We start from the raw sequence: 288,358 nt of genomic DNA on the forward strand, positions 1-288,358 counted from the left end.
TAACATTTGAGTGTTTTCTATGTGCTGGCGACTGGTCTAAGCATGTTCCATGTATAAACTCATTAATCCTTACAACCCACCATGTCAGTTGGCTGGCCAAATGGAAGGAGGCATGTTTACTTGGAGCATAGGAACCTGGACACACCTGAGAGTCTACAGATAGAGACTATGTGTACAGTAAGGGGGAAGGAGTAAGCAGTGGGTGAGAAAAAAAAAAATCAAAATGCCGCACACACAGCTCCATATGCCTCTGAATCTGATTCAAACCAATTTTTTAACGAACATTCACAATGAGCTGCAAAGGTAAGAAATACGTAGACAGGAAAACTGCGTGATCCTATTGCCCAAAAAAGACTGGTGTACACATTTTCATGTCTCTAAGACCCTTATCCTATCATCTGTGTTGATAATTATTAAAGCATATGCCTAAAGAACATGATGAGCCGATTTAGCAAAATCACTGGGCTTTCTGAGGAACTGTTCATCATAATAACCTCTTAAGGCATCAATAATAGCCCATCTCTCTCTCTCTGAAAAAATTAAAAACAAAAAAAAATCCTTGGGAATGTGTTATCTGGGATCTCCAAAGAGACCTATCTGATTGAGGGACACTCCCCACACCCAGCCCCCTGATATTGCAACACACAAATGAAAAAAGACTCACCTGCAGACTGAAAGTGGCTATGTCTCCCTGAATGAGAAGCTAGATAAACATTACACTTAAAAGAGACACTAAGGAACAGTCACTGACTGAGCCTTACAAGTATGTGCAGAGTTCCAAATGAGACACAACATAATGAGCTGTGGCATCTTAGATGAGGAAAGGCAGATAAAGGTGTGAGGACACGATGTGCTCGCTCGTTCCTGTTAATATGGAACTTTGATCTGAATTCCATTTTATTACATGAGTGGGAAGCAGCTTAATGGTTCTTTTCTCCAAGCACTCCCAGTTCTTGGACTAAGTAAGCATAGATGTATCTATAGGTTTACCCATGATTTGAAAAAACATGTAAATAATAATCAGGAGCTATCCGCTTCCCATTAGAGTAGTAGTTCTGCTTCTCAGTTTCTCTAACTAGACCCTCTACTTTGTCTCTTTAGCATTTTCCTCCATCTCAGGTAATAGTTACAGCCCCTCACTGGGTCTTAGCCACTCGCCAGTGTCCACTCCAACCCCTTGGTGCTGGTGGTGTGGCAGATTGATTTGAGCAGGAAGTTGGGGTACCTTGCTTTGTAACTTTTCATAAACTTTGTTTAAACAAGAGTAAACCAAAAACAGGATTTTGCAATAAAAAGTATTTTTGCAGAAACCAAAGACTAACATAAGTTGTACCCAGCCATTAGGAAGGCAAAGGAAGTGTTTTTCTTGACAGCCCTAGAAAGCTTTAAATTAATGTCAAAGAAGGAGTCCTGTCACAGAACAGAAAGACACGTTCCAGCCCCTACTTGTTTATGTCTTCCTGGGGCCATAACTGCACCCCCACCCTATCCCCCTCTGCCCCAGCCCCACACTAGCTGTCTTCCAGAAACAAAAGACAGGCCAGTTGAACCCTTTCCTTCACCACGGGGCCTTTTAACTGCCAGCAGATATATTAATTGCATCTCGAACCACAGGCTGCTGCTGTGCTAAACAAAGTACAAGTTAAAAAGGAAATAATAATGATATTCATTTAGTCAGCACATACCAGGCACTGTGATAAGCACATACAGACGTTTCCTCAACACTTCTTGCAACAACCCAGATGAGGAAACTATGACAAGAAAGGTAACTAGTCAGTTACCTTTATACAACTAGCAAGTGACAAGGTAAAGAGCAGATCTGCTTCCCCATAAAATCGAAGCTTTAACTACACCTAAAAGCTGTAAGTTAAATTTATACATCTCTATAAATTTATCTAAATTAAAATTAATTTACTATAATTTATCAATTTATTTATAAATAAATTACCTATAAATTAGTTTTATAAAATGTTATTTATTTAAAGGTAATCCTTAAAACTTGTATTTTTTTTTTTTTTTTTGAGACGGAGTCTCGCTCTGTCGCCCAGGCTGGAGTGCAGTGGCCGGATCTCAGCTCACTGCAAGCTCTGCCTCCCGGGTTTACACCATTCTCCTGCCTCAGCCTCCTGAGTAGCTGGAACTACAGGCGCCCGCCACCTCGCCCGGCTAGTTTTTTGTATTTTTCAGTAGAGACAGGGTTTCACCGTGTTCGCCAGGATGGTCTCGATCTCCTGACCTCGTGATCCGCCCGTCTCGGCCTCCCAAAGTGCTGGGATTACAGGCTTGAGCCACCGCGCCCAGCCAAAACTTGTATTGTTTTAAATTAAATGTATCTGGGGAGCAAGTGTGCCTGTGGCTAATCTTAATGCTTACAACAAAAACATAACCAATCAACTTAGTCAAATCAGTTGTATTTTTCACACCTATAACATAATATAGATCAGTAAAATTGGAATCAGTGATTCATTTACTCATTAAATTTTTTGGAATCCCCTCCTGTGTGCCAACCACTAAGGATACAACATTGAACAGAATACTCCAGCTCTGACCTCTTAGGTTACTGGCTAATGAGAGAGACAAACATTAAGTAGGGAAGCATACAAATATTTAAATAATTGCAAGCTGTTATAAGTGCTGTTGGGAACAAGTACATTGTTATGAGAGAATAACCAGAAAGACTAATATTGATTGGGAGTCAGAAAAGTCCCTGTAGGGAAATGACTTGTCACCTGAAACTTGAAGATGCATAGGAAGTAGTTAGGCTAAGAGTGAGAGGGAGGGAGGTGTTCCAGGCAGGGGACAAACCTTGTGCCAAGCCCTGAGCAAGAAAAGAGCTTGGCTTTTTCCAAGCTAGTGATCCTTAGGTAGGGAACCAGGGAAAGAGAAATGAGATTGGAAAGAAAGACAATGTAAGCCGTAAAGATTTTGTATTTTTACCTCATGTGCAAATGAAAATTCACTGAAGAATTCTCAATAGTGTTGATGCAGACAGGAGGCAGGGAAATACTGGGTAGAAAAAGGTGGTCCCTGGCGGGGGCTACACCCTCAAGCCTGGACCCATGGTCATAAATGAGAAGATGCATTCCTGTTTCCACACCTAAATGTTGCCTATTCCAAAACCACCCTGGCCCGCCACATCCGCAACCATGTACCCATAAAAACCCCAAGCTCCACTGGCAGAGGAGCAGAGCCGCGCAGCAGAGAAGGAGAGAAGGGAAGAAGCATCTGAATGTCGAGAGGAGAAGAGGCAGCTGGACATCAGAGACTACAGTTGGAGAGGAGTTCAGCCGGGATGGCCAGACTCCAAGGGAAGATTATCTTCCCACTCCATCCCTTTTAGCTCTCCATCCCACTAAGGAAATAATAATGATATTCATTTAGTCAGCACATACCAGGCACTGTGATAAGCACATACAGACACTTTCTCAACATTTCCTGCAACAAAAAATGGCCACTAAGAGCCACTTTCATTGCTCAATAAAACCCTCCACGTACACCACCCTTCAATCTGTTCGTGTGATCCGATTCTTCCTGGACACCGGGCAAGGATTCAGCATGCACTGGGTGTGGGAACCCAAAAAGGCTGTCACACTAATTCTTCACTGAGCTGTTTAACACTTATGCCGTCCATAGATGGCAAAGCTAAAAAAGCATTGTTTGTACCACATGCCTTCTAGGGCTCCAGAGGTCATGGGCAGCCCCTAGATGCGGCTGCAGGCCGGTCCAGGCTTTATTCCTGCCAGCACCCAAAGGCAGTTGCCCCAGGTCCTGCACCCGCTCACCTACATGCTCCCCCTCTTGCAGGGGATTTGAGCTGAGCTTGGTGGCCAAGTGGTCTTGCCAAGGGTCTTGCTCTGTCATCCAAGCTGGAGTACAGTGGTGTGATCATGGCTCACTGTAGCCTTGACCTCCCAGGTTCAAGCAATCCTCCTACCCCAGCCTCCCAAATAGCTGGGACTACAAGCAGGCACCAACACACCTGGCTAATTTTTTTAATTTTTTGTAGAGATAAGGTCTTGCTATGTGACCAGGCTGGTCTCAAACTCCTAGGTTCAAGTGATTCTCCTGCCTTGGCTTCCCAAAGTGCTGGGATTACAGGTGTGAGCCACCTTGCCTGGCCAAGAATAACGTTTTAATTTAATCATTATAATTTTATAAAAGATAGATTTTAATTATTAAAAAAGATAACACAATTTTAAAATAAAGAAGGTTGCTTAACAGAATAGATTTATTAGAACATATATTAGCTTACCTTTATATTATTTACCTCATTTGGCCACAGATGATGTGAAATTTTACCTTATGTGCCAAAGACACATGGCTGTATGAACAACACAGAGGTTGGGTTAAGGTGGAAAAATAAGAAGATGAGTTCTGGCTAAGCAACAAAAAGTCTAGAAGAAAATACACTTTTTATTTATTTGTTTGTTTGTTTGTTTATTTATTTATTTATTTATTTTTGAGGCGGAGTCTCACTCTTTCACCCAGGCTGGAGTGCAGTGGCATGATCTCAGCTCACTGCAACCTTCCGCCTTCCAGGTTCGAGTGATTCTCCTGCCTCAGCCTTCCGAGTAGCTGGGATTACAGGTGTAAGCCACTACGTGTGGTTAATTTTTGTATTTTTTAGTAGAGATGGGGTTTTACCATGTTGGTCAGGCTGGTCTTGAACTCCTGACCTCGTGATCCAACCGCCTCGGACTCCCAAAGTGCTGGGATTACAGGTGTGAGCCACTGCACCCGGCCTAGAAGAAAATACACTTTATAAAAATGCCATACACATAGAATGTAAAGTTCTATGTGTGGGATGATAGGTAATTTTTACTCTTTTGCTTGTTTTCTATATTAAACGTGTGTTACTTATATAAGCTTTTATTAAACTATAAAGATGATTGGAAGGTACTAAAAAATAAAAATACACTGTCATAACTGAATTAATGAAGGTTATATAGAACATATACCAGTCATGCATATTTGAGTGAGAACCAACACTTAGAAAACTATCCATTTCCAGTAAATATTGCACTTAAAACTATACACTCAAAGTCCAATCACTGATTATAGGATTGAAAAAAGATGATAATTTGACCAACAACATAATAAAAGTTATTCAATTTTTAAAATTATTATACTTTAAGTTCTAGGGTACATGTACACAACATGCAGGTTTGTTACATATGTATACATGTGCCCTGTTGGTTTGCTGCACCCACTAACTTATCATTTACATTAAGTAATTCTCCTAATGCTATCCCTCCTGCCTTCCCCCACCCCACGACAGGCCCCGGTGTGTGATGTTCCCTTTCCTGTGTCCAAGTGTTCTCATTGTTCAATTCTCACCTATGAGAGAGAACATGTGGTGTTTGATTTTCCGTCCTTGTGATAGTTTGCTGAGACTGATGGTTTCCAGCTTCATCCCTGTCCCTACAAAGGACATGAACTCATCCTTTTTTATGGCTGCATAGTATTCCATGGTGTATATGTGCCACATTTTCTTAATCCAGTCTATCATTGATGGACATTTGGGTTGATTCCAAGTCTTTGCTATTGTGAATAGTGCCACAATAAACATACGTGTGCATGTGTCTTTATAGTAGCATGACTTATAAGCCTTTGGGTGTATACCCAGTAATGGGATTGCCGGGTCAAATGGTATTTCTAGTTCTAGATCCTTGAGGAATCCCCACACTGTCTTCCACAATGGTTGAACTAGTTTACAGTCCCTCCAACAGTGTAAATGTGTTCCTATTTCTCCACATCCTTTCCAGCACCTGTTGCTTCCTAACTTTTTAATGATCGCCATTCTAACTGGTGTGAGATGGTATCTCATTGTGGTTTTGATTTGCATTTCTCTGATGACCAGTGATGATGAGCATTTTTTCATGTGTCTGTTGGCTACATAAATGTCTTCTTTTGAGAAGTGTCTGTTCATATCCTTTGCCCACTTTTTGATGGGGTTGTTTGATGTTTTTCTTATAAATTTGTTTAAGTTCTTTATAGATTCTCGATATTAGCCCTTTGTCAGATGGGTAGATTGCAAAAATTTTCTCCCATTCTGTAGGTTGCCTGTTCACTCTGATGGTAGTTTCTTTTGCTGTGCAGAAGGTCTTTAGTTTAATTAAATCCTGTTTGTCTATTTTAGCTTTTGTTGCCATTGCTTTCGGTGTTTTAGTCATGAAGTCCTTGCCCATGCCTAAGTCCCGAATGGTATTGCCTAGGTTTTCTTCTAGGGTTTTTATATTTTTAGGTCTAATATTTAAGTCTTTAATCCATCTTGAATTAATTTTTGTATAAGGTGTAAGGAAGGGATCCAGTTTCAACTTTCTACATATGGCTAGCCAGTTTTCCCAGCACCATTTATTAAATAGGGAATCCTTTCCCCATTTCTTGTTTTTGTAAGGTTTGTCAAAGATCAGATGGTTGTAGATGTGTCGTGTTATTTCTGAGGCTTCTGTTCTGTTCCATTGGTCTATATCTCTGTTTTGGTACCAGTACCATGCTGTTTTGGTTACTGTAGCCTTGTAATATAGTCTGAAGTCAGGTAGTGTGATGCCTCCAGCTTTGTTCTTTTGGCTTAGGATTGTCTTGGCAAAGCAGGCTCTTTTTTGGTTCCATATGAACTTTAAAGCAGTTTTTTTCAATTCTGTGAAGAAAGTCATTTCATTGATAGCTTGATGGGGATGGCATTGAATCTATAAATTACCTTGGGCAGTATGGCCATTTTCACGACATTGATTCTTCCTATCCATGAGCATGGAATGTTCTTCCATCTATTTGTGTCCTCTTTCACTTCATTAAGCAGTGGTTTGTAGTTCTCTTTGAAGACTTCCTTCACATCCCTTGTAAGTTGGCTTCCTAGGTATTTTATTCTCTTTGTAGCAATACTGAATGGGAGTTCACTCAGGATTTGGCTGTTTGTCTGTTATTGGCATATAAGAATGTTTGTGATTTTTGCACACTGATTTTGTATCCTGAGAGTTTGCTGAAGTTACTTATCAACTTAAGGGGATTTGGGGTTGAGATGATGGGGTTTTCTAAATACACAATCATTTCATCTGCAAACAGGGACAGTTTGACTCCCTCTTTTCCTAACTGAATACCCTTTATTTCTTTCTCTTGCCTGATTGGCTTGGCCAGAACTTCCAACACTATGTTGAATAGGACTGGTGGCAGAGGGCATTCCTGTCTTGTGCCAGTTTTCAAAGGGAATGCTTCCAGTTTTTGCCCATTCAGTATGATATTGGCTGTGGATTTGTCATAAATAGCTCTTACTATTTTGAGATACATTCCATCAATACCTAGTTCATTGAGAGTTTTTAGCATGAAGGGCTGTTGACTTTTGTCAAAGACCTTTTCTGCATCTATTGAGATAATCATGTGGTTTTGTCATTGGCTCTATTTATATGCTGGATTACGTTTATTGATTTGTGTATGTTGAACCAGCCTTGCATCCCAGGGATGAAACCAACTTGATCTTGGTGAATAAGGTTTTTGATGTGCTGCTGGATTCGGTTTGCCAGTATTTTATTGAGGATTTTTGCATGGATGTTCATCAGAGATATTGGTCTAAAATTCTCTTTTTTTGTTGTGTCTCTGCCAGGCTTTGGTGTCAGGATGATGCTTGCCTCATAAAATGAGTTAGGGAGCTTTCCCTCTTTTTCTATGGATTGGAATAGTTTCAGAAGGAGTAGTACCAGCTCCTCTTTGTACCTCTAGTAGAATTCGGCTGTGAATCCGTCTGGTCCTGGACATTTTTTGGTTGGTAGGCTATTAATTATTGCCTCAATTTCAGAGCCTGTTATTGGTCTATTCAGGGATTCAACTTCTTCTTGGATTAGTCCTGGGAGGGTGTATATGTCCAGGAATTTATCCATTTCTTCTAGATTTTCTAGTTTATTTGCGTAGAGGTGTTTATAGTATTCTCTGATGGTAGTTTGTATTTCTGTGAGATTGGTGGTGATTCCCCCTTTATCATTTTTTATTATGTCTATTTGATTCTTCTCTCTTTTCTTCTTTCTTAGTCTTGCTAGCGGTCTATCAATTTTGTTGATCTTTTCAAAAAACCAGCTCCTGGATTCACTGATTTTTTGAAGGGGTTTTTGTGTCTCTATCTCCTTCAGTTCTACTCTGATCTTAGTTATTTCTTGCCTTTTGCTAGCTTTTGAATTTGTTTGCTCTTGCTTCTCTAGTTCTTTTAATTGTGATGTTAGGCTGTCGATTTTAGATCTTTTCTGCTTTCTCTTATGGGCATTTAGTGTTATAAATTTGCCTCTCCACACTGCTTTAAATGTGTCCCAGAGATTCTGGTATGTTGTGTCTTTGTTCTCACTGGTTTCAAAGAACATCTTTATTTCTGCCTTCATTTCGTTATGTAGCCACTAGTCATTCAGGAGCAGGTTGTTCAGTTTCCATGTAGTTGAGTGGTTTTGATTGAGTTTCTTAATCCTGAGTTCTAGTTTGAATGCACTGTGGTCTGAGAGACAGTTTGTTGTGATTTCTGTTCTTTTACATTTGCTGAGGAGTGCTTTACTTCCAACTATGTGGTCAATTTTGGAATAAGTGCAATGTGGTGCTCGGCTCACTATCCTAAAGATATATGCACCCAATACAGGAGCACTCAGATTCATAAAGCAAGTTCTAAGAGACCTAAAAAGAGACTTAGACTCCCACACAATAATTGGAGACTTTAACACCCCGCTGTCAATATTAGATAGATCAACGAGACAGAAGGGTAAAAAGGATATCCAGAACTTGAACTCACCTCTGCACCAAGCAGACCTAATAGACATCTACAGAACTCTCCACCCCAAATCAACAGAATATACATTCTTCTCAGCACCATATCACACTTATTCCAAAATCAACCACATAATTGGAAGTAAAACACTCCTCAGCAAATGTATAAGAATGGACGAATGCTTGCTAAAGAATAATAAGCCTCAAATATGCGCCTTTTAGAAGAAAAAGTTAAAGGATGGAAGGACATATCACGAAAATATTAACCAAAAAAGGCTATAGTAACTATATTACTATATTACAGGTAGATTTTCAAGCACAACTGTTACAATAGACAAAGAGGGGTATTTCATATTGATAAAAGGTTCACTGCGATAGAAAGAAATGACTAACATATTGATTGATTGATTGATTGATTGATTGATGGAGACACATCCCTAAGCTGGAGTGTAGTGGTGTGATTGCAACTCGGTGCAGCCTTGACTTCCTGGGCTCCAAGCAATTCTCCCACCTCAGCCTCCAGAATAGCTAGGACTACAGGTATGCACCACCATGCCCAGCTAATTTTTTATGTTTTGTAGACACAAGGTTTCACCATGTTACCTAGGGTGGTCTGCAACTTCTGAGCTCAAGCGATCCTCTTACCTCAGCCTCGAAAAGAGCTGGGGTTACAGGTGTAAGCCTCACACCTGGCCTATTTATAAATTTTTGTAAACAAAAAGGTGAAGTACACAAATCCACAACAACCACTACAGATTTTAAACTTCCTCTCTCAGTAACTGTTAAGAAACGCAAACTTAGTATCTGTGAAAATATAAAATATTTGAACAGAACAATTACCGTATATGTGACAACAAATTTAACTACAGAATATATACCCTTTTCAAGTGTATATAGACTAGTCATCAAAAAAAGCATATGCAAAACCATAAGTCTCAATAAATTTGAAAGAACTGAAATCATACAGAGTATGTTTTATGTTTTCTGACCACAGTAGAATTAAACTAGAAATAAGTGACAAAATGAAAAATAGAAATATTTAAATACTTAAGATTAAACATATTTTAAATAACTCATCAAATAAGAAACTATATTGGAAATTAGAAAATATTTTGAACTGAATGATGAAGAAAATATGTCATATCAGAACATGTAGGATATAACTAAAATAGTGTAAGCTATTTATTTATATCTTTTTTTTTTTTTTTTTTTTTGAGACAGGGTCTCACTCTGGTTGCCCAGGCTGGAGTGCAGTGGCAGGATCATGACTCACTGCAGCCTTGACTTCCCATGCTCAAGCAATCCTCCTACCTCAGCCTCCCCAGTAGCTGGGACTACAGGTGCGCACCAGTACACCCGGCTACTTTTTCGAAATTTTAGTAGAGTCGGGATCTCACCATTTTACACAGGCTGGTCTCCAACTCCTGGGCTTAAGAGATCCACCTGCCTTGGCCTCCCAAAGTGCTGACATTACAGGTGTATGCCACCTCGCTCAGCCTATTTACATCTTTTAAAGCATATATCATTTAAAATGTCAACTTGGTCAGGCATGGTGGCTCACACCTGTAATCCCAGCACTCTGGGAGGCCGAGGCGGGTTGGATCACCTGAGGTCAGGAGTTCGAGACCAGCCTGACCAACATGGTGAAATTTCATCACTACTAAAAATACAAAAATTTGCCAGACGTGGTGGCACACACCTGTAATCCCAGGTACTTGGGAGGCTGAGGCAGAAGAGGCGCTTGAACTCAGGAGGCGAAGGTTGCAGTGGGCTGAGATCACACCACTGCATGCCAGCCTGGGCAATAGCGTAAGACTGCCTCAAAAAAAAAAAAAAAAAGTCAAAAATCAATGATCCCAGCTTAGAAATTAACGACCTAGAAAAAGGTCAGCAGATTAAACTCAACAGAAGAAGAAAACAATAAAGATAAGAACTGAAATCAACTAAGTAGAAAGCAAACATGCAATATAGAAATTCAACAAAGCCAGAGCTGGTTGGTTGTCAAGAATAACATCAAGGCCACGGCCGGGCGCAGTGGCTCATGTCTGTTATTCCAGCACTTTGGGAGGTCAAGGTGGGTGGATCACCTGGGGCCAGGAGTTCGAGACCAGCCTGACCAACATGGTGAAACCCTGTGTCTACTAAAGAGACAAAAATTAGCCGGCGTGGTGGCGCATGCCTGTAATCCCAGCTACTCGGGAGGCTGAGGCACGAGAATTGCTTGAACCCAGGAGGTGGAGGTTGTGGTGAGCCAAGGTTGCCCCATTGCACTCCAGCCTGGGCAACCAGAGCGAAACTCCATCTGGGAAAAAAAAAAAAAAAAAAAAAAAAGAATAACATCGATAAACCACTGGCAAGGCTGGTCAAGAAAAAAAGAAAATATATAAATCATCAATAGTAAAACTAAAAAATAGCACCATTATAGATCCCACAAACATTTAAAAGATAAGTTTTTAAATGTAAGAAATAATATTATGCCAATAAAATTGAAAATCTAGATGAGGTGTTCAAATTCCTTAAAAACTATAACAGTCATAGATGGAGTTTTGTTTTTGGCATAATTTTAAAAAGCATTTGAGAAATACATATTACCAATATTATAGAAAGTTTAGGCTGGGCACAGTGGTTCACGCCTGTAATCCCAGCACTTCGGGAGGCCGAGGCAGGCAGATCACTTGAGGTCAGGAGTTCAAGACCAGCCTGACCAACATGGAGAAACCCAGTCTCTACTAAAAATACAAAAATCAGCCAGGCACGGTGACGCATGCCTATAATCCCAGCTACTCAGGAGGCTGAGGTAGGAGAATCGCTTAAACTCAGGAGGCGGAGGTTGCAGTGAGCCAAAATTGCACCACTGCACTCCAGCCTGGGCAACACAGCGAGACTTTGTCTCAAAAAAAAAAAAAGTTTAGCAACAGAAAATTAGACAAAACTTTTCAATTCATTTTAGGAGGTCAGAAAACATTAATAGTAAAGCTTAACAAGCATATAACAGGTAAGGAAAATCACAAACCAGTATCTCTCATGAACATAGAATCAGACATCTTAAACATGGTATTATCACATTTATCACATTTAATAATGTGCTTTATAAAAAGAAAAATATAACAAAGTGGGGCTTATTCTATAAGTGCAAAGTTGGCTTAACAGTAACAAAACAAATTAGTTTACTACATTAACAGAATAAAGAAGAAAAAATATATGGTCAATTTGGTAAATGTGAAAAAAATTAACGCTTTTACACAATTTTTTAAATCTCAAAAAAAATTGAAGGAAATTTTCTCAATTTGGTAACAGGTATCAGCTGAAACACTTACAGTTTTTACCCTATGTAATGGCTAAAACATTTTTTTAATCAAAAAATAAACATAAACATAAACACAAAAATAAATAACCCAAAACCGAACATTTTTTGCTATGATGTTGTAAACAAAGCAAGAATGTCCTCTACTACCACTTCTTTTTTAATATTATCCTGGACATCATAGCCAGTGCACTAAAGTAATTGGGGGCAGCTGGGTGGGCGGCACAAATATTAAACAAAATAAAGCTCTTCTTATAACCAGATACCACAATTATGTATATAGAAACTCCAAAAAAAATCTAACAATACATGAGACATAAAAAGATAATTTAGCAAGGTCTCTGGATACAAGATCAATATACAAAATAAATTGTGTAACTATATAATACAACAAACAGGAAGAAAATAAGCTCTTTAAAGTATCACTTATAACAGCACCAAAAAAATGCAATTTTGTTTGTTTGTTTGTTTGTTTTTGAGACAGAGTCTCACCTCGTCACCCAGACTAGAGTGCAGTGGTGTGATCTCGGCTCACTGGAACCTCCACCTCTGGGTTCAAGTGATTCTCATGCCTCAGCCTAGTATCTGGGATTACAGGCGTGTGCCACCACACCCAGCTAATGTTTTTGTATTTCCAGTAGAGACAGGGTTTCACCATGTTGCCCAGGCTGGTCTTGATTCCTGGCCTCAAGTGATCTGCCTGCCTCAGCCTCTCAATGTGCTGGGATTACAGACATCGGCTACCACTTCTGGCCTAACATAGGGTTTTTCAACCTTGGTACTATCAACATTTTGAGTCATATCAGTCTTTGTTGTGGGGGCCTATACTGTACATTGCAGGATGTTTAGCAGGATAGTTCATCTCTACCCACGAGATGCCAACAGCACTCCTCACCTCAGTTGGGACAACTAAAAATATCTCGACATTGTCAAATGTCCCCGAGGGAAGCAAAATTAACCGTGGCTGAGAATCATTGATCTAATGAAAGATATCAATACTCTTCCACTCAATACCTTAAAACATAGTTGACAGAAATTAAAGATCTAAATAAATAGATATATTATCATTTGGAAGACAATATTGTTACAAAGTTAATTCTCCCTAAGTTCATCTAGATAGTCAATGTAATTCCAATTAAAATCCCATCAGGTGGGCTAGGCGTGGTGGCTCACGCCTGTAATCCGAGCACTTTGGGAGGCCGAGGCAGGCGGATCACTTAAGGTCAGGAGTTCGAGACCAGCCTGGCAAACGTGGTGAAACCCCATCTCTACTAAAAATACAAAAATTAGCCAGGCACGGTGGTGGGCTCCTGTAATCCCAGCTACTTGGGAGGCTAAGGCAGTAGAATCGCTTGAAACTGGGAGGCGGAGGTTGCCATGAGCCAAGATCATGCCATTGCACTCTAGTCTGGGCGACAAGAGTGAAATTCCATCTCAAAAAAAAAAAAAAAAAAAATTCCCATCAGGTTTCTTTAATGGAAAATGATAAACCCAATCTAAAATTTATACAGAAACAAATAGGCAACAGCCTATGCAATCTTGAAGAAAAAGAATAACAAAGTTACACAACTTATGCCATCATATATTATGTCTTTATATAATCCTACAGTGATTAACACAATGTGGCATTTGTGTAAGGACAGTCCAATAAACTGAATAGAAAGAACAAAAACAGTCACTTGATTTTTTTTTTTAACTGCCACAGCAATTCACTGGATTAGAAATGGTCTTACCAATATATAGAGCTGGGTCTACTGAAAATCCACAGGGAAAGAACTAATCTTCAGCTTTAAAAAATTATTTTGAGATGGATTATGGACATAAATGTGAGACTACCTTCATGACTTTGTTTAGGCAGAAATCAAACCTGACACATAAAAAAGAAAATCAATAAATTCAACTTCATTAAAATTAAGAATTTCTGAGCATCAAAGCTACAGGCAAGCTACAAGCAAAGAGAATGTTCGTAATATGTGTATCTGGCAATGGGCTCATATCCATATTAAATAAAAACTTCCTAAACATTAGTAAGAAAAAGACCGACAACCTTCTTCCTCCTAATGGATAAAACAAATGGGCATTTCACTGAAGAAGATATCCAAATGACCCACCATATTACAAAGTTGCTCGGCAACATTAACTATCAAGGAAATGCAAACAGAAATCACAATAAAAAATTAACACAACCTCCCTAGAATGGCTAAAATTTTAAAAGACTGGCAATACTATGTGTTGGCAAGGATGTTGAACAACAGGAAATCTCATTCATTGCTAGTTGGGATGTCAATTGATCTTTAGAAAACTTTTTGACAGTATGTAGTGAAACTAGACATACTGACACCATTTAACCGAGCAATTCCAACCCTGAATATATTTCCAACAGAAATGGTGCATAAGTCCATCCAAAGGCATACACAGGAATGTTCATAGCTGCTTTCATAATAACCTCAAAGAGGAAACAGCCCAAAAGGATAAACTGTAGTATAGTCAAGTTACAGAATACTAAACATCAATGAAAAGGAATAATCTCTCTCTCTCTCTCTCCCTGTTTCTCTTTGTCCTTGTTCCCTGTCTCTTCTTCTGCTAATGCTGCTAAAAAATAATCAAGGTCAGTTCTTAAGGGCTAGGGGAAAAGGAAAGAAAGCAACGAGATGGAAAAGAACTATCCCCCCCATACTGAAGTCCAAATGGATTGTTATGAGGCAAAAATAAAAACTATAGAAACAGGTCGGGCGCGGTGGGTCAAGCCTGTAATCCCAACACCTTGGGAGGCTGAGGCAGGCGGATCACTACAGGTCAGGAGTCCTGGCCAACATGGGGAAACCCTGTCTCTACTAAAAATACAAAAACTTAGCTTGTAATCCTAGGTACTTGGGAGGCTGAAGCTGGACAATCACTTGAATCCTAGAGGCGGAGGTTGGAGTGAGCCGAGATCGTGCCACTGCACTCCAGCCTGAGCAACAGAGCAAGACTCCATCTTAAAAAAAAAAAAAAAAAAAAAAAAAAAAAAAAAAAAAAAAAAAAAGAAAAAAGTATAAACGAAGGCAATTTTCAATAGAAAATAAGCAAAGTGTGTTTTCTATTAAACAGCATGCTGTACCAGAACACAAGTGGTCTAAAAAACAAAAATAAATAAACAGCATGTTGTAATGTACTGTGTATGGAAACCTTTTTTTTTTTTTTTTTTTTTTGGCCTTTAAATGTACATTTTAAGGAAAAAAAAAAAACCCACAGATGGTAAAACAGAATAGTTTCCTAAGTAGTCACATAGACATTTGTCTTCCAAAATAGATAAACCTAATTCAGAATAATGTTTTCTTCGGAAACGTTTGAGTCATCAAACGTAGATAACTCTAAATCTGAGGTTATAGCTCTTGAGACTAGGACATTAACCCATGCTGTGTAATTATTATTAAAAGTTAACGTCAACAAGTATCGATTGGCAATTTGTCTCCATCCCTGACCCCTAGTTTCCCTAACCGTCAAGCCCGGGGTGGGGGAGTAGAGTGGCACAAGCTCCCGGGAAAGACAGGCTGACCTACCTCCCTGCACCCGCTGCGGCAAGGCCGGGACCCCTGGGTCCCTAGAGACGCGTGGCCCCGCCCCCGCAGCGTCGCTTCGACCCGACGGTCGCCGCGTCTCCATGGAAACGGCCCAGGCATCCACGGAGCCGAGAGCACGATGGCTACTGGGGAGCTCGGGGACGCGGGCGGCTACTACTTCAGGTTCTTGCCTCAGAAAACCTTCCAGTCTCTGAACTCTAAGGAGATCACTAGCCGGCTCCGCCAGTGGTGAGGAACCGAGGCGCAGGGAGAGAAGAGGCCCTTCGTCTTCGCGGCTATGGAGGCGCGGGCTGGGCATCGAAGGGGCCCGCGCGGGTCGGCCCCATTCTGAGCGAACCCCGAGACTTCCTGAGTGAACCCCGAACCACCCGGGCAGGCAGATGCTGTGGGTGGGATCGGTTATCGGTGTGCTCTGAGAGGGTGCCAGCCCCCAGATGATTTCTTTTTCCTTCTCTGCCCCAGGTCCATGCTGGGCAGAATCAAGGCGCAGGCCTTCGGCTTTGACCAGACCTTTCAGGCTTATCGGAAGGATGATTTCATTATGGTTAGTATGGGGGTCGGAGAGTTCCTTGGGTCTCTGCCGATTTTTAAACTTCCCCCCAACGTTGGCATGGATTCTTGTGAACACGCCATTCCTTAATGTCGTCGTTTTCTTGGCGTTTGGGAGTAATGAAAGGTGCAAATGATTTTTTTAAAGGAACTTTTACGTTTCGAATCACCCATCATAAATTTGTTTGTTATTTAGTTCATTCTTTCTCTACTTTCAGCATCTTGTATCTTGCCTCAGGGAACTTTGCAGTTCTGGAAGATCGCCTGCTCTCTAGAAGATTAGTTTCTCCCTTTTCTAATTTTTGTTTCATTTTATTTCGTTTTGTTTTATTTTATTTTGTTTTATTTACTTATTTTTTGAAACAGGGTCTTTCTCTGTCAACCAGGCTGAATGAAGTGCAGTAGCACCATCTCAGCTCACTGCAGCCTCGACCTCCGGGGCTCAAGTGATCCTCCCATCTCAGCCTCCCGAGTAGCTGGGACTACAGGTGCTGGCCACCTCGTCAAGCTAATTAAAAAAAAAGAAAGAAAGAAAAACAAAACAAAACAAATTTTTTGAGGCAGAGCCTCACTAGGTTGCCCAGGCTAGTCTTGAATCCCCGGGCTCAAGCAATTCGCTCACCCCGGCCTCCCAAAGTGCTGGGATCCACCCCCAGCCTCTCTTTTTAAATAGGCACACCTCATTTAAAAAATTTTAAATATTATCACACAGCTTTATCACCGCTTTATTTACTAGCTCCAAATTACTTTTGAGTTTTTTCTCAACATCACACCCACTCTGAGAACTGGGCTTCAGGCTCTACCAGCAATTCCAAATGAGAATTCCCCCAAAAAAGTTTGAAGCCGTAGCACAGTGATTTGAATAAGTCTTTTGACTGCTAGAGGTGACTACTTTGAGAGAGGTAAAACTCACTTGAAAGTTTAAGTTTTGGTGTGTTTGCTAAAATTTAGTCCATTATTTTCAATCCTGTTTTGTTTTGTTTTGTTTTTTTCTCGCCTCAATCAAATGGAAAATGCTGTTATGGTTTATGAAATTATCTTCATTCTCTGCCATTCATGTTCTTCATGCATTGACTGTAGTTTATAGTTTGGCATAAGAAACACTTCCTGAGGGCCTGTCATATGCTAGGAATTCCTTCCAGTGCTAGGGATAAGAGGAGGAACAAGACAAGAGCACAGCTGTCAAAGATTGTACAGGCCTTGGCAAGACTACAATAAATTTTTTTTTAAATCTGATTATTTCATATAGTGATAAGGGCAGTAAAGAGGAGGAAATGGAGAAAGGAGAACATTGGGTAGGATTGTGTCATAGTTCTGGAGGCTAGAAGTCTTAAATCAAGGTGTTGGCAGGGCCATCATTCCTCTGAAACCTGTAGGGGAGAATCCATCCTTGCCGCTTCCTGGCTTCTGGCGGTTGCCACCCACCCTTGACATCCTTTAGCTTGCAGCTGCAGCACCTTCTTCTCTGCCTGTCAGTCCCATAGCCTTTCCCTTCATGTGTCTGCATCTCTTTTCTTCTTATAGAGACACCAACCATATTGAATTAAGGGCCCAGCATAACCTAGTCTTAATTAATTACATCAGCAACAACCCTAATTCCAACTAAGGTAACTTTCTGATATTTCAGGCAGGATGTAAATTTTGGGGGACACTATCAACCCATAACAGATAGTAAATTGGTTAAATGTCTATCTCCCTTTCCCTAAGATAGTGTGATAGTGCCATTATATTAGAATGCTACTGATAATGACATTAATAACATTTCTCAAATACTCATGGTTAGATTATTATGTAGCTTTTTATATTTTTTATTTATACCAGTACTAGCTGTCTGTAATTTTTTTTTTGAAGATCAGGATTTGAGGTCACTGAATTTTAGAATACTGTAAAAATTTTAATATAATTCGTTTATTCAATAAATATTTGTTGAATATTTACTGTGTCCCTCTAGAGGGTATTAAAAAGATGAAGAGACCCGATCCCAGCTTACAAGACATGTATAGTTTGGGGAGCTAGAAATGTTAAGAAAACAAAAAGTCTGAGGCAGGGCATGGTGGCTCACAACTGTAATCCCAGCACTTTGGGAGGCTGAGGCAGGAGGATCACTTGAGCCCAGGAGTTTGAGACCAGCCTGGGCAACAGAATGAGACCCTGTGGCTATTTTTTAAAAAAATTTTAATTAGTTGGGTGTGGTGGCACACACCTGTAGTCCTAGCTACTTGAGGGCTGAGGTGGGAGGGTTGCTTGAGCTGTGATCGCCCCACTGCACCCTAGCCTGGGTGACAAAGTAAGACCTTGTCTCAAAAAAAAGAAAATTCTATATTACTTTACAAAGTATTATTCTATAGCAGTAGTGACTCCAGTGTGTGCCGATTCAGCTTTCAGCACCTTTTATATTACATTTATCATTAATCTTTACAATAATCTGTTAAGTTTGGTGGTGTTCTGACTCCCATTTTATAGCTTAAAATTCAGAAAGGTAAGTAATTTATGCAAAAACATTCAGCAAAGGGCAGAACCCAGGCATTTTGACTCTAGATACCATGCTGTTTCTACTACAAAAACTCATTACTGAACAGAGGGTATTGTTTAAACTAGAATTCCAGCTTTTGAATTTTCTCTTTCAATTTAAAATTATGTTCCAAAAGTGTATTTGTGAGATGATAAATGGATGGGAGGAAACACTTATCTGGCAAACATTTGTTTAGTTCCTAGGTCTATATAGATGCATAGACACAATTAAAACAAGGGAAATAACCAAAACTGCATTGCAAAGAGAGAAGTGATATAATACATAGCAGAGGCATAAGGTACTTTGGTGGCACAAAAAAGAAAGTGATCATTTTTGACTGAGGTGGTCAGAAGAGCATTTGACAAGACAAGACTGTTAAGGTGGGGCCTGAAAGATGAGTAGGAATTCATCAGGTCGATGAATTGGCAAGGATAATATTTGAGAGATGGGTGGGATAATATTTTAGAAGACCTTTTGTGCCATGCAAAGAAATTTGGGCTAAGAAGGAGAAGGTTTTAAGAAAGATTTTAAATTTTAAAATATTGAGATCACCTTGCCAAAAGTGTGGAGAGTGGGTTGTTAGGACTGAGTTAGGAAGTAGTGACACCAAATTGGAAACTGTTGTCCTCTAGACAGTTACATGATGATGTCGAGTACCAGTGTGGCCCAGATTTAGGAGAAAGGCTTAAGGAATGGTAAGATATTGAGAGTAAAGGAGATGGGCACGTGTAGGATGACTCCCAAGTTTCTGGCTTGGTTGACTCGAGTGGCTGATGATGCCATTAAATGTGTAGAAAACACAGAATTACAAGGAAAATGAGTTCAGTTTTAGGCATGCTGAATTTGAGGTACATACAAGTGGCAGTATTCTAGATAGTTGAATATAACATTTAACTTTGGATTTCAAGAGAGCTCTGGGCTCAGTATATAGTGTTGACATCTTCACAATGGGACTAGGGATGATAAGGAGAATTTTCCACATAAACAACTGCAAGGAAGCGCCTTAATTTACAGAGCTTTCCTGGAAGCCTGCACAACACTTCTGCTTACATCTCATGACCAGAACTTAGGCATGTGACCAGAATTTAGGCCTCCCACATCCCAGGGAGGCTGGAAATGCAGACTAAGCTGAGCATATTGCTGTCCCAAATAAAAATGGGATTCCTTAAGGAAGAAAGAATTGATATTGGATTAGAAGCCATCAGTCTTCCAGATAGATGATATATTCAAATATATACTTAAATAATTTAGAAATATTGTCTGTCCAGTATGCATTCTGAATGTAAAAATTAAATTAATAAAAAATTGAAAATAGAGAAACATCTTTTTCTACTTTCAGATTTCTATTTATTATTTGTTTATTTTTAATAGAGACAGGGTCTCACTATGTTGCCCAGGCTGGTCTCAAACTCCCAGGCTCAAGCAATTCTCCTGCCTCAGCCTCCCAAAGTGCTGGGATTACAGGTGTGAGTTATCACACCCAGCCCACTTTCACATTTTATGAAACAAGTTTATGTAACGTTTTCACATGCATTTTGACATCAGTATCTTTGTTATTACTGTAACTAGTTTAGGAATCATCTTGTATTTTTCCAAAGCACAATCAGCTTTCCTAAAGTTGAGATACAGAAAATCTCTTCTAATGCCTTGCTGGAAATTCCATTCCAGAAATGCAATTTGCAGGTATTAGGACATTTTTTAAAAATTCACTTATTAGACATATAATCATAATCTCAATAATGTACCTTGCATTGCCTTATTCGAGGGTCCCTTGTATAGACTCATTTCCTTTGGGTCTAGATCAATTCACTGCAGGCCAGTTGACCTGCTGCTCCATTTATAATGACATCTAACATGTAACTGTTAAGTTAATAACCTCCAGGAATAATTACTAAATCTGAATTAAATTTTCTTTTTTTTAAGAGATTCAGAAGGCCTAAAATGCATTCAAAACCAATATTAATTGAGGTTAATTCCAGTTTATGTATGTGTCTCTTTCAAAATGTACCAGTATATAAATTTAAATACTTGCATAAATATTCTTTTATTTGAAAGCCTCAAGAGTCATAAGGCAACTTGCTTTTTGTCTAGAAATAATTTTGGGGAAAATTTATCTTTTTATAATTAAGCATATATGATACCTATTTGAAAAAAATGTGTTTACCTTCAATTATTCACCACTAGAATGTAAATTCCATAAGAACAGGGACTGTGTCTTGCTTGGCATAATGTAGACATTTGTAAATAATCCTCAGCTCACATCTCTTCTCGTTCTCTTTCTTGTTAAATAGCATTTGTTAAATGGTTTTGCATAAACAGAAATCCCAGGAGTCATCTTCAATTCTTCCTTCTTCATTTGTTTCTTCCTCCTAAATAACATTAAATCCATCTACTTCTCTTTCTCCTCCCCCCTTGGTATCTCCTTGACTGATGGGAACATCAGCTCTTCCATAATTACAACAGTAAACTTCCTCCTAACCAGTCTTTTTCCAGCCCTTCAATTCATTCTTTTGTTGTTGTTGTTGTTGTTGAGACGGAGTCGCGCTCTGTCGCCCAGGCTGGAGTGCAGTGGCCGGATCTCAGCTCACTGCAAGCTCCGCCTCCCGGGTTTACGCCATTCTCCTGCCTCAGCCTCCCGAGTAGCTGGGACTACAGGCGCCCACCACCTCGCCCGGCTAGTTTTTTGTATTTTTTAGTAGAGACGGGGTTTCACCGTGTTAGACAGGATGGTCTCGATCTCCTGACCTCGTGATCCGCCCGTCTCGGCCTCCCAAAGTGCTGGGATTATAGGGTTGAGCCACCGCGCCCGGCCCAGCCCTTCAATTCATTCTCCACACTGCATACAGAATGAACTTTAAAGAAAAATAGATGATTCTGATAACTGTTTACTCTGCTTAAAAACCTTCTGTCTGGCCAGGCGCAGTGGCTCAAGCCGGTAATCCCAGCACTTGGGGAGCCCGAGGCGGGTGGATCACCTGAGGTCAGGAGTTCGAGACCAGCCTGACCAACATGGTGAAACTCCATCTCTACTAAAAAATACAAAAATTAGCTGAGCATGGGTGGCGGGTGTCTATAATCACAGCTACTCAGGAGGCTGAGGCAGGAAAATAGCTTGAACCTGGGAGGTGGAGGCTGCAGTGAGCTGAGATTGCACTCCAGCCTGGGCGACAGAGTGAAACTCCTTCTCAAAAAAAAAATAATAATAATTAATTAAAAAATAAAATTTAAAAAAAGGCTGGGCATGGTGGCTCTCAGTCCTGTAATCCCAGCACTTTGGGAGGCTGAGGCGGGCAGATCACCTGAGGTTGGGAGTTCAAGACCAGCCTGACAAACGTGGAGAAACCCCATCTCTACTAAAAATACAAAATTAGCCGGGCGTGGTGGCAGGCGCCTGTAATCCCAGCTACTTGGGAAGCTGAGGCAGGAGAATCACTTGAAGCTGGGAGGCAGAGGCTGCGGTGAGCAGAGATCGCGCCATTGCACTCCAGCCTGGGCAACAAGAGCGAAACTCTGTCCAAAAAAAAAAAAAAAACCTTCAGTGTGGCTGGTGCCGTGGCTTATGCCTGTAATCCCAGCTTTTTGGGAAGCCAAGGCAAGAGGATCACTTGAAGCCAGGAGTTTAAGACCAGCTTGGGCAACAAAGTGAGACCCTGTCTGTATTATGAAATTATAAAAGAAAAAAGAAAAAGAACTTCAGTGTTTTCCCACTGCCCTTAGATCAAAATACTGATCAAGATCTAGATCGATTTTAGATCAAGATTAAAATTCTTCACTTGACTGCAAGGTCAATTTAACTCCCCAGCCTTATCTGACCATTGCGCCTTCTGGGTCACACCAAACCTCTTCACTTTCCTTGAATGGAATGTACCATCCTTTCTCACCTTACAGCTTTCAAACTTGTCATTTTCTCTCGCTTAAAAAAATGGTAATTCCAGTGGCATACTGGAACCAGTTTAGGACAGCCTGATTGCTAGACTTTCAGGAATCTTTGTTTGTTGGTTGTTATACTGTTGGCAACTTGAAATCCACCATGGAAACAGGCAAACGCTACAATCAGGGCTTTTTGGGGGAGGAAGGGTGGCCAGTTGTTAAATATTTGCTAGTATATTCCGTTGCCCAGCTAACTCTTGCTCAACTTTCTGATCTAAACCTAAATGTTCTTTCTATATTAACATTTCTTCCCAATACCATTAGATTATGTCTGCCCATTTTGTACTTTGATAGCACCTGCACTTTTTTGTAGTATACGTGTCATATAACTATCTCCTCTCTTACTATCTGCCTGCCCATGAGGGCAAGCACTGTCCATTGGATTTTAGTATTAGGAAGTCAAGGGTACTATTCATTAAGTGATAGGAGCAGGAGCCAGATAGAGAGAAATGAGAAGTAGATAAGAGAAGTGAGGCCAGGCTTGGTGGCTCACGCCTGTAATCCCAGCACTTTGGGAGCCTAAGATGGCTGGATCACCTGAGGTCAGGAGTTCGAGACCGGCCTGGCCAACATGGCAAAATGCCGTCTTTACTTAAAATACAAAAATTAGCTGGGCGTGTTGGTGCACTTCTATAGTCCTAGCTACTTGGGAGGCTGAGGCAGGAGAATCTATTGAACCCAGGAGGTGGAGGCTGCAGTGAGCTGAGATCATACCATTGCACTCCAGCCTAGATGACAGAGCAAGACTTGGTCTCAAAAAAAAAAGTGAGACAGTTTAGATTCCTCTCTCAAGAAGGTACTTAGGAAAAGTGAGTGATCACTTGAAGGGAATGTTCAAAAAATTAAAATATTTATTGTGACAATTTTAACAACAAAGAATAATTCATAGAAAAAGTCAGTCTTATCCCAATCTACTCCTACTCCCTACCCTCTCGACCCTCCTGTTACCACGAGTCTGTAACCACCACTTCTGAAGTTTGATGTTCCTTTTTTTTTGAGACAGAGTATCGCTCTGTCACCCAGGCTGGAGTGCGGTGGTGCGATCTCAGCTCATTGCAACCTCCGCCTCCCGGGTTCAAGCAATTCTCCTGCCTTTGCCACCTGAGTAGCTGGGATTACAGGCATGTGCCACCACGCCTGGCTAATTTTTGTATTTTTAGTACAGACAGGGTTTCACCATTTTGATCAGGCTGGTCTTGAACTCCTGACCTCGTGATCCACCTGCCTTGGCATCCCAAAGTGCTGGGATTACAGGTGTAAGCCACCGCACTCGGCCTATGATACATATTCTTACATACTTTTCTTTATGCTCATATAAATGTATAGAGGTTTTATTTTGTTTTATCACATGCATTACTCTTTTTTTTTTTTTGAGATGGGGTCTCACTCTGTCACCCAGGCTGGTGCGATCTCAGCTCACTGCAACCTCCACTACCCTGGGGTTTAGCAGTCCTCCCAATTCAGCCTCCCGAGTAGCTGGGGCCACAGGTGCACACCACTGTGCCCAGCTAATTTTTTGTATTTTTAGTAGAGATGGGGTTTCACCATCTTGCTCAGGCTGGTCTCGAACTCCTGAGCTCAAGTGATCTGCCTCAGCCTCCCAAAGTGCTGGTACCATAGGTGTGAGTCACCGCACCTGAACATATACATTACTCTTAAACTACCCTTTTTGTGTGTGTGTGTGTGTGTGTGAGACGGAGTCTTGCTATGTTGCCCAGGCTGGAGTGCAGTGGCACTATCTTGGCTCACTGCAAGCTCCGCCTCTCGAGTTCACGCCATTCTCCTGCCTCAGCCTCCAGAGTAGCTGGGTCTACAGGCACCCACCACCACACCTGGCTAACTTTTTGTATTTTTAGTAGAGACAGGGTTTCACTGCATTAGCGAGGATGGTCTTGATCTCCTGACTTCATGATCCGCCCGCCTAGGCTTCCCGAAGTGCTAGGATTACAGGTGTGAGCCACCGCACCCGGCTCTAAACTACGTTTTTTTAACTGAAAGTGTTTATGGTTTTTCCTCAAAATCAATACATGGTCTGCTCAGGGGATGGTTATTTAGTAAGTGCTATATGTTAGGCCCTGTTCTAAGTCCTGGGATATGGCAGTGAATAAGAAAAACAGGACCCCTACTCTTAGGGAGTTTACATTCTATTCTAATACTTTCTTTCCAATAGCTGCATTCTGTCTGATAGAAATGGACTATATTTTATTCAACTGTTTTTCTACTGATAGATATTGAAATTGTTTCCAAGTGTTGGCACTACAAAGAATACTGTATTAAAACAAAAAACTCCTTACACCTAAATCTTATGCACTGGTGATTTCAGAACCCGAAAGTAGAGTTTGTTGGATGAGGTATGCATGTTTTTATTGTTCAAGATAATAGCAAATTACTTTCCCAATGGGTTATAAAGATTCGCGCTTCTGCCAGCAGCTTGCGGAAGTGCATGTCTTCTGGTGCTCTCACCAAAAGTTACCAGTCTTTTTAAATCTTAGCAATGTAATGGATAAAAGTGGTATCTTCTGGATTTTGTTTTCATTTCTTTCACTGCTCTTGAAATTGAGCATCTTTTCCTAAAGTTTATTGGCTATTTGTGGGGTTTTTTTGTTTGTTTGTTTTTTGGTTTTTGGTTTTTTGTTTGTTTGTATGTTTAGATAGTCTCACTCTGTTACCCAAGCTGGAGTGCGGTGACACAGTCTCAGCTCACGACAACCTCCACCTCCCAGGTTCAAGTAATTCTCATGCCTTAGCCTCCGGGTAGCTGGAATTACAGGAGTGCACCACCATGCCCAGCTAATTTTTGTATTTTTTCAGTACAGACGGGTTTTCGCCATGTTAGCCAGGCTGATCTTGAACTCCTGGCCTCAAGTGATCCACCCACCTTGGCCTCCCAAAGTCCTGGGATTACAGGCCTGAGCCACCGCACCTGGCCCTATTTTTATTTTTTATATGCCTATTTTTATCCTTTGGTGACATGTGCCACCCTCAAACCTTGTGATGACATTGGCATATTACCCTTCTAACATGAAAAAAGAAAAAAAAATTATAAAATAAAAAAGAGCTAGGCTGCATGCAGTGGCTCACACCTGTAATCCCAGCACTTTGGGAGGCCAAGGCAGTCAGATCACCTGAGGTCAGGAGTTCAAGACTAGCCTGGCCAACATGGTAAACCCTGTGTCTGCTAAAAATACAAAAAATTAGCCGGGCATGGTGACACACACCTGTAATCCCAGATACTCAGGAGGCTGAGACAGAAAAATCGCTTGAACCTGAGAGGCAGAGGTTGCAGTGAGCCGAGGCACTCCAGCCTGGGCAACAAGAGTGAAATTCCATCTCAAAAAAAAAAAAAATCTTTAGTTCCCAGCACCAGCAGCTGACTCAAGCTGAAAAGGCAGAAGAAAATTTAGGTTTGTCAGTTTTTCTTACATTTAGGGGTTTTTTTAACCACTAGGATGTCAGTTTCTCCGTTTTAACGTATGTGTTGCAAATATTTTCTCTCAGTCTATTATTTTTCTTTTATTTATTGCTCTTCACAGACATTATGTTTTCTGGCTGTCCAACACCTTGTGAACAACCATGCAATTTGGGGGTAACTTTGGGAAATGCAAGTGAAACCTCCCAAAATGCAAGGAACTCCCTTGCATCCAGATCGTAAGCGTGGGACCTAGGTTTACAAACAGGCTCATCACTGCAAGACTGAAATTTTGAAGCGAGCAACTTAAGGAAGGAGGCACACACAGAATTCATTTCATTGGCAAAGGCAGTGGCAGAGACCACTTTCAGGCCAGACAGACCTGGCACAGCAATGGCCTAAGTTAGAAGGGAGTGATAGTGATGTCTATGACCATACCACCCTGAATGTTGGAAGCTAAGCAGGATTGGGCCTGGGTAGTACTTGATGTTCATGGCCATACCACCGTGAGTGTACCTGATATTGAAAGCTAAGTAGGCTTGGGCCTGGTTAGTACTTGAGTAGGAGAAAGGGGTGGTGGTGGCTTCCTCTAGTGCTTGATGGGGCTATCACTTCTCGGCCTTTTGGCTAAGATCAACTGTAGTGCTTGATGGGGCTGCAGCAGGGGTGACAGTTTCCTCATGAGGGTGGTTCTGCATATGATTTTGCATCGTTCCTGGGTCCAGCCATCAACCTGATGCCCTCCACCTCTGGAACATTTTGTGGACTCCCTGAGATGCTTCCAATAAATTTTCTTCTGCCTTTTCAGCTTCAGTCAGCTGCTGGTGCTTAGAACTAAAGCTCTTTTTTATTTTATTTTTTTTTATTTTTTCATGTCAGACTAACAATATGCTGACATCATAACAAGGTTCGAGTGTGGCACATCTCACACATACCTGCGAACACCTAGTCATCATACTCATAAACTACAAAAGGATCTGGAACTAAAACTCTTTCCTGCTTTGTTGTCTTTTGTCATACAGAAAACGTTTCATTTTTAGGAAGTTAGATTTTTCACTTTTTTAAATGCCTCTTGGAAAGAATTAAATTGACAGTTACTTTTGGATTTAGATCTAGTATGTGAGTTGTTACTAAGGCAATTCAGTAAGCAAGATTGAAGGAAAACAAAGTTTTCAAATATTATATAACCTCCTAATGTTTATTGTATATCATTATTACCTAAATTAAGTTCCAAAGACATCTGTACTTGGACACACAATGTTCATACTGTTCGAACTTGTATGTAATAAAACTTCATTTATTTATAAACTATTACTCAAGACATTTTACCAATTTAAAATTGTCCTTTCCATTTGAATTAAACAAGATTATAGTTATTTTATGTTAATTTTTACTATCATTTATAATAAAATATCTAACTTATTCCCCTCAAATTTGTATTTTAGGCTTTTTTCAAAGACCCAAATGTTATTCCCAATTTGAAGTTACTTTCAGATTCTTCTGGACAATGGATTACATTAGGTAAATAAAATTTTCATCTTTTCAAATACTATTTTACTATTATAACAAAATTTTGCCTCAGAAATTTTCATTATTAAAATATCAATTGTGAATGCCTCATCTGTTTGATATATCACGATCAAGTATGACCAGCTATGCCAGGCCTGCCCTGCATCTCTTTCCTGGGAGTCTACTGCTACTATCCTGGCTTAACACATAAGAGCAATTTTTATCTCTTTTTATTCATATAAAAGTATTTATTGTGTATTTTCCATGTACTCTGCTAGATATAGGGAACATTAAGGTAAATAAGAAAACCTGTACTAAAGGAACTTGATATGTTAAAATGTATGTGTGTGTGTATGTGTGTGTGTACCAATGTGTCAAAGGTGTTACCATAGAAGTGTAGCCAAGAGTCAGGCGTGGTGGCTCACATCTGTAATTGCAGCACTTTGGGAGGCTGAGGCGGGCGGATCACTTGAGTACAGGAGTTCGAGACCAGCCTGGCCAACATGGTGAAACCCCTTATCTACTTAAAATACAAAAATTAGCCAGGCGTGGTGGTGAGCACCTGTAATACCAGCTACTTGGTGGCTGAGGAAGGAGAATCAATTGGACCTGGGACATGGAGGGTTGCCGTGAGCTGAGATTGTGTCACTGCCCTCCACCCTGGGTGACAGAGCAAGACTGCCTCAAAAAATAAAAAAAAATTAGAAAGTGGACAAGAGTGGTCAGTTTTGCCCACAGGGAAAAGATCAGGAAAGATTCCACTGATACGGGGATATTTGGGCAGAATCTGCACTGAGATGAGTACATGGGTACATGGATTTCTCAGAGGAATCAGCCAACCATAGGAATTTTTTTTTTTTTTTTTTTTTTTTTTTTTTAAGACAAGGTCTCACTCTGTCTCCCAGGCTGGAGTGCAGTGGTGCCTCCTGGGTTCAAGCAATTCTCATGCCTCGGCCTCCTCAGTAGCTGGGTTGACAGGCGTGAGCCACCACACCTGGCTAATTCCCGGCTAATTTTTGTTTTTTTGCTTGTTTATTTTTTGAGACAGAGTTTCACTGTCACCTAGGCTGGAATGCAGTGGCGTGATCTCAGCTCACTGCAACCTTCGTCTCCCAGGTTCAAGCGATTCTCCTGCCTCAGTCTCCCAAGTAACTGGGATTACAGGAGTGTGCCACCACACCCAGCTAATTTTTGTGTTTTTAGTAGAGACAGGGTTTCACCATGTTGGCCAGGCTGGTCTTGAACTCCTGACCACAAATAAATCTGCCAGCCTTGGCCTCCCAAAGTGCTGAGATTACAGTCATGAACCAACGTGCTCAGCCTAAGTTTTTTTTTTTTTTTTTTTTTTTTTTTTTAGTAGTGATAGGGTTTCGCCATGTTGGCCAGGCTGGTCTCGAACTCCTGACCTCAAGTGATCCACCCACCTTAGCCTCCCAAAGTGCTGGGATTATGGGTATGAGCCACCGTGCCCAGCTAGATTATATTTTCATAATCTATTATTTCATAATACATTGAAAGAGCCAGAAATTTTTTTTAAGAAAATTACCCAAACACTTAAACACTTAATAACAGTCACTTAAATCCCTTCAATAACTCATGGGTCAAGGAAGAAAGCAGAGAGTTAATATAAGACTATTTTGGAAAAAAAATATGAAAACTATATTTTAAATTTTAGGTTGAGGTATCTTAGCAACAGAATGAATAAAAGCAACATTCCATTTGGAAGGAGAATCTGATTGGTGATATGGATTTATACTCAATAAAATGCATTTTAAATTAGATTTTTTTTGTTGTTGTTTGGGAATGTATTTTGGTAAATTACTGCATTATATTCTCATGGAAGCCTAGTAGCCTTACACAAAAGTAACAAAGTATTAGTCAAGAACAAGATACAAACAGTTCATGATGTTAGACTTAGTAAGTCAGATTTTATTGCTTTTGGCTAAAGACTAATGCAAAATTTATAGAGCAAAAAGCTGGTACAGACTACTTACAAAATTAAACTGAGTGTCTGAGAGAATACATTTACCCAACTCAAAATTTTCAAAAGGAAATAATCAGAGTCATGTATCACAGTGTTTATAAAGCATGTTTACAGTAACTTCAGTCAATCTATTGGAAACAATAAGGTTCACTGAAATAAGTGCTCAACCGTCTCCCATGTTAGTACGTACACAAAATAGCATTAACTTTTTACTAATTTTTGAAAAAATCATTGCAAAAAGAGGTTATCATATACCACATGTGCCTAACTTGATGAATTATAAATACTCTGAAAAATAGGACAGAAGAATGATAGCACTCTATTTCAGAAGTAGAAGTTCTAGTGGACTGTTAGTACTCTTCCATTAACTCATTTTTATCTCTTTTTTCTTTTTCTGCTATGTTTCTTTTTCTGATATACCCCCTCTTATTTTCCTCTGGGGCCCTTTTAAAGCAAAAGAATCCGCTTTTTAAAATAGGTGAAGAGACATTCTTTTGGCAAGTGAACCAGTTCTAAAGAAAGTGATGATGGAACCTCGTTCACTGTGCTGCACTCCCTGGAGATTACCAGTTTTCGGTGCTGTTTTATCCTCTCAGCCAGCCACCATAGCTCCTATGTTTAGATACACTTTGTCTTTTTTTAATAACATATAATGGATACTTCCTATGTGCTCAGCTAAGGGCATCATGCACATCACCTCCTTTCATTCATGAAACAATGCAAGAAAGGTAGTATTATATATCACTATTTTACAAATGAATAGTCAGAGGCATAAGCTAAGTAATGTGTGCAGTTTTACATGGCTGAGTGAGCAGATTTGAGATTCAGATCGAGGCTCCAGAATTCAAGACGTTGACCACTTCACTCTCCTGCCTCTGTCACTTCCACATTGATGGGGTTGCCAGAAAAGTACTAACTTAAGACACCAAATGATAAAGAGGCACCCAGTGTTTTATAATGCTAGTATTAGGGGAAAAACTGTATTCTTTCTGTATGTGATCACTGTGATGCATTACATATCTTATAAATGCTGGGGACATAATTTAATGAAATTCCTACATTAAAAAATAGCATTTGCTTTGGAGTGAGTTGTGTCCCCACCACCAAATTCACATGTTTAATCCCTAACCCTTCAATGTGATGGTTTTTGGAGATGGGGCCTTTGGAAAATAAATTAGGTTTAGATGAGGGCACAAGGGTGGAGCCCTCATGATGGGATTAGTGCCTTTATAATAAGAAGTAAAAACACTAGAGCCATCTAAGTACACAGAAAGAAGGCAGTTTTCTGCAAGCCAAGAAGAGTGCCTTCACCAGCAACTGAATCATCTGGACCTTGACCTTGGACTTTCTAGCCTACAGAACTTTGGGAAACACACATCTATTGTTTAAGCCACCCAGACTATGGCATTTTGTTATAGCAACCCAAGCTGACCAAGACGGATCTTGGTACTGAGAAGTGAGGTGCTGCTGTAGCAAATACCTAAGAATGTGGAAGTGGCTTTGGAACTGAATAATGGATGGAAGCTTGAGGTGCATGTATACGGACATTATGGGCAATTCTGGTAATAGCTCCCAAGGAAATAAGGGATATGTTATTGGAAACTGTGATAAAGGTGATCTTTGTTATAAAGTGGCAAATAACTTGGATGAACTGTTTTCTATTGTTTTATGGAAGGCAGAACTTCTAAGTGATGAAACTGGAGATTTAGCTGAGGAGATTTCTAAGTAAAGTCTTAAAGCAATGTCTTGCTTATAGTAGAGTATGAAAGAAGAGAGATGAATTGCAGAAGGAATTGTTTACCAGAAATGAACCAACATTTGAAGATTTGGAAAGTTTTCAACCTATCCTTATTGTAAAAAATGAGGAAGTTTGTTCTGAAGAGAACACTGTTCAGAACACTGAATAGCCATTTGATAAAGAGATCATGGGTATGACTCATGGACTTAATCAGCCATTTCAACAGAGTCAGGAATAGAGATGGAATTATATCAGCAGCAAAGACTCTGCTAGTTTGAACAATGAGATGAGATGAAGGAAGGCTGTTGGACTTCTTAGATCCTACGAGACTGGACCATAGAGCTATTGGGCTGTGAACATGCGCTATTCTTCAGAAAAGATTAGAAAGACCCCGAAGCAATTCAGAGAGCTTCAGGGCCATCAGGGCCACTGCCTCCATTAAACAGGGCAGATGGCCTCCAACCAAAGCCTTGGAGGCAGGGCCACTCTGCAGAGCATACGGGCTAAGTTGGCCCTGTGGAACCTTGGAGGTTGGGCCACCCAGAGCCTTCAGGGCTCTACCGCCACCAGGGTAAAAGCAAGACTGCCACCCCAGTAGGTCCAGAGGCAGAGTATCAAACCAAAGAAGATTATCCCTGAGCATTTAAGATCTAAAGGAATTTGCCTTTCTAAGTTAAGGGCTTGCTTGACACCTGTCACCCATTTCTTATTTCCTGTTTCTCCCTTTTGGAATGGAAATGACTAGCCTATGTCTGTCCCACCTATGTATTTTGGAAACACATACCTTGTCCTTCTTCACAGGTTTACAGCTGGAGAGGAATTTTGCCTTAGGATGAATCATACCTCAAGTCTACCCTTATCCAATTTTTATGATATTTAGAAGAGACTTTGGACTTTAAAGTTGATACTGGAATGAGTGAAAATTTGGGGAGCAGGACAAGTGGCTCACACCTGTAATCCCAACACTTTGAGAGGCCAAGGTGGGAGGATCACTTGAGCCCAGGCATTTGAGACTAGCCTGGGCAATGCAGCAAGACCCTGTCTCTACAAAAAAATTATCTGGCCGTGGTGGCACACACCTGTAGTCCCAGCTATTCAGAAGGCTGAGGCAAAAGAATCTCTTGAGCCCAGGAAGTTGAGGCCACAATGAGCCATGATCACATCACCACACTCCAGCCTGGGTGACAGAGTGAGACCTTGTCTAAGAAAACAAAAAAAGTTTGTGGGGCTGTTGGAATGGAATGAATGTATTTTGCATGTGAGAAGAACATGAATTTGGGGTCCTAGTGGTTACATGTTATAGACTCAGTGTCTGAACTATGTCCTCCTTAATTCATATTTTGAAGTCCCATGACCATCCCTCCCTCTACCTCATTGAAACCCAATTATTTCCCAAAGGCCCCATCTCCGACTACCATCACGTTGAGGGTTAGAGTTTCAATATATGAATATTTGGCCATACAGTTCAGTCCATAGAAAATGCTATTTTTATGTCTCAATATATGAATTTTGAAAGGACAGAATTCAGTCCATAGCAAATGCTATTTTCATGTCGCTTATTAAGTGGTTTGAATTTAATCACATTTTTTCACCATCCAAACCCTCCTTCTACTCCCCAAATCAGAGCTAGGGTACACTAATTAAAATGGCATGCCCAATGTCAGTCCCTCCTCCTGTGTCCACTGACCAGTCTTTAGAAACTGTCAGACTCTCCACTGCTCTTGTTTTTTTGGTCTTTCGACATCGCCTGGAACTCCTCTTATCATTTCCTATGGTCTCCTTTTTTCTTTATCTAATCCTTCAGAGGATCTTACCTCTAAACAAAGGAAGCTTCTTAGCAGCATAGCTTTTGCAATTACTGAGGCAGACACAGTTCCTGGCTCCAGGCATCCTTCATGCCTCCACATGAGCCCAGTCCAGGACATAGAATAACACAGCATGACCCTCAAGTGGACAGCAAAAATAGCTAACGTAAACATTCACCAGCATTACTTACTCTTCTTAAGCACAAGCTGCTTCTCAGGTCAGAGATCCAGCAAATGTATCCAGGGTAGGGATACACCGAGGGCCACCATACCTAGGTCTACAATCTTAGAACTTTGAACAAAAGAACACCACCCCCTTCTATCAGAATGAGTGTGTGCGTATATGTGTGTACATTGAGAGAGACTGATTCAGTAATCGATGGAGGTAATAATAAAAATATTCATTTTAATCTTTGTGACTTTCTATAATTTAATGGGATCTCTAGTAGCAGAAAATCCATTCCTGAATGATAAATTCAGGAAATAAGTGTAGGATAGGGGATGGAGGATAGGGGCAAAACTAAGTCTACAAGAGAAAAATAGACAAAATGCTATTATTTCAATTTTCTGTAATTCTGAATTTATGATAATTTGATTAGGGCCTGATTTGAAATTTACCTTCACTTAGAAAACTTTTTTTGTAGTAAATACTATAAATGAAATCACAAAGGAGAAATTTTTTGTTTGTTTGTTTGTTTGAGGTGGAGTCTCATTTGGACACCCAGACTGGAATGCAGTGGTACCATCTCGGCTCAGTGCAAACTCCGCTTCCCAGGTTCAACTGATTCTCCTGTCTCAGCCTCCCAGGTGGCTGGGATTACAGGAGCCCGCCACTACAAGCAGCTAACTTTTGTATTTTTAGTAGAGGTGGTGTTTCACCGTGTTAGCTAGGCTGGTCTCGAACTCCTGACCTGGCTGATCTCGAACTCCTGACCTTGAGTGATCCACCTGCCTCAGCCATCCATAGTGCTGAAATTACAGGTGTGACCTACCACACCAGCTAAGAAATTTTTAAATGAAGAGAAAATGTTTTCAAGATACACTCAAGGACTTTACAAATGCTCAATTAAAATTTTTGTGGCCAGGTGCAGTTGCTTATGCCTATAATCCCAGCACTTTGGGAGGCCGAGGTGGGCAGATCACCTGAGGTCAGGAGTTCAAGACCAGCCTGACCAACATGGAGAAACCCCGTCTCTACTAAAAAATACAAAATTAGTCAGGCATGGTGGCACATGCCTGTAATCCCAGATACTCAGGAGGCTGAGGCAGGAGAATTGCTTGAACCAGGGAGGCAGAGGTTGCGGTGAGCCGAGATTGCACCATTGCACTCCAGTCTGGGAAACGAGTGAAACTCCATCTCAAAAAAAAAAAAACAATGTGAGTTATAAAGCATTAAGCGTAATAGGAATCAAAAATCATATGAAGCAATTCCTATGTTTTTATAGGCAATTCTGATAATATATGCATTAAGAATCCTCTACATTTTTTTAAAATGTATTTCATTTTTGAATATCCTCTAATTCATATTCATCTAGTCCTGAAATGGTGAGATTTTTCTTATAAACTTTTTTTTTTTTTTTTTTTTGAGAGACACAGTCTCACTCTGTTGCCTAGGCTGGAGTACAGTGTCACAATCTTGACTCACTGCAACCTCTGCCCCCCATGTTCAAGCAGTTCTCCTGCCTTAGCCTCCCTAGTAGCTAGGATTACAGGCATGTGCTACCATGCCCAGTTATTTTTTGTATTTTTAGTAGAGACGGGGTTTCGCCATGTTAGCCAGGCTAGTCTCAAACTCCTGACCTCAAGTAATCCGCCCTCCTTTGCCTCCAAAAGTGCTGGCATTACAGGCATGAGCCACCATGCCTGGCCTTGTTATAAACTCTTAATGATTAACACAAATGAAGAAGCTACAAAATAATAATTTAATAAAATTCATAAATTAATAAATATTTAAAATATACCAAAAATGTCATATTTGTTAACTTCTTAGAATTTCTGCATAGCAATTTATTTTGGAAATAGTTGAGAATGCTAAATTAATTTTTCTATCTCCATTCTTTATAAAATATCTTTTTCCAGGAACTGAAGTGAAAAAAATTGAAGCTACAGATGTTCCTTGCACACAGCTTTCAATGTCATTTTTTCATCGGTTATATGATGAAGATATTGTACGAGACAGTGGACATATTGTTAAATGTTTAGATTCTTTTTGTGATCCATTTCTCATTTCTGATGAGTTACGAAGAGTAAGTACAGAATTTTAAAATTTCACAGTGGAATTTTATTTCAGGAAATGCAAAAATGTCAAAAACTTTGCCTGCTTAAAGCATAAAATACCTTCTCATAAAATACCTCTTATTTATAAATAATGATCAGTAATAATCCTAACATTGGTAGATTTCTACTTAGACGGAACAGTCAACTTAATTATTTGTGTATTTCAGTAATTCTCAAATAGGTGCTACTAACATCTGATAGGTAGAGATGCTGCTAAACGTCATATAACTCACAGGACAGTCACAACAAAGTTTTCTGGCTCAAAATGTCTACAGTGCTGAAGTAGGGAAATCCTGGCCTATTTAGTAAGGTCATTTTTGTTCAATGTGGGCCTTTTAACTTATCAAATTAATATTAAAAACATCCCAAAAAACATCCCGAGGTTGGGCATAGTAGCTCACGCTTGTAATTCCAGCATTTTGGGAGGCTGAGGTGGGTGCATAGTTTGAGCCCAGGAGTTCAAGACCAGCCTGGGCAACATGACAAAACCCTCTCCACAAAAACTACAAAAATTAGCTGGGACTGGTGGCTCACACCTGTATTCCCAGCTGCTCAGAAGGCTGAGGTCCCAGCTGCTCGGAAGGCTGAAGTGAGAAGATTGCTTGAGCCTTGGTGGTCAAGGCTGCAATGAGCTGTGATCATGCCACTGCACTCCAACCTGGGTGACAGAGCAAGACCTTGTCTGAAAAATAAACTTAGATAGATAAATAAAAACATCCTAGGAGTAAAAGAATCTTTTTTATCTCATTGCTAATATCAACAAAGCCATTGGATTAACTAAATTCAATTTTGTTTTAGGAAAGGTATACTGAACTTGGAATGAAAATATATAGATTACTTACCTGATTCCTGATTTATTATTTAGAAGATAATAATCTTAGGCAAATTTCTCCATCTTTTGAGCCTCAAGATCTTATCTATACAACATGAAGATGAAAGTGCCAATTCTACCTTCTTCCTAAAATCATTGAGAAAATTGATTGAGGAAGCATTTAAATGTACCTTTTAGAAATACTGAATGCTGTTAAAATGGAATGTCAGCTTGGGCAACAGAGCAAGACTCCCATCTCTACAAAAATATGAAGAAATAAGCCAGGTGCAGTGGAATGCACTTGTAGTTCCAGCTACTTGGGAAGCTGAGGTGGGAGGATTGCTTGAGCCCAGGAGTTTGAGACTGCTGTGAGCTATAATTGTGCCACTGCACCCCAGTTTGGGCAACAGAGTGAGACTGTGTCTCTAAAAAACAGAAAAAAGAAATGTATTATTGCTGTCATCATTGTTACAATTATTGAGAGTATTAAAATGGTTAAAAATGAGGGTTTTCATGTCAAATAGCCATATGTTCAAATCCTGCCTTTGTCACTTAATAACTGATGCTTAACCTCTCTAAGCCTCAGTTTCTTCATCTATAAAGTAGGCATAATGTGAGATTTATGTGAGATAATGCACTTACTCTGCTTAGCACAATGGCTGGCGCTTAGTAAGTTTTCCATAATATTAACAACTTCTATTAATTACTACTGTTATTATTGTCCTCAATTAAGAGAGAAGGGAGACGTACAAGTCAGATGTATTACAAATCCAGATAGCAATGAACTAGGGAAGCTACTGATCCATCATTCCGGACACAGGAATCTTGTCTGTAGGAGAAAGGGAGACATCCAACCAGGCAATACCTAAGGCAATACCTAAAAGCACTCATTAACTTAATTAAAGAAGAAAATAAAATTAACTTGCTGAGAATACCCAAACACACACAATTGAATGAGACTACATATAGTTTGCTCTTAGATAAATGAAGTATATCTAACATGAGATAATATAAATAATATACATGGCAGGGCGTGGTGGCTCATGCCTGTAATCCCAGCACTTTGGGAAGCCAAGGTGGGCAGATCACCTGAGGTCAGGAGTTCGAGACCAGTCTAGCCAATATGGCAAAACCCTGTCTCTACTAAAAATACAAAAATTAGCCAGGTGTGGTCGTGGGCACCTGTAATCCTAGCTACTTGAGAGGCTGAGGCACAAGAATTCGTTGAACCCAGGAGGCAGAGGTTGTGGTGAGCTGAGATCACGCCACTGTACTCCAGCCTGGGTGAAAGAGCAAGACTTCGTCTCAAAAGAAAAAATTAAACAAAACAAAACAAAAGATACTATACAGTAGGGATCTGATATTAATTTCTACTTCTTCTTACCAAGGATTGGAAATTACTATTTAGGAAATGTTTGGTCTGGGTTTCCCTCCTTTTGCATACTACTGTCATCTCTTGTCTCTCACACTTCTTCTCTGGCATAAGGGTCTTAAAGACCCTTACCTCTAATTTTAGATAATTCACTGTCACTTCTACAGAAAGAGCATCATCAGTGGACATTTTTTTTAAAAAGAAGGATTAGTTTTCCAACAGAATACTCTGAAAAACTGCTTGCTGTCTATCTGATTTATTGCCATGAATAGCACCTCTATTCATGAAATGTTGGAGCTCAGTGTTTTTCTTCTAGTTGCCTGTATGGCTTGCTCTTGGGTTCATTGCTACTCTGTGGCAACAGGGAGGAAAGGCTTTTAACTTGGTTGCTTTCTGGCTAATAATAAAAAAAAAACTAACACCCAGCTTCAGCCTGAACTAAAAAGCGTCCCCCATTGTGCAGCACTACAGATTCTATTGGCTCACTGTAATGTAAATACTAATAACAACCACTTTCCTGACTGGCTCAGAAGTTTGACCTACTGTCTAAGAGCTACATTGCTGAAGAGATCTGTATGTGAATGGAGATGGAGAAAAGCCATAGAATATTATGTTTTCACATTCATTCCAAAAAATTTTTTTAATTATTGCATTTTTTAAAATTACACAGCCTAGCCGGGCATGGTGGCTCGTGCTTGTAATGCCAGCACTTTGGGAGGCAGAGGCGGGTGGATCACCTGAGACCAGGAGTATAAGACTAGCCTGGCCTACAAGGTGAAAACCCATCTCTATTAAAAATACAAAAATTAGCCAGACAAGGTGGTACGTGCCTGTAATCCCAGCTACTAGGGAGGCTGAGGCAAGAGAATCGCTTGAACCCAGGAGGCAGAGGTTACAGTGAGCTGAGATTGCACCACTGCTTTCCAGCCTGGGCAACAGAGCAAGGCTCTGTCTAAAAAAAGAAAAAAAATTAGCTGGTCATGGTGTCGTATACCTGTAGTCTTAGCTACTTGGGAGGCTGAGGTGGGAGGATTGCTTGAACTCAGGAAGTTGAGGCTGTAGTGAGCCAAGATGGCACCATTGCACTCCAGCCTGAGTGACAGAGTGGGACCCTGTCTCCTCTACCCCCCAAACATTGCACAGCCTAATCAGTTCAATATATGAGAGTATTCATGTAAGAAATGTGTTAACTATTCATTCCTAAGTACTTTATTCACCTTTCTCTTAAGTCAGATCTTCAGATAGTTGCAAACATGGGCCGCAGTAACACATTATTTTCTTACAGAGGGAGGGAGGAAAGGAGAGAGGAAGGAAGGAGGTGGAGATGTGTAAGTGTTACCTGTGGCACACCCAGAGAGCAATTAAGTACGGACTGCTTTCCCTTACCTATATTTTCCTAGACATACCCAACCTTAGTTTTCATCAAGGCATTATAAATAAACTGTGTATGGACAACACCATAGAGTTGAGTTTCTTAAATACTTCTTATATGCAATGACCTGTGGTAAGTTTTCTGTACAGATTGTAAATGAGCTTAATCAATTTTCATAATTAAGTGCACTTTCTACTAGACACTGATCGTTGTATAATTCATTGTATTTTCTTTTTTCCCTTGTAGTGTTAAGCGTAAGGTACAATTTTGATAGCCTTTCTCCATCTAGAGTTCCTGTTTGTTTGTTTATTTATTTTTGTCTCTATTTTGTTTATTTGTGCTCTGGTATTTATTATTTCCTTATACTAACTTTAGGTTTGTTCTTGCTTTTTTAGTTTCTTGAGGTGCATCATTAGATTATTTGAAGTCTTAGTACTTTTTTTATGTAGGCATTTATTGCTGTAAAATTCTCTTTTAGCACGCTTTTGCTATATTCCATAGGCATGGGTATATTATATTTCTATTTTTATTTGTTCAAGAAAGTTTAAATTTTTCTTCTGAATTTGTTCATTGACTCACTGGTCATTCAGGAGTGTGTTGTTGGTTCTCATGTATTTGTATGGTTTCCAAAATTCCTTTTGTTATTGATTTCTCATTTTATTCCATTGTGGTATGAGAAGATACTTGGTATGTTTTCAATTTTTTAAGTGTGTTGAGACCTGTTTTGTGACTCAACATATGGTCTATCCTGAAGAATGTTCCATGTGCTGATGAGAATAGATATTCTGCAGCTGTTGGATAAAATGTTCTGTAGATGCCTATTTGGTCTAAAGTGCAGCTTAAATCCAGTGTTTCTTTATGAATTTTCTGTCTAGATGATCTGTCTAATGTGGAGAGTGGGGTGTTGAATTTCCCAACTATTACTGTATTAGAGTCTATCTCTTCTGTTAGCTCTAATAATATTTGCTTTATATATTTATGTATGCTGGTGTTGGATGCATGTATATTAAGAATAGTATATCCTCTGACTGAATTGACCCCATTAGCATTATATAACGACTTTCTTTTTCCCTTTTTACTGTTTTATTTACAGGTCAAGTGAGTTTGCTATGGGCAACATAGTTAGTTGGATCATGCTTTTTGTTTTTTAGATCCACTCAGCCAGTTTACACATTTTAAGTGAAAAATTTAGTCTGTTTATATTCAAGGTTATTATTGATATGTGAGGACATACTTCTGTCATTTTGTTAATTTTTTTGGTTATTTTGTATATCTTTTGTTCCTTTTTCTCTTTTTGTTTATCTTTGTGATTTGGTGGTTTTCTGCAGTGGTAATATTTGAATCCTTTCTGTGTTTTCAAATTTTGCTTTCAGTTATAGGTCTCCCTTCACCATTTCTTATAGGGCAGGCCTAGTGTTGATAAATTCCCTCCATTTTTACTTGTCTAGGAAATACTTTCTCTTTCATTTATGAAGGATAATTTTGCTGGGTATAGTATTTTGGGCTGCCATTTTTTTTTCTTTGTTTTCTCTCTTAGCACTTTGAATCATCCCATCTTCTACTGGCCTGTAAGGTTTCTTCTGAGAAATCCATTGTGAGTCTATTGAGGGTTTCCTTATATGTGACTAGACACTTTTCTCTTGCTGCTTTTAGAATTCCTTTTCTTTAACTTTTGATGGTCTGATGATAATGTGCCTTCAAGAAGACATTTTTGGGTTGTACTTATTTGGGGATCTTTAAGGTTCCTGTATCTGGTCGTCTAAATCTCTTGTTAGAATTGAAAAGTTTTCAGCTATTATTTTGTTAACTAGATTTTTTTTTTAAATGCTTTTGGGCTTCTCTTCACCTTCTGGAACACCCATAATTCAAAACTGTGTTTGCTTTATGGTATCCTATATGTCATGTAGGCTTTGTTCATTCTTTTTCTCTTTTTTTTTTGTCTGACTGGGTTACTTCAAAAAACCCGTCTTCAAGTTCTGAAACACTTTCTTTGGCTTTATGTAGTCTGTTGTTGAAATTCTCAATTGAATCTTTTATTTCATTCATTGAATTATTCAGTTCTAGGATTTCTGTTTGGTGCTTTTTAATGATATCTATCTTTTTGGTGAATTTCTCATTCATATCCTGAATTGTTTTTCTGATTTCTTTGTTTCCTTTATCTGTGCTTTCTTGTATCTCACTGAGCTTCTTTAATATCATTAATTTTTTGAGATAATTTTTTTTTCAGGACTAGAGACAGGGTTTCACCATGTTGCCCAGGCTAGTCTTAAACTCTTGGGCTCAAGCGATCCACCCACCTCAGCCTCCCAAAGTTTTGGGATTGCAGTTGTGAGACACCATGCCCGGCCAAGTCATTATTTTGAATTTTTTTCTTATAGCTCATAAATTTATTTTTGATTAAATCTGTTGCTGGAGAATTATTGTGTTCCTTTGGAGGTGTCATCTTTCTTGCTTTTTCATATTTCTTGTGTCCTTATATTAATATCTGTGCATCTAGTTTAACAGTCACTTCTTTGAATTTATTGGATTGGCTTTTTTAGGAGAAAACTTTTTCCCGAAAATGTACTTATGGTGTTGGTTGGGTAGAGCACTTTGGTTCTGATTCTGGGTGCAAGCAGTAGTGTAGTCTCCATATGATTTATTCAGGTGTACTCAGCATCACTGGTGTCTGTGGTTTCCTCAGTGGCTTAGGTTGCAATTGTTAGTAGGGGCTGGGGTGAAGTTTTGCTGGGGACAGGTAGGCCAGTTATTGGGTCCCAGTAGTGGCAGCAGCTGGCCAAAGCACACCTGTCCTTGGGCCCCTGAGCAGTGTAGGCAGGCAGTGGTGGTAGCAGGTCCAAGCAGGCTGACTCTTGGGCCTCCAGGCAGCTTGCTCATGTGCCAGCAGTGTTAGTGGTGGGCTGGGTATGTGGATGTGTGTTTGGGTCCCCAGGCAGTGTGCATTAAATGGATGATGGCTGTAGCAGTGGTGGGACAACCTTTGGATTCCCAAGCAGTACACACTTATATTAGCAGTGGCTGTGACATGCTAGGCAGGCCAGTCCCCAGGACCCCAGGGAGCAAGTATGCTATGGTGGTGGCCAGTTGAATGGGCCTGTGCTCAGGTCCCCAAGAGGAGTACACAAATATCAGCAGTGGTGGATGGGACAGGGCAAATCCCAGAGTCCTGGGTGTGCTTGGGCACTGGATGGGGGACAGTGCCAGGCCAGAGGGGCTGTCCTCAGGTCCCCCAGTGGTGCATACAGATGCAGCCTCCTGTGAGTTGGGCAGGGTGATCCTCAAGCCCCCTAGCAAAGTGCTCAGATGGCAGCAGCAGTGGCAATGAGTGGAGAGAACTCATCCTGAAGGCATGTGCAAGGGAGCTGTGGCCCTGCTGCAGGGCTTTGGGGTGGGGTTACTGTCAGTGGCTGCAGCCACTGGCAGGTGGCTCTTGGGTTCTGGAGAACATACATTTCAGCCCCCAGTAATAGTGGCCATGGCAGTAGTGGCAGCAACAGTAGGGAGAGCCAGTCTTCAGGGCACATGCAAGCGTGTAGTGGCCCTGCTACCAAGGGAATGGGGAGTACAAGGTTGCTGCCAGTGGCGTATGCTTCAGCCCCTCAGCTGTGGGTGGGAGACCCCATCTTCAGGGAGCATGCAAGTGCATGGTAGACCTGCTGCTGGTGGTGGCAAGGTTGCTATCAGTAACAGCAGCCCCAGGTAAGTGGGTTTCAGGTTCTGGGGAGCACACACTTTGTCTCCCTTTGTCTCAAGGGCAGCCTCCTCAGTGTACTGCATTACTCATTCCCTGGGGTAAAAGACACCATGCAGAGTCCAGGTGGACATTTGGGGATGTCATTGGGGATCTAGGGATGTGGAAATGCAGGGACTGTTGGGCCCCAAGGAAGGATGCAGTCTGGTAGGAGTTGGACTCTCAAAATGGTGCCATCCTGCAGCTCCTTAGGACTTGGAGGTGGGGGAGGGGTTGTGGGAGCCAGCAAGAGCTCCTTTCTGGAGCAGTGCCATTGTGTGGTCTCCAGGCAGCACCCTATTACTAGTCTCAGGGCCCATGAGGGTTGAGGAGCTCTCCCATGGTGAAGATTGCAGAGGTCCACAGTAGAAATGTGGACTGCTAGGGGTCTTTCACTTACCATTTCCCTGCATTGGGAAGCCTCTCCAGACTCCCAGCCAATCCCAGCTCCTTCTGTGCTTGTGTGTTTCCTGTCACCTCTCTGTTGAATTCCAGTGTTCTCTCTTAGACTCCGTCTTTGAAGTGTGATTATCTACTTGCTATTTTGGTTCTACTTTGTTCATAACGCAAGTGCCAGATGCCTCTAGTCAACCATCTTGACATCCCTCCTATCTAAAGTTGTTTATATGTATTTTTTTTTTTTCCATTTTATTTCTTGACCATAGTTTTTTTGTCCTTTATTATTTGGTTCTTATTATATCTATATTTTAGTTTTAGCTATTTCACATTCTTTTGTTTTTTGTTTTTTGCTCCGTCACCCAGGCTGGAGTGCAGTGGTGCAGTCATGGCTCACTGCCGCTTCAGTCATCTTCTGAGCTCAAGCAATCCTCCTACCTCAACCTCCTGATTCACTAGGGCTACAGGCATTCACCACCACATCCAGCTTATTTTGAGGGTGGGGGTTACTAGAGATGAGGTCTCACTATGTTGTTCAGGCTGGACTCAAGCTTTTGGCCTCAAGCGATCCTCCTGCCATGGCCTCCCAAAGTGCTGGGATTATAGGAATGAACCACTGTGCCCAGCCTTCACATTCTTTTTTTAAAATAGGGAGGCTGAGGTGAGAAGATCACTTGAGTCTAGGAGTTTGACACCAGCCTGGGCAACATAGTGAGACTCCATCTCTAAAGAAAGAAAAAATAAACAAAGTAGGTAAGATATAAACAATCCAATGGAAGAAATGTATTTCTTACATTGGTCACCTTTTTATGCCTTCTACAATCAATAAATGAATCAGTGGTCTGTATTTCCCAATGGCATAAGAAAATCTCCTACATCATATCTGTTTTTCTGCTCTCTGTGTGAGGTAGCAAGACCTCAGAGGGGCAAGAGTCAACGTCAATAGGTGATGTGTGAAGTGATCTTACTAGAGAGCAGGAAAGCGAGAGCTGGATATGAGGCTCCGGCACCTGCAAGTTTCAAAAAGGAGTACTTGTGGGAGTAAGAACAATACTCATCCAAACTCCATAAGACAAGAGAGCTTAGAACATGTCCATTTAGTCTCTGGGTAGAAGCCAAGGCAGGAGGCCTTATGGGATGGAGAAGTGTTCTCATTTATTTATGCTCCTATTTATTTCCAAATAAGATTTGAGGTGACATAACACTAAAACAATTACTAAAAATATAAACTAGAATAAAGACATAAAGTGGAAGGAGGGAAGACTTAGCCACTGTGTTTTAAATTTTGATTTGTTCTTTTCATTGATTGTCAGTTCCTAATGATAAAATAGAGGCAAATAAATGCAGATTACAGGTTACTCTCTTCAGTTGACTCAAGATTGGTTCTTAAAATAGGTGTAAGATTATTTTTAAGTATATAAAATGAAACCTTTGAAAACATAAAAGTTAAAACCTTGAGTTATGTTACATTAAGATGAATTTTATCATCTTAGGTTTTGCTAGTGGAAGACTCAGAAAAATATGAAATATTCAGCCAACCAGATAGAGAAGAGTTCCTGTTTTGTCTTTTCAAACATCTTTGCCTTGGTGGAGCCCTTTGTCAATATGAAGATGTGATTAGCCCATATCTGGAAACAGCAAAGCTTATCTATAAGGATCTAGTGAGGTAATATTGCTAGGTCACAATATGTAAATCTCTAGTTAATAGAATAAATTATTTGTTTAACCATGATGGAATTACACAACATCATTCAGTGGTCATATTAACAACCAAAGCATATAAAAAGCACTACCCTCACCTTCCTCTCATAACCTTCCCCCTCTCGTCCAGAATAGAAAGATTTCTGGCTTTCTCTCTTATTTAGTTTTCAGTCCTCTCATTCTTCATCTACCGCTTCTGCTTTTTTCCTCATTCAGACCTGTTACCAACTGCCATCTTCCAAGCCTTCTTTTTTTTCTTACCAAGCCTCCTTTTAAATCTGAAGGGAACACAAGAGATCCCTCCAGATGTTTGAGTTTGCTTAACTAATAGTAAAAACAATTATTACCTTTGTTCCAAAGAAGTGAAAGAATTTTCATGTAGGTGTAATATTTGCCTTTTAAAATTAATCCCAGTGCTCTACAGTTTGAGGTACTTTGGTAGCATTTTTCTTTTTGAAGATCTAATGAGAATTAAAACCTTACAAATTTCTTGTTTGTACCTTTCTTTTAACTGAAGTGAATGTTCTTTGTTAGGGTTTTTCAGTTATGAAGATATTGGATCATCTTAATAGGCAAAACAACAGAGAGTAAAGGGTCTTAAAAGTTAGTTATATAATTTTACTTTCATAGGAGAAAACCAGAATTAGCTTCTCATTGGACTCATAATTGTTAATTTACTTATACTCAACACCTTAATTCTCATATCCATTCCTTGTGTCATATAGCTATACAGCAAACTGCATAATTTAGTTATTTATTCAATTAATTTATTATATGGTTTTAAAAACAGAAAAATGTTTCTATAATCTCCCTATGATTTTAATGAACAAGTTATTGTCAACACATACAGATTATTAGACAAAGAAATGTTAGAAACAATTTCAGAAAAAGCATGTACATACCTATTAATACATCAAACATACTGTCCTAATTATTTGAAGTTCATGTAAACCTGCTAGTCTGCTTCTAGCACTCCCTGAAGATACTACTCTGTATACCCTACACACACACACACACACACACACGCACTCATGGACGCACACACATACTACTACCACTACCACCACAACGTGTTGTACCCCATCAGCCACATGAACCTGTGGAATTCCTCACTACTGTGTGCTATGGAGGAGGAGATTGTGTTGGAGATATTTGGAGTAGAAATAAGTTTAGAACCTACACATTGAAGAAACTGCTATTTTTCCCAACATTCCCTTCCCCAGATTCTCATCTGCAATACTCTTCTACATTTTTAGATGCTAAGAAAAAGTATGACTGCTTTACAGTGTCTGACCTGCCCTTGCAGATAAACGTTATTGCTAATCCATTCTAGCACAGTCCATCCCTTATGTTTGTACATGTTGGGAGAACACTACAGAGTGTGATTTTAGGAGTCTCTAACTCAAACAAAAGGGTAAAAATGTTATTAAAATATTTTTGTCCTCATCCATTATAACAGGTCCTATAAAACACACCTTTTTTTTTTTATTTTATTTATTTTTTTTTTGAGATAGAGTCTGTCACCCAGGCCAGATTGGAGTACAGTGGCACAATCTCAGCTTACTGCCACCTCCACCTCCTGGGTTCAAGGGATTCTCCTGCCTCAGTCTCCCAAGTAGCTGGGACTACAGGCTTAAGCCACCATGCCTGGCTAATTTATTTATTTTTCATAGAGATGGGGTTTCACCTTGTTGGCCAGGCTGGTCTCAAACACTTGACCTCGGGTGATCTTCCGCCTTGGCCTCCCAAAGTGCTGGGATCACAGGCGTGAGCCTCCGCACCTGGCCAAAATATACCTTTTTAATGTGTTTAAAAATGTTTTCCTTAAAAAGATTGAGATTTCTTTAAACCAAATAAGCAATACTTTAGAACCACCCATTTTGTTAAAGAGTAAATGATCAATTGTTTTATTACGTTTCAAAAACGTATATGCAGAAACGTACGTAGTTAATAATGGTGCCTTTTCTGCTTTAGACATTAGACACATGCTCTTGTCAAAGTTTCAGGAGAGTTCCCCCAAGCCATGTATCCACCCTAGATGTGAAATTTTACTCTTTGAACTGAGAAGTTTAAATTAGGCCCTTCAGATACTAGTTAAGCAGTAGGTCCTTGTTTTTTTCTATTTTATTTATTTATTTTTTATTTATTTTTTTGAGATGGAGTCTTGCTTGTCACCCAGGCTGGAGTGCAGTGGCACGATCTCGGCTCAATGCAACCTCCACCTCCTGGGTTCATGCCATTCTCCTGCCTCAGCCTCCCAAGTAGCTGGGACTACAGGTACCCGCCACCACGCCTGGCTAATTTTTTATATTTTTAGTAGAGACAGGGTTTCACCGTGTTAGCCAGGACGGTCTCGATCTCCTGACCTTGTGATATGCCTGCCTCGACCTCCCAAAGTGCTGGAATTATAGGCATGAGCCACCATGCCCGGCCTGTTTTATTTATTTTTTATCGTTTTGGTTTTTTTGGGTTTTTTGAGACAGGGTCTCACTCTGTTGCCCAGGCTGGAGTATAGTGGCACAATCTCAACTCACTGAAACCCCTGCCTCCTGGGCTCAGGTAATCCTCCCACCTTAGCCTCCCCAATAGCTAGGATCACAAGCACGCACCACTACACCTGACTAAGTTTTTCATATTTTTTGTACAGATGGAGTTTCGCCATATTACCCAGGCTGGTCTTGAACTTCTGGACTCAGGTGATCCACCTGCCTCAGCCTCCCAAAGTGCTGGGATTACAGGTGTGAACCACTGTGCCCAGCCAGGTCCTTGTTTTTTAAAAAGTGCAGTTACTTAGAATAGTCTGGACACCCTGGAGTTTAGAGTCAATATGGGACTGATCCTCAGAAATAATCGCAAATGACATTGACAAGAAACAACTATATTATGTCCAAACCATTAATATAATTACACTTTTAAAAAATATTATATAGAAATTATGTTCCAGTATCCTTAAAAACCATGCTTATCAGAGGATGGAGTTAGTGATGGATAAAGATCTGATATAATGCAATTATTAGTAGACCACCACAGAGCAGTAATCAATATCACTTTATATTTCCTTTTCATTTTTTCTTAAGAGATATAGGACAGATGAGAACTGTACTTTCTTGCTAGGCCTATAAAAAATTAGACAAATTATTTTAGAGATATTTTAAAGTAATACTAATGTAGGATCGGAGGTAATAGAATAATATGATTTCTTTCTATTAGTAACTAACTTCTAATAATGTACAAATGGTAGTTTCTTTCTAAAACAATAATTTTGTTTTTGTTTTTGTTTTTTTTGAGATGGAGTCTCACTCTATTGCCCAGGCTGGAATGCAGTGGTGCAGTCTCGGCTCACTGCAACCTCCGCCTACTGAGTTCAAGCGATTCTTGTGCCTCAGCTTCCCCAGTAGCTGGGACTACAGGCACATGCCACCACGGCCCAGTTAATTTTTGTATTTTTAGTGGAGACGAGGTTTCACCATGATGGCCAGGCTGGTCTGGAACTCCTAACCTCAGGCTATCTGCCCACCTTGGCCACCCAAAGTGCTGAGATTACAGGTGTGAGCCACCACATCCGGCCGATATACTTGTGGTGCATGTTTACATGTGTTAAGTAATTGTTCTAGTATCAAATACTAAATTTTCCCCTAAACTGATTTGATAAGCACTTTTACAAAGTTTTTTCTTTCCTCAGATTTTCAAACTGGAAATAATTTATGTATAGTAAAATGAACAAATCATAAATATACATAAAATTTGGTGAATATGTATGTTTATACCATATAACCACCCACAGATAAATGTTTATAATGAGATATAAATAGATATGTTCTTTATATCGATCTAGGTGATTATATAGCTGTATGCAAGTAATTTATATATAGTGGTTATAGTCATCCCTTGGGTAAGCACAAAAACTTAGAAGTATTATTCAACTTTTAAGCAGTATGTTAAGCAATAGAGAAATCAAAAGAAAATGAACTTGACCTATGTCATAGAAATATTTGGAAATCAATTTAATCCTGGGTTAAAGTCAAAATGAAATATCTAGTAGAGATGAAAACCACCTAAGATTCTTGAACCCTGAAATGGCTATGGCTGGTCATCCCCAAAAGGTGCACAAGCTCAAACATACATACACACACACTGCTCAAACTGAGTCTTCCTTTTTCGTCCTCCTCCTCCTTCTTTTCTCCCTCTCCCAATTACCTTTACATGTGTAGTAGAGGGAGAAGCAGTACTTTCACCTAAAAAAGTAGAGAAGAGGGTATCTTCCTTCACATTTTACCTATACATGTCACACATTAATAATACCTTTGATACATATGTGTTAAATATTTATAGAGTGTATTGGTCTGGGATAAGCAGCTGAGGTGTAGCAGAAAGATGATTGGACTCTGAGTCACCTGTATTCTATTCCCAGAAATACCACTTTTATTTAGTTTATCTTAGTTATATCATTTAACTTCTTTAGTTATAATGTCCATAAAATTGGCAAAATAATGCCTACCTCAATGAACTGTGTGATCTTTAAATGAGGTAATGTATATAAAGGTATTTTGGAGGCTGGTTGCAGTGGCCGTCACCTGTAATGCCAGCACTTTGGGAGGCAAAGGCAGAAGGATCTCTTGAGGCCAGGATTTCAAGACCAGCTTGGGCAATATAGCAAGACTTTGTCTCTACAAAAAAAAAAAATAATAAAAAGTTTAAAATTGTGTAAAAAATGTTTTACAAACTGTAAAACATTAGAAAGTGTGTGTATATTTATTTATATATGTAACAAATTTTAAATATATATCTGTAGCTTATTTTCTCAATCCTTAGTTTGCTTTCTCACTACATATTGCCACAGGAAATCTTTTGTGGGGAGAATAACTGAAGGAAAGCTACTGAGAAAAAATTATTTTTAATATGATATAACTTAGCAATATATAATTTAACAAATACCTGTTTGGGTTTTTGTTTTTGTTTTTATTTTTGTTTTGAGATGGAGTTTCGCTCTTGTTGCCCACACTAGAGTGCAATGGTGCAATCTTGGCTCACCGCAACCTCCGCCTCCCGGGTTCAAGCGATTCTCCTGCTTCAGCCTCCCGAGTACCTGGGATTACAGGCTAAGTTTTTGTATTTTTAGTAGAGACAGGGTTTCACCATGTTGGTCGGGCTGGTCTCGAACTCCCGACCTCAGGTGATCCGCCCGCCTAGGCCTCCCAAAGTGCTGAGATTACAGGCTTGAGCCACTGTGACGGGCCAACAAATAGTTTTTGTATACATTATCTCATTTGATTTTCATATACTAAAAGGAACATATTATTCCCAATTTACATATGAGAAAACTGAGGTTCAGAAAGGTTAATCTTACTCAAAGTGAAAGAACAGGTCAGTGGCAGAACTAGCATTTGTATTTACACGGTTTAAGTCTTCAGTCTAGCATGCTTTTATCTACCCCATATGGTTGTCTACACTTCAGTCTGATTTTTACGAATCCTCATTTGTCCAATAATTGTCTCTGTAGCCTGTGAAGGTAATTTCATCATCTGAGTCTCAGACTGACTTTAAACCTTCTAACTGTAAGATTCAATTTTCTGCTATTTCAATTCAGTTGACCTTGCCCATTCTTGGTTGAAGCCTCAGATGCCATTTCTTCAAACCACTTAGTTGGATAGTATGTATTTCCATGTTCTATATGAATAAGAATATGTAAATACTAAAAGGGATCATTACTTAAATGTATATGCCAATGCCTATTATATATTAAAAGCACCTTTTCTTCCTTTTTTAGTGTTCGAAAGAATCCTCAAACCAAGAAAATACAAATTACCTCTTCTGTCTTTAAAGTTTCAGCCTATGTAAGTGTGAGAGAACTTTTGCAACCAAAGAATTTAATTACTTTTTGTTAATACAGTTGTTACAACTGGAGTTAACAATTAGGACAATGTTATGCCTAGGAGAAAAGACAATGTTATTTAGAGTTTTGTTAAAATTAAAAGTTGATAGAGTATGCTTTTGTTTGGAGAACAGTTTGAACTTTCTTCCCTGGCTTCCTTTCTGTCATCTGTATCTAATAACATTGCCTACTTATTTTAGAGCTAAATCTGTGACTCAGATGGAGTAGAACATAGTTCTCTTAGTCTGTCAAACCATCATTTATAGGGCAGATAAATAAGAATGCCCTAAATGTTGACGGGTGCGGTGGCTCACTCCTGTGATCCCAGCACTTTGGGAGGCCGAGGCGGGTGGAACAGGAGGTCAGGAGATTGAGACAATCCAGGCTAGCACAGTGAAACCCCGTCTCTACTAAAAATACAAAAAATCAGCCGAGCGTGGCGGCACACGCCTGTAATCCCAGCTACTCGGGAGGCTGAGGCAGGAGAATCACTTGAACCCAGGTGGCAGAGGTTGCAGTGAGCCGAGATGGTGCCACTGCGCTCCAACCTGGGTGACAGAGCAAGACTCTGTCTCAAAATAAATAAATAAGTAAGATAATAATAATAATAATAATAATTTAGGCTTGTCTTTTTCAGGATTCTGCTGGTATGTGCTATCCTTCATCAAAGAATCATGAACAGACATTTTCTTACTTTATTGTGGATCCTATCAGGCGTCATCTTCATGTTTTATACCACTGTTATGGTGTGGGAGACATGTCTTAATGCTCTTTCAAATTATGTACCTCTACTATTTTTTATTTATCATTTTTCTCTTTTAATACTAATAGATAAATATTTACTTTGCAAATTAATTCAAGAAAAATGTAAGGAACCTACTTAGAGCAGAAGAAAGCAAACACCAAGATACCTTTTTAAAAATTTGTGTGGAATACTAACCGGGGATCAAATTTCATCGCTAATAAAATCTATACCAAAAAAATTGTGGAATTTTTACAAAAAGTTACAAGGAATTCCTTGTAACTAGAAATCTAGTTTTAATTTGCATTGTGATTCAAGTGAATCCTCAATTTTCCACGTATTTTAATTTATAAGCTAATTAATTCTGGATTGCAAATGTAGCAGAAAACTAAACATTTCTATTACTGATAATTAATATAAATTGTTAGTTTATTTAACTTGTTTCATTTAATTACATTTCTTCATTGCACAAGCGTTTACATCTCTAAAGCTAGGAAAAGCATAACAATTCTTTTGCTTTATTTGTTCCACTTAAAAGCCTCAATAAAAAAATAGTGTTCTGGGCCTTGGCACGGTGGCTCACATCTGTAATCTCAGCACTTTGGGAGGTCAAGGCGGGCAGATTACGAGGTCAAGAGATCGAGACAATCCTGGCCAACATGGTGAAACTCCGTCTCTACCAAAAGTGCAAAAATTATCTGGGTGTAGTGGCGCATGTCTGTAGTCCCAGATACTCAGGAGGCTGAGGCAAGAGAATCACTTGAACCCGGGAAACGGAGGTTGCACTGAGCCAAGGTTGCACCACTGCACTCTAGCCTGGCAACAGAACAAGACTCCATCTCAAAAAAAAAAAAAAGAAAAAGGTTCTGAAAGTAGTCGTAAACTCTTTTATCACATAATAAATTAAGGCTGCAGCTGTCCCACAGCTAATACAAGAGCTACATGTAAACAGAGAAAGTTGGCCTGATGGTATTAGTAGGCTGTTCAAACAGTGAGAAGCAGGTTATCTTAGTACTGTTCCTTATTTCATTCATAGAATGAATGTATAACCTAGTTTTTTTTTTTTTGATGTCAAAAATCATTGATGTATATCCCATGGGTCATGGGAAGCCTGTAAGAAATGTTGACGTTTTGAGGAGGAGCAAGTTTGAAAGACGTGTTTCTGTGTTGTGGGATAGAGATGATTATCTTGGACTTGAACCTGGATTTGAATCTGGAATGCAGCTGGCAATTTGGGTATAGAGCTCAGGAGAAAGAGTATGTTTTACTTCTAATACCTAGCACAATGCCTTGGCATATTAAATGTTTATTGAATGAATAACTACTTTCCAGATATGTTCATAATACCCATAGATTTTTTAAATTACATAAAAACATAAAATCAAGAACTGAAATGTCTGTTTGCTCCCAGCTTTGCTGCTTACCTCACAGTTCCCTATGACCTGGAGACCCTTTCGATCAATCAAGCGGCCAATCGGTAATATTTTTGAACACCAATTCTATGCAAGGCACTGGGCAGTTTACTTTGGGGAAACATACACTCCCTATAAACCTATTTAGGAAGGTACTGTTTAAGAGTGTGACTACCAATAGTGATTGTTACATGAATTCAGAGATAGAAGAGATCACTCTGAACTAAGATAGGCTTAGTCTGGCTTCTGTGGAAAGACCGGTGGGATTTCAACAAGGGAAGAGAACAGCAGTTGAAGGGAGTGCATGATGTGGCAGGGTACTCCGGGCCTGGCCCTCAGATGAAAGTGCAGAGGCAAAAGATGGGAAAGTGATACTGAGGAATTGCCACTATTTTTTCTCAGCTCTAAAGGTGGAGGTAGATAGGACCTTTGAGGAAAGATTGCTCCATTGTTTTGGAAAAATCATTTGATGACTCATTTGTGTTTATGCAAATTATCTGTATTGTAAGGCATAATAGAGTAGTGATAAAGACTTTGGACTGGGCTGTCAGGTTGCCTGGATTTTTAAATTTGCCATTACTTGCTGTGTGACCTTGAGCTGGTTACTTAACTCTCTGCACCTGAATTGTCTTTTCTATAAAATGGAAAAAAATAATAGGACTGCCTCGCAGTGCGCAGTGGCTCACACCTGTAATCCCAGCACTTTGGGAGGCCAAGGCGGACGGATCACGAGGTCAGGAGATCGAGATCATCCTGGCTAACACAGTGAAACCCCATCTCTACAACAAAATACAAAAAAAAAAAAAAGTGAGCCAGGCGTAGTGGCGGGTGCCTGTAGTCCTAGCTACTCGGGAGGCTGAGGCAGGAGAATGCCTTGAACTCGGGAGGTGGAAGTTGCAGTGAGCCAAGATCGCACCACTGCACTCCAGCCTGGGCGACAGAGCAAGACTCCATCTCAAAAAAAACATAAAAATAAAAATAAAAAAATAGCACTACCTTATAAGTTTTTTGGAAAATTATATAAATTAATACATATGTTGGGCTTTGAATGATGCCAGGCACATAGTTTAACTGCTCATGAATTTTGGCTGCATTCATTCTCTACTGAGGAAATATGAAGGAAAAAAAGAGAAACAGTTAACTGTCTACATGATAATGTAAAGAGCTGTCTTCTTGGGGCCAGAATTGCTTTTGTACAGATTATTATTAATTTGACTAGATAGAGTATCGGAGATGGGAAAATTGGTTCTTCCTCTTTGGAGGCCCCAGAGAATGTAGAGGTCCTGAGCATGGACTCCAGGTATTTCTTTGGCAGCATTTGTACACTTGGAACTATTTGGTCAGCTACTTGTCATAATTTGTTTAATATCTTTCATGAAAACAGGTACTGTGTGTATTTTGTTTACCTTTGTGCCCACAATGTCTAGAACTTGAAAGACAATAAATATCCATTCTCCGACAGACAGAGTACTGTTGGTAGGGAGAAATTGGCCTTTGAAGTGCAACTGTGCAGAGTGTGGAAAGTGAGGGGGAGGAAAGGTTGGTGCTGAAGGTCATAGATTGTCAGCATGGAAGCCTCCTCTGCCCGGGCTGAGCTGGCGGACTCTAGCAGCCTTCATACCTAGATGCCCACCTTAAATTTACTGTACAGTCATCCCTCTAGTTATGCTCCAACCTTTTGTTAAATTTTGCAAACTATTATAGTTTGGATTCATACTGTAGTCTGGATGTAGCTGCCCAGCATGGGATTAGATATGCGGCCCAGGAATACGCATGTGGCAAAAATTGTCCCTAGAGAGCAGCAGCCACAGCCTGTAGAAGCCAACTTTGTAAAAGCAAACTGCGATCAAGTGAGAGAAGAGGAGTTGTCTGGAGTGAGACAACTGGCCATGGTGACAAGTGACCACAGAATGGTTTTCTGAGACTTTCTGAGAACATTCTTCACAAATTCCAAAAGCTACTTAAAGAGAGGAGTCTTGCAGAATTGTAATTTGGACGTTAAAAAGAGGGACTTAGAGAAGTTGGGATATTTAGGTCACATGAGCAAAAATAAATTCAAAGATACAAAAACAAGGTGATTTGGGAGGACATGAGTACATTTGAGTAGTTAAAACTAGTAAGTTCTGTTCTGGAGTTCTGGATAATAACAGGGAAGATAGATTACTGAGGACTTGGTCACTGAGGGCTGTGGGCACAAAGCTAAGACATTGAAATCTTTTAAGTAGGTGATGTACAGCAATCATTAAGGACTTTTGAATAGGGGTAGTAGCATCATGAAAGTGATACTCTAGACAGATCAGTCAGGCAGTGATAAATTGGGGTGAAAAAAGTCCAAAGATCAAATAGAGGTACATAGTAGTTGTCAAAGCACAGATTTAACTGAACTGAGCTCATAGCAATGGTAACATCTCAAGGCATCATGAGGTATGGGACAACAGAATGCTCAATAGAAAAAAAAAATCAAATATGGCCCAAAAAAGGGTAGCAGACTGTGTGAATTATTAAATTTTGTTGTTTGACGTATTAAGAACTGGAAAGTGGGAACTGTGATAGGAAGCTGTGGTCAGAGAGGAAAGCTCCCTTGTCTTGAGCTCTCCTTGTATTCAGATTCACTGGTCTGTCATCCTTGTTCCAACTCATCTCTAACCAGCGTTGGTCCTTAAAACTTTGAAAACTGGTCTGAAGGTTCTAGAAACAGACTAGAGGCTTCTTAAGGAAAACTATCTACCCTGAAGGCTTCTCAGTCATCCAGTTAATCAACAAGAATTTTTAAAGAACTACTGTTCATTCTCATGAGTCCTACAGGTGCTTTTTTTTTTTTTAAGTCGGGGTCTTGCTCCATCACCCAGACCAGAGTGCAGTGGCGCGATCTCAGCTCACTGCAATCTTCGCCTCCTGGGCTCAACCCATTCTCGGGCCTCAGCCTCCCAAGTAGCTGGGGCTACCCCCATGCGCTACCACACCTGGCTAATTTTTGTATTTTTAGTAGAGATGGAGTTTCACAATGTTGGCCAGGCTGATCTTGAACTCCTGACCTCAAGTGATCTGCCCACCTTGGCCTCCCAAATTGCTGGGATTACAGGTGTGAGCCACCACGCCCGGCCCCACAGATGCTTATTGATTACCTGTTATGTTCTGGCTGCTTTCTAGGCACTGCGAATACACCAATGAACAAAAATTTCTAAATTAGGGAGCTTACATTCTAGTGCCCATAACTGTTAGGTGCAATGAGAAAGAGAAAGACTCAATTACTCAAGAAAGTTGGTCTTGTTGGAGACATAAGGCAATCATACATGTTAGTATTACTAATAGTATAAAACAGCACATAAGTATCAGATGTCTAGCAAAGACCGTAATTGCAAAAAAAAAATTCGGAAGAAATCGTGCCTGTGTGAAGTAGTCAGGAAATTCTTCAAAATGGATCTGGAAGTCCTATTAGGTAATGTTTTTGAAGAAACAAAGAATGGGGAAAGGTACCTTGAAGAAAGGCAAAAGTCAAGAAAGATTAAACTGTTCCACAGGCAGGAGTATATTTCCAAAGAAACTTAAAGTTTTGTAGGGATTTCCTTTTCTTTCTCCCTTGTATTAACTGAATGGTTAAAATATTAATTGGCAACAAATCAGATTACCTATTTATTTCTATTTTATACTAGCAGCATTGTCTGACATTAATAACAGGAACAAACTAGCATCCCTTGTAAGTCAAAGGGTATAGTTCTGGAAGTAGAAAGACAGTATTGTTGTTTTTACTTATGTATGTATGTATGTATGTACGTATGTATGTATGTATTTATTTTGAGATGGAGTCTCGCCCTGTCACTCAGGCTGGAGTGCAATGACAAGATCTCGGCTCACTGCAACCTCCGCCTCCTGGGTTCAAGCGATTCTCCTGCCTCAGCCTCCCTAGTAGCTAGAATTACAGGCGTCTGCCACCATGCCCAACTAATTTTTTAGTAGAGACAGGGTTTCACCATGTTGGTCAGGCTGGTCTCGAACTCCTGACCTCATGATCCGCCCACCTCAGCCTCCCAAAGTGCTGGGATTACAGGCATGAGCCACCACACCCAGCCTGTTGTTGTATTTGTTTCTAGTCAAAGTTAGTGCTTGACATGTCTTACTTTATTTAATCTCAACTACCCTTTCAAAGTAGGTTAAGTCAGTAGAATCTTTGGGGTTATAAGTGAAATAAAATTTGATCCAAATTGTCTTAAGCAAAAAGTGAATTCATTAGCCCACATAACTGAAGAGTCCCATAGTAGTTTGGCTTGCTTTTTGGTCTGATTTAATGCAAGACCCGTTTTCTCTCTCAGTTCATATTCTCTCTGTTGACTCCATTCTTAGTTTGTGTCTTTGCACATACAAAAATGTTAGCATACCTAACATACATCCTGTCAGTTCTAAAAAACCAGTGGGAAAATAACATCTATCTCAAGATTCCCAAGAATCTCAACAAAATTCCCATCTTGTCACATTGGCTCAAGTTGGGTACTGTGACCATCTGTTAACTAATCCCTGCAGCCTTAGAAATGCTAGCTTCAGATTGGCCAGATCTGAGATACATACTACTCATCCAGAGGTGGAATCAACAACATGACAACCAGATGGAAGGAGTAATGAGAACGCTAAGCTCAAAATGGGGAGGAGCAGTTACTAGAATAAGAGGAGCAGCACTGTATATGAGCAGCATTGCCTGACATTAGGAAAAGGCGTAAGCTAGCTTCCTGCATCAGTCAAGGATGTGCTTATAGTTATGGAAGCAGAAGATATGCTATATATCCCAAAAAGTGGATTACCAAGGTTCTGTTACATTTCCACTTTATATGAGTAGGCTAAAACTTAAAGAGGTTAAGTAATTTGCCATAGGTCACAGGACAAGTGATTGCTGGGTCCAGGATTTGAACCCAATTTGGTCTCACTCCAAAGTAACAAATGATTTACAATCCTGCCTTTGCTTGAGAATAATGAGGGAAACTTTTTACAAATTCAAATGCTCCCGAACTTATGAGAGGGTTATGTCCCAATAAACACATTGTAAACTGAAAATATCAGAAGTCAAAAATGCATTTAAGACACCTAACGTACCAAGCATCATAGTTTAACCTAGCCTGCCTTCAATGTGCTTGGCATACTTCTATTAGCCTACAGCTGGGCAAAATCATCTGACACAAAGCCTATTTTACAGCAAAGTGTTGAATATCTCATGTAATTTATTGAAAACTGTACTAAAAGTGAAAAATGATGGTTGCATGGGTGCTTGAAATACAGTCCCTATGGAATGTGTATCACTTTTGCACGATTGTAGTAAAAAAATCTCAAGTTGAACCATCATAAGTTGGGGACTGTCTGTATAGATGACTGATCTCTACTTCTACTTCTGGTGATTGAATCAGTTCTATATTGGGTTCCAGACGTTGCTTTTTTCTCTTAAATATGAAAAAAGTGCAGGGAATACGTAACATACCCTCCACCCAGATTTGACAGTTAAAATTTTACCATATTTAACATTTTAAATCAAAATTCTTGAGACAAATGTAGATTCACATGCAATTGTATGAAGTAATACAGAGATCCTTTGTATAATTTGCCCAGTTTCCCCCTTAATGGTGACATTGTACAAAACTGTAGTGTAATATCATAACTAGAATATTTACATTGATACTCACTTATCTTATTCAGATTTATCCAGTTTTACTTGTACTCATTTGTGCGTGTGTGTGTGTGTGTATGTGTGTGTGGTATGTATATTAAGTTCTATTCAGTTTTATCACCTGTGTAAGTTTTTCTATTCATTAGAACAGTCAAGATAATGAACAGAGGCTGGGCACAGTGGCTATGGGAGGCCAAGGCGAGAGGATCACTCGAGTCCAGTAGTTCAATACCAGCCTGGGCAACATAGAAAGATCTCGCCTTTACAAAAATTAACATTTTGCCAGGCATGGTGGTGTGTGCCTCTAGTCCCAACTCCTTAGGAGGCTAAGGTAGTAGTATCACTTGAGCCCAGGAGGTTGAGGCTGCAGTTAGCCTTCTTCATGACACTGCACTTAGCCTGGGCAATAGAGTGAGACTCCAAAATAAATTTAAAAAAAATTTTAAAAGGCCAGGTGCAGTGGCTCATGCCTGTAATCCCAGCACTTTGGGAGGCACAGGCGGGTGGATCACTTAAGGTCAGGAGTTTGAGACCAGCCTGGCCAACATGGTGAAACCCTATTCCTACTAAAAGTATAAAAATTAGTCAGGTATGGTGGTGGGTGCCTGTAATCCCAGCTACTAGGGAGGCTGAAGCAGGAGAATCACTTGAACCCAGGAGGCAGAGAATTCAGGGAGCTAAGATGGCACCACTGCACTCCAGCCTGGGCAATGGAATGAGACTCCGTCTCAAATAAATAAATAAATGAAATATAAATAAATAAATGGAAATAAAAAGATAATGAACAATTCCAACAACACAATGATATCTCATATTACCTTGTTATAACCACAGCAACCTTGCTCGTGGCCTTACTATATATCTGATATTTGTTATTTTTAGATATATATTTTTTATTTATCTATTTATCTATTTATTTATTTATTTGAGACAGGGTCTCACTCTGTCACCCAGGCTGGAGTGCAGTGTTGCGGACACTGCTCACTGCAGTCGCAAACTCCCAGTCTCAAATAACCCTCCTATTTCAACCTCCCGAGTAGCTGGGACCACCTGGCTAATTTTTGTTTTGTTTTGTTTTGTTTTATTGTTTTTCTTTTTTTTTCAGATGGAATGTCACTCTATTGCGGGATCCCAGCTCACTACAACCTCTGCCCCTGGGTTTCAATGATTCTTCTGCATCAGCCTCTGGAGTAGCTGGGATTACAGGCACCTGCCCGGCTAATTTTTGTGTTTTTAGTAGAGACGAGGTTTCACCATCTTGGCCAGGCTGGTCTTGAACTCCTGACCTCATGATCCACCTGCCTCAGCCTCCCAAAGTGCTGGGATTACAGGCATGAGCCATCACACCTGGCCTTTTAAAATTTTTTAAAGAGTGAGGTCTTCCTATATTGTCCAGGCTGGTCTTAAACTCCTGGCCTCAAGAGATTCTCCTGCGTCAGCCTCCCAAAGTACTGGGATTATAGGTGTGAGTCACTACACCCAGCCCTTCTGTATGTTTTATACTTTTACTACATATGTTTCTATTAACATTATATACTGTTATATATATTATATATTATACTGCTTTAAAATTTTTGCAAACTTTTATTACTCAGCATTTTTTCAAATTTTACCTGTGTTGATACAAATAACTCCTGTTTATCCTTTTTTTTTTTTTTTTTTTGAGACAGAGTTTTCTTCCTGTTGCCCAAGCTGGAGTGCAATGGCATAATCTCGGCTCACTGCAACCTCCGCCTCCTGGGTTCAAGTGATTCTCCTGCCTCAGCCTCCGAGTAGCTGGGATTACAGGCACCTGCCACCACACCCTGGCTAATTTTGTATTTTTAGCAGAGATGGGGTTTCTCTATGTTGGTCAGGCTGGTCTCAAACTCCCAACCTCAGGTGATCCGCCCGCCTCAGCTTCCTAAAGTGCTGGGATTACAGGCATGAGTCACAGCTCCCAGCCTGTTTATCCATTTTAACTGGATGGCCTTACCATATCTATCCATCTCATGTTGTTAGACATGTTGGTTGCATGAATAATGCTGGAATGAATATCCTTGGGCATGTCTTCCTCTGAAGTGTTCTCTAAGCCTTCATTCTTTTTTTACAGATGAGATCTGTCTGTGTTGCTCAGGCTGGGCTTGAGCTCCTAGATCTCTAGGCTTCTATCTGATAGAATTGTTGGGTTAGTAGTATATATTCAGCCTTACTAGATATTGACAAGTTGCTCTTCAAAATGATTGCACAAATTTATGCTCCCACTACGGATGTAAGAACTCCCATTTTACAACTTTCTAGATAACACTTAGTATATGTCAAATCTGTATTTTTTTTCAATATGATGAATGTGAAATGGTGGTGTTTTTATTTTTATTTTCATTTTTAGACAGGGTCTCACTCTGTCACCCAAGCTGGAGTGCAGTGGCATGATCTTGGCTCACGACAGCCTCGAACTCCAGGGCTCAATCAATCCTCCCATCTCAGCCTCTTGAGTAGACCACAGACACACACCACCATGCCCAGCTAATTTTTTGTATTTTTGGTAGAGACGGGGTTTTACCATGTTGCCCAGGCTGATATCAAACTCCTGAGCTCAAGCGATCCGCCTGCCTCAGCCTCCCAAAGTGCTGGGATTACCGGCGAGAGCCACTGTGCCCAGCCTGAAATGTTTGTTTGTTTGTTTGTTTTTTGAGACAGAGTTTCTCTCTTGTTGCCCAGGCTGCAGTGCAATGGCATGATCTCCGCTCACTGCAACCTCCGCCTCCCGGATTCAAGCAATTCTCCTGCCTCAGCGTCCCCAGTAGCTGGGATTACAGGCATGCATTACCACTCTCAGCTAATTTTGTATTTTTAGTAGAGACGAGGCTTCTCCATGTCGGTCAGGCTGGTTTCAAACTCCTCACCTCAGGCGATCCACCTGCCTCGGCCTCCCAAAGTGCTAGGATTACAGGCGTGAGCCACCGCACCAGGCCAAAATGGTATTATTTTAATTGCTCTAACTTGTTTATGAGATAGAGCTTTACTTTGTATATTGCCTTTAAAATGTGTATTCATTCTGGTTGGCAACTCCAGGGTTGGGAATGACTACTCCACTGTCTACTCCTCTAGTTTAAAAAACCAGAGAGAAAAAGAAAGAAAAGAATAGAGGAAAACAAAACAACAAAGGACAGAATAAAAGACAGGGAAGTATTCTTTTACAGTGAAAGCTGCATTCATTAACACTAAAAGCTACTTTTAGTGCCACACTTAGCAGTGTCCCAGTTGGTAAACTCTAGTAGCTGGTATACCTTATATCCTCTAAGGTAAGTCTTCAATCTCCTGACTCGGTACACGTGCCAAGTTCGTTGGAATAAGCAGGCTGAACTTGGTTTAAGTAAGGTTGAAACTTACCATTCCTGCTACACTTGATATTAGCCAAAAGGCTGAGAAGCAATACCATTCCTGCTTATGTTTCTTTCCTCATGCTTTCTCTCTCTCCCTTTTTTTTTTTTTTTTTTTTTTTTTTTGGCAAAGAGAAAAAAGTAACCTCCTGGGGCTTTAACAAACACTATGGATCTATAAATTATATTCTTTTTTTTTTTTTTTTGAGAGACGGAGTCTCGCTCTGTCACCCAGGCTGGAGTGCAGTGGCACAATCTCTGCTCACTGCAAGCTCCAACCCCGGGTTCATGCCATTATCCTGCCTCAGCCTCCCAAGTAGCTGGGACTACCGGCACCTGCCACCATGCCCAGCTAATTTTTTTTTTTTTTTTTTTTTTTGTATTTTCAGTAGAGACGGGGTTTCACCATGTTAGCCAGGATGGTCTCGATCTGACCTTGTGATCTGCCCGCCTTGGCCTTCCAAAGTGCTGGGATTACAGGCATGAGCCACCGTGCCCGGCCTATAAATTATATTCTTTATCATCTTTGCTATTAGAAAGGTATGAGGGTGATAGTAATGTAAAACGATGTATGATAGTATAAGTTAACTTTCAAATTAACTTTTACTTAGCCAATTTTTTTAATCAACTAGCACCCTTTATTCCTTTAATATATTGTAAAATAAAACATTTTGTAGAAAAAACTGGCCAGGCGTGGTGGCTCACGCCGGTAATCCCAGCACTTTGGGAGGCCTAGGCGGGTGGATCACCTGACGTCAGGAGTTCGGGACCAGCCTGGCCAACATGGTGAAACCTCGTCTCTACTAAAAATACACAAATTAGCTGAGCATGGTGATGGGTGCCTATAATCCCAGCTACTCGGGAGATTGAGGCAAGAGAATCACTTGAACCTGGAAGGTGAAAGTTGCAGTGAGCCGTGATAGCGCTACTACTGCACTCCAGCCTGAGTGACAGAGCCAGACTCCATCTCCAAAAAAAAAAAAAAAGAAAAAGAAAAAGATAAAACTGTGTTTTTAAGTACTTAATAAATATAAATTTAGACATATCAGTGAAGTTCTAAGGAAACCAAGAGAGAGAGATGACAGTCAAGGATGATCCATAGTCAAAGGCTTCCTTGGGAAGGGAATTGAGGTTTATTTTAAAAGAAATGATAGCCATGGATTGGCTTAGAGGGGGAAAGAATTCTAGGTAGAAAGAATGTTCCATGCTATGGTGCAGAGGTAGGAAATAAATGTGCAATTACAAACTTTCTTGAATAGAGCAAGAGATCTGCCGAAAGAGTAGATTGTTCAAAGAATGTTTATTGTGTGCCAGACACAATTCTAAGCTTGGAGAAACAGTGGTGAACAAAACACATTATCATGGCTCGAAGAAACTTACAATCTAGTGACCGAAAAATATAGTAAAATATATAAAGTAATTATAAATTATGATTATACTAGGAAATAATAGTGGTAAGTCTGAGAAGATTCTTCTGAGGAGGTTAACAATTAAATTGAGACTTAAGCATATTAATGTTCTCGAAAACAATGATAGCATATGCAAAGGCTCCAAGATGGAATGAATTTGTTATGTTCTAGGACCTGACAGAAGTCATTGTGGATGGAACAAGTCGACAAGAAAGAAAGTGGCATGAATTGAAGTTGGAAAGGTAGAAAGATAAATCACATACCTCTTGTAAGCCAATGAGGGGAGTTTGAAATTTAACTTAAGTGCAATGGGAAACCAGTACAAGATTTTAAGCAAGAGAGTGCTATACGTTTTTGAAAGATCAAAAGATCACTGTGGCAGTTATGTGGTAAGTGGATTCAAGAGGACATGCAGAAGCAAGGAAACTAGCATCACGGTCTAAAGACAAATGAGGGCAGCTTGGGCAAGGATGGTTTCGGTGACAATGGAGTGTCATGAGCTGAACTGTGTGCCCCTGTCCCCCATATTCATGTGTTGAAATCCTAATCCTCAGTACCTTTGAATGGGACTGTACTTGGAGATAGGTCCTTTGAAGAGGTAATGAAGGCAAATTGAGGTCATTTGGGTGGGCCCTAATTAAATCTGCCTGCTGTCCTTACAAGAGGAAGAAGAACACAGCACAGAAGGACAATCATGTGAAGAAACCGGAAGAAGATGGTCATCTACAGGCCAAGGAGAAAAGTCTTAGAACGAACAATCCTGCTGGAACCTTAATCTTGGACTTCTGGCCTCCAGGAGTGTGAGAAAATAACTTTCTATTGTTTAAGCCACCAAATCTGTGGTACTTAGTTATGACAGTCTAAAGCAAACTAATATACATGGAAGGAAGTAGATATATCCAGATGTACTTTTGGACCTGAAACCAATGTTACTTGCTGATGGATTGAACTGGGAAAGTCAAGGAGACTCTCATCCTCCTAGTTATAGAGCTTTTAGAATAGATCTACCTGACTTTTTTTGTTTTTTTTTGTGAGACAGAGTCTGGCTCTGTCACCCAGGCTGGAGGGCAGTGGCACTATCTCAGCTCATTGCAACCTCTGCCTCCCAGATTCTAGCAATTCTCATGCCTCAGTCTCCCAAGTAGCTGGAATTACAGGTGTACGCCACCACATTCGTCTAATTTTTGTATTTTTAGTAGAGATGGGGTTTCACCATGTTGGCCAGGGTGATTCAAACTCTAGACCTCAAGTGATCCTCTCGCCTTGGTCTTCCAAAGCGCTAGGATTTCAGGCATGAGCCACTGCATCCAGCCTTGATCTACTTGAAATATTTAACAAGAAACAATCTTGTGAAATAAAAGAGCAACAGTTGATTGAAGGCTTTCATATCCAGAGAGAAGGACAGGAATTAAATGAAACAGGATGATGTGTGGAAGCCTTGAGAAAAGTGTGTCACACAAACGTAAGTCATTGTTGTTAACTTCATCATGATTGTTTTTAGTGTATGATACACTATAGTGATCAAACACAGTTTTGAGTGGGTGAGCAAGGGTGAAAATGGTACTTGAGGGAAAAGGCTGCAGAATTGAAGAAGATTGATAGAAACAGGAAAGGCCGTATGGAGCCTGGGAAACCAGCCAGGAATTAGCTGCAGAAATTGAGGTATGAGCTGAGAAGTATCTGATGTCCCAGGGAAGGTCAAAGGGATTGGAGATATTTCAGTAAAACATATACACATTTATATACATAAATACATTAAATAGCTAGAGGCCAAAAGGAAAAATGTGACCAAACTGTATGTCATTTTCTGTATAGGCAGCAATCCTATTTAGAGTGATTTTCTTTCTTTCATTTTTTTTTTTTTTTTTTTTTGAGACAGAGTCCCACTTTTGCTCAGGCAGGAGTGCAGTGGCGCGATCTCGGCTCACTGCAACCTCCGCCTCCTGGGTTCAAGCGATTCTCCTGCCTCAGCCTCCTGAGTAGCTGGGATTACAGGTGCCTGCCACCACGCCCGGCTAATTTTTGTATTTTTAGTAGAGACAAGGTTTCACCATGTTGCTCAGACTGGTCTGAAACTCCTGACCTTGTGATCCCCCCACCTTGGCCTCCCAAAGTGCTGGGATTACAGGCGTGAACCACTGTACCTGGCTTTTTTTTTTTTTTTTTTTTTTTTTTTTTTTGTGAGACAGAGTTTCACTCTGTTGTTCCAGGCTGGAGTACAGTGGCACAATCTTGGCTCACTGCAACCTCTGCCTCCTGGGTTCAAGTGATTTTCCTGCCTCAGCCTCCTGAGTAGCTGGGGTTACAGGTGCATGTCACCAAGGCTGGCTAATTTTTGTATTTTTAGTAGAGACGAGGTTTCAACACATTGGCCAGGCTAGTCTTGTACTCCTGGCCTCAAGTGATCTGCCCACCTCAGCCGCCCAAATTTCTGGGATTACAGGCTTGAGCCACTGTGCCTAGTCTAAAGTAATTTCCTTTTTAAAACCTTTTTGGAGCAAGGCAAGTGGCTTGTGCCTGTACTATTAGATACTGGGGAGGCTGAGGCAGGAAGATCGCTTGACCCCCAGGAGTCTGAGGCTTCAGTGCACTATGATCATGCCTGTGAATGGCCACTGCACTCTAGCCTGGGCAATATAGTGAGACCCTGTCTATAAAACAAAAAAGAAAGGCCGGGCCTGGTGGCTCACACCTGTATCCCAACACTTTGGGAGGCCAAGGTGGGCGGATCACGAGGTCAGGAGATTGAGACCATCCTTGCTGATACTGTGAAACCCCGTCTCTACTAAAAATACAAAAAAATTAGCCAGGCGTGGTGGCCGGCGCCTGTAGTCCCAGCTCCTCGGGGGGGCTGAGGCAGGAGAACAGCGTGAACCTGGGAGACGGAGCTTGCAGTGAGCCGAGATCACGCCACTGCACTCCAGCTTGGGCGACAGAGGAAGACTCCATCTCAAAACAAAGCAAAAACAACCTTTTTGGGGTCAAGATCCATGCCTACCACAATGCTTTCTGCATAAACGTAATAAATGCTTGTATATTAGAGACGTAATCGCTCGTATTTCATCTTATTTTAAAAGATAGTAGAGAGTATGGTGGGATATCTCTAGACTAGGAACTGGAAGTTCTGGCTCTGCCACTGGTTAATGATTTGCTTTGGGCGAATCATTTAAACCAGCACTGTCCAAGAGAAATTTCTGTGATGAAGAGACAATTATCTATATCTGTGCTATCTACCACAGCTGCTAGCCACATGTGTGGCTACTGAGCACTTGAAAAGTGGCTAGTGTGACTAAAGAACTGAATTTTTTGTTAAAATATGACTAGTGGCTGCCATATTGGATGATGCAGGTTAACCTCCCAAAGCCCTTGAGTTCTGTAAAATGAGGAAGTTGAGTTAAGTGATCTCCTTTGCCTTTTAGTCCTAAAATGTTCTTTTCTGAATTCAGCACAACAAATACATGGGCACAAGATAAGAGCTTACATTTTTATTTCCTAACAAAAAAATATTTTTAAAGAATGTTAAATTATACACTTTTTATATATAGAAAATCATGATACGTTTTAATCAATTGTATATACACAAATGCTGTTATGGACTGTCTGTAGCATATATCATGACATTAATAAATAGAGAAGAGGCCAGGTGAGGTGGCTCACGCCTGTAATTCCAGCACTTTGGTTAGGTCAATGCACGGAGATCACCTGAGGTAGGGAGTTCAAGACCAGCCTGACCAACATGGAGAAACCCCATCTCTGCTGAAACTACAAAATTAGCTGGGCGTGGTGGCATGGCGCATGCCTGTAATCCCAAGTACTCGGGAGGCTGAGGCAGAAGAATCGCTTGAACTCAGGAGGCAGAGTTTGGGGTGAGCCGAGATTGCGCCATTGCACTCCAGCCTGGGCAACAAGAGTGAAACTCCGTCTCAAAAAATAAATAAATAAGAACGTGGACTGCTTGGAGAGGCTTCAGAGGGCTGTGAGATGATTAAAGAGTTGAGAAACAGACTGAGTAAAGGTTAAGGGACCCAGATTGTTTAGAAAAAAGACTGAGGGAATAATGATTACATTCAAGTATATGAAGGGTTGTTAGACAGAAATGGTATCCAGCTGTTCTCCACTTATTAGACAAAACACTAGGAACTTAGGTTAAAGAGGAAATAAGTGGGTATTAGAAGGCACTTCCAGAGAGTTGAGAGTTGATGTATTGAATTATCAAAAGAAATTTAGTGTTTTCTTTTTCTTTATTTTTTTAATTTTTTAATTTTTATTTTTATTTTTATTTTTAATTTTTTTGAGATGGAGTCTTGCTCTGTCACCCTGGCTGGAGTGCAGTGGCATGATCTCGGCTCACTGCAACCTCCACCTCCCAAGTTCAAGCGATTCTCCTGCCTCAGCCTCCCAAGTAGCTGGGATTACAGGTGCCCACCACCAAACCCAGCTAATTTTTGTAGTTTTAGTAGAGACAGGGTTTCACCATGTTGGCCAGGCTGGTCCTGAACTACTAACCTCAGGTGATCCGTCCTCCTTGGCCTCCCGAGGTACTGGGATTACAGGCATTAGCCACTGCGCCCAGCCTAGTGTTTTCTACTTAATAGTTTTTTTGTTTTGCTTTTTTGATATAGGGTCTCTCTCTGTTGCCCAGGCTGGAGTGCAGTGGCATGATATCGACTCACTGCAACCTCCGTCCCCTGGGCTCAAGTGATCCTCCCACCTCAGCCTCCCGAGTAGTTGAGACCACAGGCATGCTCCACCATGCTTGGCTAATTTTTATATTTTTTTGTAGAGATGGAGTTTTGCCATGTTGGCCAGGTTGGTCTCGAACCCCTAAGCTCAAGAGATCCACCGGCCACAGCCTCCCAAAGTGCTGAGATTACAGGCCTGAGCCACTGCGCTGGCCTACTTAACGGTTTTTAAAACGTAATTGTGCGGCCGGCACGGTGGCTTACGCCTGCAATCCCAGCACTTTGGGAGGCCCAGGCAGGCAGATCATGATCAGGAGTTTGAGACCAGCCTGGCCAACATGGTGAAACCCTATCTCTATTAAAAATACAGAAATTAGCTGGGCATGGTGGCATGCACCTGTAGTCCCAGCTACTCGGGAGGCTGAGGCAGGATAATCTCTTGAACCCAGGAGGCAGAGGTTGTGATGAGCCAAGATCGCACTACTGCACTCCAGCTTGGGCAACAGAGCAAGATGATGTCTCAAAAAAAAAAAATGTGCTGTTATGTTGAAGATACGTGTATGACAAAGCAGTGGTCACAAAATTTTAAAATTATAAACATGGCTGGGTGCAGTGGCTCACGCCTGTAATGCCAGCACTTTGGGAGGCCAAGGCGGGTGGATCACTTGAGGTCAGGAGTTCAAGACCAGCCTGGCCAACATGGTGAAATCTTGTCTTTACAAAAATAGAAAAATTAGTCGGGCATGATGGCACACGCCTGTAGTCCCAGCTACTCAAGAGGCTGAGACAGAAGAATCGTTTGAACCCAGGAGGCGGAGGTTGCAGTGAGCTGAGATCGCGCCACTGCACTCCAGCCTGGGTGACAGAGTCTCCATGTAAAAAAAAAAAAAAGAAAAGAAAACCTACAAACAAATTGGAATCACTGCTTAAGAGATGTTTTAAAATAGGATTAATAGTCAGCTTTCAGGTAGGATTCAAGACCTCAGTTTGTAAGATCCTTTACAACATGAATATGTTATGAATCAGATAGATATTTTCAATTATCAATTAAATACATATTATATGCTAGATATAGATATTTGTGGGGAAAATGAGATTAAAGGATTTGCCTATAAAATGAAGACATTTACTTTGATGCATAATGTTTACAAAAGCTGATATTTAATATTAATAGAACAAAAACAGAACGTAGAAGATAATATAGAGCAGTGGATCTCAAACGTCAGCATACACCAGAACCACTTAGAGGGCTGGTTAAAACCCAGATTATGCTGGGCACAGTGGCTCATGCCTGTTATCCCAGCACTTTGGGAGGCTGAGGTAGTTCGATCACCTGAGGTCAGGAGTTCAAGACCAGCCTGACCAACATGGAGAAACCCCATCTCCACTGAAACTACAAAATTAGCTGGTTTTGGTGGCACACGCCTGTAATCCCAGCTACTCAGGAGGCTGAGGCAGGAGAATCGCTTAAACCCAGGAAGTGGAGGTTGCAGTGAGCCGAGATCGCGCCATTATACTCTAGTCTAGGCAATAAGAGCGAAACTTTGTCTCAAAAAAATAAATAAAAATAAACCCCAAAAAAACCCAGATTGCTGTGTGCACCTCCAGAGTCCCTGATTTCATTGGTCTGGGTTATGGCCAGAGATTAGTGATGCTGATGCTGCTGGTTTAGGGACCACACTGTGAGAACCATTGACAGATAATCATGGAATATATTTAATATATTTAGAAGACATCTTTACATTTTTTAGTATAATTTAATAAAGTATAGTAAATAATGAGATCTAGTAGCCTTTATTTTCAAGCCGGGATGTGGAAAAGTACAAGCCTGAATCTGATAACTGGTATTGTATATAGCATTTGAGAGACTATTTGGGGGGCCTATTTGGTGCATGCCACACCCAGTTCTGCCCTAAGCGTGAAGGGCCTCATACTCCAAAATTCTTCACACCTGGCTATTCGGCCCTACTTTAATTTCTCTCATAAGGATAACTTTAGCTAGATTTTAGAAGAAAAATAAATCTAATTGGAAATTAATTTTTACTGTAGCACATATGACTTTATATTTTAAAAAAAGAAGCCGATTAACCAAAATGCATCTATAGTTGGGATAATATGAAAATGACATATATTTGAAAGGAGTAAGCCTTTCTGGAAGAGGCCTGACATCTCCAACATAGCAAACAAACAAATAAAAAGTATTCAACAAATTAGTTCAATATACAAACCAGTGTCAGAGAAGCCAGTTAAATGTTGGCTTCCTTTTTTTTTTTTTTTTTTTGAGGCAGAGTCTCTCCCTGTCACCCAGACTGAAGTGCAGTGGCGCCATCTTGGCTCACTGCAACCTCTGCCTCCTGGGTTCAAGTGATTCTCCTGCCCCAGCCTCCCAAGTAGCTGGGATTACATGCGCGTGCCACCATGCCCAGCTAATTTTTTCTATCTTTAGTAGAGATGTGGTTTCACCATGTTGGCCAGGTTGGTCTCAAACTCCTGGCCTCGTGATCCTCCTGCCTCTGCCTCCCAAAGTGCTGGGATTACAGGCGTAAGCCATCATGCCTGGCCAACTGTTACTTTTATTCCATCAAAAACATTTGAGCTTACAGACAAATGCATTAGCATTTAGTCCATGTTGTGATGTCTTGGAGATATATGGTATAAAAACATCTGTCTGGTCTGTGGAGGCTGAATTTTCAAAATTAGAATCGTGGCAGCAAGTTAGTTGTTTGAGATTCAACCGTATCTTCATTTTGGGGCTCCAACATCTCTCTCCTTACCTCTCTCCCCTCCCTCTTTTGTACATTTATTGAACACCTGTTATTTGTTGAGCATTGCTGTCATGGGGATACAGAGATGGGAGATACTGTTGCAGAAGCACTCAGAGGAGTGTTGGGGACACAAACATGTATGTAAACTGTTACAACAAACTATGGTAAATGCCATGATGGAGGCAAAAGTTAGATTCTTTGAGAGCCCAGAGGTGAAGCCCCTTGCCTACTCTGGGGTGGGGACTGATGAGCAGGGGAGAACCATGGGGGCTCTCTGTTAGAGGTTAAGTCTTCAAGGTTGAGTTTCAGGGGAAACTATGTGAAAAGGGGGCAAGTGAATTCCAAGCAGCAGTAAAAACATCTGCAGTGGCAAAAGGATGAGAGGAAAAATGGCTCACTCAAGAAACCACAAGTGGTTCAATATGTGTGGAAAACAAAGCAGACATAGAAGAGGAGTGGCAAAAGATACGTTGAGGAGAGCAGCAAGGACCAGAATGGTTAAAAGCCTCATATGCCATTCTAAGGGGACTGAATTTGTCCTGAATGGTATCACACCTTGATCAGACTTACATGTTGGGAAGCTCACTCTGACATCAAAATAGAAATCTGATGGAGCCAGGTAAAACTGGAAGCAGGAGGCCGGGAGCAGTGGCTCATGTCTGTAATCCCAGCACTTTGGGAGGCCGAGGTGGGTGGATCACCTAAGGTCAGGAGTTTGGAGACCAGCATGACCAACATGGTGAAACTCCGTCTCTACTAAAAATACAAAAATTAGCTGGATGTGGTGGCATGCGCCTGTAGTGCCAGCTACTCGGGAGGCTGAGGCAGGAGAATCACTTGAACCTGGGAGGTGGAGGTTGCAGTGAGCCAAGATTGCGCCACCGCACTCTAGCCTGGGTGACAGAGCGACACTCTATCTCAAAAAACAAAAAACAAAAAAAACAAAAAAAACCTAGAACTAGGAGCATGATTTTGGTGGTTCTGCCAAAAAAAAAAAAAAGATGAGAAGTGAGGTATTACAGAAGTGAAAATGGGCATGTGGTTGGGTGGTAGACTTTCAAATATCTGAAAGAAAATTAACACAAATGAGTAATAAGTAAGTTGTAAGTGATGGTGAGAAGAAGGTGATTAAGGGGACGCCCAGTTTTCTGGCTTAAACAAGCATCTGGACCATGATGCCATTAACTGAGCTGGTGAATCAGAAGAAGGATGTGGCTTGCAAGGTTGTGTACATGGCTGGTGACAGAGGAGGGTACAGGTAAAGAGTTCACTTTTAATTAATTAATTAATTTATTTATTTATTTCTTGAGACAGAGTCTCACTCTGTCGCCCAGGCTGGAGTGCAGTGGTGTAATCGCAGCTCACTGCAACCCCTGCCTCCCATGTTCAAGCGATTCTCAGTGCCTCAACTTCCCAAGTAGCTGGGACCACAGGTGTATGCCACCAGGCCCAGCTAATTTTTGTATTTTTAGTAGAGACAGGATTTCACTGTGTGAGCCAGGCCAGTCTTGAACTCCTGACCTCAAGTGATCTGCCTGCCTTGGGCTCCCAAAGTGTTGGGATTACAGGCGTTAGTCACCGCACCTGGCCAAGAGTTCACTTTTAGATGTATTGAGTCAAAGGTAAATGAACAAAAAGTGAAGTAAACAGGCATGTGGATTGCTCTTTCCAAAAATGTACCTGTGAAGGGAAGAACTTGTGAGGATGTAGACATGTTTATGTAGGTCAGGGAAAGAATTTTTTTTTTTTTTTTTTTTGAGACGGAGTTTCACTCTTGTTGCCCAGGTTGGAGTGCAATGGTGCGATCTCAACTCACCACAACCTCCGCCTCCCGGGTTCAAGCGATTCTCCTGCCTCAGCCTCCTGGGTAGCTGGGATTACAGGCATGTGCCACCATACCCGGCTAATTTTTGTATTTTTAGTACAGACGGGGTTTCTCCATGTTGGTCAGGCTGGTTTGAACTCCCGACCTCAGGTGATCCACCTGCCTTAGCCTCCCAAAGTGCTGGGATTACAGGCGTGAGCCGCCACAACCGGCCAGGGAAAGACTGTCAAGGCTTTTGCCTATGGTGTCCTCCATATCTCTGAGCAATTGGAGAAGATGTCATTTTCTGCAGGGCAGGGGGATAATGAATAAATGTGATGAGTTGTGTGACTAAGTTTAGAATAGCTATATCATACAAGAAAAGGCTAATTACAGATGCAAGGAAACATGGTTTGGTTAGAGACTATAAATGTGGAAGGACACTAATCCATTCACCTGTGAGATTCCCTTCTGTTGGCCCCAGAAACCAAGGTGTTAGCCAGGCTTCTTGGAGGCTGGAAGACAGCTGACCACTTCTTTCAAGTTCCCAGTGTACTTAGCATGCCGGAATGCCAAGGGAAGGTTCTAAAACATGAGTATGTTTCAAACGTTTACGCTTAACAAGTTAATACTTTTAACATGGGATAATTACAAAGAAAAAATTTGTGATATTCACCAGATAATTATAGAATTTACTTAAACTATTTTTTTTTTGAGATGGAGTCTCGCTCTGTCACCCAGGCTGGAGTGCAGCGGCGCAATCCCACCTCACTGCAACTTCTACCTCCTGTGTTCAAGTGATTCTCCTGCCTCAGCCTTTGGAGTAGCTGGGATTACAGGAATGCGCCACCACACCCTGCTAAGTTTTGTATTTTTAATAGAGACAGGGTTTCACCATGTTGGCCAGGCTGGTGTCAAACTCCTTTTTTTTTTTTTTTTTTTTTTTTTTGAGACGGAGTCTCGCTCTGTCGCCCAGGTTGGAGTGCAGTGGCCGGATCTCAGCTCACTGCAAGCTCCGCCTCCCGGGTTTACGCCATTCTCCTGCCTCAGCCTCCCGAGTAGCGGGGACTACATTAGCTGGGACTACAGGCGCCCGCTACCTCGCCCGGCTAGTTTTTTGTATTTTTTAGTAGAGACGGGGTTTCATCGTGTTAGCCAGGATGGTCATGAGGTGTCAAACTCCTGACCTCAAGTGATCCACCTGCCTCCGTCTCCCAAAATGCTGGGATTATAGGCGTGAGTCACAGTGCCGGCCTTTTTTTTTTTTTTTGAGATGGAGTTTCGCTCTCGTTGCCCAGGCTGGAGTGCAATGGTGCGATCTTGGCTCGCTGCAACCTCCACCTTCCAGGTACAAGTGATTCTCCTGTCTCAGCCTCCCAAGTAGCTCGGATTACAGGCATGTGCCACCAAGCCTGTCTAATTTTTTTGTACTTAGTAGAGGCAGGGTTTTACAGTATTAGTCAGACTGGTTGCAAACTCCTGACTTCAGGTGATACATCCCTCTCGGCATCCCAAAGTGGTGGGACCACAGGCGTCTGCCACCACACTCAACCTACTTAAACTATTAATTCATAATGTGTTATAGATAGGGTCATTTGGTAATGAGACAAAGTTTGAAGTTCTACAAAGGATGCCTCCGTGTAATTGTATAGTGCAGGCATATCTTTGGGAAGGTATACCTGATTTGGACAAAATGTCGAAAGTTTTTATTGAAGCTTCTCATGAATGTGGGGCTAGGGCCCCATAAGCTTAGGTGTTAGAATAAAACACAGAAAACCAGATTAAAACAGTTTAACAGATTCAGTTCATTAAAATCCATGAGAGAATGGGATTGAAGACAGATAATTGTGAGACGTTTATTTATTATTATTATTGATTTTTGAGACAGAGTTTCGCTCTTTTGCCCAGACTAGAGTGCAGTGGCACAATCTCAGCTTACTGCGACCTCCGCCTCCTGGATTCAAGTGATTTTCCTGCCTCAGCCTACCAAATAGCTGGGATTACAGGCCACCTGTAATTACAGACACAATTACAGACATTGTGCCACCATGCCTGGCTAATTTTTGTATTTTTAGTAGAGACAAAGTTTTGCCATGTTGGCCAGGCTAGTCTTGAACTCCTGACCTCAGGTGATTCACCCACCTCAGCCTCCCAAAGTGCTGGGATTATAGGCATAAGCCACCATGCCCAGCATGGGAAGTTTAAACAATGAATTATGATTTCCAAACTGAATTGGCAAGGATGTTATCTTAGGCTGTTTGTGCTGCTATAACAAAATACCACAGACTGGATAATTTATACATACTAGAATTTTATTTCTCACAGTAGGCTGGGAAGTCCAAGATCAAGGCAGCAGCAGGTTTGCTGTCTGGTGACAGCTGCTTTCTGCTTTCTGCTTTCAAGATGGTGCCTTGTTGCTACATCCTCTTAAAGGGATGAAAGCTGTGTCCTCACACAGCAGACAGATGAAAGGGCAAAACAGTTGAATGCTGTGTGAAGCCTCTTGTATAAAGTTCTTAATCCCATTTAGAAGGGAGGAACCTTCATGACCTAATCATCTCCCAAAGGCCCCACCTCTTTAATACCGATGCATTGGAGACGTTTCAACATGAATTTTGGAGAGACACAAACATCCAAACCATAACAGAAATGAAAAGGGAAGGGAGTGATAGGTTGCAGAAAAGGGAGAGGTGAAGGATAAATGAGGTGCGAGTAATGAAATAAGAAAACCAGATGATTATTAAGAATATGGTATACCATAGTCTGACTTCATTACTGGAGTATTTCTGATGATGACAGAGTACAGATGAACGGGTAGGTGGCTAAAGTGAAGTAGAGGTGAGGGTCCATTGTAGTTGAGAGGTCAAGTAATTGGGAGACGAGTATTTTGAGATAGCGATCTACCTGGACATTGAAAATGATTCAGGATAAGCATGAATCTTTGTATGAAGAAGGTGACTCCCTATTTTAAGATGCTGTCAACAGATAATTGCTCCACAAAATGGGCAGAAGAGGAAGGGAGTAGACAAAGGATTGAATATGTTATCTTTATCCCCTACTACACTGTGGCTGAAATTGTATAAACGAGGAATAGTAAGTTCCAAAATCTTAGTTGATGATACAGAAGTGCTTACAGAACGTAGTCACTCCAAAGACCCTTTCACTCCACTTATCAAAGTAATTTTGTCCTCATTTTAATGGCAGGCGAAACAATATTGAACAAAGCAGCCTCTGCTGTACTTTAAGCCCTTTAGCTAGTGTTCATAGTAGTAAATGCTCTAGTAAAAGGACAGCTTCCATTCCAATCCCAGGTTTTCAATCACTTTGGTTCTTTTTTTGAGACAGAGTCTTGCTGTGTTGCCTAGGCTGGAGTGCAGTGGTGTGATCTCAGCTCACTGCAACCTCCACCTCCTGGGTTCAAGTGATTCTCATGCCTCAGCCACCTGAGTAGCTGGGACTACAGGCACATGCCACCACACCTGGCTAATTTTTGTATTTTTTGTAGACAGGGTTTCACCATTTTGGCCAGACTGGTCTCGAACTTCTGACCTCAAGTGATTCTGACCCCTGCATTAACCTCCCAAAGTGCTGGTACTAGAGGCATGAACACCCACGCCTGGTCCACTTTGGTTCCTAAAGTTTTCTTTCAGGTAAATTTTTAATGCACAGTTTCCGCCCAAAGATTTTGTTTGTGTGGATTGATTATTGGATAGGAGAGGAAGGGATTACCAACAGGGTCCCTAAGGTTGTGCTTAGAAAGAGAGGGTTGCTGCAAGGAGAGGCTGTGTTACTACCTGTGAAGTCATCTGTGAATATGGGACGATGACAACTGACATTGATGCGCAACTCACTGCACGTCCCAAACTAGGCTAAGTACATTATATCCATTGACTCATTTAATGCCCCAAAAACTATGAGGCAGGTGTTATTACCCCTGATGCTAATATTAAAGAACAGGAAATAAATAACTTGTCCAAAATCTCACGGCTAGTAAATGGCAGAACTGGGACCTGAACTCAAAACTCTCTAACTCCAGAACCTACAAGTTTGTCGTTAAATGCACTTGACATTTAGGAGTGGGAACAAATCCAAGAACTAGTCATGGGTGTCATTTACTCTGATCCTTTTTCTTCAGACAAGGGGGTTCAGAGTAGTTGACTGGAATCTTCTGTTAGAATTTTGAGTGTCTGAAGCCTGCTCCTTTGGCCGAGCCCTACCACACCAAGTGATACAGATCCTTCAGAATTCTCTTGGGCATGTTCTGGCTGGAGGAAGAGATTATGTTTTTGCTACCGGACTTTTTCCTTGCTTAATCCTATTTATACCTCTGTTTCACTAGCATTGTAGACAAAATCATTAAAACAAGAAAGCCAGATTTCCTTAGAATGGGCTAGTGCATTTAAAATTAGACTGACGTTGCACAATCCTATGACTATACTAAAACAAAACAAAACCAAAAAAACCCCACTGAATTGCTTAAATATACAAATATGTACAAATATTACAAAAACTGTATGGTATATGAATTACATCTCAACAAGGATGCTTAAAAAAAAAAAAAACCAGAGAGTATGACTTAAACAACATATTTCCATTGTTTTTGAGTGGCTTCCAATGGGCTCCTCGTACATCAGGTGCCTGGGGTGACCTACTTGCCCATTCATTTCTTATTCAGTCCACATTAACGGAGTCCACCCTTGGGCCAGGCACAGGGATAGCAGGGGTAGGCACCCAGCTCCCTGAGGATGAAAGGCAGGTACAGAGGAATGAATGCTTGTACCTGAAGAAGCACTGATTTTTTGGGTTGAGGCTTCCAGTGACTATGTTGCAAACTCGAGTACTAAAACAGTTGATGTGATTTCACTATTTAGAAAATGTAGTGTTTTTGTTTCTTTTACTAAGTTACACTGACTCACAGACCTGGTCTCAAAGCTTCAATTACAGTAACCGTTTACCCTTTCAAGTGAGTTTTCGCACACTAACAGATAAGTGAAACAGAATTACAAAATAAAGTTAATGCTGAAAACAATGGACCTTTATTAACATCAGTGCCGGCTCACCGTATCTATTTTAACTCCCATCTATCCTGGCGGCTTTAAGCCCGCACTGGCGCTCCGCTCGGTCAAGCCGGGGTAACGCGGGGAGGAGGAGGTGGGTTTGCACATCCTCTCCCCACTTCTTTCGGCCTTGGCCCTTTCGCAGGTCCAGGCGAGCTGGAAGCGCCTTTCCCCAGCACCGGCCGGGAAAAAGGGCCGAGCGGGGCGGAAGGACTTCCTGCGGCCAAGGGCGGCCGCGTTCTCTGCAGAGACCACAGTTCGGCCCCGGAATGGACCCAGCGTTTGTGGTTCGCGGCGTAGAACACCGGGCACGCTCCGGGCCCCTGCCCGGCTGAGCGCAGGCGAAGGGCGGACCGGACCAGGGCGAGCGGGTCACGTGCGACCGGCAGAGGCGCCGAGGGCTGGGAGTGTGCAGGAATGTAGCAACTTGCAGCGAAAAGTTTCCCTGCGCTGCCGGCCGGGCCGCGGTGCGGGCGGGCGCGCAGAGGAAGGAAGAGCCGAGAGGAGGCGGGGCCGCGGCGGCGCGGGCGGGCGCTTCTCACAACTTTAGTTTTGGCGTCTGAGGCGAGTTTCTGTCTCAGTCGGGCGCAGCCGCCGCCAGGGAAAAGAAAGGGAGGAAGGAAGGAACAAGAAAAGGAAATAAAAGAGAAAGGGAGAGGAGGGGAAAGGCAACGAGCTGTCCGGCCTCCGTCAAGGGAGTTGGAGGGAAAAAGTTCTCAGGCGCCGCAGGTCCGAGTCCCTCGCAGCCCCTCCCGAGGCGCAGCCGCCAGACCAGAGGAGCCGGGGCGCAGGGCGGGGGCGGAGGCGCCGGGGCGGGGGATGCGGGGCCGCGGCGCAGCCCCCCGGCCCTGAGAGCGAGGAGAGCGCCGCTCCCGCCGCCCAGCACCGCCCGGCCCGCAGCCGTCGCCGCTTCGCCACCTCGGCCTGTGAAGCCGGGGCGTCCGGGCGGAGCCCTCGCTCGCCTGGTTTAGGGGGTGCGCGTCGGGGGAGGCAGAAGCCATGGATCCCGGGCAGCAGCCGCCTCCTCAACCGGCCCCCCAGGGCCAAGGGCAGCCGCCTGCGCAGCCCCCCCAGGGGCAGGGCCCGCCGTCCGGACCCGGGCAGCCAGCACCCGCGGCGACCCAGGCGGCGCCGCAGGCACCCCCCGCCGGGCATCAGATCGTGCACGTCCGCGGGGACTCGGAGACCGACCTGGAGGCGCTCTTCAACGCCGTCATGAACCCCAAGACGGCTAACGTGCCCCAGACCGTGCCTATGAGGCTCCGGAAGCTGCCCGACTCCTTCTTCAAGCCGCCGGAGCCCAAATCCCACTCCCGACAGGTAACCTTGTGGCCCCTCTCCCCGCTTCCCCGTCGGGCGGGCCTCAGACCGGGGGGGCGCTCGGGAGCCGCGGCCGCCAGCTCTGGCCAGGGGAGGGGGTTGCGGGAGCTCTAGCTGGGGTGGGGGTCCCGCGGCGAAGTGGAGGAACTGGAGTTGTCCGCTCGGCCGCGGTGACCAGCGCCCCACTCCTCCCAGAGTCCGGGGCTGAGATTTGTTTTTCCTTTCGGAGTTTCTTTCTGCGGTTGCAGCCCCGGGGGGCGTGCTTTCCCTCCTTCCTTTCTTTCTTCCCGGGGTTCCCGGGAGGTTGGCGGGAGTGGAGGAGGGGTGGGGAGGAAGGAAGGGGGTGGGGGAGAGCCGAGCCTGGGCCGCGGTGGGCTTGCACAATGCGCGCGCCTCTGCGCGCTCCGCACCTTCGCTCCCGCCGGGGCCGGGCCGGGAAAGGGGGAGGGGGGCCTCTGGCATTTGTGTGTGGGTGAGTTGCCAGCGGCGGCCGAGTTTGTGAAGTTGAGCCCTGGGCCCCTTTCCTTTGCGGCCTCTCGGTCCACTTCAGTCTCCTGGGGGAGTCAAATAATTGTTCTCTTGTTTTCCAGTGTTGATTAGAGGTGGGGGTAGAACCGGTCCATTTAGTTTTTTGCTCTTTCTTTCCCTCCCCCCTACCCATTTCCCCTCCCCCTCCCCCTCCCGTAAGCATTTATTTTCCTCGCGGCTTAGGCGATTTCTGAATACAGGTTTCGGGCTTCCCCTGCCCAGACTTTCCTGGAAGTTGTTTATGGAGTTCTTTCACCCCTGCGCTTCCCTTGTGTCTTGGAACTTGGGTCGGCTCGCTCTTATCAAACTTAGTAGGTTGCGTGTTGGTTTCCCGATTGTAGGCTATTATTTACAGTCGGCTGAAAAGCTTTTGAATTAGCCACATCTGTACGTTGCGCAGGAACTGAGTTGCGCTTTACAGTACCGAGGTTTTAACACAAGCCTTTGATAATACACTGCGGGTTGACTCATAGGCCAAGTCCTGCCTAGTTCAACTGTGATTAAAAGTTAATGTTTGGGAAGCGATGACTAATTCTAGGATCGCCATTGCTTTTTAATTCTTATTGCGGATATGAACATGGCTGCTTTTCCACATACACAACGTTCGATTATTTTGCCAGCTTGATTCAGCATAGAAGTGAAACTATTTATAATGAGAACGTTAACATTCCGATAGGTCCCAGTGGTTTTGTTTAGTGTAGGGTTCTCTCTCTTTCCTTCTTTTCTTTTTTCTTCTTCTTTTTTTAAACAACTTGCTTCAGGCTAAACTTCAGCATAGGAACTTTGCCCAAAAGTTAATAGGTTTTCCAAATACTGCAATGTAGTTAGCCCACTCGGGCTGTAACTTGAGTGGAAAGAAGAGTTACCGCCCCCACTCCCATTCCCTCTCCTATTTGCAGGCCTGTTGTATATTCTTCTGTCAGAGACCACAGGGTTTTGGAACTCAGAAAAACTCACTTAACCTGATGACAAAAACCCGGGTTAAGGAGGAGGAAGGAAGGAAAAACAATTTAGCTGCTTGCCTAAACAGTTCAGTTTGTCAGAAATAAACTTAGGTATGCTTTTTTTCTTACCCTGGAAGTTGGTTTATGGACTCATTGTAAGTAAATGTGTGTTGGCATGCACCCTGCAGACTACACGGTATTTTTTCAAAGTATAATACACATAGATTGGATCCCCCATTTTGTGACAAAGAGTCACAACTGGAAAGTGTACTTCTTCTTCTAGTAAATAATTTTTACAAGAATTTATCCAGCAGTTCTAAAATTCATAAACTATTATAGTTTTGTTTTTTTAAATAAGTTTTTAACTAAGTGTTGCTCATCTGTAAATTGGACTTTTATTTCTGCTAGTGATTTTCTAAATCATACTTACTCTGATGGGAAACTCAGAAAGGTATATCACTTTAAGGCATTAATGACTCTACTGAGTCCTTCCGGTTTCCTTACCTTTGTGAATCTAGGAAATTCTAACTTTTTGATAATCAAAGTCTAATTCTAATTAAACACATTTAAAAAACTATGCAAGATTATGAATAGTAGAATGTAGGTTGTGAATACTGTTGTTCACAACACAAACTGGTGACTATAAGTTGTTTTATATACATCCATTTTTCTGTCTTGAAAACTATGTTACAAACGAGAAAGCAGGCATATGGAAGTTAACATACTTGTTCAGTGTCACACTAGCCAGCTTAGACTGGAACTCAGATCTTTGGGGTCTGAATGCAGAATTTTTTCTGCTTGTATAGAGTTGTGAATGTCTGTGAGTTCTTAAGTTATAATTGGACTGATAACCTCATTATCTTCTACATACAAAGATATAGTTGAGTTTTTTTCATCTTGTTCATTGTAGATGGCTTTTAAGAACATTTGGGCAGTTCAAATTTGTTGCTTTCATTAAAAATTGTGTAATTTGTTATGATTTCTTTATTGATGGCGTTTTATCATGGTGGGAAAAAATGACGAGGGCTTGTTTTTTCTTGGGCTTGACCTAGAAAAAAAATTAATTACTTAAAACCTAGTAAAAAATGCATATTGTTTGCGTTGTGTTTATACTTAGAACATTTTAGAACTTGGAAAAGCACCCATAACTGCAGTGACTTTTTAAAAATTAGGTTTTAAAATTCGCTATTATTTTTGGAATGTTTTATTCATTCACTACTAGTTGCCCTTACATGTCTAGTGTGTAGTAGGTGGAAATTCATTAGATGGACTGCTCATCAATAAAAGTACAAATATAAAACTTATATTAAAATTATATAATATTAAAAGTATCCGTTTGAAAACCTGTGTTCTCCAGTGTCGAATATTAAATGTTGAAATTTTCCTTTGGCACTTAGATACCAAGCTGCAATTAAGCAGTGACTGGGAAATTTAAAGGAACTCTCTAAAAAGTTGTGTTTCTTTTTTAATTTTTCATCTTAATATTCCTAATAGGCCAGTACTGATGCAGGCACTGCAGGAGCCCTGACTCCACAGCATGTTCGAGCTCATTCCTCTCCAGCTTCTCTGCAGCTGGGAGCTGTTTCTCCTGGGACACTGACCCCCACTGGAGTAGTCTCTGGTCCAGCAGCTACACCCACAGCTCAGCATCTTCGACAGTCTTCTTTTGAGATACCTGATGATGTACCTCTGCCAGCAGGTTGGGAGATGGCAAAGACATCTTCTGGACAGAGATACTTCTTAAAGTAAGTGAAAATAATGGTGGGAGACAGTGTATTGGAAGACATAGTAAAGTGGTGTCAAGATACAGAATATCATTTGTTTTTATTTTTTTTAATATTTATGTTAAGCTCTGGAGCTCTGTTCTATCTCCCATGTATATGTTTAAGTTTAGTATGACCTAAATACCTTTGTTAGCATGGGTAATATTTTGAGAGCTTTACTGAGTCTTGGTTCTGAGCCTCTTCATAATCTTTTCTTTTGTGGAAGTTGGGTTATTCTCATTTTGAGCTTGTGCCAAACCTGTTAATTAGCCTAGCACAAAACAGAAAGAATACCGTGAAAATTTTCAAATTCTGAGAATATTAGGGCTAGCAGCATCTTATGAAGTACGTGTGGTGCTACTTGTATCTTTTTAAATAAATATTTTATTGGTGTAGAACTACAAAATAAGTAGGGCTTTTTGGGGAGTCTAATTTTACAGTATTTTAAATTGTGAAATGGCAAGCACTACAACTGAAGCTTGATGTGACTTACCAATATTTCCCCCCATAATGTAAAGGGAAATATAAATTTTTAGGTTTCATACGCAGTCTCTCAGTGGCAAACTTCTTTCAAGCTAGTAGATCTTCACAATAGAAACCCTCCTCTCTGGGAAAACAAAAACATGACCATTGGGTTGTTTATTTTTTAAATCAGTCTTTTTGTGTTTAACAAAATGGCAAAATTGCAGTAGGCTGAAAAGATCTAAATAGTTTCTCTCCTCTAATTTTGAAATTACAGATAGGACCTCAATTTTTTTCTGGCTTGTTTGGATCAAGTATATATAAAATGTTGACTAAAGCTAATTATTATAGACTGAAATTGATGTCTTTTAAAAAGCTCACTTAATAGTGTTTAATCAGGTTGAGATAATAAAGTGAAAAACAGTGTAAGTTTTTATTCAGATCTGTCTTGACAGTCTACTCCTAAGGCAAGTGTAACATTTATTTATCATATCAGGTAATACCATTAAGGATGTTTTGTTGTGTGAATCCTAATATGTGTTTTATATTGATTGTCTTCCAGGGTGGGTTGCTACTTTGTAATATAAGATAGAAAATTTCGTGACAGACTTACAAAAGAGCAGAGGAAAAAGTTTGATCATGAAAAGTTCATAGTTTTTTTTTTTTTTTTTTTTGCCCCCTTTCCTGCAACTTTTTGTTTTTCTTCTTCTTTTTTAAATTCATCTTCTGGTGTCCTGGTATCCATTTCAGAGGATCAGGTTTCAACCAGAACAGTAAAGGGCCTGAGACTGGAAAGTACACACAAGTCTGGCAAACTCATCTGCATGAGCAAGATCATTTGTTCTCAAGCAGACATCCAAAGTAAATGATTGAAAGAGCTGCTAGCTGTGAAGGATGTGTCTTGAAGGGGAAGGGAGTGGAAACAAACCAGGTTGTTAGGAAGAAAAAGAAAAGCTGCACTTTTTTGAACCTCTCCCTGCTGGGTCACATGCTGACCTGGGGAGATTTTTAAACAGCTTAATAGCCTGCTTGCCTTCTTTCTTTGGTGGATGCTGTGGCTAAAAGTATAAGGTTAAAGAGCAACATTTATGCTCTTCTTGTTAGTTCTTTGTATCTTGTAATAATTGCTTGTAGGTGATATCTGCCTACAGTTTCATTATTTTGAATGAATGATCTTTTTTTTTGAGCTGAAATCAGTATTCTAGATACGGTTGGCCTTCCATATCTGTGGGTTCAGTATTCATGGATTCAACCAATCTCTGATTGAAAATATTCAGAAAAAAAATTACATCTTTGTTGACTAATGTACAAGCTTTTTTCCTTGTCGTTATTTCCTAAATAATGTAACAACTATTTATATAGCATTTACATTGTATTAAGTATTATAAGTAATCTAGAGATGATATAAAGTATATGGGAGAATAGGTATAGGTTATATGCAAATATTATGCCACTTTATGTGAAAGACCAGAGTGTCTGTGGATTTTAGTACATGTAGGAGGTCCTGGAACCAATCCTTAACCACAGATGTTAAGGAATGACTATTTATTTTTCAACGTTTCCAGTGATTCTTCCTTTGTGAAGAAATGTTTGTCTTAAAGGTATTGATACATGTAGATGGATTAATGAAGGGTATATACCTTCCAGCCCCAGTCACCTCAGTTCACACCTGTCACCTATGGGCCTGTAAGGAAGATAAATCAGGCCAAAATAAATAAATCTCAAATTATGTCATATGAGAAAAAGTTGCAAGGGTAGAGAGAGATTTACCTGGAAAAGAAAAAGCTGGGAGGAGGAGAGATAAGACACGATTGTTGTTTCAGTGTTTCTGGGGAACTTTCATATGAGAGTAAGGTTAGTCTTATTATATAAGAAATGTGAGCAATTTTGATTCCTTGAAAGAATTTTCTTATATAAAACTTTTCAGAACTGGAAGAGTTTTCCTGGACAGGTAAATCTTGCTCAATAAGTGTAGGTAAAATCATGGTTACTTGGTATCTGTCAGGGATTCTGTGCAGGCCCCTAAACCTTGGATGTGGAAGATGAATGCTGTGGGCTTATAAAATTTTGTATTATAAAGAGTATCTGCTTTATGAACAATATGCAATTTGGAGAAATGTTTTGAAATAAGATTATTTCACCTTCTCTAGTTAGCTACTTCCATGATGTTATGGGCTGTATAGTTGTTATAACTTCTTTTTGTGTACTGAACAGATAAGTGAGGTTAATTTCCTAACCATTAGTCAAAGATGATGATCAACTAAGCTTTTGGTGCCAAGTTTCTATTGTCAAAAGTTCATTTTTATCCTAGTTCTGATGTTTTAAAATAGGGCTGTCTTTGTAATCAATATTTATATACTTTCCTCTTGTATCTAAAGAAGTTTGTTGTTGTCAACCAGATGTAGAATGAAGATTTAAATTAGTTGCGTGTTTTACACTTACTTCCAGAGTGAAACATTTTATTTTAATGCATCTTTTTAGATATTCGTTGGAACTGACTTTTAAGTTCTATAGGTCTATAACTTACTGAGATTTATATTTGGCATGAAGAACCTGACTATAAATGGTCCAGACAGGCAAGGCAATGTAATTTGAGGAAAAACTTAAGAAATGTTAAGAAACTACCCAGTTGTTGCCTTGTGACCATAGATGATTGAGTTTTTGAAGTTAGTTGGCCTATCGTCTAGTTTCCAGGCAGCATGATTACTGAAAGATTATAAGCAGGCAATCATTGGTCATTTTAAAGCCCTCCTTAGGTCAGTGAGATCTTGTGGAGAAGACTCGTATCTTATTTTGGCAAGTGATATGGTGGAAGTATGGTGCTAGCTACATTTATCAGTGGCTTGTTTTCAAGATGAATGTGAAGTATGTAAACAAAGCTTAGCCATATAATGTTTGTTCTATTGGCATTTACTATTCAAAACCAATTTCTTTACCATTGCATTGAACTTTCATTTTAAAAGAATTCATTGTCTTTATGACTCTGAGAGTTATTACCTTCTTCAGCTGTCTTATGGTTTTCCTACAGGAAATAGTTCTTCAAGTAGTTGGTCAACAACTTCCTATTTCTTTATAAGCTGCTGAATAACTTCCTGAATCAGAATTCTGTAATATCTCTGGTTTCAAGGAGTGTTTTTACTTGCAAGTTTATTGTATTGACTCTGATGCCTTGTAACTATTACCATGTTCAAAGACATGTGTTCGTATATATAATGTACCATGTAAGACCTTATAATTTGATTTAAGGAATCTGGATCAGGGATTTTAGAAGTTTGTACATTTGCATTGTTTTAATAATGTTCTAATAATTTTTAAAGGATAGTTTTGTTTCATTTCCATTGTTTATCATTTTCTGAATAACTAGCCACAATGTTTTTAGTCTGTGAAGATTCAGAGTTTTTTGTGGCTGTGATTTGATTAAGTTATATTGAGCATCTTGGTGTACAATTTAAAAAGGATATGTTTTTCAGAGATTTTTGACATTGTGGGGCATACAGCTTACCCATCTTCCAATATTAATTTGCCCTGTAGATATAATTGATCGCTATCTATAGGCTGATTCTTTCTTTGTTTCGTTTTTGTTTTTCTTTTTGGAGACAGTCTTGCTCTGTCGCCCAGGCTGGAGTGCAGTGGCACGATCTTGACTCACTGCAACCTCTGCCTCCTGGGTTCAAGTGATTCCCCTGCCCCATCTCTACTAAAAACACAAAAATTAGCCAGGCGTGTTGACGCACACCTGTAGTCCCAGCTACTCAGGAGGCTGAGGCAAGAGGATTGCTTGAACCTGGCAGGTGGAGGCTGCAGTGAGTTGAGATTGAGTCACTCCACACCAGCCTGGGCAACAGAGCCAGACTCTCTCTCCCAAAAAAAAAAAAAACATATACAGTGTATGTTGTTATCGTATACAGTGTACCTGATATGTATACAGTGTATTCAGAACATATAGAATGTATCTTCGTAATAAAGATTAGATGTTTTAAAAAGGAAGTTTCATGAAGAATAAGGCCATGCTGTTTCTTTCTGTATCAAGTATAACCCAGTTTCCCTTTAAAACTGAAAAGCTTGTAATTTTGCCATTAAATGTTAAGTTGCACACGTGCACATGTATACACAAACAAAAAACCAGTTCAAATTGCAATCACAAAGTATTTCCCTATTTGAGGGAAGGCCAGTCTCTGGGTGTTTGTCTTGCTGTTGAGGCTGAGTGGAGAGAGAAGATGAAAGTACGCCCTCAGCTCTGGGGGGCGGGGGAGAGCTTACTTCTGCTCAGTGGGTGGGCATCACGGGGAAGAATGGCACACAGTGCCACAGTGATTTAGGGAGAAAACCCTGGAGAAACCGTATTCACTGGTGGCAGAAGAAAAACAGTTGGAAAATAGTAGATGTGACAGAGTAAATAGAACATAGAGATTAACATATTGCCTGGGAAAAGTAATGGAATCTTTTTAGTGTGAACTGAGAAAGAAGTTCACTAGAACTTCTTTCTAGAACTAAGAAATATTTCTAGAAGTTTAAATGTAGCAGACACAATGACTGCAAGATGGTAGGCCAATTTTCTTTTTAAAGTCACATTTTAAAAAGTACCTTTTCCTAAAGCTTTATCTTAGCCATTATAAAAACCAAAACATCTAGGTAGCATTTAAATAGTTGAAACTTGGGGGAAGAAACACACAAAAAAACCCAGGTTTTTACAACCCTAAGATCAGTCCTCTTTAGTTACATAGAGAAATATTTTACCTTGTAGTTAGAAAAATAATGGGAATTTGCAGCTTAAAATACTCAATGCTATCATGACTCTGCATTGCCTTGTACCTTAAGGCTTTGAGGGGAGGTAAACGCTAAACCTTTTTGTTGCGAAAATGTATATTGAAATTTAGGCTTAGGACCCATCAAAGTGAAGTCATTTTAAAAATCAGTTGCTAAGATTTAAGATTATTCAGACTTAATTTGCTACCCTCTGTAATAGCATAATTTAGCCATTAATTGTGGCTTGAAAGTTTTTAATAATAGCTGAGTAGCATTGTATAAAGGGAGGTCTTAAAGAGCTGTGTCGTTCTATAACTGTGGTTACTAAGTGATGCACTTCTGACAAAAAAGGGCTTCTGATTCTAGGATTAATCAGAACTTCAAGCCATGAAAGGGACATTGCCGTTTCTATGAAGAAGAATTGCTTCATGGTTCTGGTTGCTCAAGTGCTGTAGCACCAAGTTTCCTGGGAACAAGTACTGCCACCGTGGAAGCACTTTTATTTACGTAGGGCTTGACCCCTTCTAAATGCAAACAAAGAAGTTTGGTTTAAATCACAGCACTCTTCCCCCTCCCCTCTTTAATATTCTAGACAAGGAAAATGGTCGGTATTTAATCCTCATTTTGCTCCTAGCATGAGAAGAATCATAATTTTTAAACACACCAAGTGATAGTCTGTTGTTTCTTTAAATGATGTTGCAAATTAATAAAATAATGCAAATGGCAGTATCTATTATTTGGGTTTTCTTCCACCAAATGTTTTCAATGCTGTATTTGTGGTGAGTGCCATTACTTCATTTGCTGTCACTTTAATTTGTGTCTCTTACCTGTTTATGGGATATTAGTCACTTGACTATCAAATTCTTCAGCAGAATTCTCAGACTATCAAATTCTTCAGCAGGATTCTCAGTTGGGGGTGGCTGAGGGGACATTTTATTAAAAGCTGCTTCCTTTCTCTTCTTGCAATTGCTTACTTAACCTAAAGGGAGGAGGATTTTTGTTTTTAAAGTAAGGTATTTATTTGGCCAGTAAGTATGTTTAGAGAGTTGATATTTGCATGAAAATTGCTGCAGATTTGATTTGGGATTTGGAGTAAAGATAGTGTGTTTGTTAAAGTGCTTCAACAAAATGGAATGTAGTATATAAAAGTTGCTTGAAATTCAACTTGTAGTATATCCTGAACTGACTGTAATACGGAGCAGGCTTTTGGGATAAGAAGTACACACCTTACCACCTAGGAGGTGAAACAAGATGTGGATTTTTTTTTCCTGTATATGGAAATAGATGTGGGGGTTCTTTTGTTTTATATTTATAAAACAGTCCTCCCTCACTCTTACTCCTTCACGTACGGTAGTCCCTCCCCACCATCCATGAGTTTCCTTTCCAGAGTTTCAGTTACCTGCCATTAACTGTGGTGTAAAAATATCAAAATGGAGAATTCCAGAAATAATTCATGGCCAGGTGTAGTAGCTCACATCTCTAATCCCAGCACTTTGAGAGGCTGAGGTGGGTACATCAGTTGAGCCCAGGAGTTCACGACCAGCCTGGGCAACGTAACAAGATCTCGTTTCTACTAAACATATAAAAAATTAGCCGAGCATGGTGGCACCTGCCTGTAGTCCCAGCTACTCAGGAGGCTGAGGTGAAAGAATCACCTGAGCCTGGGAAGTCACGGCTGCAGTGATTGTGCCACTGCACTTCAGCCCAGCCTGGGCAATGGGAGTGAGACCTTGTCTCAAAAAAAGCCAAAAACAAAAAACCATAAGCTTTAAATTGCAATGTTTGAGTAGCGTGATGCAATCCTGCAATCTTGTGCTGTCCAGTCTGGGATGTGAATCCTCTCTTTGGCCAATGCATCCACACTGTCTATGCTACCTCCCACCCCACCACCCCATTGGTCACTTAGTAGCCACCTCAGTTGTCAGATCCAAAGACCGTAGTATATATATAGGATATAGGGTTTGGTACTATCCACTGTTTCAAGTATCCACTGTGGGGTTTGGAACATTTCCCCTGAGGATAAGTGAGGGGCTGCTGCCTCTGATTTTCTGCATTTGTTTTATAAGGTATATGATTTTTTTGTATTTGTTTGATTTTTTTTGAGACTGAGTCTTACTCTGTCACCCAGACCTGGAGTGCAGTGGCATGATCGCTGCCCACAGCAGCTTCTACCTCCCAGGCTTGTGTAATCCTCCCACCCAGCCTCTTAAGCTGGGAATACAGGCATCCACAACCATGCCTGGCTAATTTTTAAATTTTTTTGTAGAGACAGGGTTTCACTATGTTGCCCAGGCTGGTCTCAAACTCCTGGACTGAAGTGAGCCTTAGGCATGAACCACCACACCTGGCCAGGCACATGGTTTTTATTATAAAACTAACATTTATTAGAGAGAATCAGAAAATTCAGGAAAAGAGAAAGGGGGCCTGGTGCGGGGGCCCATGCCTGTGATCCTAGCCTTTTGGGAGGCTGAGGCGGGCAGATAACTTGAGGCCAGGAGTTCAAGACCAGCTTGGCCAACAGTAAAAACCAGTCTCTACTAAAAACAGAAGGAGGAAAAAAAATAGCTGGGCATGGTAGCACATGCCTATAATCCCAGCTACTCCTTTTGGGAGGCTGAGGCATGAGAATCGTTTGAACCCGGGAGGCAGAGGTTGCAGTGAGCCAAGATCACGCCACTGCACTCCAGCCTGGGTGACAGAGCCAGACTCTGTCTCAAAAAAAAGAGAAGGGGGAAAAAAAAAAAGAGAGAAAGGGAAGGAAGCACCAGATTTCTGCCAATGAGAGGTGTTTGAAGGACCTTGTTTTCATAGTCTGTGTATAAACATATATTTTGAAATTTGATTTTTAGGGAAGTAACCTGTACATTGATTTAGAAAATCCGTTAATACTGTAAGGTTTATAAAGAAAAAAGAGCAGACTGGGCACAGTGGCTCATGCTTGTAATCCCAGCACTTTGGGAGGCCAAGGCGGGCAGATCACCCGAGTTCAGGAGTTCGAGACCAGCCTGGCCAACATGGTGAAACCCCATCTCTACTAAAAAATACAAAAATTAGCCAGGCCTAGTGGCAGGTGCCTTAATTCCCAGCTACTTGGGAGGCAGAGGCAGGATAATCATTTGAACCTGGGAGGCGGAGGGTGCAGTGAGTCGAGATCGAGCCATTGCACTCCAGCCTGGGGGACAAGAGAGAGACTTCCCTCAAAAAAAAAAAAGAGAAAAACAGCAGTGACCCTCTTTTCTTTATCTCTGACTTGCCTTCTTCACAGGCAAACACTTTCCACTCCTTTTAGGTGTTTTTTCCCCAGGTACTTTAAAAATTTCCATATTTATAAAATATGTTACATTGCTCTTTCTTGAATTTTCATCACCCCTCAAAATCCTTCTTTTCTTAATCATCCCATTATAATGCCTATAATTGTTTTGTTAAATGTGTTTACAATATGACAATTCATGTTGTACCTACAGCTGAGTCATATAATGTACTATGATTTTCTGGAAACTTCTGTATTTCCTTGCCTGACCAGTTGTTATTTGCCATGATTTTTTGTTTTTATTTCTGTTGCTTTTTGCCCACCTTGGAGGTATCCTCAGAGTCCTTTGTCTTCCTGCTCTGTGCTAGACTTGTTGCTTCGGAGTTGTCGTATTAGGATGTTCCTTGGTTTTCATCCTAGGGAGTCTCTGGATCACTCTTATGGGTTGGATACCCTATTTTTCTCTTTATTTGCTCACTCTTTGAGTTCATCCCCTAGAAATTTGCAGAGGAAAGGGGTACATGGGAGGTAGCTGCGTTGAGATCTCTTGTGTCTAAAACTATCTTTCTCTGTTAACATTTAGTGGACAGTTTGGTTGTAGCATTTAAGGTTATTTTCTCTTGAAATTTTGATGGCATTACTCCATTTTCTTTTTTTTGTTTGTTTGTTTTTTTTGAGACAGAGTCTTGCTCTGCCGCCCAGTCTGGAGCGCAGGGGTGCGATCTCAGCTCACCGCGACCTCTGCCTCCCAGTTTCAAGCGATTCTCCTGCCTTAGCCTCCCGAGTAGCTGGGACTACTGGCGTGTGCCACCACACATAGCTAATTTTTGTATTTTTGGTAGAGACAGGGTTTCACCATGTTGGCCAGGCTGGTCTTGAACTCCTGACCTCAAGTGATCCGCCCGCCTTGGCCTCCCAAAGTGCTGGGATTACAGGAGTGAGCTGCTGCACCCAACACTCCATTTTCTTCTAGCTTCCAGTTTGTTAATTGAGTGTTTGCTTTCCTTGGGGATTTTAGTGTTTTGTTCTTTATATTGGGGGTCTGAAATTTCATGATGTCCTTTGGTATGCTCTTTTAAAATTCATTGTAAACAATGCCTGGTCATGTATCAGTTCATATAAAGAAACTCAGTCTTCAGTATGGATGATGCCCCTCAAGATTTTGCAGTACAGTTGCCCTAAAGTACAATTTCAGGCATGGGATCTTTCAGTCCTGGAAGACATTTCTTTTGTTAGTTCCCAGGTAATTTCTTCCAGACTGTTTTTTCTTTTTTTCTGGAATTCTTGCTAGTCAGAATAACTCTTATTTTATTTTCTTATCTTATCCCACTGTTTTCTTTCACTTAGCATTTTGTTATGTTTTCTGGGAGATCCCCTCAAATTTAACTTTTAATTTTTCTGTTGATTTTGTTTTGTTTTGTTTCTGAGATGATGTGGAGGGGGGTCTCACTCTGCTGCCCAGGCTGTAGTGCAGTGGTGCAATCTCAGCTTACTGCAACCTCTGCCCCCTGAGCTCAAGCAGTCCTCCCTCCTCAGTGTCCTAAGTAGATGGACCACAGATGCGCATCACCATGCTTGGCTAAGTTTTTGTGTTTTTGGTAGAAATGGGGTTTCACCATGTTTCCCAGGGTTGGTCTCAGACTCCTGAGCTCAAGTGATCTGCCCGCATCTGCCTTCAAAAGTACTGGGCTTACAGGGATAAGCTATGGTGCCTAGCCAGATTGATTGATTGATTGATTGATTGATTATTGATTGATTTAGAGACAAGGTCTTCCTCTGTTGCCCAGGCTGGAATGCAGCAGCACGCTCAGGGCTCACTGCAGCCTCAACTTCTAAACCTCAGGTGATCCTCCTGCCTCAGCCTCCCCAAGTAGCTGGGACTGGCTAATTTTTGTGTGTGTATGTTTCGTAGAGACAGTGTTTTACCATGTTGCCCAGGCTGGTGTCAAACTCCTGGGCTCAAATGATCCACCCACCTTGGCCTCCCAAAGTGCTGGGGTTACAGATGTGAGCCAGTGCACCTGGCCTGATTTTCTTTTTTCCCCAAAAAACTATTTCTCATTCTTTTTTTTGAGACAGAGCCTCGCACTGTCACCCAGGCTGGAGTGCAATGGCACAATTTCAGCTCACTGCAGCCTCCGCCTCCTGGGTTCAAGTGATTCTCCTCCTTCAGCCTCCTGAGTAGCTGGGATTACAGGCACCTGCCACCGTGCCTGGCCAATTTTTTTATATTTTTAGTAGAGATGGGGATTTACCATGTTAGCCAGGCTGGTCTCAAACTCCTGACCTCAAGTGATCCGCCACCAGCCTCCCAAAGTGCTGGGATTACAGATGTCAGCCATATCATGCCTGGCCTGTTTATCGTTCTTAATCTCCAGTGAGTCTTTTGTGAGCTCATTGTTTGTTTGTTATTTTTAATAACATGCTGTTCTTACTTTATGGATGTAGTAATGTAATATCTCCCTTGGGATATTATACTGTTTCTTTTTATATTTTGTGCTGATGCCTTCATTTTCTAGGTGGGCTTCATTGGAGAGTAATACAATAGGGGCCAAGCCCTGAAGTTGCAGGGACCCCTGAATGCCACTGTCTTAGTAATTTCCTCTTTTAGTGGCCACTATCTCTAGCTAAAAGTCTGCCAGTCTGGAGAGCACCAGTGGTGATGGGGGTTAGGACTGAATACCAGTGTTCTTGGGCTTGATAGTGTGGGGCCTCATCCCTGCTCTCAGCTATGTCATGTGTTTGAATCCAAAGTCTCCAGGTCTGTTTCTCTGAAATCTGAATAATCAGTTTCCTCCTTGGGCTAAGCAGAGAGGTATGCAGTAGGTTTTTTTTTTTTTTTTTGAGGCGGAGTTTCGCTCTGTCGCCCAGGCTGGAGTGCAGTGGCCGGATCTCAGCTCACTGCAAGCTCCGCCTCCCGGGTTCACGCCATTCTCCTGCCTCAGCCTCCCAAGTAGCTGGGACTACAGGCGCCCGCCACCTCGCCCGGCTAGATTTTTGTATTTTTTAGTAGAGACGGGGTTTCACCAGGTTAGCCAGGATGGTCTTGATCTCCTGACCTCGTGATCCGCCCGTCTCGGCCTCCCAAAGTACTGGGATTACAGGCTTGAGCCACCGCGCCCGGCCTTGCAGTAGGTTTTTAAAGAGTTGTATGTAAGCTGAATTTTTGTGAATCCAGCTTATAATTACAGATTGACTATAGAAAGTTGCCAATTTTCTAAACCCAAAACAGTGACTATTAGCCATTTTTTATGATTTGATTTAAACATTACAAAGTCACTTTTTACTGAATCCTTGATATGATTTGGCTGTGTTCCCACTGAAATCTCAACTTGAATTTTATCTCCCAGAATTCCCACGTGTTGTGGGAGGAACCCAGGGGGAGGTAATTGAATCATGGGAGCCAGTGTTTCCCATGCTATTCTGGTGATAGTGAATAAGTCCCATGAGATCTAATGGGTTTATCAGGGGTTTCCGCTTTTGCTTCCTCCTCATTTCTCTCTTGCCCCCGCCTTGTAAAAAGTGCCTCTCACTGCCCGTCATGATTCTGAGGCCTCCCCAGCCATGTGGAACTGTAAGTCCAATTAAACCTCTTTTTCTTCCCAGTCTTGGGTATGTCTTTATCAGTAGCATGAAAATGAACTAATGCAGTACATTGGTATCAGTAGAGTGGGGCTTTGCTGAAAAGATACCCAAAAATGTGGAAGTGACTTTGGAACTGGGTAACAGAGGTTGGAACAGTTTGGAAGACTCAAGAAGAAGACAAGAAAATGTGGGAAAGTTTGGAATTTCCTAGAGACTTGTTGATGGCTCTGACAAAAGTACTGATAGTGATGTGAACAGTAAGGTCCAGGCTGCGGTGGTCTCAGATGGAAATGAGGAACTTGTTGGGAACTGGAGCAGGGGTGACTCTTGTTACATTTTAGCAAAGGGACTGGTGACAGTTTGCCCTTTTCCTAGAGATTTGTGGAACTTTGAACTTGAGAGAGATGATTTAGGTATCTGGCCAAAGAAATTTCTAAGCAGCAAAGCATTCAAAAGGTGACTTGGGTGCTGTTAAAAGCATTTAGTTTTATAAAGGAAGCAGAGCATAAAAGTTCAGAAAATTTGCAGCCTGACAATGCAGTAGAAAATAAAAACCCATTTTCTGAGGAGAAATTCAAGAGAGTTGCAGAAATTTGCATAAGTAGCAAGGAAACTAATGTTAATCCCCAAGACCATGGGGAAGATGTCTCCAGGCCATGTCAGAGACCTTCACAGCAGCCAGCCCCATCACAGGCCTGGAGGCCCAGGAGGAAAAAGTGGTTTTGTAGGCTGGGCCAGGGTCCCCCTGCTGTGTGCAGTCTAGGGACTTGGTGCTCTGTGTCTCAGCCACTCCAGCTGTGGCTGAAAGGGGCCAACGTACAGCTCAAGCTGTGGCTTCAGAGAGTGGAAGCCCCAAGCCTTGGCAGCTTCCACTTGGTGTTGAGTGTGCAGTTGCACAGAAGTCAAGAATTCAGGTTTGGGAACCTCTGCCTAGATTTCAAATGTATGGAAATGCCTGGATGTACAGGCAAAAGTGTGCTGCAGGGGCGGGGCCCTGATGGAGAACCTCTGCTAGGGCAGTGCAGAAGGGAACTGTGGGGTTGGAGCCCCCACACAGAATCCACACTGGGGCACTTCCTAGTGGAGCTGTGAGAAGAGGGCCACCATCCTCCAGACCCCAGAATGGTAGATCCACTGACAGCTTGCGTCGTGCTCTTGGAAAAGCTGCAGACACTCAGTGCCAGACTGAAAGCAACCAGGAGGGAGGCTGTACCCTGTAAGGCCACAGGGGTGGAGCCGCCCAAGACTATGGGAATCCATCTCTTATGTCAGTGAGACCTGGAGTAACAGGAGATCATTTTGGAACTTTAAAATGTGACCGTCCCACTGGATTTCAGACTCACGTGGGCCCTGTAACCCCTTTGTTTTGGCCAATTTCTTCCATTTGGAACGGCTGTATTTACCCAATACCTATACCCCCATTGTATCTAGGAAGTAACTAGCTTGCTTTTGATTTTACAGGCCCATAGGTGGAAGGGACTTGCCTTGTCTCAGGTGAGACTTTGGACTATAGGCTTTTGGGTTAATGCTGAAATGAGTTAAGACTTTGGGGGAACTGTTGGGAAGGCATGATTGGTTTTGAAATGTGAGGATATGAGATTTGGAGGGGCCAACGGTGGCATGATATGATTTGGCTGTGTCCCCACTGAAATCTCAACTTGAGTTGTATCTCCCAGAATTCCCATGTGTTGTGGGAGAGACCCCGGGAGGAGGTAATTTAATCATGGGGATTGGTCTTTCCTGTACTATTCTCGTGATATTGAATAAGTCTCACAAGATCTGATGGGTTTATCAGGGGTTTCTCCTTTTGCCGCTTCTTCATTTCTCTCTTGCTGCCATCATGTAAGAAGTGCGTCTCACCTTCCACCATGATTCTGAGGCCTTCCCAGCCACGTGGAACTGTAAGTCCAGTTAAACCTCTTTTTCTTCCGAGTCTCAGGTATGTCTTTATCAGGACTGTGAAAATGAACTAATACAATCCTTAAGTGCTTTTAACAAGCAAGTGCTTACTTCAGTTATATTTGTCCTTATCAGTATCAGTTTTGCTAGCTTACCTTTTTGTGTGTTAGATTTTCTTAAAGGGAGAATTATAGACTGTGACTCCAGAGTAGTTAGCATTGATTGGACAGAATTTTGTTCAGAAGGTCTGGATTCTGGTCAGAGAGACTGGAGACATAATTCCTATTCTTACGTATGATAAGGGAGGTAGTCCTATCTGTTCATATGCCATTTCCAAGTTCTTTGTCTAGTTAATATACACAGCTTTAAAAATTAAGGCTTTAAAGTAGAACAGCCTTATAGAATTATTGACCTCTCCCTCTCTTCCTTTGCCTCTCCCTCTCTTCCTTTCTTACCTCCCTCCCTCCCTCTTTGCTTCCCTCACCCCAAACCCTGTGTCCCCTCCCCACTCTCCTGACGCTGTCTCTTTCTTTCTCTCATCAGTATAGATGGTGGTAGGAAAATGTTTATACATAATCTAAATTGATTCAGTAATTGTAAATATGCAGTATACTGCATAGGTTAACCCTGAGATGTATTTAACTGGGTTTTGTCTCAGTTTTTCCCTGGCAAGTGGTGTTCATTTAATAGAGACCTCAAAAGAGTAGCCTGCGTTCAGTCCTTAATAGACCATTGTTGATGTCAGAATATTTTTTTTTTTCTATATACTATCATATGGTCAAGTAAGCATTTTTAGAGAATGAGTTAGAATTTCATGAAGGCTGGGTTTAGGTTAAAATACATTCATCCGGGCCAGATGCGGTGGCTCACACCTGTAATACCAGCACTTTGGGAGGCTGAGGTAGGCGGATCACGAGGTTAGGAATTCAAGACTAGCCTGACTAACATCGTGAAACCCTGTCTCTCCAAAACACAAAAATTAGCCGTGCATGATGGTGAGTGCCTGTAATCCCAGCTGCTGGGGAGGCTGAGGCGTGAGAATCTCTTGAACCCGGGAGGTGGAGGTTGCAGTGAGCCAAGATTGCACCATTGCATTCCAGCCTGGGCGACAGAGCAGGACTCTGTCTCCAAAAAAAAAAAAAAAAAAAAATCCACCCATAGATGATGGCTGAGATGTGTTAGGACCCCTTATGGTTTTTTATCTCAAGTTGAATTTCTCCAGGTCCCCTTTTCAGCAGTCTCGTCCTTGTTTAGGTAAAAAGTGGTTACATGGGAAAATCTGTTGGGTGAAAAGGAAGCAAACCTTTTTTTTTTTTTTTTTGAGGTGGGATCTCGCTCTGTCACCCAGGCTGGAGTGGTGCAGTGGCGCTATCTCAACTCACCGCAACCTCCACCTCCACCTCCAGGGTTCAAATGATACTCCTCCCTCAGCCTCCCCAGCAGCTGGGATTACAGGCATGCACCGCCACACCTGGCTAATTTTTGTAGAGACGGGGTTTTGAACTGTTGACCTGAAGTTATCCGCCTGCCTTAGCTTCCCAAAGTGCTGGGATTATAGGCGCGAGCCACTGTGCCAGGCCAGAAACCTTTTAAAACTGCATTCAAGCAAAACCAGACCAGAGCACTGTATAGCTGTCAGAGAAGAGGGTTTTCTGAGTCATAAAAGGTATTAAAATAGTGAATGGTGTGAGGAAGAGTGGAACAGAATTTGGTACACCGTAGTTCATGTAAAATAAGAAAGTGTGTTAGAATAGCCAAGTGCTAAGATTTAAAATGAGCTAAATAAATGGAGATTCCTAGAGACCCTGCCTGGAACCAATTCTTACCAGTGTTAGGGTCACAGTTAGAATTTCCCGAGCTCTCCTGGATAACGATTGATTGATTGATTGATGGATTGATTGACAGGCTCTCATTCTGGTTGCCCAGGCTGGAGTGCAATAGCATGATCTAGGCTCACTGCGGCCTCAATCCTCTGGATTTAGGTGATTCTCCACCTCAGCCTCCTGAATAGCTGAGATTACAAGAGTGTGCCACCACACCTGGCTAATTTTTGTGTTTTTAGTAGAGATGGGGTCTTGTCATGTTGCCCAGGCTGAAATCAAACTCCTGGACTCAAGCAGTCTGCTCACTTCTGCTTCCCAAAATGCTGGGTTTACAGGCATGAGCCACCACACCTGGCCTCTCCTGGATAACTACTTTTTTTTTTTTTTAAGATTTAAAAACCTGGTAAAGAGTTGTCCAAATACAGATGTTTCTGTTTTTCCTCTACACATGTTCAGACTGATACAGGTTATGTTTCCAAAATCATGTAGTTTGGATGGGTTCCAAATGATGTAATAGGATCACTTTTGACCCCTCCCAGCTGGAGGGTATGCAGGCTTTCCTGTTAGGACTAGTACAGATCTCTTCTTATGGGTGAGAAAATAGTCACTATTTCTTCACAATGATATGTAAGTGTCATTGTCCTCTGTTTTTGAGGATAAACCATGCCCTTTTTATACCTGTCTGCTTTGAGTTAGTGCCTGTCATACTGCAGATAAGAATTTGCACAGCTTATCAATAAGCCAGTTCTCTCTCTTCCCTCAAATACTGGGTGGTTTTCTCAAAAAAGACCCACATGGTTCTGGATGAAGTGTTCGATTACTTGCTTTGATGTAGTTATAGTTTCTAAAACTATAGCCCAAAAAAGTAGCCAATGCTTAGTCTTTAGTAGGCCATTGTCAATGTCGTTCTTCCTGCCATTCTTTTCTATGAACTCACTATAAGTGCTTTTGATCTCTTGATTTTATAAACACCTATGTAGTGGTTTTATGTAGCAGGCATTGTTCTAAGGGTTTACTGGATCCCACTCTGTGTAGTTGGGACAAAATTAGTAACATGTCAGTCTTGATGGACTGGGTGGATCTCAAAACTTCATTGTTAGTCGTCTGTCTTGTTTGCCTTTTCATGGTAACTGTCCCTCACGATTGAGGCTATGAGTTCAATAGAGATCTTGCCATCTTTGTTCAGCATTGTGTGTGTAGCTCTTGATACATTTATTGGCAGATGACACGCCATAGACTGCTCATTTATTTCAGAGTCCATTGGTCGATAGTCTTCCTGATTGATGACTCTAGTTTCTGCATAATTCTGATTGCCCTTTTCACTCTTGAAAGTATCCCACAATGGATGATAAATTACATATGCGAACTAGAGTATTTATTATGTGTATTCTGAAGTTAATTTTATGAGTTTGAGGTTATTTTTAAGCTTTAACAGGAACTATTAAAAAAAGGTACTCTTTGTCTTCTGGATATAAAGCAACAGTATATGGTATTATATGGTGTTACAAATTTTGTTCCATGGATAGTGAATATCTGATTGCTTTAGGATTAATTGAGTAAGAAATTCTGTTGTCAAAGTGATACCAAGCCTGGCCAACATGACGAAACCCTGTCTCTACTAAAAATATAAAAATTAACCGGGCATGGTAGTGTGCACCTGTAATCCCAGCTGTTCGGAAGGCTGAGGCAGGAGAATCACTTGAAGGTGGAGGTTGCAGTGAGCTGAGATCTCACCACTGCATCCCAGCCTGGGCAACAGAGCGAGACCCTGTGTCAAAAAAAAGAAAAAAAAAAAGTGATACCAGTGAGCAGACAACTCTGGGAGGCTGAGAGAAAAGTCATGAGGTGGTAGCATGGGTCAGATAGTACTCAAGTCACACTTAAAGGAGTTAGCATTTTCAACTAGTGATTGTGCGGACATTGGAGGAGTCAAAGACAGAGCTGCCAAAAGGTTTTCTGGTAAAACCAAAGGTCTTTTCCCTCCCCACCTTGAATGACATTGCATCTCAAGAGAGTCTTCGCTTGATGCTGTTAATTAATTAATCTCAGTTTACTTTGCACTCTGACTTTGAGTTTTTTTTTTCATTTTTTGAAAAACAGTTCTTCTGATATCAAAACACTTGAAAAGCCATTTAATGACTTGGTTTTATTCACTGCTTGAGACAGATTGTTTCAAAGTGAGGACCATGCATTACATGAACATTGTTAACTATAATTGTATCCTGTATACATTTTTTAAAGGTTTGTTTTGATGTTGGCACCTGTTTAAGATTTTCCTTTTTTGCTACTTTTTGACCCCGTTTGCCAGAAAATGCTGGTTGAAAGGAATTGTTTGCATTCCATTTTTTTGGTAAATTCAGTTCATGTTCATTTGTTTACCAATAAACTTATTAGAATTGTGCAAAGTGAATATAAACCTTTTACACACATTGGTTACTCCTGTTTTAGTTAGTAATTATCACTGCAAATTGAATTAATAGTAAAATGTGTAAAACATTACTATTTTTTACTTTTTTTATTTTTTACTGGCATAGGGGCCAGGCGTAGTGGTTCATGCCTGTTATCCCGGTGCTTTGGGAGGCTGAGGCAGGAGATCACCTGAGGTCAGGAGATGGAGACCAACCTGGCCAACATAATGAAACCCTGTCTCTGTCTCTACTAAAAATACAAAAATTAGCTGGGAGTGGTGGCATGTGCCTGTAATCCCAGCTACTCTGGAGGCTGAGGCAGGAGAATCATTTGAACCGAGAGTTGGAGGTTGCAGTGAGCCAAGATCGCACCACTGCACTCCAGCCTGGCAACAGAGTGAGACTCTGTCTCAAAAATAAATAAATAAATTCATTTAAAAAAATACTAGGATTTTAGTTTAAAAGATTTTAAAACTATAATTACTAAACTCTAGGATTTTAAATTTATTAATAAAACTTTTGTGGCACACAGGATTTTTGGTTTTTTTTGGGGGACAGAGTCTCATTCTGCTACCCCAGGGATGGAGTACAGTGGTGATCTCAGCTCACTGCAGCTTCTACCTCCTGGGTTCAAGCAATTCTCCTGCCTCAGCCTCCCGAGTAGCTGGCACTACAGGCATGCGCCACCATGCCCAGCTAATTTTTGTATTTTTTGTAGAGAGGGGGTTTCACCATGTTGCCGAGGCTGGTTTCAAACTCCTAGGCCCAAGTGATCTGTCTGTCTCAGCCTCCCACAGGGCTGGGATTACAGGCATATGCCACCACGCCTGGCCTAGAATTCTTTATCTAATGTCAAAGTTTAATATGGTTTTGGAAGGAAGTTATGAGTTTCACAAATGCTTATAATTAAGAAGTAAATTTAGTTGACAATAGCATATTAGGCTGTTAAGATTTCAACTCTGCTGTTTTATAGGAAGTCACATGGAGGTCATTTACTGTTACTGGTTATCTTAGTCACCTTAGGCAGCCATTTAAAAAAAATACCATAGACCGAGTGGCCCAAACGGAGAAATTTATTTCTCATTGTTTTGGTATGGTAGATTTCATCCTGAGGTCTCCTCTCTTGGTTTGTAGGTGGCTGTCAATCTCTCTGCTTGCCCAGACGACTGCTTTTTGTACATAGAGGAAGAAAATACACACACTCATGTCATTTTTTGTAAAGGAACTGATTTCATCATGAGGACCCCACCACCCTCATGACCTGATCTAATCATAATTAACTCCCAAGACCCTGTCTCCAAATGTCAGCACATTGAGAGATGAGTGCTTCAGTGATGACTTTTGGGAGGACACAGATATTTAGTCCAAAACACCGTCTTAACTGAAAAGAGTTTACATTATGGACATTTATGTTTGAAAAAATCAGCTATTTAGGTAGTGATGGTCTCTCACTTTATTTGGCATTGACTTGTTAGGGAAACCTTTTGCTTTCTCATTTCAAGGTACTAGATTAGCACCTTATTATCATACTTAATCTGTTATTATGATTTAGAAATATCAAGATGCTATAAACAGCATGGAATTATGTGCAGATATACGATTGAGAGTGGGATTTTTTTTTTACATCTCAGTATTGTTCTCCATGTTATTTAGAGGTATGTACTTCGTCTTAATATGCTATGGTGTGGTTTTTTTAATCTATGAAAAATTAAATATATATATATAAGAATGCATAAAACACACTTATTTTAAATAGCGATTTTGATGGAAATACCCTTCCAGGTTAACCACTCTCCAGGTTAATAAAGAGAATATTGCTAGTTCCTTAGAAGCCTTCCATGTACCTCTCACAGATCACGTCCCTTTCCCTCTATCTAGAGGTAATTTCTGGCCTTTATCTTACCTTTTTTTAAATTTGAGAGATAGGGTCTCACTCTGTTGCCCAGGCTGGAGTATAGTGGCCTGATCACTGCTTACTGCAGCCTTGACCTCCTGGGCTGAAGAGATCCTCCGACCTCAGCCTCCTGAGTAGCTGGGACTGCAGGTACATGCCACCATACCAGCTAATTTGTTTCTTTGAGACGGAGTTTTCACTATTTTTGCCCAGGTTGGAGTGTAGTGACGCAACCTCAGCTCACTGCAGCCTCCACCTCCTGGGTTCAAGTGATGCTCCTGCCCCAGCCTCCTGAGTAGCTGGGATTAAAGACGCACGCTGGCTAATTTTGTATTTTTAATAGAGTCAGGATTTCACCATGTTGGCCAGGCTGGTCTTGAACTCCTGACCTTAGGTGATCTGCCCACTGTAGCCTCCCAAAGTGCTGGAATTACAGCCTGACCATAATTTTTAATTTTTAATTTTTTGTAGGAATGGTATCTCACTATGTTGTCTAGGCTGGATTATTTTTTAGTTTTACCATCTACATGTGTATTTATTTCAGTTACCTACTACTGCATAACAAACTACCTTAAAACTTATGGCTTAAAACAACCGTTTTATTGTATCTTACAAATTTGTGAATTAGGAACTCAGTCAAGGCACATCAGGGTGATTCTTTTCCGTGTAGCATTGATGGAGGTCACTCAGTGCCATTCAGCTGGCAGACTGGATCCAAAGATAGCTTCACTCATAGGTCTTGCTTACACTTTGGTGTGGATGGCTGGAAGGCAGGGCTTAGCTGGAACTATCTACCAGAGTGTGTGTACGTGTCCTTTCTAGCATTGCGGTCTGAAGGCAGTTGGATTTCTTAAATGGCAGCTGAGATTTCCTAGAGAGGCGACTTCAAGAGGCTTGGGCAGAAGTTTCAAGCTTCTTACAACCTAACCTTAGATATCCCCTTGTATTGGTCAGGCTGATCACCAAGACCAGAATGGATTCAAGCCAAAGGAATTAGACTTCATTTTTCAGTGGGAGGAATAGCAAAAAATGGTGGTCATCTTTAATTTGCCACAGTTCTTATAATCTAATTTTTAAAATTCTATATAAAGTAATATCTGCAAACATTTTTGCAGTTTGCATCTTCTGATCAATTTTGTGGGACTCATGAATGTTAGTGTAGTTCATTTTTATTGCCGTATGGTTATTTTCATAGCTGTATAGCTCTATTGTATGGCTAGACCACAGTTCATCCATTCTGTCATTGAGGAACATTTGTGTTATATAATGATGTTGCAGTGAACATTCATGTGTATGTCTTCTATGCAAGGATTTCTCTGTGTACATATATAAGAATTTTTCTAGGCTGTGTAAGAGTGAAATTGCTGGGTCACAGGATGATAAGTATGTGCATCTTAACATGACAGTCCAGTGCATGGTATTTTTGCTTGTCTTCTGTGCTTATATTAGTATACCATTGTGGTTTTAACTTACATTGCTTGGATCACCAGTGGATCTGATATATTTTCATATACATTTTGACCATTTATTTTACTTTCTAAAGTGCTTGCTCAAATGTTTTATCCACTGTTCTTTTGAATTTTTCACCCTTTTCCTGTATGATAACTGCTTGCTTTTAATCCTCTCATGTGCCTAGGACATGGAGCCATTTTTCCTTTTTTGTTGAGACAGGGTCTCCGTCGCCTAGGCTGGAGTGCAGTGGCACAATCTCAGCTCACTGCAGCCTCTATCTCCCAGGCCCAAGTGATCCTCTCACCTCAGCCTCCTAAGTAGGTGGGGCTACAGGTGGGTACTGCTACCATGCCTAGGTAATTTTGTTTTTGTTTTTTTGGTAGAGATGGAATTTCACCATGTTGCCCAGGCTGGTCTCGAACTTCTGGGCTAAAGTGATCCACCTGCCTCAGCCTCCCAAAGTACTGGGATTACAGGCGTGAGCCACTGCACGCCTCATTTTTCTGTATTCGAAAAGTTTTCATATATATGTCTTTAATATTCTTGGAATTGACTATGAATAGTATGAGTGTAGGAGCTTTTTTTCTCAAATGGGTATCCAGTTTTCCTAGGACCATTTACTGAAAAGTTCACTCCTCACTGATTAGTGATTCCACCTCTGTCCATAAAAGTTGCATAGATCTTTTACTGTATCCTGTTTGTTGTCTTTCTATTGCTGTGTCAGTTGCACTATTACTAGAACATTAGAATATGTCTTGATAGTAGAGAAAGTCCTTTTATCTTGTCTTGGCTGTTTTGTTATAGTCAAATAAATTTAAGAATTGGCCTGTAAAGTTCTGAAAAGGACCTCTTGAAATTCTGAGATTGCAATGAATCGATAGAAAAATTTGGAGAATTGGCATCTTTACATTAAGTCTTCTAGTCTATGACAATGGTATAAGCATCTGCCTCCTTTGCCCCTTAACGTAAATGTTTCTATAATCCGAAGATGGAACTAACAAGGTTTGGGTTGAAACCTCAGTTCTACTGATTATTGCCTTAGGACCTCAGGCGAGTCACATAAACTCTCTAAACTTCAGTTTTTTATCTATAAAATAAGTGGTAATACCTACCAAGCAGAGTTATTAAGAGAATAAAGTATCATGTTAAAACCCTGAGTGTAGAAACTAGTGCATAATAAATATCTCTTAGTGAATGGAATTAGTATTATACTACATCTCTCTGTCATCCTCTGAGTTTGTGGGATATTCATTTTTAAACTGGGTGCCATATAATTTTTTAATATCCTTGTTAACAAATTTATCAAAATAACATGGGTAAAATTTAGGTGATGGGTATATGAATGTTCGCTGTACAAGTTTTCAGTTTTGCTGTATGTGAAGAATTTTCAAAAGTTTTTGAGAAAAAATAACATGAAAAATACAGAATGTTTAAAAGACTTTGCTGTCTGTCCCTGCTGCATGTGAAATCACAGTAAAGCCAAGTTAAATCTGACTTTTTAGATTAAATGTTTATTGAAACTATTAGCGCACACACATGTTCTTGTGGGCTGATTTAGTTCTAAATATTTCACGTTATTAGAGTCATTTAGTTTTTTTTTTTTTTTTTTTTTAAAGTCATGGAGTTCCTTTTCTCAATGTTATTAACCTCATAAGATCTTCTTAAAATGTTTACAACACAGCTCATAATTAACTGATTTTTGGAGAGGTGAAAGGGAACTACGTTCTTTTTTTTTTCTTCTTTTAAATTTCTGAGATGGAGTCTTGCTCTGTCTCCCAGGCTGGAGTGTACTGGTGCCATCTCAGCTCACTGCAACCTCCGCCTCCCAAGGTCAAACAATTCTCTTGCCTCAGCCTCCTGAGTAGCAGGGATTACAGGCATGCACCACCATGCCTGGCTAATTTTTGTATTTTGGTAGAGACGGAGTTTCACCATGTTGGCCAGGCTGGTCTCAAACTCCTGACCCCGTGCTCCGCCTGCCTTGACTTCCCAAAGTGCTGGAATTATAGGGATGAGCCACTGCGCCCAGCTGGTAGGGAACTAAGTTCTTTGGTACATTGGTTATCTATTGCTTTATTAACTGACTGTGCAAAAAATTAATGGCTTCAAGTAGTAATTCTGTCATTTGAGTTGGGCTCAGCTGAGCAGTTCTGCTGATACTGCCTAAAGTCACTCATGCATCTGTATCTGGCAGCTTTATTGGGGCTGGAGGGTCTAGGAAGGTCTGGTACTCAAATATCTGGTGCCAGCTCATCTGGGCCTTTCTTTTCACTTGTTCTCATCATTCATCTGTTTAGTCCAAGCTTCCTTACATGTTGCTGAGAGCATTCCAAGAGGAGGAAGGTGGAAGCTTTAAGGCCTCCTGAGGCCGCTGTACAATTTCACTTCTACCACATTCTATTGTGGATTAGTTTAGGCATGAACTGAAATGGAAGACTGTAGCAGAAATGGATCCTGGATTTTCTGTTACCTGTGTTTCATTTAATTATTTTGTTGCTTTCTCTCCCTCCCTGAGTTCAATTAAGTTGAGAAAAGTGTTCATTGTTATTACTGATGGATTAGACTTTATTTGCTCTTCATTGAACATTTCAGTTAATTTACAGACTAGTAAACTACCTGAGTTACCAAGTTACGCACGTGTATGTGGGTATTTATATACACAAATATAGGTAAAGTAATGCAGGAGGCGAATACTTGCAGTGGCTTTAGGATGATTGCTATATTCCTGTGGTTCTTGCTTCCCAGAAATGTTTTCTGTGATTGCACCACACATATCCAGGTTTCTTATGAATGAACACTTAAGGAGCACTGCTTCACTGGAGGGTAATTAACACATTCTTAAATATTTAATTTCAAAAACAAAGCATATATGTCTTTTTCCAAAGGCCCATGAAAACAAGTCTTTTTTTTTCTCTTCATAAAATTGAGTGATTATAAAAACTGATTCAGTCCATTGTAATTTTTTGTTATCCAAAAGTTGAATTTAAACAGTGAATCAGATTTCGGCACTGTGATTCATACTCCCAAAATGAGTAACATGATTAGCAGGATATTCCTAGTTGTTCTCTTGACTTAAAAAAAAAAAGTCGATGGTGACTCCTCCATTTTTGGTAGTGGAGTTGTATTGGGTCTATGAAGAGGCTTTGCAAGAAAAAAGAGCAGCTATTTATGGAGCATTTCCTCAGGCCTGCAATTTGAAGCTATTATAGCAAAGTTGCTGAGCAAGTCCGTGATTGCAGGCCAACAGTCACTCAAGCCCTCATCCTGCAGCCTGTGTGGAGTGAGTTCAGAACTACTGCTGTGCAAAGTTTGCCCTCTGCAGTGTTTATCAGTTGCCTACTTTTTAAAGAGCAGAGGGTTTCAGGCTTTCCAAACCCACTTTGTTAACTGGTAGATTATTAAGCAGTTATAGGATATAAGCTAGTTTTTGGGTTTTTGGGAAGTTGTTCAGCATTTGAGAATACAATGATTCCCCCATCCCCTATCCCCTTTTAGTTACTTAAAATCAAATCATCTTACCATAAAGTGCAGACTTTTTCCAGCAGTTTTACTTACGCTTATAAAAACAGAAGTTGGGTTGTCTGTCAAAGAAATTATATCCTATAGACCTGGAATCTATGTTTGAGGGGAATTTGATTTTAGATTTTAGATACCTTTGTTGCCTATCTATGAAAACATCATTTATTTCTGTGTAGGGTTTGGTGAGGTTTTTTTTTTTTAAATGGTGACAGAAAATGAAAATAAGGGGCCTAATTGTGTTTTTTATCATCAAAGGATGAAATTGGCTTATCTGAATTTGGCTGGAAAATTTTATTTGGTATCAGCAAATGAAGAACTGAAAATCAGTGAGCGTTTATCTGCTCGGGACAATATTAACAGGGGTTTGTCCTAAATAGGACTCTTCTAACCTGTGAATCTTACAACCTTTTCACATTTTGGTGTCAAACTTTTAAAGCATGGTAGCTTTTCTGTATGTAGTCTGACAGTGTAAAAAAATTGGGTGTTGTTGCATGGTATTCCCTGTCCCTGTTAAAAAAAAAATCTGTATTTTTCCATTGTTCTGGAAAAAATTTAATTTAGGGAAAATTTTATATACTAGAAAATTAGTTTTTAGCAATATCTATGATTTTCATTTCAAGAAAGCATCAATTGATAGGAATTATGTTTTAAGGATTGAAATCTGCTCTAAATTAAGATTCTTTGAAAGTGTTCATATTTTATATAATAATCTAGGATATTTAAAAGTTATATGGGCATTTTATAAAAGAGAAGTATTTCTTAATCTGTTTCAGTACCCCCCGCCCATGCCAACACAATTACGCATGATAGCAACACACACTAAAAAGAGAAAGAGCAGTGTCATTGAAGGATGTCCCCCAAATTACTAGGCCTTTTAAAAATGGCATCTTAGGCCTGGCGTGGTGGCTCAGGCTTGTAATCCCAGCACTTTGGGAGGCCGAAGCGGGCAGATCACGAGGTCAGGAGTTTGAGACCAGCCTGGCCAACATGGTGAAATCCTGTCTCTACTAAAAATACAAAAATTAGCCAGGCGTGGTGGTGCGCACCTGTAATTCCAGCTACTTGGGGGAGCTGAGGCAGGAGAATCACTTGAACCTGGGAGGCAGAGGTTGCAGTAAGCTGAGATCGTGCCGTTTCACTCCAGCCTAGAGTGAGACTCTGTTTAAAAAAAAAAAAAAAAGCATCTTAATCCCTAAATTCACTTGGGTTTCAGTAAGGTTGGGTGAAATGGTGAGTTTCTTAACTCTGGCGGTTATAACTGAGATAAATTTTCTGGTTCTGTTACATAAATTGAGGACATTTCTATTTCACTAAATGGTGGCTTTTGGGAACTGGTCCTTAGATATTGTTGCCTCACCTTTGTGCCTCACCCCCATCTTTTCCGGAACTACTTAAATGAAATACACGTTCCTTTAAGATTCAGCTCAGATGTTAATTCCCCTAAGGAGTCTTCCTGGATTTTTCCTGTCTAAAGTCTGCCTTGGGAGTCTTCGTTGCCTTTCATGACTAGGCTGCATTGGGAATACGAATTTTCACTTTAGACTTGATGTTGTGTCCTGTGTGCCTAGCATAGTGATACAGCACAATATGAATGTTCACCAAAAAGAAGTTGAGAACCACTTTTAAATGTTGTTTCCAGTCATTTCAGAAGCATTGAGTTATTTTTATCTGTTTTGGTGTCTTTATAAAGCTTCAGCACCATGCTCAGAGCTATGGGACAAGGATTGAGAGTGATGCAGTCCCTGTCCTCAGTTAGGAGGCAAGATGGGTGTAACAGTAAGAAGTGGCATGAAAAAATATCTAGTTGGTGCTAAACAACGTGGTAAGCCCTAAGTAATACAGCTTAGGAACTCAGGGAGGGGAAAAAAGAGAGACTTTCTTCTGTGTTGGAATTCTTGGAGAAGTTTGGTCTTTGGTTGTATTTGGATGATGGATAAGAATAGATAGAATAGGATTTTATTCTATATTGAATCCTTTTGTTGACTTCACTTTATCTGTGATGATTTTATAACATATAATTTTAGTACTTCTACATTTGGTTAAAAATATTCCCTCTCGTTTGAATTTTAGCTGCCTGATTGCTTATTCTCCTCCACTAGATGTGGTAAGGCCCATTGGGCTCACCTTTATGTCTTACGCATGTAGCACAGTGTGTCTAGTATGCAATAGATATTTAAGAATGTGTTGTGCTGGCTGATTTACTGACTGAATTCTGGAGCGTTGTTTTCCTCATTTGTAAAATTCGGGGATTGGAATATGTGATTCGTAAGAACCTTTCCAGCTCTAAAATGCTGTGAAATTCAACAAAAAATTTCCTGTGAATTCCCAGGTCTATATATGTAAGTATTTTCTGGTGTGATAACATTGTATTTGCAGTGTTTTTCATTTAGAATAAAGTATAATAAGTTTAGTATATAAATGTTACCATTAATCCAGAAGACTTAGTAATAGGAGGAGTATTTTCAGAAGGATTTTTCTTACTGTGACTTAACCGATATTTTGGAGGAAAATGAAGATAGAATTTAGGTAGAAATGAAGAGTGAGTTGACATTTAGGGTTGAAAAAGAGAGGGCCAACCTTTCTAGAGAAAGAATCAATGATTAGATTTTGGTTGTAATTTTGGTAAGAATGCAAAGTGATTTTAAGCAATATTTGTCCTGTTTGAGAAAATACATCACAAATTGTTGATTATCTGTCAAACTGTAGAAAAGAAATTAAAGAAGTTTGAGATTTTAACTTGCAGCTGTTTCTGATTTGTACTTCTCTCTTAGCATGAAGACTGAGGCAGTCACCATTCCTGAGAGCCAAAAAAGGGCCATCTTCAGTCTTCTGAGCGAAGAGCTAGTCATTGATGTCAGAGCCATGGCAGAGCCGGACACTTTCCATAGCTTTGAGAATCTGTTCTTGACAGTCAGTTTTAGTTTTAGACTGTTTTGATTGTCAAGTACAACTCAGAATTTTTGTGTATGTCACTTTCCATAGCTTTCAGAATTTATTCTTTACAATCAGTTTCAGTTTTAGATTGTTTGTATTGTCAAGTAAAACTTAGGATTTTTTTAAAAACCTATTCAGGGCAATAATGAAAATTGCTGATGATTAGCTGCTTTATCCCTTCAAGTATATGGAAGAATTTTTGTATTTTATGAGTAGGGTAATGATTTATACTTAGATTTAATTTCAAAGAACCATTTGTTGCTAATAAGATATTTTCAAACTTTTTTTTAGTAATTGGATATTAAAGGAAGTTCCTTTTGAGCATATAACATTTATTTTATGTCCTGCATTTGATATTACTGCTTTAAAGTGAGAGCAACTGTATCTTAAATACTTAGGTGTAGTCTCTTATCTCTTTTTTTGTATTATCTCTTTTTTGTGTGTGTGTTATCTCTTTTTTTTTTTGGAGACAGGATCTCGTTCTGTCGCCCAGGTTGGAGTGCAGTGGCGCGATCTCCACTCACTGCAAGCTCTGCCTCCCGGGTTCACGCCATTCTTCTGCCTCAGCCTCCCGAGTAACTGGGACTACAGGCGCCTGCCACCACGCCCGGCTAATTTTTGGTATTTTTAATAGAGACGGGCTTTCACCGTGTTAGTCAGGATGGTCTCGATTTCCTGACCTTGTGATCCACTGCCTTGGCCTCCCAAAGTGCTGGGATTACAGGCGTGAGCCACCGCGCGCCCAGCCTATGTTCTCTCTTTTAATCCTCTTTATAGGTACCTGTTTTATAAATTGGGGGTCTGCTTTGAAGAGGTGAAGTAACTTAAACAGGTTCACCCATCCATGCCTGTGTCACTCCAAAGCAGGAACAGTTTCTGTGACCCTATGGCTGCCTCTCTACAACCATTAAAAGTTTTTTTTTTTGTTTTTGTTTTTTGTTTTTGTCCTTCAACAAGTTTCGACATAGGTTAAGAGAAATATAGACTATATTGTGTTTTCTGTAGTGTCTCATATGGCATACTTACTCATTTGGTGATCAGTAAATACTTGTTGAATTAAACTGGGGCGCTTGCTGTGTTCCTTAAAAGAAGTAGCATGAATAAGGAAGAATTAAGTACTGATGCAGAAGCTCACCAGGTGATTCTGATGTATCCGTCCACTTACCAAATAGTTGTTGAATGAACTGGAAAAATTTCAGATTCAAGATACGATTGGTATGTACTTTTTCATATCATCAAATGCATCCATCAGGCCGTGAGATGGGTGGACCCTCATTGTACAGATGTGGAAATGTTCACCAGCATTAGCCAGCACACCCCCCATCTCTGCCCCAACCCTCAAGTTTCCCTGATTATTTTATGTATGTGTGATAATGTGTGATACTACTACTACATAAACTATAAAGGGCCATATATATGTTCCCCTTTATTACCTATTTATTGCTAACAGCAGGTCACATAGTGTAGGCATGAAAGGAAGGATACATAGCCATCTTGTTTTATCTGAAAACCAGTGTTTTAATCGAACAGATGACTTGTGAGTACTTACACACTGAGTTAGAAGTTGATAAGATTTCATTTATGCTTGTGTTGCTCAGTTTTTGTATGATGACTGTGAAAGCAGTAGCAAATTCAAATTGGCAGTCATTTGTCGTAACCTCCTTAATGGAGCTGTCCTGCTTGGAATGTCCCACTTCTGGGAATGATAAGCAATAGGAATGATTTCCTTCATAGTACCTGATTTAGATAGAGTGGCCTTCATCATAAAGACGTGTAAAGAAAATTAAGCAAATGTAGAGGCTGACAGGTATTTGTAGAGGGCATTCCAACCTTGGCAGTACAGCCTGAGAAGAGACAGGATGACCTCCAGGGTGTTTTCTGACTCCGGACCTGTGATCAAGAGTCCATAAGTATAGCTGATTGAGCATTGAAAGTAGTGATACCAGAGAAACCCATTTTTAATGAAAAGTAAAAATTATTGGCATTGTAGAAACGATTTTTTATACCTATATACATAGAGAAATCCCAGTAATATTTTCTCAACTATGTACAGAATTAGTTGAGGTTATATAGTTCTTGTCATGCTCTTAGGGCCAAATTATTCCTATAGGAGTAAAGTGCATATTCAATTGCATTATTTAAATTGGAGAAAAAAATTTTATGTAAAGAAATTTACCTTATGCCATTTTAGAACCTCTGGTATTTAAAGTAAGTCAGCGGTTGTATGAGTTGGTAATGTGGCTTATTGATTTTATTAGGATGCATATTTTTAAAGAACCGAATAAGCTTCTGCTTTCAGGAATTCAGCCTAGTATTTCAAATGACAGCTCATGTATTGCAACATTATTTATCTATTTTTGTAAAGGGCTGTTAATCACTTGGTGCCACCCTGTCTGAGTTGTGTGCTTGTAGATTGTTCACATGAAATCACTTGATATGGCATCTCATTTCTGCAAGAATTTTTTCTGTATTTTTAGACCACCAGCCTAGCGTGAAGTTAAATTATTTAATAGAAATGTTTAGAGACCAGAAACTTACTTTTAATATTGCAAATGTTGCCTTACCCTTTTTGGAATAGGTTAGTGTTTAAAAACATGTGTCGATGTAGTTATGCAATATAATTCATTTATACTACCTTTGGCCAAAACACACACACACACTCACGCTCACACACATACACTCATTCTCTCTCTCTCCTTCTCCTTCCCTCCGCCTCAGCTATTTCTGAGCACAGAGTCTTTTGTTTAAAAGAAGGATTAGTATATCAAATTTGTTTCTATATTATATTTCTGGGTTTGAAGTTTTACTGGATACTTGGTTTTTGGTAGGGCTGTCATTTAATGCCTCTTGAATTATTCTGCAGGAGTGTTAGCAAGAGTTGTGAACCGGAGTTCATATGTGAAATGTGAGACTGTGACCTCTTGATCCAGAGGCCAGGACTGTTGCCAACTGAACCATACCCTTCCTTTTCCTAAGAATAGAAGTGCTCTGCCTAATGATTGGAGTTCAGCTCAGTGCTTTTGGTGTTCTCCAGTAATTGGTGAGAATCTCACCAATTGGGTTTTGAGTGGCCAAGCAGTATTTCTTTGTAGGGATAAAGGGAGGTGTAATGTGAATAATTTCTTTAAAGAGTTCATGAAGGAATTCTGGTATATCAGAAATACCACTGATATGTATGACCTGCTTCTGTTCCTGCCCCATAGAAGTTAACTATCAAATGTGGAAAGACACTGTGGAAAGAAGTGTCCATTTTTAATGTTAAATGTAACCAATTTGATAAGAAACCTATAATAATTGTATCATCTAGGTCTCTAATACTTGGAGACCTAAGTTCTATAAACTATCAATATTGAACTGAGAAAAAAATGGAAGGTAAAAGACATTATTAGGACAAGTAAAGAATTAGGTTATTTGTGAGGCAGTAAATGTAAAATGTTGACTGTATTTTTTAACCTATTAGTTTGAACTGTTCAAAATCAGAACTTAGCTTTCACAAGTTTCCATCTGATGGACAGGATTAAAAATACTTCATAAATTCGGTATTCCTATTCTCAGATCCAAGATGCTTTATATATATTTCTACTTTCCTTACTCCTTTGCTCACTCATTTTGCTCATTGGACTTTCCAATATTTGCAGTGTTTTGATTCCTGACTGTCTTGAAGTCTTTCAGGACATAAGTGGCTGTGAAACTGCCATCTGCCAGAGAGACTAAAAGAGAAGCCCTCTTCCTTGACCTAGATAGTAAAGACAGATCATTTGATCAAAATTCGGTTAGGTCAAGTTAGTTAAGTCAGTATGTCAAGGAATCAGTTTACTTAGTTATTTAAATTACGTACAAGTAATGTACTTGGACAAGTCATACAACAACGACCTACAGATTGAGGTCCATAACCTGGCCCCACATCACCTTTCTAAGAAGCCTCATCTCTCCCTCTCTTTTAATTAATAAAAAACAGATAGAGACAGGGTCTCACTATGTTGGCTAGGTTGGACTTGAACTCTTGGCCCTGAGCAGTCTTCACACGTAGGCCTCCCAAAGTGCTAGGGTTACAGGCGTGAGCCACCATGCCCTGGCCTCTAGCCTGATCTCCATCTGCCACCTCTTCTCCTCACTCCTCTCTCCCTGCCTGTGAGACACCACCAATCAGGTGCACTAAAGAGATGCACCTCTTCTGCATGTTGTATATTCATGCATGCATTGGAGCATTGTACATGCTCTTACTACTTCGGCTACTTACCCTGAGAAGGTCTTACACACCCCTCATTTTTACTTTATCATTTAAAGCTCATTTCTAACTCAAATGTGTCACAATTTTTTTTCCTGTAGCTCGTATTGATAACATTTGAACCCCTCCCTCATCCTATGACTATGACATATTCATAACTATGAAAGTTATGAATGCTAACTTTCATAGCATTACTTCACTCATTTTTATTCCTATAGCATTTCTTCAACTCTAATATGTCTATTTTTTACATTTTAACCTCTGAAATTAGGGTACTTCTTATAATTCATGGGGTCTTAGTTTTGATTAAACAAGGTACTTCCATTCTGGTGCAGAATTGAGATTCTGTGCTTGCCTTGCTTCTGGAACTTACATTCTTCGTTGGGTCCATATCTCTAATTCCTCTTCCAGCACGGCAGCTCATTATGCTCAAACGTTGTTAAGCAGATTTAAAATACTGTGTCTGGCTTTTACTATATTCAGAGGAATTTCAAGGGCATGATTTGTTCTGAAATCTGTTAATAATAATGATAATGAATAGCATTTAGAGAGTTCTTATTGTGTGCTAGGCACTGCTTTAATTCCTTTATTTGGTGCAACTCAGTGAGTCTTCACAGTAACTCTGTTATCTCTATTTTATTTTTGAGAAAGCTAGGGTACAGTTCAGCCAAAATCATAGAACTAAGAAGTGGCACACTTAGGATTCTGGCTCTGTTAATCTGGCACCAAAGCCCATGTAACCACTATTATATACTAAAATGTATTTGAATGTTTATTTAACCAGGTCTGCGCTTTGTGCTTTAGCTGCATTTTTTTAATGTAATCCTCATTATAGCCTCATGAGGATTTATAGTGTAATATGCCAGAGCACTCTAGTAGTCATCTTTAGATGTAAATTCTAGCCTCTATTCTGATACTATGAAGAGATAAACATATTATAGTAAATTTCTACATGTACGTGCTGGAGTTTGAGGGCTAATAAGATGATCTTTCTAGTCTTTTCTACTTTTTGAAATTATTAAATTTAATTGCTGAAACAAATCCAGACTCTGGTGGAAATGAACTAACATTGAGCACCTTTTATGCTTAAGGCAGGTGCACATTATCCCTATTTACAGATGAGGAGAGGAAGTTTAAAGATTAAATAATATGACCAACTTATTGAACAAGAAATACAGGCAGAATCAGTTTCAGCATTGGATCGCCACCCCTGAGAATGGCTTCTACACAGGCAGAGCCTCTGTGACATTATTTTTGTTTTTGGGGTTTTTAGGAAGTCTTTCTTCTCCACCATTCTTTTATTCCACCATTAAGTTATCTTAAAACTAGGTCATTAGCTGTCCTTTGCTTACGTATTTTAATTATATTCAGCAGCTTTTACTAAACATTTTGTAACCGTGTACATATTACTTAATGTTAACCACACCATTTCTCTGCCAGCTATACCATGGGCTTTAAAAACTGGCATATTAGAGATATTAGAATGATAGTCATGTGAAAGGAGAAGAAAATGTCTACTATGTGGATTTTAGAAATTATTGGAGTGTATTGTGGAAGTTAAAGTTTTACAAAGGATTTTTGAAAGCATCTTTGAATTTTCTAGATTTGTGTTAACTTTATGACTATCCTTGGTTATTTAGAATAATTAACAGAGTACAGTCTGTATTAGACACTTAAGAATTTTGAATGGTTTTACTCTGTTTTAAAATGCTAGCCAGTTTTATAACATATGAAGTTAATAGAGCATGCTTAAAATTGGGAAACTTTGGTGTTTCTTAGTTGACTTATAAGAGATTGCAGCTTTGACCTCTAAGCTGCAAGTAAACATCTGACTTGTCTATAAACACATGGTTTCAAGGCTTTGGGGGAGCCTAAGAAGATCATTGGTTTGAAAGCTGAAATAAGTGTACATTTATGACACTTGTGTTTCTGCAAAAAAAAGAAGCTTTGGATTAAGTTTATCTGAGAAATCTTGTGTAATAGACAAGAACTGGAAAAAAAAGAGCTATAACAGAGACTTACATGGTTTACTGGTGGTTCACTCAGTTCAGTAAATCCCATGTACTGAAAGTGTTCTTCACGCTGATGATTTTTGGATGGCATTAATGTGTCTGGTTTAAGGATCCCATGAGAGTTCATGATACTCAGTATTGGTGTCAACTCAAGGGTAGCCATAGAGCACTAGAATCATTATAAGGTATTTATTCAATATATTTTTAAGATAGTATTTATCTTACTGTTCTCTGGTCAAGACATCAGTATCTGAAATGCTTTTCCTCACCTTCTGTCTGTTCTTGGTCATTATCTCAATCTACTTTTAAGAACATATACAAATTATGCCTTTTATTGCACATGTAGAGATTTAATATAGGAGGAAATGTTTGAAAATATATAAAAGCCAAAAGAACAAATAAATCATCTCATAACCCATTGATAACATATTGGCTGTATATTTTCAGATTGTTTAACTATAATCTTTGAATATTGCCAAACAGTTCTCTAATACAGATTTGTTGTTCCACTAGCTGCACATGATAGAGCCTGTTAAAATACTACATTTTTACTGCTTTGTGTGGTATTCTGATATCTTTTACCTCTTCATGTGTTGCTATGTGGTTTTTGTTAGTTACAGTTTAAAATATGAGTTCCTTTTGGTTATTAAAGTGACCCTTCTGGGCAAAACGCAATACTGGAGGATTTGGAGGAAATCTTGTTCCTATAAAGCAACGAATTGAAGGTATATTAATGCTATGTAACCTGAGCGCATTTAGATAGGAGATCACCAGCCATTGGGGTCAACCTACAGCTTCCTGAACAGACGTATTTTAGAGCCAGGCTTTGAAGGAGCTGTAGGATAAGAGAAGAAAGAGGCATGGTTTGTACAGGGAGATGGAATACAATGGATATGATATGTATACTGGATTAGAAATTGATAGGACACCTTCAAGAGAGAGAAGAAGCTGGTGAGATAATGGGTTCAAAATAAATGTTAAGCCAGAAGATGGATGAAAGAGGAAGGCAGGTTTATTGTCAAGGGAGGGGAAAGACTAACATGAATCGTGGCTGGTGCGGCAGGGAGTACAGTTTAAGTAAGGTGTATGTGAATGATTGGCCAAACTTGTTATTGCTGAGTATAGAAAGTAAAAACAGAAATGATATGTAAATAACTTAATATTGCTTTTGTGATCATGGAAAAGTAGGAAGAATTTGGGAAAGGAACGATGAATACCTTTGTTTTCAGTTACATAAAAGATTAAATGTATTTTCCTCCTCTTTCTTGTTCTGTTGCAACTTTGGACTCCAGTTAGAGACTGGATCTCCCTTATTTTGTACCTCACATCACCTGGCATGATGACTTTGCCCATAGTTGTTGCTCAGGAACATTGATTAACTAATTGCATAGATGAAGAAATACAGATGACTGGATTTTCATATCTTTTCACTCCTCTACTGATACTTGCTAAAAAAGAGATTTTGAGTAGTGTGCTTTTTTTTTTTTTTTTTTTTTTTGAGACAGAGTCTTGCTCTGTGGCCCAGGCTGGAGTACAGTGAGGCTATCTCAGCTCACTTCAATCTCCGTCTCCTGGGTTCAAGCGATTCTCCTGCCTCAGCCTCCTTAGTAGCTGGGATTACAGGCATGCATCACCACGCCTGGCTAATTTTGTATTTTTACTAGAGACGAGGTTTCACCATGTTGGCCAGGCTGGTCTTGAACTCCTGACCTCAGGTGATCCTCCTGCCTTGGCCTCCCAAAGTGCTGGGATTACAGGCGTGAGCCACCGCGCCCAGCCTGCTTACTACTTTACACAGAAATTAGAGATATCGTTTTAGTGTCTCTTGTCTTTTGTCTGTCAACCAAGAAGTTTCAGAATGTTTTGATCTTTGGCCAAGTAAAGTATTGCCAGTCAGTGTCTTGGGAGATTTTAAAGTGATGTCATAGTGCTTAATTATCTTACACAGCAAATTGTCGAGATATAAAATATATTCTCAAATAGTTTAGTTACCAAGTTAAGCCTGCATTATATAATGTATTTGATTGTCTAATGGTTTCACCCAAATCTTTTTCTCCCTTTAAATGACATCCTCGAGTGTAGGGGTTCTGTCTTTTACTACTCATTTTTTAGCCCCCACATGTCTGTAGAATTGTGTATGGCTTGCAGTAATTCAAAAATACATGTATTGGCTTAATTTATGCTTTAAACCTTCAAACATTAAAAAAATAGATTAAGTCATATTAAGAATATTAATAGAACCTTGTCAGAAATTTTTTACACGTGCAAATCTTTTTTCAATGAAAACACATACATCCAAATAGTATTTTTTTTTTGGAGACAGAGTCTTGCTCTTTCACTCGTACTGGAGTGCATTGGCACGATCTTGGCTCACTGCAGTCTCCGCCTCCTAGGTTCAAGTGATTCTCCTGCCTCGCCTTCCTGGGTAGCTAGGATTACAGGTAATGCACCACCATGCCGAACTAATTTTTGTGTTTTTTGTAGAGACGGGATTTCACCATGTTGGCCAGGCTGGTCTCGAATGGCCTCCCAAAGTGCTGGGAATACAGGCTTCAGCCACAGCGCCCAGCTGAACATAGTCTTTATTCTTAAGACTAGAACAGTACTTCTCAACAAGGGATGATTTTGTCCCTTTTCTTCCTGGGTACATTTGGCTATGTCTGGAGATATATTTGGTTGCTAGAATCATGTTAAGCGTTTTTTCAGCCAGAGGGGTTTAGTTGAAATGTACTTGGGTTCTCTCATTTAAGTGGTACAGAAATCACATCTCTGTAATTTAGCCCATGGTTTCCCCTTGCCTCTCTTTCAAGAATGCTTCTCCAGTCTCTCCAGCTGGCTAATTTTATAGATTATTCAGCACTCCCTTCAGAGGCTATCACCTTGTGTGTCCTCCTCTGTATGGCTAGATTGTACCAAGAACCTTTCCATAAACACCCTAAACCTTTTTCTGTCCTCTATCATTTTATATTCATTCATAGATCATTTTATATTCCTTTCTAACCTCTATCATTTTGTATTCAAGTTTTGTCTTTATGGATCTTTCCCACTAGAAGATAAGCTCCTCCAGTTCAGGGACTATGTGTTATTCATTTTGATGTCAGCAGTACCTGGCACTTAGTAGGTGTTCAGTAAGTGCTTTAGACAAACCGTAGCTCAGATAATATTGTTTGGCTTAGGTTTCATGTGGTTTTTTTTTTTTTTTGGTGGTATGGAGAGGGTTGGGATTGTAGAGAGAGAAGCTGATTGACAGGAGACTTGAATTCTAGTTCTGCCTGCATTAGTGCCATCACCTCAGGCATGGTTGAGCGACCATTGTAAGCTTTAATTATGTACAGAGTGAGGGAGGATTGGGCTACAAAGTTAAGAGGAGCAGTCATCCCATAAGCTGTGTATCACAGCTCACTTAACTGAGGGCAGACAACCTTATTGAGCACAGCTGTGTGTCCCGGAATAAACAGGCTTCAGTGTAACCGCCGGATATTTTCCCCATAACTTAAGACAACAGATTAGAAACAGTAGTTAATAGGAGATGCCAAACACTTGGGAGTCCAAATGAAGGGGTCCTTTCACTTATCTGTGAAGGAACTTTGGGTCTATACTGTCTTTATTGATGGCCTGGATAAGTGAACTATTATTGTATTCAGTCTGATTCATATATAGTCTTCAGTAACCATTTCTTACCTGGCTAATGAAAAGCTAGCTGTAAGATGCTGATGAAATAGCTTTGTAGTAAGTCGTTTTTCAACCTCTCAGTCATTGACCTGAAAGTAGTCATAGGTGCTGCTTCTGCCAGTGACCCCAGTGTTAGCAGTTGTTGGGGAGGTGACAGGTAAGGCGGTGGCCATGTGCCTTTCACTCTGGCCTCTGTAGATTAGCCTTGTTGATTTGAGAGGTAAGTCTGCGTTTTGTCTAAGGAAAGCCAGTTTACTCTGTGAGTCTGAAAATACGTGTTTTAGTCTCATTGTGGGCCCTTAATTAAATGTCCATTTCTTTTTGTATAAAATGAAACAGTTGGTCAGGTGGTCTCCAAGTTTCCTTCTAACATTGTATTCTTCTGTGTAAGTTTGCCCTTTGATTTCAGCAATTCTATTTTTGTTTGCTTAATCACCAAATGAAGCCATTCAAAAGGTTAAACTATTGAGTGTTTCAAAAGATTCAGATTATGCCTGGAACATAACGGAGTAATCTGAATATATTTTAGTGTTTGCTTCAATTAGTAGAAGTAAGTTGTGCTGTCTTTGGGTAATTAAAGGGAAACTTAACAGCCTTTCTTGGAAATACGTGTATTCTGGGGTTTTCCTCAGAAATACAGGAGAGGAGCATCGGATCTGTTAGCTGCTGTGTGGAGGCTGAGAGAGCTCAGGGAAACCTTCCTAAGAGCAGACATTTGAGCTGGCCTCAAAGACCTGACAGGAGAGGAGTGGGGATGGGAAAGGAATTGAAGGCGGAGGTACTATGTGAACAAGGGCATGGAGACATGACATTGTGATCTGTGGCTGAAGTTTCCTTTCAGGTGTGAAGTGTTTTTTATATTTTGAGAACTTTCAAATTTTCCTTTTCTCTTAGATTTTAGTCACATCTCCACGTGGACTTCATCTTTATAGACTGAGGTGTTCCAAGTCCAGTTAGGCCTACTCTTTGTTCCATCCCTTAAGCCATTTTCATAGTTCATCTTTTGTGTAGCAGTTACATGTCAGTCTTGAGCAATAGTGACCAAAGTTTTCCACAGTATCACAGATATGCGTGATCCACAGATGGTTAAAGTCACTGCCCACTGTACCACTGCTCCTCCCCACCACAGTTGTAGTGGACAAAACATTTTATGAAAGCTCTTATGTGTATAGAACTTTGTCTTCTTTTTAAAAAAGATAGTAGAGAAGTCATCTTTCTTTTATATTTCTTAGCTATGTCAGTCTTCTCACCTTAAAATCCAAGAGTGTTTTCTGATACAGGATTAAAGTATCAGTTATTTTCTATACATTTATTATATGTGAATTATAAATTCAATGAAGTGAGTTCTGTGGATAACCAAATTGAGTTCCTGCTTCAGGAACCTTTCTCAGTAATTATTAATCTTTTTAGCTATTGGGAGAATTTTGAAAAGAATTTCAATGAAACTCCTAATGTATTTGCTGTACTCAATTATCTTTCTTCCAATTTAGTAAACAGCCTTTTTACTAACTTTTTAGATTCCCAGAGCTTGAGTTTGTTCTTAGTGAGCTGCTAGGCATTTGACATCTGACATCTTAATATTAAGGAGACTAGAAGAATATTCCTCTCCATACAGAGGAACTCTTAAAAAAAAGAAAAAAAGTCCGTAAGACCTAGAAACCTGTGAACACACACTCTGTGTAATCCTCATGTAAGTAACACTAAAGATCCAACCTGCTAGCATGGGTCTCATAGATTGAGGCAGTCTCTAAGTGATCATGTTATTTAATATTTATAGTATAACCTTTTTAATAATTTCTTTTTAATGACCATGACTGTGACTATTAGTAACATTTTCTACCAATATCCATAAAAATTCCCCTCAAAAAGGTGATAATGTATTTCATAGTATAATGGAATTTCATAGTCATTTAACTTGAGAGAGTCAAAGAAGAAAGCTGTATTTTCACTGACAGGATCACATTTCACTGCAACTTAACAGAAAGCAAGTTGAATCCTGGTTTTCAGCCTGAACAAATGTTCTGATTCTGGTGACCTAGGGAATTTAAAGTATCTTTGTATGATTATACCACACTGTGTTCTCTTGCTGTCTCTCTGTAAACACGTTAAATCCAGAGGAGACAGAAGGGAGACATTTAATCTGTATTTATAATTTCGTATTGAAAGACTACTGACTCTTCTAAGTAAGCCAGTCCTGTAAGCTTGATTTGTATGAGTGTCTAGCATTTATTTTCTTTTAAAATAATTATACATGCGCGTGTGTGTATATATGTATGTGTGTATATGCATATATACAGAGAAAACACAGCATGTTATAATCATACAAAGAGATATTAATGGAAGAATGATGGGTGACTATTGCAAGAATTTTTGGCCATGATTAAAAGAATCCCATCACTCTTTTGCCACATATGAAATCCACAGATCTGGTAAACTGCCTTAATATCCGTCATAGTCCTACATGTAAAATTTATTCATTAATTTATTATTATCACCAGTAACCTTTATTTAGCCAAGGATTCCTTTACTTACTTTAATTTGTTACTTATTGGTAATTTAACCCCCGGTGTGTTACTAACATTTGAAAACTTGAATGTTGCCATAAATACGCAATGAATATGGTTTCAGGTTTGTAGCTAAATATGATTCCCTCACAGCACACATGTGAGCCAAAAGACTGAACAGTGTTGACATCAGGTATTATTTTATTTACTTTAAAAATGGTTATGTAGATAACATGCTTTGTTTTGCACAGCACAGTAGACAATCAATAGGTGAAGCATTTGTTCCTGTTTAATGGTGGCCTATTATATATCACAGCTGCTAAGCAGAGGTTCAGAAAAGTCAAATTACTTCACTGAGATTGGGTAACCTAGCTCCCAACTTAAATAAATCTAATGCCTTTCCACCACTGTCCTGCCCTCTCTTCTGATTGTGGAAGCCCTGAAAGCATTAGCAAAGTTTCAAAGTTATCTAAATAACATTTCCTAAAATGACATCTAACAAATAGTGAAACATCAAAGTGAAATCGATGTTTTGTATCATTTATTGAGTAGTTAAGACTGTGCTTAGTATCTATTTGTATAGAAACCATGTCATTATTTGACATATATTATATATAGAATATGTAAAAGTTAAATTGTTTTATGTTTTGGGGTCCCTCCGCAAGTTATTTTACTAACTAACAATATGAATCTTTTTAGATGATCGAAGACATTCTGTAGTGTTACCAAACTTGTTAAAAGTAAGTGGTAAAGAATACAGAAGGTTCCTTATTTTCATCAAAATGGCTAGAGGAGGAGTGGGTTGTGTCAGCAGTTTATGTTACAAGTTCCATATACACTTTATTTTGATGAAGACCATTTGCCCACTTAGCTAGGAAGTGTTTAGTGTGGATTTTCCTGACTCTCTTCCTGGTGATTCACCCTTTTGGAAATGTTTCCCTGGCTGTTAGACTTGTGTTGTATTAATATTTTGGGTGGCTGAAGCCCTGTTATGTTGTTAACAGTTGAAAATTTGAATGTAACCATAAATATACAATGAATGTGGTTCCAGATTTGTAACTAGATTCCCTCACTGTAGTCGTATGAGCCAGCCGACTGAACAGATCCTTATTTGGAAGCCACTGGTGTCTGATGTGGCCACAGAACACTGATTATAACGTTGTTTGACTGCCTAAACCTGTCTTCCTTACTGGTCCTTGGTTGAGAGCATTACTCCTAAGTCATGTCATGACAAATGAGGTCAGAGTTGGTACCCATCACATTTGTGTCATCTTCACACTTTTTGTTTCTATTCTTTGCCTAGACTGACAATTATAAAATGAAAAGACAATACTGCCAGTGTCTCTAACCTGTATAAGAAAGTTCACCTCTTTTTGGCATCTGACATGTAGTAGTTCCATTTAAAATAGTATTTGCTCAGGAATGTCAGTTTAATAAGCAAAACAGAACATGAGAAAACCACTAACCGTCTTTTGAAGAAGTTGAATTCCTAATTTGGCTCTTTTGGGTAAATAAGTGTCATATTGTATGTAAGGATCTGAGATTATGAAAGAACATGTAAAACTGCTAGGTCAATTATTTTCCTAAAATAGCTGTTATTTGTAAAGATACCCAGGTGTGCTAATAAGTCTCCCCTGCTGATTTTGATGCAGGTTGTTTGGGAATCACATTTTGAAAAACATTCACAGTAGACTTTGTGTAACTAAAATTTCTTAGGGCTGTTTTTAAATTTCTTTTATTTTTAGTTCTGCCATTTCTGTTTTCTTCCCTTTTCCCGGTAAGGTGATTATTACGAAAAGAGCTAGGTGGACCATGTAATTGGAATTCTAGTCTTTGTTTTCAGTTCATACTCTAATGACATCTGTGATTTTCTGTATCATGAAATCAGGACAAATACAATTGTTGAACTTTTGGGAGGGATATTCTCAGTCACTATGGCATTAGGAAAAGATTTTCAATTTTACTGAACATAACCTCAGATAAACGCCATTTGGGATCAAGGTTGAGAGAACTGTGTTTGCTTCAGGAAGCCTCCACTTGAGCTTTGGCATTATTCTCATGGCTGGTCCATCCTCATCCCTTCCTTAGGGAGTAATCGTTTCTCAGGGGAGATGTATTATATATAAACATGTCAGCGTGTCACTTTTTTTATTTGTCAGCATGGTTAAGTTGTGTTTAAATTGGTTTCATGCTTGCGGGCAAATGTTAATTTTATCAAACCTGAAGCTAAAGGGTCAGATTATAGTGTGGTGTACAGTTTGTAGACTTACAATAAATGGTCATCTTTGCTTTTATGAATTTCTGCTCATACTTGTTCATAATTTTAACTCATTAACAGTAGTGATAGCTTAATTATTTAAATTTCAATTTAAGATTCTGATTTCTTGTAATGCAGAAACCGTATTACCATAGAGGCAAAATGTGTAAGTCTTCTCATGCATATTAAGGAAATATAGTATATGCATAATCACTGAATTTTTGAGGTTCTAGAAATAGTCCACCGTGGGCATATACAAATGTAAAAAGCATATAGTTGTGGTTTAGGAACTGTGGCTCAGGGAAGGATTAGATTGAACAATGTATCATTGTTCCTAGAGTCAATTAAGCGTGTAGGTTTAGCTAGTTTGGGAACAGCCTCTAGCATGTGACTCCGTAACACTTGCACAGCAAACATGGGCTTGATAAGTGAGCAGTAAATCTGGGCTGACTGCCCACTCCCACGACAGCCATCATAGTATTTTGAGGGTCTGACAATATTAGAAGCTTAAAACGTTCTTCACAGCATTTTATATTATTCCTGGTTTTCCAGTTTTAATCTTACTGTTTCCTAAAAGTCCATTTTTCTTAATAAAAAAAAAGAAACTTGTTGGTCACTTGATTTCTCATTAAATATTAGGCTTTGGGCTCTTAAATACATTTAAGATAAGTTTTCTCACTTTTCTTCAGGGAAATGGGTGACTTGGTTGCCCAGATGTCTCTTTTGGGCACATAAAGCACATTATTGTCGTGTTGTCTTTGTTCACCTTTATCAGAAAAAATTCAGTGTCTGAGCAGGTAGGTCACTATCATCAAAAGTGCATTCTCTTTTCCCCTTACAACACAATGAAGACGGTCTTTTTTTTTTTTTTCAGACGGAGTCTCTTTCAGTTGCCCAGGCAGGAGTGCAGTGGTGCGATCTCGGCTCACTGCAAGCTCCACCTCCCGGGTTCATGCCATTCTCCTGCCTCAGCCTACCAAATAGCTGGGACTACAGGCGCCCGCCGCCACGCCCAGCTGATTTTTTGCATTTTTAGTAGAGATGGGGTTTCACCATGTTAGCCAGGATGGTCTCGATCTCCTGACCTTGTGATCCACCTGCCTTGGCCTCCCAAAGTGCTGGGATTACAGGTGTGAGCCACCGCGCCCAGCCAAAGATGATCTTAAAGGTGTGTTAAGGGCTTAAACACTTGACAGCTGCATTTTTTTTTAAGTTTCTAGTTATGATATTAGCAGTGTCCATAAAAAGCTTCTATTTATCGTTTGTAGATTATGTTAAATTCCTAACGCCTAATTTGTGCCATCTGACATCACGAAATCTTAGCAGATTTGGAAGGAACCAGTTTGTTAGGTAGCTGTGCACAGGTACAAACGATCTAAGGTTACACTGCTGGGATTTTGTGAAAAATCGATTTTACAAGTGTTTTAGTTTAGAAGAAACATATTTTCAAAAACGGATTATGAAAAGAGGACAAAAGATACAATATAGTTAGGTTTAAGTTTAAAAACAGCTTCATTCTACTGATACTAGTTCTAGATTTTAACGAAGATGGAATCATTTTACAAACTGACAGTTGCAGAGGATGCTTAACTCCTCAGATTAGTGGTTTTGCTTTATCATGTACACAAAATATTTACCCTCCAGGCATATGTCATTCTTAAAACAATATAGATGATCAAATCTCAAAGTAGTATCTAAGGCAGTGCTTCTCAAACGTTAAGGAACATACAGAGGATCTCATTTGGCTGTAGATTCTTCATCCTTGGGTTGGGTGGAGCCTGAGGTTCTGCAGTTTTAACTAGCTCCTGGGTGTGGTCAGTGCTGCTGGCCCAAGGCCCACACTCGAGTAGCAGGGGTATGAAAGAATTGATAGTATCTATTCTTTGAGGTTTCCAAACCTTATCACAGTGTCAATGTTAATCTCTTTCTTAGTATATTATTTTTAGTAATTTATTTTACTAACCTACATGAGTACTAACCTCCTACTAGTGCTTTCACAAATTAGCATTATAAAATTATAATCCTAAACTTTGAAGTTAGTTGTAAGAAAGTCATCAGTGTTTTCATTACTATAAGACCCATTTTGATTATGTTGTTCAGTGTTCCTTAAATAAGGGTTATAGATTCAGCATTTGAAAATAAAACATACAACCAAGAATTTGAAGTGTGTCTTAGAATTTATTAGGATGAGCTTTGACTAATATTTAAGAAATATTGTTTATTCTTTGCTTTGGTTTATATTGACAGATGTGACTGTCTTATGGCTTAAGTAAAAATTGATTGTATGGAAAGGTTTTTAGCAATTAATATTTTGTGGCATTTGGTTATAGGAATGAGATTTTTATTTTATTTCCAAATTATTATGTTGCTTTTCTTCCCCTAGGAGCCAGTATGTCTACACTTGCTGAGTTCCTTTTCTAGTTCATTCTCTCTCTGTTTTTTTTTTTTTTTTTTTTTTTTTTTTTTTGCTGGTGAGGTATTTATTGACAGGTCACAGTGCCACACAGGTTCTCAGAGCCCAGCCAGCCAGCAGGTACCCAGGGCGCAGTGCTTGGCCTGTGGCAGGAGGGTCTCCATTCACATGTCCAGGCTTCTAGTTCATTCTTTCTCTAAGCTGATAGCTCTCTGCAGGTTGAAGTAATGGTCCAGAAACATTTTTATCATTTCTATTCCTTGCCTTCAAACCTGCAGCGTCTACCTACTGCATCTCTTCATTACTTATCGGTGAAAACCAAACTCCTTTTAAAGCTCTTAAACTAGGCCTGTCATCTTCACTTAAGTGAACTCTTGTCTCATTTTTAACAAAACATATTCTTGGCCCATTCAACATGAAGTTTTTCCTATTTTAAATATTGCAGTAGCAACGGAATGAAATATTTGAGGGCTTATTGTGTACCAGAAGTCACAATCCTGGTTGCTTTTATATATGTTGCTGAATTTAGTTACCTCAACCCTGGAAAGTAAGTAAATAAATCAACCCCACTTTATTAAAGGTGGAGCAGATTGATAAAAATTGCCCACACAATCCAGATTGTCACTGGCAGAGCTGGGATTGTAGTATACATCTGCCTTACTTTCCCACAGAGGAGGCTTCTAAAAGGAGGAGGCTTCTGGGTCTTTAAAAGGTTGGAATAAATTAGGTGCTTTGTGGGCAGTTGGGGAAAACATTACCCCTGGAGGAAGAGTAGCCTCAAGAAATGTAGCAGATATTTCAAAAGAATCAAAAATCTATATTGTTTGTATAGCTGACAACACCTGATTTACATAAAGGATTTTTTTTTTTTTGAGACAGAGTTTTGCTCTTGTTGCCCAGGCTGGAGTGCAATGGCGTGATCTTGGCTCACCGCCACCTCTGCCTCCTGGGTTTAAGCGATTTTCCTGCCTCAGCCTCCCGAGTAGCTAGGATTACAGGCATGCGCCACCATGCCCAGCTAATTCTATGTTTTTAGTAAAGACGGGGTTCCTCCATGTTGGTGAGGCTGGTCTTGAACTCCCAATTTGAGGTGATCCGCCCACCTTGGCCTCCCAAAGAGCTGGGATTACAGGCCTGAGCCACCGTGGCTGGCCCAGCATATTTTTTTAAAGCTTCAAACCACCAACTTAACTGCGTAGAAATAGTAAGCATAATACCGCCATAACCAATATATCTCTTTACCAGTGCTGTCAGTTAGCAAGTCATGAACATTGCGTATTATGTCTAGTATATGTAGCTTTCTGTTCTGATAGCAGAGTTTATGTGCTAGTTCTGGATTTGTCTTAATAGATGATTTGAAAAAGAAAGCATTTAAAAGGATTCTGGTTTTACCGACTGATTATTCTCTGTAAAAATTCTACTCCGCTAGCAGCAAACTATCATTTTAGAAAAACCCTTTTCTACTTTGAGACCAGTGAGATGGAATGACAAGAACTCCTGAGCCAGAAGCTAAAAGATGTGTTTTTAATCCTGGTGATACCACATAACTGGCATTGCAGTTGCCAGTAACACGAGAACTTGCTTAACTTTCACCAGCCAATGAAGTTATTTGCTTGCTTTCTTACCTCCTGTTACAGTGGAAGCAATGCTTTGTATCCTTTGTATCCTGTTCCTTCCCGCTGTCTGAAGGATGACAGTGCCCCATCAATAATCCCTTCGCACATCTTCAGCTACTCTGTGTTCACATTTAAATACTTGTGTCCCTTCCTCTTGAAAAAACGAAAACTCATAAACATCTAGTTAGCTTTTTATTGATTTCCTGTGCACAACTAAATTTGTCTGCTTCTTTACTTCCTACTCACTGTACTCTCACTGTCCCACTGAAATGGCTGTTGTCCAGTGTCACCAATAATTTCTGTATTGCTAATCCTAGTAGGTCTGCAATCCTTATTTGTGATTTCATTTTTGGAAAAGGTAGGTGTTGCTAAAGTCAGTAAGGCTACAAAGATGTTTAGAGAAAGTTTGTGATGGCAAAAGAAAATAGCTTTCTTTTTATTAATTTATTTGATAAATATTTATTGAGCACTTTTCGAGTCATTGACCATATAGTACTAGATAAAATGGACAAAGTTCCTATTTTTCTAGAGTTTATGTTCTCATTGGGGAAAACAGGCAAACAAAATAAGTAAAATATTATCAAGCAAAAATAAAGTCAAGCAGAGGGAGTTAGGAGTTTGAATATGGTGAATTTTAGATGATATGGCCAGCAAAGGCCTTACTGAGAACATGACATTTGAGCAAAGACAGGGAGGTAAGAGAAGGCACCATTGCAGGTATCTGGGGCCGGGGACGAGTGAACCTGGCAAGCAATTTGTTTGGTCTTAGCAAAAATAGTTCATTTGTGATATGCGATGTTTTTGTAGAGTCCTTGTGATTAAAAAGAAAGATTTTGTGTGTGTGTACAGTTGACCCTTGAACAATATTGATATGGCCTGTATGGGTCTACTTATATGTGGATTTTTTTCAATAAATATATTGGAAATTTTTTTTGTAGATTGGCGACAATTTGGAAAAATTCAGATGAACTTCATACCCTGGAAATAGCAAAAAAATTAAGGAAAATCTAGGTGTCTCATGAATGCATAAAATATATATAGACAGTAGTCTATCATTTCCTACCATAAAATATATATAAATTTATTATAAAAGTTAAAATTTATCAAAACTTTTACACACTCCTGTGAAGCAGAGAAGAGTCATGGCATTAGAAGAAAAAGTTGAATTCCTTGATAAGTAGCTGTGATTGTCACCATTTCAGACAAACGATTCATCTTGTAAACAAAGGATATAAACTTAATGGTATTGGTATTGACACATACAATACAGTACTATAAATGCATTTTCTCTTCATGGTGTTCTGTTCTGTTCTATTCTGTTCTGAGACAGGGTCTCACTGTGTTGCCCAGGCTGGAGTGGCACGATCTCAGTCCACTGTGTAACCTCCACCTTCTAGGCTCAAGCAGTCTTCCCACCTCAGCCTCCCAAGTATCTGGGACCACAGGTGTGCATCATATGCCTGGCTAATTTTTTGTATTTTGTGTAGAAATGGATTTTGCTGTGTTGTCCAGGCTGATCTTGAACTCCCGAGCTCAAGCGATTTACCTGCCTCAGCCTCCCAATGTGCTGGAATTACAGGTGTGAGCCACCATGCCTGGCCTTTTGTGGTTTTCTTAATAACATTTTCTTTTCTTTAATTTACTTTATTGTAAGAATATAGTATATAAATACAGCATAATGGACTGTCAGCAGTAGGCTGTCAGTAATTAAGTTTTTGGGAATCAAAAGTTAATGTGGATTTTCGACTGCATGGGAGGGTTGGTGCCCCTAACTCTTGCATTGTTCATGGGCCAACTGTACACTGTTGCAAATTGATAAAACGTTATTTCTTTATCATAGTTTAATCTATAGAATAAATGAAAACAAAATATTCTAAAGTTAATTTTATTCGACATTTTCTTTGGCATCTAAATGGGTGCGTGTATTTTTTTTTTTTTTCCTGAGACAGAGTCTCCCTCTGTCATTCAGGCTGGAGTGCAGTGGCGTGATCTTGACTCACTGCAACCTCTGCCTCCCGTGATCAAGCAGTTCTCCTGCTTCAGCCTCCTGAGAAGCTGGGATTACAGGCATGCACCACCATGCTTGGGTAATTTTTGTATTATTAGTGGAGACGGGGTTTCACCATGTTGGCCAGGCTGGTCTCAAACTCCTGACCTCGTGTTTCATCCACCTCGGCCTCCCAAAGTGCTGGGATTACAGGCGTGAGCCACCGTGCCTGGCTGGGTGCATGTATTTATAGTTGGAAATTTAGGTAATAGCATCTTTATTCCTTAAAGAGACATAGTTCTTTTTTTCTCCCAGGCCAGGCACAGTGGTTTACACCTGGAATTCCAGCACTTTGGGAGGTCGAGGTGGGCAGATCACTTAAGGTCAGGAGTTCAAGACCAGCCTGGCCAACATGGTAAAACTCCATCTCTACTAAAAATACAAAAAAATTAGCCAGTGTGGTGGCACACACCTATAATCCCAGCTACTTGGAAGGCTGAGATCACACCACTGCATTTCAGCCTGGGTGGCAGAGTGAGGCTATCTCAAAAAACACACAAAGAAAGAATTCTTCTCCCATCTCCAATAAATATTTATTTAAGTCCCATTCTAACTAAAGCCTGTGATTCTTTCTTAGTGTATTAGTGGTAAGATAGAATTATTGATGAGATAGCAGTCTGGATCCATTTCTGGATAGCTAATGGCACAAAGCGTCATTTCTTTGCCATTTACATAGTTATCAATAGGATGATTAAAGAAGAGAGAACTCAGATTTGAAACTTAAGCAGCTACAAAAAACAAAACAAAACAGTGATTTGGCCATCCAGAAATAAACACTGTTAAAACATTTTGATGTTAATTCTTTCTATATACTTTCACTGCACACATACACACACACTTTAAACAATTAGCCTTATCCAGTACATACTGTTTTATAACCTATTTTTAAAAACTGTATTATTAATATTTTTTCATATTATATATTCTTCTAAAACATACTCAGCAGCTGCATACAGTCCGTCGTATATATCCATGTTTATTTAACTAATTCCCTATCATTAAATGTTAACTGGCTTTCAAATGTTTGCTGTAATAAATGATACTGAAGAGATGTTTATATATAAAGTTTTGATTACTTCTGGCTATTAATGCAGGATACTTTTTCAGGTAGTTTTATTTGTATAATGTATCTAGTTTTTCTTTCATTGAAGCAGTGAAACTTTGCTACAAGAAAACTTAGTACTTACTGGAAATTTATATATCAGATAATGTGCTAGATACCCTGCAGTCTTACATTTCATAGTCTTTGGCTGTTTTAATTCCCAACTTTATAGATTAAGAAATCTATATGTATACATGTATTTCTCAGTAAGTTAACAATTATGTAGAAAATGTTCAGCAAATATCAAAGGGCTTTGTGTAAGAACATGTTATTCAGCAGCCACAGGAGAAAATGAAAACTTACAGATGAAGTTTTAAATTCTGCTTTGGCTTTGGAGTATATAAGAAGACAAGTTTTGGGGTTCTGTGGTGTTTTACCTTAAAAAGGGGTTTTAGGCCTAAAAATTATGTTATTTTTATTTCTATTCTTATTTTTATCTCATCCTTATCTCTAGGGGAAAAGTGTATGATTTTCTTACGAATCTTGGATTTTAGTCATATGGTTATTCTTTTAGTTTACAAACTGCATTGTATCTTTGCATTAGAAGTGGGTAATATTTATCTTACTAATTGAAGATGATTTCCTTTCACTTAAAATTCCAGGCATAACTTTTTCAGATGTTGCACTTGTAAGATCTAAGAGGTGAAAGTTGAGTGATTTAAGGGTGAAAAATGTGTGTTGCAGAGGGAGGCTGGTGGGAGCAATGAGATTCCGTGACTTGATGCTTTTACAGAGCTCTCTTGGCACCCTTTGATTATGAGCCCACAAGATAAGAATTGTTTTTGGAACCTGGTATTTGTTTCCTAATGCAGTGGTTTGTTTTGTCTTAGTCACATCGATCAGACAACAACATGGCAGGACCCCAGGAAGGCCATGCTGTCCCAGATGAACGTTACAGCCCCCACCAGTCCACCAGTGCAGCAGAATATGATGAACTCGGCCTCAGGTGAGTGAGACACTGTAATTACAGCACATGAAATAATGCTTATGCATTGGTAAAAGTTGATGTGGAAAACAGTCATTACTCGTTTACAGAAACTGGGGCATGGGTGATGTTTATTGTCTCTCCAGTTTCATACGGAAGATATAGTCTCTTTAAAAATAACATAAGCTATATTATTGCCTTGTATAGTCATTAATGCATAAGGAGACCAATAACTGAAAGCCAATGGTTCTTTAAGATCTGATTCTAAAGCGAGTATCTCAGATTTTAAGTTCTGTTAATTTTGACCTATTTGGTTTTGTTCTGCTACTTTCTTGTGTCTCAGGTATTTGAGTTGAAGTTACCCTCTTCCCTTTGTGGTCTGGATGGAAAGCCAAGCTATGGTGTTCTTATTTATTTATTTGCTATGGTGTTCTTAACCCAACTTTTAATGTGGTTATTCATTCTACCCTGAAAATACCTAGAAGGCAGTAACTTTTGTAAACCCAAAAGAATATTTGTTATTCCCAGGGCGAGTATGGATTATTAAACATATCTTCACCTTTTTTACAGAAGAGTATAAATCTTTTTTTCTACCTCTTATTTGGCAATTTACTTGAATCTGCAGTTTTTCTCATCTACATAATGGGGAGTAACAGTGCCCCTTATGATACAAAGGAGGATATGAAAGGAAATAATAGAATTCATATGAAGCTTCTAGTAATTACAGAGTAGGTACTAAGTGAAAGTTTAGCTCCTTCATCTTCCCTATCAGATACCGTCTGGCCTCTTTCTCCTTCGTTAGGTGGGTCGAAGGCCACAGTTAGCCCATTATGTACCTTTGTACATGCTAGGAAAAGGTGCCCTTCCTCTGGGAAGATGTAACAGTATGCCTGGCATATGAGATTGGAGCATTTGGGCTGGATTTCTGACCACTCCCCTGGCCCCCACACATTACTCCACTGCTGAGTGCCCAGGTTCAGGACATAGATATTAACAATAGTATGTGGCAGTTCTAGTAGACTTGATGGCTTTCTCCACTGCCCATGCATTTTCCCTAGCCAACAAGCTGACGAACATAACATTCAGTAGCTACACAGTAGATTTCTTAAACAGCAGTCTTTGGCAAGGGACTGTTGTGGTTGGGTGGAAAGGGTGGTACAATTAGTTGACAGGAGGGTTCCTTGACTAGGCGAATTCACAGAACTTGAAACGTTCTTCTGCCCCTGAAGATGATGCCAGCATGCTGGAATGTTTCTGTTGTTACATACCTCTGCTCTTGCTTTTGGTGGGTTGAACATTTGAGTTCTAAAGAGTTAAGAGTGGAAAACAAAGAAAAAGGGCAACATTTGTGATTGGGCTTTTCTTGACATAGACTTTAAATTCTGAAGAAAAATTAATTCCTTAAATCCTTAACTCATTATAATATGAATATATTCTCAGAATCTGTTTTATATGTGACATTTAATTTAAACATTTTTAAGACAAAAATTATACAAATAATAATATTTTCACTTGGCAACTATTACTATGTTTTTTAATTACCAAATTTTCAAATAAAGTTGTGAAATCTGCCCTGTATTTATGGTTAAACAAGATGATTCACATTATTCATTTTGTCATGCTCCATCTAAAAATTATCTAGGCAGTTAATCACAAATAACGTTAATTTAAACTTTATTTTGGAAGAGTAAGTATTTTGCATCTAACAAGGTTGACTGAAATTCTTTTAGAACGTTGGTTTGGTTGTGTCCCATTACATTTTCTGATGGTAAAGATCTAGAGAAATGAGAGTATTTTGGCTGAAATGTATGCTTTAAATCAAAGGTATATATCAACTTGGTTTTAGTGGGGTTTCTTTGTTTTTGTTTTTGTTTTTGTTTTTGAAATGGAGTTTTGCTCTTGTAGCCCAGGCTGGAGTGCAATGGCGTGATCTCAGCTCACCACAACCTCTGCCTTCCTGGTTCAAGCAATTCTCCTGCCTCAGCCTCCCGAGTAGCTGGGATTATAGGCATGTGCCACCACGCACGGCTAATTTTGTATTTTTAGTAGAGACAGGGTTTCTCCATGTTGGTCAGGCTGGTCTTGAACTCCCAACCTCAGGTGATCCACCTGTCTTCCACCTCCCAGAGTGCTGGGATTACAGGCATGAGCCACCGTGCCCAGCCGTTTTTAGTGGGTTTGAAAAGAATTGTGGATGTTTTATTTCAGCTGTATGTCCTAGGCAGGTACAGTGGCTCACACCTATAATTTCAGCCTTTGGGAGACCCAGGTGAGAGGATCACTTGAGCCCAGGAGTTTGAGACCCACCTGGGAAACATGGTGAAACCTTGTCTCTACAAAAAAATATTAGTCTGTCATGGTGGTGCATAAGTGAAGTCTCACCCAGTTCTCAGGAAGCTGAGGTGTGAGGATGGCTTGAGCCTGGGAAATTGAGACTACAGTGACCTGTGGTTACACCACCATACTTCAGCCTGGCTGGAGTGGAACCCTGTGCCTGTCTTAACAACAACAAAAAATTTTTTTGTCTTGTTTCTAAAATACAAAATGTTTTAATATAGTACATAAAAATTAGTATGCATATGCATGTCTAAATAATAGAGCTGTATGTAGTAAAGAGGTGACTTTGACACCGTTTCAGTGGAGTGGCAAAAAGCATGACTGGAGGGTTAGGAGTGAGGGGGAGACGGCATAAAGGAGAGGGTTGTGAGGAGAGAGTTGGAAGGAGGAACTGAAATGGGAAAAGTCACCTCTGAAGAGGCTTGAGTATGTGTACATGGTGCTAGAAGGTATTTAACAATAATAATAGTATAATAATAATTCTTATTTGTATGCCAGGCATTCAGTGAAGGTCCATTTTGCACTGTCTCATTTAAGATCCCATGTTCTTCACTGTATGTTAACCAAGGATAGGATAACTGACAGAGTGAAGCCTCAGAGAAGGCAGAAACAACAAGGAACCACTAACGAACGTCCTGGAGGTGCTGTTTTAAAATACTATTAATAGTAGATAATATAGGGTAACTGCTTCTCCAGAAGGTGGTGGGTATGGAGATGATGTCTGCTTAAGGAGGTCTTGTTTCAAATAAAATATTGTTCCCTCAAGAGAAGAGAATATTCAAAGAAACACTCGAGGTCATTGCCTTTATGGGGACGGTCAGACAGTATGATGGGGAAGGGAAGAAACTAGCTGATGGGTCCAAAACCAAAGGCTTTTTAAAACATAAACAGCAACACTGATCCTAGGAGTCAGTCATAACTTTCAAAATTAGAGTGAAGTGTTATCTTAAATATATATGAATTCCCAGAATCAGACAAGTTTATATCTGGATTATTCTGAATTGGGTCGTATGGAGGCCTGCTGGTCCAGTGCCGAGGGTATTGGTAATATCTTTACAGCACATGCCTCTTTTTCCTCTGAATTACATGCACTTGTTTGTTGTTTTTTCTTCCATTTCAGTGGAAGCCCATGGTTTTGACATGCTTTGGAATGAATGTCACTGTAATCTTGATACACCTCATGTTCACATGAAATAACCATAACGTCATGTTAGCATGTTAATAAAGTTTCAATAAGCAAAAGGATGCTCTTCTCTACTTGGAAAAATGGTCTTTTACAGAGTTTTAAAAATCTTACAGGGAACAAGGACAACTGTGAGAGCATTTAGTAAATTTTGAGGGCGTTTAATGTAACAAAGCAGAAAATGGCTTCCATTGAAGCAGGCTATCTACAGAAAAGTTTCACCCTGAAGGGAATGTCTTCTGAATCTGCTGCCCTGAAGCCTTCACATAAAAGAGAAAGCTACACCATGCTTTTGAAGCACTCTCCTGCGTTAATCATGCTAAATGCAACTTGATTTACATTTTTATTACTCATTATTTAATAAGGACTTTCTCGCTTTGCTTTTTTTTTTTGAAAAAGAATTCTTGTCATTCATAATTGAGTCCAGCTTCATGTTCTGCTCTGACTTCTTGTTCCTCATCCGACTGCTTTCCTTAAGATACTGTCATTTTCTCTAGACTCCCCAAACCTGTTTGCTTCAAATTTTCGTGGTTGACTAGATTGAAATATCTTTTAAGATTCTTTCCAATTCTTAAGATTTTATGAAACCCTATTTTGTTTTCTAATTTGCTTTAGCAAAAATGATCAGATTATACTTTTTTAAGTCCTTTTTCAAAATATGAGGTTGAAATGGTGGATTTTATGTATAGACTAGAGACCAGTGGTTTGTGATTGAGCAAATTTCCAAATATCTATAACTGAGAATCACCCAAAACAAAGGTGCACCTGGAAAATGTTCTAGAGGCAACACTCAGTACACCCTTAAAAGATTAATTTGTATTCTTTAACTGTGCCACTTAAGTTGCAGGGTAAATGACAGCGAACTTTGTGAAAGAATTTGAAAGGTAAGGAATAGGAAAATAGAAAAATAAGAGGAAATGGAATAATGTATTAAGATAATGGTTTTATTTTACTTTATTCTATATTAAAATGTTCAATGTATAAGTATATGTATATATAAAGTCTAGCCCGTTAAATTACTTGAGGTGATTATCCTTTGAAAGTTATAATTTATAGCTGGGCGCAATAGCTAATGCCTGTAATCCCAGCACTTTGGGAGGGCAAGGCGGGTGGATCACGAGGTCAAGAGATTGAGACCACCCTGGCCAACATGGTGAAACCCTGTCTCTACTAAAAATACAAAAATTAGCTGGGCATGGTGGCACGCGCCTGTAGTCTCAGCTACTCTGGAGGCTGAGGCGGGAGAATCACTTGAACCCAGGATGCGGAGGTTGCAGTGAGCTGAGATTGCACCACTGTACTCCAGCCTGGTGACAGAGCAAGACTCCATCTCAAAAAAAAAAAAAAAAAAGTTATTATTTATAAGGCTAGGTGTGGTGATTCATTCATATAGTCCGAGCACTTTGAGAGGCCAAGGTAGGAGGATTGCTTGAGCCTAGGAATTCAAGACCAGCCTGGGCAACATAGGGAGACCCCATCTCTATTAAAAATAAAAATTAGCCAGGCATGGTGGCCACACTCCTGTGGTGCCAGCAACTTGGGTGACTGAGATTGGGAGGATAGCTTGAGCCCATGAGGTGAAGGCTGCATTGAGCCATGTTCGTACCACTGCATTCCAGCCTGGACAACAGAGTGAAACCCTGTCTCAAAAAAAAAAAAAAAGAAAGAAAAAGTTATAATGTAAATTAGTTATTAAATATATATTTATAATAGCATTTTGATGCCTGCTTAGGATCCGTAGTCTTTCTCCACATATTGAGAATCAGGTAAACATTTCATGTTTTTTGTGTTCAACATTAGAAAAGAAAGCCCTGGGGAGTGAAAAGTGATACTTCCTTAGCTCTATGTGTATGATATATATTAAATTTTTTAGTAGTATACTTGTTAACACTGATCCACAAGATTACTGAATCTTAAAGGGACAGTAAAGTCAAAGTATATTCTGTGATAATCCAGAAATAACTGTACGCCAAATGATTATTTAGGATCATTAAAAGTTATGTCTTTAGATTTATATTAAGCAGAATCAACCCATTTATCTGCTTTTGAGAAATGTACATTTGATAACAATCCAGAGCCCAAATGTCTTATATAGAATTCGTTATTTGTATGCTTTAAAGTTAGAAATTATTGGGATTCATTTGACAATTCCCAACTCTACCAGTGTAGCACTCAGATTTCTCTATTATGACAAAGTGTGAGGAATTCCTAGGAATTACCTCAAGATGGGTGGAGAAAATGCTCTCTTGATCATGAAAAGTGATACATGTTAGAGGAATGTGCTAAGCACCTTCCTTGAAGTGGGGAAAAATGTTCAGAAGCAAGCAAAGTGAGTAGCATAGAGCTGCCTTAAGTGTTCTCCTGCCTGTGTAATATCTCTCAGCACCGAAGATCAAATGAGAGATTGTTACCAAGAAAAATGAGAGAGCTGGAAAATAGATGTGAAATATAAAAATGATGGGTAAATTATACATTGATTTAGGCTTTAACTTTAAAAAGCACAGAGAGGGTAAAGATGTGTGAGAAGTTGCAGAGCCGACAGGGTTGAGGTGTTGGTAACTCCTACTTTATGTGCTGTAGTTCATTTAAAGTTCTGCTTTTCACCTTTGAAACTGAGAGACAGTTTACAATAAGGGTTAAGACCAAGGGCTCTTGAAATCCCATGGACCTGGTTTGAATCCCAGGCATCCTTTATTGTCCATGAAATCTTGGACAAGTTACTGTATCTACCTGTATTCTTCACTTGGAAAAATGAGATAATAACTCATAGGGCTGTTGCGAGCATTAAAAGACAGAATCCACATCACATAGTTAAAATGTATTATTAATAGTATACAGTGCCTGGTATAGTGTCTTGCATATGTAATAGGTAAATAAATGTGAGCTGATATTTTACAATTTAATGAGTTTGTAATACCTGGTAGCCACTGTTACTTTGTTAAAAATCTGTTACCACACTGTCTTTGAAGTTATGTTTATCTCTAAGCTTTTTATCATCAAATTGAGGTCATTGGCTCTTATCCAAGTAGTTGGTTCCTGATTCTTCTAACAGTTCTGGATTATTATAAGATGGAAATTGTCAGTCTGAAGTCACAATATATGGGAAAAGACTGTACTAACTGGAAACCTATTAGCAATGAACTATAACAAAGCCCACTTTGGGAGGCCAAGACGGGCGGATCACGAGGTCAGGAGATCGAGACCATCCTGGCTAACACGGTGAAACCCCGTCTCTAGTAAAAAATACAAAAAACTAGCCGGGTGAGTTGGCGGGCGCCTGTAGTCCCAGCTACTTGGGAGGCTGAGGCAGGAGAATGGCATAAACCCGGGAGGCGGAGCTTGCAGTGAGCTGAGATCCAGCCACTGCACTCCAGCCTGGGCAACAGAGCGAGACTCCGTCTCAAAAAAAAAAAAAAAATAAAAATAAAGCCCAAAGTCAGAGCAATGAAGAGACAGAGACAGTGTATTTAACTAGTTACTCTCAGGCTTGTATTCCAAATATCTTTTTAAAAACTTTTTAAATAAAAGCACTTCTTCTTTTTTTTTTTTTTAAAACAAAATTGCTGCTTTCTTTTTCCCATGTAGAAATTCAGGTAAATTAAGAGAAATGACCCTATGAAATGGAGAAATAGCACAAGGAAAAACATAATAATCCAGAATCAATATAACCAATCCTTAAGAAGCTTGGTTTGTTTTATATAGCTTATGGCTTGATCTGTTTGATGATTTAGTTCCTAAAAAATGAGAATACAGAAACAACCACCATTTTTCTTACTTAAAACTATGGCCAGTCCATTTCATTTTAATAAAAGATGCCAATATGGAATATGAAGACTTAAATTTTTTCTTTTTGAAATAGAAAAAGTAATTCAATAATAATATCGAAGTTGCAGATGGCATTAGCTTGTAATTATTGTATCTACTGCAGTATGAGAGTTCTTCTGAAGTCTTTGTTAAACCCAGTGATGGCTGATAAATGGCACTTTTTAATCATCGCTCTTGACTTAGCTGCATAATGAAGATGCCACTCATGTCAGGGCAACTAATGGCTTTGATTTGACTCTGGTGATGAGAGCCTTTCACTTCCTCTCCACTGGGAATCACTCTGATGTTGTTTAATTCCAATCATGATTTTTAAAGTATTAATTTCTTCATTCTTTCTTTAAAGAAACCCACATTCATTATGCTGAGATGTGGGTATATAGTTACTTTGTTTTTCAGTAGCTGCAGATCAGTATTTTTTTCTAATAGTGCCACATATTTTTAAAAGATTATTTCAATTTGAGAATCATGATTATCTACAATAACTGTCTAAATCTCAAATGTGTTGAGGAGTACTGTGTTTTGTATACTTACATGCTTGATTATTCCAGATAAGGTAATTCTGTCCTGTCCTCTTTGCTTTACTTTAGAGATTATCTTCTAAAAAGGGGGAAACATACAGAAACTCAAGACTGTTGAGTGCTCTTGACTTGATCTTAGAGCACACATATCAAATATTTTTAAAAATTTACTAGAAACCTTTGAAGTAATCATTTGGGATAGTAAAGTTCATTTACATTTTGAGTGTTATTAAGATTTTCAGGTAGGCCAGGTGCAGTGGCTCACACCTCCCAAAGTGTTCCCAGCACTTTGGGAGGCCAAGGTGGGCAGATCACCTGAGGTCAGGAGTTCGAGACCAGCCTGGCCAACATGGTGAAACTCTGTCTCTACTAAAAATACAAAAATTAGCTAGGCATGGTGGTGGGTGCCTGTAGTCCCAGCTACTCAGGAGGCTGAAACAGGAGAATCGTTTGAACCCAGGAGACAGAGGTGAGCCGAGATTGTACCACTGTACTTCAGCCTGGGAGACAGCCAGACTCCGTCTCAAAAAAAGAAAGAAATTTTAGATCCATGAGTATCATTTCCACCAGCTCTCTTAATAAAATGACTTATTACATATTGGGACATAAAAATAGAAGTATTTGTGTTCAACTTTTCTTCAGTGATTATTTGTAGATTTTTGGAAACTTTGCTCAGTTTTGGAGTCGAGAGAATGAGAAAGAGATTAAATTATTTCCATTTAAGAACCAGCTCAAATGCCTGTTTTATTCTCTTGATAAGTGTTGGAATATTATTTTTGTCTTTCCCACTGATTTCTAAATCCTTCTGGTTACTCTATTGCTACAATAATTTTATGACTCATAGGAGGAATATTTGTGTGAAAGATTAAGATGCTAATTCTTTAAAAATGATATTCATAGACTACCATATATAGGCAGCATAAGTGAAATAGAATAAATCTTGCAACAGTAGTCACAGTTTTCCAAGATAAGGTTTTCTTTTGATGTTAGTAAGGTAAGGAAATGGTAAAACTTATTTTAGGTTAAAATCTTAGTGACAGGTATTTATTTGAGCAGTCTGAAGTCTAAGTGTGCTATTTGTTTTTCCTTCAGTAAATCTTTACAGAAAGCTAGTCTTTCATAAATAAACTTAGTAAACTAACTCTAAGCCATTTCATTGAGTTAAAATCTAAAAGACCTAAGTGACACTGAAGAAAGTCTGAAGAGTTGCATATTAGTGGGCTCTCTAAGCTTATACTTGACCTTTTCTTCTAGAAGGTTCTTAACAGCTATAACCTGACAAACAGGAAAATGATTTTTTAAACAGTTTCATAGTTTTACCTTGAGACAATTGTATTTTTCCCTTCTTAAATCATTCATTCAACAAATATCACATGCCCTGCTTTTTGCTATGCACTGTGATTGCAGAATCAAGCGAAGACAGACTTTTTGTATATTATCATTTAAAATGTTATGGCAGGGCCGGGCGTGGTGGCTCACACTTGTATTCCCAACATTTTGGGAGGCCGAGGCAGGTGGATCACCTGAGGTTAGGAGTTCGAGACCAACTTGGCCAACACGGTGAAACCCCGTCTCTACTAAAAATACGAAAAATTACCTGGGTGTGGTGGCATTCGCCCGTAATCGCAGCTGCTTGGGAGGCTGAGACAGGAGAATTGCTTGAACCTGGGAGACAGAAGTTGCAGTGAACTGAGATTGTGCCACTGCACCCCAGCCTGGGTGACAAGAGCAAAACAACGTCTCAAAAAAAAAAAAAAAAAAAAAAAAAAAATGAAGAATGTCGAAGAATGTTATGGCAGATGTATGGTGCTGAGTGCTGAGAAAGTAGAGAGAAAGAGGAACACATGAGTCAGTAGTGCAAAGGGAGAACAGTGAAGACTTCTTTTTTTGGCGGGGGCGGGGGGGGTACACAAGGTGTTGCTCCATCACCCAGGCTGGAGAGCAGTGGCACGATTACAGCTCACTGCAGCTTCACCTTCTTGGGCTCAAGTGATTCTCATGCCTCAGCCTCCCAAGTAGCTGGGGCTATAGGCATACACCACCATGCCCAACTGTTTTTTGTTTTTTTTTTGGTAGAGACAAAAAAACAGTGGGGCATGGTGGTGTATGCCTATAGTCCCAGCTTTTTGGCAGCTTTTCTGGGGATTACATGTGTGAGCCACCGCACTCCGATAAGACATCCTTAAGGGGGTTCATTGATTTCTTTATCCAATATTGAATATATACTATGTGCCAGGCATGGTTCTAAGTTATAAGAATGGATATACAATGAGTCAGATATTAAAAGTGGAAGAAAGAAAAATTGGCAAGTTATGGTCAGAGTGATTGACTGGGGATAGAGGGAGATGATAGCTTAGATTACCTTCTCTAATGCAGGCCTCTGTAATTGACATCTTTTGAGCAGAGATCTGAATGAACGGAGAGTGAGAGCCATGTGAATATCTGGGGAAGGGGGAGAATGTTCCATGCATAACACAACCACCAGTTCAAAGGCCCTGAGACATGTTTGGGGAACAGCAAAAAGGCCACTGCAGCACGAACAGATTCTGTGAAAGGCAGAATAGGGCTTCATTACAGAGGTGCTTGTAGGTTTCGAACAGAGGAGTGACATGGTATCAGTAACTTTTTAAAAAATAGGGAGATTTCTTGGAGGGCAGTTGCAGTAACCCAGGGAGAGGATGACCAAAGTGGTGGTGATAAAAGTGATTGGGTTCAGGACTTGGGTATTAGTGGACGAGTGGGAAGTTAAGTTAGAAGAAAAGGGAAGATAAAAGTAGCTAGTAGATGGGCAATTACTGAGCCCTGGAACCTCTAATACTATATCGCTAGTGATAAGAGGTGAGCGATGAGACTGAAGACCACCTCAGAATGACTTTTTATCATAAGCTAAGAAGTTTGAACCTTGTCCTGAAAATGTTGGGATACCATTAAAAATCTTTAGGGGTCTTCCTCTATGGTTTTTTCCCTATTTTTATTATCTGCTCTTTTGAATTTTGAAATCCAAATATCGCATTGTCTTATATTTAAAGCTACTTTCTTAGGTATAGTTACATGAAAAAGTTTAATATATTATTGGAACAAAATGGTAGAACTGTTCTAAGAAAGAGTAGGGAACTGACGTTTAAGCATACTGTGAACCATGACCTGTGTCACACACGTTCTTTGATTCTCTCAATGATCCATTGAATATTCATCTCTGTTTTATAGATAAAGAAAGTGAGCATCAAGCAGGTTAAGGAATTTGCCCAAGGTTAGAAGGCTAATAAGTATTGGATCCAAGATTTGAGCCCAGGTCTGTCTGAATCTAAACCCTTTATAGTCTCTAAACTATACTGTCTTTCTAGAGTTGAGTATGAAACTAAAGTCATATAAATTTTATTTATAATGTATCAAAGATTTTTTAAATCAAGTAACCCAATGAGTAGTACTTTTGCTATACTGTTAAAAGTTTGAGTTAATGGTAACTCTAGAAAAGGTTTAATCGAACAAGTGGTCCTTGTTAGTCTTTGGTATTCTAGAGTAGTGCTTCTTAATTTGTAATGTGTCAAGGAATTACTTCGGGATTTGTTCAAATGCAGTTCTTATTCAGTGGGTCTGATTTAGTAGGATTGGGACCTGAGATTCTGCATTTCTAACAAGTTTCCAGGTGATACTGTTACTGCTGGTTAAAGGAGTACACAAATAGAATACTGTTGTATGGTTTAAACTTAAATCCATAGAAATATCATTAGAGATCGTTTTATCATTCTTATTTTAGGCTGGAATGAAACCTTTACTGAGTACCTAAATACAAATGAGTGGTTCCATCATTTCATGAGCTTTTATTTAATATAAAAACCCTGCAAAATAAATGTTATCTACTTTTCTTAAATCTATTATTTACAGGCCGGGTGTGGTGGCTGATCACGCCTGTAATCCCAGCACTTTGGGAGGCCAAGGTGGGCAGATCACGAGGTCAAGAGATTGAGACTGTCCTGGCCAACATGGTGAAACCCTGTCTCTACTAAAAATACAAAAATTAGGTGGGCATGGTGGTGCGCACCTGTAGTCCCAGCTACTCGGGAGGTTGAAACAGGAGAATTGCTTGAACCCAGTAGGCAGAAGTTGCAGTAAGCCGAGATTGTGCCACTGCACTCCAGCCTGGTGACAGAGTGAGACTCTGTCTCAAAAAAAAAAAAAAAAAAAATCTGTTATTTATAAAGTCACAAACTATGTTTCTGAGATATTGCAACTTGACAAAGACCAATCATACTTCCACAGATAGGCTCTTAATCATGTCAGCTTAGCAAACTTTGGTTGTATTTGAAAGCAGTGCTAAGTCCTAGGGATACAAAGACAAAAAAAGTCAGTGTCTCTACTTTGAGAGCTTAGAGTCTGTTGAGAACAGAAGGATGCAGTCTAATGATTGGGGTGTAGAACGTTCTCCCCCTTCCCCAGATATTCACACGGCTCTCACTCTCAGTTCATTCAGATCTCTGCTCAAAAGACGTCAATTACAGAGGGCCGCACTGGAGAAGGTAATCTAAGCTATCATCTCCCTCCATCCCCAGTCAATAACTCTGACCATAACTTGCCAATTTTTCTTTCTTCCACTTTTAATATCAGAGAGGCATCTGCTATAAAGGGGACATGAACACAGTGGTTGGGGCACCAGTATGCTGGTGCTAGAATACAGGTAAGTAGTAGTGCCAGAATTCCAATCTAAGCCTTCATATGTATGGTCCAGAGCTTCATCTTATTCTACCACACTGCCCATTGTAATCCAGAAGGGGCTTGGATTCATCAGCGTGTTCTAGTAGTTTGGCAGAAGAATCTTCTAGTTACCTATAGGACACAGGTGAACCTGAACTCAGGACAGGATGGGCAGGATGGGTTAACCACCACACTCTTATATTTGTTTGCACAAAGCTTATTTTCATCAGTATGTTTATAGTATCATTAGTTTGGGAGGCCAAGGCGGGTGAATCACCCGAGGTCAGGAGTTTGAGACCAGCCTGACCAACATAGTGAAACCCTGTCTCTACTAAAAATACAAAAATTTGCTGGGCATGGTGGTACACCCCTGTAATCCCTGGCTACTTGGGAGACTGACGTGGGAGAATTGCTTGAACCTGGGAGGTGGAGGCTGCAGTGAGCCGAGGTCGCGCCACTGCACTCCAGCCTAGGTGACAGAGCGAGACCTTGTCTCAAAAAAAACTTACTTCTTTCACCAAAACTTGATGTGTAGACTGCCTTTTCTTCAGTGAATGTGTTTATTTTCCCATATTCGGCTTATCGAAGCCACAAAATAAGTTAGTGATAATAATACAGTCGTGTGTTGCTTAATGACTGGGGTAAGTTCTGAGAAATGGGTTGCTGGGTGATGTTATCATTGTATAAACATCATAGAGTATGCTTACACAAACCTAGATGGTATAGCCTGTTATACACCTAGACTCTATGATATAGCTTATCGCTCCTAGGCTACAAACCTGGACAGCATGTTACCATACTGAAGACTGTAGGCAATTGTAACACAATGGTAAGTATATGTATATCTAAATATGTCTAAACATAGAAGAGGTAATGCACTATGACATTACCTTATGACAGCCACGATGTCTCTAGGTGACAGGAATTTTTCAGCTCTATTATAAGTTTCTGGGATCACCATTCTACATGTGATCCATCATTGACTGAAATGTCATTATGCAGCAAATTTGTATATAACTTTTTCCATTGCGTCTGCCTAAAAATCTTAGTAGTGTGGGCAGAACTTGATTAGGGATTGTTTAAGGCATATATCGTCAAGCATGAATTTCAGATATTTACGTTTATGGAAGACTCCTTTGTAAAGAAAACTAAAGAAGAATCAGAGGTGATTCATTTTAGTTCCTATTTATTTTGGAAACCAAAAGTTGGCACAAATTGCAGACCAAAGTATCACAAACTACTAACAAGGCAGTAGTTTCTAATCAATGTTGCTGTCTTTGTCCTGAGCAACCTTGCAGAATTGTACATTCCCACTCATAAAAAATGGAGAACTTTTTCCTGATATTCTAGGGCAGAGTGATAAGTTTTTCTTCTCATAATTCCACGTAGCTTATAGTTAAACTCAGTGTAGAAGAGTGATGAACACAAGACAGTACATACTGTATTCAAGAAATCAGAACAGGTGCAATTTCAATTTATAGGTGGGGAAGAGTTTTACTAGTGGGATGAATTGGAGAAAAGCTTCACAAAGATACGGCATAAGAATAGAGTAGAATTTGGTTGGGCACAGTGGCTCACACCTGTAATCCCAGCACTTTTGGAGGCCGATGTGGGCGGATCACGAGGTCAGGAGTTGGAGAACAGCCCGGCCAACATGGTGAAACCCCGTCTCCACTAAAAATAACAAAAGTTAGCCAGACGTGGTGGTGCATGCCTATAATCCCAGCTACTCAGGAGGCTGAGGCAGGAGAATTCACTTTAACCCAGGAGGCGGAGGTTGCACTGAGCTGAGATCACGCCGTTGCACTCCAGCCTGGGCAACAGTGTAAGACTGTCTCAAAAAGAGAGTGAGTAGAATTTCAGTGGGTGGAAAACAGTGGAGGCTAGGAAGACACAGGCTTTGGGGTGGACATACTGAGAATGTATGGAGGTGGAAAGTGCATGACACTGCTAGGTACTGGAAAGACAGGAGTGAACAAGCCATGCGACTGGGAAGACTGAATGAATTACTAAAGTGATAGAATCATCTTACCAGAGAGAAAGCAACTGATGAAGTAGGAGAAGAAACTGTATGTAGACAAGTTATTAGGAAGAAGTGACATTCAGAGTGGGAAGGGATGAGAGGGAGTTCGCTAAGCAATGAAGGTGGAGAGAAGAATTCCTGAAGGGAGCAGCTGCACTTGTGAAGGTCCTGGAGGTGGGAGAGGAGATGTTTGAGGAACTGAAAGAAGATTGAATAGGAGGGATGTGAAATGATTGTGGAGGAATAGATAGAGCCTGGCATGTTGGATGCTTTCAGTACTGAAGCAGTGCTGTATAATGCCTGACTGTAGAGGATAACCTGCTAAAAATTTGCAAATTTTCCTTTAGGGAGCTGAGCCTTGAGTCAGAGGACTTCCTCCTTAGAGGAGGTGAGGTAAGATGACCATGTGGCTGTGGTATACACAGAGTTTAATGTTGAGTTGAATAAGACCAATTTGGAAGTTACTGCTAAAACTTCGTCATGGAAATGTGAAAATTTCAAGTTCAAGAGATCGAGACCAGCCTGGCCAACACGGTGAAACCCCATCTTTACTAAAAATATAAAATTTAGCCAGCCGTGGTGTTAGGCGCCTGTAGTCCCACCTACTCGGGAGGCTGAGGCAGGAGAATCGCTTGAACCCAGCAGGCAGAGGTTGCAGTGAACCAAGATTGTGCCATGGCACTCTAGCCTGGTGACAGAGTGAGACTCAAGTCTCAAAAAAAAAAAAAAAAAAAAAAAAAACCATTATGTGAAAGTTTTATTTGAGGGACAAATGGAAATGACATTTTAAAGTAAACCCCACTCAAAATATGGGAATACATGTGAGGTGTCAGATGTCCAGTTGGAAGAGAAAAACTAGTATTGACCCTGCGAGAGGCATTAAAGATATGGAAGTCATTTACATGAATATGACAAGCCATGGGATTTTATGAAAATTCCAAGAAAAGAGGATTAAAAAAAAACACAGCATATGATTACTGTTTGTCATACTTGTGGCACAGTATTCAAGAGCATGGTTTCTGGAGAGCCCAGCTATCAAGGTTTGAATCTCACTCTGCCACTTAGCAGGTTGGGCTGAATGATCCTGTACAAGCTACTTTTCTTTGCCTTAGATTCCTCATCTGTAGAGTGGGTATAATAATAGTACCTCCATCATAGGGTTGTTAAGTGAGTTAATATTTACTTGAAGAAGTTAGGAAAAGTGCCTTGTTGTATATAGTAAGAACAGTTTGTGAATCATAAATACATGAGATCAGAATTTCAAAACAAGCATCAGGCAAAGTGTTAGAATTCACTTCTTTTAAAAGGTCGTTGAATCTACTTTTCCAGCTACTCTTGTTACTTTTTAAGGAAACTACTTGATAATCCTGTACTTTGTACAACTCACCAGGGTGTGTTTAGTATAAACTTCAGTGTCCTGGGTGACTTCTTTATTCCCAAATTGTGGGGCAGGTGACAAGGGAAGGTTGGTCGTCTAACTCGTGGTATAGTTAATCAAGACTTTCCTGTTTGAATAGACATGGCAGATGGTTTTAGTTAGTCATTACTAATGCAAGAAGGTCCTTAGGCAAGAGCAGGAAGTTGATGGTGAGTCACCTTCAGTATTATGACATGGAGTATTTGTTTTTAAAATATCACAGGGAGTTGGTTTTTGCTATAGTAGCTAAGTTGTCAATCAAGTAATACTAGTAGTAAATCTTACATAAAAACTTGCTTCCCTCAAGTTTAAGTAATTCTGATTTATGAATTATTTTATATATTGCCTACTACTCTGTTTTTGCTTATCCTGATTCAAATTTCTCTCCCTGTGTCAATCTAGTTTTGTGTAGCTATGAAGGAATAACTGAAACAGTAATTTATAAAGAAAAGAGGTTTAATTTAGCTCATAGTTCTGCAGGCTGTATAGGAAGCATGGTGCCAGCGTCTGCTTCTGGTGAGGACCTCAGGAAGCTTACAATCTTAGCAAAAGGCAAGTGGGAACCAGTGTGATACACAGTGAGAGAGGGTGCAAGAAAGTGAACGAGAGAAGTCCCAGGCTTTTAAACAACCAGATCTCATGTGAACTGAATGAGAACTCATTTATGACCAAGGGGATGGTGGGAAGCCATTCATGAGGGACCCCACCCCTCACCAGGCCCCACCTCCAACTTTGGGAATCCCATTTCACTATGAAATTTGGAGGGGACAGACATCCAAACTGTATCACCCTCTTTACGTCTCATTAAAATACTGGCCTGTTTCTCTCTTCCTTTTTGCTATAGGGCCTACTTTTAATCTTTCCTTCTAAAGAAGGCTTTGGTGTGGTGGTCAGGCATGATAGCCCAGACTTAAAGCTTCCACATCTTTTTCGTGTCTAAGGGCCCAGCTTTCGAGTGTGTAAAAGTTAATTGGGGTGAAAATGTGTATTACCCATTCTGACCAGTGTAGAGGTTGTCATGAGTTTGGGGGATTGGAATTACTGTTCAGTAATGGTAATCCCCTTTAAGTATTACCTATTTGACCCTTTACTGGTTGAAATGATGAAAGTTTTTCTGGTAGATTCTTAACCCTAAAAACAAAGTGAACTGTTTATTCTGCCCCATCCACACGTAGTAGCCTCTTCATGCTTTCCCCTGCCTGGAATGCCCATGCCCAGAATGTCACATGTTTGGCTAGGAATGCATTTAGGTCAAAGCTTACAGGTCACTTCCTGCCCTTCTTTTGATCTGCTTTTCTAAAAATCTGTTTCCCATTTTTCTTCTTCTTTCCCATTTTTCATTTTTCTTTCCCATTTTTCATTTTTCTTTCTTTCATGCATGCTGCTTTATTTTTGCTGCCCTTTTCATTAGCCAGCATTGTACTGTCATCTGTCTAGAACATAAATTCCATCAGATAGGGGCTATGTTTTTTATTGCTGCATCTCCAGGGCCTGAATATAGTAGGAACTCAATAAATACTTGTTGAATAGAAGTATTCGCTATATCCCTGTCCCTTCAGTTCACATGACACATTAAAATAATGTAGAAATTGAGCTTACATAGAAAAAACGAAAGAGTATTTTGTTTTACAAGCATAAACAAAGGATGTTAATTGAATTTCATTTTGATTACATTCATTTCAGCCAACGTTCATTCTATTTTTTTTTTCTTTTTGAGCTGGAGTCTTGCATCCGTTGCCCAGACTGGAGTGCAGTGGCACAATCTCAGCTCACTGCAACCTCCACCTCCTGGGTACAAGAGATTCTCCTGCCTCAGCCTCCCAAGTAGCTGAAACTACAGGTGTGCGCCACCACACCTGGCTGATTTTGTAGTTTTAGTAGAGATGGGGTGTCACCATGTCACCATGTTGGCAGGCTGGTCTTGAACTCCTAACCTCATGATCCTCCCGCCTCAGCCTCCTAATCTATTTCTAATTAGTAGGTCCTATGCTGGACAAAAATGGAAAATGCAAAATATATACTCCTGTGTTCAGGAATTTCACAGTCTAGCCAGGAAGAAAACATGCATAATGAAAATACTGAATGATAAATGCTATGACATAGATATAAACAGAATTTTTTACTAGCACAGAGAAAGAACTCTTCATCTGTATTGAGGAAGTGAAAAGTTCTCAACTAAAAATTGTTTGAAGCTAAATGGCCAGTAGTAATTCTCGGCCAGGCATGGTAGCTCGCACCTGTAATCCCACCACTTTGGGAGGTCGAGGTGGGAGGATCTCTTGAGCTCAGGAGTTCGAGACCAGCCTGGGCAACATAATGAGACCCCATCTCTACAGAAAAATTTAAAAAATAGCTGAGTGTGGTGGTGTGCACCTGTAGTCCTAACTCCCTAGGAAGCTGAAGCAGGAGGTCACTTGAGCCCAGGAGTTCGAGGCTGCAGTGAGCCGGGTTTGCACCACTGCACTCCAGCCTGGGTGACAATGAGACCCTGTCTCAAAAAAAGTAAAATAATAATAACTCCCATGGGAATTTAAAAAAAAAAAAAAAGTACTGCCCTTTTGGTGCCTGTTTTGTCATGGTAGATTTGCCTATTCCTAGCAGATGTGGCTGTGTGCTATTCCCAGACCTGCAGGGCTTCGTAGATTTATCTCAAAACTGCCTAAAATGAATAGACATGGTTGTGTATAACTCAGATAATAAGAAATACTTCTGTACTAGCTGAAGAATTCTAAGTGGTTGTGTTTTGTTTGTTTTTGTTGTTGTTTTTTGAGACAGAGTCTCACCCTGTCGCCCAGACTGGATAGAGTGCAGTGGCGTGATCTCAGCTTACTGAAACCTCCACCTCCCAGATTCAAGTGATTCTCCTGCCTCAGTCTCCTGAGTAGCTGGGATTACAGGCCCTTACCACCACACCCGGCTAATTGTTTTTTACTTTTTGGTAAAGATGGGGTTTCACCATGTTGGTCAGGCTGGTCTCAGACTCCTGACCTCGTGATCCCCTGCCTCGGCCTCCCAAAGTGCTAGGATTACAGGCATGAGCCACCGTGCCTGGCCCTAAGTGGTGGTTTTAAATCAGTGGTTCTCAAAGTGTGTTCCTTAGACCAGCATCAGCATCATGTGGGAATTTTCAGGCCCAACCCCTGGCCTGCTGAATCAGAAAGTATAGGGGTAGGGCTCAGGAACATGCGTGTTAACAACCGCCCCAGGTGATTCTGATGAATATTTATAGCACATTACAATCAGAATATAAATTGAACATAAAGGCATCCTAAATTTATTTCGATCAAGCCCCTGTGGTCTCCTCTTGCATTTATTTTTGTGGGAATCCTACATTTCGCCCCTTGGACTTAACCTTACTGCAGTCTAACCCTAGCCCAAACAGATGATTGAAACACATTTTCACTAAGTGTGACTTGTTTCACTTTCAGAAAACATACCACTTTTTGCTTTCTCTCCTTTTCATGGTTATTCAACAGTTAGCTTAGTTTAGGAGAATGACTTGGAATCCTGCATTAAGAATCAAGTCACTGAATCAAGTTTCTTCTAAGGACCACTTGACTAAAAATTCTTTTTTTGTGAATAAAGCCTGGATCTGTATTGTTTCATTAACACTGGAGGATTTGGTTCTTTTCAGTTTTCTCTATCTTAATTCTATAACAAAGATAGTGTGGTGAAAAGTTACTTAAAGGTGATCTTTTCTAGTCTATTACTTGCCTTTGGTGAGCAGCTTTCTTTCAGTATAAAGAAAGTATCCTATTTTGGGCCATTTCTTTCCACATAACGTTATATTTTTACCCAGAGAGTACTAAATGAAAGATAAAATGAATATAAAGCATTATTTTATATTTGGTATATATATGTTGGTATAAATATTAATTGCAAATAGTATATGTTCTACATGATTTTAAGCTTACAGAAAGTTCAAAGTATTACTTAAAAGGCAGGACATTCGTTCTTCCATCAAACATTTATTGAGCAGCTATTCAGGTATTAGCCTACAAGCTTGTAAAGATGAATGACTTGATCATTGCCAGGAGAATACATATGTAAACAAGTAATTACAACTCTACCTGTTAAATGGTCATGGAGAATAGAAGAGGAAAGTAATTTCTGTCTGAAGTAATCCGGCTTTATCAGCCGGAAAGGCTGAATTAAAGAAGTGACATCTGAGCTCTCTCTTGCAGGATGACTAAGAGTTTAGGAGGTACAGAGTACGTGTGATAATGGGAACGGCATATACAAGAAGATGGCATGATTTTGTGGAAAGTTGGGTGGGAAAACTGGGTATCTGAAGAAGACTTCAGAAGTGAGTCCAGCTAGTAAAGAATTTAGGCATTTTCCTCTTGATGGAGAGCAATGGGAATGTGTTTAGTCAGAATGAATGACATAAAAATTTGATTCGAAAATATTTTAAGAAGAGAAACCCCTGGTGACTGTTTGATAGAGGACCCTGGAGTGAGAAGAGATGAGAATCCAGTTACTGAGGAAGTGGTCAAAAAAGAGAGCTGGTAAGTATTGATGGCTGAGGTCTCTGAGATGGACTGGGACAGACCCATCACAGAGAATATAAGTGGAATTTACAAAATGAAGTGAGTGGAGCAGATAGGGAAGGTTGGTTTGTATCCAAGATATCTCTTGTGGCTCTCATTCAGACAGCTAAGGTGGAGAATAATGCTGGTGTGTGTGTGTGTCTGTGTGTATGTTTGTGTGTGTGTGTGTTTAAACCACACATAGGAAATCCATATATTCAAGCAGGTTTGAAAGCTATGATGAGATCTTTTGGGGGTTGTTGAGTTGAGGCTCCCAAAGGCATTCGGTGACTGCTGTTGACTTGTTCATCACCAGATATAGTCACATGGTATTTTCAGTACCTAAAAATTTGAAATACAGTTAGTTGTTTTGCAAAAGCATTTTATAATTCAGCCATTTTACAGTTAAAGATAGTAGCAAACCATTAATATTCAGTTTTGGAGTTCTGTCTTTCTGGGAAGAAAATAGAGCCCAAGATGACAGTGAAAACTGGTGGGAAAAGCTTTGATGTACATGTGTTAAACAGGTTTGCTTGTCATTCACCCTCTAGTAAACTTGGGATGTGTACAGCAAATTCTACCTCTGGACTTGGTTAGCAGTGTATACTACACATCCAGGACTGAAGGAGAGCCTTCCTTTTAAGGATTCTAGGCAAAGAGAAAACTAATTCCACACGTCTGCATTTCCTAACACGATTTTACCCCATCAAAGTAGACCTTTGAAAATGCAGCTGCAAATTGATCTGTTCCTAATACAAACGAAACTGGCCTAAAATTAGGATTTTGGGTCCCATGGGCCTTGTGTGAGTGGTCAGTTTAACCAAAGTTACTTACTCAACATCACCCACGAGACTGGTGTGGACTGCCAATACAGGAAGAAGGGAATTGTTCTGTTTGTGCATAGGAGGCATACTTAGGCTCTGGTCATCTGTGGGAAATGAATGAAAAGAAGTATAGTTGTGAAGAGCAGTCAGTGGGTTAGGAATCACACTGCCTGGGTTTGTCATTCCTGATACTAACTAGCTTTGTGATCTTGTACCAGACTAACCAACCTGACCCTTTGTGCCTCAATTTCCTCATTAGAATAAGTAGTAGTACTGCTTATGTCATTTGTTACTGTAAGAATTAAATGAATTAATGTACCTAATATATAAGAACAGTGACTAGCACAAGATAAGTATTCAACTCGTGTTAGTCCACAGAAGAAAAGATTTTAGCCATGTACTGACTATCCCAGTTTGTATCTCCTGCCCTGCCTCTTTTGATACCTTTTGGAAATGGGAACTGGGGGAGTTGGGAGGGACAGGGAAATAAGGAGGAATTATGTTTGAATACTTTAGGAATTTATTCTGGGCCTTTCTTTTCATTGCTGTTACCTCCCAAGAGCAATTGTCTTAACTTCTCTATTCCCGTAAAGATAGGAAAGTCCTTTTAGAGTTAACTGTATTCTTTAGTCCTGTCTCTCAACTGATGATTCCTTAATGTTTGCCTTCCAACAACTTTAGCACTTACCTTACCTCCTCACAATCCTCCAACAAGCTTAGACTTCAAACTGCAACCCCCACCCATTAGCAATTTCTGGTCTGCTTAAAAATAAGCTTTGTTTGGACTGTAGTTTTCTGTCTTAAAGTGTTCTTGGTGTCCTCCAGTCACATAAAACATGGAAATAAATGGAGCTTGGCTGTCTTAGCTAAAGTGTGCTTTATATTAAATAGAATGTTTATGAGATTTTCGATGTTCTAAAAATACTTGCATATATTTCTTATTAATGAACCTTGGCGTTCCTAGGAAGGTATTGTCACAGAACTGATTGGATTGGGTGGTGGTTTCTGAGCTGCAAACTCTTCCGTGTCCTGTGTTAACAGTAATAATAATTATTTGGGCCATGAATTCCAAAAGGATTTTTTGGAGAAAATTTTTTTTTCTTCATCTCTGTGTTGAGGAATGTTCATTTTATTATTTGGTGGTTTCTTTTTAGTGGAGAAGAAGCAGGTATATAGGTTTACCTTTCTTCTCTGAACACAGCCTTAAATATGTTTCAGTGAATTGTTTTATGTTAAGATGTGTTTTCTTTTTAAATTAGTACCCCCTCCCACTTTTTTTAGGTACACCAAATAAAAACCGTGATTTTTTTTTTTTTTTTTTCTGTATTATAGGTCCTCTTCCTGATGGATGGGAACAAGCCATGACTCAGGATGGAGAAATTTACTATATAAACCATAAGAACAAGACCACCTCTTGGCTAGACCCAAGGCTTGACCCTCGTTTTGGTAAAGGTTCATCTCAAAACCTTTTTAGATGCTTTTGGTTACTAATTTTTTTTTTTGTATATATACTTGGGAAAGCACATTTAAATACAATTGCATTGCTTTATAGTATTAAAAAATGACCCTGCCCACCCAACGTTTACCAGTAGAGTTTTTATCCTTCTCATTGGAAACTTGAGAAGTTTAGATCTTAATCAGATTTTTGGGGCTCCTCAGGTTGGGGTTGGGGAATGTCGTAATGGCCAACTAACCAGAAATCACTTGTTCCTTTCACATTTTGGGAGAAACACAGTGATCATATTTAAAATGATTTTTTTTAGCTGCAGTAATAATCAGGCTGTCATGCAGCACCTCAGACCAGGAATACCAGCTTTTGTCAGTGACCTGATGTCTGCTTGTGCTTAGCTTCTGAGAGTGATGAGCACCATCCCATGCCTGGGTGTTACAGTGTTTCCCATCCTAAGGGGGAAAATGGCACCCCAGAAATGGCCCAGTGAAAGCATTTTGCCCCCTCTTCTGTCTCTCTCGAAAAATAAATGTTCTTTTTTTCTTCATTAAGAAAACATATTCCCCTCCAGATTTCATGAATAAGTTGCATTTGCACAAAGGAACCCCTCCCCTTCCAAATGTGTACGTTTTTATAAGAGTATACCAGTTCTTCAGTGCTTTTTAAAAAAGAGTGTGTGTGTGTGTGTGTGTGTGTGTGTGTGTGTGTTTTAAAGTGTTTTCAGTTCTTCTTTTGGGTTTTTGAGATATTTTTCCAAGGCCGTGGAATATGCATCTAAAAAAGAGCAGATAATTGTGGTTTTGAAGCTTCATCTTGGACTAGATGCAGCTAAATGAAAACAATGTGCAGATCACTGAATAGGTCAGACTGAGGGGACTCGGAACCTTTGAAGCTTTACAGGGTTTGACCTAACACCAACTGCGGGGCCCTTATGGGAAAGAGGAGTTAACTCTGTGAATGCCATCAAAACACAACCCAGGGGTGGGCGGAAAGAAAAAAACTCCATCTGGAGTTGGTTGGATAAAATAACTTCCCCATCAGGAACATTATGAGCAGTTATTTTTTTGTCTTATATATACCTTTAAAAAAAAAATTCAAGTTTGCCCCAAACTGACTGAACCCCCCATTCAAGCTAAGTCAATCGTAGGGTCAGGGCAGTGATGCCATTTTGACAGATAATCGTTTTGGCTTAAATACTAGCCTTTTAAGCTTCGAGACCTGTTTGGGTGTTAAAAAAGTAATGCAGTATGTTAATAATTTGCAACTGCAGTTTCTTTTTACTATTTGAATTAGCCCTTGTGGTTGGAACAGGAAACCAATTAAGTTAGAGAATTTAATAAATACGGCCATTTGTATGGACTGAAACAATAACAGCCATGTTTCCTTAAATTATCTCTAATGAAATGAATTCAATTTCTCCACATTTTGGAAATTCTAAAGAATGGTGTTGCAGAATTTTTTCCCTGACATAAGGTTATGAAAGATGATGACGAATGCTTTACTAACTGCAGAGATGAGGAATTAACACAAAGCTTTTTAAAGAAAAAAATTTTTCCTTTAAAACAGTGAAATAAAACAAATTTTCTGTAAGCTTAAGTAGATCTATTGATTACACACACAGCTTGGTCTTTTGTTTTAAGAGGAGGAGGTACTTAAAAAAAAATAACACTCCCACCCTCCAGCATGTTATGTACACATAGGCGTACAATGAGATGTGCCCAGAAAAACTTTCATAAAATTCTCTTATTGCATTTAGTTTCCCTTTTTGGGCCCACCGTGTGTGTATTCCAGACAGGCTTGACAATATGCCAAAGCTTTTTATTTTGTGGCCCGACTTTTAATCTGTTCCAGACCTTTTCACTCAGAGAGCTCAAGTGTAACTGAAGGGGGGCAGGAAAGAAGAAAACGTGTGGGTTTCTCTGATCTAGAGTGACAGCAAATAGAGACAAGCTGTTAGCTGCTGGATTTGAAGTTTTCCTTGAAATCAAAAGTTCTGCATAGTGGATTATGTTTTATCTCTGCCAAAGATATATAAACTATCCCCTTATTTCTGACCCTTTGAGCCATGCAAACACAAACAAATGGTGTAGGATATTGCTTTAAAATGGTCGTGGAGTTTGCTTTTCTGTATTCTTCAAATCTGTATTGAAATATTTGTCAATTCTTAAATCAAGTAGATGTGTGTCTTTTGGCGTCTTAGAATGGGAGCTAAGCCCCTAGAGAAGCTTAATTTTACCTCCTTCAAACATCAACACGTTTTATATTTTTATTTATCAGATGCTTCCAGGTTAATTATATTTAGAATACAGTGATTTGCTTTAAGATTAACCGTATTTAGTAATTACACTTCATGTGCTGCATAATAACGTTTCAGTGAGCGGCAGACCACATATATAATCGTGGTCCTATATGATTCTAATCCTGTGTTTTTACTGTACCTTTCTTATGTTTAGATACACAAATACTTACCATTGTGCTACAGTTGCCTACAGTGTTCAGCACAGTAGCAGGCTGTACAGTTTTATAGCTTAGGGGCAATAGACTATACCTTACAGCCTAGGCATGCAGTAGACTCTACCATCTAGGTTTGTGTAAGTACTCTCTAAGATGTTTGCACAATGACAGAATTGCTTCATGATCCATTTCATAAAGCGTATCCTGTTTAAGTGACACATGACTATATTTATGGTATCAGTCCTTTACATCTCACATGAAATTAATAAGTTACCTATGTAATTTTAGGGAATCAAAGAGTAATTTGTTGTAGATTGGGTTTTTTATCTGATTCATTTTCTTTAACATTTAAAAGCTATTTAATATTTTAATTTTAGAAAATTCATTAGTAATTTATAGTAAATCATGAAGTGACATCAAATGGCAATAAGGATGCACTGATGTTTGTTGAGTTTTAAGAAAAATAGGGCTTTGTTTTTTTTGAGTCATATTAGGAATGTTTTTACTCTTTGTTCAAGAAAATGGATCCTTGAGTATTATGCAAGCCGTTAAATTATTTCATATAAACACATAGGAGATGATTTTTTTTCCTGGAGATTTTGTACTGGCAAACATCAGGTTTAAACATCACCTTGTATGTTGTAGATCTACTATTTTATATAATATAATCGTGGACATTTTCCAGTAAAAGGCCTAATGAAAACACGATGAAATTATAATTGCTGTTCAGAATGAGAAAAGATCTTTAAAACACCAACAGTTGATAAACTATCTTTTATGTAATGTTATTTTTCCTATTGTTTATATTATAAAAAGATGTATTAAAATATTGTTACCAATCTGTGTTTTAGAAAATAAGTACTGATGGCACCACTGGGATAAAAATATTTGGTGTAAACAAAATATTGGAGCCAGAGATTTGGGGAAAATATTGGAGGCAGAGATTTGCAGGAAAAATTATACCTTTGAATTTTAAAGCAAGTGATAAACAGTCTAGAGTGACAAAAACAGAATATTTAATTCCTAACTACAGTTCTATGCACAGAAATTCTATGTGTAGAAATGTCAGCGGTATTAAGCCTCATATGTTGCTTTTGGGTCCTTTGTTTCAGTTTCCCAAAACTTGCTATCTGTGCATATGCATACACGTATGTGTATGTGTATGTGTTAATATAATGTCTTGAAATAAATAAAAAGGATAAGTAAAATACAAATACCTATATGCAGTTTATTAAACTAAGACTAAAGCCGAAAGTTGTTCACATTTTTCTCATCAGAGTTAAATATTTGGCATTAATAATTAAATATCTATAAAAATTTTGAGACATTCATTAACATTTTTCTTTTTTAAGCCAAATATTTCTGTTGTTAAAAATAATATTTTCCTTTTGATGAAAATACACCTAGAAACCAACTCAATAACTAAGAATCCATCCTATTAGTGTTGAGGGAAAACTACTGAAGTCTCTAGAAACCAGATTTGTAACTTCATTAATGGAGTCTTGAGTGAAGAGAATGTCAGCATCTAATTATTTCAATTTTATCAAAGCAAGTCTCTTGATAGCCATATGCTAAAAATAAGGTGTTTTTGTTTTTTGTTTTGTTTTGTTTTGAGGTTTGGGGCTTTTTTCCCCCTTATCAGCTCTTTTAAGTCTTTCCTGGTTATCCTGGGCTGTCAGTATTTGGTTATGGACTATATTAATTACTTAGCGTACAGAGGAAAAGATGTGTGTTTTAGGTAAAAAGAGCTATTGCTAACTAAAAATTATTAACAGATGGCCAGGTGCAGTGGCTCATGCCTGTAATCCCAGCACTTTGGGAGGCCAAGGTGGATGGATCACTTGAGGCCTGGAGTTCTAGACCAGCCTGGCCAACATAGTGAAACCCCATCTCTACTGAAAATAGAAAAAAATAGCTGGGAGTGGTGGGGCACACTTGTAGCCCCAGCTACTCAGGAGGCTGAGGCATGAGAATCGCTTGAATCCAGGAGGCAGAGGTTGTAGTGAGTGGATATTGTGCCACTCTACTCCAGCTTGGGCAACAGAGTGAGATGCTGTCTCAAAAAATTAAGAACAAAAATAAAAATTAGTAACAGGCCAGAGGCAGTGGCTCACGCCTGTAATCCCACCACTTTGGGAGGCCGTGGCAGGCAGATCACTTTAGGTAAGGAGTTCGTGACCAGCCTGGCCAACATGGTGAAACCTCATCTCTACTAAAAGTGCAAAAATTAACCAGGCGTGGTGGCACACGCCTATAGTCCCAGCTGCTTGGGAGGCTGAGACACTGAAAATCGCTTGAACCCAGCAGTGAGCTAAGATAGTGCACTGCACTCTAGCCTGGGAGACAGAGCAAAACTCCATCTCAAAAGCTGAGGCAGATGGATCATAAGGTTAGGAGATCAAGACCATCCTGGCCAACATGGTGAAACCCCGTCTCTACTAAAAATACAGAAATTAGCTGGGCTGGTGGCGCGTGCCTGTAGTCCCAACTACTCAGGAGGCTGAGGCAGGAGAATCGCTTGAGTCTGGGAGGCAGAGGTTGCAGTGAGCCAAGATCTCGCACCACTGCACTCCAGCCTGGGCAACAGAGCGAGACTCCATCTCAAAAATATATATATATATAAACCGATAAAACTCACAAAATTTGGCCCTCATAATGATTCCTCTAATCGTTTTTTCAGTGGGGAGAATGCTACTCTTCTGAGCACTGCAGAACATCCACACAGCCATTGTGATTCCTCGGACCGCCAACACTGGTTTTTTTTTTTTTAATGCTAGGAGAGTTAGGGAATATTGTCTAAAGTCTGAGCTCCTCTGAGATCCAGGGAAATTATACCCAAGGTTATATAGTTAAGTGACAAAACTGAAATTTGAATTTATCTTTTGATACCTAGAATTTATAAGAAATTTAGATTGAATGCAGTTAATCTTTCAGAAATACCTACTAATGCTGATAGATGAAAATTTGAGAGGGAGAAAAATAGTGGGTAATGCACTTGCTTCTTGTATTGTGACTCATCTTGAATAAATTACCCAAAGATAATGAGTTTTTCTTTTCTTTCTTTATTCTGTCTTTCTTTCGTTGTTGGAGACAGGGTCTCACTTTCATTGCCCAGGCTGGACTGCAGCATGGCTCAATCTCAGTTCACTGCAGCCTCAATTCCTGGGCTCAAACAAGCCTCCTACCTCAGCTTCCTGTGTAGCTAGGACTACAGGCATGTCCCACCATGTCCTGCTAATTTTTTTGTATTTTTAGCAGAGATGGGGTTTTGTCATGTTGCCCAGGCTGGTCTCAAACCCCTGGGGCTCAAGCAGTCCGCCTGCCTGTACCTCCCAAAGTGCTGGAGTTACAGGCGTGAGCCACTGGGCCTGGCCAAGTTTCTAATTACATAAGAGAATTTAAAATCTCTGATTGGAACAGACTTGAAAGGCATCTAGTTGAATTATTTACCCAATTCATGCCTCACCAATCTCAGCTTTGACCTTTGCTTTTACTAGTTTACTTCATTATGGTGTAGCCCATTCTACTTAAGGAAAATTCTAATGACCACAAAGTTTATGTTTCTTGATTACCCAAAAATTTACTTCCTTTCACATGTGTGAATACAGCTCTAATCCCAGCAGTGTTGTCTTCTAACTGTGGTTTTTCTGGTTTTTCATGTGTTCAGAGTTCTCTGTTCTTTATCAGTTTACTCACTTCCTCTGGATGTCCTTCATTTTGCTAGTGCTTCTTTAAGTGTTATATTCTGTAGTGTTTCGTATGTACATTATCCTGTGAGAAAAATAGTTATGACATTGCTCTGACCTGTCATTTTCAGTGCCCTCCAGAAATCTTTTTTCCATCTGCAGTAGAGGCTAGCATCTCTTTTCCACATGGTAGTTACAACAATGTACTTGATTCAACTGAATTAATTTCTTTCTTGGAGACAGGGTCTCCTACAGGGTCTTCTACAAGACCTTCTCAGTTGGAAATCAAGAGACCCAAGTTCTGCTATCACAATGTAACCAACTGGATCAGAAAGATACCTAAATTCTCTTGACTTAATTTGACTCATCTGTAAAATGTGACTGGATTAGACTGGATGCTTTTAAGAATATTTCCAGTTTTTAACTGAATGCAATATGCTCAGAAACCGCTTTGGACCCTTGCTTAAGGTTACTTCTCAATAGCCTTTTTGATTTGAGTGCATTGAGGTTTCAGAGATACTTTTGAACTATTTATTGCACCATTTAAGTTTAACTTTGGTCCTCTGGTCACAGTGTGGAATTACTTTTGAAGAGGAGACAGGGAAATCTTCCAACCTTTAATCTAAAGATAAGCCTTATCACATGGTTGAGTATGTCCAGGCAAACAAATCTGATGGGGGGTGTGGGAAGTGCTGAGCTGAATAGTTAAGCTTTGTCCACACTCTCAAACTCTTGGAAGCATATGGGAGTTTAAACATGTTCATGTTAGCAAAGTTCAGCTTTATTGCCTTAAAGATGATGCCTTGTTGGTACACTTTGTTTCCAAAGTTTAAAACTCCCATAAAGTTGCCATGACAGAAAGTCTAATGTGAGCAGATTTGAAGCCTAGTTCCAGGCCATGTGCTTAGCAAAACCTGATTTAAGACATACTAATAGAGATTGTTACTAATTATTGCCCTCACTACATTTTATTTTTCCTTCAAAAGCAAGCATTTGCTGAAATGAGTACTTTAATACAAAAGATTGTAGAATATATTTCAAAATTAGTTGCACACTTGAGCTCTGCAGTTTTGTTTTAAAATTTTATGTTAAATTCAATAGGATATATTCTAAAAAGTAAACAACTTTAGGTGTATTTGTCTGTCCAGTATGTCTCAAGTATGTTTTGTAAAATTTCGCTGTTCCTTTTCAAAATGTTTTATTTGTTATCTAAAAATAAATACTTTGGTTAGCTAGGGAAAAGATCCAGTAAGATAATGCCAAAATAGTTCATCAGTTACGGTAAGCAATCTTTCCTGTACTAACCAAGGCTGAGTAGACATGTGTTAAGGAGGATAAACTAATAGGTAGTTTCTACTTGATTAATATTTCATTGATGCCATTAGTTAATTATACAATGAAGAAACGTTTTTGTCTTTGTTTACATAATGAGTACATTGTTCATACTGGATTTTTTAAACATGAAAGTTGAAGACCACCAGCGTCACTGAGATGATAGTTTAAACTAGTGCCTTATTCGTGTTATTAAAGTCCCTATCAAACACACTCAAAAAAACCTTACATAGTTTTTTTTTTTTTTTTTTTTTGAGACAGAGTCTCGCTCTGTTGTCCAGGCTGGAGTGCAGTGGCGCAATCTTGGCTTACTGCAACCTCTGCCTCCCGAGTTCATGCCATTCTCCTGCCTCAGCCTCCCGAGTAGCTGGGACTACAGGCACCCGCCACCACACCCGGCTAATTTTTTGTATTTTTAGTAGAGATGGGGGTTTCACCGTGTTAGCGAGGATGGTCTCGATCTCCTGACCTTGTGATCCGCCCGCCTCTGCCTCCCGAAGTGCTGGGATTACAGGCGCGAGCCACCGTGTCCAACCCCTTACATATTTTTTAAAAGAAAACTGTTTTTCAAGTTATAGTTGTAGTAACTGTGTATTAACAGCAAGCATCTTATATGCCGGAAAAGAAGAGGCATTTGGTGTTGCTTGCTCCTTTTTGTACCAACCCAAAGATTCAGATATAAGAAAAAAAAGAGATTATAGAATTATTGGAAAGGTCAAATTTCTGTTGAAAAGTAATTGGAGTGATTTAGAAGGAGAGTGGTTCAGATTCTGTTTTGTTTTATACTCATTTTGTTCTGCTACCTTAGTTGCTAAGGTCATTTTAGAACTTGTTCTGGACTGGCTTCAACTTGGAAATTCTCCTGTGCATTACTAATAGCATCCTCCTAACTAGGGAGAGAAACTATTTTAGGATTTATTTATTTATGCTACAAAAGTTTGGGTGCCATTTACGTGCCAGGCACTATGCTAGCCATGGGTGGGGAGGAACATGCTAGTAGACAAGTAAATAAATCATTACAAATGTGTTAAGTATGGTAAAGTGTGCTAAACAACGTGGGGTGACAGGAACTAGGGTGGTGGGAACCTGCTTGCACCTGGGTGATCAATGGGGGTTTTGCAAAAAGGCACATAGGAAGCCGCCAGTCAAATTTCAGAGCAGTTTTTGTGCTTTTCAGTAAAAACTCTGAGGTGTGCATCACTTCTACATTACAAATTCCCCTCTGTGAAAGAGCTTTACTAGTAATAAATAAAATTAGAAATAAAGTGTTATAATTGAACTGTTTATTCATTAATCTAACATGAATTCATAGTGACAAGTATATTTTCAAGATAATGCCCCTTCTCTTTATTTTTTTAATTTTTAGTTTTTTAGAGACAGTGTGTCTCTGTTCTCAATCTGGTCTTGAACTCCTGTCCTGAAGAAATCCTCCTGCCTCCGCCTCCCAAGTAGCTGGTATTACAGGTGCAAGTCACCATGTCTGGCTGCTTCTCTACAGTCTCATTATCTGAACTTTCTTTCCTAACTAGACCTTAAACTTTGTTTTTGTAGTGGGGTGAAACGTCTAGTTGTGTTCTGGGGACAAAGAGAGCTGAAAGCTAATGAGAACACATTCTCCCTTTTCTGCCTCACCTCATTTACCAAACCCTGTGTCCTGCCCTAAACTGCTTGATGAGGTGATGAGGAGAAAATGTTCTGCTGGATTTCTTTTTGTTTTCTTTAAGCTGCATTCATGATTGTATTGTTTGAAAAATAACATTATAATGAATTTTTATGTTTGAAGGAGGGGGAAGTTGAATTGACGAAAGTATTGATATTTGTTAACAGTATTTTTGAACAGCTAAAGATGTGAAAACTTTAATCCAGTTTGGGGAGGCTGGGAGTTGGTACTGGGGAAATGGTTTGGCTGTGTCCCCACCCAAATCTCATCTTGAATTGTAGTTCCCATTATCCCCAGGTGCTGTGGGAGGGACCAGGTGGAGATAATTGAATCATGGGGGGGTAGTTTCGCCCATCCTGTTCTCATCTCAGATAGTGAGTGAGTTGTTACAAGATGTTACTGTTTTATAAGGGGCTTCCCCCTTGGCTGAGCACTTATTCTTCTCTCTCCTGCCGCCATGTGAAGGAGGACATGTTTGCTTCCCCTTTTGCAATTATCGTAAGTTTCTGAGACCTCACCATGCTGAACTGTGAATCTATTAAACCTCTTTTCTTTGTAAATTACCCAGTCTTGGGTATGTTTTTATTAACAGCAAACTACAACAAACTAATAGAGTAAATTGGTACCAGAAGTGGGGAAAGAAGTGCAGAGTGTGGGATGGAGAGGTTACTTAGCCTGTGACAAAACCTAGAGTAGGATGTTAGGGCAGGTGAACTGTCCCCACATATTGATCATTAGGGAAATGCAAACCAAAACCACAATGACATAACACTTAACTCCCTTTACGACGGCTAAAGTTTTTTGGAAAAGATAACAAATGTTGGCCAGAATGTGGAGAAATTGGAATCCTCATGCATTGCTGTTGGGATTGAAAAATGATGTAACCACTTTGGAAAATAGGCTGGCAGTTCCTCAGAACATTAACTATAACATTCCCGTATGACCGAGCAATTCCATTCCTCGGTGTAGAGGCTGAAGAATTGGGAACATATGTCTACACAAAAACCTGTATCCGGGTTTACAGCAGTATTATTTTATAATAAATAGCCAGAAAGTGAAAATAACCCAAATGCCCATTAGTTGATGAATGGACTAACAAAATGTGGTATATTCATGTAATGGAATATTATTTGGCAATTAAAGGGAATGCAGTGCTTGTTACATACTAAAACATGGCTAAACCTTGAAAACATTATAAATGAGACTAGCCAGGCCCAAAAGGCCATAATTAAGCATAATTGCTTAATTCCATTTTTAGAAATGTCCAGAATGGGAAAATTCATAGAGGCAGAAGTAGATTAGTGGTTGCCAGGGACTGCGGGGAAGGGCAGTAGGTAGTGAACTGCTAATGGATATAGGGTTTTTTGGTTTGTTTTTGTTTTCTGTGACTTTTTTTTGAAGTGATGAAAATGTTCTGAAATTAGTGGCAATGGGTGTACAATTCTGTGAATATGTAAGGACTACCAGACAGTACATGTAACAAGGGTGAATTATCTCAGTAAAGAGAAAAAATTATTTCTAGGCATGATGTCTTTTAGGTATATAGCTTAGTTGGGAAATATCTTTTGTATATTGATCATAAAAAGATGTATTCAGTCATTAGGTTAGGTCTCCCGTCTTTTCCTTTTTTTGTAAAAGACAGCTTTTCAGTGTGAATTAAGTAAGCAATTTTTTACTGAAAAACTACATTTTATGTTTAAGTAGATTATGTTTTAAGTATTTATGTTTAAGTAGATTATGCCACTTTATAGCAACTCTCTGTAGATGATTCAGTTCCTTTAGGTCATGCAGTAAACGCTAAGAGCCAGGAATAGGTGTTTTGTGTTTTGTTTTTATTGCTTTAAGACCCACAGATGGCCTATTCGTTTGTGTTTTGAGAAGAACCTTAATTTCTTTTAACAAATCTACTGTTTTGTAGTTTTGAGTATACTCTTAGGTATGAGGAAAACCCAAATTTTGTTTCTAAATGTTTTGAACAAATTAATATAGCTGTGCTAATACGGAAATATGCAGTGTCTGAGATTTGAAAAAAATACTAGACAAAAGCTTTTGTTGTGGGAGATTTGATATAATGTTTTAATAGTTTAAGAATTGTTTCTTATTTTAAATGTATACCCAATAAGATTACTAGAATTAAATTTATTATTCGAAAGTTTATGACTAACAGATCTGTAGTACATTGTTACAATCGAAGTTTTGAGGTTACAAATCATGCAAATCTAAAAATTGTTTGAAGTTTGGAAATTCACATGTTTAGAATGAAACTTGGAGAAAAAAACCTATGGTGATGACCCCTTTCATTTATTTTTGAGAAAGTAGTCCCTTATTTTTCAGTAATTGCTCAGTCATTGGTTTTCTACCATAAAGCTGTCAGGGCTGATTTGTTAAGCAAAACTTGAAACAGTTACTATTCGTAGTGCAAGAAGCACAGACTATAAATTTTAAAACATAGCATATTACAATTTTTAAAATTCTGACATTTTGTGGAGTTTCTGTTTTGTTTTTACCTTTTAGAAATTTTTTTAAAACTGGTAACATTGGGATTTCAATAGTTGATAGCCAGAGGAAGAAGTTGGTAATGCTATTCTTTTCTTTTCTTGCTGCCCTGCCCCCTTTCCCCAGGAAACAAAGCCGGTTTTGTTTCTTGCCTGCTTGTGAGGTCTCTGCTGCACCCCATGTGGGTGCACCGCTCTGTGCTTTGTTGAAAGGCTTAAGATACTCAGAAGGTAAAGAACAGGATGCTTCTGGAGAGGAATAAATCCCAGCTTCAGTAGATAAACAAGGTTGTTTGAATTGGTCATTTAAGTGAGTTCTTTATATGGAAACCTTGTAGTGCTGCTGGTATCCATAGGTAACAACATCTAGGTAAACACAGCCAAAAGTGCTGACAATAGTCATCAGAGTATTTCTCTTACATAATTTTGTGCAAGTTTCTGTTTAATTCTGTGGACTGGTTCTTCCTTCATCGTTTGATATCCTATTTTTCCTGTTCCATGGTTTTGAATAGTCAGATAAGCTTAGATTTGAAAAAGACCTTACCAACCAATTCAGTTTGCCATCAGCATTGGCTATTGTCATTAATGATTACTGCTTATGGTATCTAATTCTGGGAAACTGGTGAGAAGCAAAGGCTATTTACCACTTTATCTTTGTGCAATTTTATTACTATTCAGTTTTTTTTTTTTTTTTTTTTTTACCAAGAATGTATGTTATTTCATAAATAATGTTATGTTACGTAATGAAAATATAGTGTGGAAAGCTCAAAAGCTTATCCAAATGTTTCTTAATAGATGAAGTATTTAACAATGTTTAGCTCTAGAATCTGCTTTGAAATCAATAATGTTTTATAATTCCAACACTCCTCAGCTTACTGATGGGCTATTTTATAGCAGGTTTTTGGGGTTTTGCTTTTTTATTGCTTGGAACCAAAAACATTTTTCCCCAGTAGTTGTTTGCCTTGGGCCTCAATTTATGACATATTCATTGTATGTGATGAATCTCAGTTCAGTTGCCCAATTCGTATTTAACTCATGCGATAAAACCTGGCACAGCACACTTTTAAAATGTCTCTGTGTGGAAATATGTTGAGTGTTATATTGAAACACCAAGAAGATGTTTCACCAAAAGAGAAAGATCCCCTTATGCCCTTAGCTCAATCTCCACTACCCATCTTTTTTCTATTTAGACCTTGTAGGAAAGATAAACATGCATGTCTTTGTGAATCATAGGAATATTTGGAAACAGTAAATGGTATGATAAAATAGGAGGAGGGAGAAAGAGAATGTATGTATATGTCTGTGCCTGTTTGTGGAGGAGGAGGAGAGAGGTATAGGAATCATCAAAATATGGAATTAGTCTGTAGGAGTCAGAGTCTTGAAAGAAGTTCTGGAGAAGAGAGGAGACTAACGTTTATGGAGCACCCACTATTCCAGGTGTGTGATAGAATAATCAGTCCTCATAATAACTCAAATGGAGATGTCAGTATCCTTGGTACAGATGAGGAAACCGAGGATTAAGTGAATTACTGAATTAGTATGCCCAACTCTAATTCAAGTTCATTTGACTCTAAAGGCTATGTTTTTTAATATATGCTGTGATACCTGTCAATTATGTAAATATGTTGGTAACAGAAAAGAGCAATTTTATTAAATGAGGTTGTTGATGCCTGGCAAATCTTAGGTCCCAAAAATTGTTGGCTTTTTACCTATCCATTGCCCTATAAAATACTAAACTAACCTATAAGGATGAAATTTTTAGCCATTTACTTTCTTATAAAGCCATTTCCTAAGTCTTCCTGAGTTAATAAGTACGATTTTTTTTTCCATATGCGATTAATAAGGCTTTGAACAAGCTGGAGCCGTATGTCGTGTTTTGACATCCTTTCTCTCTTCCAGACAAAATATTAAAACAAGATAACCAAAAAGACACAACTAGAGTATGAATAAAAAAAAAAAAAAAATTCTCTATAGGGCAGAAAATAAAGCCACATAAAGCATTGAGGGTAGTGCTAGAGGCCTGCCAGGTTTAGGGGCCATTTGGCTCCTGAGAAGAACTGTTAATAAAAGTGTTAATAAGGAAGAGGACACACAAAACAGGTCAATGGGAAAAGTCAGGCCTGCAGCTGACCTGGCCCTGGCCTAGGACAAACATTTACAAGGATTGACCACATGTCAAGTCACAGAGTCACAAATTGTCTAGAATCAATATTATATAGACTATGTTTTTTAAACCTCAATGCAATTAAATTTAAACTCATAGTAAAAAAATTAGTTTCAAAAAACATGTTTTGCCCTACCAGCTATTAAACATATTACTAAGGTTGTACTGTTGTATATATTGTACATACTAAATAATGTATATGTTTATATACATATATAACTTACATGTTTATATAGTATAAACATAAAGGCAGTACTGTGGTACTAGTATAAGACTAGTTAGATTAATAAACAAAATAAAAAGTCTGGAGATAACAAAATGTCAAAATTTAGTCTATGATAAAGATGATGAGTGGAAAGATACACTGTAACACAAGTGGTGTTGGGACTAATGGTTAGCCATATGGAAGAAGTTGAAATTAGATCCATTCATGCCATACACCAGAATAAATTACAGTGGATCAGATTGAGTTGCCAAGTAAATGAGAACTATAGTTTTTTAATTAAAATGGGTGAATTTCTCTTTAGTTTGAAAGTGAGAAAACATAATTCAGATTTTTAAAAAGATTGATAAATTTGACTAAATAAGCTCTTTTTTTTTTTTTTTTTGTAAGACAGAGTCTTGCACTTGTCGCCCAGGCTGGAGTGCAGTGGCGCGCTCTCAGCGCACTGCAACCTCCGCCTCCATGGTTCAAGTGATTATCCTGCCTCAGCCTCCGGAGTAGCTGGGATTATAGGTGTCTGCCACCATGCCCAGCTAATTTTTACATTTTTAGTAGAGATGGGGTTTCACCATTTTGGCCAGGCTGATCTCGAACTTCTGACCTCTGGTAATCCGTCTGCCTCAGCCTCCCAGAGGGCTGGGATTACAGGCGTGAGCCACCACGCCGGGCTAAGACCAAGTTCTTACGAAAAACAAGAAAAAAAGATGATAAACTGAGGAAAATTGTTTGTTACTTACATCACAGATACAGATTTCTTACCCTTCATGTATAGATTGTATAATAAGACATAGCAAAAATAAAAATCATACTGAGATACTACTCATCTTTCAGATTGGCAGAAACCCAAAATTGGCAAGGCTTTGGGGGCAGAAAAAGCACTGTCTTACATTACTAGTGAGGATACGTCAAAGTACAACTCCTGGGGTGGTGCGGTGGTGCAAATTTGGCGATATCTAGCAAAATTATTTATGCTTTTAACATTCACCTAAGCAATCTCCCATATAGAAATCTACCCAAAGATATAGTAGCAGAAATACAAAATTATGTATGAGTATATTCTGTACAGTGCTCTTTACTGATAATGAAAACCTAATAGGAAATTGGTTGAATAGAATATTAACCAGCTATGTCAATAGGAAAATGAGGGAAAACCTCTATATACTGCTTTAGAGTTATCTCAGGTTGTATTGTTAGAAAGACAAAAGCAAAGTGGAAGGAAGTATCCATAGTATACTACCATATATCAAAGAAGAAGGGATGTGTATGTGTTTACTTAACATTTTTAAGAGTAGAGTAAAGGAAACACTGATACAGTTTATCTGTTACCTATTGGAGGTAGGAGGAAGTGGGTGGGAAATAAAGCCCATCTCTGAAATTCAAAAGCAGAATGTCACAAGTACACCTGTATTTCAGGTAGTTGGCTAATTATAGAAGAATAATTTCAGGTGACTTTAAAGCATAGTGATTTTACTTTATGTATTTAATGGAATATCTTAAGGAGATAAAATTGCAAAGAAATCTGAAACTTGAATCATTTTAGTGATCATAATTGTTTTTAGATGATTGCATATATATAGAGGACAATACATATTAATGTTGTTAGAACCCACTTTTTCAGCATGAGAACAAATAGTTGTTATAAAATCAAAGTGAAAACCATGCATCCTAAATCTGAATTGGAAATATGCATTTTCTGAAGGAGAGTACCACCTAGAAATGGTTACAAAAAAGCAACAAAATAATAATAGGTACTCCCTAGTACCCAGATTAATGTCTCTTAAATACCATTTCCCAGTCAGAGAAATCAGGGCTTCTTCAAAAAAGGCTGACTAAAATTTGGGGCAGGGAATATACTAGATGACCTTGGAACATTTTTTTATGCCTAAAAGCAAACAAGGATGTAGACCAAGCCCATTGTAGCCATAGCAAAAAGATCCAGCCTGAAGGGCTTACCTTGGTCAAATATGGCACACTTTGGGCATTGATCAGAATAACTGTGCTGGATTAAAACCCATCATAAACATATTTTAAAATCTGTGATTTCATAATGATTGCATTCCCTTTGCTCTAGGTAGCAGAGTATCAGGATGATTTTTTTTTTTTTTGAAACAGAGTCTCACTTTTTTGCCCATGCTGGAGTGCAGTGGCATGGTCTTGGCTCACTGCAACCTCTGCCTCCCAGGTTCACACCATTCTCCTGCCTCAGCAACCTGAGTAGCTGGTACTACAGTCACCCGCCACCATGCCAGGCTAATTGTTTTTTCTTTTTCTTTTTTTTCTTTTTTTTTTTTTTTTTTTTTTTTGTAGAAACGGGGTTTCACCGTGTTAGCCAGGATGGTCATGATCTCCTGACCTCCTGATCCGCCTGTCTCGGCCTCCCAAAGTGCTGGGATTACAGGCATGAGCCACCGTGCCCGGCCGATGTTTTTTTTTTAAACCCTTATTGGCTACCTTTGGGAGGACTCTGGGACCAACTCATCATCCTGAAAATATACACAAAAGGGGAATGAATCAAACATTTATTCTGTACCTTACCTGTACAAATTATGTTTCAGGGTAACGAAATGCTTAATGTGGAAAAATTCTTATTTATAGAACTTCAAATAATACATGGGAAGGAATGATACCATCATTTTGTAACCTCTAATGAAATAATAGGTTTTAAAAAATCAGTGGTTGCTAAAAACCATTGGGTGAAAATAACCTAAAGTGGATATAATAGGTTTGCAACATCTGCCCCACTGATCCATCCTTATCATGAAGACAGTCATCTTGTGCCTTCTGTCCTCATGTAGTGCCACCAGTGAAGTATTCTTGCCAAAAATTGTGATCAGGCCTCTATATTCGAACTTGTTTACAGAAATCAAGAAATGGAAAAGCATGCTGCATAGTACTATGGGGATGCAATCAGCGAAGTCCAGGCTGTAGAAAAGTCTGTGAGGCAAATGACACAGTTTCTTTGACAAATAAATGACAGAAAAAACAAAGGGGGAACCTGTGTATTAAAACAGTGGTCCTCAGAGTGCTGGCATGAATCAAAAGTCACTGGGAGGGCTTGTCAAAACACAGATTGCTGGCTTCATCCCATAGTTTCTCATTCATTAGCCCTGGGTCAGGGCCCATGAATTTGCATTTCTAAAACTTTGGTAGTTGCTCTTCCTCCTGATGATCCAGAAACCGCAGAACCATGTTATTAAAGAAGTCTTGGATTATGAATCAAATACAGTGTATGGATCTTGTTTGGATTCTGTTTTGAACAAGCCAATTGTAAAAATAATAATAATTCCCTTGATAATAGGGAAGTGTAGGCATGAGATGGACTTTTGATAATTTTAAGGAATTGGTAAATTTTGATAGTGTAATCATGGTATTGTAATTATATTTTTCTTTTTTTAAAGAAGGCCCCATCTTTTTAGAAATACATGTTGAAATTATGGGTAAAATGCTGTATTGTTCACTTGAACATAATTGGCGCTGAAAAGTAGTTGAGGATAGAGGTAAAAAAAGATTGGCCAGGTTTTGACAATTGGGAAGAACGCGAGTGATGAGTACACAAGGATTCATTATCTGTATTAATTTTTCTACTTTTCTGTGTTTATGGAAATTACCTTCAAAATGTAAAATATATGTTTGGAAACATAAAAATATATTCCTAAATAGCTCATGACTTAAATGTAAGTCACCATAGAAATTACACGTTTTTGGAATAGAACAGTTATGAATTATACTATTTCAAAACATGTGGGATGCAGGTAAAGCAGGACTTAAGGGTAAATGTATTGACTTAAGTCTTCCAAAAAAAGATTGAAATGAATTAAAGTTCAATTCAAAAGTTAGAAAATGAAATACAGAAAAGCTGGAGGGAAAAAAATAAGAGCAGAAAAAAGGGAAATAAGTTATTAATGCAGTCATCTTATATTAACAAGTAGCTGAGAAGATTGGATTGAACCAAGGCATTATTCTGAGAGAGACTGGTCTGTAATTTTCCTCTCTGTAATATCCTTGGTTCTGTCTCGGTGCTATGCTAGCCTGATAGAAGAATTGGGCAGTCCTGAGCCAGGTATGGTGCTTGCCTGCAGTCTCAGCTACTTGAGAGACAGACAGTAGGATTGTTTGAAGCCAGGTGTTTGAGACCAGCCCGGGCAACATAGTAAGACAGAAAAGGAAAAAAAAAGTGTGGTAATCTAAAGAGAAATTAATAGTAGGACTTCTCTATTGTCTTAAATAGTTTCTCTCTCAGTGAGTAACTACTCAATTTAAATGGCTCAGTATTTTTTCAGCACGCACTTCATACCAGATGCTGTGCTAGGTATTGAGGACACATAGATGACTAGGATATGGCCCATACTCTGGCACTCAGTCTGAGGGAGCATATAAATTTGTAAACAAAAAATTAGAATCAGGCAGGAAACGTCAGTAGACAATATGGAAACGTTCCCAGGCAATTCCTTGAGAGAAGAAAATTTTTAATGTATAGGATGGACTCAGCCTTGTGAGGTTTTTCCTCAAGTAGTCTCCAGAAGAAATGGCATTTACCAAGCAGCCAGTCTGTTATAATGGGACACATTAAAAATCACGAGGAGTTTGCTGTGTGACTGGGAGACCATTAAGTTATAAGAGCTGTCAGTGTATGTTATTTAGGATTTTTGTAGCAAGGTTTATATGAGAGATTGGCCTGTAATTTTCCTTTCTTTTAATATCCTTGTATGGTATCAAGGTTATGCTGGCCTTATAAGTGTTGGAAAATATTCCATCGTTGTTATGCTCTGGAAGAGATTGTGTAAGATTGGTGTTATTTCTTCCTTGAATGACTACAAAGCCATTGGGACCTGGGGTTTTCTTTAGTCAATGTGTACTAAACATTTAGTAGAAACAGTGACCCAAAATTTCAACTTAAGTTGAATATGTATCTGAAAAGGTTTATTATTTTTACTAACATTTTCACATAAAACTTCCCTCTGCCCACTGAGGTTAATCCAGTTTGATCAGTGTTGTATCAGTGACAGAAATTCGCCAGTATGAAAACCCAGTCCGTTGCTGACCACCAAATAGTGTATTACAGCTTCAAAAAAAAATTTTTTTTTTTTTGCTATCTAGGCTTTGTGCTGTGGGTGCCATGGTGTCAAATGAGACAAAACTGTGTCATCCAAATACTTGTGAACTCAACTTGATATGAGCAAGCATCATATCATTTTAATCTACTTGCTTTATTGGGATGTGTATGTGGATATATTAAGGGCTGATTATTTTCATGGGCTTTGCTGCTTGGAATGCTTTGTCTTAGTTTTTGTGGATGAATTTTTAATTACATTTTTATATTTCATAAGAAGTAATGAATTTACATCATTCACACTTCAGAAGTTATAAATAAGGTTCTCCAGCTTTGTCCTTTAGTCACCGAGTTTCTCATCTCTGGAACCAAAAGATGTTAGTTGCTTCTTAGCTATTTATCAATTTTCATATCCTCTGAATATGCAATATATATTCACTCCCACTCCCTCCCCTCTTTTTTTTAACACTTTACCTTGCTTTTAATTTAGTAAGTCCTTAGAAACTATTCCTTATCATCATTGCATGTTAAAACTACCTCTTGTTTCTTTTCTCTTATGACTTCCTTGTATCTTGTGACAACAGTAATAATAAATTAATGTAGTCATTGTAATATTGATGGATTTTTAGGTTATTTCCAGTCTTCCTGTCCAAAAAAGCTACATTGAATATCCCAAATTGCTTTTGAATAATTAAATTATCATTTTCTCTTCCTTCGCTAGTTTTTTAGGACAGATTTTTTTTTTCTTTTCATTTCAGCCATGAACCAGAGAATCAGTCAGAGTGCTCCAGTGAAACAGCCACCACCCCTGGCTCCCCAGAGCCCACAGGGAGGCGTCATGGGTGGCAGCAACTCCAACCAGCAGCAACAGATGCGACTGCAGCAACTCCAGATGGAGAAGGAGAGACTGCGGCTGAAACAACAAGAACTGCTTCGGCAGGTGAGGCCACAGGTTAGAAACCAGCCTTCCACTTTTTGGGGTTTGTTTTCTTAAAGTTGGGCAGATTGCATTTTAACATTTATTAGTTACAGAGGAATGTTGTCTTTGTAAAACTGAGCGACACAGAAGCATTCTATCCAGCCCTGTCCTTGTCTTAGTTTCGTGACTGTGAATGGCCTTTGATCAAGTTACAAGGGATGTGACTTGGAAACCTGTGTCATGAAGAGCTGTTTTGGTCATGGTCATTGCAATTGAGCAAAAAGTGAAGGAAGCAAGGATGCTTTCTCTAACCTACATGGAATTGTGGATTGCTGTTTTTCTGAGGATTTCACTAAAGGGGAAATTCTAGAACATCACTTGGGAGAAAATATCCTTTATTGATAACTTATGTAGTGGGATACACCAATATGACATTTCTCAAATGAAATATACTTCATTATTACCGAATCTAAGAATTTTCATTTAAAACAAAATAAATATTACCTTTGGCCAGGTGCGGTGGCTCACGCCTGTAATCCCAGCACTTTGGGAGGCCAGAGTGGGCAGATCACTTGAGGCCAGGAGTTCAAGACTAGCCTGGACAACTTAGCGAAACCCCATCTCTACTAAAAATATAAAAATTAGCCAAGTGTGGTGGCGCACACCTGTAATCCCAGCTACTCGGGAGGTTGAGGCACAAGAATCACTTGAGCCTCAGAGGCAGAGGTTCAGTGAGCCAAGATTGTGCCACTGCGCTCGAGCCTGGGTGACAGAGCGAGACTCTGTCTCAAAAAAAAAAAAAGTTATCTTCAAGTTTAGAAGATGCCAGTGTGCTTTAAAATGACCTACTTATGGATGTTTCTTTATGTTGGGAAAAGTAGGGCATAGCAGTAGAGAGCTTGAAGCCCTTTAATCACCATTTCTATCAGCTTTCTTCTAGAAGGTACTGTTGGTCTTTATGTTCCTCATATATATAATTAATGTCAACATTAATTTTTACTTATTTCAGAGTGGTTAAATCTAAGTTCAGATATTGGGGATAAGGTCTTTTGTTAAGTAGTGTAGATTTTTTTAAATTTCTATATAAAATGTTTTTGAATAGATAATAGAAACATGGTATAATAGTGATAAATGTACAAAAGGTGAAAGTAGACTCAAAATAGCTTTTCCCTGTTTTTCTGGTTCTCTCCTATGGGGCCTGAATAACTATTGAGTTTCTTAGGTTTTTTGTTTTTTGTTCATTTTTCCAGAGATATTCTGTTTACATACATAAAATACATGTATCTATGCTGTTTTTTCCCCACCTAAATCACAGCATGCTAAGTATAAACATTTAAAAATCATCATACTCGGCCAGGCATGGTGGCTCATGGTGGCCCATGCCTCTAATCCCAACACTTTGGGAGACTGAGGCAGGAGGCTTCCTTGAGCCCAGGAGTTTGAAACCAGCCTGGGCAACATGGTCTGAGACCCTGTCTCTAAAAAAAAAAAAAAAAAAACACAACTCTACATTTTCTGTTACCAGGAAGTAGGCACTTAAAGGTCTGTGTTTTTTTTTGTTTGTTTGTTTTTTGGTTTTTTTAGGGCTATATTTTAAAAGTATCTCTTGAGTGTCAGTAAAAATATATGAACTCAGTACTACCTGAACTCTGATTTGGTGTTTGAGGAACTGGTATTTAAGGAGTTAAATTAAGCCATGGCTTCTGAGACAGGCTCACTTTTAAACTGTGCTTTGTGGGTAATCTGTCCATACAACTCTAGTGTGATTGGCATCAAAGGTAAATCCTGATAGAAGGAGTAAGACACAGTATGTGCCAACATATGATGTCAGGAACTTGTTGGGGCTCAGAAAATGATGCTACAGAATATGATTCTTTGACAGACTAAACTAAGGAAGCAGTCTCAAGTTCTCTCCCAAAGCACAGAATGAGGCTGTTCTTTGAAGTTCCTTTATCTACCTAGAAACCAGACCCCCCAAAAAGGAATACAATTGCCGTTGATCCCCTCCCCAAAATTTCATTAACCAGAGAATGAAACTTGTATGACAGAGGAAAAGACTAAAAATTAAATATCACACCTAGAAAGCTCAGAGGAACTTTGCCCAGACTATTGTCTGTTCTCAGATCCCATTCAGTTTCCAAAGAGAATTATTTACTAACCATTGTCTGAGCACTGGGCCCATTCATTCTTCCTAAAAATCATTTACTGCCCTTCAAAATGGTCTCATTTCCCTCATGTTCCCTTCCCCTGTGAAGAAGGGTATTATATAGTATCTGGAATTTAGTTATTGGGTAATCATTCTCTTGCAATTTCCCCCATACTTGGGTACTTTAAATAAATTTGTATGTCCTTTTCTCCAATTAATTTGTCTATTAGTTCATTTTCAGCGAACCTTTAGAGGGCAGAGGGGAAGTTTTCCTTTTGGCCCCTATAAAGTGATCTTGAACTTTATCTGACATAAAAAAGATGGAGAAAGGAAGCATTATTGTACCTCTGACTTTCTAACAAATTACCCTGAAGAAGAAGATGTTTCACCTGCTATTGTTAGAACACGGTAGAACCATCAAAAATATAATTATGTGGCTAATAGAAAAAAATAAAGCAATTTAAAAATGTTTTATGTAACCTATTTTCATTGTTTTTCATTTTGTTGTTACCGAGTAGTAGTTGTTCTGAGTAAATACAGGTCTCAATTTCACTATGAATAAAAACTGTCAAAGTCAAAAAACTAAAAAACAGTTCTTTAATTACTAATGTTAAAATCATACTGTTTTTAAGATAATTTGTAAAGTCTAGAAATGGGGCCATTTGCCATTTTGTTTTATGCCATAGATCATCCTGGGGTTTTTTGGTGGGCAAACGCTGCTATTTGTAAAACTCTACTTTCAATTTGTAAAACTCTACTTTCAAAGAATTTCCCTAAATCTTAATTCTCAATCTTACTCTGGGTGATGGGTCCTGGACAGAATAGCTTCACTTCCTTTAAAGGTAACTTCTTTGTTTCATCTTTACTACTTACTGTGTCGTCTTTTCTTATGTTGAAGTTGACAGACCTGCTCTATTCTCATACTAATAGACTATTTTTTGGATTTTTTTTTTTAAGTAATCACAATGAATTCAGTATATCTTAAGTCTTTTGGCTTCCTGTGAACTTCTTCCATTGATAGTTTATCTTACCACTGAAACATCAAATATATTGTATCTGCTTTATCTAATACTCAGAAGCAAAGAACTTACGTGACCAATATCAAATTTTTTTTAGTTCTGACACCTAAAGTCTTGCTGTCCTATCCTCAATGCTGTTAAAAACTTCTGAGGTTCCAGTTTTGTTATATGGTGACTCCATTGGCTCCTGTCTTCCTCAGTCTGCTTCTTCTTGGGTAGCTTGGGAATTCTGTGCTATGGTGATATGTCTGGATACAATTTGTAAGTCAGCCTACACAGCCAGACCATGTGGCTTAAAGTAATTTTTATCCATCTTATTTTTTACTCTTAGGCAATGCGGAATATCAATCCCAGCACAGCAAATTCTCCAAAATGTCAGGTAGGCTCTTATCTGATGTTTTAGCACTGGAAAAAAAAAAGATATTAAATTAGGAAAGATAAACTTACATTCCAGGGTCCTATCCTTATTGGATATTAGCCCAGAGTATAACTTTGAGCCATCTTTGATACTGAGGTTAACATTGCCTTTCCAAGAAAGTCTACACAGTCTGCTCCCTCCCTGCTCCTCCTACGGAGTTTCTGTTTATTTTGATTCCATGGAGGTCTTTTTTATTCTATATTTAAATGTATTGTGTCTCAGTCGTACATCCTATCAGCTTCTAGGTATGCCTAATTTTTATTTGAATAGCTTAAATAGTATGTGTAATGATTTAAAGGAATTAATAAATTGAACAGTAACAAAAGCAGTACTTACTTGGGTAGGCTAGTTTAGGAAATTTTAGTCATGATACTATGTGGAAGAGAAAAATTCTTTCTAGTGGACATTCTAAAGGAAAAACATTCAAAATTATCAGGAGAGGATCTGCCTGGATAGTGTTTCAGGTTTTCTTATTGGCTTTTATCAGCATTCTCTGATGAACCCCAGGGAGCCCTGGTTGTGAAGGCATCTTATTTAGAAGGAAAGATTGTGGCCATTTTTCCTTCTAACACAGGCACTTGTCTGACTTGTGGGAAGAATCTCATTCTTAAAACCAAAAAGATTTTAGGTGTTTGGGGTCTGCAAGATCAGAAGAAATTTGAAGCCAGAGGATCATTCTACTTCTCTTGGGGCAAAAGCAACCATAAAATGCCTCACATTCTATGTAGCTTATTCTGCACTAGGCTAAATAAGTACATTGTTTTAGAATCTGCTGTAGAAGTAGGAGTTGGCAAAATTCTGCTCATTTTGGATACTGTTAAGTTGTCCATTGGAGCACCATGATGATAAAAGTCAGATACAGTCTTCATAGAGACCAGTTAATTTTGTGAGAGGGAAAATCTCTATTCTTCTTTATCTGTCTCATAAATGCCTCCATTCATCAAAAGACCAAGCAAGGGATAACTCATAATAACCCATCTTCACCAAAGTCAAGCATAGACATTCTTATGATGAGAGACCACTAATATCCCATTTGACTGTGAAGTGCAGCATAGCATTGGGTCTTTATAACATGAAGCCATTTTTTTCTTTGCCATTTCTCTGAAGTGTTTGTTTTTTTGTTTTGTTTTGTTTTTTTTGTTTGTTTTGTTTTGTCTTTTTGTTTCATTTTTGAGACAGAGTCTCGCTCTGTCGCCCAGGCTGGAGTGCAGTGGTGTAATCTCAGTTCACTGCAGTCTCCACCTCCTGGGTTCATGCCATTCTCCTGCCTCAGCTTCCCGAGTAGCTGGGACTACAGGCGCCCGCCACCACGCCCAGCTAATTTTTTTCGTATTTTTTAGTAGAGACAGGGTTTCACCATGTTAGCCAGGATGGTCTCAATCTCCTGACCTCGTGATCCGCCCACCTCACCTCCCAAAGTGCTGGGATTACAGGCATGAGCCACCACACCAGGCCTGAAGTGTTTCTGAAAGAAGACTTTTATTCATGATAAATGAAATAGAAACTAATATAGGAGCAGAAATTAACTCAAAGGAGATTTGGATTCAGGTAAAAAGTCCTCCATGCCATAAAAATGTTGAACTTGTTTCCTTTTTTCCCAAGGTCTTATACCCTGAATCTGGTAAATAGTCAAGTTCTTCTTGATCTTTGTTTCATACTTGAATAGAAAAGTAAATCCTTACTGTTAATTAAAATTAGTAGGAATTCTTAGATTTTTTAAAATAGTAAAGCTTTAGAAAAGATGAGCCTTATTAGTAGTAAAGTTTCTAAGATGTGAAGATTAGTGGTAATTACTTAGATTTGCCCAGACCACAGCAAAAAACTTGAAAGAGGTTTTTTAAAATCTTTGCATATGCTGGAGATTAAAATACTGGTTTGTTATATATGCTTTACTTGTCAATGTATAATATTTACCTGACATAATTGTGGAAAATTAAGAGTTAAATGTATGAAAATCAAGTATAGGGTTATATTTGAAATAGCTCAGATCGAGAAATCTGGAGGTATTTGTATGAAGAAAGTGTATATTTTTCTCATCCTATTATTTTCTAAATAACCATAAGGTAGTTGTCAGGAAATAGATCACAAAGAAGAGTCATATCTTTTTCTTTTTTTTTCTTCTTCTTCTTTTTTTTTTTTTTTTTTTTTTGAGACGGAGCCTTGCTCTGTTGCCCAGGCTTGAGTGCAGTGGCGTGATCTTGGCTCACCGCAACCTCCGCCTCCCGGGTTCAAGCGATTCTCCTGCCTCACCCTCCTGAGTAGCTGTGATTACAGGCACCTGCCACCACGCCCGGCTAATATTTTCTATTTTTAGTAGAGACAGGGTTTCACCATGTTATCCAGGGTGGTCTCCATCTGTTGACCTCGTGATCCGCCTGCCTCGGCCTCCCAAAGTGCTGGGATTACAGGCGTGAACCACCATGTCTGCCCAGAAGAGTCATATCTTGAGTGAAGATGGCTTTAAATAGTGTTTCTCAGAATAGTCAAGAAAGCTAGAAAGGATATTTCAGTCCCAAAGAACAGAGGGTATAAAGACATCATTCAATATCTGAATACCAGACACTGTTGTTCAAAGTTACTGGTTTTTTAAGTTATACTTTTCTAATAGATATTAATGCAGCTGAGTTAGCAAGCAATAGTGAGAGCAGTGTCATTTTCTAATGACACATCATATACCTCGTATGCTGTGGGATGTGGAAAGCCACCAAACTTCAAAATGCTTATGAAGTACTACAAAAGCTGTCTTTAAGTACTTCCAGCAGGATTAACAAATCACGTGGCTGTTGTAGGGTGCTGTGCTCGTGTACACTAACATCAGTATGGGTGAGGTTAATGGAAAATTCCAAGATCCATGGGCTTAGTGATACTGAAACGTAAAATTTTGAAAAAACTTTAAAGGCATTTATATATCTTCTTAGTTAAATATGGACATTATCACCTTAATTTATTACACTGTGTTGGCAGAATTTTAGAAAAGTTCATCCTTACAGAGCTTAACTTTTTATTTTTATTTTTATTTTGAGACGGAGTTTTGCCTTTGTTGCCCAGTTGGAGTGCAGTGGCTTGGGTGATCTTTGCTCACTGCAACCTCTGCCTCTCGGGTTCAAGTGATTCTCCTGCCTCAGCCTCCCAAGTAGCTGGGATTACAGGCATTCGCCACCATGCCCGGCTAATTTTGTATTTTTGATGGAGATGGGGTTTCTCCATGTTGGTCAGGCTGGTCTCGAACTCCCAACCTCAGGTGATCTGCCCGCCTCGACCTCCCAAAGTGCTGGGATTATAGGTGTGAGCCACTGTACCCGGCCAAAGAACTTAACATTTTAATTTCATTTTGATTACTTATGATTTTTATGTTTCAAAAGCAATTTCCATTCTCAGAAGAAGCTTTTTGAAACTGTAAACATCTTTGCTTTGTGAGATTGAGCAGTTAATGCTATTTTCTGGTCGTATCTCTGTCACACATCAGTGCTCACTTGTAAATGGGAGAGACCTTTTGAGCGAGTGGGTTTAGGAATGCACTCTAGCTTCTGTTTCAAGGTCTTTTGAGAGAAGCACTTTGAGGAAAGATAGTCCCCCTTGTGTGCGAACCCTTCTACCTTCTCTTGTGCTTAAGAATATGGTTCTTGGACTGGGGGTGGTGGCTCACGCCTGTAATCCCAGCACTTTGGGAGGCTGAAGCGGGTGGATCACCTGAAGTCAGGAGTTTGAGACCAACCTGGTCAACATGGTGAAACCCCGTCTCTACTAAAAATACAAAAATTAGCTGGGTGTTGTGGCAGGCGCCTGTAATCCCAGCTGCTCAGGAGGCTGAGGCAGGAGAATCACCTGAACCCGGGAGGTAGAGGTTGCAATGAGTCCAGATCGTGGCATTGCACTCTGGCCTGGGCGAAAAGAGCAAAACTCCATCTTAAAAAAAAAAAAAAAAAAAGAATTTGGTTCTTGGTATCTGGTGTTCCCTAGTACCTATGAGATCAAGTTTAAACTCTGCAACTGGCTCGTGGTCTGTGGTCAGTAGCCTTCTCACTCACTGGTTCCGGTTAAGCCAACTCACTGGTTCCGGTTAAGCCAGTAACTCTTCCATTAGCTAGGTGCACTCTGCTACCTTGTTGCTGTTACTCTGCTCACAAGCTTTTCCCCATAGTAAGAACCTTGCTTATACCCTTTCTTACCAGTAAAGATTCTTCATTTCTCTTTTTTTTTCCTTTTTTTTTTCTTTTTTATTATACTTTAAGTTCTAGGGCCGGGCGCGGTGGCTCAAGCCTGTAATCCCAGCACTTTGGGAGGCCGAGACGGGTGGATCACGAGGTCAGGAGATCGAGACCATCCTGGCTAACACGATGAAACCCCGTCTCTACTAAAAAATACAAAAAACTAGCCGGGCGATGTGGCGGACGCCTGTAGTCCCAGCTACTCGGGAGGCTGAGGCGGGAGAATGGCGTGAACCCGGGAGGCGGAGCTTGCAGTGAGCTGAGATCCGGCCACTGCACTCCAGCCTGGGCGGCAGAGCGAGACTCCGTCTCAAAAAAAAAAAAAAAAAAGTTCTAGGGTACACGTGCACAACATGCAGGTTTGTTACAGATGTATACATGTGCCATGTTGGTGTGCTGCACCCATTAACTCGTCATTTGCATTTGCATTAGGTATATCTCCTAATGCTATCCCTCCCCCCCCCCCCCCCTTCATTTCTCTTTTAAGGCTTTGGGTGAGATTCATTCCCAAGTGCCCTTATGAGAATTCTTGAGGCAGGGCACAGTGGCTCACGCCTGTAATCCCAGCACTTTGAGAGGCTGAGGCAGGCAAATCACCTGAGGTCAGAAGTTCGAGACTAGCCTGGCCAATATGGTGAAACTCTGTCTCTACTAAAAATAGAAAAATTAGCTGGGCTTGGTGGCATGCACCTATAGTCCCAGCTACTCAGGAGGCTGAGGTGGGAGGATGGCCTGAGTCTGGGAAGTTCAGTGAGCTGAGATCTTGCCACTACACTCCATCCAGCCTGGGTGACAGAGTGAGAGTGCCTCAAAAAAAGAAAATTAGAGAATTCTTGAAACTACTCAGAAATAAGGACAATACTGCTGTATAAAGACATCTTAACTCAGTAGCCAGTGTAATTCCAATTTAGGTAGTCAAAAGTGTGATATGGGATTACTTTTGTTTCTGGGCAAGTAATTGCTTCAGTCTGTATAGAAATTACAGTATAAATATTTTGCAACTATTGAATAATGTGTAATTGCCTTTCCTTATGGGTGGTAATGAATAGACACCAGGGTCAGTCACTGGTTTAATGAATGATAAAGCCCACAGTATTGCTGTTGAGGATATTGTACTACACCATTACCTCTCGGTACTGAAGAGGTTCAGATGTTCACAGTTGTAGTTAATGGGAACAAAATAATACCATTGTTCTGACCTTTATGAAAATAATTGCCAACAACCATTTTTTTTTCCTGAATTTAGTAAAAGTAAAATATTTGGCGTTTTTCCCTTCAAACTGTCTTTCATGTTAGCTTTTCAAAATCCTTTAATACTTTTTCTAACATTATCTTTCTCTTTGAAGTTCTAATATTAAATAAATCATGGATTTTTTGAATGTTTTCCAATGGATATATTATATTTTATTTTTAATGGGTATGTTGAAAACTTTGTATAAGAGGGAAGATTTAGCCTCACACCCTGCACACTTTTAACTGGCTATTTCATTTGTTTTTTCACTTGTTTTTTCATTTGCTTTTTCATTTGTTATTTCACCCGCCTCTTCCTTGTTATTTGAACAGTGTCGTAGTAACTTTGAGACCATGATTAAGTAATACAGATTACAAAAGGCCTAATTCCAGAAGTCTGTGAGAAAGAGTGTAGAATCCTAGGATAATGCTAGGGAACACCAAACTGCCATCCTGTTTTGGATGTGACTTTTCAGAGTTTAAGATTATCATATAGTTCTCATAACTGTCCCCAAATCCATGTGTGTACTTTTTTTAATCAAAAAAGTCGTTCTGAAGTTAAAGCTTCTTTGGTAAATGGCATAAACATTAAAAAAACATAAAGCATTGGCTCAGTGTTTTAATGACTTTAGAAATAATAAAATGTTCTATTATAGTTTAAAGCTGTGTTGGAAAATGAGGTATGGCAAGACCTCTATCTTAAACAGTTGGAAGAAATGGCATTTTTTTCTATTTTTAGAATTGTTGACATAAACTGCTATCACTAAGGCAAACTATTCACAAGACATATATTTTTAGAGTTATTCTCCGTTTCTAAATTTGGATTTTTAGTTCACTAAGTGAGTCTTCCTTAAACAAATTGATTACCACCCTCCCTGCAAAAACTCTTACTCCTATGCCATATATCATCCAGAAACGGATACACTCTTGTGTAATGCAGTATTTGGTAAAGACAGAATAGCTTTAAGAAAGTAACATTGACTAGGTAGCTCCCTGAGTCATTAATTCTTATTTTATTTTATTTTTTTTTGAAATGAAATTTCGCTCATCACCCAGGCTGGAGTGCAATGGCATGATCTCGGCTCACTGCAACCTCCGCCTCGTGGGTTCAAGTGATTCTCCTGCCTCAGCCTCCCAAGTAGTTGGGATTACAGGCACACACCACCACGCCCAGCTAATTTTTTTGTATTTTTAGTAGAGACAGGGTTTCACCATGTTGGTTAGGCTGGTCTCGAACTCCTGACCTCAGGTGATCCACCCACCTTGGCCTCCCAAAGTGTTGGGATTACAGGCATGAACCACTGCTCCTGGCCTATGTTAATATTTTTATATGCAATGAATATAATATGTTTCATTGGGTTCAATAAGGAAAATAAAATAGTGTTGATATTTAAGGAAATTGCTAGACATGGGGTAGGGAAATTGCATATATTTATATAAGAAAATAGGCCAGCCTTTTTCTCCCCTTCTTTTTTTTTTTTTTTGAGACGGAGTCTCGCTGTGTCACCCAGGCTGGAGTGCAGTGGCGCGATCTCGGCTCACTGCAAGCTCCGCCTCCCGGGTTCACGCCATTCTCCTGCCTCAGCCTCCAAGTAGCTGGGACTACAGGCGCCCGCCACCACGCCCGGCTAGTTTTTTTGTATTTTTAGTAGAGACGGGGTTTCACCATGTTAGCCAGGATGGTCTCGATCTCCTGACCTCGTGATCCACCCGCCTCGGCCTCCCAAAGTGCTGGGATTACAGGCTTGAGCCACCGCGCCCGGCCTTTCTCCCCTTCTTAACAATAAGTCTTTGTAGTTCAGTCTTGCCAAAAAAAACCAACAACCTCTACCTCCCACACAGTCACGCGTGCATGAGTGTGCACACACTCAGATAACGAAGGTTTCAGGAGGCAGATCTTAGAAGTGAAGTGGAAGTTTTAGAATGTATCCTACTCCATGTTTTACCTAGTCAGATTATGAAGGAGAATGACCATGAAGTTAGACAATTGAGAAAGAGTTTTCTCCTATAAGGTGTCCTGCTTCTAGGGAGAAACAGTTAAATCATGTGTTTCCATCGTGAGTAAGTGTTATAATTCCTTGTATTCTTAGCAAAGGATTGTAAATGTGAAAGGGAAGTTACCATAGGAAACTAAGAATTTTAGATGTAAAATAGTGAAAATTTGTTTCAGGGTTATCTAGACATTTTGCTAGTTACTTTTAAAAAATAATATGGATAAGCATGAAGTCAAATTAATCTGAATTTTTAATCAAAAATATTTTATATAAATTCTCCATTTTATTGCATTTAAAAATAAGCCTGTATATATCTTACACCTGTGTAAAAGAATGCCAGTTATATTTCAATAGAGTAATTTTATCAAAACACATTTTCAGTGAATATCAACATTATTTCATAATTGGGTAAATCTGGCATAGCTCTTTTGTAGACAGTCCAGTTATATCCTGAGCCATAGGCCTTGGGACATAATTGGATTGTCTACAAAACTGATTTCAGTTCAGACATTTCATGTTGAAAGTTACCTCTATCTCTAAGAAGTTTTTGGATTATTTTATCCTGAACACAATGCCTAAAATTAGAATACTGGACTAAAAATACAAGTTTGTTAAACTTCTGTTTTCCCAAAGGTAACTAGGATAAATAGTTTGACAAACTTTCAAAACTTCGGAAATAAGTTACAGGAAATTCAGCCAAAACATAATCATGCTTCTGTTCTGTATTTCAAAGGTCAAATAGTTTTTTCTAACTGAAGCAAGTATTTTTAGCCATTTTCTTCTGTAATAATAGAAAAATGTGGTAGCTTTTCCCATTGAGCTTGTAAATCTTAGCTAATCTGGGACACATTTGGAGTCAGAGCTATCTGTGCTATAAGTAAAACTAAGGGTCCCAGTTTGTTCTGGAGGAAACTTTGCAGGGTGGTTCATAAAAGAAAACAAGAGTTTGCCTGCTTTATTTAGTGGACTTTTATGGAACCAAGACCTAGCCATAAGCCATTGACTCTTCTTACATTTCCCTCCTATCATATAAGTAGCAATATAATTTCCCAGAAGGCAGAAAAGAGGCTAAGATCATGTATTTTTGGTAGTTAAGGTATTTTGGCCTTACATAAAATTGATGCCTTGATCCACATCATTTAGAAAAATAATGAGAAAGGCAGTAAAAGTAGTCAGTAGTCTGGAAACACTTAGAATATTTTTAGGGTTTTAAAAATTTTTTAGAGTATCCAAGAGAAACGAAAGCATGTGTCTACACAAAGCCAAAATGTAGAAACAACCCAAATGTAGAAACCACCCAGATGAACAGATAAACAAATGTAATATATTCCCACAGTGGAATACTAGTTAGCAATAAAAAGGAATGAGCTGTGTGGATATAACATGAACGAATCCCAAAGTTATCACACTAAGTGAAAAAGTACATGCTATAAGATTTTATTTTAGAAAATTCTATAAAATACCAACTAATCTATAATGACAAAAAGCAGATCATTAGTTTCTGAAGGTTGAAGTAGGGGAGGTGAGAAGTAGTGGGATAAAATTTTAAGGATGATTTTTCTTTCTTTCTTTCTTTTTGAGACCGAGTTTCGTTTTTATTGTACAGGCTGGAGTGCAATGGCACAATCTTGGCTACCACAACCTCTGCCTCCCAGGTTCAAGTGATTCTCCTGCCTCAGCCTCCTGAGTAGCTTGAATTCAGGCACCCACCACCACACCCAGCTAATTTTTTGTATTTTTAGTAGAGACAGGGTTTCTGCGTGTTAGTCAGGCTGGTCTCGAACTCCCAACCTCAGGTGATCTGCCCACCTCAGCCTCCCAAAGTACTGGGATTACAGGTGTGAGTCACTGCACCTGGCTGAGGATGATTATCTTGATTGTAGTGGCAGCTTCACAGGTGTATACACATTTCAAAACTCATCAATTCATGCACTTTAAAATTTATTGTACATCAGTTATCTATCAATAAAACTTTTCAAAATTTACTTGGAATATCTAATCACCTGTAACTGAAAGTTTCAAAACTCAGCTGAGTATTTATACCTTTAGTATGCTATCCATAATCTGCATATTTGTTGTTTGTATCATTGGCCTTGTTACATTATAGTGTCATCCCCTAGGGGATTGGTTCCAGGAATCCTCACGAATACCAAAATCCTCAGATGCTCAAGTCCCTTGTATAAAATGGATACTATTTGCATATAACCTACATACATTCTCCTGTATACCTTAAACCATTTCTAGATTACTTACAATAATACAATGGAAATGCTATGTAAAAGCTGTTATACTGTTATAACTGTATTGTTATTCTGTATTGGGAATAATGGCAAGAAGAATAGTCTGTGTATGTTACGTACAGACACAGCCTTCCATTTTTCTTCTCGAATATTTTCATCCATACTTGGTTGACTCCATGGATATGAAAGGGTGACTATATTTGTTTTCATGCCAAATTCTTCCCTCTTGAATTAATAATACACTCTCCTGCCACCAGTAAGCAAAGTATCTCTTTTTAATTGATTCTTTCAAGTCTAATTTAGGTGAATCCTTAGGTTAGTTACTCTTAGTCATGGCTCAAATATAGGTTTAATGAGAAGAGTGTTTCCATAGCCCTTCAAAGGGTCAGATATCTCCTTAGGTAACATAGAATGATTTCCCTGCTTTACTGACACCTCTAAGTTATCTTTCTTTATAAATCTGCATAGTTGGTTCTGTAGTGTGTGCTGACATAGAAATTCAGTTGTTAAATGAGGTAAAAAGTAAAAATTTCATGGCTTTTAACAAACATAGTGGCCAAATTCAAAGCATCAAAAACATGGAGAGTCTAGTCTACACAGGATACTAGTTTTAACCTAATAAAAAGTCAATTTTATTTAAAGGCTAAAATAAAAAGTTATAAAAATAATATGAAATTTATAGCCAATTCAGTTATTTTAGTTATGACTAATAGGTTAGTGTTATATATTTGTTTTGTGCTACAAATATGAGCATACCTTCTCTGACAAAGCAAATGAAAGTCTTTAGGATATTCTCAAATACTCCCATGTTTTGTCACAGAACCCTAGCCATCAGCCTCATCTGGAGCCTATAATTGTATTCATTTTAAAGTGTGTTGTTAAATACATCCTCATATTTTAAGAGCAATATAGATTCTTCAAGGAATTATAAGTTGTTTTATGCTCCAAAGTAATCCATTCACTCTGCCCTTAGGGGGCACAGAAAAAATAATTATAATATTGTGTGATGAGTGCTGTGTTCAGGGTGTTAAAGACATGACATCTTTGTGTCTAATCCAATCTCAAGATTGAGATGGGATCACCACGGAGAGTATCTTCAAGAAGATAGTGCCTTCACCAGGTCTTAAATAATATAGAAGAAAGGCATGGTATTGAGAGGATGTGTCCTCCCACAGACAGACTACGAGTGTAGTATCATTGTTTTTAAAGTCACTTCTCACTTTGTAAGAAGAGCCTGGGGAGGTGTCAAAAGTAGAAGATAGAAAAGAAATAAGAGGGACCCCCATAAGACTGCAAGAAAAGTTAAAAAGATGATGAGTGTAAATGAAGTTACTTTTTAGGGGAGCAGGAAGAGGTGGCAAGAGGGGCCAGAAAAATCAAAAATTATACCTGATGGCCTGTTTTTTTGTTTTTGTTGTTTTGGGGGTTTTTTTGCTTGCTTGCTTGCTTGCTTGCTTGCTTGTTTGTTTTGAGACAGAGTCTCGCTCTGTCACCTACGCTGGAGTGCAGTGGCGCGATCTCGGCTCACTGCAACCTCAGCCTCCTGAGTAGCTGGGACTACAGGCATGTGCCACCATGCGCAGCTAATTTTTTTGTATTTTTAGTAGAGACGGGGTTTCACCACGTTGGTCAGGCTGGTCCCCAACTCCTGACCTCAAATGATGCGCCCACCTCGGCCTCCCAAAATACCGGGTTTACAGGCGTGAGCCACCACACCTGGCCGATGGCCTCAATGTTCTAATGTAGATGGAAAAGAAATAGACATGGACTTCACTGGCTGGGCATGGTGGCTCACGCCTGTAATCCTAACACTTTGGGAGGCCAGTCGCTTGAGCTCAGGTGTTCAAGACCAATGTGAGCAACATATAGTGAGACCTTGTCTCTACAAAAAGTTTAGTAGAAGAAAAAAGAAAAGAAATGGACTTCCCTGAATAGGGGCTTGAGAGAGTATGCCATATGTGGAGTAGTGACCATGAGGATGTGAGAAAGAACTGACCAGGAACGAAACAAAACAAAACAATAAATGATACTAAGGGTCCATCCAAAACCAAAGACCATTAATTTATAATGATAACATTCTGGATAGTTGTGTGGGGTTTTTTTTTTGTTTTTTTGTTTTGTTTTGTTTTGTTTTTTCCTTTTCCCTTAGCATTTCTCAGCAATCTCAGTATAAAAACGGAACAAACACACTTTGGCATTGCTTTGGGGTTGGGATTTGCTGGGCTGAGTTAAAATTCTATGTATATCAGGAATCTAAAAGGTGCTTATGCTGTTTTGAATGATCAGTCCTGAATTCAAGCTTGTAGGGAAGGAGGAAAAAAAAATAGGATACCAAAAGAGAGCTAATAAACTAGAATAGTAAGGAGAGATGGGTCTGGAGTCTCTGAGGCTGGAGGGCTGGTAGAGTGGACATGAGTTTATGCAGGAACTGGTTAGAAAAAATGTGGTGAGAAAGTAGGATAAGTGCATGTAAGATTTTTGGGAGAGAAGTTTCTAAGCCAGTTCCAGAGTATGACTGACAGACTTAATGATTGAAATACAGTGATGAAGTAGTCAGTATCATTTCAGTGTAAAGGCGATCCCGGCATTTCAACACTGGGTTATTATATAGGTTTTATGTGTGGATGTCATAATTCCCATGTGATAAATGCAGTTGGAATGAAGTGAAACGCTGATCGTCGTCTCAAAACATGACTTAAGATTTTAGAATTGGTTTGGTTTCAAATAACAGGATCTTGGTGGCTGTGCAATGGGTGATTGAGTGGGGTGGAGATGATGGTCACTGGAATTCAGAAGGTTCAGGAAGCTGTCGGGTTAAGTGAATTGTCCATTTAATACTGAAGCATGTTAAGAGGCATGGAGAATACTTGGAGTGGCAAGAGACTTTGACCAGGCTCCAGAATTCTCCCGTATATAAGATGGAGTAACGAAGAGATCAGTACATTTGAGTGCAGGAAGCTGTTTGCCTTGCAGGGAATATGGGCAAACAATTTTGGCATTTGGCCAAGACCCTAGGTCCCCTCTCAGGACATTGGGGATTTTTTTTTTAATGTATAGGATTGAAAAGAAAAGGAATTTTATTGATACTGTTGACAAAATATTAAATAGAAATTTGTGATACAGTGTGCTTCTTTTTAATGTATAAATAACAAGATCTAAAGCTAGGTGCAGTGGCTTACTTACACTTGTAATCCCAGCACTTTGGGCAGCTGAAGTGGGTAGATCATCTGAGCCTGGGAGGTTGAGACCAGCTGGGCAACAAGGCAAAACTCTGTCTCTACAAAAATACAAAAAAATTAGCTTGGTATGGTGGTGTGCCCCTGTGGCTGTAGCTACTCATGAGGCTGAGGCAGGAGGATTACTTGAGTCTGGAAGGTCAAGGCTGCAGCGAGCTATGATTGCACCACTGCATTCCAGACTGGGTGACAGAGTGAGACCCTGGCTCAAAAAGATTGGAAAAAAAAAATCTAGAAGCACATCTTATAACATAACCACTGTAACATTGAAATAGCACTGATCATAAATGGTATTTTAAAATATTTGCAGCAACTACGATGTGATACGAAAACATCTGTATGTTCTATTGGTGAAAAGTTAGGTACAGTGAATACTAATGGTGCATACTACATTGGAGAAAATGTTGATAAAGTTAGCGAAAATTAATGTATAATTTTTTTTTTAACCCCATCCAATTTTACCCCACTTCAGAGACTGAATTCTGTCATGGTCCGCTGGTTAAGCAACTCTGGTTTAAAGGATGGTATATCCAGAAGGCATAAACCTAAAGAAAAATAAGTGGTATTTGCATGCAGGAGAATTGTAGCTGAGCAGTGGCAGCGTAGAGCTAGGAGAAGCTTTCCATACTTCAGGACCCCATGGCTATTGTGGAGGTGAGGGCTGGAGATGGTGGGGCTGTGCCTCAGTGAGCAGACTTGACTCAGAAAGCTGTGTGGAAGGATGAGGGAGTTAGGCCAGTATCCTTTGTGATAAGAAACTGTATGTATTCCAAATCAAACCCAAAAAGTAGAGGGAAAGGAAGCTGATGGTCTAAGTAAAGATGATGTTTACGATAGGTGGAGAAGCACAGTGAAAATTCTTAGGAGGTTAAGAAACAGTGAACAGATAGAGAAAAAAGACAGAGTAGTAATGAAGGTGCTAGGGATGGGTCACAGTGAGATGAACCGTTTTTGAGGTCCTAGGCAAATGCAGGCTGAAACCTGGGAAGTTTGGAAACCCATGAAGGCAGGCCTTCTGGAACCATCAGAGTAGCAGCCCACGGCCTTTGCTCTGGCTTCCAGGGAGAATCCTGCTGAGAAATTGTTGGATGTCCCTGAAGACATTTTACCCCATTTTAAATACTATGTTTGTGGTGGAGAAGCCTTGGGCTTGTGTTTTTACTTCTGATGTCTTTTTTTCATTTTCCTCTTCTCTCCCTGCTAGAGAATAGAACATATTCTATCCAGCTCAGGATAGAAAAACCTGAAGTCAGAATGAGACATTTAATAGCAAAGTGTGAAATAGTGTTGGGGATTGGGGAAGGATTGGTGTCTTATAGTAAAATCATCAGATGCTATTCTTCCTACTTTTTTTTTTTTTTTTTTTTTTCCTGTGGGTTCCAAACACAAAACCATATGAGAGTTGGTGAGTAAAAACAAACTTTAAGTATTACATTTTAAAGGCTAGACTTGCCATTCTATAATAACCCAAAGGAGAATTTGGGAGTGTCTGCCACAGTAAGGAAAGTAACAAAATGAAAACAAAGTAGCAAAATGTATATGGGGGAGTGGGGGGATTAATATAACTAGACAGACTTTAAATATATGTAACTTAATTTTTAGTCATTTGAAATGGATAGAAGAATTAGGTCATTTTGATTGGGGAATATATTAACTTTAAACTAGATGTTTTTAATCTGTTTTTAATCTGTCTGCACGGTTACTCTGATGAATGTTTTATTTCTTTAAACCTAACATTAAATATGTTATCAGTAGATTGATTCTCTTTGGCTTTGCTTTATTTTTAATTAGGAATTAGCACTGCGTAGCCAGTTACCAACACTGGAGCAGGATGGTGGGACTCAAAATCCAGTGTCTTCTCCCGGGATGTCTCAGGAATTGAGAACAATGACGACCAATAGTTCAGATCCTTTCCTTAACAGGTTAGTGAAAGTTGCTACTGATGAATGTCTGAAAAGGATCATTGCTTTAAAATCATTCTGCTTAGTGCTTTTAATAGTTATTTGGAACATCTGTGTGGGCCAAAAACCATAGCTGTAAATGAATCTCTCTGTAAATGGCAAGTACATGCAGAGTTGAAGATTAAAAGTTGTCTCCTGTGAGAGGAAGTGAGCTGTTCAGACTTGTACAAGGGATACTTATTCAAAGTCACAACGTGTTTGCTTCTGCCTATACTGTTGACTAACAGTTACTTAAAATTACAGAATCATGAAGGAACATGTGAATGCCTTTCTGTGAAAGCAAATGAATTGCATGTTAAACCTATTTAGGATTGCATTGTAAGGATCACTGGAAGGAATTTTCCACATAGCTATTCAACCTAAAATGTTTTACCCAGCAGCACTGTAAGGCCTCATGTTCTTACGGGCTGTAGTCCAAGGAGATAAAGTGTAAGGTTGTGCCTCTTTCAAAAATGCACTAAGATTAACGGCAGTATTTGAAAATAACATAGCTTAGGGATGCTTCTTAGTGAGTTACCACAAATCCTGGGTTTCAGACAGATTGCAATATTATATAAACTGCCATTTTGAAGTCTGTAAGCTCAAACAGGTCATACTCTTTTCTAGGAAGTCATTTAAGATTAAGATTTAACTAAAATTAATTCTTCTAGGTTGTAAAATATCTGTGGAGTTTCAAACTTTTTAAAATATGAGAATACTTTGCGCTTTGGATTCCTTTTCTAATCGATTTAAATAACACACTTTCTTAAACACCTAAAAGTATTTTGCACTAGGAAAACTATTACATCGCCTTTTCAGTTCTCACCAGTTAAATTGGAAACTTAGTAATTCCAAGAGAAAATATCTTACTCTGCTAAAAATATTTAGTGAAATAGAATTCACCATTTACTCAGTTTTTAAGGTTAGTGCTGGTGGCCTAGTTGGAAGGTTTGATTTTGAAGGCCACCTAAAATGTATTTTAAGTTTGTATTTACTCTTCTGACAGTTCTGTCTAAAAGTAAGTGTATTTATATAAGATTATAGTTCTAGACTTAAACTGAGGCTAATTAAGAGAGGCATAGCCTCAAAACTTTATTTCCAACAAGGAAAATTTCATCTCCATGTAAAATTTCATCTCCTGTCTTATTGAAGGACCTATATTAATCCCAGGGATAAAAATTAGACCATTTTAAAAATGGATAGGCTGCATATCCTTCTGACAGTCACTTATGAAGTTTTTTTTCTTAAAACTTTTGATGAGAGCTGGGCTACAATTTGAGATTCTATTTTCTGGGAAGATCAGAGTGGCAGATAATCAATGTTACTAATCTAAGGGCAGAATTATATATGCATTATCTGCAGTACCCCCAGTTTCTAATAACAACATACATCTGACTTTGACTTTTTTTTGTTCTTTAAAAAAAAAAAAACTCTTGGCTATGGTGGCTCACGCCTGTAATCCCAGCGCTTTGGGAGGCCGAGGTGGGTGGACCACCACCTAGGGTAAGGAGTTCGAGACCAGCCTGACCAACATGGTGAAACCCGTCTTTACTAAAAATACAAAATTAGCTGGGCATGGTCACGCATGCCTATCATCCCAGCTACTCAGGAGGCTGAGGCAGGAGAATCGCTTGAACTCAGGAGGCGGAGGTTGCGGTGAGCCAAGATCATGCCATTGCACTCCAACCTGGGCAACAAGAGTGAAACTACGTCTCAAAAACAAAAAGACAAACAAAAAAAACCTCTTGATGGTTTTTCTCTTGTTTACTATTTGATTTATATATATTCCTTAAGCTCTAAATACCTTTTCCCCCAACTTGCCGTGGCATTGACTCTTAGTAGTAACGCAAACTTCCCTTATCTCCCTTTTACTTTTGAGATCTCTCAAAGCTCACTCAGATGTCCCCCTCCATGAAACCTTTACCCTTTACTTTCAAGCTCCCTGTTTGTTCTGAAAGTACTGTGCTTACATAGTTCATATAACCCCTGTATATGATTCAGTAGTATATTTGTTCATTTCCCTCCTTGAAGTTGTGAGTCTCTCACAAAACATTGTTTGTAGGTGGTGGTGGTGGTTAACCTCGTTATCCTCAAAGCCTAGTCTAATGCCTGTCATGTAGTAGCAGATGCTCAGTGAATGTTTATTGAATGAGTGGGGCCTGTAGGAGGTGAGGTTCTGCAGGGAGCAGTTCCTCGCCGGGAAAATGGCCCTGTAAACTCTGTCCTCAGGAATGCCCATGTGCTTCCCCTGTGGTTTGGAATGAACTCTGCACAACTCTGTAAGTTCAGCTATTCAGTAATAGACTAAAATGTCTGATGTGTGTCCCATGCTTAGCAGCCGAATAGAGTGATGACTAGGACCAGGCTCTTGTCCCAGATCAGGGCAGGCAAAATACAAACAAGCCAAATCCTGAGGCCTTCTCATCCGTGGCTGCATTGTATATCAAGGGTCTCAGAGGCAAATATGTGTTTTCTTGGATCTGTGTGAAGCTTTTGAGCTTTGGCAAAATCTGGCAGAAGCATTAGAGTAAACCAGTGATTGCAGTATATAGAATGAGGGGGGAGAGAGAACAAGGCAAACGCATTGCATCATTTAGGGAAGGCAGTTGGGGTACTGACTGAGCTTGTAGCCTGGAGCAATTGTTAAACTTGTTTTTATTTTTTAACTTTTATATAAGTTAAATAGCTGCTTATTAAATGTACAAGCTCTAGAGAAAGTTAAAGTTCACATATGTACACAGACCATTGAAGAATAACAGCTGCCTTGATTTTATGCTTTCCTCCAAGATTTTCTAAAGTTAGTAGAACTGAGAATTTTCTAGAGTTAGTAGAACTCAGTGAATGCCCGCTGATGTCTAGATGCTACCAGCTTAGGAGAGTGTTCTATTTATCAGAGTAATGGATATTTACCATATTTGAATGTAAATCTGGGAAACCTTACTTAGTCTAAAGTGAAAATCTATGTCGGGTCATTTTGTTTTCAAGGGATGTGCCTTGCAGTTTTTGTTTTGCTCTTTTCTTTAACTGGAGCTATATGATCTCCCGTTTCCTTTCCTACTGAAGTGTTTGAGGCTTTTTCCTCCCCCGCCCAAACACAGAAGCAAGGAGATCAAGCCATGAGTATTCTTATCTTATCAGCAGTGACTCATCTATTTTGGCTCTGTCCTAAAAGGAATTCTGGTGGTTTATTTGGGGTTGATTTTTCCTTGGCTTATGTTCTCTGCACAAGAGCTAGGAATTTAACTTGAATCTAGTGCAGACCTGTCTCCTCGCCCACCTGGAGGTTGTGTTTTGACCTCTCTGTCTGTGCCACCACCACCTGGAGAATTGAGACCTTGGGACAAGTAAGTTGTGTGGGTACCTCCCCACCTCCAGATTCAAATGGTATTACAGAGAGGAGGATACTCATGCAGAGAATTGTCTGCCAGCCAGGAAAACTAACTGGGGGTACCTTTTTTTGTCCCTTATTGTCACCAAGCACAGAACCTTAGGAGAAATCTTGGCTCTTTAGGGCTGCTAGCTTCAATTAGGATTAACTTGTCTATTTCACTTCATAGCATAAGCCCTGTCTACGGCCCTGAGGGAGGGGCTTGTTTCAGACATTGCAGAGCAGGAATTTTCACTAATCCTCTTTGAGAATTATGTTGGTACTCAGCAGGTGTTTATTTTTACCTTGAATTGATTTTTAAAATTTTTTGTGTTGGTCTTTAACTGTCATGTTCTTGTAGTGGCACCTATCACTCTCGAGATGAGAGTACAGACAGTGGACTAAGCATGAGCAGCTACAGTGTCCCTCGCACCCCAGATGACTTCCTGAACAGCGTTGATGAGATGGATACAGGTTGGTATTCTTTATTCTTCTTAGTAACCTGACTTACAGTCGGATATGTTATCACCAGGTCTAATAAGGTATTGTAAGCAAAGATTATTCAGAAGAAAACCAATTAAAATCCTGTAAATTTGAATTAAATTGAGCCTGCTTTGTCTCTATATGGTGATTTGTAACTGGTATTTTCCTAGTTTAAAAAAATATGTATCATGAATTGGCCGAGTGCAGTAACTCATGCCTGTAACCTCAGCATTTTGGGAGGCCAAAGTAGGCGTATTTCTTGAGCCCAGGAGTTCAAGACCAGTCTGGGCAACATGATGAAACCCAATCTCTACAAAAAAATACAAAAATAAGCCAGGTGTTGTGGTACGTGCCTATGGTCCCAGCTACTCAGGAGGCTGAGGTGGGAGGATGGATTGAGCCCTGGTGATCACACCACTACACTCCAGTTTGGGTGACAGAATGAGACCCGTTCTCAAAAAAAAAAAAAAAAATCATAAATTGGATATATTAGCTCTATTTGAATAAAACTCTGGCAGCATGACTTACGTTAGCATGTTGATCTTAATTGGCAAGACAAACTGAAGTGCCTGTTAGAACATCTCTCTCCTTATTATAGATTTGTGTCCTTAATTTTGAGAAATGTCTACATGTGATTCAGTGTTTGTTTTCATCTTTTCTCTAAGAGTTTTTGGTCCACCTTAGGTGTTACGGGGCTCAGGAAACCAGATGGGAAAGACTAGGAGGTGGGGCCCACTTACTTTATTAGAATAGTTGCAGAAGGCCAGGTGTGGTGGCTTACACCTGTAATCCCAGCACTTTGGGAGGCCGAGGTGGCCAGATCACCTGAGGTCAGGAGTTCAAGACCAGTCTGGCCAACATGGTAAAACCCTGTCTCTACTAAAAATACATAAATTAGCCATGTGTGGTGGTGTGTGCCTGTAATCCCAGCTACTCAAGAGACTGAGGCAGGAGAATCATTTGAACCCAGGAGGCGGAGGTTGCAGTGAGCCGAGATCACACCACTGCACTCCAACCTGGGTGACAGAGCAAGACTCTGTCTCAAAAAAAAAAAAGGAATAGTTACAGGGGTCTTGCAGGAGCTAAGAAATACCTGCCTCACAGGGGTAATTAAGGAAGCATTTCTCCTGTGGCTTACCTGGCAACCATTTCCTTAAACTTGACAACTGCCAGACTGCATGAATTGGCAGGGAAATGAAGCTGTTCTTTAGCTACCAACTCTTTTGCTAACTGCTTCTCTTCTGAAAGTGTTTAGCAAGGCTTTTGTGCCTGTACTCATCCAGCTCCTGGCTTTGATGCTTTCTAGAATCCGCACTACCGCCTCCTCTCTGCTTACCTAGATTTTAAATCATCCTTAGGAGCCACTTCAAACCCATTTCACACACAGCACTTTTACTTCTCTAATCTGTATTTCTCTCTTCTCTAGATCCCTATAGCACTTAATGATTTATATTCGTTTTTCTGAAAGTATGTCCTATTGAAGCTCTGAGGAATGTTAATGTTGTCATATGCAAAAAGGCTCTGTGGCCGAGTAAGTTTGGGAAACCTAGAAGCAAGGCTAAGAAGATATATTTCTTCAAAGCCCTCTGGGAAGCTTGTTTTGCTGTTGTGAAGGTGCATAAGGGTGGAATAAAGTATTCATGCAGTCCTTTTATTTTAATGTTTCCCAAAGTGTTTTTAAGACCAAGGAAGTTCTATACCACTCGTTTTTATGTTTAGTCTTATTATGGTGGTGCTTATCTGGAAGACAGGGTAGTGATGCTGTTGTGTTGTGTTCTTGTTCTTTCTCCCCATGCTACATATAATTTTTCAAGGACTTTTTTATTTTTTTAATGACTCCCTTTAGTGCTCAGCACATAATAGCAATCGAGCTGTTATTGGATATCTGAACAAATGTTGAAGCAAAAGTAAACTCGGCATTGTTATTTTGTTATCTGTGAGTTGTTTGACCCTGATATAAATTCTAGGTATCAGTTTAGGTCAGTCAGGAGCACTTTTCTTTTCCTGTGCATTTCTGTATGCTCATATGATACAGCCCTGATGTTAGCTTTTCAAAAAGGACTTTGTTATCTCTCTGTGTGTGTTTCCACTAGGTGATACTATCAACCAAAGCACCCTGCCCTCACAGCAGAACCGTTTCCCAGACTACCTTGAAGCCATTCCTGGGACAAATGTGGACCTTGGAACACTGGAAGGAGATGGAATGAACATAGAAGGAGAGGAGTTGATGCCAAGTCTGCAGGAAGCTTTGAGTTCTGACATCCTTAATGACATGGAGTCTGTTTTGGCTGCCACCAAGCTAGATAAAGAAAGCTTTCTTACATGGTTATAGAGCCCTCAGGCAGACTGAATTCTAAATCTGTGAAGGATCTAAGGAGACATACGCACCTGAAATTTCCATAAGCCAGTTGCAGTTTTCTGGCTAATACAGAAAAAGATGAACAAACGTCCAGCAAGATACTTTAATCCTCTATTTTGCTCTTCCTTGTCCATTGCTGCTGTTAATATATTGCTGACCTCTTTCACAGTTGGCTCTAAAGAATCAAAAAAAAGAAAAAAACTTTTTGTTTCTTTTGCTATTATAACTACTGTTCATTTTGGGGGCTGGGGGAAGTGAGCCTGTTTGGATGATGGATGCCATTCCTTTTGCCCAGTTAAATGTTCACCAGTCATTTTAACTAAATACTCAGAAGTCAGATGCTTTATGTCACAGCATTTAGTTTGCTCACCGGTTGTTTCTTCAGCTGCCTTTGGCCAGTGGAAAAACATGATTTACTGGTCTGACAAGCCAAAAATGTTCTGTCTGATATTAAATACTTAATGCTGATTTGAAGAGATAGCTGAAACCAAGGCTGAAGACTGTTTTACTTTCAGTATTTTCCTTTCCTCCTAGTGCTATCGTTAGTCACATAGTGACCTTGATTTTATTTTAGGAGCTTATAAGGCATGAGAAAATTTCCATAGAAATATATTAATTATTGCCACATACTCTAGTATAGATTTTGGTGGATAATTTTGTGGGTGTGCATTTTGTTCTGTTGGGTTTTTTTTTGGCGGGGCGGTGGGGGGTCTTGATTGGTTGGTTTTGTCGGAACCTAGGCAAATGACCATATTAGTGAATCTGTTCATAGTTGTAGCTTGGGACGGTTATTATAGTTGTTTTGGTAAAATCTTCATTTCCTGTTTTTTTTACCACCTTATTTAAATCTTGATTATCTGCTCTCTCTTTTATATACATACACACACCCAAACGTAACATTTATAATAGTGTGGTAGTGGAATGTATCCTTTTTTTAGGTTTCCCTACTTTCCAGTTAATTTTTAAAATGGTAGCGCTTTGTATGCATTTAGAATACGTGACTAGTAGTTTATATTTCACTGGTAGTTTAAATCTGGTTGGGGCAGTCTGCAGATGTTTGAAGTAGTTTAGTGTTCTAGAAAGAGTTATTACTATGGATAGTTCTAGGGGAGTGCTCCATGCCCTCTGGACATACGATAGATATTATCTGATGAATTGGAAAGCAGCAAACCAGAAATGGCTTTATTTTAACCCTTGGACTCCCTTGGACTAATTGACTCCCTTGGACTAATTTTTAAGTCTCTGTTGGAAATCACTGAGTAGGTTCATAATGTGCATGACAGAAATAAGCTTTATAGTGGTTTACCTTCATTTAGCTTTGGAAGTTTACCTTAGTTTTGGAAGTAAATTCTAGTTTGTAGTTCTCATTTGTAATGAACACATTAACGACTAGATTAAAATATTGCCTTCAAGATTGTTCTTACTTATAAGACTTGCTCCTTCTTCTATGCTGAAAATTGACCCTGGATAGAATTATAAGGTCATGAGTTAGCTGGAAAAGTGATCAGATTAATAAATGTATATTGGTAGTTGAATTTAGCAAAGAAATAGAGATAATCATGATTATACCTTTATTTTTACAGGAAGAGATGATGTAATTAGAGTATGTGTCTACAGGAGTAATAATGGTTTCCAAAGAGTATTTTTTAAAGGAACAAAATGAGCATGAATTAACTCTTCAGTATAAGCTATGAAGTAATAGTTGGTTGTGAATTAAAGTGGCACCAGCTAGCACCTCTATGTTTTAAGGGTCTTTAAATGTTTCTAGAATAAGCCCTTATTTTCAAGGGTTTATAACAGGCATAAAATCTCTTCTCCTGGCAAAAGCTGCTATGAAAAGCCTCAGCTTGGGAAGATAGATTTTCCCCCCCCCAATTACAAAATCTAAGTATTCTGGCCCTTCAGTTTGGAGGAGTGTAAAAGTTGGAAGTAAGAAGTTTTATTTTAAGTACTTTCAGTGCTCAAAAAAACATGCAATCATTGTGTTGTATATAATAGTTCATAGGTTGATCACTGATAATAATTGACTCTAAGGCTTTTATTAAGAAAACAGCAGAAAGATTAAATCTTGCATTAAGTCTGGGGGGAAATGGCGACTGCAGATGGAGTTTTAGAGTAGTAATGAAATTCTACCTAGAATGCAAAATTGGGTATATGAATTATATAGCATGTTGTTGGGATTTTTTTTTAATGTGCAGAAGATCAAAGCTACTTGGAAGGAGTGCCTATAATTTGCCAGTAGCCACAAATTAAGATTATATCTTATGTATCAGCAGAGTAGCTTTAGCTTAGGGGGAGGGTGGGAAAGTTTGGGGGGTTGTGAAGATTTAGGGGGGACCTTGATAGAGAACTTGATAAACTTCTTTCTCTTTAATAAAGACTTGTCTTACACCTTGCTGCCATTAAAGGCAGCTGTTCCTAGAATTTCAATCACTTAAGTACACCCACAACACAATAATATGGAGGTCTTCATTTCCCCTCGACTTTGATTTGCCCAGTTGTACCTCAGTGTTGTAGCAGTGCTGTGATACCTGGCACAGTGCTTTGTTCTTATGATGCCCTCTGTACTGACCTGAAGGAGACCTAAGAGTCCTTTCCCTTTTTGAATTTGAATCATAGCCTTGATGTGGTCTCTTGTTTTATGTCCTTGTTCCTAATGTAAAAGTGCTTAACTGCTTCTTGGTTGTATTGGGTAGCATTGGAATAAGATTTTAACTGGGTATTCTTGAATTGCTTTTACAATAAACCAATTTTATAATCTTTAAATTTATCAGCTTTTTACATTTGTGTTCTTTTCAGTCAGGGCTTCTTAGATCTACTATGGTTGATGGAGCACATAGATTTGGAGTTTCAGATCTTCCAAAGCACTATTTGTTGTAATAACTATTTTCTAAATATAGTGCCTTTAAAGGAAAAATGAACACAGGGAAGTGACTTTGCTACAAATAATGTTGCTGTTTTAAGTATTCATATTAAATACATGCCTTCTATATGGAACATGGCAGAAAGACTGAAAAATAACAGTAATTGTGTAATTCAGAATTCATATCAATCAGTGTTGAAACTCAAACATTGCAAAAGTGGGTGGCAATATTCAGTGCTTAACAATTTTATAGCATTGGTACATCTGAGAAATGAGTGCTCAGGTGGATTTTATCCTTGCAAGCATGTTTTTATAAGAATTGTGGGTGTGCCTATCATAACAATTGTTTTCTGTATCTTGAAAAAGTATTCTCCACATTTTAAATGTTTTATATTAGAGAATTCTTTAATGCACACTTGTCAAATATATATATATAGTACCAATGTTACCTTTTTATTTTTTGTTTTAGATGTAAGAGCATGCTCATATGTTAGGTACTTACATAAATTGTTACATTATTTTTTCTTATGTAATACCTTTTTATTTGTTTATGTGGTTCAAATATATTCTTTCCTTAAACTCTTCTTTGTTGTTTTTAACAATTGATATTTAAAACTTTTTTTTTTTTTTTTTAACTTCTTAATGGTCTTCGAATAGAACAAAAACTGGAAATAAAAGGTGATCAGGGGAAGACAGGTTAAACTTAAGGTTCGTTTTGCTTTAAGTTAGGCTTGGCATTTGGAGCTTTTGAAGTATGGATATATACAATTTTTTTACCTTTGTATTCTTCACATACACCATCCTCATCAATGGTAGTGTCTAAGCAGAATTGTGTCTGCTTCATTCTTAAATGACTTCACTACATGTGACAGCACAGAGGAAACTGAAAACGTAAGAAGACAGCACTGTCTTTCAGAATGGCCTTTGGTTTTACTTATTTAATATATTCTCTCAGGCCAGGCAGGCAGATCACCTGAGGTTGGGAGTTCAAGACCAGCCTGACCAACATGGAGAAACCTCGTCTCTACTAAAAATACAAAATTAGCCGGGCGTGGTGCCACGTGTGTGTAAACCCAGCTACTCAGGAGGCTGAGTATATATATATATATTCTGTTCTATTTTGGAGGTCATGAGAGAATATATGTATTAGTAAAAAGCATTACTTATTGGCTTATAAATAAAAACATTTACAAATTGAAGTGGTAGGTCCTGACCTTTCAATAAGAAGTAGATTTGAATATCTTTAAAGATGGCTGGGCGTGATTGCTCACGCCTGTAGTTTCAGCATTGTGGGAGGCTGAGGCGGGCGGATCACTTGAGGTCAGGAGTTCGACACCAGCCTGGTCAACCTGGGGAAACCCCATCTGTACTAAAAGTACAAAAATTAGCTGGGCATGGTGATGCATGCTTGGAATCCCAGCTACTTGAGAGGCTGAGGCGGGAGGATCACTTGAACCCCTGAGGCAGGGGCTACAGTAAGCCAAGATCACGCCACTGCACTCCAGCCTGGGTGACACAGCGAGACTCCATCTCAAAAAAAAAAAAAAGATTGATGTCTGTGTTGTATGTATAATAGCTTCAGTTATTGACACATCTATTTTGGTGAGGCAAATCTGAAAATGCTTCATATTTTACAATATATAATTTCTTTATGTTAGAACACTAATTTCGTGTAGCTTGAAATTATTTCCTTGTTGTAGTTCAGATACAGTGGTGGTACATCTTGGCTCGAAACCGTACCTTGTGTCTGTAGGCATTGTGCTTGTTGCTCCGACTTTTTGTCGGATGGTGTGAAGCCCAGTAATGTGAATCTGCCTTCATTTTGGATCTCTGAAGCAGAATTGTCTTTAGTTAACTCTGAGTCTAACAGAATACTCAGAAGAATGTATTTAGATTTGGGAATAGCCTCTAACGAGAATGAGGAGGAACATTCCAGATACTTGAGAAGTATAATAGTCACACTTAAAACCTGATTTACATAATGTTTTTCTTAGACCCCAAATTAAAGTTCAACAGCTCAGTGAGTGAATTGCTCAGCTGCAATAAGCAAGAAAATAGTCTTCCAGAGGGAGGGAGAAAAAGAGCAATAACTAGTAATAAAAGGAAACCTAGGTGATTACTGCAGAAGTGATGGGTAGACTGGTAGGTTTTGTTTAATTCCCCAACCCTGATTTCCATTTCTTGACAGCTGAGATTACAAAAGAAAGGCAGCCCCAAGGAGCTGATGATGTTTTCTTACCTTCTCTAATGGCAGCCAGACTCTCTCTGCTTCTGCAATCATCAGTTTTACTGACTGAAAACCTGGCTTTATTGCGGGTAAATTCCTGGCTCTGGGGTTCCACATGTGCTAATGCTGTTGGAATCAACAGTAGCTCTGGCAGGATGTCTGCCATGTCATCCCTATTCCACTTTAAACTGTTGACACTTAGTCTTTTTTAGCCATGAGAACCTTGTGATAAACAATCTTTTCTGATTTAAAGCTTAACTACTAAATTAAAATTCAGATGAGAAGTCTGTGACATTTAATACTACAGTTTTTCCAAGTCACACATGGAATATGTTTTGCTACATTGAATACAAAAAGCTCTGACATAGATAAAGCTTTGACATAGGTAAAATGGATAATTTCTTAACCATAAACGTAGCCTTAATTCTGCCACAAATGAAAACATTTGCAGAATCAAGACATTAGCGAAACAAAATGATATTGAAAAGGTATTCTGAATTTAAATCTGCCATCTTTTAACAAAAAACAAAACCCCCAAAGTGACCTGACTTTACAAGCTGCTATGATCCTGTTGGAAACAAAAAACCTAGTATCTTTCCCAATGAAAGCAATTATTTGGAGACCTCTTAGCAAAGAATCTACTTCTATAAAATTTTTGAACAACTAGTCTAACTTAGAAGCAAACTGTTTAACTGTTAAAAAAAAGAAACAAGAACTAGAGGTACTGTAACTTTGTGCAATTGGTATTGGTTTGCACTCAAGTTAGTGGATAAGGCTTGATTTTTTTGTAAAAGGAACTTTTAAAAAAAACCTTAGGGTTGTGACATACCTTTCCCCATGTTTCCTTATGTCTTGTCCCAGGTATATTTTTTTGTGTGAAATTCTAGTTCCCATGACCTTCATAGAATCTATATAAAATATGAGTTAAACTTCACCTTTTGGGTGTAATTTTATTTGGGATATTACTAGAAGCCACATCTCAGTCCCCCCCCCCCCCTTTTTTTTTTTTTTTGAGACTGGGTCTTGCTGTGTCACCCAGGCTGGAGTGCAGTGGTGCAATCTCAGCTCTCAGCAACCTCCACCTTCTGGGCTCAAGTAGTTCCCATGCCTCAGCCTCCCAAGTAGCTTGCGCCACCCACCCAGCTAATTTTTGTATTTTTTGTAGAGAGACAGGGTTTCACCATGTTATCCAGGCTGGTCTGGAACTCCTGAGCTCAAGTAATCCGCCCACCTCAGCCTTCCAATCGCCTGCTGGGATTACAGGCCTGGGCCACCATGCCCGGTCCCGCATCTCAGTTCCTTTTAAAGCATTTGTTCTGTTTCAAATCAGGTTTTTATGTTACAGTGGATTTACACAATTAAAATGATGGCATATGTGGCAAGTTAAAGAGAAACTAATTTTCTCAAGGATCTGGATTAAATGGCAGAATCCGAGGGAAAATCTGTGTTTCAATGCTATCTCCAAGAGCTACTGAAGCCAGCTACTTAAAACTCAGCTTCAGTAGTGATGCAGCCGTTGGGAAACCTAGCTAAAGACACTTTCTCCTCCTCCAGGGAACCTCCCAGAAACTTGTATTTGGCACTTTTTTCTACTGAATAAGAGAAGGCCGGGCGCAGTGGCTCACGCCTGTAATCCCAGCACTTTGGGAGGCCAAGGCAGGGAGATTACCTGAGGTCAGGAGTTCAAGACCAGCCTGGCCAACATGGTGAAACCCCGTATCTACTAAAAATACAAAAATTAGCTGGTCGCAGTGGCGGGCATCTGTAATCCCAGCAACTGAGGCAGGGAGAATTGCTTGAAACCAGGAGATGGAGGTTGCAGGGAGCTGAGATCGCACCACTGCATTCCAGCCTGGGCAATAGAGCGAGACTCTCAGGAACAAAAAAGGGAAGAGGAGGTAAGCACATCTGCAGCCAGAGTTCAGCAGAGGCATCTACCTCATGGGCTGTAGCCCAGTGGAATCTAAATGAATCTAGGATCACAACTAGGTAAGACATCACTTGAATGACCATGAACTAAGACCTTAGATTTTATGACAGATACAATGACTCCTATTCAGGGGCAGCCAGACTGTTAGGTAATTTGAAGTCACACCACAAAAACCACATGTGCATTGTCTTCCAAAGGGAGGCCATTTGCTGAGGTGTTTTGTCTCTGAGCACTAGTAAGTCTCTTGAGCCCTGTAAAATAATCCCCAAATGGGACTGCCCAGCGGAGAATGTGGATTTGAGATTTAGTTGTTCTTTTACAGTCCAAACCATTGAAAGACAGCATAGCTTTTCTATATTCTAGGCCAAAGGAATTCTGCTATGGGAGTTTCAGAAAACCAGCATAAGCCCATTTAGTGTTCATTCAGAAAACAGCTGATGCTTCATTGAGGGGCAGCGGGCGGGGATGGGGGTGAGGGGTGCTTAACAGCCAACTCACAGCTCGCCTTCGAGGCCACATCTTTATCTGGAATGCAGTGGCAAACCCGACCCCAAATTCAGGATGTTGTTGAGGAAATTTTACACTGATTGGAGCTAAAACTTTGACCAAATCCCTATCAGTCTTCCAAAGTCACTGAAGAAAAATTCTCAATACCTGAACATCTCCAGTGTCCTCATAGTTCTGTTGTTCTATCCTGGTCATATGACGTATTTGAAAGGCAGATTATTCCAATTAAGTTGATGTCCCACTGCCATCACTTACGGTGGGATTAGCAATAATCTCTCAGACTTTTTCTCCATCATGGGTAAAGTGAACGTATTACAATTTACACAATCTCGGACACTGGTAAAGAAGATCAAACCAAAGTGTTACAAGAGCAACTGGTAAACTATTAACATTCGTTAAAAGTGATACTGTATTTTAAAATCACTGACCTCTCAATATCATCTTGTTTAAAGACATACTATTAGTGAATAATTCAAAATAGTCCTTCAAACTTGAGTAGGTCTACCCACGGCGTCTGCACAAGTACATAAGGCTCTGTCTTGTTCTGTCATTAAGATGTACACCCTCTTCAATTTTATATCTATGCTATTTTTCAGTATTTTAATATTCTGTAATTATTGAGATGCTCCCACATATGACCTCCTTGTTTGATCATACCTAGATCAAATAAGACGTAATTATTACAACCTAATTGTGTGCCTCAAACCTAGGTTCATATCCCACGTTATGGCTGTGAGATGACTAGAAGTTGAGGGGGTAGCCCATAACTGGAAAATACTTTCTGTATTCAAGGCTAACCGTATTCCCTGGGGCTCAAAATTGTCTTCTCAGTTATGAGCTTCCCTACCTCTGGCCCCACTGCAGGTAGGACTTTGCTCTCCACACAGAGGGAATCCTGGGAAAATTGCCACAACAATAAGACAATGCTCTAATAGGTTAGATCTTCCATCTATTTTTAAAAATCATGTACATTTGCTCAACAAGCACACTTGGAAAATATTCCAGCTTGAGTAATAAGTGGCATGGTAACTTACTCAGGGAGCTTACCGAGAGTAAAGGTAAGACTGTTAAGTGCTGAAGTTAGTTCACACAACATACTGAGAGAGCATAGTCTGTGGGAAGATTACTTCCTCCTAGGATGATCAGGGAAAGACCTTGTACGGATTCTATTTAAGCTGGGCATTGAGTGGTTATGACTAACCCAACAGAAGTGGTCAGTGGCAGAGAAAGCACTAGGTAAGGAAAACTAAGAATATTTGGAGGAAGGAGGAGTGTATTAATCCATTCTCACACTGCTATACAGATACTACCTGTGACCGGTAATTCCCAAGCAAAAGAGGTTTAACTGACTGACAGTTCTGCATGACTGGGGAGGCCTCTGGAATTGGAAACTTAACAATTATGGCAGAAGGTGAAGGGGAAGCAAGGTACATCTTACATGGCAGCAGGAGAGAGACAGAGTGCAGGGGAAATTTCCACTTTTAAAACCATCAGGTCTCGTGAGAACTCCCTCACTATCATGAGAATAGCATGGGGGAAATTGCCCCCATGATTTAAACACCTCCCACCAGGGCCCTCCTTCAACACATAGGGATTACAATTCAAGACGAGATTTGGGTGGGGACACAGAGCCAAACCATATCAGGGAGTATGATAGTTTGGCTGAGCTATAAATAAATATATAATGGATTAACTCGTTCAACAAATAATTTGAATATCTAATATGTGCCAGGAACTGTTCTAGGCCCTGGGAATACAGTAAGCAACAAAACAGACAAAAATTCCTGCCCTCGTGGGGTTTACATTCTTGGCAGACCAGAACCAGGTAATGATAATTAATGTCTCAAGTGCCCATTATATGCCAGGCACTTTCCCAAGCACTTTCTTATTAACTCATTTAATCCCCACAACAATAAGGTTGGTAGTATCCTAGTTTTGCTGGTTAAAAGATAATACACATTTTTTTAAAACTTACATAGAGGTCACGTATCTGAGTAGGGGATTTCAAGAATCTGGCTCCAGAATCTGACCTATTACCACCATGTGCTGCCTATTGCTTGAATTCCAGAGTGAGAACTCTGAATATCCAATGAGAATGAAGGCCTTTGAAGGTCTGTCAAACTAGAGGACAATAATAGCAAAAATTATTTCAAGTCCAGGCTATTACATCACAGTTTGAGGAAATTATGATTGAACTTACCCAAAGGGTAACAAAAATGGGCTGAACACATAAGTAGAGATAAAACACAGACAACTGCATATACCTTTCTAGACATTAACAGTGAACTCAGAGTACCTATGATTTGCTCCCATAATACTGTGGATCTGTTTTGGTTTTTTCTAACTGGCAAATGGAAGACAGGAGGAGAGGTGATGATTTCAAAGATGACTGAATCAGTTTCCCCAATAGTATAATTCATCTACCCATGTGGTAGGTTCTGTAGAATGGAAATAACTTTGTTTTCATTTTTAAAACAGTCTCTTGCTGTTGCCCGGGCTGGAGTCCAGTGGCATGGTCACAGCTCACTGCAGCCTCAATCTCCCAGGCTCAATTGATCCTCCTGCGTCAGTCTCCGAGTACGTGGCACTAAAGGCATGCACCACCACACCTGGCTAATTTTTTTTTTTTTTTTTTTTTTTTTTTAGAGATGGGGTCTCACCACATTGCCCAGGCTGGTCTCAAATTCCTGGGCCCAAGCAATCCACTCGCCTCGGCCTCCCAAAGTGCAGGGATTACAGGTGTGAACCACCACATCTGGCAGAATGGAAATAATTTTGTGCAATTTATTGTACAGAGATAAAAATTAGGGAAGCTGCCGTCTGAGCAGATTCCTGACTTGTGAAACTTACCTAAAGAAAAACTATGGAAGATCTAAATTCATGAGGTTATCAAGAGCAGCTACTCAAAAGCCAAAGATGGCAAACTCATTTAGGGGTCATTGAATAGGAATGGATCAACTAAAAGGCCTGAACAAAACTGAAGTCAGAAAAGGGAAATGCTTTGGCCAGTCTAGATTTTCTGTTTAGTCATATCTGTCACTGTTTGCTAGGTGCTTTCAATAAACACTTGAGCACCCACTACATGCCAAGCATTGGGCTAGGCCTGGAAATGCAATGCCAAAAAAGTGTGATCTTATGGTCTAGTGGGAAAACAGACCTCAAGCAATTAAAAGTATCATGATCATTGGGGGAAAATGCACATTCCAGTGGTCAGAAAATAAAAGCATAAGTTCACAGAGTCCAAAATGTGTTTTGGGTAGCCATGCCAACCAGGATTAGTAGGATCCCATATGTGCTAATGCAAAGATTCACTCACCCCTTCACTGCCCAGGAGTAGAGGGGGGTTGTTTGCACGGCAGTGATGTGCGGTTGGTGTGCAGACATCATGAGCCAGTGTGAGCAAGCGACACTTCTTCAGTCAAACCCTGCTCTGGTGTGGTTACTAGATACCAGTGGCAGCAGAAAGACCAGGCTCACCAGTAGAATTCTGTCGAAGAGGGCGGCTGCCATGTCAAGATGCGTTGTTCTAGAATATCTCCAAGACCCCCTGCCTGCAGGAGGAGACGCAATGGGCACAGGAACTCAGTGTCATGGACTGTTGCTGAGTCACCAGTACCAGCAATGGGCAGTCCTTGAAGAGTGTTAAGTAGGGAAATGATGTGGTCACGTGAGTATGTTCAAAAGATGTTTCTAGCTGCTGTGTGAAGTGAACTAGAGGGAGGGGGCGAGCATGGTGGGGCCAACTGGAAACTACAGTGACAGTGCAGGGGTGAGGAGATGGTGGTTGTGGCGGTGGGGGAGAAAAGGCTCAGGCTTGGAACTGCCTAGGTGTGGGAGAGAAGGACAAGAAGTACCGTAAAACAACAGAAGAGTGGGATCGGGGAAATATCCCAGACAAAAACATGTTGGTGAAGTGCATAGCACAAATAAAGGTTGCTGCCTGATCCAAAAAGGGGTTGCTGCTCCGTGAATCCTGTGTTACCATAAAGGACAATTGATTTAGGTGGTGAACGTAATGGGCAACTCTAGAGTGTGTTTGATCTCATTAAACTCTAACACAACACACAGGAAACCCCAAAAATAACAAAACCAGTCCACAACCCCTTTAAAATCAAGAGCATGGCCGGTGGCTCACACCTGTAATCCTAGCACTTTGGGAGGTTGAGGCGGGTGGATCACAAGGTCAGGAGTTCGAGACCAGCCTGACCAACATGATGAAACCCCATCTCTACTAAAAATACAAAAATTAGCCAGGCGTGGTGGCGTGCACCTGTAATCCCAGCTACTCGGGAGGCTGAGGCACGAGAATCACTTGTACCCAGGAGGCAGAGCTTGCAGTGAGCCAAGATAATGCCACTGTACTCCAGCCTGGGTGACAGAGCGAGACTCCGTTTCAAAAAAAAAAAAAAAAAAAAAAAAATCAAGCAAAATGAAAGAAACCAAAACAAAACATGCAACCGTCCCAAATACAAAACATGGATTTAAATGGTTGGTCATGTCACTATTTTTAAATGCAGGACAAATCCCATTAGAACCTATCTATTTGTGGATAAAATACAAATCGCTGCCCAATAAGCACAATAAGAGAATGTTGGCAGTTCTGTTATTTCATCTCTAGCACAAATTGACCTCATTTCTCCAACTGGCTTTGTGTTTTGAAAAACTGACCAAAATGCCACGTGTGTGTTTGATTAGCACCTCACACCTTGTTTACAATTCGCTAGAGGAACTATCTGTTGTTGGCATCTGTCCAGCTGTTCCTGATGAGTTGCCAGGCTGAGAAATCCTCCTGGATTGGGACAACTGGAACAAAGGCCAGGCTGACTGAAAAGTCAGCTGAGGCTGGGCCTGGTGGCTCATGCCTGTAATCCCAGCACTTTGGGAGGTGGAAGTGGGCGGATCGCTTGAGCCCAGGAGTTCAAGACCAGCCTGGGCAATACAGTGAGACCTCATCTCTACAAAAAATAAAAAGTGTAGCCAGGCGTGGTGGCGCATGCCTATAGTCCCAGCTACTCAGGAGGCTGAGCCAGGAAGATTGCTTAAGCCTGGAAGGCAGAGGTTGCAGTGAGCCAAGATGGTGCCACTGCACTCCAGCCTGGGTGACAGTGATACTGTCTCAAAAAAAATAAGAAGGAAAGTTCAGATGGTCTTTTTTATTTTTGGTGGGGTGTGGGGAGAGATGTCCCAAAGCCTGAGATAGACTCCTAGAGCTCTTTATTCCCCAGAACCAGCATCTATGAAAGAGGAGAATTTCTACAGCCCTACCCTCTTTTTCTTTGGCTACTGTGAAGTGTTTTCCCTCTGAGCTAAGGTATAAATGGCAACTGGTTTCCAAAACCACTTATTCACATAGCTACTGAACCACTGGGCTGGTACCGATAGCCTCCCCTAAACCATCCCGGGCGTCGGGAGGGTTACAGGTGCTTCATGATATTTGTAGGTCAAGACCCTTGACACCCTGCCCAGGGTAGCCTGAGTAGGGTGGTCGGGAGTGACCCCACACAGTCAGGACTCAGGAGCCAGATGCCTCAGGATCACAGAAGCAGACAAGGAGGTATGAGGCAGAGTTCAGCCAGGTCTCGAAATGAGAGAATCGCAGGCCAGGCATGGTGGCTCATGCCTGTAATTCCAGCACTTTGGGAGGCCAAGGTGGGCAGATCACTTGAGATAGAAGTTCAAGACCAGCCTGGCCAACAAGGTGAAACCCCATCTCTATGAAAAATACAAAAAATTAGCTGGGCTTGGTGGTGGACGCCTATAATCCCAGCTACTCTGGAGGCTAAGGCAGGAGAATTGCTTGAACTTGGGAGGGAGAGGTTGCATGAGCCAAGATTGCGCCACTGCACTACAGCCTGGGTGACAGACTAAGACTCCATCTCAATAAAAAAAAAAGAAAGAAAGAGGGAAGGGAAGGGAAGGGAAGGGAAGGGAAGGGAAGGGAAGGGAAGGGAAGGGAAGGGAAGGGAAGGGAAAGGAAGGGAAGGGAGAAGAGAGAAGAGGGAAGAGGAAAGAGGGAAGAGAAGGGAGGAGGGAAGGGAAAGGAGGGGAAGGGAGGAGGGAAAGCAGGAGGGAAGGGAAGGGAGGAGGGAAGGGAAGGGAAGAAGGGAGGAGGGAAGGGAAGGGAGAGAAAGAAGAGAAGGAAGGGAAGGAAGAGAGAGAGAAAGACAGAAAAAGAGGAAAAGAGAAAGAAGAGAAGGAAGGAAAAGAGAGAAAGAAAAAGGAAAGAAAGAAAGAGAAAAAGAAAGAAAGAGGGAAAGAAAGAAAAGAGAATTGCAGAGCTCTAGGGAGAAAAATGAGGCCAAGAAGGACAAAGTGACTTGCTCAAAGCCATATAGCTAACAGGGGACAGAGCCTTAGACTTTTCACTCCCAGTGAATTTCTCCTGTAGCTATATTGGTAAAAACCCCAGAGTCAAAATTGCTCTCAAATCCCCACGACCTTGCCTGTAATACAGTACGGCCAAAGGCTCACACTCTGAAAGGCACTTAAGAGGACTAACAGCAATGGAAGAACAGCAGGTCCAGATTGCCCATTTCAGGCTCACTCTGAAGCCTGTGCTTATTGAGTGGAAACGTCAGTGGAATCGCCCAGGCTTCTGAAACATTATTTCTCTCTTGCTCTCTCTGCTTTCTCTAGAATATATGGTTTAATTTATGTATGTTAAATGGGCGATGAGGTGCTTGCTGTATGTCAGGAACCAAAATGGACAATGGGGAGTTAATACAGCTAATAATGGCCGGTCACGGTGGCTCACACATGTAATCCCAGCACTTTGGGAGGCCGAGGCAGGCAGATCACTTGAGGCCAGGTTTGAGACCAGCCTGGCCAACATGGTGAAACCCCATCTCTACTAAAAAATACAAAAATCAGCCAGGCATGGTGGTGCCCACCTGTAGTCCCAGCTACTTGGGAGGCTGAGGCAGGAGAATCGCTTAAACCCAGGAGGCGGAGATTTCAGTGAGCCGAGATTGCACCACTGCACTCCAGAGTGGATGACAGAGTAAGACTCCGTCTCAAAAAAAAAAAAAAAAAAAACCCTACTACTAGCAGCCAAGCTATTAAGAGCTTAATGTATGTCAGGCAGTATTCTAAGACCTTTGTTAACTCATTTAATACCAATGATGAATAAGCATGTTCCTTGCTTTCAAAATGCTCGTTGTCAAGGGAAGTGGTTCTAAATCCTGGCTGAATATTAGAATCTCTTGGAAAGCTTTTTAAACACCTTGGTGTGTAGGCTCCACCTCCCAGAGATTTGGCTTTAATTGGACAAGGGATCGAGGGAGTCTGAGCGTCAGGGTTTTCGCAAAGCTCTCCTGACCACTTTTGTGTGCAGCCAGGACTGAGAACCAGCGGGCCAGAATAAAGGAGACAGACATGTTGAGTGGCAGTGACACCTGAGGGTACCTCAGTCTGAGTCACCCCTCTGTGCTAAGGGAGCCCATATGTGAGACACCTGACCCAGACCCTGAGGGTCAGGAAGATGCTCAGAGGAAGAAGTGAGGGAGGGTCACTGTAGGCATGTTGTAAGGGAGTCTCTGTTCCCACCACGCTTCTTTGGCTCACATCTACCCACTTGGCCCTGTCCCAGCTGAAACGTTTAGTTTTAAGGACCCTGAGCCAATTAAAGTCAAACTAGCATTCCTGATGGTAAAAAGTCCCCCTGTGAAGCCAGGCATTGGTTTCCACACCCAACAGCAGATGCTTGTTCTCTGACTGGGTTTGAGGTTCAACCAGGGAGCCTCTGTCCCCCAGGGCAACTGACTCACCAGGGCTGGACATCAGGGAGAAGGGAACTGGCTTGTTTCAAAAACTTTCCCTTCTTGACATAAGCCTCCATAGTTCTGTATAATCCTTAGGTCAAAGGTTGGGGTCTTGGCCACAGGACCCCTCATTAATATTGCAAGTGCACTATACGTCAAATGAATTTTATGTGCTACTTTAGAGATTGGGAATTTTTTTTTTTTTTTTTTTGAGATGGATTTTCGCTCTTGTTGCCCAGGCTAGAGTGAGGCTCACTGCAACCTCTGCCTCCTGGGTTCAAGTGATTATCCTGCCTCAGCCTCCCAAGTAGCTGGGATCACAGGCGCTTGCTGCCACACCTGGCTCAGTTTTCTTTTGTTTGTTTGTTTGTTTTTGAGACGGAGTCTCACTCTGTTGCCCAGACTGGAGTGCAGTGGCACGATCTTGGCTCACTGCAACCACCGCCTCCCGGGTTCAAGCGATTCTCCTGCCTCAGCCTCCCCAATAGCTGGGACTACAGGTACCCACCACCATACCCAGCTAATTTTTGTATTTTTAGTAGAGACGGGGTTTCACCATGTTGACCAGGCTGGTCTCAAACTCCTGACCTCAGGTGATCCACCTGCCTTGACCTCCCAAAGTGCTGGGATTACAAGTGTGAGCCACCACGCCCAGCGAAGATTGGGAACTATTCATAACATTGCTTTTCATGGTTAAATTCATTCAGGTTCCAAACAGCCAACTGGCAATAAATTCTTAGAGTATAATCCAATGATGGAAAACACATCTGTATACTACACATTATAATCCAAGGTAATAATCGGACCTGATCAAGAAAGTGGGTACAAAACATATTAATTTTAAAACCTATAATTGACCTAAGTACGTCAATGTGTCATACTACAAAATTATTTAACATATGCAATAAAATGGGAGAGGGGGTGCTAGATTAAAAATTTACTTGAAAACATTTTGCAAATGGACTAAAACATTAATCTTTCCAGCTTTCTTTTCCTTAATATATTTAGCATATTTTGAAAGCAAAGTACACACAAGTGACAGTGAATGGGACCCCTTGGCCTTACTAGAAGTGATCTGTAGTCCTGGAGGTACAGAATGTAGGATCCACAGACCTCCGAGGCAGGGGTCAGAGCTTAGCAGGCCCTTTCGCTGCAGCACTGCAAGGGAGCTAGATGCCCCGGTATCTACAAGGGAAAGCAATGGCGCACCCAATCTGAAGTCATCTAACAAGGTTGCCAGTGGGTTCCACTTCTGGAACATTATCCTAAGAAAAGAATTCAGGGTGTGTACAAAGATTTAGCAAAACAGAAAAAAAAAAAAATCTGAGAATAACCTAGATTTAAAAAAAAAAAAAAAGGGAACCTGATTGGATTAATTATGTTCTATCCACAAAATGAAACACTATGCAACTATCAAAAACAATGTTAAAGTCAAGCATGGTGGCTCACGCCTGAAATCGCAACACTCTGGGAGGCCACGGCAGGTGGATCGCCTGAGGTCAGGAGTTCAAAACCAGCCTGATCAACATGGTGAAACTCTGTCTCTACTAAAACTACAAAAATTAGCCAGGCATGGTGGCAGACATCTGTAATCCCAGCTACTGAGGCAGGAGAATCGCTTAAACCGAGGAGACGGAGTTTGTAGTGAGCCAAAATTGTGCTACTGCACTCCAGCCTGGGCAACAAGAGTGAAACTCTGTCTCAAAAAAAATAAATAAATAAAGTTAAAAATGCATATTAAGGCTGGTCATGGTGGCTTATGCCTATAATACCAGAACTTTGGGAGGCTGAGACGGGCGGATCACTTGAAGTCAGGAGTTCAAGAACAGTCTGGCCAACATGACGAAATTCAATCTCTACTAAAAATTTAAAAATTAGCCAGGCATGGTGGTGCACACCTGTAATCCAAGCTACTTGGGAGGCTGAGGCCCGGGAATGGCTTGAGCCCGGGAGGCAGAGGATAGTGAGTTAAGATCACGCCACTGCATTCCAGCCTGGGTGACAGAGAAAGACCTCATCTCAAAAAAAAAAAAAAAAAAGCACGTTGATTTGCATGGAAAGATGTTTATAATATTGTATACTATTTTATGAAAAGGCAGGGTACAAAATCATGTTCCTAGGGAAAAACCTCATGCATAACACAAAAGAAACTCTTTACTGAGTAGCAAAATAATATTATATATATCCCTTTTTTTTAAATTTTTTTATTTTTTGAGACCAAGTCTTGCTCTGTCACTCAGGCTGGAGTGTGGAGTGCAGTGCCACGATCTTGTCTCACTGCAACCTCCGCCTCCTAGGTGAGACATGCCTCAGCCTCCCCAATAGCTGGGATTACAGGCACGCACCATCACAGCCAGCTAATTTTTTTTTTTTTTTTTTTTTTTTTTTTTTTTTTTTTTTGGTATTTTTAGTAGAGAAGGGGTTTCACCATGTTGCCCAGGCTGGTCTTAAACTCCTAGCCTCAAGTGATCCACCCACCTCGGCCTCCCAGAGTGCTGGCACTATAGGCATGAGCCACTGCACTCTGACAATATATCCCCATTTTTGTTGAAAAATACGTTAATACATTTCTAAAAGGGAATAACATGCACTAATCACAGAGGTTATCTCTTACTGGCAGAATTATATGTAATTTTTATTTTCCTTATCCAGTGTTGGTCATTTTTCTTTCTTATTTTTCTATATTTTTTATTAGAGACAGGGTCTCACTTTGTCACCGAGGCTGGAATGCAGTGGCAGGATCATGGCTCAGTGCTGCCTTGAATTCCTAGGTTCAAGCACTCCTCCCGCCTCAGCCTCCCAAGTAGCCGGGAGCATGGGTGCATACCACTGCATCTGGCTCATTTTAAAATTTTTCTTATAAAGATGAAGTCTCACCATCTTGCCCAGGCTGGTCTTGAATTCCTGGGCTCAAGTAATCCTCCCACCTCGGCCTCCCAAATTGCGGGGGTTACAGGCATGAGTCACCACACCCAGCCCCCACATCTGCCTTTCTCTTGCCTTCTACGTTGCCACAACGATTGCCCCGAGAGCCACAGGAATCACAGCCCCTGCTGTTGTGCAGGAACCCCTTTGCCACCTCTGGAACCTCTCAGTGGTCCCAAAGTTGCCTCCCTCTTTGAAGAGCCAGCTCAAGGTATAATTCATTTTAGCATCATTTCTGTTTTGTTCTTACACAGATTCAGAAGATTCAAGTGTATGACATTTAAAATAGACATAAAAAAACTTATCCACATTTTGTCATTTCTCTTGATACTGTTTGTTTTTAACATTTTATTATAAATCCTCAAAATCCTACTTATCAACATACTTATTACTTATACCAGAATTACAACTTAATAAAACCAGAACGAACCTACACTATTAAGTAGCAGGCTGGACGTGTGGCTCACGCCTGTAATTCCAGCACTTTGGGAGGCCAAGGCAGCTGGATCACTTGAGGTCAGGAGTTCAAGACCAATCTGGCCAACATGGTGAAATCTCATCTGCATTAAAAATACAAAAATTAGCCGGGCAGTAGTGGTACGCACCAGTAATCCCAGCTACTTGGGAGGCTGAAGCAGGAGAATCACTAGAGCCTAGGAGGTAGAGGTTGCAGTGAGCCAAGATCACGCCACTGCACTCCAGTCTGGATGAGAGAGTAAGACCCTGTCTCAAAAAAAAAAAGAGGCCAGGTGAGGTGGCTCACGCCTGTAATCCTAGTCCTTTGGGAGGCCAAAGTGGGTGGATTACGAGGTCAGGAGTTTGAGACCAGCCTGGCCAGGATGGTAAAACCCCGTCTCCACTAAAAATTCAAAAAAATTAGCTGGGTGCAGTGGCGGGTGTCTGTAATCCCAGCTACTTGGGAGACTGAGGCAGGATAATCGCTTGAACCCAGAGTGGGAGGTTGTAGTGAGCCAAGATCGCGCCATTGCACTCTGGGCTGGGCGACAGAGCAAGACTCTATCTCAAACAAACGAAAAAAAAGAAATAACAACAACCGTGTCACTTGAGGATAGTTATAAACTGGTGAGCCCACCAGCACCCAGAGAGCCTTGTAGAAGATATGCAGCTGCAGCCATCATGCCCACCTTGACACAGGCTGAACTCCAAAGTAAAGTGCTTGAGTTCTTCAGAGGTTTCAAGGACAGGAGCTCACTGATTTATTACTGCAACTTTCTAAATAATTAGCTTCAACAAATGGTTTGCATTAGAATTTATATTATTATTTCATTTTATAACTTACTGAAGTTATACTGTTTACCAATTGATACAATAATATTTCAATACTTAATCATTCTGGTCTTCTTGGTTAACATATAAGCTGAATATTATAAGCCTAATACACTGCATGACACATAGAAAGTGCCCCCAAATTGGCTAGTAAATAACTGTATAGATGAAAATTGGTTTTGGTCCAATATTTTCCTTCCTATCACTTGTTAATTTTGACATTGTTTGGTGGTGATCATTCGTACTAAGCATAAAATATTTTCAGCTCTTTGCTTTTTTAGCACATAGTAGGGGTGACTTCTATGCCCTTCTGGAAGCCATGTGACTTGCTTTGGCCTGTGGAATGTGAGCAGAAGGGATGTGTGTCACTTCCGGTGGAAACTGTACTGTTGATGCATTGTCGATACCCCCTTGGCCTACCCAGACTTCCATTTATATTCTCTTGGCCTGTGGATATTCTCTAGCTTCAGAAGCATGACAGACCTGTGTCTGAGGCTTATTAGAATTTCCACTTGTTAACCATTCGGAAGGACCCAAAACCACTGAGGGATGGGCTAATACCTGTGTTGAGTTTTGTTTGTTTTTGTTGTTTTTGTTTTGTTTTTTGAGATGGAGTCTCGCTCTGTCGTCCAGGCTGGAGTGCAGTGGCGTGATCTCCGCTCACTGCAAGCTCAGCCTCCAGGGTTCACCCCATTCTCCTCCCTCCGCCTCCCTAGTAGCTGGGATTATAGGTGCCTACCACCACGCCCGGCTAATTTTTTGTATTTTTAGTAGAGACGAGGTTTCATTGTGTTAGCCAGGATGGTCTCGATCTCCTGACCTCATGATCTGCCCACCTTAGCCTCCCAAGGTGCTGAGATGACAGGTGTGAGCCACCATGCCCGGCCACCTGTGTTAAGTTTTAAAGGATGAGTAAGAGATAGCCACTGAAAGAAAAATTGAAAGGGGATTCTAGGTGGAAGAAATATAAGGCCAGGTGCAGTGGCTCACACCTGTAATCCCAGCACTTTGGGAGGCTGAGGTGGGTGGGTTGCTTGAGCTCAGGAGTTTGAGACCAGCCTGGGCAACATGGTGAAACCCTGTCTCTACCAAAAAGTACAAAAATTAGCCAGATATTGTATCGCATGCTTGTAGTCCCACTACTCCGGAAGCTGAGGCGAGAGGATCACTTGAGCCTGGGAGGTTGAGGCTGCAGTGAGCCATGATCACCCACTGCATTCCAGCCTGGGCAGCAGACTGAGACCCTGTCTCAAAAAAAAAAAAAAAAAAAAAAAAAAAAAAAGGAAATATAAGCAAAGACTGATACAGTGAAACAGTATGGGTTTTCCCGGGTTGTCCAGTGAGAGACTGGAAGCAGCAGTGGCTGGAGATAGGCAAAGGCACACAGGTTACAGTGTGGAGGATGGCTTGAAGGAAGGACAAGTCTGGAAGATTAGTTAAGAGGCTGTTGCATAGGCCAAGAGAGTGATAGTAAGAACACAGATCTAATCATATCACTTTCCTACCTTATACACTTGAGTGGCTTCTTATTACTTTTAAGATTTAGTCCCAAACCCTACATGATTGCAGGGCCTTGTAAAATCTTGTCCCTCCCAATTCTGCCCTTCACTCCCTCTTCTCTGGCCATGCTGGCTTCTCTGTTTCTGAAACCTGCAAAGTCCTTTCTATCTCACAACCTTTCCTCATTCTGTTCCGTCTGCCTGGAGGACAGTTCTCCCAATTCCTCACTCATCCTTCAGGTCTTAGCTTAAATATCATTTCTTCAGGGAAGACTTTGCTGAGCCCCTGGTATAAACTAGACCCCTGGCATGTGCTCTCAAAGCCCCTTGTATTCTTCTTTGTTGTACTTTTCATAATCCTAAGTAAAAAATTGATGTATTAGCCAGGTGAGTGGCTCACACCTGTAATCCCAACACTTTGGGAGGCCGAGGTGGGCAGATCACAAGGTCAAGAGATCGAGACCATCCTGGCCAACATGGTGAAATCCCATCTCTACTAAAAATACAAAAATTAGCTGGGCGTGGTGGCGCACACCTGTAATCTCAGCTATTGGGAGGTTGAGGCAGGAGAATCGTTTGAACCCAGGAGGCGGAGGTTGCAGTGAGCTGAGAATGTGCCATTGCACTCCAACCTAGCAACAGAGCGAGACTCCGTCTCAAAAAAAAAAAAAAAAAATTGATATATAATTATTGATTTAATGTCTGCTTTTCCCTGTAAGGGAAGACACTGTGTCTGTCATGTTTACTGCTATATCCAGCACCTAGCATAGGACCTTACATGAATGAAGCAGGCTAAGAAGGAGCAGTCGGGAGGCAGGAAAAGAACCAAGAGAAACTTATGTCAAAGATGTGGACACAGAGGATAGCAAATCAAGACTTTCAAATCAGGCAAAAAGGTCCAGTAACATGAAGGCCGAAAACTGTCCATTGCATTTTGCAGCTAGGAAGTCACTGAAAATGTTGTCAAAAGCAGTTTCAGTGTGGGTGGGTACCAGATTGCAGTGGGTTGAATAGTGAATGGAAAGCGAGAAATCTGAGGAATAAAACACAACCACTGTCTGCCTCTGTATACAGGAGGGGGAGGAAATGGTTTTTACTTTTGTACCCTGACTCAGCTGTTGTTTTCCCCTTCCAGCCTTCTTACTTCTCTACTAAATGCCACTGAATTGTTTACTTCTGACTCCTGACCATCATCCGGGGATGTCAGAAATAAGATGAGCTGTTAAGCGGAAGTTGTCTGGGAGTTCTTGGTGGCTCCTGCTAACTTCAAAAGGGTCTTTCCTAATTTCCAGAGAAATAGAGATTTAAAATATAAATGCCATTTTTATTCATGTATGCAAAAACAATGTCTATTGCCTCCTTTTTTGGTCATTTTCTTTGAATTCAAGCAAGATCAACAAATGTTATGCAGCCCCAATCTGCCTGGTACCCAGCCACCCTGGAATGAAAAAGAAATAGTTTGCAGTTTTCAGGGGGCCTCAGTCCATTTTGTGTTGCTATAGCAGAATACCACGGACTGGGTCATTTATAAAGAAATGTATTTCTCTCATTTCTGGAAGCTGTGAAGTCCAAGATTAAGGTGTCAGCCTCTTCTGAGGGCCTTCTCTGTGTGATCTCATGGTGGAAGGTGGAAGGGAAAGAGAGCTGAAAGAGGGACAAGAAAGAGCTGAGAGATAGCGCCAAGGGGGCGGGGGGAACACATCCTTTAATCAGGAACCCACTCCAGAGACAACTAATTGATTTATGAGGGCAGGACCCTCTGATATAATCCCCTCTTAAAGGGCCCACCTCTCAACATTGTTGCCTTGGAGATGAAGTTTCCAACACGTGAACTCTAAGGGACACATTCAAATCCTAGCAGGGCCAATAAATAGCACACCTCTTCCACAATTGGTTTTTGGGAAAAAAAAAAAAAAAAGAGAGAGAGAAATAAAACAAGGAAGTTGTATGGAAGCCAAAATATCCCCTTGTTTCTGCTAAAGGCTAAGCTGGATGTTGTAGCTTTGAGAGAGAGACAAACAGGCCTTATATTGGAGACCTAGAATTAAACAGACTTCCACACCCAGCTGCAGGCAGCTCTGGATCAGGGCACACTTCCTGATGGGTGAGCCCTCTCAAGGTAAGACTCAGACATGCAAGTAAAGATAAAAAGCTCTCCTGGGGATGCAGCTCCCACTCAAGAGGAAGGAGAAAGCCACCAGCCTACCTTATGCTTCCCCAATTAGTAGATAAGATAAATCCCACCACCTCCTGGAAATCAGGATTGAGGGAGAAACTGTTTCTGCCTAACTTTTCCCACATTTTTCAGATTTTGCTTTCTTGTGTTGTTTTTTGTTTGTTTGTGTTTTGAGAAAGAGTCTCCCTTTGTCACCCAGGCTAGGGTGCAGTGGCGTGATCTTGGCTCACTGCAGCCTTGACCTCCTAGGCTCCAGTGATCCTCCTGCCTCAGCCCCATCAAGTAAACACCTGGGATTTACAGGCATGGGATTACAGGCATGCGCCACAACACCTGGCTCATTTTTTTTAGTTTTCAAAGAGACGGGCTTTCACCATGTTGCCCAGGCTGGTCTTGAACTCCTGAGCTCAAGTGATCTGCCCCCCTCAGCCTCCCAAAGTGCTGGGATCACAGGCGTGAGCCACCACGCCTGGCCCAGATTTTTTTTTTTTTTTTTTTTTTTTTTGAGACGGAGTCTTTGCTCTGTCGCCCAGGCTGGAGTGCAGTGGCACGAACTCGGCTCACTGCAAGCTCCGCCTCCCGGGTTCACGCCATTCTCCTGCCTCAGCCTCCCGAGTAGCTGGGACTACAGGCGCCCGCCACCTCGCCCGGCTAGTTTTTTGTATTTTTTAGTAGAGACGGGGTTTCACCGTGTTCGCCAGGATGGTCTCGATCTCCTGACCTTGTGATCCGCCCGTCTCGGCCTCCCAAAGTGCTGGGATTACAGGCGTGAGCCACCGCGCCCGGCCCAGATTTTTTTTTTTCTAACACTTTTGGTTTCACCATTCACAGAAGTGAGGCTATTAGCTTCCAGCTGCATGTGCTGGCTCGCCCACAACTACTCCTCCTTATTTGGGAGTCCTCCTGGAATCACTAGGGGGCAGTATAAATGTCTCCCAAGAAAGCACTGAAAAAGGGCCCAAATGGTCCAAGTCCACTGTGTTCCTAAGGCTAAATATTCAGTCCCCAGTCCAAGACACCTAGCTATGTTGTCAAACGTAGCATACTGGAAGTTCCACAATGACAGTAAATCTTGAAAGGAAGGTCCTCTGATAGTACTGTGCATAGACACCCTCCAAAAATAAAAGGCCCAAAATATTTTTTAAAATGTCTCAAATGTGAATATAAGCCCTCTCCCAATATGAAATTCCCAGGGAAAAATTAAAGTCCAAAAACCTAAATCCCCTTGCATGTTAAAGTTCAACGGCATTAAAATCCAAATAAATTTTAAAGCCTGAAATAAACTGCACTTTAAATGTTCAGTTGCTCATTCTGCTCAACCTCAGTTACACGTTTCTCAAGTCTGGGTGAGAGCTGAAGCTTTTTTCAACAGGGAAAGTCTGGAGTTTCTCTTATTGTAAAGTATATCATTCCTTCATGGCCTCAGAAGCTGCATTAATTCAGTGCCAAGTCTTTCATGAACCTTCCTTTTCAAAGAGCCTGAGTTACCATACACACGAGGTAATTAGAACACTGGTGCTAGATCCATCCTATATATATATATATATATTTTTTTTTTTTTTTTTGAGACAGTCTTGCTCTCTTGCCCAGGCTGGAGTGCAGTGGCATGATCTCAGCTCACTGCAACCTGCGTCTCCCACATTCAAGCGATTCTCCCATGTTCAAGCGATTCTCTTGCCTCAGCCTCCCAAGTAGCTGGGATTACAGGTACCTGCCACCATGTCCAGCTAGTTTTTGTATTTTTAGTAGAGATGTGGTTTTGCCATGTTGGCCAGGCTGGTCTCGAACTCCTGACCTCAAGACATATCTGCCCACCTTGGCCTCCCAAAGTGCTAGTATTATGGTCATGAGCCACCGCGCCTGGCCAGATCCAACCAATTTAAGAAACAAACTATCCCCAGTCCCTAGAGCATCCCAGGCAAAATTATGGTCCTGGAATCCAGTACTCTCCTTTTTGCCTAGATATTTATTTATCTAACACATTCATCTAGCTTTGTCTCATGAAGTAGTTTATGGTGAGAGATACAAAATGAATAACTTCTTGGTCTACGAAAAACAGCCATTATTCAAATACATCTTGTCTACCTTTAGTTCTCTCGGTTGGATAGTTCCAGCTGGGAAACATGTTCCCCTGTCAGACCATCATCCAGTTCATACCTGGATGCAATTTATCATTTTTCTTCATGCTCCTCTTTAATCTCACGTTTACAGAGCCTTTCCTAAGGATTCTTAGGTTCCCTCAGAACAATGACTCTGAACTCACTATAATGATTGTGTGCACAATAAAACTTACCAGTAATTTCACTAATTACTGGTCAATCTGTACCGGTGTTACACTGATTTTGATCACTGGCTCTAACATTCTGCCACCATTTAGTATGGCTGTCCTGGTAAATAGAAGGTGGTGTCTCTATTATAATAATTCTGGATTTTTTCTTTAACTTGAGGAGACCACCTTAAATCATTCCCTGGTCGTTGGCCCCTCTGGGAGAATCATCTAGACTGCACTCTGATACGCTGCTTTCTCTGTTAGACTTCTTTATGTCCATCATTATTGCTGTCTTAGTAACTGTAAGACATCTTTACCTTGTCTGATGTCTTTTTTTTTTTTTTTTAGACAGGGTTTCACTCCTGTCACCCAGGCTGGAATGCAATGATACCATCTCAGCTCACATCTTGCCTTAGCCTCCCAAGAAACTGGGACGATAGGCATGCGCCACCACACCTGGCTAATTTTTTTTTTTTTTTTTAAATTTTTTGTAGAGATGGGGTTTCACCATATTGCCCAGGCTGGTCTCAAACTCCTGGGCTCAAGTGATCTGCCCGTCTTGGCCTCCCAAAGTGCTGGGATTACAGGGGTGAGCCACTGTGCCCGGCCTGATGTTCTCTTTAACAGCAGTTTAGAAGGGAAAGCATGTGAATTTCCCTTTTACAGGCACCTATCCCAGCCTTTCAGATTTGTTCATTTTGTGTCTGTCTAGTCTGTCTTCTGCTGCGTGTTGAGGGAGGAATTGTGGCAGGGGCGGGAATGGTGGAAGTGTGACTCACCTGCCCACATAACTTGCTCGTGCCTTCAGGACCTGCTCATGTCTGATCTTGTACAGACTACTTCATCTTAATGATAGAATCTTCCTGGACATGCCTGATCATATAGCTTAGAGGGTCAGAGAGCATCAACTTGATGAAAGACAGCTCAGATTGCTTATGCTCCCAGTGTCCTGTGATACGGCATTTATTTGCTACAGGCACCCCGTAGTAAAACAAGGTCTGTTTCTCAAAAGAATAGTACTTTGGGCTGGGCGCAGCGGCTCACGCCTGTAATCCCAGCACTTTGGAAGGCCGAGGTGGGCAGATCACCTGAAGTCAGGAGTTCGAGTCCAGTCTGGCCAACATGGTGAAACCCCATCTCTATTAAAAATACAAAAATTAGTTGGGTGTGGTGGCAGGTGTCTGTAATCCCAGCTACTCAGGAGGCTGAGGCAGGAGAATTGCTTGAACCTGGGAGGTGGAGGTTGCAGTGAGCTGAAAGTGCACCACTGCACTCCAGCCTGGGCAACAAAGCAAGACTCTGTCTCAAAAAAAAAAAAAAGAAAGAAAAAAAGAAAGAAAGAATAGTAATTTGCTTTAAAAAGTATGTCTTTGTTAGGGATCTTCACTGTGATTCTCCAATAAAGACATCACAGGTTCCTGAAGGGCCACAGACACTTTGTACACCATCAAATCCACTGGCTCACAAGGGCCAAGTGGCAGAGCTATCTTGTACTCCAACCTGAACCACCTGGAGATTCTTCTGATGCTCTGGGCTCCTTTAGAGTTGACGGCCTTTTCGGGTCATTCAGCATGTCAGATATTGATGTGGGTTGACCCAAAATGTCCATTCTCCCTTTTTCCCATTATGTTTTAAATCTGAAGTTAAAATTTAAAATAGAATGTTAGCTGGGCAATGACTGCCCAGTCTATCATGCTAAATGAAGCATGTGAACAAGTACCACACCCCAGGCACAGCAGAGCCACATGATTGAAGGACCTCGGGTCCCTGGATGTTCTATGGAGCACAGCTGTTCTACCAGGCTTGGGCCACTTACCTCAAGACTGTCTTGTGAGAGGCAAATACATTTCTGTCTTGTTTAAGGCATGGATAATTTCAGTGTCATCTGTTTTGCAGCCACACCAATAACTAATACATTCAATACAAATGGACTGGAGAACAAATCACACATTTAATATGTGTTACCTCCAATAGCTAAAGGGCCACCAAGCTTTGTCCCCACTTCCCATAACTCTCATTCTTTGTCTTTTTTATGTCCTCCTCTAATATAGTTCCTTCTCCACATATAGGCATCTTCAGCATCTTTCTGAAGTTCCTTTATAGAAATACAATCAAATATAAACAAATATCCTTTTTATCCGTTTTTTTTCCTTTTGAGTCAGAGTCTTGCTCTGTCACCCAGGCTGGAGTGCAGTGGCATGATCTCAGCTTACTACAACCTCTGCCTCCTGGGTTCATGCAATTCTCCTGCCTCAGCCTCCCAAGTAGGTGGGATTACAGACATATGCCACCACGCCCAGCTAATTTTTGTATTTGTAGTAGGGACAGGGCTGCACCATGTTGGTCAGGCTGGTCTTAAACTCCTGACCTCAAGTGGTCCACCTCCCCTTGGCCTTCCGAAGTGCTGGGGCCACCATGCCCAGTCCTCCTTTTTATCTTTCTTAAACAAATAACATGTATGCACTTTTCAGTGCCTCACTTTTTCACTTCACAATATGTATTTTCTATATTAGTGCTTTAAAAAAGTTCACAACTGCACAGTGTTGTGCGGCTGTACCATATGTTATTTGAAAACTTATTGAGAAACATGTATTATTTCCAGTCTTTTGCCATTTCAAACAATGCTGCAACCATGGCACACATATCATTTTGTACATGTGCAAGAATACCTATATTTGTAGGATACAGTCCCAGAGGCAAGAATGCTGAATTAAAGGATGTGTGCATTTATAATCTGATGCATACAGATAAATGTTAGAACATATAGTTTGTTCTATTTTTGTATTCCTGTCAGTAATGTATGAGAGTCTCAGTTTCCCTACAATCTTACCGATAGAGTGTGACATCTTACTTTTGGAATTTTGCCAATTTGGTAACACATGGTATCTCAGTAGTTTTCTGTTTTGTTTTGTTTTGTTTTGCTTGATACGGAGTCTCGCTCTGTCACCCAGGCAACAGTGCAGTGGCGTGATCTCGGCTCACTGCAAGCTCCGCCTCGTGGGTTCACGCTATTCTCCTGCCTCAGCCTCCTGAGTAGCTGGGACTACAGGTGCCCGCCACCATGCCCAGCTAATTTTTTTGTATTTTTAGTAGAGACGGGGTTTCACCATGTTGCCCAGGCTGGTCTTGAACTCCTGACCTCAGGTAGTCTGCCTGCCTCGGCCTCCCAAGGTGCTGGGTATTGCAGGCGTGAGCCACCGTGCCCAGCTGGTATCGCCAAAGTTTTAATTTGTATGTAACTTATGATGAATCAAGTTGAGCATCTTTCATATATTTAAGGCCACTCTGTATTTATTTATTTATTTATTTTTATTTTTTATTTTTTGAGATGGAGTCTCACTCACTGCAACCTCCACCTCGTGGGTCCAAGCAATTTTCCAGCTTCAGCCTTCCAAGTAGCTGGAATTACAGGCACGTGCCACCATGCCCGGCTAATTTTTGTATTTTTAGTAGAGATGGGGTTTCACCATGTTGGCCAGGCTGGTCTCGAACTTCTGACCTCAGTGATCCACCTGCCTCGACCTCCCAAAGTGATGGGGTTACAGGCATGAGCCACCACGCCTGGACACCCGTCTATATTTCTTTTACTCAGAATTGTCTCTTCAGGTCTTTTTCTCATTTTACTGTTGGGTTGTTAGATTTTTCTCGAATGTAAAGGAGTTCTTTATAAGAGATTAGAAGTTGTAGAAAAGTTTTCCAGCTTGTCACTAGTGTTTTGACTTTGCTTGGGATGTTATGTTGATGGAAATCTTTTTAATGGTTGCGTTTATCAGTCCTTTTAACCTTTACTTAGGAGAAAATCTCTCAATCTGCTCCCGACCTCTAGACCCTGAGAAACATGATGTGGTGTTGGGATCTTGTGTTTCTGTGGGATTTATCTTCTCTCCTGGAATGCAGGTGAGTGTCTTACTAAGCCATCTTGGTCATCTGCTATGTCCTGTAGTTGTGAATCTTTAAATTACCAACAGGGTGGTTCAAGTCAGGCCTCTGTTCACCATATGCTAGAGACTTTCATGTTTTTTAATTACTATACAGATCAGGCATCAGCTGCCCTATAATCTGTTCATAGGGGACCCACAATCAATCAGCTACTGCCAGGTAATGAGATCAGACCATTCTGAAAACTCCCCTGACTATGCTGCCTGTTTTTCTAAGAACATCCACCATGCCTTTGCCTAAGCTCCACTACCCTGGATCATGGTTTTTCTCCCCATAGAAATCAGGAAGCTCATTTCAGTGTAGACATTTTCTGATGGCCAGGATAGCAATATTCAAAGATGCTGGTGCTTCCCTTTCCAATGTTTCTCAAAGTCTTGGTGCACACTGGCCAGGCACAGTGGCTCACGCCTATAATCCCAACACTTTGGGAGGCTGAGGCAGGTGGATCACCTGAGGTCATGAGTTCAAGACCAGCCTGGCCAACATGTTGAAACCCCATATCTACTAAAAATACAAAAAAAAAAAAATTAGCCAGGAGTGGTGGCGGGTGCCTGCAATCCCAGCTACTCGGGAGGCTGAGGCAGGAGAATTGTTTGAACCCGGGAGGTGGAGGTTGCAGTGAGCCAAAATCTCACCATTGCACCCCAGACTGGGTGACAAGAGCGAGACTCCATCTTAAAAAAAAAAAAAAAATATTGGTGACCACTGTCTTCTAGTTCTTTAAAGGACATATTTAGGTGAGGAGTGAGCAGTTCGTCCATTAAAAATCCACTCCAGCATTCCTATTTTCCTAAGCCTTTGAATTACTTCCTTTGTATTATACTAAGGAATTTCTGGCACCTCAACTTCAATTAGCATGGGTAAGCTAGGGCAGACCACAAAGGCGACCAAGGTTTGTGCATTGGTGAGAATGACAGCTCAGACTTAGCTAAGGCTTCTCTCACTTGACTTTACAATTGCTTCAAAACCTTCACGCATGATTAAGAATACGTGTTGGTGTGAGTAAACGAGTGTCTCAGGATCTCCTTTTTCAAATTATTTATTTTTTTATTATTATTTTTTGAGATGAAGTCTCACTCTGTTGCCCAGGCTGGAGTACAGTGGCACATTCTCGGCTCACTGCAACCTCTGCCCCCTGGGTTCAAGCGATTCTCCTGCCTCAGCCTCCCGAGTAGCTGGGATTACAGGCACCCGCCACCATGCCTGGATAATTTTCATATTTTTTTAAGTAGAGATGGGGTTTCACCATGTTGGCCAGGCTGATCTCCAGCTCCCGAACTCAAATGATCCACCCGCCTTAGCCTCCCAAAGTGCTGGGATTATAGGCGTGAGCCATTGTGCCCAGCTGGGATCCCCCACTTTATTTTTTTGGAGATAAGACTCTCGCTCTGTCACCCAGGTTGGAATGCAGTGGCATGATCTTGGCTCACTGCAACCTCTGCCCTCCTGGGTTCAAGCAGTACTCCTGCCTCAGCCTCTGGAGTATCTGGGATTACAGACTTGAGCCATCGTGCCCGGCCAGGATCCCCATCGTTAATTACAGAGGTGTAACCTCAGTTGATGGTCTCAACAGCCCTCCCAGAGTGATGAATTCATCAGGTAAACGGAGTTGAGAAACATGACTGCCTTTGACACCACTTTAGGCTGTCCATTTTTCAAGGGTCCCACTTATTTCCAGAAAATAAAAAAGAAAACTTCTTATCTCACTGCAGGGACATAATCTGGTTCCTGTTGTTTTTATGCCTTTCTGCATCCTCAGAACTGCTTGAGGCTTTGTCGTTGCAGGTCTGGGCAATGGCTTGCCACAGTGGGCCAGCTGTTTTGTTGTTGTGGTGGTAGTTGTTTTGAGACACAGTCTCACTCTGTCACCCAGGCTGGAGTGCGGTGGCGCCACCTGGGCTCACTGCAGCCTCCACCTCCCAGGTTCAAATAATTCTCATGTCTTAGCCTCCAAAATAGCTGAGATTCCAGGTCCGTGCCACCAAGCCTGGCTAATTTTTGTATTTTTAGTAGAGACGGGTTTTTGCCATGTTGGCCAGGTTGGTCTCAAACTCCTGACCTCAAGAAGTCCACCCACCTCAGCCTCCCAAAGTGCTGGGATTGCAGATATGAGTCACCACGCCCGGCCAATGGGCCAGCTTTTAAAATAGAAATGGAGCATACAATGAGAATTGCTCCCAGCCGTTCGATCTAGCCTGGTGATTTCAGAATCTCTGATAATTTCATTCACATTGATGATTTCAGCCTAAAGTTTTCATCTTTCCTACTTAATCTGGCACCCTCAGAATAAATCTTAGGTAGTCTATTTTTTTCCCCTAATATAAAGTAGCAAAAACTCTCCCCTTAGTCTGACTTTGTAATTGCCTCATTAGTCCCATCTAGGTTCTCCTCAGTCTAGTTCAGCTGACACCCAACATTATCCATCATACGTGCCCAAACTCACACTACAGAGTGAGTCTGCTGGGCAGACACACACAGCCACTTGCACCTCTAACATCATCAGTCTTGGACAGGGACACAAAATGTCTGTTCCTGCTTCCTCTGGGAAGTGGCTGTAGGAGCGAGGCTGCCTGTGCCAAAACAGAGTCAGGATGGTTTCTGCTTGTTTGAATCACTTGCTTCCAGTTCAATTAGAGGTTCATCTGATGAATGGACACTTCATGTCAATGTCTTCATTCTAGATTGCAAAGTAGTTTGGGAAAGCAAACACCCAGCATTTTCAGCTTCTGTAGTGGAAGCGTGGGTCTCTCCAAATACAGGAAGCAATGTTTAAATGCTGAGAAACTAAAAAGAATGACAAATGGCCACTTAGTTATATGACAAGTGTCATATAACTTGACACTCACCAAAAGAGTAAATTTATCTCTCAAACTCCTCATCATTAAAAAGGGGCATTCAAGATCTTTTTATTGGGCTGGGAATGGTGGCTTATACCTGTAATCCCAGCACTTTGGGAGGCCAAGGCAGGTGGATCACTTGAGGTCAGGAGATTGAGACCAGCCTGGCCAACATGGTAAAACCCCATCTCTTTGGGAGGTGAGACAGATGGATCACTTGAGGTCAGGAGTTTGAGACCAGTCTGACCAACATGGTAAAAACCCGTCTCTATTAAAAAAACAAAAAACAAAAATTAGTTGGGTGTGGTGGCACGAACCTGTAATCCCAGCTACTCGGGAGGCTGAGGCAGGAGAATCGCTTGAACCCACGATGCGGAGGTTGCAGTGAACCAAGATTAGGCCACTGCGCTCCAGCCTGGGGGACAGGGTGAGACTCCTTCTCAAAACAACAATGAAAAAAAGATATAGGCTCATGCCTATAATCCCAGCACCTTTGGGAGACTGAGGTGGGCAGATCACTGGAGGTCAGGAGTTCAAGACCAGCCTGGACAACATGGTGAAACCCCATCTCTACTAAAAATACAAAAATTAGCTGGGGGTGATGGTGCATACCTGTAGTCCCAGGTGCTTGGGAGGCTGAGACACAAGAAATCACTTGAATCCAGGAGGTGGAGGTTGCAGTGAGCCAAGATCATACCATTGCACTCTAGCCTGGGTGACAGAGCAAGACTACTGTCTCCAAAAAAAAAAAAAAAAAAAAGGAGAAAAAAAAAAACCACGAGAATTATAATATCTTGTTTTGTCTTTGTACTCTACTGATATGCTAAACCTATTGTATTTTCAAGTATTAGATTTTATACATATTAAATCCAAAAGTGTATGTCTTATATATTAAAGATGTTTGAAAAATAGTAGAGTCATCAAAGAGAATAATAAAAACAGCCTCTTAAAAAAAAGTTTGATTCTTAATATTTGTTGGTACAATATACTAAACCCTCCTGGGTTTGTTTTGTTTTGCTTTAAATAGAACTAATGATGGTCCCATCTCTTTGCAGGAAATTGGGTTCAGTGAGGGGCCGCTGCAGCCACACACAGTCCTTAAGTGGCAGTCCATTTCTAACTCAGAGCCTCCAGCCATCACACTAATCCTGGCAATATGAGAGCAAGAGAGCCAGATCAAAGCCCATTTAGAGAAAAAAAGAAAATAATTCCAAACTGCTCCTTTGATGTCCCATTAGGCCATTAATATACATCACATCTGTTTAATTTAAAACTTCTGCCCAGTGCTGGTATGAGTTAATTGCACACCTCTCAAGAACCAGCGTTAAGTTACTGTGTGCTTGAATGGGAAACATGATTTGTGTGGTAGTTAATGATGGGGTTTAGAGTCAAGTCCATAGTCATGCATTCTCTATTCTCTCCACCAGCCTGACTGCATGCTCCTCATAAATAACATTTTCAGTGCATGAGGGGACTGTAAATCTGTCCAGAGGTGGGACACCCTGTTCTGCTCTCTTCCTGGACACTGCCTTTTAATTCCCTAGAGGATAATGAGACGTTGGAAAGTAAATATCTTCTCTCTCAGTGGCCTATAGTCATTTCTGTCCTGCCTTATTCTGTGTTATGGAAGAGAGGGGAGGTTGTTAGGTTTTTGACAATATCTCTAACATACCACCATCATTTAGAATATCATTTCTATTCATATTCCAGACATTTTAGAGCATGGTCCTGTTTTTTGATTATAGAACGTTTTATTTTAGAGATTTTATCAAGTGTTGTGCAAAAACTGGAGGAGCTGAAATAATGGGGGGAAAAGTAAAGAAGACACAAAGCTTTACAATGATATAAAATAAGCTGGGTGCAGTGGCTCACGCCTGTAATCCCAGCCCTTGGGGAGGCTAAGGCAGGTGGATCACTTGAGGTCAGGAGTTTGAGACCAGCCTGGCCAACATGGCAAAACCCTGTCTCTACTAAAAACACAAAAATTATCTAGGTGCGGTGGTGTTTGCCTGTAGTCCCAGCTACTCCAGAGGCTGAGGCAGGAGAATCACTTGAACCTGGGAGGTGGAAGTTGCAGTGAGTCGAGATCACACCACTGTACTCCAGCCTGGGCAACAGACTGAGACTCTGTCTTAAAAAAAAAAAAAAAAAGTATATAAAATAGAATCATCAATTATGTTTAACTTTAGCCAATGTGGGAAATGCCATATCAGCATTAGCAGATTTTAACAGAAAACGGCTCCTGCCTTTGCCTTTTGTCTTTACAGTACAGCCGGAGAAGTAGGTCTGTATTCATGGAAAGAAACCGGAAGAAGTAACTGCAGGTGCTAGAGAAGGAATGGAGCCATGTGAACAGGTGAGTCACGGGTACGGGTGCAGGATGGGAGAGATCAGTGTGCATGTGTGTCCATGGATTAGCACTCTTAGAAAAGGGACACGTAATATGAGAAAACCAGCATGGTCTAAAACCATGGGCCTCGTGAACAATACTTAGGTATGTCCAAACAAACTTTTTTTTAAAAGAAAGAAAAAGTTCATAAGGGTTTAGCACTCTTCTTACAGTACCAAAGTGCAGCCTAGGAAGAAAGGCAACCTTTAAAAGGGAATGTAGGCCGGGCGCAGTGGCTCACGCCTGTCCTCCCAGCACTTTGAGAGGCCGAGGTGGGCAAATCACTTAAGGAGTTCGAGACCAGCCTGGCCAATATGGCAAAACCCCGTCTCTACTGAAAATACAAAAATTAGCCAGGTGTGGTGGTGTGCACCTGTCGTCCCTGCTACTCGGGAGGCTGAGGCGCGAGAATAGCTTGAACCTGGGAGGTGGAAGTTGCAGTGAGCTGAGAGGGCGCCACTGCACTCCAGCCTGGGTGACAGAGTGAGACTCTGTCTCAGAAAAAAAAGAAAAAGTGAAGGTAAGTAAGCCTTAGTTGTGCCTGTTTTAGAGTTAGCCTACCTAGGAGACAGATGGTGGGTGGAAGGAAGAACCAGAATGATAAAGACCACAACACAAGTCAGGTTAGTTAGTTTTCCTCAAGGTCAGTGAGCTCTGACTAATGTCAACATATTAGGTTACAGAATATCTTAAACTTCCGCCAAACAATCCTGAATAAAAGAAAATGAATATATATCCTGAGGGTGACAGGGCTGTTGGCGAGATGATGCTGACACTGCAAACAAAAACTTATTTAGAATTTCCTTTTTGATCTTAAAAATTCATACAAATGTTGCATTCTGTTTGGTTTTTAACATAAAATATTTTAGGCTAATCACCATTCAGCAAAATTGATCCTCCAAAAAAACTGCATCCCTGTTAGTCTATGATTTTGCAAAATCTATAGGCCATTGCTATGGGAATCTCTGAGGCGGCTGTACTGTCTGTCATTTGAGAAGCACATGAGCAGCAATTAGCTCATTTCCAAATGTTGTATATGAAAATATTGTGACTTTCATAAAGTGTATTCAATCATTTAGCCAAATATTTTAATAACCTGAATAATCCCAGGGAATGTAAAGTTAAACTTTGGCCTGTTCTGTTCTCAGTTGAGCAGATGAAGCTTTGCATGACTCCTTTCCTGCAGGAGATGCTTAGTTAAATCAGAGGCATTGCTCATTCTAAAAATTTGATCCAAATCTAGACTTAGTGTTAAATGACACCATATGTTTCCTCTGGTTAAATAAGGTCAATAAATCATGTTCCTTTTTGTTTCAGAAAACTGAGATATTTTAGTCTATTCATGTTGAAAGAACACTAACTGTGAATTTAAAAAACATGAAGGGGTTGCTTGGCCCTAAAAAACGTGGAGGGGGAGTGTGGCCCTAAGTCTGTACTTGGCCTGACCATCTTATCTTCAGAATTCTGGGGTATATGAGGTATTATATAAAGATACAAGTCTGCTTTAAAAATATATACATCTTATTTTATTTTATTTTTTAGAGACAGGGGCTCCGCTGGGCATGGTGGCTCACGCCTGTAATCCCAGCACTTTGGGAGGCCTAGTCGGGCGGATCACAAGGTCAGGAGATTGAGACCATCCTGGCTAACACGGTGAAACCCCGTCTCTACTAAAAAAATACAAAAAATTAGCCAGGCATGGTGGTGGCTGCCTGTAGTCCCAGGTACTCAGGAGGCTGAGGTGTGAACCCGGAAGGCGGAGCTTGCAGTGAGACGAGATCGCGCCACTGTACTCCAGCCTGGGTGACAGAGTGAGACTCCATCTCAAAAAAAAAAAAAAAAAGATACGGGTTCCCTGTGTTGCCCCTACTGGTCTCAAACTCCTGGGCTCAAGGAATCCTCCCACCTTAGCCTCCCAAAATGCTGGGACTACAGGTGTGAGCCACTGCGTCCTACCACAAGTATGCTTTTCTTTTCTTTCTTTCTTTTTCTTTTTTAACTTCTTATTTAGGAAAAAAAAAAAAGAGAGAGAGACAGACGGGGGATCTCACTTTGTTGCCCAGGCTGGTCCCAAACTCCTGGGCTCAAGCAATCCACCCACCTCAGCCTCCCAAAGTGCTGGGATTACAGTTGTGAGTCACCATGCCCACCTTGCTTTTCTTATGGCCTAAAGTAAGTAAAATAAAATGCTTTGAGAAATGATGGCATTGTTAAATAAACATAACAAAAAAAGACAATACTCACTTGAATAGACAAGTTAAAATTTAAAAACCATCAGTAACCAAATGAACATCAGAGTTAAGCACAAATTCCTTCCTTCAAAAAATGAAAAATCATACTCAGGCCTTTTTGATCATTAAAACGATCCCAAAGTCCCTTATACTACCCAATAATTATTTTGCGTGAAAATATGTGGAGGAGGAGGAAATTAACAAAGATAAAACTCTCTTAATTGAATATAAACAATTTAACAGTTCCAGAATTCCCCAAGTAAATTTTATCTATATATGTGTGGGTTAAATGTGGAGGAAAAGGGATGGTAGATGCAAAATGCAGTTATTTGCTTCAAAAATCTATCTGCGTGAGTAGCTCCAACGTATAAAAGATCAAGGCCGAGACGGGCGGATCACGAGGTCAGGAGATCAAGACCATCCTGGCTAACCCGGTGAAACCCCGTCTCTAGTAAAAAATACAAAAAAATAGCCGAGCGAGGTGGCGAGCGTCTGTAGTCCCAGCTACTCGGGAGGCTGAGGCAGGAGAATGGCGTAAACCCGGGAGGCGGAGCTTGCAGTGAGCTGAGATCCGGCCACTGCACTCCAGCCTGGGCGACAGAGCGAGACTCTGTCTCAAAAAAAAAAAAAAAAAAAAAAAAAAGACAGTTTTATCTGCTTGTTTCCAATGCTTCCGACTTATCTGGATGGATCTTCCCCTCTGACTATTTTGGAACAGTCCTCTATAAGTTAAGGAGACAGTTTACAAGCTGGGGAGGTTTCCCTTCATAATGGCTAAGCGAACTTATTCTCTCCACAACCATGGTTCAAATGTGTCAGGTACTGACATAAGGATAGAATGTCTCTGACTTAAGGAATTCATAATCTCACGGAGGAGACGGACAAATAAATAGGTAAGTTTAAAGATGTCAAGTTCCCTGTCAAGATAGAAAAGTATAGGGTGTCTTGGAGCACAGAAGAGGGTGTCCAGAAAGGCAAACGCAGATCAGACACAGAAGCAAGGCGTTGGGGTCCAAAATGCCCTGGTGGATGTCCTGGTCGGATCTCCAGAGTCCTACAGAGGACTTGCTCCACACAGGGCGGGTCAGTTTCAGCCCATGGGAATGAAAGAGGGGGAAAACATGGAGAGCAGCTTCCAGCGCAGGGGGAGGAAAACATTCCCCAAGGAAACACTAGATTCCTGAAATATGTCCAGCCCTTGTGGAAAAGATGTAGTTCGGGCTGCAATTCAAGTAAACTTCGGAGAAGCTTCAAAAGCTCCGACTTGGCAATACAACTCAAAGGGCTCTTCCAAGCTCTTCCTATTCAACTGCAACTTCTAAGGCAAAGTCGTTGTTTACAGCCTGGCGGAGCTGGAAGAGTCTCCAAAAACACAACTTGCCGTGACAGTTGGAGTTTATAACCACCCTAGGACTTTAATGAGAGGCAAGTCTGAGAAGCTTCCAGCACCACGGCCTGACTGGCTTCTGCGGGGCTGCGGGGAACCCTGGGTCCCAGATTTGGGACGACCCTTCTGCAGTGAACACCTCCTCCACATTCTCGTTTGCTACGCCTCTAGCCACCTGGAGCTGAAGTTTCGCTGTTTTCCACGGCATTTCCGGAATGCCAGGGCATGCCCTGTCAATCCTGCACGCCCGGCGGCCCTGCTGCTTTCTCCGCTGGGGCAGCGCTCGGAGTAGGCGGGGCATGCGGGTGGGGCGGGGCTCCAGCCAGGGTGGGTGGGGCCTCTGCACGAACACCTGCCTGTACTTGGGCCCGGAGCTTGGATCTCTGCTCAGCGAGCTCTGGCAGCCCCAGGCATCTCCGGTAGTCAGGAGGCAGCGCCACTCGGCTGCTGCAGAGGTCATTGCCCGACTTAGCGACAATTTTGTACTACCTCCTGTATATACCTTGCTCAAGTGACTGGACTCTCGAGATTCAGTTTCCTTATTCACGAAACGGGGTTAATGATCGTTACATTTCACAGTTGTTTGAGGATTAAAAGAATGATGTATCTATATTGTTTATGTGCCAAGCTCTGACAGGTATTCATTAGTGCTCGTTTCTTTCCTTTTTCTTTCCAAATTCAGTCTGATTCAGCAAATAGCTACCGGGGGTCTACCTGTTTCCAGACACTGGGGATTTAATGGCAAAATAACCCCCAAGAAGCTTATTGTCTAGTGGAGAAGACCAACAGGTAAACGGGCAGTGGGAAGTGCTGTGAGGGTAGAATTGCTGGGTGTTGGACAGGTAGAGGGGGCTGTGGAGGAAGTGCTCTGAGGGTAGAATTGCTGGGTGTTGGACAAGTAGAGGGGGCTGTGGAGGAAGAGCACGTTGCAGCTAGTTAGAGAGGTAGGATGAGAGCAAGGACAGGGAGAAGCTGGAAGTAGTACAGACCCTCTGGAAAGGTGAAGCTGGATCATGGGGCCAGATCATGAAAGAATTCCTAAATTATAAATTCTAATGGCTATAGATTTTTATCTTGAAGCAGAGAGGAAACATTGAAGTATCTTAAGCAAGAGAATATGATGCGATTTGGGTTTTAGAAAGATTCCTCTGGGTAGAGATCACATCGATGCAAGGCACAGTTTAGCTCCTAAGCTCATTATTAGCAGCTTCATTTGAGGGTCACACAAAGAATTCCCCTAGAGTCTAAAGTATTTGGAATTTTTCAGGTCAGGCCATGTAATTATGAATTCTCAAAAATGACTAGAAGGATCGGTTAGTTCTTTATAACTGGAATTGAGTTGGGTTTTAATATCCCTCCTGTAAACCAGGCTTGATTTCAAACCAAATTTTATTATTCAGTTGGAAAAATAAAACGTTTATATCTACATTAATCAACTGCCGCTTTGTAAACTTGCTTTCTCACTCGCCTCCACGTGCTTAGCTTCTGGGATCAAGAAGCCAGGAGGCAATGAAAAGTGTTATCAGGCTTGCATTAAGACCAGCCCCTCCTTGAAGATCTTCTGGAGACAGAGCTTAATCAGGTGGAGCTGGGCAGGGCTGAGGCTTCAGGCTCAGGCTTGCAGGCTCGTTTGGGGGATTAAAAGCCTAAACAAGTTAGTTGGGTTGTTCCTCTCCCATCATTTCCTGTTAGGTGATATGTGAGCTGGTTATGTTTTTATTTTAATGATTCACCCCTGAACATTGCTTTTGAAACAACAGTTTGCAGGATTAGCGAATAACCGTGCTGTCATCCCTATTTAAACCCAGTGAACAGTGATTTAATCTCAGATGTGCTCAGTGCAGGCTTCAGGTTCTCTCTGTCTAGCCCTATCATTGCATGGGATGGGTGACTGAGCTGGTGTAGGGATGAGTTAATTGGCTCCTCCTCAGAGTTCCTCCAGGTGGGCAAGTTCTAAAAGAGTGAGTCTTGTCGGCACCAAGTCCTTTTTTGTGTGTGGTTATATGAGGCAGAATGTAGTTCTGAAATTTTGCCCTGAGTTGCTCCTAATTTGTTCAGTGATCTGGAATTGCTCTTTCCATTCTTTGAGGCTTAGTTATAAAACAAGAGTTTGATAAAATGCTGGAAGTTTCCTTCCAGCTCTGGGAGGCTCCTGGTCATCAGAGTAGTTAATATCAAATCCCTACATGTAAAGGCATAGCGTGAAACTATAAAGAATTATCCTCAAACACTCCTCTGGGTCTACATCTTTGCCTGGCAAGGAGTCTCTTGGTCATTGCAAATTTATTTCTAAATGAAATTGCAAATCTTGTCAAATATACAGGATTACATTAAGCTGATGAAAGTAATAATGGAGATAGCAAGTTCTTTGCACAAACAGGAATCTTGCTAGGGAAATTACCTAAAAGCTGAAGAAAAAAAAATCAACAAGAATGATGACAAGGTAAGTGCTTCCAAAGAGAATGATTAGATTAGCAAAGGTTTAATAGAGACATTTGGAAAAAATTGGCGAAGCCTATTTATATTTTTATAAAAATGATAAGTCAAACATAGTGAAAAATACCTGAAAAGTGATGTCAATAAAACAGTAAATACTTGATTTATTGGGGTTAAAAATATATACTTGTTTTATAATTTCATTGTTTTTCAAAATGAAATCCAAACTTTTTTCTATGAAATTTTGGTTTCCCTTTAGTGTCCATTTTAAATGGCTTTTTGGGATATCGCTATTTCCTGCATTTATTAATCTTCAATCTTGTTTCAAAAGGGATTTAAGAGGTCTAACATTCTGTGTTGAATACCAGCATATTCTAAACTCTGTTACCAAAGAAATCCATTTTTTAATACTTCTCGTGGTTCTAATTTAAAAAATATATTTTGCTTATTAATTGGCATTTTTTTTCTTCTTCTTTGGAGGTGGAGTTTTGCTCTTGTCACCCAGACTGTAGTGCAATGGTGCGATCTTGGCTCCGCCTCCTGAGTTCAAACGATTCTCCTCCTTCAGCCTCCTGAGTAGCTGGGATCACAGGCACCTGCCACCATGCCTGGCTAACTTTTGTATTTTTAGTAGAGACGCGGTTTCACCATGTTGGCCAGGCTGGTCTCAAACTCCTGATCTCAGGTGATCCACCCTCCTTGGCCTCCCAAAGTGCTGGGATTACAGGCGTGATCCACCATGCCTGGCCGCCAGCAAATTTTTTTCTTTCATCTATCTTTTTTTTGTCTAGATATATTTCCTATTTTCCTTTATCAGTGACTCACAGACGTATCTTTCACAGTAATGATGAAATAGCATAGTTAGGCCTGGTATGGTGGCCAGTGCCTGTAATCCCAGCTACTTGGGTGTTTTCAAACCAACATTTTCCCAATGACCCCAGCCAGAACTCCGAAGTTATCCTTGACTCTTACTTCTACCTTGTTGCTTCCATCCAATCATTGTTTCTATATGTATTTATTAAGGCTCCAGTAAGTGCCAATCACTGTTTCTGTATGTGGAAGGATAGAAGGGTGAACCAGACAAAGTCTTCACCCTAACACAGCTCACATTCTCTCTCATTCTAGTGAGGGACACAGTCAACTTACAAACAAGTGTAGATTTTATTGTCAGATATTGGTAAGTGTTATACAGAAAATAAATAAAGATAAGGAGATGAAAAGTGGGGGGCTATTTTAGGAAACCTGACCATATCTGTTAATTTAATCTCCTAAAAGCCTCCATACCACGTCTTCCCATTCCACTGACATTATTAAGGCACTTCATCATCCTCTGTCTGAATGGCTCTAACTATCTCACGCCCTTCACTACCTTGAGTCCTAGATCATTAGACCCGTATCTGATCACGTTATAGCCCTTCTCAAAATACTTCAGTGGTTCTCTATCCCACAGAGTATAAAGCCTAAACATCTTTGCCCTCTTGGCTGGTAACATTTCTTCCTATTTCACTGAATGAATAGAAGCAATCAGAAGAGAATGTTCATATCCTCCTGATACCACAAGTACCCACCTTCCTGCATTTTTTGCCCATATGCTCTGCTTTTCCTTGTGCTTTTAGGCACGCACTGTTTACACTCCTAATATCAACACCTCCACTTGTATTCTAGATCCCATCCCTTCAAATGCCTAAGGATGTCACTCTATCAGTTTCCACTTTCTTTTCTGCATGATCAAATTTCCTCTCTTTACAGGAACATTTCCATCGGAAACATCTTATTTCTAGCATTATAAAATTCCTTGTTGATCCTCTTCTCCCTTGGTTACAGCCTCATTTCCTCTATTGCCAAGGCTCAAAGTTCAGTCCTCTTGTCTCTTGTACACTTAGTCTCTTCCTGATATCGCCCACTCTCATGGCTTTAAACCCCGCCTACCAGTATATGCTAATATCTCCTTTTTCATCTTCAGCCTAAAACTCCCCCTTGAACTACAGACTTGTGTATCTAGCTGCTCAACAAAGCCTTGTCTTCTCTTCTTTACATCTCAGTAATGATAATGCCATCTTTCCTAGATTCTGAAACCAAAAACCTTGGAGTTGATCTTGAAGTTCTTTATTTTATGTCCAGCCCTCACATTCAAGTATTTGCTCAAAAGTCATCTTCTCAGTGAGTCCCTCCTGTCTGCTGTATTTTTTTTTTAATTTATTTTAATTTTTTTATTTTTTTGACATGGAGTCTCACTCTGTTGCTGAAGCTGGAGGGCAGTGGTGTGCTCTTGGCTTACTGCAACCTCTGCCTCCCAGGTTCAAGCGATTCTCCTGTCTTAGCTTCCTGAGTAGCTGGGACTACAGGCACATGCCACTACACCTGGCTAATTTTTGTATTTTTAGTAGAGATGGGGTTTCACCATGTTGGCCAGGCTGGTCTCGAACTCCTGACCTCATATGATCTGTCCACCTCGGCCTCCCAAAGTTCTGGGATTACAGGTGTGAGCCACCAAGCCCAGCCCTGTTTGCTATATTTTAAATGGCAACTCTCTTCCTACAAGTACTGTCTGTCACCCTTCCCCGATTTATTCTTCTCCATAGCATTCCTTTCCATCTTCCATAAAGAGTGTTATGAATGTATGCCATTTCTCTGTGGATGAGATACTATTTTTGGTTTAGTATCTTGGCTAGGGAGGAGGGAAGGGTAGTTTCAGGAACTTCCCCTAGGCTACCACGTTAGTGGATAGTTCTTACCTCACTGGCTAAGGATTTAGCGTGGGTTTCTGCTGAATACGTCTATTCTAGTAACACATTTAGGGAGTAGGGAAATGGACATTGGAATGTCCACTGGAATGCACAGCCATTCCATTTATGAATTAAGTTAAACTCCATTTATTATTTTATTGTCATATGCTTCACTCTACAGGAGACTCATGATATTGCTTTGAGTCTCTGAGTATCAATTTCAAATCAGATTGGCATCCAGTGGTTCTTAAAATGCCCCTTCTCCAGTGTGCAGCTGTTTGAGCACATGGCCACTGGTCTCTTGGGCTGGGAGAATCTTTACCATATAAACTTGCCATGGTGTTGCAGGGTCCTTCCTCTTGGAGACATACCCTCTCTTTTAGTTAGTGGGTTCCAAAGTTGAAAAACTGGCTCAGGTTCAGAAATGGGGCTGGGCATGGTGGCTCACGCCTGTAATCCCAGCACTTTGGGAGGCTGAGGCAGGTGGATAACCTGAGGTCGGGAGTTCAAGACCAGCCTGGCCAACATGGTGATACCCTGTCTCTCCTAAAAATACAAAAGTTAGCCAGGCGTGGTGGCACGCACCTGTAATCCCAGCTACTTAGGGGGCTGAGGCAGGAGAATCACTTGAACCTGGGAGGTGGAGGTTGCAGTGAATTGAGATCACACCACTGCACTCCAGCCTGGGAAACAGAGCGAGACTCCATCTCAGGAAGAAAAAAAAAAAAAAAAGGTTCAGAAACTTGGAAAAGCATTATGACTTTTTATTGAACTAACTGCTCTCAGCCTCCTGTTTATCCATCTTTGATTTCTTTGGATTGTATAGCCTGAGTTCCCCCTTGCTGGCTGCCTGTGTGGAGGCTGAGTTCTATTAACCATCTTCATAACTCTTTAGGTCAATCATCCCTGGCTGACCCTCTGATCATGCTATTCATTATGGTAATTGCATATACCCACCTTTTAATAGCTAAGCTCTTCCACCTGGCCTCTGTTTTAGGGTCCTAAAACCCTGTGGCTGTTAATGACCTCTATCCTGTAATGATGCCTCCTGATAGCAGGCCTGGCCTAGAGAGAAAAGCCCCTACTGACCTTATTGGTGATTGTCTTGGTCCATTTGTGCTACTACAAAAAAATGCCTGAGACTGGATAATTTATAAAAAACAGACATTTATTTCTCACAGTTCTGGAGGCTGGGAAGTCCAAGATCAAGGTGCCAACAGATTTGGTGTCTGGTGAGGCTGCATCCTCCAGAGGGGCAGAACGCTGTGACTTCACATGGCAGAACTGAAGAGCAACCTAAGGTAATGCTGTGTGAAGCCTCTTTCATAAAAGACTTAATCCCATTCACGAGGGAGGAGCCCTCATGGCCTCATCGCCTCTTAAAGGCCTCACTGCTTAATACTATCACATTGGCAACACTAGAATTCTGGAGGGGACACATTCAAACCATGGCAGTGATACTGGCGCCACTCTCATCAGCACCTTCTCTGTTGCTTTGGAAATTGATATATCTATTGGGTAAATGGCCCTGCCATGGAACATAGTCCCCTAATGGTGTTTTTTTTTGTTTGTTTGTTTTTTGTTTTGAGACAGAGTCTTGCTGTGTCACCCAGGCTGAAGCGCAGTGGTGCAATCTCAGCTCACTGCAGCCTCTGCCTCCTGGGTTCAAGTGATTCTCGTGCCTCAGCCTCCCAAGTAGCTGGAACTACAGGTGTGCACCACCATACCTGGCTAATTTTTGTATTTTTGGTAGAGATGGGGTTTCGCCATCTTGGCCAGGCTGGTCTCAAACTCCTAGCCTCCAGTGATCTGCCTTCCTCTGCCTCCCAAAGTGCTGGAATTACAGGTATGAGCCACTGCGCCAGGCCTCTCTTAGCTTTTTAATACCTTCTGCTTTCCAGCATGTCCACCTCACTTAGTGTGGGTTTCACTTTTCCCGGCTTCTAGGAGTCATCCTAGTAGCCTATCTGCGACCCTTCTGCTGGTCTTTTCCAGGTGTTAAATGCTATATTCTGCTCTGAGTTGATAAACTCTAACTTTCCCTTATCCACTATCCTTTCCCTTATCCTTTCATGTTTCACTCTCCTTAGTCTAATTCCACACATAGTCTCCTGGCAGCCAGTACTTGCTGGCTGGGACCTGCAGCCTCTTTGTACCAGTTCCTTTCCTTCCTTATCAGACCCAGCATGACCCCATCTGGGTTATATTGTGACGTAACCTAGTTATTAGCCTTGGGGCCAGCAGGTTCTGTGGGGACGTATCTTGTGGTGGGACAGGGTATTTTGCAGTATGTAAAAATCCATAACTATTAATTGCCATATGATTGAGCCAAGATCTATCTTGCAGAGAAAACTGAAGTTTTAAACTATAAACAGTGCATATAATGAAAGTTCCCTGTCCTGAGACTGTTTTGTGCACTGATGACATTTTCTTCCTGTTTTAAACCTAAAGGCAATGGAAGACTTTTCTTTCAAGTGGTTACCTCTGCTTTTACCTGTTTCCACCTGATTTTCATTTCCCATATCATCATCCGTTTGTTCTCACAATACGAATGTTGCATGTATGAATGTTTCCTGTCATCATATACTTTTTATTATTTACGAGAAATGGATAGCTTGTGGACTTATTGGCAGTCAAGGAAAACATTGTGAAAGTTGATCTCTGTTGCTACTAACTAGCAATTTGGTAGTAATCACTTAATAGGAGTGGAAAAGTACAAATTGTATTTGATGCAGAAAAGTGGTAATTTCTTCACATACACAACATCACTTGTTTGTCCTTATTGTGAAGTTAACTGACACTGGCACCCACATTGCTTTAAGCCCTGGCTCGCCATACCACATCCCTCAGTACAGCCAGTTTCAAACTACAAATGGGCTATGTTCCAAAAACGTGGTTGAAAATCCGTGTAAGACTCAAATCACTTTTTCCATGGAAACAATGTAATAAGTAAAAGTCCAGTCAACTGGCTGGTTCCCCAAAGTCTATTTAGCACACAACATGGCTGAAATTGAGCTGGTGGGAGTAGTATTCTACATGGCCTCCTCCTCTGCCTGCACCTCTAATCTCACCCGCCCTCCACGCAGCCGCCGCGAGTGATCTTTCTAAAGTATAAGCCTCATCATGTGACTCAGTGCTTAAAACGTATCCCAGAACCCTACATCAAATCAATTCTCAATTCTATGCCCTAAACACTTCTCTAATCTTAATGTTTTTCTCCATTCCCATTGCTGTGATCTCAACATAGGCCATGATCTATTCTTACCTAGACTATGAGAATAGTCTCCTAACAGTTCTCCCTATGTCTAATCACATCACCTTCCAATGTGTCCATCATGCTGCTGCCAAACTCTGGAACTTCTCAGGAATGACCTCTCAGTCCAGTCACAACCCACTTTAGAGCCTCATTTGCTTCCACACCAACTCACATACTTTGGCACATTGTATTTTCTTTGCTTGGTATTTCCTGAGAAATTCCTGATCAAAGCCACGTGTCAGCTTCTCTGGGAAGTCTTTCCCTACAGCCAGAAAGAGGAAGTCACTCATTCCTGGCTGCTTCCACAGCACTCTCGATATTGCCCACCGTGTGCTAGGTACGATGGATAATCAATGAGATATCAAGGTGACAAATTCCCACACCCTGCTCTCAAGGAGCTCACCACAGACAGAAAAAGAAATCACTAATTAGAAACCACTGTGAGGGCTGGGCGAGGTGGCTCACACCTGTAATCCTGGCACTTTGGGAGGTTGAGGCAGGCAGATCACTTGAGGTCAAGAGTTCAAGATTAGCCTGGCCAACATGGCGAAACCCTGTGTCTACTAAAAATATAAAAAGTTAGCAGGGCATGGTGGTGGGTGCCTGTAATCTCAGCTACTCTGGAGGTTGAGGCAGGAGAAGCGCTTGAACCTGGGAGGCGGAGGTTGCAGGGAGCCAAGATTGCGCCACTGTACTCCAGCCTGGGTGACAGAGTGAGACTCTGTCTAAAAAAAAAAAAAAGAAAAGAAAAAAGAAAAAGAAAAAGAAACCATTGTGAGAAATATGTTACATAGGCGTGTCTTGAGTGTGGCAGACCCAAGGACTTTTACTTACCTAAGGGACCTGGCAGTCATTAAAGAAGAGGTGGTGGTGATTTGAGTGGATACGTGAAAGATGACTAGAGCTTCATGGAGTATTCCAAGGGAAAGGGCCTTGTAAGTAGAGAGATGAGTAGTCAGCTCTCCACATCCATGGGTTCTGTGTCTGTGGATTCAACTGCCTGCATATGGAAAATATTTGGAAAAAAAATCGTATCTGTACTGAACATGTACAGACATTTTTCTCTCTCTCTCTCTTTCTTTCTTTCTTTTTTCCTTCCTTCCTTCTTTCCTTCCTTCCTTCCTTCCTTCCTTCCTTCCTTCCTTCTTTCTCTTTCTTTCTTTCTTTCTCTCTCTCTCTCTCTCTCTCTCTCTCTCTCTCTCTCTCTCTCTTTCTTTCTTTTTTTTTGACAGAGCCCTGCTCTGTTGCCCAGGCTGGAGTACAGTTCACCTCCTGGGTTCAAGCAATTCTCTTGCCTCAGCCTCCTGAGTAGTTGGGATTATAGGCATGTGCTACCACACCTGGCTAATTTTTTTTTTTTTTTCTTTTTTTCTGAGGTGGAATCTTGCTCTGTCGCCCAGGCTGGAGTGCAGTGGCATGATCCCTGCTCACTGCAACCTCTGCCTCCCGGGTTCACACCATTCTCCTGCCTCAGCCTCCCGAGTAGCTGGGACTACAGGCGCCTGCCACCTCGCCTGGCTAGTTTTTTTGTTTTTTTTTTTTTTAGTAGAGACGGGGTTTCACCGTGTTAGCCAGGATGGTCTCCATCTCCTGACGTCATGATCCGCCCATCTCAGCCTCCCAAAGTGCTGGGATTACAAGCGTGAGCCACCGCGCCCAGCCTAATTTTTGTGTTTTTAGTAGAGACGGGGTTTCACCATGTTGGCCAGGCTGGTCTTGAACTTCTGACTTCATCCACCTGCCTCAACCTCCCAAAGTGCTGGGTTTACTGGTGTAAGCCACTGTGCCTGGACTTTCTTTTCATTATTTTTTAAACAATAGTATAGCAGCAACTTATATAGTATTTAAATTGTAGTATGTATTATAAGTAATCTAGAAATGGTTTAAAGTATACAAGAGAGACCAGGCATGGTGGCTCACACCTGTAATCTCAGCACTTTGGGAGGCTGAGGCAAGCGGTCATGGTGATGCACATCTGTAGTCACAGCTACTTGGAAGGCTGAGGCACGAGAATCACTTGAACCCAGGAGCAGAGGTTGCAGTGAGCCGAGATCGTGCCTGCATGACAGTGTGAGACCCTGTCTCAGAAACAAACAAACAAACAAAAGTGTACAGGAGGATGTATGTAAGTTATATGCAAATATTACACCATTTTATATCAGGGATTTGAGCATCCTTGGATTTTGGTATCTGTGGAGTGTCCTGAAACCCCGACGGATACCAAGACACAACTGTATTTGCAAAGGCATAAAGGCTTGGGAAGGTCTGGCATGTTTGGAGAATTAAAAATAATTTTGTATGGCTGCAGGACAAGGTGTGTATGATAAAGCAGTGGAAACCAGGCAAAGAAGATCATTAAAGGCCTTACCAGCCAAGATACGAAGTTTCCATTTTATTTTATACAAATGTCTATTATAGAGTTAAGGATTCCAGGTCATTCCGTCCTCATATCACCTCTGGTATCTAACATCACGCCTGGAACACAGTAGGCCTTCGCTTTACACTTTCTAAACTGATTTAAAATGGTTTTTGTCATCTCTAAGTGATAAAATTTGGGAAAATAGAGTTAAAACTAAAGTTAAACTAATAAATTTGCAAACAAATTTCTTATTTCCATATGTTTGCTTTCATTATTTTAATACCCAAACAAACCCAGATATACAAGAAAACAAGCTATTAATTTTTCACTTTAATTTTACATTTCTCCATGGTGCAAACATTTAAAAAATCAGGTTCATATACTTTTCCAATTTAAAAAAGTTTATGTTTTGTTAATAATAAAAGAAGCCTAAATATTGAAGGTCAAAAATGATTTCCTCATTAACTTACATTCCCTCTGAGATTTATTGCACAGTAAATTAGTTAATTGCAAACCTTCTAACAATGTTTTACTCCATTATAGATTGCTTTGGAAAAACGAATTTGATTTTTCCCTCTTGAACAATGAGTGGTTTATTTTAAAGTAGGTGAAAGGTAATGTGAAGAAAAAAAAAATAACCCAGCTTCACAGATGTATAGTTTAAAGTTTGCCAAGTACTTAGCGAAGGGTTACACTAACTTCAAAGGGTTGGAAAGTATAATGTAATGTGAGAACTCGAAGGTCTTGTTTCTCTTTCAGCTCCCGCTCTCACTCAGTCCCCTGCAAACCATCTGCATAAAGAGCAGTTTCAGAGATCACATGCCCTAGTGGAGAGCAAATGAACAAAAGCAGAAAGAGAGACACGACAAATTGCACGTGCACTGTTATATTTGCAAGCGGGTTACATTGTCCTTGGATAAGAATTTTATATTCCCCGTGAGTCTGAGACTCTGTCTGTGCTCTGAATTATTATGTTGCTCAATGCAAGCGATGATCCAAGGCCAATGACAGTGTCCCGAGCTATCATTTTTTGGCAGGTTGAATAGTCATGTGTATATTTTATGTTCCTTATAAAAGTTAGGCAATATAAATATTAGTGATATGAAAGTTGATATTCTACATAAATTGTCAGTTGCTAGTCAAACACTTCAAGCTTTTTTCTTTATGTGGTGGGGCTTTAAAATTTCAGCAGGGAGTTCTTTGAAGTGTCTCCCCTAAGCTTTCCGTTTCAGATACTGTTTTTTTCCAAAATAGGTCTCTGTGTTGGTGTTTCCAAAATGCAGATGATTCCTGTTCTTATTTTATGGCTCTTCTCGTAGAATACTATCAGCCCCAGATCTAGGGTGAGGACAGGCTTGATTGGAACCTTTGCCTGTTACAATGCATGATTCCACCACAGGCCAGCTGTGACCATTCCGCCCAGTGACAGTGTGGTCGTCTTTCCTCATAGGCGAAGGAGGTGACTTCCTATGGGACATGATTTCTGAAGCAGAAGTTTACCTGAGGTTCCTGGAAGAAATGCTTTCCCCACCTATTGGTTCTCTAAGTATTAAGATGCCAGATACAAAGCTTCATTCATTCTGTTAAAACGCAAATGAGCCCAACAGAGTAGTAAAACAGTTTGCTGCTAGAAGTTATTTACAATATAGCAAGAGTAACACTCTTATTCACCCTGAGCACAGGTTTTAATAAAAAGTGGAAGGGATCACAAGGGTATTGAGATCTCAGCGAGAGAAGGAAAGGGAAAAGGTTGGTTTAAAAACAATATTAACAGAAGACATACCACGTAGAGAGAAAAATACGGGCTGTGCCTGTACAAGATAACTTTCATTACAATTTTGCCTAAGGCAGGGTGAATACAAATGTTTCAGTTTTAACAGACTGGATCATTCATTCAAAAAGCATTTATTGAGTGCCTTCGTGAAAAAGAATGATAATTAGATTTTTTAAGTTATAGAGAAAATATAAAACCAAAACTAGAGAAATATATGCCAAAATTTTTCCAACAGTTCCGTTGTCAAAGTAGAATTAGAATATAAGTGCAGAGTTAAATTCCATTGTGTATCAAGAAGTAATTGTAAAGGAGTTCTGTCTAAAAATATATCTTTTCAGTGATTTTTATTCTGAACAATCTTCTGCCTCAAATACATTTTGGAACTATGATTTGCAACCACTTTTTTTTGGTGGGTCAAGATAACCAGCACTGTGACTTTAAGAAGTTCATCATTAGTATGCATTTAAAAAAATGTACCAAGTTAAGAAAAAAATAGAATAAATGTACATCTGTCTAAAGCAGGGGTTAGCAGAGTACAGCCTGCAGGTCAAATCCAGTCTACTGCCTGTTTTTTTGTTTGTTTTGTTTTGACTAGAATGTTGATACATTTTTAAATGGCTGAAAAAAAAATCAAAAGAATAACATTTCATGACATGTTAAAAATTGTCTTAAATTCAAATTTCAGGGGCTGGGTGTGGTGGCTCACACCTGTATTCCCACTACTTCGGGAGGCCAAGGTGGGTGGATCACCTGAGGTCAGAAGTTCAAGACCAGCCTGGCCAACATGGCAAAATCCTGTCTCTACTAAAAATACAAAAAATTAGCAAGGCAGTGTGCAGTGGCTCATGCCTGTAATCCCAGCACTTTGAGAGGCTGAGGAGGGTGAATCACAAGGTCAGGAGTTTGAGACCAGCCTGGCCAACATAGTGAAACTACATCTCTGATAAAAATACAAAAATTAGCCAGGCATGGTGGCACATGGCTGTAGTCCGAGCTACTCAGGAGGCTGAGGCAGGAGAATAGCTTGAACCCAAGAGGCGGAGGTTGTGGTAGCCGAGATCACACCATTGCACTCCAGCCTGGGCAACAGAGCGAGACTCTGTCTCAAAAATTAAAAAAAAAAAAAAAACAAAAACAATTAGACCAGGTACAGTGGCTCACACCTGTAATCCCAGCACTTTGGGAGGCGGAGGCGGGTGGATCACCTTAGGTCAGGAGTTCAAGACCAGCGTGGCCAACATGGTGAAAACCTGTCTCTACTGAAAATACAAAAAATTAGCTGGGCTTGGTGATGGGCACCTGTAATCCTAGCTACTTGGGAGGCTAAGGCAGGATAATCGTTTGAACCTGGGAGGCGGAGATTGCAGTAAGCCAAGATCGCGCCATTGCTCAAGAGTGAAACTCTTGGGCAGCAAGAATGAAACTCCGTCTTAAAAAAAAAAAAAAAAAAAAATTAACCAGGAGTGATGACGCGAGCCTCCAGTCCTAGATACTCGGAACTCGGAAGGCTCAGGTGGGGGATTGCTTGAGTTCAGGAGGTCAAAGCTGCAGTGAGCTGTGATCATGCCACTGCACTCCAGCCTGGATGACAGTGAGACCCTGTATGAAAAAAAATAGAATATGATTTCCATTCTAAAGTTTTTTCCTGGCTATGGGAGCTCAGTCATGATGTCTGTGTTGGGTTGGGAGAAAAAACTCAGTTTCCTCTATTTAGTCTTCCCAATGACTTCTGCTTCTCTCTCAGTGACTGTGAGTAGGCTGGAAAAAGCAGTAATTAGGGTGGGCATATTGCCAACCCAAATAAAACTTTTCTCTGTTGGTAAGAAAAAAGGAAAGGGTGGTAATAGGTAGATGACTAGTAGTCACTGACATAGTAGCTGCCTAACTTGGGCAAATTACTTAATGATATCTACCTTGTGGATTGTATTGGATTTCCAGGGCTGCCATAGCAAATTACTACAAATTGGGTAGTTTAAAATAATAGAAATGCATTCTCTCACAGTTCAGGAGGCCAGAAATCCAAAATCAAGGAATCAGCATCGTTGCTTCCTTGCCAGAGGCTCTGAGACAGAAATCACTCCAGGCCTCTCTGGGTCTGTAGCGGTTTCTGGCAGTCCTTGGCCTTCCTTAGCTTGTAGGCCCTTTGTTTCCATCTGCCTCATCTTCTCTGTGTCTGTGTGTGTTCTTCTGTCTCTTACAGTGACGATTTCCTTGGAGTTGAGGCCCACCCCCCTCCAGTATGATCTCTCCATTCTTTCTTTAATCGCATCTGCAATAACCCTATTTCCAAACACAGTCATATCCTGCGATTCCAGGTAGATGTGACTTTTTTCTGGGATACTCTTCAGTGTACTACATAGAGTTATTATGATAATCAAAGATTCTGGGTATAAAGTGCTGGCGTAGTCTCTCATATCAGGAAAATAGATCTTTTTTCTTTTACTGAGAAGTCAGTATGAAACTACACGTAAACCACAAAACTCTTTTTGGAAGTTATAGCATGAAATGGGGATACCTTTTTCTGCCTTTTTATACTTGTTTATATGTAGCTTCTTGCACATATCATAGGCATTTAGTTCCATTAACTGAGTTAAGCCTGAGGATTACATTTGCAGAAAAGTAGGTGTTGGACTTGAGCAACATCATTCATCTGTACCGTGAAGAGGAATGTCATGAAAATGAGTCGAAGTGCATGCGGCAGGTGCATCTTGGGTTGCACACCCTGCTCAGAATCATTCCTCCCTTTCCAGGAACTGCCAACAGCTGGGACATTCCTAGCAGACTGCCCAGAGGCTATGGGTGATTGGTCTATGGATGAATCCTGATCCTGGCCTATCAGATCGTTTTTTAAAAGAGCCTGGAATTTTGAACTACAGATGTAAATAGGGGATTACAGGGCCTGAGGCTATTTGATGCAGCCTCCTGTTTCTGCTTCCTGCTTACTCCAAGGGAAACCTACATCATTCTGATTAATTTGTGCTTTGGGGTTTGCTGAAGCTGGCACAGGTCATTTTTTGCAACTCAGAGAGCCTTAATTAGTAAAATACCGAAGTTACAGGATAGTAAACCCAACATGCAAAGAATAGTAAACAGATATATCTACTTTCATATGTTTTCTATTTAAATAAGCTATTTAAATTTTGATCTTGAAATCGTTGACTAATGGCACAAACCTGATTTTAAAGCAAGCTTTCATTTTATGGATAAACATTAGCACATTAAAATGTGCCAGTAGGGGACTGGATATGGTGGCTTACTCCTGTAATCCCAGGGCCGAGGCAGGCGGATCATTTGAGGTCAGGAGTTCCAGACCAGCCTGGCCAACATGGTGAAATCCCATCTCTACTAAAAATACAAAAATTAGCCAGGCATGGTGGTGCAGGCCTATAGTCCCAGCTACTCAGGAGGCTGAGGCAGGAGAATCACTTAAACCCAGGAGGTGGAGGTTGCAATGAGCTGAGATTGTATCAGTACTCCAGCCTGGGTGACAGAGCCAGACTCTGTCTCAAAAAAAAAAAAAAAAAAAAAAAAAAAAAATGCCAATGGGACCAAATCTTCCTAAGAGGGTCAATGGACTTTTAAATAGCAAAACTTTGGTTGTTCTGAACTCCAGGAATATGGAGCTAAATAGCCAGAAAGATGCCAATGAAGCTGGCACAGCTGTTAGGATTTCTATTCAGTTCTGCATTTTCCTTTACTATTATTCGGCTTGAAAAATCTAGGGCCCAGACTATAAGAAAAACAAAACAGAATGGAAGCTAAGATGGCCAGTTTTTATAGTAAAAAATCTATTCCAAGGGGACAGGTTGACACTTTCTCTATTTGGAAATAGAGAAAAGTAAATTAAAGAAGAAAAAGCCACACAAGGTATTTTTTTCTGAACATATGTATTTAAAATATTTGTCACTGCATTTTGACTTATTCAAATTGTTTAATACGATATTTGTTGGTTGTATTTTTAGTAAAATAGAATTAAAGGCAGTTTGTATTTTGGCAACCTATTTTGTTCTGGTATCTTGGAGAGTGGAGTGCGGGGAAGATGATCTGAGAAAATTCTGGCATGGGAGAGATGAGGAATGGGAGTTCTCTTTCACCTTCTAGTGTTCTTGAGAATGCATCTCTTGGGGCTCAGGAAACAATACCCCAAATATGGCACTTTGACCTGCTGAGTACTTTGATTTTTTTTTTTTTTTTTTTTTTTTTTTGCTTGTTTGTTTTTTTGAGATGGAGTCTCACTCTGTCGCCCAGGCTGAAGTGCAGTGGTGTGATCTCGGCTCACTGCAACCTCCACCTCCCAGGTTCAAGTGATTCTCCTGCCTTGGCCTCCCGAGTAGCTGGCATTACAGGTGCCCACCACCACGCCCGGCTAATTTTTGTATTCTGAGTACTTTGAACTAAAGGAGATTAGAAAGCCTCAGAGGCAGTTTAAGAAGCAAAGTCTCAGGCAGTGGCTCACGCCTGTAATCCCAGCACTTTGGGAGGCCGAGGCAGAAGGATCGCTTGAGCCTAGGAGTCCAAGACCAGACTGAGCAACATAGAGAGACCACATTTCTCCAAAAAATTTTAAAAATAGCTGAATGGGGTGGCACCTACCTGTAGTCCCAGCTACTTGGGAGGCTGAGACACAAGGATCACTTGAGTCCGGGAGATTTAGGCTGCAGTAAGCCCACATCACACCACTGAGCTCCAGCCTGGGAGACAGAGCAAGACCCTGTCTCAAAAACAAACAAAAAACCCCCCCAAACCAAGAAGCAAAGTCTTTCTCTGACCTTCTCCCACCTGCCTGTTTCCCATCCACCTTTCTTCCCTGAAGTGAGTCACAGAAACCATAATTCCTCTTCCCCACTTTGGGTCATACAAATTAGAATCCCTCTCCCTGCAAAGCGAGCCGTAACATCTAGAAAGGTTACTCTCTCCCTTCTCCCTGGAAGACCTTCATTCCGGAGGGGTCCTGCCTCATACCAGGGAGGAAAGAATGCTACACAGAGAGGCCAAGAAGAATCTGAACGGACAGGCCTTGCTGGGTTTCCCTCCCTAGTTTCTGACTTTCGTCCAATCACATTTCTACATGGCTGTCCATTCTTTATCAAATCTAAGAATAAAAATAGAACACTTTTTCTGGGTCTTTGGGTCTTCATTTCTGAAGGCTCCTGTGTCATCACAAAATTCTTTGATTAGATATATTTGTTATGCTTTTCTCTTACTAATCTGTCTTTTGTTATAGGAGTTTTGGCCATGGCCCTTATGGTGGGTGAGACAAAGAACTTGGAAATGACATACGAACAGACAGGACTACCTCCATTATCATATATAAGAATAGGAATTATGGGCTGGGCATGATGGTTCACGCCTGTAATCCCAGCACTTTGGGAGGCCAAGACCGGTGGATCACCTGAGGTCAGGAGTTGGAGACTAGCCTGGCCAACATAGTGAAACCCCATCTCTACTAAAAATATAAAAAATTAGCTGAGATGGTGGTGGGCACCTGTAATCCCAGCTACTTGGGAGGCTGAGGCAGGAGAATTGCTTGAACCCAGGAGGCAGAAGTTGCAGTGAGCCAAGATTGTGCCATTGCACTCCAGCCTGGGCGACAGAGTGAGACTCTGTCTCAAAAAAAAGAAAAACGGGTTATTAATTTTATTAATCACATGATGGATGGAGGCTTTCTGGGAAGAACAGGGTGGCTCCCAAGCAGGTCCAAGCATGGCTTGAGAGAGCAGGGAAAGGAGACGGACTGTGCTTTTACTGTGATTAGAGGGTAGGGTTCTTACTTGGCCAAGGCTTGCATGATTTTAACTCACTTTCAGTGCCAAAGGAGGAAGCACTCAGGATTTTTTACCACCTCACCCAGAGGTGGGGAAAGGACAAGGAAGTTGGGGGGCGGGGGGCTTGAAAACTGTCAGCAAACATCAAAAATGAAGTCAGGCTATGATAATAAGAGTTTAAAAACCTCCTGTTTACTTTTTTTCCTCTTTCTTTGAAATGGAGTCTCACTATGTTGCCCAGGCTAATTTTGGAACTCCTGGATTCATCTTCTCTACATTAAAAGATAATTTTCACTTAAAAAAGGGAACAAGTAGCTTAGTGTATCATATTTAATTTTGGCCTCCAAATTGGAAACATCTCAACTGTCAATTAATGAGGTCTACACTACCACTATGGGACTTGGGACTTGTCTGTCCCTGGTTAGAATGTTTCACTAGGGAGGAGCCTTCAGAATCTTTCTTGTTACTGTTAAATAGTAGCGGGCACGTAGTAGACATGTTACAAATATTAAATGGATGGCTGGTGGATAAATGGATGGATGAGTTCAAGACAGTTGCCACTAGATGGCACTATTTATCTGGATCTGTGTTGCAGATTTTCACAAGTCCGGGGGAAGGTCGTGGCTATTCGTCCGGATCAAGTCAGTCATGTATGTCTGAACTCCCCTGATCCTGCCCGGTTATGGCTGTTCCTTCATTTCCCGCCAGCCCTCTAGGGGGCTGAGAATCATGACATTTTCTCCTTGGAAATAATCTCAGATATTATCTATTCTATTGCAACTCTCTAAATTTTCAGGTCAACAAAATGGGGGGCAAGCCCTGAAGCACTGCAGTGGGAGTGTAGCGACAGCAATTGATTTTTCAGATGTCTCAAACTTAGCAGCCAAAAATAACGATAATATGCTGAGCTATTTGTTCATTCAGAAAAAAACAAAAACCAAAAAACAAGAATTTCCTGCAGCAGACTTAACACCTGCATCCTGTGCCCACCATGATCCAGCTCCTGCAGTTACCATGGCCCCACCCCGCAACCTCCCCCCACCTCCATCTGTTGTAGCAGACTCAGAAGGTCCTTCCCTAGACTTACATCTAACATTTACGTTTCTCTCCCCGAGAAGCTGTAAGGATCCCTTGCTTTCTGCAAATCAACTAGGTCTGCCATTTTCATCCTTAAACCTGACCTCCTTCTCCATTTGGCCTCAGGCCCAGCTGACCTGGCCTTGTTTTCCTCATCATATGTGACGGGTTTTTAAAATCTGAAACATCCTAGCTGCAAATCCCATTAGTGCCTCCATAGAATCCGGTGGTTTTCATTTTATCTAATCCCAGCATTTAACAGCAACTGGGCAGCTCTGCTATATCCAGGCCTGTGGCAGTCTCATTATCATGCATTTTGGCAATTATTCAACATGCACCTTTTCACATAGAACAAGAGTAAGTCCAAGTCCAATCTAACCATAATTCATTCACCCATTCAGTAAGCATTTACTACATGTATATTACATAGAACCGGGTTCTGTCATTGTTTATAAAAACAATTAAGGCATTTCCACTCCCCCAAAGTAGACATGCAATCAGATAAAGTACAATCAAGTACATTAAATGCTTAGTAGTATAATGAAAATAAATAGCAGGGTCCTTTATCAGACTGAAATGAAATATTATTCTGGAATACAGACCACTGCAACTCTGAGTTTTTATCTACAATATAAGAATGCTAAGCTCTACCTACCAGGCTAGTATGAAAACTCGGAGTGAATGTGGATACACAAACATAAAATTTCCTCAGTACAGCTCTTGGCCTACAACAGGTGTTCAATAAGTACTGTTCCCTTTTCCTCCTCTATAATAAAGGTATAAACAAAATTTTGTGGAAACGCAGAGGAGGAAGTTTGTAAGAGTTTCCTGAAAACTCTGCAATCTGGAAGCACAGAAAAAGAAGAAAGTTGTAGGCGGGGGGCAAAGTAAATAGATGCATCAGCTGGGTCCTCTGGGAAGCAGATCTGAGACAGAGTTAGTGCAAGAGGCTTAGTGGGAAGTAATGCCTATGAAAAATGAAAGACTGGAGAAGCGGTATTGGGTGGAAAAGCTCAGACAACGTTACAGATCTGAGTCTCCACCCACCCCAACAGAGAGCTCTGGAGCAATATTGCCTGTTAGAGGAGTCCTGCACTTTGCAGAAATATCCAGGCCCTGGTGCCCCTCCAGGAAGAACATGACCTTAGCTAAAAAGTGGCGGATTCTGGAGGTAGTAACAGCGGAGGCTGTCAGCTCACTGCATTCTTGGCAGTTGAGCAGCAAAATTTTTTCTTGAAAGGAGAGCTGAGGGACACACCTCTGTGTCTGCCACAGTATTTTGTTCTACTTCCTTCTAAGACTTATAGAATGTCAGTATGTCCAGATGCTGTGCCAGGCACTTTTTTCATTTAATCTTGCAACAGCTCTTTGAGATGGATAAGATCCCCATGTTTCAGATAGGCAAAGTGTGTTTCAGTCCATACTCTTCTCCAGTTGCCTGCTTAAAACAGCGTCAGTGGTGGTGGTTGTGTCTGAACCAGCAGAAGTTACTCCAGGGAGTGAACCTAACACAAGATTTGGATGCAGGGAGATACAAGCTGAGGGTAAACTGGAACTGGCAGGTTCTAGTCAAAATAGTAGTGACTATGATGGTTCAATACTCTTGAAAGAGAACTTTCAAAGATAATAATACATGGTTCAATTACCTATGGTGTATTTGGGATCACGTATTTCCCTTACTTGGAATTTTCCATGACTTTCCATTTGTCTTAGTCACGTCAGGCTGCTCTAACAAATTGTCATAGACTTGGTGGCTTAAACAACAAACACCTGTTTCTCACAGATTCACAGGTTGGGAAGTCCAAGATGGAGGCGCTGGCAGGTCTGGAACTTGGTGAGGGCCAGCTTCCTGGTTTACAGATGTCTATCTGACTGTATCCTCACATGGCAGAAAGCAGGAAGACAGGAAGCAAACTCTCTCCTGTGTTTTCCTTTAAGGCCACTAATTCCCATTCATGAAGGCTCTACCCTCAAGACCTAATCACGTCCCAAAGGCCCACCTCCTAATACCATCACAGTGGTGGTTAGGCCTTCAACATATGAATTTTGGGGAGCATAACATTCCTCTATAACACTATCGGACTCAGAAGAAAATGCCTTATCATGGCCTTCAAAGCTCCGCTTGACCTGGCCTTGCCTGAGCCTCTAGCCCAGTGCTTCTCTTGCCCCCCAGGGGACATTTGGCAATGTTTGGGGCCTTTTTTAGTAGTTTCAGCTTGGGGTGGAGCAGAGGAAAGTGTTACTGGCATCTAGTGGTACAGACCAGGGACGCTGCTTAACATCCCACAACGCACAGGACAGCCCTCAACAAAGAATTGTCCAGCCCAAAATATCAGCAGTGCTAAGGCTGAGAAACCCGGCTCCCTCCTCTCCTACTGCTTCTCTGTCCTCATTCACTCCTCTCCAGCCGCACTTGCTCAGCGCAGGTCTCAACACAGGTTCCCACTCTCTAGAAGCTTGTCTTCCCGCCGGTCCTCTCATGCTCACTCAGGTCTCAGCTCAGATGCAACTTCCCCAGACAGGAGGCTGGCAACCTGTTCAAGGCATGTTCCTCCCAACCTCTCCTGTTCTCTTCGCTCCCATCCCCCTGATGTCTTTCTCCATGACACTCACCATGATCCACAAATCCAGATTTATTTGAACTTTGTTGTGCTTCTTTCTTGCTATGCTACGAACTCCACACTGTATCTTCATCCACTAGGAGGTGCTAAGCATATTTTATGTGCTGAAAACATACTTGAGTGAATTAATGACGTTTTCCAGAATATGCCTTGGTTTGGGGAAGCTAAATCCCAGATGCATTTAGAGGTAAATTTCATTGCAGTTTAGTTACAGTGTGGCATTTGTCATTAATTTTATTACCGATTGTCCAAATGTTTGGCCATCAGCATTTTTTCCAGAGACTGTCTTATAACATTTGCTTTGCCGTGGAGAACACCCTATTATTTCAATGGCCTTTCTTGCTCGCCTGCCCACCCGCCTCCTTCACTCCCCCTGGCTACCCTGGCAGTCCTCTTGTTCCTCACAAGCACTAGGCTCAGTCCCCTTCAGGGCTCCACACTTGCTGTTCTCTCTGCCCCTAGACCTTCCCACATGGCTCACTTATTTCAGATCTCAGCTCAAATATGAAATCTTCCCAGATGGGCTTTCCTGAGCATCTCTCTAGAATCATCACTGCTGTCTCCTTCCTATCCTACTGTCTTTTCTTTTGGATCATATCCACTATTCACTTGTGCACTGTCTCCCCAGCTACAATGTCTGCTTACCGAGGGCAGGACTTTGCCTGTCTTGTTCATGGCATCCCCAGCCCCAAGAATAGGGCCTCTGGTAAGGACTGTTGGGTGAAGAGTTCCAGAACACAGAGAAAGGTACACAGCAGCAGTAATAAGGATGAGCAACCTCTGTACAGCAACAACTGTCCACCCTCTAAAAAGCTGCTTTCAGAAAGGAAGAGGTAGATTGTCCAATTTTCTCCAGTAAATGCTGCTACCATCCTCTCTGCTAGGAAGGGCTTTTTTTTTTTTAATTTAAATTTAAATTTAAATTTTATTTTATTTGAGATGGAGTCTCACTCTGTCGCCCAGGCTGGAGTGCAGTGGCATGATCTCGGCTCACTGTAACCTCTGTCTCCCGGGTTCAAGCGATTCTCCTGCTTCAGCCTCATGAATGGCTGGGATTACAGGCACCCACCACACCTGGCTAATTTTTGTATTTTTTAGTAGAGACAGGGTTTTGTCACGTTGGCCAGGCTGGTCTTAAACTCCTGACCTCAGGTGATCCACTCCTCCTCGGCCTCCCAAAGTGCTGGAATTACAGGTGTGAGACACTGTGTCCTCCCAAAGTGCTGGGATTACAGGTGTGAGCCACCATGCCCGGCCAGGAAGGGCTTATTTTGAGCCCAACTTGGATGAATTTCTCATGTGTCCTGTGGTATCTCACTGCCTCCTCAGCATGCCACCTTGTTATTTTTACAGAAGGTGTGGTGCCAACAGCAGCTTCTGTGGTGCCAACAGAAGCTCCGGCTACCTGAGCTTCTGGTGGGGAGGAATATTCTGGAAACAGAAGGACACAGCTAGGAGTTACAACTGATCTTATACTCAAATCCCCTCTTGGTCATAACCCTATTATAGTCTTAGGTCTAAGTCTCAGAACTATGAAACACTCTTAGGACTTTCTTAATGTCCTAAGAAACTAAGAAAAACTTAGGAAGACTTGTCATATAAGGGAAGAGCCAAATTAATGATGTTCACAGTTCTGAATCATGTCAAATAGATGATCTTCATAGTGGCGTTTTAAATTTTCTCACCATAAGATGAGGACAGAGATCCGCTGTACCGTTCGGTGCAGGGAATGCAATTGGAAAAAACAGGAGGATAATTCTTCTTCAGTACTTTCTCCTCTGAATAGGGCCGCATTTTCTTTCTTTTGTTACTAAATGTACAATGTCACATCTATTCTTGTTGCCAGATGAATGTGATTTAGCACAATACTATGTATCCTGTTAGCATTTCTAGGTAAATATGAGTCAGTGGTATTATGCTGAGCTGGAGGTTAAATAGAAAGTAATTGACCACAGGCCAGGTGCGGTGGCTCACGCCTGTAATCCCAGCACTTTGGGAGGACACAGTGTCTCACACCTGTAATCCCAGCACTTTGGGAGGCCAAGGTGGGTGGATCATCTAAGTTCAGGAGTTTGAGACCAGTGGCCAACATGGTGAAACCCCATATCTACTAAAACCACAAACATTAGCCGGGCATGATGGGCACCTGTAATCCCAGCTACTTGGGAGGCTGAGGCAGCAGAATTGCTTGAAACCGGGAGGCGGAGGTTGCTGGGAGGTGGATGTTGCCGTGAGCCGAGATCGGGCCACTGCACTCCAGTCTGGGTGACAGAGTGAAACTCCGTCTCCAAAAAAAAAAAAAAAAAAAAAGTAATTAACCACAAAGACAATTACAGTTTAAGTAGGTGTTTACAAGTCTGAGATGGTGGGAAAAGTTGACCTTTTTAAAAAAAAACACCTAACATTCCCTGAAATATTTTGACCTTTAGAGCTGAACTACAATACATGGTTTCATACTTAAGATGAAATTATGCTCATATTAACATCAAAATATCTGATTTATTTTTTGGACTTTCCTAGTCTTTGCAGTCATATTAACAAAACGAAAGAAAAGTAAAAAGTAAAAATACCATGAAGCTATAGATTATGTTTTTTTATTTTTATTTTTTGCATTCTTCTTTTAATTTTATTTTTTAAAATTTTACTTCAAGTTCCGGGATACACGTGCAGAATGTGCAGGTTTGTTACATAGGTATACATGTGCCATGGTGGTTTGCTGCACCGATCATCTAGGTTTTAAACCCCACATGCATTAGGTATTTGTCCTAACGCTCTCCCTCCCCTTGTCCCCCACCCCCTGACAGGCCCCGGTGTATGACGTTCCCCTCCCTGTGTCCATGTGTTCCCATTTTTCAGCTCCCGCTTATGAGTGAGAACATGTGGTGTTTGGTTTTCTGTTCCTGTTTGGATTTTTTACTTTAAAACAACCCACACAAACCTGAGCCATCACTGTCAGATTTTGCTTTCTTACCACTAGAAGGTGCTAACAACTCCATTAAATGTTTTCAGTGTGACAGACTATGAGAAGAAGCCCAGTGAGCTCATGGGGAAATATATTCATCTGTTTATTTTTGCCAAATTTACTGATAGTAGTTTGATGTGAAAAAATAACATACAACAATCTGTTTCCTCTCTAATGGGAAGGCACCTAATTACCCATTTTATTGTTAATATTCAATCTAGAAAAGTGATGAAAATAATGCATAAACAATACAGTTATCTCTAGACTCAAGTATATAAAATAAACTGATGTATTCTCTTGGATTTAGTGACAATGCTTCTCGAAATTTGTACCAAGATAAAATATCAGGCAGGTGAACAAAAAATGAATGGATAAGATGTTCATCTCAACATTGTTTAAAGTACTATATCATGGCTATATTACATAACTTCATATAGTGGAACACTGTGGCCATAAAAATGATGGTGAAGATTGTGTTTATTGCCATGGAAAGCTATCCATGCAATATTATTGTTGTTATTATTTTAACCAGAGATGCGATATTGCTCTGTTGCCCAGGCTGGAGCACAGTGGTGTGATCACAGCTCACTACAACCTTTAACTCCTGGGCTCAAGCAATCCCCCCACCTCAGCCTCCCGAGTAGCTGGGACTACAGGCATCCTCTACTATGCCCTGATAATTACAAAAATTGTTCAGTGACAGGGTCTCACTATATTGCCCAGTCTGGTCTCAAACTCCTAGGCTCAAGCAATCCTCCCACCTCAGTCTCCTGAGTAGCTGAGACTATAGGCATGTGCTACCATGTCCAGTTGATGTAATATTATTAAGTTAAAAATGCAGGCTACAGCTCTTTTTCATGGTGCCCTGAAAGTGATCAGCTGCTTCAAGATGAAGCTGAACATCTCCTTCCCAGCCACTGGCTGCCAGAAACTCATTGAAGTGGACAATGGACACAAACTTCATACTTTTTATGAGAAGCGTGTGGCCACAGAAGTTGCTGCTGATGCTCTGGGTAAAGACTGGAAGGGTTATGTGGTCTGAATCAGCGGTGGAAACAACAAACAAGGTTTTCCTATGAATCAGGGTGTCTTGACCAATGGCCATGTCCACCTGCTACTGAATAAAAGGCATTCCTGTTACAGACCAAGGAGAACTGGAAAAAGAAAGTGAAAATCTGCTTGTGGTTGCATTGTGGATTCCAATGTGAGCATTCTCAACTTGGTTTTTGTAAAAAAAGGAGAGAAGGATATTCCTGGACTGACTGATACTATGGTGCCTTGTCGCCTCGGGCCCAAAAGAGCTAGCTGAATCTGCAAACTTTTCAGTCTCTCTAAATATGATGATGTCCACCAGTGTGTTGTAAGAAAGCTGTTAAACAAAGAAGGTAAGAAACCTAGGACCAAATCACCCAAGATTCAGTATCTTGTTACTTACTCCACGTGTACTGCAGCACAAACGGTGGCGTATTGCTCTGAAGAAACACAGAATTAAGAAAAATAAGGAAGTGGCTACAGAATATGCTAAACTTTTGGCCAAGAGAATGAAGGAAGCTAAAGAAAAGCACCAAGAACAGATTGATAAGAGACACAGACTGTCCTCTCTGCAAGCTTCTACTTCCGAGTCTGAATCTAGTCAAAAATAAGATTTTTTGAGTAACAAATAAATAAGACAGACTAAAAAAAATGCAGGTTACAAAATTGTCATTTAATGTCTCATTTAAATAAAGATATGATACAGAAAAGCATGGCAAATATTCACTGAAATGATGATTGTCTCTAGATAATGTGATTATTTGTGATCCTTATTATCTGGTTGTGTAACCTTGAGAAAAAAACTTAGCCCTTCCATACCTCTCAGTTTCATCATCAGCAAAATGGTGGCAATAATATTTCCTACCTTATGGGTAACATGAGAAATTCAACATATTTATATATGTAAAGCATTTAAAAGAGTGCTGAACACATCATGCATACTAAAAAACTGTTAGCTATCATACTCATTATCCTAATTGTCCATATTTTCTAATCTTATGATTGTGTATGTGTTAATTTTATGACCAGTAAAGACAATAAACTACTTTTTTTCAAAAAGATAGCTCTCACAGAGGAGGAGGGAATTAAATTCATTCCTATCTATACAAATAGTGGCCGGGCGTGGTGGCTCACGCCTGTAATCCCAGCACTTTGGGAGGCCAAGGCGGGTGGATCACCTGAGGTCAGGAGTTCAAGACCAGCCTGGCCAACGTGGCGAAACCCTGTCTCTACTAAAAATACAAAAAGTAGCCAGGCGTGGTGGCGGACAACTGTATCCTAGCTACATGCAAGGCTGAGGCAGGAGAATTGCTCGAACCCAGGAGGCAGAGGTTGCAGTGAGCGAGATCATGCCATTGCACTCCAGTCTGGCGACAGAGCAAGACTCTGCCTAAAAAAAAAAAAAAGTAAGTCACTTAATTTCCATTTACCCCAAAAGTTAAAATGGTCAGATGCTTTTTAAAAACTTATTATTATACTTTTTTATTATACTTTATTATAGGTATACGTATGCCATGTTGGTATGCTGCACCCATCAACTCATCATTTACATTAGGTATTTCTCCTAATGCTATCCCTCCCCCAGCCCCCAACCCCCTGACAGGCCCCAGTGTGTGATGTTCCCCACCCTCTGTCTAAGTGTTCTCACTGTTCAATTCTTGCCTATGAATGAGAACATCTGGTGTTTGGTTTTCTGTCTTTGTGGTAGTTTGCTGAGAATGATGGTTTCCAGCTTCATCCATGTCCCTACAAAGGACATAACTCATCCTTTTTTATGGCTGCATAGTATTCCATGGTATATATGTGCCACATTTTCTTAATCCAGTCTATCATTGATGGACATTTGGGATGGTTCCAAGTCTTTCCTATTGTGAATAGTGCCAAAATAAACATACGTGTGCATGTATATTTATAGTAGCATGATTTATAATCCTTTCGTTATATACCTAGTAATGGGATCACTGGGTCAAATGGTATTTCTAGTTCTAGATCCTTGAGGAATCGCCACACTATCTTCCACAGTGGTTGAACTAATTGACACTCCCACCAACAGTATAAAAGCATTCCTATTTGTCCACATCCTCTCCAGTATCTGTCATTTCCTGACTTTTTAATGATCACCATTCTAATTGGCATGAGATGGTATCTGACTGTGGTTTCGATTTGCATTTCTCTGATGACCAGTGATGGTAAGCATTTTCTCATGTGAGTTCTAATTTGATTGCACTGTGGTCTGAGAGACTGTTTCTTATGATTTCTGTTATTTTACATTTGCTGAGGAGTGCTTTACTTCCAATTATGTGGTCAATTTTGGAATAAGCGTGATGTGGTGCTGAGAATGTATATTCTGTTGATTTGGGGTGGAGAGTTCTGTAGATGTCTATTACGTCTGCTTGGTGCAGAGTTGAGTTCAAGTCCTGGATATCCTTGTTAACCTTCTGTCTTGTTGATCTGTCTGATGTTGACAGTGGGTTGTTAAAGTCTCCCATTATTATTGTAGGGGAGTCTAAGTCTCTTTGTAGGTCTCCAAGGACTTGCTTTATGAATCTGGGTGCTCCTGTATTGGGTGCATATATATTTAGGATAGTTAGCTCTTCTTGTTGAATTGATCTCTTTACCATTATGTAATGGCCTTCTTTGTCTCTTTTGATCTTTGTTGGTGTAAAGTCTGTTTTATCAGAGACTTGAATTGCAACCCCTGCTTTTTTTTTTTTTTTTTGCTTTCCATTTGCTTGGTAGATCTTCCTTCATCCCTTTGAGTCTATGTGCGTATCTGCACATGAGATGGGTCTGCTGAATACAGCACCCTGATGATCTTGACTCTTTATCCAGTTTGCCAACCTGTGTCTTTTAACTGGGGCATTTAACCCATTTACATTTAAGGTTAATATTGTTATATGTGAATTTGATTCTGCCGTTATGATGTTAGCTGGTTATTTTGCCCATTAGTTGATGCAGTTTCTTCCTAGCATCGATGGTCTTTACAGTTTGGCATGTTTTTGCAATGGCTGGTACCGGTTGTTTCTTTCCATGTTTAGTGCTTCCTTCAGGAGCTCTTGTAGGGCAGGCCTGGTGGTGACAAAATCTCTCAGCATTTGCTTGTCTGTAAAGGATTTTATTTCTCCTTCACTTCTGGTTATGAAATTGGCTGGATATGAAATTCTGGGTTGAAAATTCTTTTCTTTAAGAATGTTGAATATTGGCCCCCACTCTCTTCTGGCTTGTAGGGTGTCTGCCAAGAGATCCACTGTTAGTCTGAGGGGCTTCCCTTTGTGGGTAACCCGACCTTTCTCTCTGGCTGCCCTTAACATTTTTTCCTGCATTTCAACTTTGGTGAATCTGACAATTATGTGTCTTGGGGTTGCTCTTCTCGAGGAGTATTTTTTGTAGTGTTCTCTGTATTTCCTGAATTTGAATGTTGGCCTGCCTTGCTAGGTTGGGGAAGTTCTCCTGGTTAATATCCTGAAGTGTGTTTTCCAACTTGATTCCATTTCCCCATCACTTTCGGGTACACCAATCAAACATAGATTTGGTCTTTTCACATAGGCCAATATTTCTTGTAGGCTTCGTTCGTTTCTTTTTACTCTTTTTCTTTAAACTTGTCTTCTCACTTTATTTCATTAATTTGATCTTCAGTCACTGATACCCCTTCTTCCACTTGATCAAATTGGCTATTGAAGCTTGTGCATGCGTCATGAAGTTCTCGTGCCATGGTTTTCAGCTCCATTAGGTCATTTAAGGTCTTCTCTACACTATTTATTCTAGTTGACCATTCATCTAATCTTTTTTCAAGGTTTTTAGCTTCCTTGTGATAGGTTTGAACATGCTGCTTTAGCTGGGAAAAGTTTATTACAGACTTTCTGAAGCCTGCTTCTATCAGTTTGTCAAAGTCATTCTCCTTCCAGCTTTCTTCCATTGCTGACAGGGAGCTGCAATCCTTTGGAGGAGAAGAGGTACTCTGGTTTTTAGAATTTTTAGCTTTTCTGCTCTGGTTTCTTCCATCTTTGTGGTTTTATTTACCTTTGGTCTTTTTTTTTATTATCATACTTTAAGTTCTAGGGTACATGTGCACAACTTGCAGGTTTGTAACATATGTATACATGTGCCATGTTAGTGTGCTGCACCCGTTAACTCGTCATTTACATTACGTATATCTCCTAATGCTAGCCCTCCCGCATCCCCCCGCCCCATGACAGGCCCCTGTGTGTGATGTTCCTCACCCTGTGTCTAAGTGTTCTCATTGTTCAATTCCCACCTATGAGTGAGAACATGCAGTGTTTGGTTTTCCGTCCTTGTGATAGTTTGTTGAGAATGATGGTTTCTAGCTTCATCCATGTCCCTACAAAGGACATTAACCCATCCTTTTATATGGCTGCACAGTATTCCATGGTATGTGCCACATTTTCTTAATCCAGTATATCATTGATGGACATTTGGGTTGGTTCCAAGTCTTTGCTATTCTGAATAGTGCTGCAATAAACATACGTGTGCATGTGTCTTTATAGCAGCATGATTTATAATCCTTTGGGTATATATCCAGTAATGGGATGGCTGGGTCAAATGGTATTTCTAGTTCTAGATCCTTTAGGAATCGCCACACTACCTTCCGCAATGGTTGAACTAGTTTACAGTCCCACCAACAGTATAAAAGCATTCCTATTTGTCCACATCCTTTCCAGCACCTGTTGTTTCCTGACTTTTTAATGATTGCCATTCTAACTGGCATGAGATGGTATCTCATTGTGGTTTTGATTTGCATTTCTCTGATGGCCAGTGATGATGAGCCTTTTTTCATGTGTCTGTTGGCTGCATAAATGTCTTCTTTTGAGAAGTGTCTGTTCATGTCCTTTGCCTACTTTTTGATGGGTTTGTTTGATTTTTTCTTGTAAATTTGTTTAAGTTCTTTGTAGATTCTGGATATTAGCCCTTTGTTAGATGGGTAGATTGTAAAAATTTTCTCCCCTTCTGTAGGTTGCCTGTTCACTCTGATGGTAGTTTCTTATGCTGTGCAGAAGCTCTTTAGTTTAATTAGATACCATTTGTCAATTTTGGCTTCTGTTGCCATTGCTTTTGCTGTTTCAGTCATGAAGTCCTTGCCCATGCCTATGTCCTGAATGGTATTGCCTAGGTTTTCTTCTAGGGTTTTTATGGTTTTAGGGCTAACATTTAAGTCTTTAACCCATCTTAAATTAATTTTTGTATAAGGTATAAGGAAGGGATCCAGTTTCAGCTTTCTACATATGGCTAGCCAGTTTTCCCAGCACCATTTATTAAATAGGGACTCCTTTCCCCATTTCTTGTTTTTGTCAGGTTTGTCAATGATCAGATGGTTGTAGATGTGTGGTATTATTTCTGAGGGCTCTGTTCTCTGTTTTGGTACCAGTACCATGCTGTTTTGGTTACTGTAGCCTTGTAATATAGTTTGAAGTCAGGTAGCGTGATGCCTCCACCTTTGTTCTTTTGGCTTAGGATTGACTTGGCAATGCGGGCTCTTTTTTGGTTCCATATGAACTTGAAAGTAGTTTTTTCCAATTCTGTAAAGTAGCTTGATGGTGATGGCTTTGAATCTATAAATTACCTTGGGCAGTATGGCCATTTTCATGATATTTGTTCTTCCTGTCCATGAGCATGGAATGTTCTTCCATTTGTTTGTGTCTTCTTTTATTTTGTTGAGCAGTGGTTTGTAGTTCTCCTTGAAGCGGTCCTTCACATCCCTTGTAAGTTGCATTCCAAGGTATTTTATTCTCATTGAAGCAATTGTGAATGGGAGTTCACTCATGATTTGGCTCTCTGTTTGTCTTTTATTGGTGTATAGGAATGCCTGTGATTTTTGCACATTGATGTTGTATCCTGAGACTTTGCTGAAGTTGCTTAACATCTTAAGGAGATGCTGGGCTGAGACAATGGGGTTTTCTGTTTTGTTTTTTTTGAGACGGATTCTCGCTCTGTCACCCAGGCTGGAGTGCAGTGGTGCGATCTCCACTCACTGCAAGCTCCACCTCCCAGGTTCACGCCATTCTTCTCTCTTAGCCTCCCGTGTAGCTGGGACTACAGGCGCCTACCACCGCGCCTGGCTAATTTTTGTATTTTTAGTAGAGATGGGGTTTCACTGTGTTAGCCAGGGTGGTCTCGATCTCCTGACCTTGTGATCCGCCCATCTCGGCTTCAAAAGTGCTGGAATTACAGGCATGAGCCACTGCGCCCGGTCGATGATGGGGTTTTCTAAATATACAATCATGTCATCTGCAAACAGGGACAATTTGACTTCCTGTTTTCCTAACTGAATACCCTTTATTTCTTTCTCCTGCCTGATTGTCCTAGCCAGAACTTCCAACACTATGTTGAATAGGAGTGGTGAGAGAGGGCATCCCTGTCTTGTGCCAGTTTTCAAAGGAATGCTTCCAGTTTTTGGCCATTCAGTTAGATATTGGCTGTGGGTTTGTCATAAATAGCTTTTATTATTTTGAGATATGTCCCATCAATACCTAGTTTATTGAGAGATTTTAGCATGAAGGGCTGTTGAATTTTGTCAAAGGCCTTTTCTGCATCTATTCAGATAATCATGTGGTTTTTGTCTTTGGTTCTGTTTATGTGATGGATTATGTTTATTGATTTGCGTATGTTGAATCAGTCTTGCATCCCAGGAATGAAGCCAACTCAATCGTGGTGGATAAGCTTTTTGATGTGCTGCTGGATTCGGTTTGCCAGCATTTTATTCAGGATTTTTGCAGCGATGTTCATCAGGAATATTGGTCTAAAATTCTCTCTTTTTTTGTCGTGTCTCTGCCAGGCTTTGGTATCAGGATGATTTTGGCCTCATAAAATGAGTGAGGGGGCACTCCCTCTTCTTCTATTGATTGGAATAGTTTCAGAAGGAGTGGTAACAGCTCCTCTTTGTACCTCTTGTAGAATTCGGCTGTGAATCCGTCTGGTCCTGGACATTTTTTGGTTGGTAGCCTATTAATTATTGCCTCAATTTCAGAGCCTGATATTGGTCTATTCAGGGATTCAACTTCTTCCTGGTTTAGTCTTGGGAGGGTGTATGTCTCTCCCAAGACTAAACCAGGGAGGGAATTTATCCACTTCTTCTAGATTTTCTGGTTTATTTGCATAGAGGTGTTTTTAGTATTCTCTGATAGTAGTTTGTATTTCTGTGGGATCGGTGGTGATATCCCCTTTATCATTTTTTATTGTGTCTATTTGATTCTTCTCTCTTTTCTTCTTTCTTAGTCTTGCTAGTGGTCTATCAATTTTGTTGATCTTTTCAAAAAACCAGGTCCTGGATTCATTGATTTTTTGAAGGGTTTTTTTGTGTCTCTATCTCTTTCAGTTCTGCTCTGATCTTAGTTATTTCTTGTCTTCTGCTAGCTTTTGAATATGTTTGCTCTTGCTTCTCTAGTTCTTTTAATTGTGATGTTAGAGTGTCAATTTTGGATCTTTTCTGCTTTCTCTTGTGGGCATTTAGTGCTATAAATTTCCCTCTACACACTGCTTTAAATGTGTCCCAGAGATTCTGTATATCGTGTTTTTGTTCTCCTTGGTTTCAAAGAACATCTTTATGTCTGCCTTCATTTCGTTATGTACCCAGTAGTCATTTAAAAGCAGGTTGTTCAGTTTCCATATAGTTGAGTGGTTTTGAGTGAGTTTCTTAATCCTGAGTTCTAGTTTGATTGCACTGTGGTCTAAGAGACAGTTTGTTGTAATTTCTGTTCTTTTACATTTGCCGAGGAGTGCCTTACTTCCAACTCAATTTTGGAAGAAGTGCAATGTGATGCTGAGAAGAATGTGTATTCTGTTGATTTGGGATGGAGAGTTCTGTAGATGTCAATTAGGTCTGCTTGGTGCAGAGCTGAGTTCAAGTCCTGGATATCCTTGTTAACCTGTCTCATTGATCTGTCTAATGTTGACAGTGGGTTGTTAAAGTCTCCCATTATTATTGTGGGGGAGTCTAAGTCTCTTTGTAGGTCTCTAAGGACTTGCTTTATGAATCTGGGTGCTCCTGTATTGGGTGCATATATATTTAGGATTGTTAGCTCTTCTTGTTGAATTGATCCCTTTACCATTATGTAATGGCCTTCTTTGTCTCTTTTTGATCTTTGTTGGTGTAAAGTCTGTTTTATCAGAGACTAGGATTGCAACCCCTGCCTTTTTTTCCCCCCCCAATTGCCTGGTAGATCTTCCTCCATCCCTTTACCTTTGGTCTTTGATTTTGGTCACCTACAGATGGAGTTTTGGTATAGATGTCCTTTTTGTTGGTGTTGGTGCAATTCCTTTCTGTTGGTTAGTTTTCCTTCTAACAGTCAGGTCCCTCAGTTGCAGGTCTGTTGGAGTTTGCTGGAGGTCCACTCCATACCCCGTTTGCCTGGGTATCAGCAGTGGAAGTTGCAGAACAGGAAATACTGCAGAACAGCAAATATTGCTGCCTGATCCTTCCTCTGTAAGCTTCGTCCCAGAGGAGGACCTGCCTATATGAGGTATCTATTGGCCCCTACTGGGCGGTGTCTCCCAGTTAGGCTACATAGGGTTCAGTGACCCACTTAAGGTGGCAGTCTGTCCATTCTCAGAGCTCAAACACCATGCTGGGAGAACCACTGCTCTCATCAGAACTGTCAGACAGGGACGTTTAAGTCTGCAGAAGATATCTGCTGCCTTTTGTTCAGCTATGTCCTGCCCACAGAGGTGGAGTTCATAGAGGCAGTAGGCCTTGCTGAGTTGTGGTGGGCTCCGCCCAGTTTGAGCTTCCTGGGCACTTATTTTACCTACTCAAGCCTCATCAATGGCAGATGCCCCTCCCCCAGCCAGGCTGCCACCTCGCAGTTTGATCTCAGTCTGCTGCACTAGCAGTGAGCAAGGCTCTGTGGGTGTGAGACCCACTGAGCCAGGCACAGGAGAGAATCTTCTTGTCTGCCGGTTGCTAAGACCTTGGGAACAATGCAGTATTTGGGTGACAGTGTCCCATTTTTCCAGGCACAATCTGTCCCGGCTTCCCTTGGCTAGGAAAGGGAAATCCCCTGACCCCTTGTGCTTCCCCAGTGAGGCAATGCCCCACCCTGCTTTGGTTCACCATCCATGGGTTGTACCCACTGTCCAACTAGTCCCAATGAGATGAACCAAGTACCTCAGTTGGAAATGCAAAAATCACCCGTCTTCTGCATTGATCACACTGGGAGCTGCAGACCGGAGCTGTTCCTATTTGGCCATCTTGAAAAACAAGTCTCAGTCAGATGGTTTTAATGTCTAATTTTTTATAACCATTCTAAATAAGAATTCACTTAATATATGCATTAGTCTATTCTTGTGTTGCTATAAAGAAACACCCGAGGCTGGGTGATTTATAAAGAAAAGAGATTTAATTGTCTCATGGTTCGGCAGGCTTCAAGGAAGCATAGTGCTGGTATCTGCTTCTGGTGAGGCCTCAGGAAGGTTACAATCATGTTGGAAGGCAATTGGGATCTAGCATTTCACATGGAAAGAACAGGAGCAAGAGAGAGACGGAGGAAATGCCATGCACTTTTTAAAATAACCAGATCTCAGGTGAACTAACAGAGTGAGAACCGACTCATCATGAAGGTGATGGTGCCGAGCCATTCATGAAAGATCTGCCCCCATGATCCAATATATCCCACTCGGCCCTACCTCCAAGATTGAGAATTACATTTCAACATGAGATAAGGAGGAGTCTAACACCCAAACCGTATCCTTCCCCTTCTGGCCTCTCAAATCTCATGTCCTTCTCACATTATAAAATACAATAATCCCTTCCAACAGTCCCCTAAAGCTTTACCTCATTCCAGCATTAATTCAATCAGAAGTCCAAAGTCATATCTGAGACTCAAGTTGAGTTCCTTTTACCTACAAGCCTATGATATCAAAACAAGTTATTTATACCCAAGATACAATGGTGGTACAGGCATTGGGTAGACATTCTATTCCAAAAGGGAGAAATCAGCCAAAGGAAAGAGGCAGTTGGCCCCATGCAAGTCTGAAACCCAGCAGGGTAGGCATTAAACTTTAAACTCCAAAATAATTTCCCTTGCCTCCAAGTCCTGTATCCTGGGCATACTGGTACAAGATGTGGGTTCCAAAGCCTTGGGCAGCTTTGCCCTTATGGCTTTACAGAATGCAATTCGTGGCTGCTCTAATGGGCTGGAGTTAAGTTCCTGTGGCTTTTTCATGCTGAGCTTGCAAGTTGCTGGTGGCTTTACCATTCTCAGGTCTGGAGGGTAGTATCCCTCTTCCTACAGCTCCACTAGGCAGTGTCCTGCTGGGGACTCTGTAGGGTCTGAAAACCCACATTTCCTCTCAGCACTGCCCTAGTAGAGTTTCTCTGTAGGGACTCTGTCCCTACTGCGGGCTTCTGCCTGGGCACTGAGGCTTTCCCATATATCTTCTGGAATCTAGGTGGGAGTTGCCAAGCCTCCTTTAATCTTGCATTTTCTACACCTGCAAGCTTAACACCATGTGGAAGTTGTCAAGGCTTACGGTGGTTTGCACTTTCCAAAGTGGCAGCTTGAGCTGTACCTATGGTCCTGTGAGCCATGGGTTGAGCTGGAGTGGCTAGGATGCAGAGAGCGGTGTCCTAAGGCTGAGCAGGGCAGCAATGCCCTGTGCCTGGCCCCTGAAATAATTCTTTCCTCCTAGGTCTCTGGCCTGTAATGAGAGGGGCTGCCTCAAAGATTTCTGAAATGTCTTTAAGGCCTTCTTCCCATTGTCATGGATATTAGCACCTGGCTCTCTTAGTTATGCCAGTCTCTTTAGCAAGTGGTTGGTCCACAACCTGCTTGGATTCTTTCTCTACCACAGAGCCAGGGTGAACATTTACCAAACTTTTATGCTCTGCTTCCCTTTTAAATATAAGTTCCAACTTATATTTAAGTCATTTCTTTGTTCCTGCATCTGAAGTAGGCTGTTAGAAGCAGCCATGCTACATCTTGAATAATTTGCTGCTTCGAAATTTCTTCTGCCAGATACCTTAAGTCATCATTCTTAAGTTCAAACGTCTGCAATTTCCTAGAGCAGGGACACAATACAGCCAAGCTTTTTTGCTAGGGTATAGCAAGGGTGGCCTTTGCTCCAGTTCCCAATAACTTCCTCATTTCCATCTGAGACCTTGTCAGCCTTGCTCTCACTTTCCATGTTTCTATCAGCATTTTGGTCACAACCATTCAAACTTTCCCTCATCTTCCTGTCTTTTTCTGACTCCTCCAAACTCTTTCAGCCTGTTTCTTACTCAGTTGCAAAGCCAATTTCACATGTTCAGGTGTCTTTTTAGCAATGCCTTCCTCCTCTGTACCAATTTCCTGTGTTAGTCCATTCTTGCGTTGCTATATAGAAATACCCAAGGCTGGGTAATTTATAAAGAAAAAAAGGTTTAATTGGCTCACAATCCTGCAGGCTTTACCAGAAGCATGGTGCTGGCATCTGCTTCTGATGAGGCCTCAAGAAACTTACAATCATGGCAGAAGGTGATGGGAGCCAGCATGTCACATGGAGAGAAGAGGAGCAAGAGAGAGCGGGAGGAAGTGCCACGCTCTTTTAAACAACCAGATCTCAGGTGACTGACAGAGTGAGAACTCATTCATTACAAAGCAGATGGTGCTAAGCCATTCATGAAGGATCTGTCCCATGATCCAATACCTCCCATTAGGTCCCACCTCCAACATTGGGGATTACATTTCAACATGAGATTGGAGGCAACATCTAATCCATATCACCATATATGGATTAATTCCAGTATTAGGTTTCTTAGTGTCAATTCAGGCTAAAGGGTAACAATTAAACAGGAGTAAAGACTGACATATATGTACTGAGGTCGAAATGTGTTACTTATGTAACAAATGGCAGTTAAAAAAATCATATTGATACTTTGTACCAATATGCCAGATACCTTAAGTCATCATTCTTAAGTTCAAACGTCTGCAGTTTCCTAGAGCAGGGACATAATACAGCCAAGTTTTTTTGCTAGGGTGTAACAAGGGTGGCCTTTGCTCCAGTTCCCAATGCCTTCCTCATTTCCATCTGAGACCTTGTCAGCGTTGCTCTCACTTTCCATATTTCTATCAGCATTTTGGTGACAACCATTCAAACTTTCCCTCATCTTCCTGTCTTCTTCTGACTCCTCCAAACTCTTTCAGCCTCTGTTTCTTACTGAGTTGCAAAGCCAATTTTACATTTTCAGGTATCTTTTTTTTTTAGCAATGCCTTCCTCCTCAGCACCAATTTTCTGTGTTAGTCCATTCTTACGTTGCTATATAGAAATACCCAAGGCTGGGTAATTTACAAAGAAAAAAAGGTTTAATTGGCTCACAATCCTGCAGGCTTTACCAGAAGCATGGCACTGGCATCTGCTTCTGATGAGGCCTCAAGAAACTTATAATCATGGCAGAAGGTGATGGGAGCCAGCATGTCACATGGAGAGAAGAGGAGCAAGAGAGAGTGGGAGGAAGTGCCACGCTCTTTTAAACAACCAGATCTCAGGTGACTGACAGAGTGAGAACTCATTCATTACAAAGCAGATGGTGCTAAGCCATTCATGAAGGATCTGTCCCATGATCCAATACCTCCCATTAGGTCCCACCTCCAACATTGGGGATTACATTTCAACATGAGATTGGAGGCAACATTTAATTCATATCACCATATATGGATTAATTCCAGTATTAGGTTTCTTAGTGTTAATTCAGGCTAAAGGGTAACAATTAAACAGGAGTAAAGACTGACATATATGTACTGAGGTCAAAATGTGTTATTGATGTAGCAAGTGGCAATTAAAAAATCATATTGATACTTTGCACCACAATTGTTTGTGGGTAAAGAATAATCTTTATTTGGAATAGAGGCATTTGATAGGTAAATGTCAGATAAATGGTAGATAACAAAGCCTGGGGGTAGATTGGGACAGTGCTTTACAGAGGGAAAAAAATTAGTGTTCTTCAATGTGATTTAAAGATGAGAAAAGGAGAGAGTTGAGGTAAGGGAAGGGGAGGAAAAGATAAGAGGATAAAAGAGGAGGAGGGGGGACAAAAGGGGACAGTGGAGGAGGTGAGAAGGGAGAGGGGGAAGAGGAAGAAGAAAGAAGTTGGATGGAACACTGGAGGAAAAGAGTCTACAAAGGACTTCCTAGAAATGTGCAAGTCATTGTGGGCAGTAAGTGATATGATCGACCCCACTGATTCTGTAGAATCTACATACTTTGGCTGGTGGAAAATTATGCAAAGGCTGGGTTTCACATCTATGTTGGTGCTGGTTGGTCAGTGATAGCATAGATGAAGATTCTTGAGGCTCAGGGGATTATGGACCACAGAAATTTTCAGTAATTCATAGAAATCTTGGCATGCCAGGTCATGCAACTTGAGCTCAAGGCAACTAAGATCTCAAGGGGCAGGATGGTTTCCAAGTAGCAGCATCCAGGTTATGTAAAAGTGTGTGTGTGTGTGTGTGTGTGTGTGTAAGAGAGAACATACATGGGGAAGAAAAAGAATTGGAGGATGGAGAGAGAAATAGTTATGCTTATGAAAAATTCAACTAAATTTGTACCTTTAATCCTATAATAGTCACATTTCATGCAAATAAAATATAGAATCTCTTTTAGTTTCCTCCCTGTTTCTGGTTACTAGTTGCATGTATTGCTCAATATCCCCAGCAAGTCACATTCAGTCATAGGAAACTCAATGCCATTGGGGGAAAGTCCTTTCCATTTGTGAACACTTCTGTGGTTAAGAAGTTCTTAATATTGAACTAAATTTTTCATTAAATATGTACTAATTGTCTACTAAGTGGCAGGCACTACTTTATGTTCTGAGGATACAAAGTCCTTGCTCTCATCAGACTTATCTTCTAGTGGGTACAAATTCTAGATGAATAAAAGATAACTATGGGCTGGGCGCAGTGACTCAAGCCTGTAATCCCAGCACTTTGGGAGGCCAAGACGGGCAGATCACGAGGTCAGGAGATTCAGACCATCCTGGCGAACACGGTGAAACCCCGTCTCTACTAAAAAATACAAAAAACTAGCCGGGTGAGGTGTGGGGTGCCTGTAGTCCCAGCTACTCGGGAGGCTGAGGCAGGAGAATGGCGTAAACCCGGGAGGCGGAGCTTGCAGTGAGCTGAGATCCGGCCACTGCACTCCAGCCTGGGCGACAGAGCGAGACTCCGTCTCAAAAACAAACAAACAAACAAACAAACAAAACCCAAAGATAACTATGATGCCAGATGGTTACACTGAAACACACTTAGGTATACTATACTACCAAATAATTAAAAGGAAAATAAATCTCAGTGTAGAAATATGGACTATAGATATAAATTTGTAAGTGTACAGCTTATAATTTTCTTCAGATGATGAGTATAAATGGCAATGAGAAAAGCCCCAAGGCACTCCACTATCAATATTCGGGGCAATGTGGGGGGACTAGAAAAGCAGCCAGACAGCTGCAAATTCCAACTTCCATTTCTGTCCTCCAGAATAGAAATGCTTCTTCAGCAAAAAATCAGTTTTTACCTTTGAAGATCATCATTCCGCATTGCATAGTGGAAATTGAGCACTTCTTAACTGTGGTGGGATCAGTTAAGCACTTCTTTCTTACAACTTAAGTGTGATCAAGTGGCAGTGGGACCGAGGATCTGCTGGAGCTTGCCCAGGTAGAAGTGGCAGCAACAGCAACAACCTGCATCCACTGGCAGGGCAGAGGCTACGAGGCATTAACGCCAGATCAGTGCTAGCAGCAGATGAGACCAGAAACATACACCTGATTGCCGTGACAAATATCGTAATGCTGTATTAGCTGCTAGAGCTAATTTCTGTATGACTGTGTGAACATAAGCAGCAACAGAAGTTGAAAGAGAATGGAACCTGCCCCCTTTTGGCTGAGTCCCACCCCAAATGAATGGTGAGATTAGTAATCATCCCAGCTGGTATAATACTGAATTGTTTGAATGCTGAAACAATTGTTTCAAAACCAACTCAAACTGTTCACTGAGAGCCACTCAGTGTGCTGTGGGGGCAGGGGGGAGGGGGAGTGGAGGGAGGGAAGGGAAGAGGTAGATGGCCAGTAATGGAACTGTACATACTCCCCGTACCCTGCCCCACCCCAAGCTGGTATGACTTCAGGTAAACACAAATTATACTACGAATCACATCTCTGCAATTCCATTCTTGAGCTATTTGATGCCCTGATGAGATACATTTAAACCACAAATCTGAACTATTGGGATCTGCTTGAATTCTGAGACTATTATCCAATTTACTGGCTATCAAGCCAGAGATTCCTGCTACCTATGGAAACGATGCCCAGTGTCCTCAGCCAATCTACTCTTAATCATATTCACTAAATATTAAGGAGAGATTTGATATCAGACCCTGTCCAGAGACATTGTCCAAATCTTCTACAGGGAGAAAAGAACCAGTTTAACAAATAGCCAGTTGGATTGAACATCAGATGCAATGTGATACTATCATTCAACCTGTTTGTGTCTATTTTACCACAAAAATATTGTGAAAGACTTGCCAAGTGTTTTAATGAAATCCAAACATCTGCAGCCTTACCACCAGTCTCATCGGCTTATCAAAACAGGAAGTGGGTGTGTTGGGCCCAAATTGTTTCATATGAATGCAAGTTATCACCTGGCAACCACTACTTCGCTATCTAAAAGTTCACATGGCACTCTTTGACAAATTCATACTAGGATCTTGCTTAAGATGGTTAATAAATGCCTTCAGTCTAAACTGTCTGCAGAATCTTCTTTCTTCTCCTTTTTGAAAATTAGAATATTGGCTCATTTTCAGTTCTCCCACTATTTTGTGCGATTTTCAAAAATAATTACGTCTGCGCTTCAGTAATATCTTCTGCAATGTTTTTGAAAGTCTTTGTCCAAGACAAGAAAGAATTCTTTAGAACTTCCATTTGCTTTGTAATAGCCTCCTCCTTAATCCTGACCTCTGTTTCCTTCTTACTAATGTTTGCCCCATCCTACTCCACCAACCTTGCAGAGAAGTCACGCTGGTCTAGGAGAAGCACTAACCAAGTAGCTGCTGCTACAGGAAGGGACCAGAAAAGCTGAAACTAGAACACGATAGTCTGATTTAATTGAGAACAGTGAGGGGCAACGAGTCTGAGCTAACATCCACCAGAAGGGTCGAGAGTCCAACTCACGGCAAACAATGAGAAGATCAAAGTCAGGATTCAAAAGCAAGCCAGGACCAATCATGTATGGCACAAAGCTGTTGTGTTAAATATGATAACTACTAGCCACATGGGTATTTGAGCACTTGAAATGGGGCTAGCACCACTGAGAAAATAAATTTTTAAATTTCTGTTTAATTTTTATTTATATTTAAATTAAAATTGAACCAATATAAGATATTTGTGCATTAATACAACTCCATTGGTTTCATAGGGCTACATTTCACTTTTACTGTTGCATCACGTAAAATGTGTCATTGTGACATTGTTCTGTGCGTTGTGCACATGTGTTTCAAGTCATATAAACACCAGTCTGGTTGGTGTCCACAAAATCATTTAAGTGATTTTTCCTATGCACCCACGTAACATTGTAACATGATTATTTGAGTGTTTTATACAGGTTACACAAGTTAAATTGATACCTATATAAATTGTAATTGGTAATTAAATAAAAATGCTTATTATTATAACAGAATTATATTTTGTTCTAATTTTAAAAGCAAGTATGGGAAAAAATTTAAGTTTAAAGCTAAGACATACTAGTGATGTACAATCGAATGGCAATGCAGAGCCTACCAGTACTACAACCAGAACAGTAAAGAAAATAAAAGACTGGAAGAAAGTATGTCTTGAAGTTTGCAATGAATGGGAATTGCAATTTGTTGTGGCAGAGCAAAACAAAAAAGCTGTTTGCTTGTTGTGTACAAACTTTTACAAGATATTAAAGTAGACAATATTAGAGATATTTTCAGATACTACATAGCAAGTTTGATGTTTCCTCTCAACAGTCAAAAATAATTGAAAAGAATAGATTAAGTTAGTCACCTGAAATCTGAAATAAATCTCTAACAAAAAATATTTTTGAAGGTTTTAAATGTACTTTTTTTTTTCAATACTGCCATATTTTAATGGGTTCACAGTACTTTTACTTTGCATCAATTATGGGTTGGTTTTGAAACAATTCAGTATTATACCAGCTGGGATGATTACTTATCTTTCCATTTCCAAATTCCATCATTTGGAGTAAGATTCTACCAACAGGGGGGCAGGGTCCACTATCTTCCAATTTATGTTGCTGTTATGTCCACACAGTGATACAGAAATTAGCTCCACTAGCTAACACAGCATTACCGTTATTTGGCATAGCAATCAGGTGTATGTTTCTGGTGGCTATGCTTTGTTGTTATTTGCTAAATGCTTCAAACTCAAAAATGATTTAGTGTGTTTTTGGCCAAGGGAAACATCGCAAAACTGAAGCTAGAACAGCGGCAACTGTAGTTGCTGGTTTGGTGCAACTTCACTTCACATACCCTTGTTTCAATTTTTTTTTTTTCCTCCTGAGACAGAGTCTCACTCTGTCGCCCAGGCTTGAGTGCAGTGGGGTGATCTCCGTTCACTGCAACCTCCACCTCCTGGGTTTAAGTAATTCTGCCTCAGCCTCCTGAGTAGCTGGGATTACAGGCATGCACCACCATGCCTGACTAATTTTTGTATTTTTAGTAGAGACGGGGTTTCACTATGTTGGCCAGGATGGTCTCCATCTCCTGACCTCAGGTGATCCATCCTCCTCGGCCTCCCAAGTGCTGGGATTACAAGCATGAGCCACTGTTCCCAACTCCCCCAGATTTTTTTTAAAAATTATGCTTAACAGGATCTGGGCTTGTAACTTTAGGTGGTGATTAAATGGCTTGGATTCTGGCATACAAAAGAAAACCATGGGGACATGGTAAAATACATTATTATTATAGTTATGGAAATTGTTAGAAAATTATTAGGAAAAGAGTAAAAATGAAATTTCACAAAAAGTAAGATATTTTAACTTATGCCACCAAACAATTGCCCATAGCCTACAAGCCCTTTTTGAGCATATCAAGTTAATTGATTAAAATTTTAAAAACTGCAAGTGTTTTCCTTTACCTTTAGATAAGTCATGCCCAATTAATACTTTGGGTATATTTCATCTCAAAGAACTTCCAAATTTATGAAATGTTGCCAACTTGTAAACTAAAAGGTCAAACTCATGGTATAGAAATATTTGAATCTTTAATATTGTCAAAGAAGAATTTCAGCTAGTTATGAATTTATGAAATTTTAAAACAAGAGATTGATGTCTTCCTTCCTTCCTTCCTTCCATCCATCCATCATAAATACATACTGAAAACATTTGTGCTCAGTGTTCTGAATCAGGCTCATGGAAAGCATAGTGGATACTGTTATGAAAGTTGTGCAATATATATATGCAAATACTTTAGATCGATGCCAGTTTATGGAATTGTGGAAAGAAGTAGAAGATACTGACTTGAATGATCTTGTGTTGTTTTCCAATGTTTGTCCAAGACCCGAGCAGGCAGACACACAGGCGGCTGGACGTCAAGAGGAAAGCACTGGCATAGGAGCACACCAGCAGGCTGGCAGGCCACTGACCACTGAACCACACGAAGTTCGTCTGGGACAGTCAGAGGAGAGCCCAAGTCCGCCGAGCTGCCCGACTCCAGGGGAAAACCATTTCTCTCTTGGCTCCCCTATCTGCTGAGAGCTACTTCCACTCAATAAACCTTTGCACTCATTCTCCAACCCCACATGTGATCCTATTCTTCTGGTACAGCAAGGAAAGAACCCTGAGATACAGAAAGCTGTCTTTGCGAAAAGGCAAGGGTCTAATTGAGCTAACATAAGCCACCTACGGATGGCTAACCTAAAAGAGCACCCTGTAACACATGCCCACTAGGCCTTCAGCTATAAGCATTCACCCCTAGACACTGACATGGGGTCAGGGCCCCATAGCCTGCCCGTCTGCATGCTCCCCCTAGAGGTTTGAGCAGCGGGGCACTGAAGAAGTGAGCCATTCTCCCTGTTCCAAGCCCTGTGAGGGGGACAAGGGAACTTTTTCCACTTTTTTTTTTTTTTTTTTGAGACAGAATCTTGCTCTGTCACCCAGGATGGAGTGCAGTGGGGCGATCTCAGCTTACTGCAACCTCCACTTCCCAGGTTCAAACGATTCTTCTGCCTCAGCCCACGGAGTAGCTGGGACTACAGGTGCGCGCGACCACGTCTGGCTAATTTCTGTATTTTTAGTAGAGATGGGGTTTCACCATATCGGCCAGGCTGGTCTCGAATTCCTGATCTCGTGATCCACCCGCCTTGGCCTCCCAAAGTGCTGGGATTACAGGCATGAACCTCCACGCCCGGCCCTTTTTACATTTCAATAGTCCTAGATATAAAAGTGAATATCACAAAGCTTCTAAAAGAAAATCTTCATAATCTTGGGATAGGCCAAGGTTTCTTAAACAGGATATAAAACACACTGAATATAAAAATATTGTAAGTCGGACTTCACAGAATTAAAATATTCTACTTATCAAAGGAAAGTATTAATAAAGAGTAGAGACAAGCCACAAATGGGGAGAAACTGTTCACAATGCACATGTCAATGACAGGACTCAACCCAGGGAAGATAAGGAATTCCCTTAAGTCAATCAATTCAATTTAAAAATTGGAGGAAGATTTGAACAGGTACCTCACAAAAGATGGTATCTAAAGTGTTGAGAGGCATATGAAAGTATAGTCAACATCATTAATTAACAGGGATAGAAAAACTAAAAGCATAATGGGATGCCACCACATATCCAAAAGAAGAGCTAAACTTAAAAAGGCTCACAATAATAAGTCTTGGGAAAGATATGTAGCAACTAGAACTCTTATACACTGCTGGTGGGAGTGTAAAATGGTGCAAAGACTTTGTAAAACTTTTGGCCATTTCTAATAAAAATAAAACATACACCTACCCAATGGCAATTCCATATCCAGCTATTTAGCCAACAGGAAGAATTCATAGGTTCACCAAAATAAAAACTAACATGGGCCAGGCACAATGGCTCACACCCGTAATCCCAGCACTTTGGGAGGCTGAGGTTGGCAGATCCCTTGAGCTTGAGCTCAGAAGTTTGAGACCAGCCTGGACAACATAGTGAGACCTCATCTATATTATTAAAGAAAAACAAACAAACAAAAATCTAAAATGTTTATAGGTTCTGGGCTGGGCACAGTGGCTTATGCCTGTAATCCTAGCACTTTGGGAGGCCAAGGCGGGTGGGTAACCTGAGCTCAGGACTTTAAGACCAGCCTGGGCAGCATGGTGAAACATCATCTCTACTAAAAGTACAAAAAATTAGCTGGGTGTGGTGGCACGAGTCTGTAGTCCCAGCTACACAGGAGGCTGAGGCATGAGAATCACTTGAACCTGGGAGGTGGAGGTTGCAGTGAGCTGAGATGGCAACACCGTACTCCATCCTGCGCAAAAAAGTGAGACTTTATCTCAAATAAATAAATAAATAAATAAAAGTTTATAGGTTCTTTTCACAAGGGATTGAGTCAGGTAACAACACAAATGTACCTGAGCAGGAAAATGGAAAAATAAACTATAGTAGGCCAGGCGCAGTTGCTCACACCTGTAATCCCTGCACTTTGGGAGGCCAAGGTCGGTGGATCACCTGGGGTCATGACTTCAAGACTAGCTTGGCCAACATGATGAAATCACGTTTCTATTAAAAATACAAAAAATTAGTTGGGCGTGGTGGTGCACACCTGTAATCCTAACTACTCAAGAGACTGAGGCAGGAGAATCGCTTGAACCCGGGGGGCAGAGGTTGCAGTGAGCTGAGATCGTGCCACTGCACCCCAACCTGGGCAACAAGAGCAAAATTCCACCTCAAAAAAAAAAAAAAAAGAAACTATGATATATTTATACAGTGGAATACTACTATGCAATAAAAAGAACAAATCACTGATATACATTACAATATTGATGAAACTAAGAAACATGTTGAGTAAAGGCAGCCAGTATGAGTACACATCATATGATTTCATTTGTATGAAGTTCAAGGACAGACAAACGAGATCTAGGGTGATAAATCACAATAGTGATTGTGGGAGGGGGAGGGGTGGTGGGGGCATTGTAGCTTGGTACTGACTGGAAAAGGGCATGAAAGAATTTTCTGAGGTAATGGAAGGTGTTCTTGGTCTTGATCTGGTTGATGGTTATTAACTGAGTACATTGATTTGTCAAAATCATAAAGCTACACACTTTTAATATCTGTGTACTTTACATGATATCAATTATATTTTATTAGAGTACTATCAGTATAAAATAAAGTAAGCCACCATTTGTGAGGGGTAAACTGCATCGTCTTGACTACAGCTTTACATTAGAGGAGGTTTCTTTGTAAATTTGGTCTTTAGCACTCATTCAAGGCTGATCTAATTGTATTTTATTTGCAAGATGTTATAAAGTTATCAACAGACCAGGAAATTCTCAACATTTACAAGGACTCAGATTTACTTTGGAATCAGAACAGCATGTTCCCTGTTAGATTTCACTTTCACTTTCAGTTCTAGATTCCTGGGTTTCTTTACACATAAAAATCTAAAAACTTACAGTGAAAAAGCATTAGGCTACAACTAAAGTTGTTAACAACATTATGTGAAATTCCCTCCAGAGAAAAATATTTTTAATAATAATTCCCCCCAAGGGAAACATACTTTTAAATAGATTATTTAATAATAGGATACTGAAAGCATATCGCTCTCAGGGATTGTCAGAGTTCCAAGCCAGGAATGGGGTGAAAAACTCTGTCATTCACACCTTGCTCATACACTGACAGTAGAAAAAAAACTAGAAAACCGAGAGGCCAAGTGTGGTGGCTCATGTCTGTAATTCCAGCACTTTGGGAGGTCAAGGCAGATAGATCACTTGAGCCCAGGAGTTTAAGACCAGCTAGGGCAACACGGCAAGGCTCTGTCTCTATAAAATATACAAAAATTAGCCAAGCATGGTAGCCCATGACTGTAGTCACAGCTATTCAGGAGGCTGAGGTGAGAGGATAGATTGAGCCCAGTAGGTTGAGGTTATAGTGAGCTGAGATTGTGCCATTGCATTTCAGCCTGGGTGACAGAACAAGGCTCTGTCTCAAAAAAATAAAAATGAAAAAACAAAACCACAAACAAACAAACAAACCTAGAAAACTGAAGATAGTAATGGCTATATAGTATGTGTCTATCTTGTCACTTTCCTCAAAGGTTTCCTTGTGTATTTCTGTCGTGAAAAGAGTATTTGGAGCTTGGAATTCACTGGCTTGGAAGAAAATAAAAGAGTATTTGGAGAGAAAATACATTTAGGCTGCGCTTGCTTTGGCAGCACATATACTAAAATTGGAACCATACCGAGAAGATTAGCATGGCCCCTGTGCAAGGATAACAGCTAGATGCTGAAAGGGAAAGAGGAGCTTTTGTTATAAAGTATGTGAGATATACAAAGAGTTAGAAAGAAAATGCAAGGTATGTTACACCATTAAAGATATGGATGCAGGTTTAGAATAGAGAAAGCCTAAGTGGATAGTTTGGATAGATTGGCTCCATTGTTGTTAGTCAGTAAACAAAGGTTTACTGAGCACCTTTGAGCAGACACTCTACTAGTACTAGAATAACGCGGTGAGCAAATACATACAGTGCTTGCCCAGACACATTTATCTAGAGAAACTATTTTTTTTTAATTGTGCAAAATGTTGCAAAGGAGACATGTTAATTTGCTTCCAACCTAGTAGGCCTGACCCTAGCTCTCATGACCAGTTTGAAAAACGTGGGACTCAGTCAATTCAAGGATTTCTTAAGCCATGGTCTTTATTTGTTTTTATTTATTTACTTTTTTGGCAATGGAGTCTTGCTCTGTCTCCCAGGCTGGAATGCAGTAGTGAGATCTCAGCTCACTGTAATCTCTGCTTCCCGGGTTCAAGCAATTCTCCTACCTCAGCCTCTCAAGTAGCTGGGATTACAGGCACCCACAACCATGCCCCGCTAATCTTTGTACTTTTAGTAGAGACGAGTTTTCGCCATGTTGACCACGCTGGTCTCGAACTCCTGACCTCCGGTGATTCACACACCTTGGCCTCCTAAAGTGCTGGGATTACAGGTGTGAGCCAATGTGCCTGGCCAACCATAGTCTTTAAATTGGGGTAAGTGTGCCCCTGGGTTTTTACAAAGACTTACCAACAGGGAGGTGGGAGCTCAAATAGTTTTAAGGAATTAATAGCCTGACTCTCAACTTTCATATGTAGTTTCTCCTAAAACTGACCTGCTTGAAAACAAGAACTGTGAAGGTTGCCAGGGTTGTTTTGTCTTCTCATCTCCCTTTTCACAATGGTTCTCTGTCTTTCCTTAAAAGACAGGCTTACCTCTCACCTTCCATGAGTTTTAAAATGGTATATTTCTCTGGGTGTCGAAGCCTCCTGGATGATTTGAAATAATTGATAGGCATGAGTGTTGAGAAAATGAATGACTCTAATATCTGGGTATAGCATTGCCAGGTAAAATACAGAACACCAAATTGAATCTAAATTTCAGATAACTAATGAATAATTTATTAGTATAGATAGGTACAAAATATTGCACAATACATTCATATACTAGAAATGCATTCATTATTTATATTAAATCAAATTTAACCAGGTGTTCTCTGTTTTAATTTGCTAACTCTGTCAACCCTACCTGGGTACCAAAAGTTCAGTGCTTTCTAAACCACCAATTTCAACAAAATTGAGTTGTCCACTGATAAGTAATTACATATTTCGATTAGAGATCACTAAATGACTTTTGAAATATAAAACATATTTTTTAAATTGTGAAAAAAATTGCCATAATAATGTTTCTTCTGGGCCTATCTACTTATCTACTTATTTCTGTGAAATAGGGTTTACAGCATTTATAATCTGTAGAAATGA

The 288,358-nt window shown here is 40.4% G+C and overlaps 2 protein-coding genes, 2 non-coding genes and 2 pseudogenes across 18 annotated transcripts; 5 read left to right on the forward strand and 1 right to left on the reverse strand.

Annotated features, from left to right (window-relative positions):
* The first annotated feature begins 15,631 nt into the window (after positions 1-15,631).
* On the forward strand, positions 15,632-51,873 carry CFAP300 (cilia and flagella associated protein 300). 4 transcript variants are annotated; one of them, XM_073020578.1, is made up of 8 exons: positions 15,632-15,828; positions 16,063-16,144; positions 27,446-27,521; positions 35,116-35,282; positions 44,488-44,660; positions 47,343-47,433; positions 50,463-50,529; positions 51,205-51,314. In XM_073020578.1, exons 1-7 carry the CDS (start codon positions 15,719-15,721, stop codon positions 50,514-50,516), a joined length of 753 nt encoding a protein of 250 aa, XP_072876679.1. In that variant the 5' UTR covers positions 15,632-15,718; the 3' UTR covers positions 50,517-50,529; positions 51,205-51,314. The 4 variants fall into 4 exon arrangements, with proteins under 4 accessions (XP_072876679.1, XP_008018828.1, XP_008018829.1 ...); XM_008020637.3 differs by lacking the exon at positions 47,343-47,433 and having other exon boundaries at positions 51,205-51,873; XM_008020638.3 differs by lacking the exon at positions 47,343-47,433 and having other exon boundaries at positions 15,632-15,762; positions 51,205-51,873.
* Positions 25,523-25,613, forward strand: LOC119626660 (small nucleolar RNA U13; annotated as a pseudogene).
* On the reverse strand, positions 26,874-26,977 carry LOC119626653 (small nucleolar RNA U13). Its single transcript, XR_005242811.1, has one exon. It is a non-coding gene; the product is annotated as a small nucleolar RNA U13 (small nucleolar RNA).
* A 26,459-nt stretch (positions 51,874-78,332) lies between the features above and the next one.
* Positions 78,333-200,671, forward strand: YAP1 (Yes1 associated transcriptional regulator). 12 transcript variants are annotated; one of them, XM_008020639.3, is made up of 9 exons: positions 78,333-78,767; positions 81,734-81,984; positions 132,656-132,771; positions 155,431-155,550; positions 175,371-175,564; positions 179,028-179,075; positions 193,814-193,944; positions 197,691-197,803; positions 199,906-200,563. In XM_008020639.3, the coding sequence occupies exons 1-9, from the start codon at positions 78,447-78,449 to the stop codon at positions 200,142-200,144; spliced, it is 1,533 nt and encodes a 510-aa protein (XP_008018830.1). In that variant the 5' UTR covers positions 78,333-78,446; the 3' UTR covers positions 200,145-200,563. The 12 variants fall into 12 exon arrangements, with proteins under 12 accessions (XP_008018830.1, XP_008018833.1, XP_008018831.1 ...); XM_008020642.3 differs by having other exon boundaries at positions 175,371-175,552; XM_008020640.3 differs by having other exon boundaries at positions 155,431-155,544.
* Positions 200,672-264,254: 63,583 nt separating this feature from the next.
* On the forward strand, positions 264,255-265,016 carry LOC103248331 (small ribosomal subunit protein eS6-like; annotated as a pseudogene).
* Positions 265,017-286,763: 21,747 nt separating this feature from the next.
* Positions 286,764-286,871, forward strand: LOC119626679 (U6 spliceosomal RNA). Its single transcript, XR_005242826.1, has one exon. It is a non-coding gene; the product is annotated as a U6 spliceosomal RNA (small nuclear RNA).
* The last annotated feature ends 1,487 nt before the right edge of the window (positions 286,872-288,358 follow it).

This window comes from Chlorocebus sabaeus, chromosome 1, assembly GCF_047675955.1.
Source record: "Chlorocebus sabaeus isolate Y175 chromosome 1, mChlSab1.0.hap1, whole genome shotgun sequence".
NCBI lineage: Eukaryota > Metazoa > Chordata > Mammalia > Primates > Cercopithecidae > Chlorocebus > Chlorocebus sabaeus.

Excerpts from the sequence above, each read along its gene's own strand:
- CFAP300 (XM_008020637.3), top strand. The coding sequence starts at position 15,719 with ATGGCTACTGGGGAGCTCGGGGACGCGGGCGGCTACTACTTCAGGTTC. Across the intron at positions 15,829-16,062 it reads ACTAGCCGGCTCCGCCAGTG|GTCCATGCTGGGCAGAATCA; the intron begins GTGAGGAACCGA and ends TCTCTGCCCCAG. Across the intron at positions 44,661-50,462 it reads ATCTATAAGGATCTAGTGAG|TGTTCGAAAGAATCCTCAAA; the intron begins GTAATATTGCTA and ends TTCCTTTTTTAG.
- YAP1 (XM_008020639.3), top strand. The coding sequence starts at position 78,447 with ATGGATCCCGGGCAGCAGCCGCCTCCTCAACCGGCCCCCCAGGGCCAA. Across the intron at positions 155,551-175,370 it reads TGACCCTCGTTTTGGTAAAG|CCATGAACCAGAGAATCAGT; the intron begins GTTCATCTCAAA and ends TTTTCATTTCAG. Across the intron at positions 193,945-197,690 it reads TCAGATCCTTTCCTTAACAG|TGGCACCTATCACTCTCGAG; the intron begins GTTAGTGAAAGT and ends ATGTTCTTGTAG.